This window comes from Rhinolophus sinicus, chromosome X, assembly GCF_036562045.2.
Source record: "Rhinolophus sinicus isolate RSC01 chromosome X, ASM3656204v1, whole genome shotgun sequence".
Lineage (NCBI taxonomy): Eukaryota > Metazoa > Chordata > Mammalia > Chiroptera > Rhinolophidae > Rhinolophus > Rhinolophus sinicus.
Window position 1 is genome coordinate 73,001,800 of NC_133768.1, and position 236,475 is coordinate 73,238,274.

Consider the following 236,475-nt stretch of genomic DNA (forward strand, 5'->3'; position numbering starts at 1 on the left):
TGCTGTGTGATATCAAACAGCCCCATCGTACTTCATAAGAAGGAGGGCAGATGCTATGGTAGGGGAGGCACTGAAAATGATGAGGGCACCCAACCTGGAGTTTATCAGACATGTAAAAGTGGAAAGGCATTCCAGACAGAGATTTAAAGCTACAGAGGTTAAAAAGCATGCCACATTCAAGGACAGGCAGCGTAGGCTTCAAGTGTTGAGAGATGAGTCTGAAGAGACAGGCAAATGAAGGGGAATAAAAGGTACAAATGTCCAGTTATAAAACAACTTGTGGGACATAACAGACAGCATAGGGGAAATAGTCAATATCACAATAACTTCGTAGATTGACAGATGGTTACTAGACTTATTGTGGTCATCACATTGTAAGGTAGATAGTCAAATCATTATGTTGTACACCTGAAACTAATATAATATTGTATGTCAACTACGTATACTTTAATAAAACACAAATTTTCAAAAAAGAGAGACAGTCAAGGACCAGCCAATTGGACAGCTTGGAATATCAAGTTAAGGGCTTGATTCGTGAATATATGAGTAGAGAAGCCATAGATTCTCAAGAGGATCTGTGATAAAAAAAAATAAACAAGTCCAGCTGTTGATGATGCAATGAAAAACCATAGTATAGCCTTGAGCAGGGGCACAACATGATCTGATCTGGTGGCCAGTGTGGAGGAGGAATTGCAGGGGGACATGCTGGAGGCACAAAAATTAGTCGAGGAGTAATTGGCGCAGGGGTAAGGCATGAGGGCCTGAGCTGTGGTAGATACAAAGGGAATTGAAGAAGTAAAATTGATAGGACTTAGTAACCCCAAAGCTCCCCTCCACACATGCACACACTCATCTCCGGCTCAACTGAGGCTGTACCTCTCACCCCCCACCCCAACCCACAGCCCTACTACCAACTTTCAAGCTACACTTCGGAGGCCTTTTTGTTCCCTTTCCAAGTGGTCTTTGAAATTTAATCTAGTGATTTCACAAGTTGCCAGAGAGGACCTGGCCCTGTGCTGGCCCCCTGGCCCTACATCCCCATCTGTCAACTGACCTCTGGGAGGCCTTCAGCTGGTCTCTGACCCTGTGCCCATGGCTTCACAACATGGACAGAGTTCAGTTAAGAAATCAGCACAGTTCCAGGAAAAAGGCAAACATCATCTAGTTTATTTTTCTCCTGAGTCATCTCATGCCAAGACAGACCCCGATGGATAGTAGGCAAAATGGGAGGCGTTCCCCAAAGCAAGCTGATTGTCTAGATGCCCTCTCTTCTTCCTGCCAGGTCCATCAGAAGGACATCCCAACTTTGCTTGGATCTGATGTTGGTATCCCTGAAGGGAAGCCAGAAATCAGGCTTTCCATGGGGAGACGAGACTTTGTGGCTATCTGGAAAGCTGGGGAGTCAAGGAGCCCCGAAGAGTGACTGCTCCCCTCTACATGGGCATGCTTGGTCCTGGTCTACTTTCTGGGGGCTTCAGAAAGCACGTCTTCCTTCCCTTAGAGCCCCTAGGACTCTCCTACTGTCAACACAACAACAACCCAGACAATGAGATGTCAGAGGCCTGGGCTTGCAGGCCAGTTGGGTACAGCCAATGTGAGTTGCTGACTCAAGGACCCAACTTTCAATCCAGAGAGCTGTGCCTGGACATTCCTGGCTAATCGATGCCCTGGAGCCTTGCCAGGTGTACAGAACGCTAATCTGACTCTGACCGGCTCAGTTTGGACAGGTCAGGGGCGGGGAAGGAAGATGAATTGCGGCCCTATGTGGTGCTGACCCTGGAACCCTCACACACCCTTCCGGCCCTTTTTCATCTGCCTCCTTTTTCTCCTCTTCTTCGTCCTCTTCCTTCTCGTCCTCCTCCTCTTCGCTGTCTGAGTCCTCATACAGATTGATGGTTGCCTGGACAGGGAAGTGCTGCAGTAAAATCTCCCCATCACTATACAGGTAGTCAAAGAAGCGGGATTTGGGCCAGAAGAGCCTGTGGACAGAGAAGAAACTTAGACAGGTCTCATATGTGCAGAGGGGTCAGTAGGGCCAAGAAGGAAGCCAGCCCCTAAACTCCTTCTCCTACCTGCAATAATGGGGTGAGAGGTAAAGAAAGAAAGAGAGCTTTGTAATAGAACTTTCTGAATTGTTACAAAATGGCCCCAGGCAGGACGGTAATATGTGGTGGACCTATAACTGTGGGAGCTCCAGCCTTAGCATCTCTCAATACTGATGCTGATCCCACCCCCACCTAAGAAGACCTCTAGCCAAGAATTCTCTAGAACTTTCCTGTGTCCTCCATCTCCTACTAAGGCTTCTTTCACTGACCTGTCCATAGGGGCTCATTCTTAGGGGCCTTTGACAATGCCTCCAGGGAAGACAAACTTGGTCAAGTCCCTTAACCTCTCTGAGCTTCAGTTTCCTGGTCTATGAATTAGTGATCACAGCAGTGCCCCCACCACCACCACCAATTCTGTTTCACAAGGCTGTTGTGAGGATTTAAAGAGCTAATGAATCTATGTCACGTTCTGAGCTTGGTGCCAGAGGCTTACCTGACGGGGTGATGGAACTCAGAGTCAGCTTTGGTGACCTCAGCACTTGTTGCCCCACCAGTGGCCTGTTCAAAGCAAAAGCTAGAATGTGGCTCAAAGTACATGGCCAGATAACTGCCTCCTCTGTATCTGGGGTCAGCAACCTGCAGATAAGATGATCTAGAAGAGACCTCAGACATCTCTGGGATCCAGACCCTGCTCCCCAACCCAACAAGGGGGTCTGTCCTGTTTCTGGTTGAAAAACAAGTGGATAGTGTCCTGGGGATTGTTGGCTTGCCGGTCCCCATTCTCACACCTGTTTGGAGACTACCCAGGGGACAGAATTTTACTGGAGCAGCAAAGATTCGGCGGTGGAAAAGCACTGGGACTCGGTGCCAGGAGACCAGGATTCTAGCACCAGTGCTACTACAGGCGAGCTGTGGGGCCTGCCCAAATCCTCCCCTCCTCTGGGCCTCAGTCCCCTCATCTTTCAAATTGCACAGAAACCTCATGTCTGCCCTCCTCCTAGAGCTGTTGTAAGAATCAAACGTGAGCAAGGCTGTGAAGATGGTTTCCCAGATCTGCAGCCCTGGATTGAGGTCAGAGGCTCTCTGAGAAGGGACCTGGTCAGTGTGAACACAAATGGCTGCATGTGAACATGGATAATGGGCTCAAACTCACCAAATCCACAAGTTTCCTTGCCTTCCTTGGGGAGTCATTTGCAGAGCACAGCCAGGGCCTCCAAAGACAAACCCGTCTAGGACAGAGAGGGGAGATCCAACAGGGGAGGAAGAAGAGACAAGAACATGGACTCCCTGAGATAACCAAAGAGGTCTCTAAAATACTTTGCTTGGATGTCATCTACTTCAGGAAGTCTCTCCGAAGGACCCTGAGCCCGGGTCAGGACAGTTGCCATTCCTCTCTGCTTCAACAATGTTATCATTGTTCTTATCACAGTTTTGTAATTGTCTGTTTACTTGCCTTTGAGCTTCTTAAGAGCAGATTTCAGTTTGATCATGTCTTATTCTCCAACAGCTAGCACAATGCCTGGTACACAGTAGGCATATCAGTAAATATTTGCTGAATGTGTTAAATGTTTGGAGGAATGAATGAGGTTTGGGTGCAGATATCTTGCCCTCTACCTCCTGCTCAAGAAGCTCAGAATCCTACCATCTTCCTGGGCTGGGGAAAGGGGCCAGAAATATTCCTGGGCCCACTGCTCCCCCACTAGACTTCCAGAGGTAGGGAAAAAGCAAATGGAAATCTTATGGTGTGGTCAGGAAAGAGACAGTGCCCCAGTCAAAGGCCTCTTGGGACGTTGGCCCTCTCTCCCCCGTGCAGCCTAGGCTATGTGTAACCCAGGTTTCATGGCATCCCCCCTGTGCCTCTCAGTGGACTGAGCAACTTAGCCCATGAGGGCCTGGCTGCTCAGCTTTGAGCTTTGGCAATGCCTACTGTCCCCAAGTCCCCTCTTGTCACTCAGAGCGATTGATGAGATGGAAAGCCAATTGAGATATTCCAGCCTGATACATGGAGGGGACACTCTCTGAGGGTTGTGAGACCTCCCCGCCCGCTTCACAGAGAATAGGGGCACCCTGGACATCTCATTTTCCTTCCTTTCCCTCAAACCCCACAAAATCAGAGTTCAGGTTGCCAAAGGCCAAGTACCACTTACCTTTCACTCCCGTCTACTTCTTGTCCAGAGGAGAGAGGGGGCGATGGGCTTAACAGGTCAGGGAGTGCCAGGAGGCCCTGAGCTACAGCTGGGACTACGCTTAGGGCCAGGGCTGAGACAGGGGCAGCAGCAGTGGCGGGAGCAGCAGGATCCATCCTTAGGGTGTCAAGACCAAGCAGGCTGCGAGGGCTCCTATTTCTCAGAGCCGCTGCACTCTTGGCCTTTCCTGGGAGACCCTTTATAAGACCTGCTTGGACTCATAAATTATTCAGGGAAGTGCAAGGGTGGGGGAGCTGGGAGGTGGAATGAAGACTTAGGAAAGGGGCTCAAGGAGGGAGAGCTGGATTCCTGGGTGTGAAATCTCTCCCAGTTGAATAAACAGAGCGTCAGTGGGGGGTAAGAGGTTATCATTACCTCCAAGTCAGAAAGGAAAACACAGAAGGGGCAAATCACACACCATTTGTGCAAATTCCCCAGGCAGTAGCAAAGCTGGAAGGCGAAAAGGTGGGAAGCTCATTAGTACCCAAAACCACAGAAAGCTGTCAGGCACTGGGGGCTGGACAGACAGGCCTTTAGCAAAGCCAGTTCTCAGCAAGAAATGACAGCTGACCTAGCTAAGGAGAGTGAGGGACTCGTACATCATTTCATCTCAAACCCCAAATATATTTGCCAGGCGGTCCTGACATATAAGATGACTGCTTTAAGCATAACACCTGGGTGAAGAAAAAGAGGAGGTTCTGGGTGGAGCAGGTCTAGGTGCCTGTGGGGTAAACCTCAAGTCTTCTTTTCATGCCTTCCCCTTTCCTGGTCAGTTCACTTGTAAAAGAATGCCCTCTCCAGCCTCAGCAGTAAGGGGTCCGGTAAAGGAACGCAGGCAGCGTTCTCAGAGCTACCAGATCAGATTCCAAATCTCAGAACTCAGCTTCCAGTCCGGGAGCCAGGGTGCCGGGGGAGGGCAGAGTTGTGTCCAGCTGCTAACCCGCTGAAGACCACCCCTGGTCCTGGGGCCTCAGCTCCCTCACATGTAAGAGGAGGGTGCAAGCCCAGCAGTCCCCAATGGCCCTGTAGCCTGAACACGCTGTGACAGGGGCTGTGTAAATGGGGACTGACCCAGGGCAAGCCCAGGGGCTACAGCACAGCCCTTGGCCATAGCCAGTCTCCTGGGCTTTTGCCAGAAAGCTTCCAGTTACAACTACTGGCAGGCTCCTTATGCTTTAGAAGTCCTGAAAATATGCTTCCTGAACTCAGTGTCCAGCATCAGAGTGCATTTAGCTTCCTGGACATTCATCACAGTCGGGTTTGGGGTCATCAGAAACTAGAAACAACCTCGAATGTCCAATGATAGAAAACCAGTTGCAATTAGGGTAAGTCCTTGCAACCAAATACTAAGCAGACACACAATCACGTTCTAGGATGTAAAATTATCAACACTGAAAGTGAGAAAAAAAGACTCCAAAAGAATATGAGTAATTTGCCTCCAGGGCTCCTCTTTTCTCCATGCACTTACCCCCTACCTCCACAGCATTTCAAATTCCAGCCCCACTGTGTTCTTTGTAGCAAAAGAAAATTGGAAACATCCTAAATGTCTCATTTTAGAAAGCTGGTTAAATAAATCATTGAACAGTTATACAATTTTGTATTAAAATTCGTTTGGTAGAAGATTGGGGGAAAGTCAATATATTGAAGAGTGAAAAAAGAAGCCTCTACAATATAACTTAGAGGACGATCCCATTTTGGTAAGAAAAAATGAATAGAATATATAGTAAGCAGAAAAAAGAAGACTGGTTAAGAAGAAAAGAGAATGTTACAGTGGTCGGTTCTGGAAGTAAGATCATGATAAATTTCTTCCTTCCTTGTGCTTTTCTGATTTTTCTAAAAAGCTCCACAAGACCTGATATATTTTGGGTAATGAAAAGCCATGACACATAAGAATAAAAAGAGGGCTGGCCTGGTGGCTCAGGCGGTTGGAGCTCCGTGCTCTTAACGCCAAAGGCTGCCGGTTCGATTCCTACATGGGCCAGTGGGCTCTCAACCACAAGGTTGCCGGTTCAACTCCAACAAGGAATGGTGGGCTGTCCCCCACTGTAACTAACAACGGCAACTGGACCTGGAGCTGAGCTGTGCCCTCCACAACTATGATTGAAAGGACAACAACTTGACTTGGAAAAAAATCCTGGAAGTACACATTGTTCCCCAATAAAGTCTTGTTCCCCTTCCTCAATAAAATCTTAAAAAAAAAAAAAAAAAGAATAAAAAGAAAGAATTGCTTATCGGTGGAGGACAGAAAACTCTTGGGGGGAAATGACAGCCATTTTCAAGTATCTGAGGATTAGACTGCAATGAGATTACACTAAGTCTGTGTGACTTCAAAGGACAGGGCTGTGGCCCACGGGTGGAAGCTACAGGGAGACATATTTGGGCTCAAAGGAAAACTTTCTAATAGCCCAACCACCACCTAACCCAAGGGCTTGGCACTGCACTGGCCCTCAATAAAACAGGTTTATTGCATGTGGTGAAATGAGTGGTGCAGTGGAATGTGCAGCCTTGGTAAGCTCTCTGTCCCTGAATTGCGTAAGTGCAGGCTGGATCCTGGATCCTGGATCCTGGAGAGGAAAATCTTTCAGGAGAAAAGGGGAGCCCCAGTTTCTACCCAGTCTCTGAGTATTCTTGCTAAATTTTCCTCCAGAAGATGAGAATTTGCTTACACTGCCTCACTGACTCAAATGAAGAGTAAAGGAGCTGAGAGAAGGAGCCAGGTTGAAGAGACTGGGCTGGGGGCCGGCCCGGTAGCTCAGGCGGTTAGAGCTCCGTGCTACTAACTCCAAAGGCTGCCGGTTCGATTCCCACATGGGCCAGTGGGCTCTCAACCACAAGGTTGTCAGTTCAATTCCTCGAGTCCCACAAGGGATGGTGGGCTCCGCCCCTGCAACTAAGATGGGACACGGCACCTTGAGCTGAGCTGCCTCCGGATGGCTCAGTTGATTGGAGTGCGTCCTCTCAACCACAAGGTTGCCGGTTCGACTCCCGCAAGGGATGGTGGGCTGCGCCCCTTGCAACTAGCAATGGCAACTGGACCTGGAGCTGAGCTGCAAACCCCCACAACTAAGACTGAAAGGACAACAACTTGAAGCTGAACGGCACCCTCCACAACTAAGATTGAAAGGACAACAACTTGACTTGGAAAAGGGTCCTGAAGTACACACTGTTCCCCAATAAAGTCCTGTTCCCCTTCCCCAATAAAATCTTTAAAAAATAAAAAAATTAAGAGACTGGGCTGGAAGGAGATGGCATATGAAGGAGAAAGAAGCAGACTTACTGTCATACCCCGGGATCTTTTTGACCTCTAGGTGACTGTGATCTCTGAAAATAGGCAGGAGGGAAGAAGGAAAGGGAGAGGAGAGCATTCCTACTGAGCCCCTGGCTCATGCCCAGCCACACTTAGCCATGTCACCTCCCACCCTGAACTTGTGTTCATTCATCCATAATCCTTCATGATCTTCACTGCCCCGAGCAGCAGACCTGGGAGTTGCTCTCACACCAGCTCCCAGTGTGCTCTCTGGGAGCCCGGATAGCCTTCAGGCCTGTCTCCATGGCTCTTTGTTCTCTACACAACTGCTCTATCTTGCTACTTTCTAAGAATTGTTTCAGCTTCATTCAGCTTGTGGGATATGAAGCCACTGGCCTCTCCCCGGCCTGAAAAATTAAAGCCCACAAGTGCTGCTGGATAAAAGCAGGAGCCTGGCTATTCTCCTTTGCACTCAGCATGGAACACAAGTAAAGTGGCCAGGAAGGTGGCAGGAAAGATCTGGAACAACCAAAATGAAGAAATTCACGTGAAGATAATTATGATCCTACCTCAGCGATTACTTTGACAGATCCTTCTGAGAGAGTTAGGTGCCTCCTCTCAGCCAGACACTAATGGACATTGCCTGGCAAGGGAGTGGACTAGAAAAAGGCAAGTGCTGCAGACACTGCCTCAAGGTGCTTATAGCCTATGGAGGGAGACAAGACCCGCACATGGGAAGACAGACTCAGTCAACGTCAGCTGGGCCCCAGTGCCCCTCAGCAACCCTTGATCATGTTCCCTGGTCAAGTCCTCAGCTCCAGACGCCACATTTCCCTGGGCCACATTCCAAATTTTCTTCAGCTTCCTACCATGTGCTCACCCCACCCATCTGCCTACATGAAATAACCTCTCCTCTCACTTCCCTGAGAAAACAGAGGCCGTCAAGCATGAATTACCTCAGTGCCCTGCCCTCCACCCCAAATTGGCCTGCCTCTCCAACTTCCCCTCCAGCCCTCCCTTTTTAGGGGACAAGGTGCCCCTCTCTCGTTAAAGGCTAATCCTTTCGCCTGGGCCTTGGTCTCATCTACCCTCCTTCTCTGGGCCCTTCCTTCAGACCTTATGCCCCTTCTCTTCAGGAAAGTTCAGCTTCTTTATGCCAGATCTTTGTCTTCTGATTATAAAATGCATATGTCTGTCATCCCCCAAAACAAACCCCCTCCCTCCTTAGATGTGTTCTCTTGCTCCCCTAACTTGCTCTCTTTCTCTCTCTGTCCACCTCCCCCATTCCTTCTCGCTTTTCTTTCCTTTACCCTCAAATTTGTTGAAACTAGAGTCTACACTGTAAACTACCACTTTTCCCAATTTCCCACTTGCACCTCAATCTACTGCAATTTGGCCCCAGCCCCATTCTTCTAGTGAAAGGGCACTACCAAAGGTCACCAATGGCCTCCTAATTGCCAAATTCAATGATCTCTTTGAACTCTGGGTGTCAAAAGATACTGCTGGCCAAGTCCTCATTTCTGAAACTCTCCTTCCTCTCTTGGCCTCCATGATCACTCTCTCCTGGTTTTTCTCCTACTTCTGGAACCATTCCTCTTGGTCTCTTCTGCTGACCTCGCTTCCTCTGCCCATTCCTCAAATCTGTGTCCCTCAATTATAGTCCACAGATCCGGTTGAGACACAGTGATGTTTTCAATGTGTCCCAGCAAAATGGGAAAAAACATCAAATGTAGAGCTTTTCAATAATCTAAATATATTCAATTATAAAGGACTGCCCTTTATTCTGCGATTATGCACTCCTTATTTTTTTATGGCAAAGCATTCTCTTTTTTGAAATGATGGCAATGGTGGATGTTAGTTTACTTCTTTAAAGTCAAAATCAAATGTTAGTTTCTCTATGTTGTTTCCATTAATGTTTATTGAACGAAAGATTGAGAATTATATTTCCAGCCTGAAATTCTCCCCATAGGCATGTCATACTCATTCCAAAATGGAACCATTTTCTCCCTCCACAAACCTCTTCTGTACCTGCCTTGGTAACCAGCATCATATTGGCCCAGTCACTCAAGCTAAACACCTCAGCCACCAAGCCACATTGATTGTAGTCTTCACCATTTCTCACATCTGTCGCCTTTGTGCTCCCCATTCTCCCAGTTGTTTCTTCAATGATGGCCTCATCTGTCCTCTCTCATCGGGATGCCTGGAAGAGCTTCCAGATTGGTTCCCCTGTCCTTCACTTGGCCTTTCTAACCCACCCACCTCACAGCCACCCCAGTGATTTTTCTAAAACACAGAGCTGAGCAGGGTCCTCCGACATTTAATTAAAATCCTCCAGTTAGTCCTAATTGCCTATAGGAAATGCCCAAACTCCTTTGTGTGTCAATTGAAGCCTTTTGCTGCCTAAGCCCAGCTTGTCTCTCCAGTCTTCTGCCTCCAATGCCCTCCACACACCCTCTACTGCAGCTCCCCTTGACTTGATCTCCATTTTGTAAACAGGCCATGGCCTTTCACCTGTAATCTCTTCAGGGTTTAGGGCCTCTGAAAGTCTTAAGCCCACCCTGTATAGGGTTTATCACAGAGAACATTGTGGGTTATAACCAATGGCAGGGCTTAATATCAGTTTAGTGGGTTGTAACCCACATTTAACAAGATGAATGAATAGCAAAAAGAAGAGTGAATCACATAGTAAGGGCATATGTTGTTCTGTGAAACTTTTGTTTTAGTCATATATCTAGATCTAGATTTAAAGATACACAAATGCATATACTGGGATATGCTATAAAATATATTTTTTACTGTGGGTCCCAGTTGCAAAATTTGACTGCATTGATGGGACTAAATGTTATTTTGTGATTCATTTAATCAGTGTTGTTCCTGTCACAAAACGGGTCTAGTCTCACTGTGGAGTATAAGAGGTCAGGAGAACAAGTAATGCCAGGGAGACGTCATGGAGGAGGAGGTGGCTGAGCTGAGCTAGGCTTAAGGAGGCAGTGAGAAGGAGAAATGTAATCCTGGCAGGGAGCACTGGCACAGAAACGGATAGTAAGAGGAAAGAACATTTGTTAAACATTTATGTACCAAGCACTGTTCTAAGCATTTTGCATGGATTAATTTAAGTCTCACAAACAACCCTCTGAAGAAGATACTATTACAAGCCTCATTTCATAGATGAGATTAAGGTCAAGGTCACAGAGTTAAAAGTGACAAGGCTGGGATTTGAACTCAGATAATCTCTAGCCTTTTAACCACTGCACTGCCCTGCCCTGCCCTGCACTGTACTGCCCCTGGGGCCAATGAGGAGAAGAGGCTGTCCAGGGAACAGTGAGAGCCTAGACCAGCAGGAAATGGGCTCTAGAATGCCAGGCTGAAAGCCCCAGAACAGGTTCTGCTCTCAACTCAGGGAAGAGAATCTTTCCCTCCAGCATCTGCCTTTTGAGCCAGGGCCCCCAGGGTTGGGGGCAGGAAACCTAATGGGCCAGTGTGGGGGCCAGGAGGAGACGAGAAGCAAGGCAGGATCTGCTCTGAGAAAGGAGTAAAGGGGAAGAATCTCTCTGTCACGCAAGCCTGTCCCCAAAGCAAAAATAGCAAATGGTACCTGGGACCTCTGCCCTCAAGTCCAAATGTTCCAAATGTGCCAAGTCTTGGACCCAGCCCTTCAGGTTTCTGGGATAGGGGGTCCCCTCTGGAGAACAGTTTGTTGCTAGGTCAGCTCTCCTCCCACACCCTCTGCCATTTGAGCCAGGGCTGTGGCCCATGTGGTGCAGGGCTCTCTTGGCAGAACCCCTCACAGCTCCCCATTTGCTCCTCATTTGGACTGCAGAGGCCTAGAAAAACAGAGCTTTGAGGCAGCAGGCGGGGTGGGAGGGAGGGTGCCTGGGAAGGTCACTCTCAGCCAGCCTCCTTCCCTGCCCCATTTAATTTAGTCAGCTTCATCCCTGGCTCCTCTAGCTAACCTCTCCAGCCCTTCTTCTCCAAGGCAGCCTCCTTTCTCAGCCTGGCCTGAAGCCATGGGAAGACACAGTGATGCTGAATTCTCAGTACATTCTCTTTCCTTTCTAGTCTTGGCATCCTGCTGATCCTGCCTAAGTAAATAACAGATATGGATAACTAGTGTCGGCTATCTTCCTGGGAGGTAGATCCTAACAAACTAACAAGAATGGCCACAACCACAACAAAAATAGGTAACATGTATTTAGTGCTTACAATATGCCAGGCCCTGTTTATTGCTTTATTATTTCATTTACTCCTTATGGATGTCCTACGAGGTGGGAACTACTATCACTCACATTTAAAGATGAGCAGGAAACTAAGGCACAGAGAGATTGAGTGATATACCAAATAGCTACCGAGTAACAGATCTGAGATTGGAATTGAGTTCTGTCTTGTTTCAGCACTCTATGAGATTTTAGAATACAGCTGTGTGGAGGGTATGATCCATTTGGTAATTGCTCCAGGTGCCTGACTTAGGGGCCTGTGTGCTGCTATGGAGTTAGTCAGCTTGTAGAAGGGCTCAACGGAAGTGGGTGACTGGTGCCACAACCTGAGCAAGTCTCCACCATAGCCATCGCCAGTGCTCTGGGACTGGGCCTGATCTGTCAACGGCGCCACCTCCCGACTACCAAATGGGGACAGCTAGAAGTTGTGCCAGTGCTTCCTCCATGACAGCTCTTGACTCAGCCCTCACTAGCCATTGTTACAAAGTGGTTTGGCTAGCTCAGGTCCTTAGCATCTAATGTCTGTATTTCTGTAGTAGATCTTAAAGTGGAAAAACTTGGGCTCTAGAGTTAAACTTGGATGTGTGTCTCAGGCCTGGGGCAAATGACGTAACCTCTCATTTCTTAGTTTTCCCATTTGTGAAATGAGATAATAATGGTCCCTACCTCACAGGGTTGTAGTAAAGATTTAACGAAAGAGTGTATGGATTGTTCAGCTTGTCACATATTTAGCACTCCATGTGGCTGTTATCATTATCATAATTATTCCTTCCCCCCCCCCCCCCCGATCACTGGTTATTCGGAGCAGAGGTTTTGGAAGAAGGCCTGAGTTGAAATCCCTCTTCAGTAGTTTACCATCCAGGTAATCTTGGGTAAGTTACCCAATCTCTGTAAGCCTCAATTTTGGGAGGATGAAAGCAATAGAACCCATCTCACAGGGCTGGAGTGAAGCTAAAATGAAACCCTGCAGGTAAATTGTTATTAGTACATTTTGTCCCACACACTTTCAAGTGTTTTCTGCGTGTTTGTCCAGATTCAGCTTCCTAAAACATAGCTACCATCCTGCTCTCACACCTGTACTGGCAACTCATGACTGACGCAATAAGTCAGTCATTCACAATTTTTCCCCTATGTCTTCAGCTTTAACTCTGACTCCACCCAGCTCTCCGTCTCACTTCCAACAGACTTGTTACTACATTGGGTTTGCACATGATCATTTCCAGGTCTACAATGCTTTCTCTCTCTCCCATGACTCAAAAAGCTGTTGTGCAATTCTACTTCTCCCTCCCAGGTCCTTCTTGAAACCACACTTACTCCAGAAAGCCTCCAAGACTTGCTAATATCTGCCTTCTTCCACTGCCCTTTCATCTGCACTCCCTTTTCAGATGTGAAGCAAGCAAGCCTCTCTATTGAAGTGATCACAGAAGGGGCTATGGTTTTGTCATCCCTCCTCTTTCCCATCAGCATTTGGCACAGGACTAGGTACCTAGTAGGTGCTCATTCCATGCAAATGGAATGTCATTTGACACAGAGTAGTTGGTCTGAAAAGACTAATAAGATTCAGTCTAGTAGAGCCTTGGAGCTTTAGGGTAGGGTGTCAGAGAGCCATGGACCAGGATGGAATTCTCTCAGTATTTTGGCCTGGCAAGACAGAGATCCAAGATCCTAGGATGAGAGAGGTTTAGAAGGTAGCTGTTGACTTGGCTGGGACAGCACAGGAGCAAGGCAGGTCAGAATTAGGAAGGGGCACAGCAGAAGTCTTTGGGGGAAGGAATCTAAAAATTCTCTCCTCTTCTTTTTTCCCAGCTGCCTCCTCTATTGACAAGATGTTTCTAAGCATAATTAAATTTTCATCTCCACCCTCCCCCATTCCTCCCCTTCCAGCCTTGGCCTTGACCAGCTAAAAGTGTGGGCCAAAGACCCCTGGGAACCCCTAAGGTTCATTCAGGGAGTTCAGTCAAAACTGCTTTCATGATAATGCTTAGACATAATGTGGCGTTTCCACTGTGTTGGTATTTGCATTGATGAAGCAAAAACAATAATGGGTAAAAATGCTGGCACTTTAGTGTGGATCAACACAGTGGCTCCAAACTGTATTCATATTCATGAGCAATGTATTCCTGGTAGAAGAAATGTCAGTTTCATTTAAGAATGTTTTGATGAAACAGTAAAGATTATTAATTTTTAAACCAACCCTTTGAATACATGTACTTTTTCTTAATAGTCTGTGTGACAAAGAAGGAAGGATGCATAAAGCACTTCTACTACATACTGAAATACGACATTGGTCGTGAAGAAAAGAGCACTTGCATGATTGAATTGCAAGCTAAACTAGCCAGTTTTGTATGGAACATGCTTTAATTGAAAGAATGACTACAGACAAACTATGGTTATTCAGACTTGGGTATATTTGGCCAGCATTTTGTTGAAAATGAATAAAGTGATCCTGTTATCACAAGGAAAATGACGATAGTATTTGTTGTCAATAATAACATTTAAGCTTTCAGGTAGAAAAACAGAATTTTGGAAAACCCGTGTCTGCCACTGTGAGATTGAGAGTTTTTCAATACCCTAAAGACATTTCTGATAAGCTTAGTAGTCATATTAATGAATGTATTTTTTTATATTCTATAATCATGAAATGAGTCAACAATTGGAAGATCTATATAACTGCTTGGGACAATATTTTCCAAATGACTAATGCATGATGTTACAAAACCATGCATGGATAATAGATCCATTCAAAGTTCAAGATAGACCAATGGATTTTAATGTCACAGAGTACAAAAGGTTCATTGATAGGGTTTCAGATTCAACATTGCAAATAATCATTAAGAAACTGTGACTTGTGAAATTTAGGTGTAGTACCGAAGAAGAATATCCACAATGTATTAGTTTTCTATTGCTGCCATAACAAATTACCACAAACTTAACAACTTTAACACAATACCCATTTATTATTTTACAGTTCTGTAGATCAGAAGTCCAGGTGGGTTCACCTGAGTTCACTGCTGAGGGTCTCACAAGGCTGAAGTCAAGTTGTTGGCTGAACTGGGATCTTATCCGAGCTCACTCAGAATGTTTAAAAAAAAGAAAAGAAAAAGTCCAGATTCTGCAAGTGGTAGGCCTGAGCTCCCCGGTGCCTTGCTGGCTGTCATCCAAACACCACTCTGTGCTCCTAGAGGCTGCCCACATCCCTTCTCATGTGGCCCCTTCCCTTTTTGATTCATCAATGACAAGTCAAGTACTTCTCACACTTCGGATCTCTCTGACTTCCTTTTCTGCCACTAGACAGAGAAAGCACTCAGCTTTGAAAAGACTCACATGAGTACATTAGGTCCACCTGGGTAATTTCTCTTTGCCAATTAAGTAACGTAATCATGGGGGTACCCCGATGAACATCATAAACACCCACTCTCAAAGGAGAAATTTATTGTACACAGGGGTGGGTCATTTGGGGTCATTCTTAGAATTCTGCCAAAACAGCTATTAAATAACCCCTTCTTCAACAACATTTCTTTGTGAGGCTGGATTTTCTTCATATGCTTTAACCAAAACAACATATTGTAACAGATTGAATGCAAGAGCAGATATGAGAATTTGGCTGCCTTTTATTCAGCCAGATATTAAGAGATTGGCAAAAATGCAATACAATGCCACTTTTCTTGATAATTTTTTGTTTGTTTTGGAAAAGGTATTTTTTTCATAATTATGTTATTTATTTTAAAATGCAATGTGTTTTTCATTGTGATTTAAATTTAAAAAATAGTTTTTAATTTATCAGTTTTCATTTCTAGTGTGGTAACTATCAATAGACATAACCCATAAAAATGAAAGCCCTTCAGAATCTTTAATCAGTTTTGATGAATACCTTTTATTTATTTACTTTTAAATATACATACATGTCATTTTAATATTGTGTGAGGAAATGTGGAAAAGCACATAAAATTCATTTTTTGAATGTACAGTTCCATGAATTTTGACAAATAGTAGAGTTATGCAGCAAACATTACAGTCTCAACACCCAAAATAATTTCCTGTGCCAAGGCACTGTAGTCAACTCCTCTACCATCCCCAACCCCTGGTCTGTTCTCCATCCCAATAGCTTTGGCATTTCGAGGATGTCATGCAATTGGAATCACACAGTAGACAGCCTTTTAAATCTGGCTTCTTTCACTCTGCATAATACATTTGCGATTCATCTATGTAGTCCATTCCTCTTCATTGCTGAGCAGTGTTCCATCGGGCAGATGTGCTATACTTTATCCATTCACTAGTTGAAGGACATTGGCCTGTTTCCTAAATAACTTTTAAAAGTGTAAAGTGGTCCTGATACCACAAATTTTGAGAAATGATGGTAATGGAGATATCATGTTTACATGGGAAATTATTAGATGGATGAAATAGCTTTATTTTGGAGGTAGGATTGAAAAGATTTACACATCAAATGAGATGGGGAGTGGAGGGCCAAAGAAAGAGAAAAGAGTGAAATTAAGTCTAACTCTGAGGTTTCTGGTTTAAACAACTGGTTTTTGCAAACGAAGAAGATTGAAGAAGGATTGGTCTTAGTTCCAAAGGAATCAACGATATAATTTTGGACATGTTGAGTCTGAGATGCTTTTGATTTATCCAAATGGAGATGTCAGTATATAAGGGTGTGAATTTCAGAGCAGTCTGGGCTGAAAATGACAATTTGGAAGTCATCAGAGTGTACAGGGCAATTGAAACCATGAGAGATAAATGAGACTTCCAAGAGTGGGAATGCAGAGTAAGAAGGGAAGAAGACCTAGGTCAGGCTCCTGAGAAACACCTATATTTAAGGATCTGGCTCAGGAGGAGCAGGCAATGAAGAAATATCCAGAGAGATAGGAGGACCATGAGGGGAGAGTTGTATCACAGAGGTCAAGAGAAGAAAATATTTCAAGAAGGGCAAAGTTATCGAGGGCATTGAATGCTGCAACAGAGAGAGGTCAAGGAAGTTAAGGACTGAAAAGCAGCCACTGGATTTGGTGACATGGGTGCCCTTTGTGACTTTCATGAGAACTTCTTGGTGGCGATGGAATACTCATACCTCGAATCCTCTCTCTGCCCTAGACCCTAAGTCCTTCTCCCATAGCCCTCTCACCCCTGCTCCTTGCCCCTAGGATCTCGCTTATTTCTCTTCTAAACACTTTTCATAGCACCATCTCCTCCCTCTCCCTCAAGATCTTGCTTTATATAGACTTCTCTTAGATTTTCTTCCTCAAAGGCCTCTCCTGCTCTCTTCCCTAACCCATCTCTTCCCAGACCCTCATTTTCCTCCCTTTATTCTCCCACTGCTCACTCCTCTCCTTAAACAGACATTGCTTTTCTCAGACTGCTGTCCTTTCCTCCCTTCTTTCTGACCCCTCTCCATTCCCCCACCTACCCAGGCTCTGTGGATGTCGGCAAGGGTCTCAGCAGATTACTAAGGAGCTTCCCAGGTTCAACACTGAGGAGGAATAGTCTTTGGCATGATTCCACCAGGATCTGACAGTGCCAACCTGTAGGAAACACCGTGTTAGAACCTAGTCCTTGAGTGACTGCCAGTCTGGTAACCACATCCTGCCAACGCAGTACCCTCATCCGTCCTGGCACCTGCTCCTAAGATTCTGCCTTTTCCTATTCTAAATTGCAGAGAGTCACTGTGAGCTGATAATTCTATTTTGCACTCAGCTAGCATTTTTTACTTGTGAAAATGCTGTCGTATTCATTAGTCCAGCCGTGGGAAGTCAGCTGGATGAAGCCTGGAGACAGAAGATGTGAAGACTTGCCCCAGTTCACACAGCTGGTTAGAGGGTTAGCCTGCAATGCTTCCCACTCCTTCAGTCTTGCTTGTTTTCATGCCTAAAGAATCCCCAGGTCTGAATTCAGACATGGCTTCCCTTTTAGCTTGTCCCAGCTTGCCAAGTGTTAGCACCCTGGGAGCACTGCCAGGGGTCAGTACCCAATTCGCACCTGCAAAACAGTTATGGGCCACGTTGGAAAGGATAATGATTTTTTATTTGCTTCATTGAATTCACATTAGGCAACGTTCTGCCTGTTTGCTTTGATATTACTTCAAAAATGGAGTAGAGCATAATGATTAAGAACCAAGCTTCAGAGACGGCCAGGTTTGGTGCCTACGCCTGGCTCTGCAGCATCTCAGTGAGACAATGTATAGAAAACCCTCAGCACACTGCCTGGCACCTAGAAAGTGTCCAATGAATAGTGGCCACTAGTCTTATCATTTTTACATAGGAATCCTTGGGAGGGAGTCAGCGAGGTACACTGGAAAGTTTATTCAACCCGACATCTGAAGACCTAGATTCCAGGTCTCACTATTACTGCCCAGCTGGGGATGCTGAGTAACTCACTCATTTCATTTCACTGGGCCTAGGCTTTCTCATCTGGAAATAGTAATAGCCGCCCTACTTTTCTAATATGTTGTTTTCGCCTTTAAAGTATGCATACTCTTTGCCTTCGCTATTCTATTCCTAGGAATTATCCATATTGTGTGTAAAGATTCTAAGTTATAATGGTGAAAAAAATGGAAATAACAAAAATGTCTATTAGTTATTGGTTTAATAGATTATATTTCTATATAATAGAATACAGTGCAGCCATAAGAGATGATCCAGATTCATTTTTTTAATTGACATGGAAATATGATCATGTCAGTGGACCATGTCAATATCATATCATTACATTATTTATAAATGATAGGTTACAGAATTGCAGGATATAATGTGATTCAATTTTGTAAAAATATTTCTACTCATGTCTCTACAGTACATCAAAATGTTAACAATGATTAACATTACACATTTTCTGAATTCTTTGCGATAGCATCTAGTATTTTTTTTTAATCAGTAAAAAAGGAAAGGTTTTTTTTTTTTTTTTTTTTTCCATTTGGAGAGGAAACCCAGTCTCTGCACTCTACTCCACAGACCTCGTGGGAGACTGAAATGACACAGGTACTCCTGTGTGTGGTACAAAGGGGAGGCCTATGGTTACTATGGACATCTCAGTCCGACCTTGTAGGGACCTGCTGTTTGAACCCAACAGAGTCTGAACCTGTAATACACATTTGCCCTAGTACCTTGGAGTCAGCCTTAGGAGTGGCATAGGGCTGGGGGCTTTGCTGAAGAAGAAATATGGGTGGAACAGTCTGCGTGGCTTTAGGCAGTGCAGGGCTGCTTGGGCACCAGCTCACTGGGCTGTGTTTATGAGGCTTACTTCCTGCTGGGCTGGAAGGCCGCTAGCCAGGAACACCTCATGGGCATAAGAGACCCCCATCCTCTCCCTATTCCCAAAGCTGAAATGTTCCGAATTCCTCCTTGGGCCAAACTGCTCTCCCCCAAGTCCTCTCCTGGGCTCACAGAGGTCACCACACAAAAGCCCAGCTGGAGTTTTTGACGGGAAAAACACAAACTTTGCCAAACTTTTTTTAAGTACCTCAATCTTCCATAGCCTCCAGGGGTTTAATTCTGATCTGTAATAAGTCTCTGACCTGAGGCTGAGATTTGCAGATGTATTTTGCAAAGCTGCTGCAAACAATTAGAAATCCTTTATCACCTCAGCCTGGGCCCCCTGCACCTTGTTCCCCTCCCTCAGGATCTTCTCCAGGGCCGTACATCTCCTCCAAGGCTTTCCAAAGGAACTGCTTCGTAAGTGTCTCAATTCTGATTTATTTGCTGCCTTTTAAACTCACTTAGGTGGGCTCTTGCTTCCTAGTTGCTGTCAATTTGGCCCATGGTCCAGCCAGGCTGGGCCACCTTGGGTTTCTGAGGGAAGGACACTGGAGGCAAAATTCAGGTAGGTCGGTAGTATTTGTTTTCTCAAGGCTACCACAAAGTTTCCAGTCTTTGAAACTACAGGACCAGAGGAAGCATTCTCCAAATCAGATCATAATCTCTGAATGGAGCTTTTGAGGGTAAAAGGACTGAGATCAAAAGGATGGGAGGAAAGGAACTACAGGTTACCCCTCTAACTAAGGGGCCTAAGGACGATCAGAAGGGGTGTTTCCTCACAGCCAGCTCCAGTGCCTTCCTTAGCATGAAGGCTCAGTGAGTCGGTAGAAGGAGGATTTTGTTTTTAATTTATTTTTTATTTATTAGTTTCATGTGTACAAAACACTGTAATAGTTAGACATTCATCATTTATACCCCTCACAATGTGATAACACCCCTCCCCCAATCTACTATCCCTCTGACATCGCACGCAGCCATTACATTGCCACTGTCTTTATTCCTTATGCTGTGCTCCGCTTCTTGTGAATATATACAATTATAGCTGACATTCATTATTATTCAGCTTCGGCTTCAGGTGTACAGTGCAGTGATCAGGCATCTACAGCATCCCTGAAGTGGTCTCCCTAACGAGACAAGTGTCCATCGGATACCCTACAAAATCTTTACAACATTATTGATTATATTCCCCAAATTGACTTTCGCATCCCCGTGGCAATCTTGTGGTTACCGATTGTGCTTTCTAATCCCCTCACCTTCTCCCTTGTCAAAACCCCTCCTACCATCTAAGAAGGAGGATTTTTGAGTGAAGTCATGAAGTCTCCCCTTCAAGCCCTTAAATAACTCCTCCACTGGTCTGCATGTCTGTCATTAGAAATTCCCCTTTGAAGGAAATCCTGTCATTTTGGACAACTTGGATGAAACTTGAGGGCATTCTGCCAAGTGAAATGAGTCAGAAAAAGACAAATACTATATAATCTCACTTATATGTGGAACATAAAACAAATCTGAGCTCATAGATACAGAGAAGAGATTGTTGTTTGCCAGCTGCAGGGGTGGGGTGGGGATGGGTGGATGAAACGGGTGAAGGGGGTCAAAAGGTACAAACTTCCAGTTACAAGATAAATAAATCCTGGGGTTGTAATATACCGCATGGTGACTATAGTTAATAATACTGTGTTGTATACTTGAAAGTTGCCAAGATAGTAGATCTTAAAAGTTCTCATCACAAGAAAAAAGGAAAAACTTGGGATTATATGGTGATGGATGTTAACTAGACTTATTATTGTGATCATTTCACAATACATACATATGTCAAATCATTGTGTTGTACACCTAAAACTAATGCAATGTTTTACGTGAATTATATATCAATAAAAACAAAAGAAATTCCTTCTTTGGACTGAGACATTATTCTCTTGAAGTGTCCTCTTTGAAACAGAGTTGGAACCAAAACATTAACAACATTTTAGTTGGGGAGAGTGTAGGTAATATCTGTTTCCTAAAGGCTGCCTTTCTGCATTTTCTAGCTTTCTAAAATGAGAGTGATTTACTTCGATGTTCAGGACAAAAAAAAAACCAACTCCTTTTTAAAGCAATTAGAAAAATCTCTCAATCCAGTTGTAGTTCCCCAAGCTGTCATCAATCAACTGATGTGAAGGAAAGGTGAACTGCTCCAAGGACAAACTTTCCAGAAAGTGAGGCTTCAAAGGAATGGCTTTGCCACTTACTGGAACCCTCAGAGGCTGGGTCTCAGATTCTTGTGAGGGGCTGGAAGGTCAACACATGGAGAAGTGAAGCTGACTGGCAGAAGAGAGCTGTAGTGGCCCCCATCACCCCCAGGACGCCACATGAGGTCCTTCCTTGAGTGTGTGAACCCCACCTGTCTTGCCCCACTCAGTCTTCTGAGGGTGCTCCCAAAGAAGGGGTTCTGTGCACAAGACTCTCAGACCAAAAAATCAGGGGGACTAGTAGGGCAAGAAGGGGTTAATTCAGAAGCTCCTGTCAGTCTTTATCCCCCTAATCGTCTCCTGCAGTTCTAATCTCCCCTCTAAGGCAGATTAGTTAAGGATCCTAAATGAAGCTTTCTTGCCCAGCTCTTGGACCATGGAGTGTGTTGGTCCTATGCCCAGAAGACAAATTCAGCTGGCAAGACCTCGAGTTCTCTGTTCCTCCAAAGCAGCCAGGGCTTGACTTCTAGGAGGATCCCTCAAAGAGATGAATTTCTTTCAGAGCTGCCTGCTTCTAATAATTGCTGTTCCATCTTATATATTTATCAGAGTGGCTCCTGTCCCCATTACCTTATTTGAGTCTCAAAACCTTAGAGATGAGCAAACTAGGGCTTGGAGAAGTTAGGGAACTTCCTCAACATGTTTCAGGCAGAACTGAGACACACAGATTTTGATGTGACGTTGACACTACCCTTTAGGTCACCAATATGCTTTGAATACAGTTAAGCATTTGTTGAGGACCTACTATCGGCCACGACCACACTGAGAGGCTGGTATCATCTCCATTTTACAGATGAGAAAACTAAAGTGTAAAGAATGGAAGTGACTATCCCAAGGCCACACAGCTGGAAAGTACAGAAGCAAAATCAAATTCTTTTCTGACTCCAGGTTCTTTTCCCACTCCCCCATACTGCCTGTCTTGAAAACGATTAGCCTTGGTTTCTTCCTTTTGATAAGAATATGCTAAAGCTATTAAATACATGGTGATGGAAAGAGTGGGTGGTGTCTCTGGGTGGTGAACACACAAAGTGATAGATAGATGAAGTGTTACAGAATTGTACACCTGAAATCTATGTAACTTTACTAACAATTGTCACCCCAATAAACTTTAATTAAAAAAAGAATATGCTAAAGCCAGCCCACACTAAAAGGAATTTCCAAGGTCATTTGATTCTCAGGCTGGAACTCTTTCTCTAAACCCTATACCATTCATCACACAAACCAAAACAGAATCTAGCCTGGCCTACCACCCAACCACTTGCTATGTTGCCCACCCCTACTTTCTTGACCCTGGCTGAAAGCTGACCCCCATTGTGCCATTTCTCCCAATTGAATAAGCTCCAACAACTTGTTCTTCCTCCTGCCCAGCTATGCCAATTCAGACTCTCTAGAGATTACAAACCTCAGTGATGGCGTTTTTTTTGGTTGTTGTTTTTTTTCTTTTAATCTGCCTTCCTCCTGCCCCAAACTACTTCCTTATGTACTCTTACTGAGTCAGGACTAGCTCTGGGGAGAAGCTCTCTTCTTGGGCACACTGTTGACACCCATGGGAAACTCAAGATGGGCTCTTCTGCCCCCATCCCAAGAAGGCTGGAGCAGGAGCTGCTCCTCTGGGAGGCGGAGGTCTTCTCCCCCAAAACCTCAAGGTACCTCATCAATTATCACTGAAAGCACAGATATAAATAGGGAGTACAAATTAAAAGTATTTCACCCAGCCTGGGTAGGAAGAGGGGTCCAAGGAAGGTTTCAAGGATAGGATGCGTCCTGAAGGATGACCAGCAATGACTGTATTTTGCAGTATAATGTGCTCCCATGGATACTGTGTGCCCACGTTTTTGGCCCAAACTTCCAGGCAAAAAAATATTTTGTTTTAAATACATGGAGGCTGAACAACATGTTACTAAATAATGAATGGGTCAACAATGAGATCAAGTAAGAAATCAAAAGATACTGCGAGAAAAACGAAAATGAAAACACAATGACACAAAATCTATGGGATGCAGTGAAAGCAGTCCTAAGAGGAAATTCATAGCAATGCAGGCCTATCTCAAGAAACAAGAAAAATCTCAAATCAGCAGATTGTCTTTACACCTCAGGGAACTGGAAAAAGAACAGCAAAATAAGCCCAAAGGGAGGACAAGGCATGAAATAATAAAGATCAAAGTGGAAATGAATGAACTAAAAACCAAAAAAACAAAACTAAAGATCAATGAAACCAAAAGCTGTTTTTTTTTAAATGAACAAAATCGACAAACCTGTAGCCAGACTCATTTAAAAAAAGAGAGAGAGCACCCAAATTAATAAAATCAGAAATGAAAGAGGAGAAGTGAGGACAGATACAACAGAAATAAAAAATAAATAAAAAATTAAGAAAATATTATGAGCAACTATACGCCAACAAATTTGACATCCTGGAAGAAATGGATAATTTTCTAGAAGCATACAACCTTCCAAGGCTAACTCAGGAAGAAATGGAAACTCTGAATAAGCTGATTACTACCAGGGAAATTGAATCAGTAATCAAGAAGCTCCCAACAAACAAAAACCATGGACCAGATGGCTTTACAGGTGAATTTTACAAAACATTCGAAAAAGAATTATCACCTATTCTCCTCAAACTATTCAAAAAAATCCAGAAGGAGGGAGGGCTCTCAAACTCCCTGTATGAGGCCACTACCATCTTGATCCCCAAATCAGACAAAGACATTACAAAAAAAAGAAAACTACAGACCGAAATCCCTAATGAACATGGATGCAAAAATCCTCAGCAAAATATTGGCAAACAGAATTCAGCAATACATTTAAAAGATCATACACCACGATCAAGTGGGATTCATCCCTGTTATGCAAGGGTGGTTCAATATTTGCAAATCAATTAATGTGATTAACAAAGTGAAAAATAAAAATCATATGGTCATATCAATAGATGCAGAAAAAGCATTTGACAAAATCCAACAGCCACTTATGATAAAAACTTTTAAGAAAGCAGAAATAGAGGTATCATATCTCAACATAATAAAGGTCATGTATGGTAAACACACAGCTAACATTATACTCAGTGGGGAAAAGCTAAAACCTTTCCCCTTAAGATCAGGAACAAGGCAAGGTTGCCCACTTTCTACACTTTTATTCAATATAGTTCTGGAAGTCCTAGCTACAGCAGTCAGACAAGCAAAAGAAATAAAAGGCATCCAAATTGGTAAGGAGGAAGTAAAATTGTCATTATATGCAGATGACACGATGCTATACACAGAGAACCCCAAAGACTCCACCAAAAAACTATTAAAACTGATAAATGAATTTAGTAAAGTAGCAGGATACAAAATTAATATTCAGAAATCAGTTGCATTTGTATACACCAATAATAGACTATCAGAAGGCGAAATTAAGAAAACACTCCCATTTACAATTACTTCAAAAACTATAAAATACTTAAAAATAAATTTAACCAAAGAAATAAAAGACCTGTACTCAGAAAATTATAAGACAATGGAAAGGGAAAGTAAAGAAGATACAAACAAATGGAAACACATACCATGCTCATGAATAGGAAGAATTAATATAGTTAAAATGTCCATACTGCCTAAGGCAATATATAGATTGAATGCAATTGCTATCAAACTACCAAGGACATTTTTCACAGAAATAGAACATATAATCATACATGAACTATAAAAGACCCTGTATAGCCAAAGCAATCTTGAGAAATAATAACAAAGTGGAAGGTATCATGATACCTGACATCAAATCATGCAACAAGGCTACAGCAATCAAAACAGCATGGTACTGGCATAGAAACAAACACATAGATCAATGGAACAGAATAGAGGGTCCAGAAGTGAATCCATGCCTATATGGTCATTTAATCTATGACAATGGAAGCAAAAATATACATTGGGGTAAAGGCAGTCTGTTTAATAAATGGTGCTGGGAAATCTGGACAGACACATGCAAAAAAAAAATTAAGTTAGACCACTTCCTTACACCAGATACAAGAATAAATTCAAAATGGATTAAAGACTTAAATGTAAGATGTGAAACCATAAAACTCCAAGAAGAAAATACAGGAAGTAAATTTGCGGACATTACCCTTAGTAATACTTTTACTGATATTTCCCTTTGGGTAAGGGAAGTAAGAGAAAAAATAAACATATGGGACTACATCAAACTAAAAAGATTTTCACAGCAAAGGAAACCATCAATAAAATAAAAAGGGACCCTACTGAATGGGAGAAGATATTTGTCAATGATACATCTGATAAGGGGTTAATATCCAAAATTTATAAAAAACTTATTCAACTCAACACCAAAAAAACAAACAACCCAATTAAAAAATGGGCAGAGGTCATGAAGAGACATTTTCCTAAAGAAGACATACAGATGGCAAACAGACGTATGAAAAAATGTTCAACCTCACTAATCATTAGAGAAATGCAAATAAAAACCACAATGAGATACCATCTCACTCCAGTCAAAATGGCTATCATCAGTAAATCAATAAACAAATGCTGGCAAGGATGTGGAGAAAAGGGATCCCTCGTGCACTGCTGGTGGGATTGCATATTGGTGCAGCCACTATGGAAAGCAGTGTCGAGGTATCTCTAAAAACTGGAAATGGAACTACCTTATGACCCAGCAATTCCACTCTTAGATATCTATCCAGAGAAATCCAAAACACTAATTCAAAAACAAACAAAAAATTATGCACCCTTATGTTTATTGCAGCGCTATTCACAATAGCTGGGACATGGAAACAACTGAAATGCCCACCGGTAGATGACTGGATTAAGCAACCGTGGTACATTTATACAATGGAGTATTACGCAGCCATAAAGAAGAATGAAATCTTACCATTTGCAACAACATGGATGGACCTGGAGAACATTATGCTAAGTGAAATAAGTCCAACAGAGAAAGACAAATACAGTACGATCTCACTTATAGGTGGAGACTAAATAATAGAATAAATGAACAAACTAATCAGAAACAGTCTCAGAGACATAGAGGAAAAACTGAGGGTTGCTAGATGGGATGGGGGAGGGGATAAGGGAGAAGGTGAGGGGATTGGAAAGCACAATCGGTAACCATAAGATTGCCATGGGGATACGAAAGACAGTTTGGGAAATATAATCAACAATGTTGTAAAGATTTTATAGGGTATCCGATGGACACTTGTCTTATTAGGGAGACCGCTTCAGGGATGCTGTAGATGCCTGACCTCTGCACTGTACACTTGAGGCTGGAACTGAATAATAATGAATGTCAACTATAATTATATATATATATATATATATATATATATATATATATATATATATATATATATACAGACACACACACACACACACACACACACACACAGAGGATGTGGAGTGCAGCATAAGGAATAGAGTCAGTGGAACTGTAACAGCTATATACGATGTCAGAGGGGTAGTAGATTTGGGGGAGGGAGGTTATCACTTTGTGAGGGGTATAAATGTCTGACTATTACGTTGTTTTGTACACCTGAAACTAATAATAAAAAAAACTTTCGTTTTAATTTTTTAACTCAAATTTTTATTTGTTTACATTTAGATACTTGTTTTTTGTATTATAGAGGAATTTTAGCATTTATTTTTTTTAACATATTATGTTACAAGAAATTTTATGTGACACATAATTACAAAACACAGGAACAGATACAAGGTACAAACAATTTTATGTACCGGTAACAAATTTATGATATTTATACATCATAGAAGGCCAAGAACTCTTCATTGTTGCAAATTCATCATAAGTTCAACAAAACTGTCATAGTATTCCAGGCTATTATTTTGCATATGGATATCGTTATTGATTTTTAGAGTTACATTTTTAACTCATAAACATAAATAAAAGAATGAAAAACATTTATATAGACACGGAATTAGTACTACTCATGTATAATTCACATCCTTATTTTTCCCTCACAAATTTGGGCAAAAAAAGTGTGCATTATACATGGCTAAATATGGTAGTCAAGCAAATGGTGGATGGTAGAGTAGCATGCTTAAGGCATAGAGACAGAGAGAAAGGGAAATTCAGAGAAGTACATGTGTTCAGGTATGGCTGGATTGTGTGTGTGCATGCACACGCACATGAGTTTATTTGGTTGGAGGCTGGGAAGAAAAGAAGGAGTTAGACAATTGATGGCTTTCCTGACAGCAATTAAGAGGTCCTGAAGTTTTTGAAGCATTGCAAAGAGGTGGGGTGGCACTTGTGATTTCATTTCCATTTTATAAAGATCCTTAACTACTGGATGGATAATTGATTTCAGGGTCAGGGCAGAAGTGGAACTGGAGAGATCAACTTGAGGTGCTTATGAGATTTCCAAATAGACAAGAGACAATAGTTGCATGTAGTTTGAACTAAAATTTAGGCAATGGAGATGGGAAAAAGTGTATTTATTCAGAATATATCTTACCAGTAGATCTGATAGAACTTCATAATTGACTACATGTCAAGAAGAGGTGAGGCATCAAGGATGACTGTCTTGGGTTACTGGAATAGTGATGGTTCCATTGAAATAGGGAAGACTGTGTGAGGAATAGTTTGGGGGTAGAGAGAGAGAAGAGGGCAGATGATTTCAGCTTTGCGAATGTTGAGTTTGAGGTGACATTAAAGCATTCAGGTGGGGTCATGCCAAGTGCAGTTGAGTGTACAAATGTTGAATTCAGGAGAGAGATCTGTGCCAGAGATATGGATTCAGGAGTCATTGCCATGGAGACAAGGTGGATGAGATTTCCCAGAGATAATGTAAAGAATAAAAAATCTAGAAGTCTGGATGAAAACCTGGATGGAATAGTCAGATTTATAGAGTGAGAAGAAGAGGAACTTATAAAGCAGACCTAAGAGAATCATTTTGAGAAGCAGGGAAAACTGGGGGTAGTGTTTTATGAAAACAGAAAACAAGGGAGAAGACAGTTTTATGAAGGAGAGGGACAAGGTGAGATGACAGAGATACGACCCTTGGATTTTGAACAAGAAAATTGTTTCTGACCCCATTGAGACTATTTTTAGTGGAGGGCTAATGGCAGAAGCAAGACTTCAGAGGGTTGAGCAGTGAGTCGGAGGGGGAAAAGAAGAGACCTCAATATGAAATGGCTTGTTTAAGAATCTTGGCTGCAAAGAGCATGCTGTGGATAGGGTAATAGCTGCAGAGAGAGGAGGGTAGCTCAAAAAGAGTGATAAGTATTTAAAGTAGTCACTCAGAGATACTCAGCTGGGGGAAGTAGATGGACTAACAAGTAACCATGAAAGCCCCACTGAGATGCACAGTCATGAGTGGGCGAGGTAGAATTGTGCCCCATTTAGCAATAAGAAAACTAATACCTGGGAAGGACTTCTGCAGCATCACAGCTGGTAAGTGACAGAGGTGACATTCAAACTAGATTTTCCTTCCCACTCCTATCAAATGTTTATTGGCCTTGCTCCGCACAGCTTTGCATCAATATTGGCACTGTCATATCCATCACTGATGAGTACTATTGACTATCAACCTTGTGCCCAATGCTGCAGAGGCACAATAGAAGTTTAATATACGGTTTCCTCCCTCAAATTGTTTAGAATTTGGTTGAAGAGACAAAATATTCAACAATTGTATATAAATATAAAATGGTGAAACTTTGTCTGTTTCTCTCTCTGTCTCTTTTTCTCTGTATCTCTCTCTGTCTCTCTGTTTCCATCTCTCCATCACTGTCTTCGTGTTTCTTGCTCTCGCTCTCCATTTCCCTTCTTCTTCCTCTGATTCCCTCTCTCAATCTCCTTTCCCAACACCAGGCAGCTCAGGTCCCTTACACTGAGATGTCATCGACTCATTGAAAAAGTCTATATTTTATATCCTTCAAACCTCTTTACTACGTTTATTCCTTCATTAAGAAGATGTTTGTGAACACTGGCTCTGGGTAATGCACTGTGTAAGACACTTGAGATACAGAGATGAATAAGATAAAGCCTTTGGTTTCAAGTAGCTCACAGATTAATGGGGAAGAATGAGGATTTAAACAGGAAATGTAAACAGTTTCCTCATCTGTACAATAGGGATTTGGGTACCACAAAGTGTTATTGGAACATTAAATGCATTAACATGTGTGAAGTGCTTACAATGGTCACATAGGAAACACTACATAATGTTACTATTCTTCTTATTACTTTGATGGAGGTAAGTACACACAAGATACTGTAAGAACATAGAGGAGGGGCACTTCAGGCTAAAGTAAGAGACATCTGAGCTGAGTCCTAAAGGATGAGAAGGCACTAAACAGGGGGAGAAAAATGCCAGGCATTCTGCACAGGAGGAACAGCCTGTACTCAGGTTTGTAAGAAAAGCCAACACGGTCTGACTGAGGAACTGAAAGTAATTTAGTTCAGCAAGAGTATAGAGTATGAGGAGGGGAATAGCGAGAGATGAAGCTTGAGAGGTCATAGAGTACAAGCAAGTTTGGACTTTATTCTTTAGCTGGTGGGGAGCCACTGGAATGTTTTATGTAGAGTAGTGACTTGATCAGATTAATGTGTTGAAAGATCACCTTAGCAACAGCATGGAGAATGACTCGGAGGAGGCAAGACTGGAATGAAGACCAGTTAGCAAGTCGTTGCTATAGTCCAGGGGAGAGAGGATGATGATGCTCTGAACTGAGAAAGTAGCAGTAGGGATAGAAAGAAAGGTACCATAGATTTGAGGTATAGACAAGAGGTAGAATTGGTGAGACAGTGACCATAAAGGGTGAGGGATAAGCATGAAAGAGGTGTCAAAAATCACTCCCAGGATTTTGGTCCAGTGCAAGAAGATGGATAGAGATATCATTCCGTGACCGTAGGGAACCCAGGGAAGAACTGCGTGGGGAGGAGTGCAACAGGAGAGGTGATGATTCTCTTTTAAATACAACGAATTTGAGGTTCCTATGAGATTTCCAAGTGGGCATTTTAAATGGATAATTGTTCTGGAAGTCTTGAAGCTCAGGAGGAAGGTCTATGCTGGAAATGTAGATTTGAGAATGCCAGTGGATGGGTGTGAGATTAAGTCATGGGGTGGATAAGTGTGTTCAGAGACCAGAATGTTGACTGAGAAAAGGATAGACTTCTGAGGGATATTCACATTGAAGAGACTGGTAGAGAAAGAGAAATTTTGGAGAAGGCTAAAAATGGAATAGCCAGATTGTGGTGGGTTGAAAGTTAGTGGGCTGGAGAGTCTTGCTGGAGAGGGGATATGCCCTTGAACCTTAGTGTTTTGAACCTTGGCAAGAGTAGGGGTCCTTGAACACTGCAAAATCCTGGACAACTCTGAAATTCCAAAAGATTGGCTTAGATACTTGGGCTTTACTAAGCCAAGAACCGCTTCCCTTTCCTCTGTCCTCCCAGTGAATTTCCAGGCTCCTTCTTCCAGGCCCTGGAAGAGTCTCTGCTCCAGAGTTCTCCCACGTCATGTGAGAGGCCTAGGGATGGCGGGGGGCATCTATTAGGAGAGCAGATGGGAAACGTCTGCATGTGTTATACATGCAGGAGGCCTTAGGCTAGCCTATGGAGGGGAATTTGGGTAGGTCCGGGAGGATGTGAACCTCAGGCTGTAGACAGAAGACTCTGTTGCCTGCCCCAACCTGCCCTGGAGTAAATTTTCACCATGGGTTGGATGACCCAGGGCTAAATCGTTGCCTTCTACCCCCTTGAAGATTCAAGAGGCTTCTAATAACCTGGAGCCCAAGGCTACATCCTAAGACCTCTTCCTCCTGATCCAGTCTCCTGGAGTTTGGCCTCAGTCTGCAATTGAGGGGCCCTCTGGCATTATTGCTGGGCAATGTGTTAAACAGCAGGCCTTGGAGACAGAACCGTGCCAGCCAACAGCCTGATCTGGAGTTAACAGCCACTACAACTGCCACTGCCGTACCACCTTCTGGGAAAGCAGCTGCCTGTCTGGCGCCCGCTTTTGTCTGGCTGCCAGCCGAAGGCATGTGCCTACGCAGGAGGTGATGACATTTTGGCTTCACTTTCAAAGTTTTTTTTTTTTTCCTTTCTCATGTGTTATTTCTAAAGATAACAAAGGTCAAAAGGCACCCAGCATTTTCTGGTTTCTCATAAGCTTCTGGTCAATATTTAATCTAGTTTATGGATTTTTTTTTTAGGTCTTCTAGATGCCTTCTTGAGCCTGCTTGTGGCCACCCACACACTTGTAAGGAGGAGAGAATTTGGCCTCTCGGTGACACTCTGAAATGAGGGAATAGAGGACGGGATCCAAGGAGCAAGAGCTGCAGCCTAAAGACGACAGAACAGGCCCTGAAGACACTTCTACTGAGAGGTCTGTCATGGCCTCTCTTGGCCTCCAAGTTATAGGCTACATTCTGGGCCTTCTGGGGCTGTTGGGCACCCTAGTTGCCATGCTGCTCCCCAGCTGGCGAACCAGTTCTTACGTTGGTGCCAGTATTGTGACAGCAGTCGGCTTCTCCAAGGGCCTCTGGATGGAGTGTGCCACACATAGCACAGGCATCACCCAGTGTGACATCTACAGCACGCTTCTAGGTCTGCCCGCTGACATCCAGGCTGCCCAAGCCATGATGGTGACATCCAGTGCAATCTCCTCGTTGGCCTGCATTGTCTCTGTGGTGGGCATGAGATGCACAGTCTTCTGCCAAGACTCCCAAGCCAAGGACAGAGTGGCAGTAGTGGGTGGAGTCTTCTTCATCCTTGGTGGTCTCCTGGGCTTCATCCCTGTTGCCTGGAATCTTCATGGGATCCTGCGGGACTTCTACTCCCCACTGGTGCCTGACAGCATGAAATTTGAGATCGGAGAGGCTCTTTACTTGGGCATTATTTCCTCCCTGTTCTCCCTTGTTGCTGGAATCATCCTCTGCTTTTCCTGCGCACCCGAGGGAAATCGCTCCAACTACTATGATGCCTACCAGGCCCAGCCCCTCGCCACTAGGAGCTCTCCAAGACCTGATCAACCAGCCAAAGTCAAGAATGAGTTTAACTCCTACAGCCTGACAGGGTATGTGTGAAGAATGAGGGGCCAGAAACGGGGGGTGGCTGGGTCTGTGAAAACCAGTGGACAGCCCCCCCTGCCCCCCAACCCCCCGCCAGGGCCACAGGTGAGGGACATTGCCACTGGATCGAGTCAGAAGGTGCTGCTGAGGATAGACTGATTTGGGCCACTGTATCAAGAGAAGGCAGAAATGGGAGCTGGTGTGACAGCAAACAGGTTGAATTGTCAAGATGCTTGCCAAGCCAGCCTTCCTGTTTCCTTCACCTTGGTTCAACACCCCACACACTGAGTTCTCCAACTCTCAACTCCAAACCCACCTTCCTACTCTAAGCCAGACCCTACAGGCTCCCTTCTGCCCGTTGGTTTACCTGGGAATCCATCCATAAACTCACTTATTACATCCTATTGACTGATGCTTTCTATGATCAAAGACCCTCCCTCTGATTGAGGTTGGCTCTTAGCTCACTGCTGGAGGATGGGGGAAGGAGGAGTAGTGGCTTTTATGAAAATGGCTCTAACCTACTTCTCAAACCACCCTCCAAAGAAATGGATTGGCCAATAATGGGCTCTGGAGCTTCCGTCTCACTCTTGTTATGTCTCCAAGTGTCCAAACTGGTTTGTGCATGAATGGAAATAGAACCATCCCACTTGTACCGAGGGTACAGAGAGCAACTGGATGCAGGATGCGAGAAAGGGAAGGTAGCTGAGGACCCAAAAAGACCAGAACCACTGCCTAGGGCATTTCCCAGAATTCCCTCGCACTTGCAGGTTGGGGATCTAGCCCACAACTAGAGGAAAGCACAAGGAAAGAAGATATGGTGGAAAGCTCCAGGCAGCAGCAGACTGTCTCCACTGAGGAAGTGCCTCAGAAGCTGCAGCCCCACCTTTCACTGAAGCTCCTGCCTCCCTCTGGGGTATCTGACCTGGCCTCCTGCTAAACAACAAGGCTAAGGGCCCTACACGATTGTTTCCTTAGGAATGGGAAACTGATTTTTCTAGAAACAGCCCTTAGCTGGGGGATGACAGTGTGGGAGCTGTGGAGGACTGTGACAATACCACTCCTAGATGCTGCCCAAGAGAAAAGAACTGTGGCACGTAAGAAGCTGGGTGGACATGTGTGGTGGCTCCAGTAGGTATTTCTGTTGGGCCAGAGAGAGGCAGCTCCCTTCCCCACCACAGAGAGTCTTCAAGCCTAATAGCAAATCAGCCCAAAGGCTGAGATCGGACCCTGGGGTCCGGCCATAGAACACAACAGAGACTCTGACAGACTGCGGCACCAGGTGGGCCTCCTGTCACCCTTCATACTCCTCCCATCACCCTTCACCAGAAATTCCAGTTGCTAGAAGTCATCCAAGGACTTCAGCATAGAATAATCAAGCCCAAGGTGGTACGGCCCTGATTCGAGTGATAGATGAGCTGCTGCCTGGGATTTCAGACGAGGTCGGAGAGTATAGAGAATAGTTCCCAGGCAGACAGCTCCAAGGCCTGAAAATGTTCCATTTCCCCTGGTGTGGGGGTGGGGGAAGTCATAAACAAACCAAAGGCATTTTCCCTCATCAGCCTAAGCATGAGCAACTTCTGACAACGTCCAGTACACCTCCCCAAACCTCAGTGCCAGCACAAGGGGCCCATTGGTTGCATCTACATGCCTTGCACATTTCCACTTCCTCGCCTGATTAAGCTGTTCTCCCAAGCTGGAAGGCCCGTTCCCCTTTCCCAAGTCTTCCTCACGCTTGAACAACGTGCTCAGCACTACCTCCTTCACTGAGCCTCCTCTGACCACTCCGTCCCTCTCCTACCCCTCCCTCAATGTACAAATCACTTCTTCGATGCTTATCATTCATAATTTTTGATGCATAGTTATATTTTCATGTGTTTATATCTGATTTCACAAGTACATTGTAAACTTTTGGAGGGTAGGGGCCATATCTTAGACCTCTATGTATCCTCCAGACTTACAGATAAAGACTATGCGGAAGAGTGCTGGGAACACAGTAGATGATCAATAAACACTTGTTGATTGACTAACTGTTTTATTCGTTAAAAGGGGCCCAGACAAGACAAGTGTGATGGAGAGAACTGGGCTAAGGAAAGGGTAGCATGGAAAATGGCCTTTCTTCCCACTGGGTGGATTTAAAGTGATAGACTTTTCTGAAGATATTAAGAAAGCAAGATACCCCTCCTCCCCAGGGAAACTTTTACCTTTTCATCTTGCCCAGGGTTCCTCCCTTTTCACAATTCTTTCATTTTAGTTAGTAACTAAATTTGTTATGTATTTACTCCTTTCATTTTCTGAATCCTCATTGCAAGGAAGGTGAAAGAGATCTGACTATCTCCATTTGGCAGATGGGGAAACTAAGGCCCACATAACCAAATAGATTTTCCCAGAGCCACACAGCTGGTGTTAGTGTCCCAGTCTCCTGACTCCCTGAATAGGACTCTGCTGATACAAATATTCACAGCCAATAGGAAGAGGCTGTCAGAGGTCCCCAAGCTGCCTAAGGAAAACAACATGTGGCCAACAAGGTAACACTGGGGACACAGAGGCTCTCCTGGCTGCCTGTGAGGGGGATCAGGGAGAGCAGGACCGATTCACTGAGTATGCCACCTGGAACTGCCCCACCTGTCATGCTGGCCACTTGGCCAGCCTGGACCCAGCTAACTGTCCCCACAGGGGAGAGGCCAAGCTTACATTTGAAGAAGTCACAACACCTCAGTTCCAATTCCCCTAACTATGGAGGTGTGGGAGTTTGGGAGGCCAATGAGTGGGTCCTGTTCTCACCTCCTTTGGAACTAACAAAGCCTAATTCATAAAGATGTTAACTGTGGCAACACTGATGATAATGGAGCCCTACAAGAGTCGGCTTACCCAGTCCCCGGACCTAGTGGGCCCCAGCACACAGGAGCCTGTTACAACAGGCACTACTGCCATTGCCCTCCCAAAGTGAGCCTTCTTTGGTGCAGAGGCTAGGACCCCGGCATCCAAGCCCATTTGGAAAGAATGGCAGCAGGCAGGAATAAGGGTGCAGAGAGAGGGCTCTCTGAACAGAAGTTTAATAAGAGACCACGTCTCTGGTCTGGCACCAGGAACCCAAGTACCCTTGATGGGAGGGGGGGCACTGGAGGTTGGAAGATGGGGCTGCCTTGCTGACTCTGCTCTGCTGAGTGGGCAGCAGTCTGGTATGGGATTCAACGATCCACCACCTGGCAACCAAAGCACTTTCAGATCTACCAATTTCATTGTGTGCTCCAAATACCCCAACGGAATGGGTCTTTTACAGGAAACAAAACGGAGGCTCAGAGAGGTAAGTTTCCTGAAATCAGAGTGTCAGAGTCTGAATAAGCTTGGAAATCCTTCCCACAGCAATATAGGTCTGTGATTCTGCTCAGAAGGTGTAAGAGTGCCTGTTGCTCTTCAGATTCCTGCAGCCCTCCTTTCCCATCTGCTACTGGACTCTAAGGGCCTTTGAGGGAAACAGGGCACAGAGCTTCCCTTCATTTTAGGATGAGGATGGCCTGGGAGGTCCTCCTTCCTTTTAATCTGGGAAGAATCTATGGAAGGGGTTAGAAGTTCAACCTCAACTAGAAAAACCGGGGTAGACTTGACAAAGAGCAACTGGCTGATCAAGAAAAGCCTTTGACTGGTTTTCCCTGTGGCTCATTGAGCAAGAAAAACCTTGATCTAGACAATTTCCTAGAAATTTCCTTGAGTCTGGGTCCATGTTAAACAGGGTTCCATTGCCTTCCATCATAAAGTAATTTAGATTAGCCATAGAGCAAAGGGATGGTGAAGGCCATTGGGTTCATGCTCCAGCCTCACGGCTATGAACCTTGCACAAGTAGATGTTTCTGCCTCCCTCATTCCTCTGATAATAGAGTGACTCATGTTTTCTCCTTCTTGTGGCCCTAGTGACCCACTATGATGCCATCATTAATGGGGAGGTGGAGGCTGAAACTGGCTTCCTGGTGGAAAGGCAAGTTTCAGAGATACCTTAATCCAACCAGTTAAACAGCCATTCCAGCAGCTCTCTAGCCAGCCAGCCCACACTAACTGCACTCTGAGTCTGTGTCAGGAAATGTGGTAAAGGCTTTGAGGGCTACGAGGGTGAACCAGGATAGTTTTTGCCTTGCAGGAACTGACAGCTGATCTAGGGAAGATATGACATGCACACCTAAGTGTGGTCCAAGGCACACTATAGTTTATCCTGTGAGAGGGGGGAAGTGCCATAAGATAGGGGTGTCAGGGGGCTAGTTCAAAAATACGTGTAAGTCGCCTCAAATCCCAATCCATACAAAACGAGGCTCTGGCACTGCTTGAGCTTCTGGGGGAAGGATGATCGAAAGAAACTGCTTCCTCCAGTGGAAAGACAATGGAAAATTGAGAAATAGGGTGGGTGAGAGCAATACTGAGGAGGGGACAGGGAGACACTGCTCAGCTAACCCAGAACACCTCTGAATGTGCCCCACAGGACCCATAAATGGCTCTAATGGAGACAGTGACCCTGATGCTCAGCCTCTTCGCCCTCATCCCCTTCTCTGGGGCATGTCTCCAGAAATTGCTGGGGGCCGCAGACAGTGCCCATCCGGGTAACCTGGGGCCTTCTGGTTCTGGACTAGAGCAGAAACACAGATGTGGGAGAAGGTGCCCAGTGCTAAAGGAAGGCAAATGAGGCCTTGCAGGGTTAAGTGTTCCCTCCCACTCAGCCCTGGGCCCATAGACAGGGGATCCTTTCATGCCTCCAGCCGCCCACTCTGGGACATGGAGGCCCCAGGCTGGGAAGTGCTTGTGCTTGTCCTCAGCTGGCTGAAGCCTGGCCTTCACCCAGCCTGGTCTCCCTGCGCAAGCGGCTCCTAGCTTTGATGAGAAATTCTGTTATCTCAACAGGAGGGGGAAAGCCTCAAACAAGAAGTCCAGCAGGTTATCTCTCTTTTGCCCCAAGTGGTGGCTTACTATGCACTGTGATGTGATCACTGATAAAATATTAACAGGCTGTTTGTTATCAGGCACAGCAATACAGAAGCTAATGTGACCACCGCTGCCTGCATCCCCCCCCCCCCCCCCGCCACACACACACAAAACCTGCCACTTTCCTAGGAATTGCAGCTCAGGAATTCCTAGTTAAGTCTTGCCTACTATTCCATGTTCTGGGCCTCATTTCTCCACAAGGCAAGCAGGAACATCTTAGGGCTTGACAAAGCAGAAAGTCACCACTCAAGGGCAAACCATCAGGTCCTGCTTTCCTGTCATCCATGAAGTCCCATTCCTCCAGAATGGCACCCTTACCACTTCATAAGTCACTTCCTAGGAGGGCTTTGAAGAACTTTCTATTTGAAAACATGGCCTTGTGGTGATAACATTGAGAAAACTCACAAGCTTTCAGATATTGGAAAGTACAATGGGATGTAGAACTAGATGCCAAATGAGTACGAGTCTGTAGCAGGCGGCCCAGCATTTCAGTGGTAGCTCCTTTTCTCCAATAGCACTTTGGAGTCTGTGATATTTTGACCAAGTGCTGTGTGGGTTGCTCAGGACAAAGGCCAGCCACACCAAAGGTACAAAGAGAGATGCTCTTTGCAGCCTTTCACTAGGAGGTATTTCTGGGATTACCCAATGGGGTGCAAAAGGGTGGGTCAGCATCTCCCACAAAAGATACCTGATGATACTGTGAATACCTTACCCCCTTGGTTTAAAGGCACTGACTGTCTTCATTAAAAAGCAAGTGTATTTTATGGGACAGAAAACGCATTCAGCCAAAGATTGGCCATCAACACCAGGATTTCAACTAGTTTCTTGCTTTGGCCCTAAAAAGAGCCAGAATGCGAAGATGAGTTCAATGATTTTTAAAAAACAGAACACTGATTCAGAGACAATGGCCACTGGAATTTCGGGCAGCAGGGGACTTCCTTGAGTAACGTATGCACCCTTCAACTAAATGATTCAACAGCTTCAGAAACGGAGACGAAGTAGAAACCAAGAAAAAGGCAGACGACATGAGAAAGGTGGTGCCATCTTCCCCTTGGCAATTTGAGGCAGCTCAGGTGGTTAATTTTACTCCTCTGAGTGTAATAATAAACCAATATGTTCTCAAGTGTCACTTTCGCACTCCCCGAGACTTGCCCAACTCAGCATTCTTGGGGGTGGGGGTGGGTGATGAAGGTGGAGGGGTGGTGCAAAGGAGCCAGTGGGAACACTCACAGGCAGAGGCCAACAAGTCCAAGACCTCCTGGACTGTAAGAATAGCATCTGGAGGGCCGTTTTGATTATCTGGAAAGCTGCCAAGTGACAGCCCTGAGTGAAAAACCCAGTCAAGAGGAAATGAATTTCCATGTTGTTTGAAGGGATATTCATTACATAAGTGAACAATTTCCTGATCATCAGGTCAGTTAAACATTGTGTGGGATTGTGGAACTTTATTCCTTGGAAATTCCAATTAGTGTGGGCTGGCTTTCGCATTGTCTTATCAAAAGGAAGAAACCAAGGCTAACCATTTTCAAGACAGGCAGTATGGGGAGTGGGAAAAGAACCTGGGCTTCGGAGTCAGAGAAGGGCTTGGTTTTGCCTCTGCACTCTCTAGCTGTGTGGCCTTGGAAGAGTCACTTCCACTCTTTACACTTTCGTTTCTTCATCTGTAAAATGGGGATGATACCAGCTTCTCAGTGTGGTCGTGGCAGATAGAAGGTCCTCAACAAATGCTTAACTGTATTCAAAGTATATTGGTGACTTAAAGGATAGTGTCAACGTCACACCAAAATCTGTGTGTCTTTGGGGAATGGGGGCAGATGACAAAGTATATTTTCTACCACAGACCTGAATCTACATTAGCAAGGGGATATTCTTTCCCAAGCAAAATTTCTCAGTATTGTTTCTGAAAGTCTGAATACTTTGAAGACCTTAAATAGGCTTCTATTTATCAGACTCCATTAACAGAACCCAGAGAAAAAGCAGACTTCAAAAGTTGGAGAGGAAAGGGGTGGCCATCATGGCTCGTTAACCTTCATCCAGATCTGTGAAAATCCGCGGTGGAAAAGAACCATCATCAGTCAGGTCGCACTGCTAGAGAAAAGTTTAGTTCAAGGGAACTGCAAACTGGGGTTAATTTCCCAAACTCAGGGACAACTGGGAGATTTCAGCAGCCGCCTTCTAACTCATAGCCTAATGGGCGGCTCCATTGTTAGCGTAGCGTAGCCTCCCTCTTGCTGGCATTCCCAAGCCCTGGCTCCCTTCTGTTCCTTACACTCCAAATCGAGTAATTCACTATCCCTCACACCCTCTTGGGTGTTATTCATTCCCCTCCACCCAGTCTTATGACTTTGCTTATACTATTCCTACAGCTTGGAAACTCTCCCCATACACCCCCACCTTTCCAGTCCTTACAAGTTTCCATACCCCACCTGGAAGATCAGGTATTTTGGGAACAACTTCCTGACCTAAAGTTATCTTGCCTGCCCCTGAGATCTCAATGGGCAGATGAATGGAATGTGTTTAGCATGTAGAAAGCACCCAAAATATTTCAACTGATTTTATCTAGAAGTGGGTTGGGGATTTCTGGTGATTCACACGAAAACTTTGGACTTGGGGATGGAGACACATAACAAAACACATTTCTTCTGCAGATTTGATTTTCCATTAGAAAATGAATGCTGTATGTCTCACTTAATGAGACTAAAGCTTTAATATACCCAAAACTTTTTAAGTCAGTTCTTTCAAATTGTCTCGTTTATTAACTATGTGCCCTGACTTTAGATTCAGAAAGTCTGGTTCCTCAATGTCCCTTCTGCCTAAGGTAAGTCATGAGTTAGGAATGCCCTTGTCACCAAGCACAAGTTATTCTTTTGGGGAACACTTGACTTAGCCTGCATTCACCCCCTGAAGCTTTCCTGAGCATACCTCCATGCTTCACTCTTAACACTGCACTAAAGAGGCTTTCATTCACAGTACAGAGCTGACACACGTTCTATCTGGAGATTGCCCTTGGGAACTCAGAGCCCGACAATCAAGCCTCTAATTGTTCCCCCAGATTATATGCAATCACTAGACATGGGCAAGCAAATCTTCCTGTTCCCAGGGGCCACAGCGGCTCTGACCCAGTACTCTGCTAGATGCCGATTTGCTCATCCAACAAGCACGTACTGACTTCCTAATTTGTGCAGGGAACTTACTTCCTTGAAGCTTATTCTGTCTGTTCTTGGCTTATGGATAGCTCCTCTTTCTTCTCTTGAAATAAACTGTCACTACTCTTGGAAAAAGTGAACAGAAGACTGCTCAGAAATGTTTTTTTCTCCTTTCAGTTTTTACTCTTATGATCTGGTCTCTATAGACTTCTCCTGATTATATTCTGTAATTCTTACTATTTCAAAATTGTATGCTAGGGAGTTTCCTTTTGATAATTCAGAAAGTCTGAGGTCAAGAACACCCATACTTCCCTTGTCCTTTGGTAGCCTAATTATGCAAATCAAAGATCAGCTAAAGAGAAACACTAGGCCACTCCAGCTCCCACTGACTTTCCCCGTCACCTGCAGCTCTTACTGTCTCAGTCCTTCATTTTCAGAGCTAAGGATCTGGGATTATCCACCTCACTCACACTGCATGTATCCAACCCCTTCTATGAATGAGGTACTGTTTTAGGGTCTTGAGGGAGATGGAAATTTGAACAAAACACAGTTTCCACCACTGACCATTACTTATTGATTACCTACTATGTACCAAGTCCCACAATAAGCTCTGGGATACAGTGACTGGCAAAAACAGGTATGGCTGGCCCTTCCCCTTATGTAACTTATTAGTGAAAGAGGCAGACAGAGACCACGTGTGTTGTGTTCACCACTGTGTATCACAAAGCATATAGTAGGCATTCAATAAATATTTGCTGAATGAAAGTAAACAGCCAAATATATAATTGCAAATTGTGAGAAGTGTTATGAATTCAACACAGCAGGAACTAGTGACAGAATAGGGTAGATAGAGAAAAAAGGTTGCCAGGAAGGCCTGAGAAAGTTGACACTTACACTAAGACCTGAAGGATGAGGAATAGCAAGCCATGCCAAGATTAGAGATACGAGCATTACAGGACAGCGAACAGTATGGATAGACTCTGCCGTAAGTCAGAGCCTGACATGTTTCAGTGGGAAGACCAGTGAGCAAGGGGAAAAGTGGGATATGACGAAGTTACAAGAACCAAAGGAGAAGTAGGCAGGGGTCTTGAAGGATATTGTAAGGAGTATGGATTTTATTCTAAGTGCAATGAGAAGCCATTGAAGGGCTTTAAGAAGGGAGTCACGTGATCTGACTTCTATTTTTTTCAAATATCACTCTGGCTGTAATGATGAGACAGTTGTGGGAATGAGAATGAAAGCATGGACAGGACACCAGTTAGGAGTTGCAATTATCTATAGGAGATGATGGTGGTCTGGACTAACGTGGCTGTAGTAGAAGTGAGTGAAGTCAATATACTTTGGAGGTAGAACTGACAGACTTTCTGACAGACTGTATGTGAGGGACTAGCGAAGAAAATTAAAGATAAGTTCCCTGATATGTGGTATATAAAACCGAAAACAACAAAGGAACAAGACAAGTGAAGAAACAAAAAATCATAGACACAGACAATAGTTTAGTGGTTACCAGACGACAAGAGGGGAGAGGGGTGGGAGATGACGGTAAAGGGGATCAAATATATGGTGATGGAAGGAGAACTGACTCTGGGTGCTGAACACACAATGTGATACATAGATGGTGTGTTACAGAATTGTACACCTGAAACCTGTTACTTTACTAACAATTGTCACCCCAATAAACTTTTTAAAAAACGAGTTCCATGTTTCTACCTCTTGTTAATGGGTGGGTGGAGGTGCCATCTTTTTAAATGAGGAAAATTGAGGGAAGGAACAGTCCTGGGGTATGTGTCACTGTTTATCTTTAACATGTTTTATTTCAAATGCCTGTGAAACATGTAAGTGCAAATATCAAGTAGGCAGCTGAATATTTGAATTGGAGCTTTCTAATAGGAAAGACAGGACAAGGAAGTTTGTGGTTAAGTGCTTTGTACGTGACACGTACTTTGAGCTGACATGCTCAAAGAAAATGTCAGGTCTGGCTGGGCTATTCAGAGAAATTTTCAGGAAAAAAGTTGACATTTGAGCCAAGGGAAAGATGATAAGAGAGAACATTTGAGGAGAGGAAATGGAACAGCAAAGATAGAGAAAAATCTCAAGGAAGGTTCAGAAACTAATAGTTTGTTTTGGATGGATGCAGATTGTGTTTGAAATATTGGAAGCTGAATCTAGAGAGCGACGTTGAAGTCAGTTGGGAATTTGTACTGCACTCGGTGGGCAATGGGAGCATCACCAAGCCTTTGAGCAGAGACACAACCTGGTGAGATTAAAAGCCATTTAGTGACAGTACGATGGACTGAAGTAGTGAGAACAGAAGACAATGGAGGCCAATTAAGAATCTATTTCAATTACCAAGCTATGAGGGAATAACAACCTAAATGTTGATTGTGGAAGTGGAAAGTTAAAGGGCAAATGTGAGAGGCATTTGAAAGGAGAATTATGATTACGTTAAGCTAACAGCATAGCCAGGAGGAAGAGCCCACTTTCTTCTGAATGTCTTTTGCCTCCACACTTGATCATGAGCTCTGGTAAAGCTGGTTGATACTTTTCAATCTCTCCACTGTGGCATTTAACATTAGTTAAAGGGATCTCATCTGGTATGGCTTCATTGTAAATAGGTAACAAAGGTTAACTCTAGTACTGTAGTGAACGGATGCACACAGGTAACTTGCTGTAAGAAGCAATATGGGGATGGGACTCGGAAATGAGCTGACAATAAGCACTAGTAAAGATGAGTTACAATTTTCCACCTTTCTCTTTTTAAAGCCTATACTCCTTCCTACTCTGCCCCTTGTTCACTCACACCTCTCTCTCTCTCTCTCTCTCTCTCTCTCTCTCTCTCTCTCTCTCTCTCTCTCTCACACACACACACACACGCTGAACCTTCAAGACTCTGAATTTTTCCCTATACCACCTTCTCATCCATATTGTCCATATCTGTGCTAAACCCCACCATTTCACTGTCCCCATTTGAAGAACAAGTATTACTGAGACAATAGATGGATGTGTTTCCTCCCTTCTCTGAGTAATATTTAGACAACTGGGGCCCTCGATATCATAGTCCAAATGTCTGACATGAGAAATAATCACAAGGCAGGCTAGAGCTACAATGAGGTGAAGGGAAGGGGGCAGGGGACACCTTTAAGTACCCATTCCAGTGGTGAAGCCTGGTTCTGGTCTCCCCCATTCCTTGCAATGTCACTGGAATATCTATGATGGGCCTCCTTTCAAAGGAGGTAAAATAAGTTTGGGAAGAGTCTTCTGAAGTAACTCTGCAGAGGAGAAACAGAAAGAACATCCAAAACATTCTCCTGGACTAACTAATCCTTTGGCAATTGCTTGATACCACCTCCCTTTTATTATTTCTCCTTTACTTGACATTTTTCACTGTCACTATGTTTTCACGTGTTCACTGTCCAACATCTTTTGAATAGGACCTTGAACTCTTTGGAGCATGTGCTATATAAACACAATAAAGCAATGAATAAACAAAATATCTACTTTTACAAGAGTGTAAGTTTTACTGTTTCTGATAATATGAGATCTACCCCTCACCTGCACTATCCTGAAGAGTAGGTAGGTGGTGAATTCTGAGGGATATCAAATACATCTTCCTGCTCTAAAACAGCTCCCCCACTACCTGAAATCCCAGTTTGGTGATACATAGCTTTTGGATATGAGCCTTGAAGATTTCTTTTTCAAGAATTCCTTATTAAAATGCAAACACTACAGCGGGAGGTGCGCAGATGGGTCACGAATAAACCTTAGTTTCCTTTACATTAACCCATTATTTCTACCAAACACGTATTTCACATTCCAGCTTTTTCCACGCTTTTGTTCATTCTATTCTTCCAGAGGTAATGCTAAATATAAATTAGAAATATAAAATTAACTTACATTTTCACACACTCTCTCGTTTGATATCTAAATCCAAGCCTACTCATTCTTTTAAAAAAAACAATTTATTTTTTCCAACATAAGAATAACAACAGGTTTATTATAGAAAACTTGAAAAAGGCAGGAAGATAGCAAGAAGAAAAAATATCAACCATATTTCTACCACCTAAGGAACAACTACTGTTAAGTGTGGTCATGCTTGTTCTTTAAACAAACCTTAGTTTAGGTCCCATTTCTGCTGTGATGCATTCCTTGATCTTCCTCCCCCAGAAATTCCCTGTTTGCACAAGTCAGTTAACTTGGTGTGTGCCTTGTGTTTCCAACTAGATTGTTAGATCCTTGGTGGCTGAAACCATGAGTTATACTTCTTAATTTATCCTCAAATGCCTAATACATTGGACCCAATATTTGCTGACTTATTCAACTTAAATGAATACAAACCATTTCAGAAAGGATATAAAATAGACCAAGTATCTAAGTCATGAAAGTTAAAGCTCTCAAGGTCACCTGGTTTGGTGACTATTGCTTTCCTGTTCCTGAAACTCTTGAAAGCCTACTGAACTAGCCTCTTTCTCACAGCAAACTGAATAAGAAGCAGGCTGGTTAAGAGCCAGGATTTACTCAAAGATTCTCTATATAAGGCATAAAGGTGAGAGAGAGAGAATGAGAGAGAAGTGGGGGAGGGAGAGAAGAAAGGAGAAAAAGAAGAGAAAGGCAGAGAAGGGCATATAGAGTATATAGTCTAGTGCTCAATCCAGTATGTGATTTGCCTCCAGCACCGTATACAGGATCCCATCCACTTGTTCTGAGTCAAACCCGATCTCACGAAGCTCCAAGTGAGGGAGGACAGAAGTAAGGAGATAGCTGACGTGGATACGCAGCCGCGTAAGCTTTGCCAAAGCCCTGTATGATGGAGTGAGGGGGGCAGGAGAAGAGATGACATGAAGTCATTAGCCAACAGACAAAAATGAAGCTCCTCAAAAATGGGCCTACATTTCTCAACAATTGTTTCCGTTAGCTACAAAGAAAGAAGAAAGTACACCACCACCAAGCACAGGGAAACTGGCTGCAGCTCTCTAAGAAGTAATTCCTCAATCCTTGTGGCCAATGAATTGATTAAGGCTTCCTCCCTTATCAGTGACCAGTAACTGGGGTCCTAACAGATGCTTCCCATTAGCGCTCACAAGCTGATAACTAAACCCTAGGAATTAACCTTTCTAGGTCATCTCCCTCTGGGGTCCGGTAGGAGACCTGAGCCTTCTGCAGCACTTCCAGGTGCGTCTCTGTCTCCTTCAGTTTCTCTTTTAGTTCTTGCTTTTCCTCTTTGGTTCTTTCCAGCTCAGCTTTCAGAATCTGGAATTCAGCTTGGCGATAGCCCATGTGTTTCTTGCTCCAGTACAAGCCTTCCGTCTCCTGGGCACTGTAGGTCACCAATTCATGCTGGACTTTCTTGAATTCAGAATGCCAGTGATTCCTCTCCTGTTCCAGCTCCTCCACCTGCAGTCCAAGAAATAGAAATTCCATGACCCCACATGCTACAAGTGCCACAAACTGTCCCTAGTTTCACTCTGTGATGCCTCTGTACATATTCCTCTGCTTATGGACCTTTTCAATCCCAAAATATGGGTGGGAACCCATTAGGGTGCACCCAATCAAGATATACCACAGAATGATTCAATGGCTTATTTTGCTTAAAGGCATCAGAACAGGAAATCATCAGCGCTCCAACTCCCTGGTCCCTTGGTTACAAGGATCTCTTATTCCTAGTGGTAAGATGCAGCCCTAACCTTTTGCTGGAATAAATTCCTTTCAGCCAGAACACGTTCCAATTTTTCTGTGGTTCTTTTCAGCTCTTCCAGCTCTCTCTGGTTCTTCATCTTTGGCGTATTATGACCTCCGCTCTCCTCATAGCCTCTTCCTTTCCCCCCAGTGGCTGCAGCAGGGGTTGTAGCAGCGGCCGCAGAAGAATAAGGCACTGGGTTCCAGGATTCAACTGCTTTTCTTCTCTCAGCAAGCTCCTCTCGGTTAAAAGGGATCAGCTGAATGGGAGCTCCTGAATCTCGAACACCTTTTGCAACACCAACAACTGCTACAAAAGGTCCCTTGTTTACTTCTTCCTTGTTTATGTTTCTGCTGTCTCTGTTAGATTCTTCTGCTACCAATCTTGGCATCTGATCTAATTCTTCAGGGAGCAGGGACCCCTGGTGTTGGTCTTGGGCTCCTGAAAACAGAACTGAAACCTCCCTACTTTGACTGGTATTCTTGCTTGCTTCTGGGTATTCTGGGGAAAGGTATGGTGGTGTGCTTCTCTCAGAACTGGACTTCTCGTGGCTGTTTTCCCCTTCTGGGTAAGCAACAGCTGCCTCTACCCTCCTGTAAGAAGACCCAGGCATGGAGTAATCTAGAGGAGGTGTTGTCATCTCATTCTGGAGCCTTCTTCGTTTCTCCACAGGTTCCTCACCTAGGATCCATTTGTACTTACTGTAAGAAGAAGAGGAAATTACATTTTAAGCTGCCAAAATATAGGCTAAGTGTATTCTTATCCTAAGGAGCCCCTCTTCAAATTCCCCATATTAAAACTTACTCTAGCTGTTATCCACAGCTCATTTCAGGTTCACAATACAACTTTACCCCCAAACTCCAACCCCTTCACTTATGCAATTTCCTGAGATAGCAATTGGTCTTAAGAGAGAGATGAAACTAAAAGGTATGAAGAATCAGCATCTGTATAAAACAGGACCAGGTTGACCTTGGTAAGAACTCTGAAAATAAGATTGAAATCAGCCTGACATAGAAGTTTCTGAAATGCAGACTTATGCACATTTTTTTTTATATTGCAATGAACACCATACTATTTGCCAGCCAACAGGATTGTAGCTATTGTCTATTATTCACTTATAAAAGTTAATTAAAACACAGGGCCCTGGTAATAAACAAAGAAACCGAAAGAGGCAATTCAAGTCATTTCACCCTTTTGGCAAAAGCACTCCCCTCTGTTGGGGTAAACAGGCACGCCTTCAGTTTTTCAGGAAAGCCCAGGACCATGACCTCAATCACCTTCCATTTCTGGTTGCTATACGCACTAAAGGTTGAAGGAACAAACAAAACAACGGGCACCAGTGAAATCCATAGGCAATTTTGTATCATGCGGCAGGACCGGACCCATTTTAACCCTTATAACTATTCTGCCGTCTCCGCAGAAAACCAAGAAATTTCAAGGTAAAAATCATCTTTCAAATTTTCAATGGGAAAGAGGCTTGTAATTGGACAACACAACAGTATTTCAAGGCTGACCGCATTCCTCTGCAATTTCTGAGAACATCTGTAAGATATCTCAAACCTTAGCTTCTTATAATGCCCTGAATATTCTTCAAAACTAGTGTTCACCTGGAAATAAAACTGGTCGCCATCTAAACAGATCTTGTGTCAGCCTTAGGGGGAAAGCAAAAGGACTTAAGGGCTATGTAAAATCAAACGTACCCATCTTTAAACACATGTAAGGGCCACCGTAGATGGACCCTTTAACTGTGGTACTGAGGAAGACAGTAAACCAGTTTGAGCATAAAGAAACGGTAAAGGATACTAGACAGCAACAACAAAGTTTTACGAAAAGCAATGGATGTCAAATGATCTGCCTTCTGTTCATTGTCCCACCTCTAAGGGTTCTGTCCTTAATTCTCTTCTCTCCCTACATGTCTTTTTCATTGGTAATTTCATGCAACCTTTTGGCTATCACCTCTGGGGGAGTAACTTCCAAATCATTCCCCCAGCCCTGATCTCCAGTACTGAATTTCCAACCACCAGTCACACGTTTCTTCATGGAAGCCCCACTGGTATCACACTCAGTATGTATAAAACTCACCTTTCATTTTTCACCTTCAAACCTATCTGCCTCTCCTGTTTCCTATTTGTGCTATGACACCACTAAACTCTCCGTAATTTTATATAGTTCTACCACCATCAATACTCAAGTTCAAGCTCTCATGACCCCTCCTGGACTACTGCAGTGGCTTCTTCCTCCAGTCTCCGTTCTCTCACATCTGATCTCCCACAGCCAAGTTAACCTTCCTAAGGCATTGCTCTAATTACACTACTCCCCTATTTGAAATCTTTATTTATTGCTCCCACGTCTAACTGAAATGGTACTTCTTAATTACTATAGCACTTTAGCCTTCACTTATAATATGTTATCACTTTCCACCATGTGTGTCTGTGCGTGCAAGTGTGCGTACCTGTGTCTCACAGGTTCCAAACTCAAGTATGAGCTCCTTGACGGAAGGGATCTTAGCTAACTGTGCTTAGGGATGAGGGGAAAGAAACCTTTCACAGTAAGAGCCAATCAAAATGAAACTATCATGTGAATGAGAGAAAAATAAGTGGATTTTCTTTATTGGTTCTATAAATACTTACTAGTTTTCTAAGTAAAGGCCTGGTTCTTTCCTCTAGGAATCGATTCTTATTCCAGATCCATATTCGCTCATTTAATAAAGATTTACTTAGAGTTTACATACCAGGAATTCTTTTCCAACTACATAGTTTCTACTCATTTTCTTTCTTATTTTTGTTATATTCCTCCATTGTTCGTCTGCAGAGAAGCCAGCTGATATTTTAACAGGGATTGCATTGAATCTGTAGCTCAATTTGGGGGAGGACCTCAACAGCATTCAATCTTCTGACCCACACATATGAAATGCCTTTCCATTTATTTATTTCGGTAGGTATTCTTAAATCTCTTTCAACAATATTTTGTAGTTTTTAGTACACAGTGTTGCTTGCTTGCACTTTTGTTATATGTATTCCTAAATATTTTATTTTTCAAGCAACTGTAAATGGAACTGTTTTTAACTTCTGTTGTTCTTTTCAAAGAGCCAACTTTTGATTTCACTGATCTTCTCTGTTGTTTTTCTACTCTCTATTTCATTTCCATTCTGATCTTTATTTCCTTCTTTCTGCTTGATTTAGGTTTAACTTGCTCTGTTTTTGTAGTTTCTTAAGGTGGGAGCTTAGGTTCTTACTCTGAGATCTTTCTTCAATTTTAATATAATCATTAACAAATATAATTTTCCCTCTAAGTACTTCTTCAGCTTCATCCCTTAGGTTCTGGTATATTTTCTTTTCATTTTCATCTTCCAAGACATTTTCTAATTTCCCATGTAATTTCTTCTTTTATTCATTTGTTGTTTTGGAGTGTGTTATTTAATTTCCACATATTTGTGAATTTCCCCAATTTTCTGTTGTTGATTTCTAATTTAATTCCATTATGGTTGGAGAACATCCTTTGTACTATATCAATCCTTTTGAATTTTGTGAGGCTTGTTTTATAGTCTAATATAGGTTCTATCCTGGAGAATATTCCAAGTGCACTTGAGAGGAATATATATTATGCTGCTTCGGGGTGAAGTATTCTGTACATCTGTCAGGTTCAGTTGGCTTATAGTTGGTTTATAGTATTCTTCAACTCTTCTATTTCCTTGTTGATTTTCTACCCATTATCGAAAATGGGGCACTGACGTCTCCAACTATTATTGTGAAACTGTCTGTTTTTCCATTCAATTCTGCCTGCTTTTGCTTGGTGCATTTTGGGGGCTCTGTCCATACATAGGTATAATTTTTATATCTTCCTGCAAGACTTTATCATTACGACATATCCCTCTTTATATTTAGTAGTACTTTTTTTTAAAGTGACTTTTGTCTGATATTAGTATATATAACCACTCAAGCTCCTATGGTTGTTGTTTGCATGGTATATTTACTTTTCCATCCTTTTATTTTCAACCTATTTGTATCTTTGAATCTAAAGCATGTTTCCCATAGACAGTATATTAGAACATTTAAAAAAATCCAACCTGATAATCTCTGTATTTTGATTGGAGTGTTTAATCTAGTCACATTTAATGTTATTATTGATAGGACAGAATTTACACTTGCTATCTAGCTTTGTTTCCTATGTCATGCTTTCTTTGTTTCTTCTTCAACTGTTCCTTTTTTCATGTTATATGGACATTTTCTAGTTTAACATTTATAAATCTAACAACACATTTATATAATTATTACCTTCTACAATGTTATGTCTTTTGAGAAAGCTGAGTGAACCTTATTTTTCCATTTTTAATTTTCTTCATTTCTAACTGTAGATCTGAGTTACCATCTGGTGTTATTTGCTACAACGCACCTCCTTTGGTGCTGTGACTGTCAAACATTTTACATCTTCAGATGAACCCAATGATAAAATTGTATACATATATGAAATTATATACAAATATACATACATAGTTTTATGCAATTATTCTTTTTTATTAAATTTACTGGGGGTGACATTGGTTAGTAAAATTATGTAGGTTTCAAGTGTACATTTTTATAATACATCATCATATATTGCACTGTGTGTTCACCACCCAGAGTCCATTCTCTTTTAAATCAGTTAAGAATAGGAAGAGGCAAAATATGCCATTGCAATATCTTTTATAATTAATTACAGTTACCACTGCCAGCACTCACTCTGTTTGTCATGTGAATTTGAATTACTACCCAGTATCAGTTGCTTTCAGCCTAAAAAACTCCCTTCTGTATTTCTTATAGGGCAGTCTTGCCAGAAACAAATTTCATCTGCTTTTATTTATCTGGGAATGCATTTATTTCACCTTCATTTTCTGAAGACAGTTTTACTGGATTTAAGATTCTTGGTTGACAGTCTTTCTTCCAGTACTTTGAATATGTCATCACACTGCCTTCTAGTCTCCATTGTTACTGAAAAGAAGTCAGCTATTATTCTTATTAGGGTTCTCTTGCATATGATTTTTTTTCTCTTTCTGCCTTCGAGATTTTCTCTCTGCCTTTCAATATTTTCTCTATGCTATGTCTGGCTGTGACTCTCTTTGCATTTATCCTATTCTGAGTTTGGTGAGCTTCTTGGATGTGTAGATTAACTTTTTTTTAATCAAATCTGTGAGTTTTCAGGCACTATTTCTTTGAATATTTTTCTACTCCATTTCCCCACTCCCTCTCTTCTTTTTTTGTACTCCTATTTCGCATATGTTGGTGCACTTAATGGTATCCCACATTTCTCTGAGGCTCTGTTCATTTTTTTCATTCTTTTTTCTCTCTGTTCTTAGCATGATCTATAACTGATATATCTCCAAGTTTGTTGATTCTTTCTTCAGCCAACTTTAATGTATTGTTGAATCCTTTTAGTGAAATTTTCATGTTATTTACTGCATTTTTCACCTCCAGAATTTCCATCTGGTTCTTTTTAAAAATAATTTTGTCCCTTTACTGATATTCCCCACTTGATGAGACATGATGTCCTTTTGTCTTTTGAACATATTTATAATGGCTGTTTTGAAGTCTTTGTCTACTAAATCCAACATCTGAGTCTCTTCAAGAGCAGTTTCAATTGCCTGAGGTTTTTGTTTGTTGTTTGTTTTTTGTCTCTATGTACAAGTCACACTTTCCTGTTTCTTTGCATGTCTCATAATTTTTGTTGACAGTTGGATACTTTGGATAATATAGTACAGCAATTCTGGACACTGATCCCACTTCCCTGAAGGGTTGAGATTGCTTGGTTGTTTATTTAGTGACTTGGCTGAATTGACCCCATGAAATCTATAGGTTGGTACAAAAGTTATTGCTGTTTAAAAGGTTGAAAACAATTGCAAAAACCACAATTACTTTTGCACCAGCCTAATATTTCTCCTGCAGAATGCAGCCTCTGATGTTCCTCCTCACATTTTTCTTGCTTTTTATGGTTTACCTGGCAACCTAGAAGTCACTCCTGGGTCAGCATAAGCCATTTATTGGCCAAAGGTTGGGCTTATGCCCTGTCAGCTAGATAAGATTTTTACCCTTTACCAATGGATGTATGTGTGGCTTAAAGGCTGCTATCACAGTTCAAGGAAGTTATGTGTCTGCCCGACATTTAGCGAGGTAGTGGATTTTCCCTCTCCAGCCACTTTTGAGAGGGCACAGCCTTGAGTATGCACAGTCTTTCAGACCACCAAGGATATGTGTAATTTTATTTTTAAGCCTTGTTTACTAGGACATGCCCCTGGGTCAGTGCAGCTTATTGTTCAGCCAGTGGTTGGTTAGCAGTTGTACTTAAGCCCCTAGTGCCATTGAGGCACCTGCCCTTTGTTGTTTGATCTGTGTGAGGCTTGGGGACTGCTTTCAAGTCCACCTTATATCCTAGTGTGATTTCTCCAGAGGGGGTGCAGCCTTGTGTTTATGCACAACCTTCCTAACCCCCAGGGTTGACCGTGATCCCAGAGATCTTCTTGACTATCTTTGTCCTTGGTTTTCTCTCTGTTACCAAATATCCGATTACTTGGCCATTTTGCTTGTTGTAAACTTGTATTGTGGAGCTATGAGTGGCCTCTTAATTGTTCTCCACCAAGATTTCCATTATTTTTTACGATGCCATTAGGAATAGAATATTCCATGATCTGTTCCACATAAAGTCAGTTCTCTCAGGTAGAGATAAGGAGTTCTTCATCTTTTTTCTTTTTTAAAGCCTGCCTCTCTCCCTAAGTAGAACCACTGTGCAAGAGATAGGGGCAGGAACAGTGGCCAACTTCTCCCAGAGTAAAATCTTATTTTTTATGAATAGGTGCCAGGATGGTTTCTAGCTTCCTCCTTCTGGGATGAACCCCTGCCCCATAAGAAAGCTGGGGCTGGAGCAATAGGGGCCCAGGATTGTCAGCATGCTGTCCCTAAGTGAGTGTTTTCGCCATGTGTGGGGGCTGCATGAAGAAAGAGAAAGCTGGCTGGGAGAAGAGAGACCCAGTCCTTCTTGGGTCTGCCTGGAATAGAGCTTCTGCAAGACAGAACATGGAGAGATGAGAAATGTTGGAGGCCTGCCCCTCCCAGGTGAAACCACAGCTCCAGACTAGGAGCTAGGGTTAGAAGGCACCCCCAACTTCTTGGCCACACCCACCTGGATTAGAGCTTGCTGCGTAGTTTTCATAAAATACAGCTTGGAGGAGGATCAGAGCAGTCTATATGCTGAGATTTAATAGATTTTTTTGAATAAATGTTTCTCCATTTGCTGTATGCTCCTAGGACAATTTCCAGGAACTCAGAATGATTGTTTTTTTTGTTTTTAATAATTTTTTCCAGTTAAATGATTATTTATTGGTGAAAATGCCCACTGCACTTCTCATTTCTCCATTCTGAAAGTCTCTTTCAAAGATCATATTTTAAAATGTTAATACTGGCCCCTGAATCGACTTATTCATTTTAAAAATTGCTCTTTTCTACCTCATGTTTGTTGTTTCAAATATTCCTTTAAACATAGATGTTTCTTCTTTCCTTCCACAGTTACAGTATAATTTGGATTTTTTTTTTGGTTATCCTCTTAAACATGAACAAAGTAGCCTTTGACATACAGCTTACTCAAAGGCTCTCTAAATATCTAAATAAATTACAGCCACTAATTCTCGCCTTTGTCCATATGCTTATGGCTACTTTAGACCTTAGTTTGTACTACTCATAGGAAACCTAGCATGCACTGGGGATACTCACATATAAAACTTTGATTACCAACAGCTCCTTCATCTTTGATTCCATCACTGCCTTAGAACACTGCTTTTCATACAGTAAGCACTCAAATATATATAGAATGAGTAAACAGAAAAGGATGATTTCCTTTAACGTAAATAAGCTGTCTTTCCCTAAAAGGTTATGCCTATTTCATACTGGCTGAACCTCTTCTTTATTGCAGGTGCTCTCCTCCCCTTGCTAGATTTGTGAGACTCACAAAGCTGTTTCCAATGACACCTCGGGAAGCCTTACTAGGTCATATAACCTACCCCACAAAAATTTTAAAACTTCTCTTGGATCGTGTAGGCTTTATTTTATCTAGAGTTAGAGAGATGTACTACATGATCCAAGGACCCTTATCAGCTTCAGGTTTTAATAATAACAAGGGAGACCTTTGTAACTCTTAACTAAATGTATTATTCTATTAACACTGTTTTTATCAGGAAACCCTGTGTATTTCACTGAACTCTTGAACACCATCATTTTCCCTTACGAAAAGGCAGACTCTTTCCAATCACTCAGAATTGCCCTATATGTGTAGCTTGAAATGACATAATCATCATTTACTGACCTTACATAAAACATGATATCAGCAGTAACATCAACTATCACATATCTCTTTCGCATGAAAGAGTATTATTCTCAAATTAAAACTACACATGAACAATCAAAATGCTTTACCGGTCTGTCATAGCCAAAACCCAACGCTGGGTACAGCAGTTCCATGAGCTCACACAGAAATCTCAATAAAGACTGATGAAGTATGCCACCCAATGGATGTACTGCTTTACTGCACTCATAAAATACACCCACACACATAGGTTAGCATTTGTAATTGCCTTCAGGTTACCAAAAACCAGTACAAAGAATAAAAGAAACTGTGAAGAAAAAGGGCAAGTGGTCACAGCAGGGAACGTGTAGCATTCAAGAGCAATGACACCTTGATGCTCCAGTGGCAATTCTGATATATGTCTAACTCAGAGACTGAGGTAGAAAGGTAGCACTGTACTTCAAAAACATACAGCACTTTACTGTACATCCCTACCAACGTACAAAGGGAGTTGGAAAACTGTAGATGGGCACAGAGTAGAATTAGGCTCAAGCCCATGAGACTGACTAGACTGTATTTCTTACCTCCTTGTTGCACAGTTCAATCTTAAAAATTGCTCCTTCAATATGACTCAAATTCAATCATTAGTTAATGAGTACCTCTAGATGCTTTCATACAAATTCTCATTTAATTCTTTTAGAGTTTTGTTAGTTTTGTTCCTAATAGCTTACTTCCTCTTGAGACTTTTTGTTCATGTTCAGGGGGGTCATGGGGTTTTTCCAATATCTACAGGGCTTAATTGTGGAAGAATCACTGAATAGGGGACTTGCACAAATGTAGAGATGTTTGTCTAGATGAGAAGCTGAAAAGACCCACCTAAGAAGCAAGAAACAAGGACAAAAATCAGTAATATTGGGGGGGAAAACAGGAGTCATTTTTACCCTATTACGTATTCCATTGCTTGCATCCTACAATATGTTAAGAAGATATCCAAACTGAAGAGGGTCAATGAAAAGTTCACAACCCACTATGTATCAGTCACATTACTGATAAGTATATAAGTTTCTACTTTTAGAGAGCAACTCTACCTGCCCTATGGCTTGGCTTTGTCAGAAGAAAGAAGCATAACAGAGAGGAGAAAGCAAGTCTTAATTAAGGATCCTGAGTTCCAGTCTCATGGCAGGCAGTACAGGGGCAATCGTATCTTTCAGTGCTTCCAATACTCCATATATTTAAGAAAAAGAAAAAGTATGTTCTTTTCTGTTGATGAGAAGCTAGAAGATGAACAAGTAAAGCCCAAAACTAAACTTATACTAATAATTTACTCTAGGAGACTGAACTAGAAGGCTTACTTAATGGCACACAGAATAGTTATTTTTGTATGTTGCCAACGTGTGCTAGGCCTATGGGGCCCCAGGGGACTTCAGTATTCCTAAACTTAAGGAGAGAAACAATGCTTATCTATGTAACTTCACCTTGTATTTGCACAGCACATTATTCTTCTCAGAGCTTTCATGTCCATTATTTCATTACACAGCATAATGTGAATACATAAAAGAGCATTGGTCAGATGATCAACTCAAAAAAATTATAAAAAAAAAGGACAGACTTGACATAGTAGCTGTAATGTTGAAAAACCTGGGGATACATGCGACACATAACTCTATTAATCTCAAATGGTGTTTCTCTTTCTGAATTCCATGTTAGGCCTTAGGAATAACATCAACATGAGAACCATACCAACTTACATTTGCAGGAAAATGGAGCCTGAGACTTACTATTAAAGACAGACTATGTTTTCTACCCACCTGGAAAACTGAAAAACGCTGGAATCCAGAGACTTAAGTTGAAGAGGTGTTCTGCTTTCTTCTCCAACAGATGGAAGCTGGCTAGGGCTATCAATTTCCTCATATCCAATTGTTTTATTATTCAATTCATCCATACCTTGAATAGCAGGAATCTTCAGTGGATTAGTGAATACCTAGCAAAAAAAGAAATGACTTGTAAAAATCCCAATTTCAAACTAAACACCAGAGGATGAGTCAATCCTTTTGATGCTAGGAAAGAACACTTGGCCAAATAAAAAGAAACTGTTTCCTACACAAAACAAATAGCACACGGTAATGTACACTAGAACACTGAACCCAGGCACGTTCACTTATAACCTTATCAGCTGGTTGCCAACAGACCTCCCCAACTCACTTATTGGCTCCTAGAGTCATCCCACCCACAGCATGACCCAGGTCCCCTAGTCAGTGTCTAATTCTCTCTTGTGACCCAGTTTAAGGCTGGGTTTTCACTCCTCTAAGATCTGTGATGCGGGTAGGGCGGAGGAAAAAGCATTGCAGCATGTATTGGTGCTAGTTTTGGAGAAATGCATGCAAGACGTTAACATTTATTCATAACACACAGACACATGCATCTGGGATCTTGTGGGAGAGCCAGCTTATGAAAACAGTATGAATGATGAAGGTGAAGGAATATAAAGGGGAGGCAAACTGAATGAGGACAGGGCAGTCCCAGGAAATCTCCCAGTCTCTACATCAGACCATTAAGCCAAGACATTAGGGCACGAAACCTGAATATTCATATATGTGGGTCTCGGTAGACTGTCAGAAAAATTAATATTAAATTGCCTCTATCCTCACCAGTCTGACCAACCCTGACTGAGTGGGTGGAAGGTGAATCTAACATGCGACTAGCAGATATCTCTGGGAAAGAGGGTCAACAGGAAAATCATGCAGAAAGACAGGGTTGGGTGGGGGGGGGAAGATATATGGGTGCTATGGTGGCTGTCGGGAAAGGAGTGTCCCTGACAGGACGGCCAACCTTATTGCACCCTTCAGCGTCCGGAGCTGGGCAACCATGTCCGAGAGACAGTGCTCCTGAAAATTCAAAACAGCAGAGTCTTTATAAAGCCAGCCAGCCTGAAAGCAGGGATGGGGTAGGGGCACAAAGAACCACCCCTTCTTCCCAAAAGGAAGGAGGAAGAATCACCCCTGAATCCTGGAAGAAAGGAGACTGAGGAAAACCAGACACTCAACAGGAGCAGCCTGTATGAGGATGGAACAGAAGTCTGAAAATTCTGTGACACTGAAGGTGACATTCACACTGTCCAGCATCAGTACTGAATCCAAGTCTGGGAAATTAATGATTTGGCTCTTCTATTTTTGGTGATCTGAACATCAGTAACAGCAGATCAAAGCAAAATCAAAAGATTCAATGAAAAAAAAGACCACCAGAAGAAATGGTTCGTTATTTCTATGCAGCTTTCAAGATTGCTGCTTCCTTCAACCTATGGCCTCTGTTGCGGAAAATTCTGTGTGAGAAAAGGAAGAGGGTGGACTGTTTCTCACCTGGTGGTCCTCATTTTCCATTGGCACCTTCTTCTTCTCAACAGTTTGATCTCTAGGAGAAGATAAAAGTGCTATTTAGTTCACTTATGAAATTTCTCAGTCTGAAATGGATTACCAATTGTAGATTTATGTTATAATGTTTCTTCCAAATTAGAAATAATGTGGGCCTCATTGAGCAACAAGGGTGCCTTCCTGAACTCAGCTACCAAAGAGAGATGTCACACGCTTCGTCAAAAGAGAGAGGGGCAGGAAGGGAGAGACTAAAGTCAAGCACTAGTTGACACACTTAGGAGATAATTAGAAGAATAAAGAACTGGTGGAACAGCAAGGGGAGGAGGCAAATCACTGAAAACCCCAAAGGAAAAAAAATCATCTCTCTTCTCAAAACTCCCCTATCCTATTAGAAGAGTCAGGCTCCTCTACTGTATGATATAGAACACCACCTTAGGTATACTCAACTGTTTCTTAGCTTTGCTCAAGTACTGGTCTTCATCAATGAGTTCTTGTTCTTCTGGAACAGAGCACCTCCTGCAGTGCAGAGAAGACATTATCTTTTGGAAACAAAATATGCCCTTCACTTTTACCCTTTACTTTCCACCCAACTATGGCAGGTTAACAACCCTATAACATTACAGAGTCAGATTCCACCCACATCACAAAACCTGTGAGCAGGTTAACATTTACCAATCCGTATTTCAAGGCATACCATCATCTAATTATTTTTGGTGCCGTATCACCTTTCTCCCAAGCCATTCAAAGTACTTGACAGCTACAAAATTCCTATGATGGCGGACAGCATGAAGCATAATCTCTATGATTATACGGTGAAGTTCAAGCACAAGAGAGACTTGCTTAAGGTTCCACACAAAGAGATTATTGCTGAGACTAGAATCTAGGTCTTTTGCTTCTCATTTACTAGAAAGTAATTCCCAAGGTGCCATATAGAAGCATGAGAATCCCTAAACTAGGTGATGACAGCTGAAGAAAATCAGAGGCCGCAATAAGGGACTAGGAATTTACTTCATAAAAAGAACAGAACACAGACTAACAAAGAAAAAAAAAAAAGGAGAATTCTATAAATGAAAATATTTGCTATATGTAAAGCACAAGAAGACAATTTTAGAAGAATAAAAACTGAAAGCAGTTCTTGAAAATATAGTGAATGGTCAAAAGTAATCCTACAAACAAATAAAAATGAGTAATAATTGGAAACACTATGCTATACCCATTTTATAAGGGGGCATAGTATCCTGGAAGGCAATGTCTCCTGGACGAAGTGTAAACTGATAGGAGATATCTGACAGTGGTCATAGAAATGGCGACGTGAGGTGAGCCTCTTGAAATCCGCCCTGGAATTTCCAACAAACTGAACAACCACAATTCTTCAAAGGACTCCCTGCACAGCAGAAAGGCAAGACTAAGAGACATGCAACTGAAATCATCTAAAGGTGAGCAAATTGGGCGAGTGGGGAAGGAGGGAAGCAGGAAGTGCGGAGACGCCGGCCGCACAGGAGCAGACCGGAGCTCCGAGCTCCCTGCACTCCTGCGCTACCGCAGCTGAAGGAGAGGGAAGAACTCGGACTGCTAGGGCTCCGCTTATGGCCCACAGTCCTGCCTGAGGGATCAGCATATAACACAGCTGAACCAAATGCTCATGGCAGAGACCTCGGAGCAAAGACTGAGGGAAGAAGGGTGAAAACAGCAGTTTAAGCCCTCACTGCTGAGAAGAGGATGGAAGCCTTAGGCTCAAAGCCTAGCCGCCCCCTCCCTACCCTCCCAGAGCGCGCCAAACCCCCACCCTCCCAGTGCTAGAAGCGGAACAGTAGCAGTGTCAGATCAAATGAACAGAATATTTACAGTTCTTAGAACTGTGGCCCTCAGCCAAGGACTCGCAACCCAACTAGTTCTGGTGAAGGGGAGGGAGCTGTGGGAGCAGAATGTGCTGTGCTGGTGGTCGCCGCCATTGCTCTGGGCCACCTCTCACAACTCACCCCACCCCGTCTCCACATGATGACCTATCTGAGCGGATCCCTAAAGGGGCAAACAGAGCCGCTGAAACACACAGTCACTGAATCAGGTGCAGAAAAAGCTTCGGAACTTCAGAAGCTCTCCACTTCCCCCAACGGAGGTGGTGCCCTGAGACCCAGGCAACCTACTCATAGAGGAGAAACCCACCTTTCAGGGAATCCCCCCACAGTGTGAGAAATTGGAACAGTGCATAGAAAATATAACACTACAGTGTGAGTGAAAATAAAAGGCTGCAGTCAGAGAGAAAATAAAAAACATTCTACCAACACCTACTGGAAAACAAAAGAAAGACCTGTTCCTATAAACCTGGTGTAGAACCCACTCCTGTAGATGCCTAGGAAGAGAAATCATTCACTAACTGCCATGAATAACCAAGGTAACAAGGCAGCTCAGAAAGAAAGTGAAAAGTCTCCAGAAAATGAACTTAAAGACATGGAAATATGTGACTTAAATGACAGAAAATTCAAGATGGGAGTTCTGAAAAATCTCAGTGAGATGCAAGAAAACACACACTGGCAGTTTAATGAACTCAGAAACACAAACAACAAAAGGATGATTTTACCAAAGAGATTGAAATTTTAAAAAAGTACAAAATAGAATTTCTGGAGATTAAGAACTCAGTAGAAGAAATGAAGAATGAAATAGCCAGCTTAGGTAATAGAGTTGACCAGATGGAGGAAAGAATCAGTGACATCGAAGATAGAAACCTGGAAATTACACAGATGGAAGAAGAAAGAGACTTGAGACTTAAAAGAAATGAAAGAACTCTATTAGAACTTTCTGACTCCATCAGAAAGAGCAATATAAGAATAATGGGATCTTCCGGAAAAATGGCGGCGTGAGGTGAGCCTCTGTAAAGCTCCCCTGGAATTTACAACGAATCGAACAACAAAAACTCCACAAAGGACTCCCTGCACAGCAGACAGGCAAGACGAAGAGGGCCCCCACCGACTGAAATCACCTACAGGTGGGAGATTCGCGAGAGCGGGGGGAGGAGGGAAGGGACAAGTGCGCGGAGACAGAGCCGCGCGGGCGCAGGACGCAGACCTTGCTCAGTGCGCCGAGCTCGCTGCTTCCCGGAACTACCGCAGCGGCGGGAGAGGGAAGAGCTCGGACTGCTAGGGCTCCGCCAGGGCTCCACAGGGCTGAGGGGACAGCATATAACACGGCTGAACCCAACGCTCACGGCAGAGACCTCGGAGAAAAGACTGAGGGAAAAAGGCTGAAAACGGTGGTTTAAGCCCGCACTGCCGAGCAGAGAACGGAGCCTTAGGCACTGAGACTAGCCGCCTCCCTCCCTCCCAGAGCTCGCCCGCCCCCACCTGCCCGGTGCTAGAAGCGAAACAGTAGCAGTGTCAGATCAAAACAACAGAAAATTTGCTATATTTGAGAACTGTGGCCCACAAACACAAATTCACAGCCCAACTAGTTCCAGCAAAGGGAGAGAGCTGTGGAAGCAGGACCGGCTGTGGTGGTGGTCGCCGCCATTGCTCTGGGCCACCTCTCACAGCTCACCCGCCCCTGACCCCACCTATCTGGGCGGATCCCTGCAGGAGTAAACAGAACTGCTGAAACATACGGGCTCTGAATCAGGAGCTGGAAGAGCTTTGGAACATCAAAAGCTCTCCATACCCACAGGGACACTGCGCCCTGTGACCTAGATGAACTATTAACAGAGGAGAAGCCCGTCTCCCAGGAATCCCCCATTGTGTGAGAAGCAGGAATAGTGCAGAGAAAACAGCACTACCGTGTGGGAGAAGAAAAATAAGTTGCAGTTGGAGAAATAATAAAACATTCTACCAACAAGTACTGGAAAACAAAAGAAAGACTGGTTTCTATCAACCTGTTGCAGAAGTCACTCCTGTAGATGTCTAGGAAGAGAAATAGTAAACCAGTAATCGCCATGAATAACCAAGGCAACAAGATAGCTCAGAAAGAAAGTGAAAAATCTCCAGAGAAGGCACTTAAAGATACAGAAATATGTGACTTAAATGACAGAGAATTCAAGATTGCAGTTCTGAAAAAACTCAACGAGATACAAGAAAACACAGATAGGCAGTTAAATGAACTCAGAAACTCAATCAAAGAACAGCATGAGCATTTTACGAAAGAGATTGAAATTTTTAAAAAGAACCAAATAGAATTTCTGGAGATTAAGAACTCAATAGAAGAAATTAAGAATGAAATAACCAGCTTAGGTAGTAGAGTTGACCAGATGGAGGAAAGAATCAGTGACATCGAAGATAGAAACCTGGAAATGACACAGAGAGAAGAAGAAAGAGACTTGAGACTTAAAAGAAATGAAAGAACTCTACAAGAACTTTCTGACTCCATCAGAAAGAGCAATATAAGAATAATGGGCATACCAGAAGGAGAAGAAAGAGAAGGGAACAGAGAATATATTCAAACAAATTGTCGATGAGAACTTCCCAAATTTGTGGACAGAACTGGACCCTCGAATCCAAGAAGCAAATAGAACACCTAGTTACCTCAATCCCAACAGGCCTTCTCCAAGGCACATTGTATTGAAGCTGTCTAAAATCAACGACAAAGAAAGAATCCTCAAGGCAGCCAGGGAAAAGAAGACGGTAACTTACAAAGGAAAGCCCATTAGATTATCATCAGATTTTTCAGCAGAAACTCTACAAGCCAGGAGGAGTGGAACCAAATATTCAAACTATTGAAAGAGAGAAATCATGAGCCAAGAATAATATATCCAGCAAAGATATCCTTTAGATATGAAGGAGGAATAAAGACCTTTCCAGACATACAGAAGCTGAGGGAATTTTCTAATACACGACCTGCACTACAAGAAATACTAAAGGAGGCTATTCGACCACCATCAACAGGGACAATTTGTGGCAACCAAAACTCAAAAAGGGGAGAGTAAAGGCCTGAACGGAATATGGGAATGGAGAAAGTAAGCGTGCTGAAGAAAATGGAATACTCTAAATATCAAACTTTCTTTTACATAAACTTAAGGGTAACCACTCAAAAAAATCCAGAACTGAAATATATACTGAAATAAAAGAAGAAACAGAGGAAACATCATAGAATACCACCACACAGAAATAATAGACAACAACAAAAGGCAAAGAAACAATGGAGACACAGCCTTACCAGAAAACTAAAGATAGAATGACAGGAAATCCTCACATATCAATAATCACCCTAAATGTAAATGGACTGAACTCACCAATAAAAAGGCACAGAGTAGCAGATTGGATCAAAAACTAAACCCAACCATATGCTGTCTCCAAGAGACACATCTCAGCTACAAGGACAAGCATAGACTCAAAGTGAAAGGGTGGAAATTGACACTCCAAGCAAATGGTACCCAGAGAAAATCAGGTGTAGCCATAATGATATCAGATGAAACAGACTTCAAGGTGAAAAAGATAACAAGAGACAAAGATGGACATTTCATAATGGTGAAGGGACTGTACAACAAGAAGACATAACAGTCATCAATATTTATGCCCCAATCAGGGAGCACGAAATACACCAAGCAACTACTAACAGAACTAAAGGGAGAAATTGACCAAAACACAATTATACTAGGGGACTTAAATACATCATTGACAGCTATGGATAGATCATCCAAACAGAAAATAAATAACGAAATAGTAGCCCTAAATGACACATTAGATGAAATGGACATAATTGACATTTATAGAGCACTTCATCCTAAAACATCAGACTATACATTCTTTTCTAGTGTACATGGAACATTCTCAAGGATAGACCATATATTGGGACATAAAATCAGTCTCAACAAATTTAAGAAGATTGAAATCATACCATGCATATTCTCTGATCACAAGGCTTTGAAATTGGATATCAACTGTAAAAAGAAAGCGGAAAAACACAAATACATGGAGATTAAACAACATACTTTTAAAGAAGGACTGGGTCAAAGAAGAAATTAGAGGAGAGATCAAAAGATACATAGAAACAAATGACAATGAAAATACATCCTACCAAAATTTTTGGGATGCAGCGAAAGCAGTTTTAAGAGGGAAATTTATCTCATTACAGGCCTGTCTCAAGAAACAAGAAAACTCTCAAATAAATAACCTCATGTTACACCTTAAAGAACTAGAAAAACAAGAACAAGTAAAACCCAAGGTCAGCAGAAGAAAGGAAATAATAAAAATTAGAGCAGAACTAAATGAAATAGAGAACAAAAGACAATAGAAAAAATTAATGTGACAAAGAGCTGGTTCTTTGAAAAGATTAACAAAATTGACAAACCCTTGGCTAGACTTACTAAGATAAAAGAGAGAAGACACTGATTAACAAAATCAGAAACGTAAAAGGGAAGTTATCACGGACACCACAGAAATACAAAGGATCATCCAAGAATACTATGAAGGACTATATGCCACCAAATTCAACAACCTAGAAGAAATGGACAAGTTCTTAGAAACATATAGCCTTCAAGGCTGAACCATGAAGAACTGGAAAATCTAAACAGACCGATCACCAGTAAAATTGAATCAGTCATCCAAAACCTTCCCAAAAGCAAAAGTCCGGGACCAGATGGCTTCACTAGTGAATTCTACCAAACCTTCAAAGAGGATCTAATACCAATTCTGCACAAACTCTTCCAAAAATTGAAGAAGAGACAGTACTCCCTAACTCATTTTATGAGGCCAACATTACCCTGATACCAAAACCTGGTAAGGACAGCACAAAAAAGAAAACTACAGACCAATATCTCTGATGAATACCGATGCAAAAATCCTAAATAAAATTCTAGCAAATCGAATACAACAATGCATTAAAAAGATTATTCATCACGACCAAGTGGGGTTCATCCCCGGGCCACAAGGATGGTTCAACATACAAAAATCCATCAATGTGATACGTCACATAAACAAAATAAAGGACAAAAATCATATGATTATATCAATTGATGCAGAAAAAGCATTTGACAAGATGCAACATCCATTTATGATTAAAACACTTAATAAAATAGGTATAGAAGGAAAATACCTTAACATAATAAAGGCCATATATGACAAGCCCTCTGCTAATCTCATAATTAATGGAGAAATATTGAAGCCCTTTGCTCTACGTTCAGGAACACGACAGGGATGTCCCCTATCACCTCTGCTTTTCAACATAGTGTTGGAAGTCCTTGCCAGAGCAATCAGGCAAGAGAAAGAAATAAAAGGCATCCAAATTGGGAATGAAGAAGTTAAATTATCACTCTTTGCAGATGACATGATGCTATATATAGAAAACCCTAAAGACTCCACCAAAAAGCTATTAGAAACAATCAACGAATACAGTAAAGATGCCGGCTACAAAATCAACGCACAAAAGTCCATTGCCTTCCTATATACTAACAATGAAATCTCAGAAAAAGAAATACAAAAAACAATTCCTTTTGCAATTGCAGCAAAAAGAATAAAATACCTAGGAATAAACTTAACCAAGGATGTGAAAGACCTATATGCTGAAAACTATAAGACATTTTTGAAAGAAATTGAAGAAGACACAAAGAAATGGAAAGACATTCCGTGCTCATGGATTGGAAGAATCAACATAGTTAAAATGGCCATATTACCCAAAGCAATATACAGATTCAATGCAATCCCCATCAAAATCCCAATGGCATATTTTAAAGAAATAGAACAAAAATCATCAGATTTGTTTGGAACCACAAAAGACCCCGAATAGCCAAAGCAATCTTAAGAAAAAGAACAATAATGGAGGTATCACACTTCCTGACTTTGGCTTGTACTACAGGGCTACAATAATCAAAACAGCATGGTATTGGCAGAAAAACAGACACATAGACCAATGGAATAGAATTGAGAACCCAGAAATAAAACCACATAAATATGGACAGATAATTTTGACAAAGAAGCTAAAACATACAATGGAGCAAAGACAGCCTCTTCAATAAATGGTGCTGGGAGAATTGGATAGCCACGTGCAAAAGAATGAAACTGGACTGCTATTTGTCACCATGTACCAAAGTTAATTCAAAATGGATCAAAGACTTAAGCATAAGACCTGACACAATAAACTGCATAGAAGAAAACATAGGTACTAAACTTATGGACCTTGGGTTCAAAGAGCATTTTATGAACTTGACTCCAAAGGCAATGGAAGTAAAAGCTAAAATAAACGAATGGGACTATATGAAACTTAAAAGCTTCTGCACAGCAAAAGAAACCATTGACAAAATAAAGAGGCCACCAACTGAATGGGAGAAGATTTTTGCAAACAGTGCCTCCGATAAGGGGCTAGTTTCCAGAATATACAAGGAACTCATGCAACCCAACAACAAAAAAACAAACAACCCAATTGAAAAATGGGCAGAGGACTTGAAGAGACATTTCTCCAAAGAGGACATACAAATGGCAAATAGACATATGAAAAAATGCTCAACATCACTAATCATCAGAGAATTGCAAATCAAAATCACAATGAGATATCACCTCACCCCAGTCAGAATGGCTATCATCAACAAGACAAATAGTAACAAATGTTGGAGAGGCTGTGGAGAAAAAGGAACCCTCATACACTGTTGGGAATGCAGACTGGTGCAGCCGTTATGGAAGGCAGTGTGGAGGTTCCTCAAAGAATTACGAATAGAATTGCCATATGACCCAGCAATCCCTCTCCTGGGTATCTACCCAAAAATCTGAAAACATTTAGAGATAAAGACATGTGTGCTCCAATGTTCATTGCAGCTTTGTTTACGGTGGCCAAGACATGGAAACAACCAAAATGTCCTTCGATAGATGAATGGATAAAGAAGTTGTGGTATATATACACAATGGAATACTATTCGGCGGTAAGAAAAGATGATATAGGAACATTTGTGACAACATGGATGGATCTTGAGAGAGTAATGCTGAGCGAAACAAGTCAGACAGAAAAAGCAGAGAACCGTGTGATTTCACTGATATGTGGTATATAAACCAAAGGCAGCAAGGGAACAGGACAAACAAATGAGAAACAGAAACTCATAGACACAGACAATAGTTTAGTGGTTGCCAGAGGGTAAGGGGGGCGGGGGGTGGGGGGTGGGAGATGAGGGTGGTGGGGATTGAATATATGGTGATGGAAGGAGAACTGAATCTGGGTGAAGAACACACAATGGGATTTATAGATGATGTGATGCAGAATTGTGCACCTGAAATCTATGTAATTTTACTGACAATTGTCACCGCAATAAATTTAATTAAAAAAAAGAAAAAAAAGAATAATGGGCATACCAGAAGGAGAAGAAAGGGAGAAGGGAACAGAGAGTGTATTCAAACAGACGATGAGAACTTCCCAAACTTGTGGACAGAACTGGATCCTCGAATCCAAGAAGCAAATACAACACCTAATTACCTCAATCCCAACAGGCCTTCTCCAAGACACATTGAATTGAAGGTGTAAAAAATTAACGACAAAGAAAGAGTCCTCAAGGCAGCCAGGAAAAAGAAGATAACCACCAGGTTATCATCAGATTTTTCAGCAGAAACTGTACAAGCCAGGAGGGAGTGGACTCAAATACTCAAGCTATTGAAAGACAGAAATTATAGGCCAAGAATAATATATCCAGCAAAGATATCCTTTAGATATGAAGGATGAATAAAGACCTTTCCAGACAAACAGAAGCTGAGGGAATTTTCTAACACATGACCTGCACTACCAGAAATAATGAAGGAGGCTATTCGACCTGAAACAAAAAACTGAAGAATACAAAACCATGAGTAGTATTACAGACAGACAGACTGAAGCAGACAATGGCAATCTCTACACTAAATAAGACATTATACACTTAAACATAACAGACAGTGTAAAGAAGGAAAAAAATAACCTTAAACAAAAAAAAAGAAAAAGCCAACTTGCTACTGCACCGCAGAAATCAACTCGTAGCATAAACAGAGATAATTTGTGACAACCAAAACGTAAAAGGGGGAAAGAGTAAAAGTCTGAACAGGTATAAGGGAATGGAGAAAGTAAGCATGCTGAAGAAATTGCAATACTCTAAATATGAAACGTTCTTTTACATAAACTTGATGGTAACCACTAAAAAAAAAAAAAAATCCAGAACTGAAATACATAACATAATAAAAGAAGAAACGGAGGGAAATATCATAGAATACCACCACACTGAAATAATAGCAACAAAAAGGCAAAGAAACAATGGATACACAATCTTACCAGAACAGTAAAGATAGAATGATAGGAAATCCTCAGTATCATTAATCATCCTAAATGTAAATGGACTGAACTCACCAATAAAAAGGCACAGAGTAGTAGACTGGATCAAAAAACTAAACCAAACCAAATGCTGCCTCCAAGAGACACACCTCAGCTACAAGGACAAGCATATACTCAAAGTGAAAGGGTGGAAATTGATACTCCAAGCAAATGGATAAGGAGAAAAGCAGGTGTAGTCCAGATGAATCAGACTTCAGGATAAAAAAAAGGTAACAAGAGACAAAGATGGACATTTCATAATGATAAAGGGGACTGGACCACAAGAAGACACAACAGTCATCAATATTTATGCCCCCAATCAGGGAGGACCGAAATACACCAAGCAACTACTAACAGAAAAAAAGGGAGAAATCGACCAAAACACAATTATACTAGGGGACCTAAATACATCATTGACAGCTATGGAAAGATCATCCAAACAGAAAATAAATAACGAAATAGTAGCCCTAAATGACACATTAGATGAAATGGACATAACTGACATTTATGGAGCACTTCATCCTAAAACATCAGACTATACATTCTTTTCTAGTCTACATGGAACATTCTCAAGGATAGACCATATATTGCGACACAAAACTAGCCTTAGCAAATTTAAGAAGAGTGAAATCATCCGAAGTATATTCTCTGATTACAAGGCTTTGAAACTGGATAGCAACTGCTAAGAGAAAGCAGGAAAAAACACAAACACATGGAGATTAAACAACATACTTTTAAAGAACGACTAGGTCAAAGAAGAAATAAGAGGAGAGATCAAAAGATATATAGAAACCAATGAGAATGAAAATACATCCTACCAAAATTTTTCAGATGCAGTGAAAGCAGTTTAAGAGGGAAATTTATATCATTACAGGCCTATCTGAAGAAACAACAAAAATCCCAGTTAAGTAACCTCATGTTACACCTTAAAGAACTAGAAAAAGAAGAACAAGTGAAACCCAATGTCAGCAGAAGAAAGGAAATAACAAAAATCAGAGCAGAACTAAATGAAATAGAGAACAAAAAGACAATAGAAATACTTATGCCACAAAGAGGTGGTTCTTTGAAAAGATTAATAAAATTGAGAAACCCGGAGCTAGACTCACTAAGATAAAAAGAGAAAAGACACAAACAAACAAAATTAGAAATGAAAGGGGGAGAGTTATCACGGATGCCACAGAAATACAAAGGATCATCCAAGAATACTATGAAGGACTATATGCCACCAAATTCTGTAACATAGAAGAAATGGACAAGTTCTTAGAAACACAGAGCCTTCCAAGGTGAATCACGAAGAACTGGAAAATCTACTAGACCAATCACCAGTAAGGAAATTGAATCAGTCATCCAAAACCTTCCGAAAAGCAAAAGATGGCTTCACTAGGGAACTCTACCAAACCTTCAAAGAGGATCTAATACCTATCCTCCTGAAACTCTTCCAAAGAATTAAAGAGAGACAATACTCCCTAACTCGTTTTATGAGGCCAACATTATTACCCTGATACCAAAACCTGGTAAGGATAACAGAAAAAAAGAAAATTACGGTCCAATATATCTGATGAATATAGATGCAAAAATCCTAAATAAAATTCTAGCAAATCGAATACAACAATGCATTAAAAAGATTATGCATCACGACCAAGTGGGGTTCATCCCAGGGGCACAAGGATGGTTCAACATCCGCAAATCCATCAATGTGATACATCACATAAACAAAATAAAGGACAAAAAATCATATGATTATATCAATTGATGCAGAAAAAGCATTTGACAAGATACAACATCCATTTATGATTAAAACACTTAATAAATTGGGTTTAGAAGGAAAATACCTTAACATAATAAAGGCCACATATGATAAACCCTCAGCTAATCTCATAATTAACGATGAAAATACTGAAGCCCTTTGCTCTATGTTCAGGAACACGACAGGGCTGTCCCCTATCATCTCTGCTTTTCAAAATAGTGTTGGAAGTCCTAGCCAGAGCAATCAGGCAAGAGAAAGAAATGAAAGGCATCCAAATTGGGAATGAAGAAGTTATACTGTCACTTTCTGCAGATGACATGATGCTATGTATATAGAAAACCCTAAAGACTCCACCAAAAAGCTATTAGAAACAATCAACAACTACAGTAAAGTTGCTGGCTACAAAATCAATGTACAAAAGTCCATTGCATTCCTATACAGTAACAATGAAATCTCAGAAAAAAAGAAATTTAAAAAACAATTCCTTTTGAAATTGCAACAAAAAGAATAAAATACCTAGGAATAAACTTAACAAAGAATGTGAAAGACCTATATACTGAAAACTATGAGACTTTTGAAAAGAAATTGAAGAACACAGAAAGAAATGGTAAGCTATTCTGTGTTCAGTGATTGGAAGAATCAACATAGTTAAAATGGCCATATTACCAAAAGCGATATACAGATTTAATGCAATCCCCATCAAAATCCCAAAGGCATTTTTTAAAAATAGAACAAAAACAATCATCAGATTTATATGGAACCACAAAAAAACCCAAATAGACAAAGCAATCCTAAGGGGGGAAAAAATGGAGGAGGTATCACACTCCCTGACTTCAGCTTGTACTACAGGGCAACAGTAATCAAAACAGTATGGTATTGGCAGAGAAACAGACACACAGACCAATGGAAGACACACACAAAAAATTACAAATAGAATTACCATATGACCCAGCAATCCCTCCCCTGGGTACCTACCCCAAAAATCTGAAAACATTTATCCATAAAGACACGTGTGCTCCAATGTTCACTGCAGCTTTATTTATGGTGGCCAAGACATGGAAACAACCAAACTGTCCTTCGATAGATGAATGGATAAAGAAGTTGTGGTATATATACACAATGGAATACTATTTGGCCATAAGAATAGATGATATAGTACTATTTGCAACAACATGGATGGATCTTGAGATTATAATGCTGAGCAAAATAAGTCAGACTGGAAAAGTACAGAACCATATGATTTCACTTATACGTGGTATATAAAACTGAAAACAACAAAAGAACAAGACAAACAAATGAGAAACAAAAACACATAGACACAGACAATAGTTTAGTGGTTACCAGAGGGTAAGGGGTGAGGGGGTGGTAGATGAGGGTAAAGGGGATGAAATATATGGTGATGGCAAGAAAACTGACCCTGGGTGGTGAACACACAGTGCGACATATATAGATGATGTATTATAGAATTGTACACCTGAAATCTATGTAACTTTACTAACAATTGTGACCCCAATAAACTTTAGTTAAAAAAAAAACCTGACAGGAGGTACAGGATTCAAAAGTGAGACTTCTAAGCACTCATTCCCATATTCCAATCAAATAGTCCCAGTTACTCTCCTGTGGAGAGGGACTTAGGCACAGTTGGAGACTGGGGGAGTGCTTACTCATTACAAACCTGGATTTCATTTAATTAATTTCCTCCATTTTAAACATTTTTTTTTCTAAAAAGCACACTGTTTTAGGACCTTGTTTTCTATCAGCATTTATCCCGAGGGGAAAAAATTACATCACAGCTGAAATGAAGCTAACTGAATTATTATTGTAGACCTATGTGTCTACTGAGCCAAATAAAAGAAATATTTGTTAAATGGAAACAAATGCCCACAGATATGCCAGGCACAATATAGATATTAGCTGCTACAAGGAACGTATGGTGCGTTAGGAAGACAAACATGAAAACAGCATTGAATGCACTGCAACAGATTCAGGCATAGGAAACATGAACTCAACCCTAAATGTAAAGCCCTTGTTCTCAAACAGCTTATAATCTTGTGAAGAGACAAAATGAATACATGTGAAAAACATCCAAAAATCCATAACGGTATGTGAGCAAATGTCAATAATTAAGTACCTCAGGAAGCCAGAGTAAAATCACTATTGTCAACGGGAGAAGTATGACACAATACACTTAAGCATCGCAGATGGATGTGATTTGGATAGGCAGATGGAATGCATAAAGTCACTGAAAGCCAAGTGGAATGACTGTCAAGTCATGGAGGAGGGAGTTAGTGGGGCATGTGTGGGAAACAGTGAAGCCACAGGACTGGCTAAGCACAGGGTGTGAGTTCAGGTACAGTGAGAAATAAGGCTGGGACCAAGCGGCACAGGACCTTGAATGCCACGCTGAAGAGTGTAGACTTGAGATGTGAAGTGTTTTAGAATATAAAGACAAATCTGGAGCTATCTCTGGCATAATATTGAGTCCCAACCTTACCTGTACTTTGGATGGGAATTATAGTAACAAAACCATCTTGCAGGTAATGTAGACGGATCAACCTTGCCAGGAAGCTTCCTCCATTTGAGACATTCATCACACTGTACCCATGTCTGGTCAGGAATCTTTCTGAAGGAAGGAAGGAAAACAGAAGTATGACTGTGTAGCTCTGTGTTCCGTCTCACATTAGAAAGGCATACCCTAAAAGTGAAAGAACATAATCTTATATATGAAATGCATTATTACTGTTATAGTCTAGCTGTCTAAAATGTACATATCTTGAACTTCACAGAAAAAATGACAGGACTATACCAGATATGGATATGAAAAATAGTACTAAATGTTATTAACATAGTGAGCTATCATTATTTATGGAGATCAGTAATACGTATCCTGGAATCGCCTGTTCTAAGCAAGCAAGAGAATAATTTTAACTCTGAAATTAACTAGGAACATTTTTTTTTTTAATTTTATGTACATCACAATATTATGAAGAAATAAAACCCAATAGAATCCTTTTACCTAGTTCTATCCATTCCCACAACAAGTTTAAAATGCATTTGTGGGGAGCGGCCAGATGGCTCAGTTGGTTAGTGCACAAGCTACTAACAACAAGGTTGCTGGTTCAATCCCACATGGATGGTGGGCTGTGCCCCCTGCAACTAAGATTGAAAACGGCGACTGGACTTGGAACTGAGCTGCGCCCTTCACACCTAGGTTGAAGGACAACGACTTGGAGCTGATGTGACCTGGAGAAACACACTGTTCCCCAATATTCCCCCTGTCCGAAATTTTTTTAAATAAAAGTAAATAAAATGCATTTGTGGGAGTCACTGAAGAATCATCAAAATATCTCCCCCATTTCCCTGCAGACTCCCTACTCCTATTTTTTTTTCCTTTCAAAAAAGGTATTTGTTTATACTTCAATCAAAATTTTACTAGGTTGATATTCCCAAAGTTAATCTTAAAATGTAACATATATTTGATGAAATTTCATAACTAGAAATGGTGGCTACAGTCCAACAATTGGGATAAATTATTAAGATAAATTCTTCCAGAGTTCTACTCTTAAAACACATACCCACTCCCACCACACCACCCCCGCCATGCCGAGGAAGCATAATCCAGTCACCTACACGTTAGAGTGAATTTGTTTCTCTGTGATAGGAGCTGGTCCATATATAACAGCTATAGTCAGCATCTAAGGTATGAAAGGGGTAGGAAGGGAAGGCTAGAGAAAAGAGAAGAGACACAGAAAGAGGGTAGAGGGATACCTAGGATCAATTTGAAAAACACGTAATTTAGCCTAGGGCGGGTTTGCTGTTTTTTGTTTTTTAAGTTTAAAGTAATCATTTATTTTAATAAAATGTAGCACTTTAACTGTATTTACTTGAAAATATAAACACTGTAATTATTTTTTGTGGATTTTTGACACATTTTGGAGAAAAAAACTTGAAATCAGTTAATGCAGTGAAAGGGTTGCCAATATGGAAACGAAAGATTCCCTGATTTACTTGTGAATCCATTTCACGAAACTGATTAAAATCATAAACATTCACAATGAAAACTATTTGAAAATATTCATTCTCCGTGGCAAAAATTTATTTAAAAGAAAATTAATTATAAAGGAAAGGGCAATCCTATATAAAGGGTAGCTCATTATAAAGGAAAAGTATAATGAGCTGCATTATACTTTTCAACAGATTACACAATATTAGAAAAAAATGAAATAAACAAGTCTTGAAAGTTTCTAGGAAAAAATTACTGTGATTTTAGAATTTTCTACCAGCCAAAATAGTAAACTACTCTAAAAGCAAAATTGTTCTTTCCCCCTAAATTTTACAAACATATTTTATTTATAGTAGCAAAAATATTGGCAAAAACTAAAGTCCAAGAAATCCAAGAAAAGAAACATGATGTGGAATACAGGAAGTAGTGATTAATCATGATAGCAAACCCCTATAGACCCTTACATGCTGTGAACATATACATTTATTTAGTCTCAAAATAAATCAATAAGATGGGTAGCGATATTATCTCCGTTTAAGGTGCAGAGAACTTATGTGACTTAAACAAGTTCTCTGCTGTGGTAAGTGCCAGAGCCCAGGACTACCCAGAGCTAGAGTTATATACTTTTTTAATTTTTTTTTTAACTTTTACAGAGTATTTATTTTAATTTTTAGCTTCTGATTCTTTTTTCCCCCAATTTTTTTTTAGTTTCAGGTGCACAAAACAATGTAATAGTTAGACATTTATCATTTATATCCCTCAAACAGTGACAACGCCCCTTCCCCCATCCACTAGCCCTCTGACATTAGGGCGGATTTTCTGTATATTGCATTTATCATGCTCTTATACTGACATTTCAACAGAGTGGTGGTTTCTTTTTATGTCTTAGTTCAATCTTTTTCTTATCTTTTAAAACAGTGCTGATTTTTAGGTATAAAACTAATATAAGCTCATTAAAGGAAAACTGGAAAAAACAGAAATACATAAAAATAAAATACAAGACACTCATAATTCTACAACTCAAATACAATGCCCTCTTCTTGTTTAAAACTCCGTTTTTAAACAGAGAATTCACACACATTTTTGGATACATGGCTTCCTATCTCCCAGCTCCAGGCTGCTCCAGCCTTGTAACCTCTAAGCTCTAAGCTCAGGCCTTACCTCTGGTGTCTATATATTTCCATATAGCCAGTGTTTTATTTACAGCCAGAGCAGCAAAAGGTAGTTTCAGCAGTAGTGGGAGGGGAGAAGAAAGGTCATATTAGCTTTGGTTTTACATGCACATGCACAGAGGAGTCTCTTGTAGAAGCATTCCAGTATTATTTTCTCGGGACAAACGCCAGCCACAGCAACTCCCTGCCTCAGGTTACATGCAGACCATGGTAGGTACTTCCATCCAGACAGATAAGAGAGGCTTTTAGCTTGTGCTTGAAATAAATAGGTAGTTAAAGGGGCTATATCATATTCCCCTCATTGCATCCTTCCAGTAGTGTGTCAGGGTTAAGAACTTGGGAGCCCAGTTGCCTATATTTGAACCTTACACATATCACTTTCTACCTGTCTAACCTTGAGCAAGTTACCTAAGCACTCAGTGTATCATTATCTACATTTATAAAGAATTAATAATGTGCCATAAAAATGGCGGTGGGACGTGAGCCTCTATAAATCACCCCTGGAATTTACAACTAATCGAACAACTATAACTCCACAAAGAACTCCCTGCACAGCAGACAGGCAAGACGAAGAGGCCCACTACTGAATTTACTTAAAGGTGAGCGAATCGCACGTGCAGGGGGGAGGCGGGAAGGGAGAAATGCGGTGACAGAGCTGCGCAGGACGCAGAAGCTCAGTGCTCTGAGCTCGCTGCATCCAGAAACTACCGTAGCTGCGGGAGAGGGAAGAACTCAGATGGCTAGGGCTCCACTTTAGGCCCACAGGGCTGAGGGGGCAGCATATAACACAGCTGAACCCAACGCTCATGGCAGAGACCTCGGAGAAAAGATTGAGGGAAGAAGTCTGAAAACGGTGGTTTAAGCCCTCACTGCCGAGCAGAGAATGGAAGCCTTAGGCACTGAGATTAGCCACCCCCTCCGTAAGCTCCCAGAGGTTGCCTCGCCCCCACCTGCCCGGTGCTAGAAGCAGAACAGTAGCAGTGTCAGATCAAAAGAACAGAATATTTGCTGTTCTGAGAACTGTGGACCGCAGACATAGATTCACAGCCCAACTAGTTTGGGCAAAGGGGAGGGAGCTGTGGAAGCAAGACCAGCTGTGGTGGTGGTCACTGCCATTGCTCTGGGCCACCTCTCACAACTCACCCCGCCCCTGGCCCCACCTATCTGGGAGGATCCCTGCAGGAGTAAACAGAACTGCTGAAACAAACACATGGGCTCTAAATCTGGTGCAGGAAGAGCTTTGGAATTTCAAAAGCTTTCCGCATACCTACACGGACACTGTGCCCTGCGACACAGGCGAACAATTAACAGAGGAGAAGCCCGTCTCCCAGGGAATCCCCAAATTGGGTGAGAAACTGGAATAGTGCAGAGAAAACATAGCACTACCTTGTGAGAGAGAAAAAAAGGCTGCAGTCGGAGAGAAAATAAAACATTCTACCAACAAATCCTGGAAAACAAAAGAAAGACCTCTTCCTATCAACCTGATGCAGAAGCCACTCCTGTAGATGTCTAGGAAGAGAAATAATAAATCAGTAATTGCCAAGAATAACCAGGGAAACAAGACAGCTCAGAAAGAAAGTGACAAGTCTCCAGAAAAGGAACTTAAAGATATGGAACTATGTGACTTAAATGACAGCGATTCAAGATTGCAGTTCTGAAAAAACTAAACGAAGATGCAAGAAAACACAGAAAGGCAGTTTAATGAACTCAGAAACACAATCAAAGAACAACATGAGCATTTTACGAAGAGATTGTAATTTTGAAAAAGAACCAAACAGAATTTCTGGAGATTAAGAACTCAATAGAAGAAATTAAGAATGAAATAGCCAGCTTAGGTAGTAGAGTTGACCAGATGGAGGAAACAATCAGTGACATAGAAGATAGAAACCTGGAAACGACACGAATGGAAGGAGAAAGAGACTTGAGACTTAAAAGAAATGAAAGAACTCTACAGAACTTTCTGACTCCATCAGAAAGAGCAATATAAGAATAATAGACATACCAGAAGGAGAAGAAAGAGAGAAGGGAACAGTGAACATATTCACACAAATTGTCGATGAGAACTTCCCAAACAAGTGGACAGAACTGGATCCTCGAATCCAAGAAGCAAATAGAACACCTAATTACCTCAATCCCAACAGGCCTTCTCCAAGGCACGTTGTATTGAAGCTGCCTAAAATCAACAACAAAGAAAGAATCCTCAAGGCAGCCAGGGAAAAGAAGAGGGTAACTTACAAAGGAAAGCCCATTACATTATCATCAGGTTTTCAGCAGAAACTCTACAAGGCAGGAGGGAGTGGAACCAAATATTCAAACTATTGAAAGAGAGAAATTATGAGCCAAGAATAATATACCTAGCAAAGCTATCCTTCAGATATGAAGGAGGAATAAAGAACTTTCCAGACATAATGAAGGTGAGGGAATTTTCTTTTTTTTTTTTTTTTTTTCTTTTTTAATTAAATTTATTGGGGTGACAATTGTTAGTAAAATTACATAGATTTCAGGTGTACAATTCTGTATTACATCATCTATAAATCCCATTGTGTGTTCATCACCCAGAGTCAGTTCTCCTTCCATCACCATATATTCGATCCCCCTTACCCTCATCTCCCACCCCCCACCCCCCGCCCCCCTTACCCTCTGGCAACCACTAAACTATTGTCTGTGTCTATGAGTTTCTGTTTCTCATTTGTTTGTCTTGTTCTTTTGTTGTTTTTGGTTTATATACCACATATCAGTGAAATCACATGGTTCTCTGCTTTTTCTGTCTGACTTGTTTCGCTCAGCATTACTCTCTCAAGATCCATCCATGTTGTCACAAATGTTCCTATATCATCTTTTCTTACTGAATAGTATTCCATTGTGTATATATACCACAACTTCTTTATCCATTCATCTATCGAAGGACATTTTGGTTGTTTCCATGTCTTGGCCACCGTAAACAAAGCTGCAATGAACATTGGAGCACACGTGTCTTTATCTCTAAATGTTTTCAGATTTTTGGGTAGATACCCAGGAGAGGGATTGCTGGGTCATATGGCAATTCTATTCGTAATTCTTTGAGGACCTCCACACTGCCTTCCATAACGGCTGCACCAGTCTGCATTCCCACCAACAGTGTATGAGGGTTCCTTTTTCTCCACAGCCTCTCCAACATTTGTTATTATTTGTCTTGTTGATGATAGCCATTCTGACTGGGGTGAGGTGATATCTCATTGTGGTTTTGATTTGCATTTCTCTGATGATTAGTGATGTTGAGCATTTTTTCATATGTCTATTTGCCATTTGTATGTCCTCTTTGGAGAAATGTCTCTTCAAGTCCTCTGCCCATTTTTCAATTGGGTTGTTTGTTTTTTTGTTGTTGAGTTGCATGAGTTCCTTGTATATTCTGGATACTAGCCCCTTATCGGAGGCACTGTTTGCAAAAATCTTCTCCCATTCAGTTGGTGGCCTCTTTATTTTGTCAATGGTTTCTTTTGCTGTGCAGAAGCTTTTAAGTTTCATATAGTCCCATTCGTTTATTTTAGCTTTTACTTCCATTGCCTTTGGAGTCAAGTTCATAAAATGCTCTTTGAACCCAAGGTCCATAAGTTTAGTACCTATGTTTTCTTCTATGCAGTTTATTGTGTCAGGTCTTATGCTTAAGTCTTTGATCCATTTTGAATTAACTTTGGTACATGGTGACAAATAGCAGTCCAGTTTCATTCTTTTGCACGTGGCTATCCAATTCTCCCAGCACCATTTATTGAAGAGGCTGTCTTTGCTCCATTGTATGTTTTTGCTTCTTTGTCAAAAATTATCTGTCCATATTTATGTGGTTTTATTTCTGGGTTCTCAATTCTATTCCATTGGTCTATGTGTCTGTTTTTCTGCCAATACCATGCTGTTTTGATTATTGTAGCCCTGTAGTACAAGCCAAAGTCAGGAAGTGTGATACCTCCATTATTGTTCTTTTTCCTTAAGATTGCTTTGGCTATTCGGGGTCTTTTGTGGTTCCAAACAAATCTGATGATTTTTGTTCTATTTCTCTAAAATATGCCATTGGGATTTTGATGGGGATTGCATTGAATCTGTATATTGCTTTGGGTAATATGGCCATTTTAACTATGTTGATTCTTCCAATCCATGAGCACGGAATGTCTTTCCATTTCTTTGTGTCTTCTTCAATTTCTTTCAAAAATGTCTTATAGTTTTCAGCATATAGGTCTTTCACATCGTTGGTTAAGTTTATTCCTAGGTATTTTATTCTTTTTGCTGCAATTGCAAAAGGAATTGTTTTTTGTATTTCTTTTTCTGAGATTTCATTGTTAGTATATAGGAAGGCAATGGACTTTTGTGCGTTGATTTTGTAGCCGCAACTTTACTGTATTCGTTGATTGTTTCTAATAGCTTTTTGGTGGAGTCTTTAGGGTTTTCTATATATAGCATCATGTCATCTGCAAAGAGTGATAATTTAACTTCTTCATTCCCAATTTGGATGCCTTTTATTTCTTTCTCTTGCCTGATTGCTCTGGCAAGGACTTCCAACACTATGTTGAAAAGCAGAGGTGATAGGGGACATCCCTGTCGTGTTCCTGAACGTAGAGCAAAGGGCTTCAGTTTTTCTCCATTAATTATGAGATTAGCAGAGGGTTTGTCATATATGGCCTTTATTATGTTAAGGTATTTTCCTTCTATACCCATTTTATTAAGTGTTTTAATCATAAATGGATGTTGTATCTTGTCAAATGCTTTTTCTGCATCAATTGATATAATCATATGATTTTTGTCCTTTATTTTGTTTATGTGATGTATCACATTGATGGATTTGTGATGTTGAACCATCCTTGTGCCCCGGGATGAACCCCACTTGGTCGTGATGAATAATCTTTTTAATGCATTGTTGTATTCGATTTGCTAGAATTTTATTTAGGATTTTTGCATCGGTATTCATTAGAGATATTGGTCTGTAGTTTTCTTTTTTGTGCTGTCCTTACCAGGTTTTGGTATCAGGGTAATGTTGGCCTCATAAAATGAGTTAGGGAGTACTGTCTCTTCTTCAATTTTTGGAAGAGTTTGTGCAGAATTGGTATTAGATCCTCTTTGAAGGTTTGGTAGAATTCACTAGTGAAGCCATCTGGTCCCGGACTTTTGCTTTTGGGAAGGTTTTGGATGACTGATTCAATTTAGTTACTGGTGATCGGTCTGTTTAGATTTTCCAGTTCTTCATGGTTCAGCCTTGAAGGCTATATGTTTCTAAGAACTTGTCCATTTCTTCTAGGTTGTTGAATTTGGTGGCATATAGTCCTTCATAGTATTCTTGGATGATCCTTTGTATTTCTGTGGTGTCCGTGATAACTTCCCTTTTACGTTTCTGATTTTGTTAATCAGTGTCTTCTCTTTTATCTTAGTAAGTCTAGCCAAGGGTTTGTCAATTTTGTTAATCTTTTCAAAGAACCAGCTCTTTGTCATATTAATTTTTTCTATTGTCTTTTTGTTCTCTATTTCATTTAGTTCTGCTCTAATTTTTGTTATTTCCTTTCTTCTGCTGACCTTGGGTTTTACTTGTTCTTCTTTTTCTAGTTCTTTAAGGTGTAACATGAGGTTATTTATTTGGGAGTTTTCTTGTTTCTTGAGATAGGCCTGTAATGAGATAAATTTCCTCTTAAAACTGCTTTCGCTGCATCCCAAAAATTTTGGTAGGATGTATTTTCATTGTCATTTGTTTCTATGTATCTTTTGATCTCTCCTCTAATTTCTTCTTTGACCCAGTCCTTCTTTAAAAGTATGTTGTTTAATCTCCATGTATTTGTGTTTTTCCGCTTTCTTTTTACAGTTGATATCCAATTTCAAAGCCTTGTGATCAGAGAATATGCATGGTATGATTTCAATCTTCTTAAATTTGTTGAGACTGATTTTATGTCCCAATATATGGTCTATCCTTGAGAATGTTCCATGTACACTAGAAAAGAATGTATAGTCTGATGTTTTAGGATGAAGTGCTCTATAAATGTCAATTATGTCCATTTCATCTAATGTGTCATTTAGGGCTACTATTTCGTTATTTATTTTCTGTTTGGATGATCTATCCATAGCTGTCAATGATGTATTTAAGTCCCCTAGTATAATTGTGTTTTGGTCAATTTCTCCCTTTAGTTCTGTTAGTAGTTGCTTGGTGTATTTCGGTGCTCCCTGATTGGGGGCATAAATATTGATGACTGTTATGTCTTCTTGTTGTACAGTCCCCTCACCATTATGAAATGTCCATCTTTGTCTCTTGTTATCTTTTTCACCTTGAAGTCTGTTTCATCTGATATCATTATGGCTACACCTGATTTTCTCTGGGTACCATTTGCTTGGAGTGTCAATTTCCACCCTTTCACTTTGAGTCTATGCTTGTCCTTGTAGCTGAGATGTGTCTCTTGGAGACAGCATATGGTTGGGTTTAGTTTTTGATCCAATCTGCTACTCTGTGCCTTTTTATTGGTGAGTTCAGTCCATTTACATTTAGGGTGATTATTGATATGTGAGGATTTCCTGTCATTCTATCTTAGTTTTCTGGTAAGGTTGTGTCTCCATTGTTTCTTTGCCTTTTGTTGTTGTCTATTATTTCTGTGTGGTGGTATTCTATGATGTTTCCTCTGTTTCTTTTTTTATTTCAGTATATATTTCAATTCTGGATTTATTTTGAGTGGTTACCCTTAAGTTTATGTAAAAGAAAGTTTGATATTTAGAGTATTCCATTTTCTTCAGCACGCTTACTTTCTCCATTCCCATATTCCGTTCAGGCCTTTACTCTCCCCTTTTGAGTTTTGGTTGCCACAAATTGTCCCTGTTGATGGTGGTCGAATAGCCTCCTTTAGTATTTCTTGTAGTGCAGGTCGTGTATTAGAAAATTCCCTCAGCTTCTGTATGTCTGGAAAGGTCTTTATTCCTCCTTCATATCTAAAGGATATCTTTGCTGGATATATTATTCTTGGCTCATGGTTTCTCTCTTTCAATAGTTTGAATATTTGGTTCCACTCCTCCTGGCTTGTAGAGTTTCTGCTGAAAAATCTGATGATAATCTAATGGGCTTTCCTTTGTAAGTTACCGTCTTCTTTTCCCTGGCTGCCTTGAGGATTCTTTCTTTGTCGTTGATTTTAGACAGCTTCAATACAATGTGCCTTGGAGAAGGTCTGTTGGGATTGAGGTAACTAGGTGTTCTATTTGCTTCTTGGATTCGAGGGTCCAGTTCTGTCCACAAATTTGGGAAGTTCTCATCGACAATTTGTTTGAATATATTCTCTGTTCCCTTCTCTCTTTCTTCTCCTTCTGGTATGCCCATTATTCTTATATTGCTCTTTCTGATGGAGTCAGAAAGTTCTTGTAGAGTTCTTTCATTTCTTTTAAGTCTCAAGTCTCTTTCTTCTTCTATTTGTGTCATTTCCAGGTTTCTATCTTCGATGTCACTGATTCTTTGCTCCATCTGGTCAACTCTACTACCTAAGCTGGTTATTTCATTCTTAATTTCTTCTATTGAGTTCTTAATCTCCAGAAATTCTATTTGGTTCTTTTTAAGATTTCAATCTCTTTCGTAAAATGCTCATGCTGTTCTTTGATTGAGTTTCTGAGTTCCTTTAACTGCCTATCTGTGTTTTCTTGTATCTCGTTGAGTTTTTTCAGAACTGCAATCTTGAATTCTCTGTCATTTAAGTCACATATTTCTGTATCTTTAAGTGCCTTCTCTGGAGATTTTTCACTTTCTTTCTGAGCTATCTTGTTGCCTTGGTTATTCATGGCGATTACTGGTTTACTATTTCTCTTCCTAGACATCTACAGGAGTGACTTCTGCAACAGGTTGATAGAAAGCGGCTTTCTTTTGTTTGCCAGTACTTGTTGGTAGAATGTTTTATTATTTCTCCAACTGCAACTTATTTTTCTTCTCCCACACAGTAGTGCTATGTTTTCTCTGCACTATTCCAACTTCTCACACAATGGGGGATTCCCTGGGAGACGGGCTTCTCCTCTGTTAATAGTTCGTCTAGGTCACAGGGCGCAGTGTCCCGGTGGGTATGCGGAGAGCTTTTGATGTTCGAAAGCTCTTCCAGCTGCTGATTCAGAGCCCGTATATTTCAGCAGTTTGTTTACTCCTGCAGGGATCCGCCCAGATAGGTGGGGCCAGGGGCGGGGTGAGTTGTGACAGGTGGCCCAGAGCAATGGTGGCGACCACCACCACAGCCAGTCCTGCTCCACAGCTCTCTCCCCTTTGCTGGAACTAGTTGGGCTGTGAATTTGTGTTTGCAGTCCACAGATCTCAAAAGAGCAAATTTTCTGTTGTTTTGATATGACACTGCTACTGTTTCGCTTCTAGCACCGGGCAGGTGGGGGCGGGGCGAGCTCTGGGAGGGGAGGGAGGGGGCGGCTAGTCTCAGTGCCTAAGGCTCCGTTCTCTGCTCGGCAGTGCAGGCTTAAACCACCGTTTTCAGCCTTTTTCCCTCAGTCTTTACTCCGAGGTCTCTGCCGTGAGCGTTGGGTTCAGCCGTGTTATATGCTGTCCCCTCAGCCCTGTGGAGCCCTGGCGGAGCCCTAGCAGTCCGATCTCCCGCAGGTGCGGTAGTTCCGGGAAGCAGCGAGCTCGGCGCACTGAGCGAGGTCTGCGTCCTGCGCCCGCACAGCTATGTCTCTGCGCGCTTCTCCCTTTCCTCCTCCTCCCTCCACTCGCGCGAATCTCCCACCTGTAGGTGATTTCAGTCGGTAGTGGGCCTCTTCGTGTTGCTTGTCTGCTGTGCAGGGAGTCCTTTGTGGAGTTTTTGTTGTTCGATTCTTTGTAAATTCCAGGGGAGCTTTACAGAGGCTCACCTCACTCCGCCATTTTTCCGGAAGTCCGGAATTTTCTAATACACGACCCGCACTACAAGAAATACTAAAGGAGCCTATTCGACCACCATCAACAGGGACAATTTGTGGCAACCAAAACATAAAAAGGGGGAGAGTAGAGGCCTGAACTGGAATATGGGAATGGAGAAAGTAAGCCTGCTGAAGAAAATGGAATACTCTAAATATCAAACTTTCTTTTACATATACTTAAGGGTACCAACCAAAAAAAAATCCAGAAATGAAATATATACTGTAATAAAACAAGAAACAGAAGGAAACATCATAGAATACCACCACACAGAAATAATAGACAACAACAAAAAGGCAAAGAAACAATGGAGACACAGCCTTTACCAGAAAACTAAGATAGAATACAATGATAGGAAATCCTCACATATCAATAATCACCCTAAATGCAAATGGACCGAACTCACCAATAAAAAAAGGCACAGGTTAGCAGATTGGATCAAAAAGCTAAACCCCACCGTATGCTGTCTCCAAGAGACACATCGCAGCTACAAGGACAAGAATAGTCTCAAAGTGAAAGGGTGGAAATTGACACTCCAAGCAAATGGTACCCAGAGAAAATCAGGTGTAGCCATACTATTATCAGATGAAACAGACTTCAGGGTGAAAAAGGTAACAAGAGACAAAGATGGGCATTTCATAATGACAAAGGGGACTATACAACACGAAGACATAACAGTAATCAATATTTATGCCCCCAATCCAGGAGCACCAAAATATACCAAGCAACTACTAACAGAACTGCAGGGAGAAATTGACTAAAACACAATTATACTAAGGGACTTAAATACATCATAGACAGCTATGGATAGATCATCCAAACAGAAAATAAATAATGAAAAGCAGCCCTAAATGACACATTAGATGAAATGGACATAATTGACATTTATGGAGCACTTCATCTTACAACATCCGACTATACATTTTTTTCTAGTGTACATGGGACATTCTCAAGGACAGACCATATATTAGTACATAAAATCAGCCTCAGCAAATTTAAGAAGATTGAAATCATACCAAGCATATTCTCTGATCACAAGGCTTTGAAATTGGATATCAACTGCAAAAAGAAAGGAGGAAAAACACAAATGAATGGAGATTAAACAATACACTTTTAAAGAATGACTGGGTCAAAGAAGAAATTACAGGAGAGATCAAAAGATACATAGAAACAAATGACAATGAAAATACATCCTACCAAAATTTTTGGGATGCGGCGAAAACAGTTTTAAGGGGGAGATTTATATCATTACAGGCCTATCTCAAGAAACAAGAACAATCTCAAATAAATAACCTCGTGTTACGCCTTAAAAAACTAGAAACAGAACAAATGAAACCCAAGGTCAGCAGAAGAAAGGAAATAACAAAAATCGGAGCAGAACTAAATGAAATAGAGAACAAAAAGACAATAGAAAAAGTTAATGCAACAGAGCTGGTTTTCTGAAAAGATTAAGAAAATTTACAAACCCTTGACTAGACTAAGATAAAAAGAGGGAAGACACTAATTAACAAAATCAGAAATGAAAAAGGGGAAGTTATCACGGACACCACAGAAATACAAAGGATCATCCAAGAATACTATGAAGGACTATATGCCACAAATTCAATAACCTAGAAGAAATGGACAACTTCTTAGAAACATATAGCCTTCAAAGGCTTAAACATGAAGAACTGGAAAATCTAAACAGACCAATCACCAGTAACGAAATTGAATCAGTCATCAAAAACCTTCCCAAAAGCAAAATTCGGGGACCAGATGGCTTCACTAGTGAATTCTACCAAACTTTCAAAGAGGATCTAACACCAATCCTGCTCAAACTCTTCCAAAAAATTCAAGAAGAGACAGTACTCCCTAACTCACTTTATGAAGCCAACATTACCCTGATACAAAAACCTGGTAAGAACAACACAAAAAAGGAAAACTAGAGACCAATATCTCTAATGAATACAGATGCAAAAATCCTAAACAAAATTCTAGCAAATCGAATACAACAATGCATTAAAAAGATTATTCATCATGACCAAGTGGGGTTCATCCCCGGGGCACAAGGATGGTTCAACATCCGCAAATCCATCAATGTGATACATCACATAAACAAAATAAAGGACAAAAATCATATGATTATATCAATTGATGCAGAAAAAGCATTTGACAAGATACAACATCCATTTATGATTAAAACACTTAATAAAATAGGTATAGAAGGAAAATACCTTAACATAATAAAGGCCATATATGACAAACCCTCAGCTAATCTCATAATTAATGGTGAAAAACTGAAGCCCTTTGCTCTACGTTCAGGAATATGACAGGGCTGACCCCTATCACCTCTGCTTTTCAACATAGTGTTGGAAGTCCTTGCCAGAGCAATTAGGCAAGAGAAAGAAATAAAAGGCATCCAAATTGGGAATGAAGAAGTTAAATTGTCACTCTTTGCAGATGACATGATGCTATATAGAGAAACCCTAAAGACTCCACCAAAAAGCTATTAGAAACAATCAACCAATACAGTAAAGTTGCTGGCTAAAAATCAATGTACAAAAGTCCATTGCATTCCTATATACTAACACTGAAATCAGAAAAAGAAATACAAAAAACAGTTCCTTTTGCAATTGCAGCATAAAGAATAAAATACCTAGGAATAAACTTCACCAAGTATGTGAAAGACCTATATGCTTAAAACTATAAGACATTTTTAAAAGAAATTGAAAAAGAAACAAAGAAATGGAAAGACATTCCATGCTCGTGGATTGGAAGAATCAACATAGCTAAAATGGCCATATTACCCATAGCAATATACAGATTTAATGCAATTCCCATCAAAATCCCAATGGCATTTTTTAAAGAAATAGAACAAAAAAATCATCAGATTTGTTTGCAATCACAAAAGACCCCGAATAGCCAAAGCAATCTTAAGAAAAAAGAATGATACTGAACGTGTTACACTCCGTGACTTTAGTTTGTACTACAGGGCTACGGTAATCAGAAAAGTATGGACAGATAATTTTTGACAAAGAAACAAAAAACATGCAATGGAGAAAAGACAGCCTCTTTAATAAATGGTGCTGGGCGAATTGGATAGCCTCGTGAAAAAGAGTGAAACTGGACTGCTATCTGTCACCATGTACCAAAATTAATTCAAAATGGATCAAAGACTTAAGCATAAGACCTGAAACAATAAACTGTATAGAAGAAAACATAGGTACTAATCTTATGGACCTTGGGTTCAAAGAGCATTTTGTGAATTTGACTCCAAAGGCAATGGAAGTAAAAGCTAAAATAAACGAATGGGACTATATGAAACTTAAAAGCTTCTGCACAGCAAAAGAAACCATTGACAAAATAAAGAGGCCACCAACTGAATGGGAGAAGATTTTTGCAAACAGTGCCTCCGATAAGGGGCTAATATCCAGAATATACAAGGAACTCATGCAACTCAACAACAAAAAAACAAACAACACAATTGAAAAATGGGCAGAGGACCCAAAGAGACATTTTTCCAAAGAGGACATACAAATCGCAAATAGACAGATGAAAAAATGCTCAACATCACTAATCATCAGAGAAATGCAAATCAAAACCACAATGAGATATCACCTCACCCCAGTCCGAATGGCTATCATCAACAAGACAAGTGTTGGAGAGGCTGTGGAGAAAAAGGAACTCTCATACACTGTTGGTGGGAATGCAGACTGGTACAGCCGTTATGGAAGGCAGTGTGGAGGTTCCTCAAAAAATTACGAATAGAATTGCCATATGACCCAGCAATCCCTCTCCTGGGTATCTACCCCAAAAATCTGAAAACATTTATACATAAAGACACGTGTGCTCCAATGTTCACTGCAGCTTTGTTTACGGTGGCCAAGACATGGAAACAACCAAAATGTCCTTCAATAGATGAATGGATAAAGAAGTTGTGCTATATATACACAATGGAATACCATTTGGCGGTAAGAAAAGATGATATAGGAACATTTGTGACAACATGGATGGATGTTGAGAGTATAATGGTAAGCGAAATAAGTCAGACAGAAAAAGCAGAGAACCATATGATTTCACTGATATGTGGTATATAAAACTGAAAACAACCATAAAACAAGACAAACAAATGAGAAACAGAAACTCATAGACACAGACAATAGTTTAGTGGTTACCAGAGGGTAAGGAGGGTGGCGGGTGGGAGATGAGGGTAAGGGGTATCAAATATATGGTGATGGAAGGAGAACTGACTCTGGGTGGTTAACACACAATGGGATTTATAGATGATGTGATACAGAATTGTACACCTGAAATCTATGTAATTTTACTAACAATTGTCACCCCAATAAATTAACAAAAATAATTAATAATATCATCTATCTCATAGGGTTGTTGTGATAAATAAGTAAATGTAAATACAAGTAAAGAATTTAGATTAGTGCCTGGTACGTAAGTGCTCAATAAATAATAATTATTACAGCTCTGCCTCCAGAAAGATTGCATAACATACATATACACATTCCAGCAGTATATGAACAGCTGTTTCATTGCATTAATCATTGCTTATTTGAAAGGCCGAAAATGACATCTCATCTTAATTTGCATGTCTTTGAAAACCATGGACATTGGATATGAGCAAGATCTTTAGAATAAGGTAGTGATATGTATACATCCATCAGGTTGCATTTGAAACAAAATTTTATATCATACATTTTTCTTATGACTTACATTAATTAAAAAACACACAGTTGGGTTCCTACCTCAAAATGAACTTTTAACACTCTAATCTTTATCTTGATGGTGGTGTAACTGATTGTACATGTGTTGTTACACATTCAATACTCTGGATTATGTTCCTTTCCTTGCCAACTGAGGCATTTCATCCAGATTCATAGTTCTGTGTGTAATTCTCTTAGATTCAATAAATTCTATCTTTTTTTTTCTGATATGCCGGGTTCTCTACTTCTACTCTCAAATTTCTTGGTACAGTTCCAACAATGTTCACTAGCAATAAAGAGAAGGGAACTTGCTAATATTTTTGAATATCTACTATATTCCAGTCACTGTGCTAAAAATGTTGTACCATTTAATTTAATATACTCAGAAAGTTGAAGTGACTTACTTACCCAAGCTCACTCAACTTTATGAAGGAGATCCAGATTTTCAACCCTGGATATCTGACTTAAATGGCCATCGTTTCCATTCTACCATACTAACTATCGAATTAACTGGCATTACTGAACTCTTCGTATTTATGTTCCAAATCACACAAGTGTTAAACTGGAATGAAGAGGTATAGAGAGTGATGAAATCAGTATTAATACCTGTAATTTCCAGTTTTAGTTAATTAAACTTCCTTCTGTGAAAAGCACCATCTTACTCTTGTTCCTTCCATTTGTTCTATGGACATTTCCCCTAATACTTTTATATTCTGTATTTACTACTCACGGTATTGTCCTGGCTATGGCTGAGGTCTCAGAATTCTCTTGGGATATCTTTTCCTTCCAATAAGCATTGAGCTTCTGGGCAAGGGCATTTATTGTCAACCTGAAAGACAAACCAAGAAGCATGTCAACACTGAGGATTTGTTGAACAACTTTGCGACTTATGAGATGCTCCCATTTAACAGAAGCCAACAATTTAGAATATTCAGCATAGGTTTGAACACCTCCACTTACAGGAATTAGGATGGGAATCCACTGCCTTGCAAATTACGTGTCGGAATGACGAAGTCATAATGCCGAATAGTCACTTTGGGTGAAAAAGTAAAATGGTCAAAAGTCCTAAAATCTACTGTGTTCTCCAAATTTTCAGGGCTTTTAGTATCACGGAGGGTGGGGAGTTGACACTAATACAATGACAGAGGACTAAATTGCAGAGCCAGGACAGAGCCAAACATGGATAAGTTATTTCACTGTCAGATGACTACAGGCACACAATTCAGGACCAAGCTGCAAATCAGAGGATCAAATACTGTACCCTGTCACAAATTAAATACAAACTTAAAAATGACTTACAGTTCCTCTTCATGAAAATGCTGATCAGAGCAGTTATAGCACCAGTGGGCAAGTCCCCTTCAACCTTCTACTATATAGCTGTTAGTGGAGGCTGTACCCCAGTTCTGGCTGCTGCTTTTTCTCCTTTATCTCTCTTCCCAAATAAACAACAGTAGACCCAGGGTCAAAAAGTAATGTATATAAGTCAAAAGCATAATTTTACTTTTGAAAACTGCCAATTTCTAATTAATTCATATTGAATTCTACAACTCAGGATTACAACTTAATGTAGAGTTGTATACACCTGAAATACTGTAAATTTGGTATGTTTAAAACCTCTTGACTCCCTGGATCATTCCCCAAGCTGTTGCAGACCTCTTCTCTCCTTGAGAGGAATTCTTCCTTACCTCTACCTTACTCATATTACATTAGAGTCTGACTACAGAGAGGAGATTAAAGTAATCATACATGAGCTCCCTATTCCCCTCCAACCTACCAATATTCTTACCTCTGTTTATATCCTTGCCTCAAGTCACAGATGAAGAACTATTACCTGTTTTCTCTTAAAATTCTACTTTAAATCTACTTTAAAAATAAGTAAATTGACATGGTTCTGGAAAGATGGTGAAGTAGAAAGTAGGATTCTGACCCCTCAGCTAGACAACAACTGCACTGGCAGAATCTGATGTACCTATTGGGAACTGTGGAGTCTGTTGAAGGCTTATAACTTCAAGGGGAAGGCTTGGATGGTAAATCGGCAAACTTTAGCTCTCAGCACAGTAGTAGCTATGATTCCCTACCCCAAGCCTGCAGGAGCCAGGGTGGGCAGAAAGGACTCTATCCTACACATATTGGATCTGTGCTCTGATCACTGTTTGCTGCTCCTGATAACAGGATCATGTACTCCTCATGGCAACCACAAAGAAAATAGCCATAAAATATGCACAAAAGGAAATGAGAAGATTTAAATGTCTCACTATGAAAACTCAAATGAACACAAAAGAAGACAGTAATGCAGGAAATGAGGGTCAACAATCTATAAAGCATATAGAAAACAAATAGCAAAATGGCAGAAGTCCCTGCTTATCAGTAATTACTTTAAATGTAAATGGATTATCCATGATTTCACTGATATGTGGTATATAAACCAAAAACAACAAAAGAACAAGACAAACAAATGAGAAACAGAAACTCATAGACACAGACAATAGTTTAGTGGTTGCCAGAGGGTAACGGGGGCGGGGGGTGGGGGGTGGGAGATGAGGGTAAGGGGGATCGAATATATGGTGATGGAAGGAGAACTGACTCTGGGTGGTGAACACACAATGGGATTTATAGATGATGTAATACAGAATTGTACACCTGAAATCTATGTAATTTTACTAACAATTGTCACCCCAATAAATTTAATTAAAAAAAGAAAAAAAAAAGAAAAATGTAAATGGATTAAGCTGTCCTGTCAAAAGGCAGAGATTGGTAGAATGTGTAAAACAACATGAACCAAATATATGCTGTCTACAGGAGACTAACTTGAGATACAAAGACACAAACAGGTTGAAAGTGAAAGGACAGAAAAGAATATTCCATGTTAAAAGTAACCAAAAGAGAACAAGGGTGGCTATACTAATATCAGGCAAAATACAGTAGTCCCCGCTTATCTGCGGTTTTGCTGTCTGCAGTTTCAGTTACCTGCAGTCAACTGTGATATAAACACTAAATGAAAAATTCCAGAAATAAACAATTCTTAATTTTTAAATTGCATGCTGTTCTGAGTAGCAGGATGTAATCTCGCACTGTCCCACTCCATCCCACCAAGAATATAAATCATCCCTTTGTCCAGCATATCCACACTGTTATGTACAGTACGAAATATTCTGAGATGACATTCACGTAACTTTTATTACAGTATATTGTTATAATTGTTCCATTTTATTATTGTTGTTAATCTCTTTCTGTGCCTCGTTTACAAATTAAACTTTATCACAGGTATGTATGTACAGGAAAAAAATAGTATATATAGGGTTTGGTACTATTCATGGTTTCAGGCATCCATTGGGGGTCTTGGAATGTATCTCCCATGGATAAGGGGGGACTACTGTAGACTACAAATCACAATAGCTAAAATGTGGGAGCAACCCAAATGTCCACTGATGGTTGAATGGATAAGCAAAATGTAGTACATATACACAATAGAATATTCAGCCTTAAAAAGGAAGGAAATTCTGACATATGCTACAACATGGATGAAGATTGAGGACATTACACTCTGAAATAGGCTAGTCACAAAAAGACAAATACTGTATGACTTCACTTATGTGAGGTATTTAGAGTAATCAAAATCATAGAGACAGAAAGCAGAATGGTGGTTGCCAGAGGCTAGTGAGGGAGAATGGGGAATACTGTTTAATGGGTATAGAGTATCAACTTTTGCAAGATGAAAAGAGTTCTGTAGATGGATGGTGGTAACGCTTGCTTAACAATATGAATGTAGTTAATACTACTTAACAGTACACTTAAGAATGGTTAAAATGGTCATGTTAAATAACAAAAAATTGATAAAAGGAAGAAGATATGTGGTTGCCAGAGGTTGGAGACAAGGATAAATGTAGACTGACTGCTAATAAACAAGGGGTTTCTTTTGGGAGTTTTAAAAATGTTTTGGAATTAGAAAGTGATGATGGTTGCACAATTTTGTGAATAAACTAAAAACCATTGAACTGCACACTTTAAAATGGTGACCTTTATGGTATCTGAGTTATATCCCAATTGAAAAATAAAAATAAACCTCATGTACTCAGGTAAAATTTAATGAGGCAGAATTTATATAGAATAAAATTCATCTTTTTAAATGTGTAGTTCTATCAGTTTTGACAAATGCATGCAGTCATGTAACCACCACTTCAATCAAGATGTGGTTTTCATGTATTTTGAATCCCCATTCGTTCTCACAAAAATGCTGGCTTTATTCTACTGTTCTATTAATTTCCTTCCCTAGTCCTCGTATATGCGGTCTATATCCACTACCTCCTCTTCATTCTCCTGTCTCAATCCTCTACAATCTAGTTTCCACCATTGCCTCTCCAGGAAACTGTTCCTTTTCCCAACCTCATTATTCTATCAATGATCCCACCAATATCACGGTCTACTAAATTTAAGACTTTGAAGTGATCTTTGATTCTTCCATCTCCTTTATCTCCCGTACTCCATTATTGATATGTCACCAAATTCTTTTGCTATTTATTCATAGTATCTATTATATACTTCCCTTTTCACAGATACTCATTTCAGACCTTCTCTCACCTAGATTACTCTAACAGCCTTTAATCCTTCCTTCAATCCATCCCACATCTTGTTGCCAGATATATCAACTGACATAATTCATGTAAAGCACCTTATAAACCATAAAGCAGTATGCAAGTATAAAGTACAGCTGAACCTTGAACAGCAGGGGTTTGAACTGTGTGGGCCCACGGATTTATATCCAATTGGGTTTGAACGGCGCAAGTCCACTTATACGTGGACTTACATATAAGTGGACCCACGCAGTTCACTTTGTTCAAGGGTCAACTGTAATTTTGATCTGCAGTTGGGAATCCGCACATGTGGAGAGCCGACTTAAGTTATATGTGGGATTTTGACCGTGCAGGTGGTCGGCGCCCCTAACACCTTTGTTGTTCAAGAGTCAATTGCACCATGTTCTTAAGATAGTGTGTCAAGTCACTCGCCTACTCAAGAACTATGCAATGAATTCTCATTTGTAAGGTATCAACTACTTTACCCAATGTCCCTCTACAACAGAGGTTCTCAAACCTTCTTGGTTTATGGCACCCTTAGTGTCTCAAATTTTTCATGGCACCCTTAAAAAAAAAGGACCAGTTCCATTAGTTAGATCCAAACAACTTAGAAAACATTTATGAACTAGAATTTAAAATCCATTTGAAAAAAAATACATGTAAGTTGAAAAACTATTTCTGTTTCATTCTTAGCCACAATTACTTACTAATGGGATGTGTATGCCTGTGGGGTGGGTACTGTACAACTTCTCAAACCTTAGAATCAAATTGGACACAACTTTCCTCATTTCTTATTTGACACTGATTTTCATGTGTTACTTGCTTTGTATCACAGCAACCAGTGAAAACCCAGATTCACAAAGATATGATGTAATCAAAAGGAATGCAGCACATTTTGGTACACGGAAGTGGGGGTGCTGCTCTAACAAATACCCAAAATGCGGAAGTGTCTTTAGAATTGGGTGATGGGCAGAGGCTGGAAGAATTTCAGGAGCATGACAGAAATAGTCTAGCTTGATTAAAGACTGTCAGTAGAAATACGGATGTTAAACACCCCACTGGTGAGGGCTCCAAAAAAAGTGAGGAGCATGGTAGAGAAAACACCAAAATCATTGTGAACAGACTGTTAGAATTATGGATGTTAAAGGTGTTTCTGGTAAAAGCTCAGAAGGAAATGAGGAACATGTTATTGGAAAACTTGAGGGAAGGTGATCATTTTTATATAGTGGTAAAAAGCTTAGCAGAATTGTGTCCTACAACTATATGGAAAGCAGAACTTGTAAGTGATGAAACATTTAGCTGCGATTTCCAAGCCAAGTGTTGAAAGTGTGACTTGGTGTCTCCTTGATGCTTATGTAAAATGTGAGAGGAAAGAGAGAAATTGAGGGAACAACAGTTCAACAAAAAGGAAGCAGGACTTAATGATTTTAGAAATTCTCAGCCTATCCAGATTGTAAAAGATGCAAAAATTTCAAGATTCACTGTCAGGAAAGCATGCTCTAGAGAAAAAGCCAAGCCTGTGACTGAACAACCTTTTACTAGTATCTCAGAAAGATCAAATGTCAGTGTATTCAGTCACACAAAAATCTCTTTGAAAAGATTAAACATGTGACTCAGATCTCAGCAGAAGCTAAGAATAGAAATGGATTATCTAGGAAAGACCTGTCAGGAACCTCTTATCTGGAGTGAATATCCGTAACATACATGTGAGACCCAAAAGGTTCATAGGACGGTATACTAGCACAAAAACTGCTAGATTGGACTGGAAAAGATGAAGAGAGTATAAAATGAAGGAAAGCCTTTTGATCTCCAAAACTCTAGTCAGGAAACAGGCTGATGAAACTACTTAGCTGCAAATACATGCTGCCCTTGATGATAAATGAAAGATGACTCTAAGGGCGGAGCCATGAGCCCCGAGTGCAGAACCTTAAATCCAGAGGGTGGAGCTGGAAGACGCGAAAGATTATTCCCAGGCCTTGGAATTTAATGGAGTTAGCTTGTCTGGATTTTGAAACTGCTTGGGAACAGTGACTCCTTTTTCCTTCGATTTTTCTTCCTGTTCGAATTGGAATATCTGTAACTGGTACCCTATGTCTGTCCCACCATTGTATTTCAGGAGAAAAATACAGGTCTACAGATGGAGAGGGATTTTACCCCAGAATGTATCAGACTCAGTGTATCACCAATACCTGATCTACATGATGAGATTTTGGAATTTTGACCTGATGACATTAACATGAGAGTTTAGACTTCGAGTTGCTGGAATATTTGAGACTTTTAGGGATGTTGGGATGGGGTGAATGTAGTTTGCATGAGAGATGTAAGTGGATCTTAGGGGGCCAGAGGGCATAATGTGATAGGTGGAATAATGGTCCTTCAAAGATGTCTATGCCATAATCCCTGAAATCTATGAATATATTACGTTACATAGCCAGGGGGAATTGGGGTTGCAGATGAAATTAAGGTTACTCATCAGCCGACCTTAAAATAGAGAGATTATTGTGTATTATCCAATGTAATCACAGAAGTCCTTAAAACTGGAAGAGTGAGGCAGAAGAAGTCAGAAACAGAGGAGATGTGATGATATAGAAGCAAAGTCAATGGAGTGACGCAATGTGACAAGGACTCAACCTACCCGGGCTGGCTCTGAAGATGGAGGAAGAGGGCCATGGGCCAAGGAATGAGATTGGCCTCTAGAAGCTGGAAAAGGCAAGGAGATATCCTCCCCTAGAGCCTCCAGAAAGAATGCAGCCCTGCCAACACCTTGATTTTAGCCCAATAAGATCCGTGTTGGATTTCTAACCTACACACTCGAAGATAATAAATTAATGTCCTAAGCCACTAAGTTTGTGGTAATGTGTTATGACAGTAATGTAAAACAAATTCTATTGTTTATAAACAGAAGACAAGTATCACTGCATTGCCCTCAAAAATTTAAAATATACTATGGCTCCCCTGTGAGTCCATTATGTGCAGCCTGGCACATAGTCTGAGAACTGTGGCTCTAGGACAGGGTTCAGCAAACTACAGCCTGTGGGCCAAATCCAGGCCACTGCCTGTTTTTGCAAACAAAATGGTACTGGACACAGATACACTCATTCCTTTACATACTGTCTATGGTTGCTTTCATACTAGAGCAGAATTGAGTACTTGTAACAGAGACGATATGGCCTATAAAGCCTAAAATATTTATCTTCTGGCCCTTCACAGGAGATATGTGCCAACCCCTGCCCTAGGATGTGGCCCTACTCAGTCCATCTATTTCCCTCACTCTGGTTTCATTCTTTTAATCTCACTCCCCATATTCTTACCATTCTGAGTTCCTGTCATTATCTTAGCTCATGCTATAATTCCATCTTGGATTTCCTGCCCCTTCCTTTTCTAAACCTTGTGTCCTTTAAGAAAATCCTAAGTCATACTTTCTACCTAAAACCTTCCCTATCTGTTCTCTCAGGGCATTTTTTTCTCTACCATACCACTTTAGCTGAGATTGATCAGTTATTTTATTACTCTCTAAATTGTTTCATATATATAACAATCCATTATTACAAATAGACTATAAGCTCCTCAAAGAGAGTAACCGTGTCTTGAATTTCTCTAGAAAACATCCAAAGCCTAGCCACTGTGTCATGAAACAGCGGGTCGCTCAGTTAGCATGTGTTGATTGCATTTCTTAAGCTGAAATTTACTCTAAAAATGTTGTTAAGTTTGGGCCCTGACAGTTGCAGCTGAAATTTGATATCCACAACTATTAAAAGTGGTATTACAGATGATTTATTTGTAGACATTCCAGCACTATGATGGCTGGTATCTCTTTTAGCATTTGCAGTTTTGATATCTATGATACTGTTAGGATGAGTTTAGTCTGTGATAGCAGACAACGTTCTCTAATCCCCCTCTGAAATTCCCTTATTTTTTTAAACTAAACATCTTTTCATTTTATATAAATTGCATAAAAAGGAAAATGATGCCAAAATTGGGATAAGAGTTATGCAAATTTTTATCCTCAAATGATTCTGCGTTCAAGATAGTTTATTAGTTTTCTGTTTTTAGTAAATGTCTAGCAGATATTAAACTACTTAAGGCAGAAATCCTGTATGTTTAACTGAATAAACCTACTGGCAATAGAATATATCTGGATCCCCTGCATTCAACCCAAACTCATCATACTGAAACCAAACATCACAAACCAAGGAAGGGTTTAATAGCTCTAGAATTTAAAAGATCGATGGGGGTTTGGCAAAGATGATATAAGGAAGATGTTATGTAATTTTTAATATCTAAAATTTGGATTTCACAAACCTTAACTATTTTCTTAATCACCAGAAAGTCACTATTCTTTTTATTCTAGAGAAACAGAATGACTTGGCTCTGAGACTTTTGTCAAACTGAGGTCATTTCTAAACTTTCACTACTAAGAGTCAAGTCCTAGTCAAAGATCTCCATTATGGACCAGACTCATAGTTAAAAAACAAACAAACAAACAACCAAACAAACAAAACATTTTACTTAAAACTGAGGGCAGGCAGTTACCATAACCATTGAACAGCCCTAGTGACCAAAAACCAATCACCCTGAAATTACTTTGTGTTGCCATCCAAATAGTTGTCTCTTTGTCAAGGACTAAACCTAAAATTCTTATGGTTCCAGATAAATTAAGGTATAGCACTTAACTAATTTTATTACAGTTTGGGGTGCACAAAAAAAGGAGATTTTGGGAATTACTTTTCCCTCACTCGAAGAAAAAAATTGCTACTGAGACTTCGCGGAAAATGACATAAAATGTCCTCATGCCTTCTTTCTCCACACTCCAAGAACATCTTCTTGCCCTTTCATGTCCTTGCATATATTCCTCTGCATAGAATGTCCTTCCTCTATTTTTCCACCTAGCAAACTCCAATTCTTCCTTCAAGTTTAAGCTCAAATATAAGCTGCTTTGTGAAGTCTTCCTTGACTCGTTTAGCCATAAAGTTCTTCCCATTTTGTACATATTCCCCATTAAAGCAATTATTTTATAGGTATTTAAATTTATTATTTGCATGTATTTCATCCAATTTGTTCATAGGTATCAAGGATTCTTCTTTCATTCTTATGTTCCTAGTACCTGGCACATAGGAGATAGCTCATAATATTTGATGAAAGAAGAAATGAAAGATTCATTCCTCACCCAAACTTTTAAAACAAACTATTATATCCTGGCTTTGACACCTCCTTTCTTGGTCTCCTAAAAACACCCTTGCTGGTTTGGCCTCAATGCCTAGTTCCTTTCTGATTCTTACCTGTTTACCTTATCTATCAAATCTAGATGCTTCCACAAAAACACACGTGTCTTTCCTGCTGCTCAAACAGTTTCCTCTCAAGCTGTTCACTGGCTTCAAGAAAGTCTTTTGGAACAAATTTCAAACTGCTGTGTTCTTCCCCCCAACATAGTAAGTAACTTCAGATCCACTCATCTCTTTTCATTAACGTAATTCTAATGCTCTTTGTTTCACCAGAAATATTTTACTAAATGACTCCAATGCTCTTTACATATTTTTTATTAGTTTCAGGTGTACAAAACAATGTAATAGTTAGACATTTACACCCCTCAGGTAATGTTTATCTCAACTGGGCTCCATATTTCATGTACCAATAAGCTTTAATTTAAAAATAAAATCATTTTATCTCTAATTTTGGAAAATAGATTTGAAGGAATTCTCATTTAATTTATCTGCCTGGTTTTTCAACACGCTTTTATTATTTTAGAGGTTTCAGAGAACAGAATCGTATCTGAACAAACTATCAGAAACACCTCAGGTTGGGAGTGACTCACCGATACTCCTTGGTGTACTCAAAGTCTTGTTTGTTGTAGGCAGGTTTTAAGAAATTGCACTCAATGACTCCAATTACTCCCACACCTTCTCCATGAGTTGGCTTAGAAGAAAAATATTAATTTCAACACTTACATTACTGTTGACTGCCTGTAGGCATTTCCTTTTAATTCCAAACAATAACAGAAAGGTTACCTAACATTCATGGGCAAGGAAAGGCTAGCAAGACGTAGAGAAATACTCATAATGTATTTCAATAGACTGCAAGTATTACATTGAACTGGAACCTCTGGCCAATTCCAGGGCAGAGGTGTTCAAATTATGATCCATAGATTCCCGAGGATTTTTCAAGGATTAATAGCCATCTCTACTTCACTCATATTATCTCTACTTTCACCTGTTTTATATTCTGGGATTGCCATAAAATTTCATATGAAAATGAAACTGCTAAAAAACCAAGGTTATATACTACTGTTCTAGGTACATACTTAATCTGAGAAAAATTTTAAGGATGCTAGGTAATCATCACACTCTATTAAAATAAACTATTTTTACATATGTAGGCCACCAAACAACTATTAAAGAGAGTCACACTTGTAGTGGCTATCAATTACAAGTTGATAGAAGAGATTTTTGAACTTAAAATATTTAAAAAAAATATTTAATGGAAGGAATTGAGGCAGGGTATAATCAGGCTGGCACACAGACATAAATTGTCTAAAGATGATATAACAAGGAAAATCAACATAGGCTGAAGACTAGCTATCCTGGGTCTTATATAACTTTGTCCATCTATGTAATATAAAGCAGTTCATCATTCTTTGTGCTTTAGCATTCTTATCTGTAAAACAGGAATGATTGGGATACTTGCAGATATTTCTACATTAAATCATCATTTAAAACACTGAAGATGATGGTAATATTTGTGTAGTTCAGTTTATAAAGTATTTTCACACAATTTTACTCCATTTAAATCTCTCAACGTTGTAAGCTGTAGGGTAGGCAGATGAGGTAAAATTATTGTTGTTTTTTCATTTTACAGGTAAGGAAAATGAGTCTCAGAAAAATTAAACAATTTAGCCAAGGTTGCACTGCTTGTAAGTGGAAAAGCCGGGACTCAAATCCTGGCCATCAACCACTATTTTATGCATCTTCCACTATGCCTTATTGTCTCCCCCAAGAAAATATAAAAAGCTACCTTCAACATTAATAAACTTAAATACATGGCAGAGCTGCTGGTGTTCCAATTCTGCCTCTTATTAACAACTACCTAGAAAATGCATCCAGTAAAGTTCCTGGGTTAATTAACTTCTATGAAGAATAAGAAGTAGTGTTTTTCAACACACAACAGCTCAGCGCTAAAACAGAATTCCAGGATCAGATTTAACAACCATCACAAGATGGGAGTAAAAGCCATTAAAGACTTTATTCCCTTTGCAAATTTTAAATTCTCTTCCAATTCTTTACAGCTTCCTATGACAAGGGAACATTGGCCACTCACCTTCACCTGGCATCCCACCTTCTCAAAGGACTTTATGAGCCGGTTGTGATGATACATCATTACTCCAAACTGCTTCTTTTTCTTGCAAGAGAACCCAAAAGTTATTCTCACCTGCTTATTCTGAGAATAAAATCATTAAGGAGACAAACGCCAGCGGCTTTAGCAGACAAAATTTTGTACTCGATCACAGCAAAGACCATTAAACACCATTGGATGTAAATCAGTACAACCTTTCTAGAGGGCATTTAAAAATTCTGTACTAAAAGCTTTAAAAATAATCTTACCCTTTGACCAAGTAGTTATCTGCCTAGGAATTTATCCTACAGAAACAGGCAGGGAAGCCCATAAAGGTTTATGAGTTACAGAGATTTATCAACTAGTTATAATGGCAGAACAACATAAGTCATTTAAATGTCTGACATTAAGGGAATGATTAAATAAGTGTTGGTATATCCACACAGTCAATTATTTAGCTTTAAAACTATGCCCTTTAAAAATATTTGGGAACATTAGGAAAAGGTTCAGAATATTATAACAAGCATTACCTAAAAATATGTATATATAAACATATACATAGAAAAGACTGTGAGAAGATATACCAAAGTGCCATCAGTGATTTAAAAATTCATAAATAATTATGAAACGTTTCTTAACCTTGCTCGCTGCTCAACTTGCTGCTAGGTCTCCCAGGTCCTGATAAGAGTTGTAAATAGTACAACACAAATCTATACAATTATAAGCAATTAGGTAAATCCTGCCAATTATTCAAAAGTATGAAAGCAACAGCGCCAAGAACCAAATCACTTTTAAAGGTAAAGGATGATGAATAGTCCTGTTGTAATATACTTCATGGGAAGAAGTTAACAAGCTTGGGTAGATGAAATAAGGACTAATTATTATACATGAAGCATGAACAATGATGGGTTTTTAAAATGTCCTGTTTGTAAGAAAGATAAAAGGGAGATAGAGAAACTGATTGATTATTTTCATTAAAACAAATACTAAGAAATCTTCATGTCCAAATGAGTTAAGTAAAAATTTATTTTTGCTACATATTCAAAAAACTATATCCACTGCCTCCTCTAAATAACATGCTATGTGCATAAATCCATGTGACACATGGGCCAGGTATGATACAAGGACAGTAATACGAGTACATAACACAGTAATGTCTGGCTCAGAACATACAATGTTCTGGGTCTCAGAAACTCCAATCAAACCCCAAATAAAACCCTATTCCAATGCAAAAACAAAACAGGACAAAACTCCCTCAAACAAACAAACTAAAACTCTACACCATAAAATTAATATTTTTAAGATAAATAGTCTCAAAAACTTTCTACTGTACACTTTTAAAATTCTAAGTTATGGGATGGGGGTACACGGGGGTAGGGGGTTCCTCAAATTAGTGTAAAGAGAGAGGACAAGAGGAAAGAAGAGGCCTTTGATAACTGAGGAATAAATAAATCAGCATCAGTGATCTTGGGAGACATTTTGTTAGGAGTGTCATTTTACTCATACCTATAGTGAATTCTTTTAGCCCAAATTCTAATAGAGAAGGTAACTAGTTTAATGAGAAGGGGTATAAGAAGAGTTAAGATACATATAGAATGTGTGCATAGGAACCCATAAAAGAAAGAAGCTGGTGACAGAAATGTGGTACACCTGAAACAGTAGCTGGAAAACAATTCTTTTGACTGGCTCTGTTAAACCAATGGCACTAAGATCCCAGCCTACATACACTGATATAACTAAGTTACCTACAGATGTTAACAATGCTAGCTCTGGCTTTGTTAAGTTGGCTTTAAAAAAAAGTTTCCTAGTAGACAAGGTATTGTTCCCGAAAAGGAGAAAATCAATCTGCTTATGAGATACAACTGCACAGCTTTTTAAAAAGGATACGACAATTTCTAATTATTGATCAGGGGAAGAAAGACAAAGATAAGTAATGCCTTTGATAAAGTAAAGAGAGTGTTTTTCTTAGTCCAAGAGCTGTGCTTAGTTATTAGACAATAAATTACAAGAGCAATTTTTTCTAACTGCTTATGAGTTCTCAACATTTCAAAAACTTTTTTCCTGCTCAGAAAACTACCAACAAAGACGGACCTAATTTCCATAATCTTAAGATTTTTCTCAAGTGTCTGAAATCCAGTCCTAGTGCAATGGAGGATAGAAGTGAAAATGAGTAATTACTTCTCTGAGTGGCTGCCATTATGAGAAGTATCAGGAAATCCATGTCAAACCTGTTGAAGATTTATCTCAGCCTAGAAAATCAACCTTTAATTTCCACTCTCCTAACTTCTATCAACGTAAGTCTGGACTTGTCATGACAAAAATCATACTATGTCCAAAAGATTAACAAGTTCAAGTCAACGTTTTGCCGATTTCAATCAATATAATATACAACAAAATAAAATGCCAATATAAACCAAATGGTGTGGACCTTTTAGATTCTCAAACCTGGCTGCTTATTAGAATCAGCTAAGAATTTAAAAATAAACAAATGTTTTTTATTAAAAAAGGAGATTTCATAATCTACTGAACCAGAATCTCCAAAGTCTCAGGACTCTGTATTATTTTAATAATTTCCAGATGATTTCTGATAAAACTGATGCATAGATTGGCAATTAAGAAACACCTCTTCAGAGTACACTGTAACAGGATTTGTTCTGCAACACATATTTTTGAATTAGAAAAGGAAAGGTTTTTGTTTTTCTGTGCCAGCTTTGAAATCTACTCCTGAAATGAAGAGATAAGCTTCATGTAGTTGTAAGGATACTGTGAAGGTAGGTTTATATATATCATATGCTACATTGGCCAGGCTCTTGGCAATCATCTGGGTAGTCACCTTCTTTTGACGCAGAAAAATTTTCATTCGTGGCTTCATATACAGAATACCACAAAATGCCTATGGAATAGTGAAGGGAAAGTTATTATATGATAGTGCCAATTCTACTGACATCCCCACAAAACACTGCTACCAACTAAGGTCTATTCTGGACAAAGATTTGGCTCAGTTTCTATACCTTGTTATACTATCATAACTACCACACTAACGTGCTGCTGACTATATTCACTAAACTGTTTTGGTGGAAACAGTGAAAAGTATTCCTAACACAGGGCTAAAAGGCTGTCATCTTTATATAACTAAAGTGAAATCTTGTTCTCTAGATTTTCTTGTTACAGCAAATCTTACCTCTCATTGTTGGAGAAAAACCACTCTTACTCACCCGTAAAGAATACTCTGTTTCTGGCAGCTCAGAGGTAACACCACCAGTCTCTTTTTCTTCTGTGCCAAAGTCTGATACCAGGATGTCATACTGATCTGTATCAAAGTCCAACTCAGACTTTCCATCTTTATTTCTGGGTAAAAGAGACAAGTACCACTCTAACAAAAACTGGCTCCAAAGGACAAAAATGCACTAGGAACCCAAGAGAAAAGAAACAATATGAGCCAAAACTCAGGTACTTATTTCTTTTCCTGACTACCAGTACTAAGGAACTACAAATTACTTGGTTTGAAGACCACACGGTATTTCCAGTCTAAACAGATCTACTGTGTTTCATAGAACCGGTAATGCCAAGTACAGAAGGAAAGGGAAAAAAAAAGGAAAGTGGGTATGTATGTGATCTGATAAATCAAATGGATGCCAGCTATATCCTCGAAGAAAGATCTTATAATAGATCCCAACTTTCTGGGTATTGTTGGGTAGGTCATTCAACATCATTCTCCCTAATTGAATAAATAGATGAATCAAAACCTACTTCTTCTAACTTTAGCAACATTATAAGGACTAATGAGATACCAAGATTTCCCCAGATCTAATCATATTTCTTAGAAGGAAAAGAAGGTTGTTATAGAAACAGCATATATTTGCTAGTCCTCTATAAAATCATTTATGGAATTATCATTTAAATATAATAGTACTCATTCCTTTTATAAGGACCTTTCTTCTTCTCATAACCCTTTTCGGCCACTTAGCTTTGGTCCATTCCAAGACCCTGGGCTATATCACTAACAACTGCCAGGGCAAAGAGCCAAGACCCATCTTTGTTCCTGGAAAAAACTCAAAACAAATGATGGGTTATGGAGAAAACATATATATCAGAACAGTTTCCAAAATTTGTTCTGTTGAACAGCAGTTCCCCAAAATACTCTTAAATAAGAAAGGAAGAGAGGGAGGGAGGGAGGGAGGGAGGGAGGGGGGAGGGAGGGAGGGAGGGAACGAGGGAGGGAAGGAGGGTAGGTAAGATAGGTTGGCTGTGTGATCAAATAAAATTGAGAAACAATTCCTGGCTCTTAGAGCAATGTCAAAGGTCTAGTGATACCTCCCTCATACTTCAGGCTCTGCAAGCTCAGAGCTGCTGTGGTAAAAATGTAGCTCCTCCTTCAGGGCTGGACCAGAGCCATTAGGTATGGAACTTGTATAAAGCCCATGTCACTATAATACTATACTCTGGATTTTCCAGGATAATCCTGATTGTTGCTACCCCACTCAACTCTAACACATACTCTGAAGGGGTTCTCTGTCCTCCTTGCCCCTCACCATTCACCTTCCAAGGAAAAGAAGGCTGGAGAAACATTTTTTGAAACTGGGGAATACTGCATACTATATTGCTCTCTTAAATATTTTCAATGCATATTGAAATAACATTAGCATATTAAAGCCTCTTTATTGCTGAGAAGTCCTGCAATAAAGCAACATGCTAGACTTTGTTTAAGCCAACTTTTCCCAGTTATTTGACCACGGAATCCTTTATTTACATAACACCTAGTACAGTATAACTGAGAAACAATGGATAAAGAAAAGTCTGCTTAATGTGTTTAAATCATTGGAAATACCTCAGAAAAAATATTTGTGAAGTTTTTCCAAGTAGGACACAGAAGATCTCAATGACCAATGTGTGAAAAATCTCCTTACGTTTGTTTTCTTTTCAGTTAAAGTACTTTCTACACAAACCAGCATGGTTTTTATGTAAGTTTAACCCACCTAAGAAATGAGGTGAAATATTTGACTTAAGGAGAAAAAGACAAATGAATATATCTGATACTCTGTTCTATTAGGCATAAGAGTTAACACCTCTATTTTATATTAAAGGTTTTTAGGTTTTAGTGGACACTGTTAAATGTATTCCATTTGACATGACAAGATTAAACATATGACGTATCCTAGAGAATTTCTAGATTGTTTTATTAGCTCTCAACACGACCTGAAGCCAGCCTCACTATAGTTCAAATTTATCTGCTTCCAAGATTTTTCTACTTCTAATCCAGCTACTCTGAAGCACTAACACTGAGGTCGTCATTTTTACAGATCGTGTTATGCTTTATTACCCTAATGTCTCTTTCTCATACTTCATTTTCATTGTCAAACAAGTGAAATAACTATCATGTACTGACCTCAAAACAGTGCTCATGAATATAAAATAGAATAACATTGAACTGTCTTGATTATTTGTGGCAATCAAGATATGCATGTCTCCACCCTATGTAGCTCCACATTTTACAAATAAGAACCACTGTCTCAAACAGAGCTGTAGTTCTAAGAATGTTAATGAAAAGTATACAGTGAGATACAGATATGTATCAAAAGTTACCTACTCTGTTTCTCCAGAGATTTATTAAAGTGTGCTTCATCATACTACCTTGGCTTATTATCATCTATCACCCTTGGAATACTATACCTGCGGATGTTCCAAATGAGAACACGAGTGCCTTTTTTGCCTGGGATGGCATCAAACTGGGACAGCAGGTCATTTTCACTGTTGAAAACTGTATAGTTCAAGATGGCTTCTAGGCTGGGCAAGGAATCCTCAGTAATAATCATTTTTTGTAAAACCAAACACAGTCAAAGGAAAATTAATATTTTAAGAGGATGCTATAAGGAAGATCTGCTTTTTGGGTTGCATGTTTAGACAAAATATGGACATACATACATAAAGCATGGGCATTACTGCTACAGAAGAAAAGAAAGGAGAAAATGAAGAAAGGCTGCGGAAACCAACACAAAAATCAGTTACCCCTGTAGACTACAGCTTCAAAGAGACAATGTAAATACAGTACTGTATTTAAGAAATAGATCAAAGCCTGCATTTTTAGACTTTTTGGAAGCAATGAGTTCAAACTTTATTGCTATAGTGCTTGGGTAACACAGAAATAAAAGCTTGTTCAGGTATAGGGAAATGAGCTATTCTGCCATCAGATAAGCTGACGATTAGAATGTTTCTAGGAGTATGATGGAACGTAGCTACCTTCAGGCAGAAAAACAGAGAAGCCCCAGGGAACTTTACCAAGGGAATGGTGGAGGAAAGAAAGAGATCAAATCACATAACAATGAAAATTACCATACAACAAAAACATTTCTAAGCTATGGCCAATAGTTCATTTATTTTCAAAATATTTAATGGGGGGAAATTCAAGTTAAATTTAAGACAGTTGAGTACCTCTTTAAGTATGAAAACGTTTGATAGCTGGATTTGACCTGAAGAAAGAGGTTTCTATCAAAATAGTCAGATGAGACCAATTTTTAACCAACATTCTTCATTTCCAGAAAGGATATTGTTTTGCTGGTTGAATGGAACAATTGGTACAATAACTGCCTGGGCCTGGACACATTCCAGGTAGGTCTGTGATAGGAGTCCAACTGTGAGAGTACCCCCATTCTTGGTGAAGACAAGAGCGTCCTTTCCTAGCCGCATGGAGCCTGACTTGAAACCATTACCAAAGACTCCGATGGGACACTGGCTCTTCTTTATGACTTTATCTGTAAAGCCAAAGCTGTAATTACACAAGAAAAAAGAAATCAGAAGAAACCAAAAAGGTAAAAAGCATCCTAAGATAGGGGACAGGCAGAATGTTTAGCTTACAAATGAAGAACACTTGTAAAAAGCCCTCTTTTTCCTACTTTTGATCCTTCTGGGCAAAACTATTAAGTTAAAAGCATAGGAAATTACTATGGGGTAATGGGACTGATTTTCCTGTGGGGCTGTGTGTACACAAACACTTCCACTACACCAGAGTCACACTTTAGAAATGTAAAGGCAGCCTCCTTTGACTAACAGGGATAGCTGGACAAGGCCATAGGTAGCTTTCGTGTCTAGATAAAATAGCTCTGATTGCTAATGGTAAAATTAGGGCCAGGTTAAAAGGATGGTTATCTCAGTACACCCTAGAGGTGGCAAAGAAAGTACCAGATAGCAGCATTGGTCAGAGGTACTAGACTAGGCATCCCCTAACCTGGTTATATCACCCTGTAGAAATCTGAAAGTCAGGTTATATATCTTAACAATTTCAACCCTCCACCCAAAATATAACTCTCCAATTCTTACCCTCCACTCCATCTGCTGGGACAGTTCATTGGAATGTGGCCAAGGGATAAAAATAGGTAGTTCTGCCTCTAATATCAGCAAACAGCTGCAGTATAAAGTCTCTCTTGTTCTATTAAGGGCCTGTCACTGAGTCACCTCAACAATCTCTGTAGCCCCTTATGATCTGCTTAATCTGGGAGCCAGATCCTTTCCCTTTCATATATTCTCCATGCAAATACACAAAATAACAGAACCCCCCAAAAAAAAATAAAGATAGGAAATATAGAAAGTGATGATTATCTTCCTCATGTATCTTACCTCACCACAAATAAAACTATTAGGTTGTTGCAAAAGTAATTGCGGTTTTTACAATTATTTTAACCTTTTAAACCGCAATTACTTTTGCACAAACCTAATAATTTTAAGGATTCTCTCCAGATTGACTAAATTTACAAAGCTATACACTACCACTCATTCAATAAATATTTCTTGAGTACCTAGTATGTGTCATGCATCGAGCTAAGCACTGGAGATACAACAAACTGTTAATAAAAAAAATGATTCTTGCCCTTGTGGTACACAGTCTAAGGAAAGATTTCATATATTACAGAGTACATGCTTCTCCAACATCGATGAAATAGACATTCTATATGCCAGATCTGAGCAGCTTGGCCTTGGCTTTTATTTTACTCTTTTGAGCAAGGTTGAGTTGCCTGGTTTACACATCCTGAAGGCTGTGGTTTGTGTTTGCTCCCTAAGAAAGAGTACCGCCTTGTAAATTTTCTGTTTCAAACTGTTATATGATAATGCCATCAAGTCTTTCTCAAGTAAACACTTTACAGGAGCTTTGTGTGTCCTACAAAAAAAAAAATCTAACCACAGAAATAGGTAATTTCTAGGGCAACTGCTACTTTGAAACTTCCGAAAGAGCACAGTTCCTGCTCTGTATGGGCCTTAGTATTCCAGGAAATAAACTTATAGAAGCTGGTAAGTTTCAGGCATTCCTATTGCTCTTGTGAAGAATTGGCTAGAAAAGATGCAGTCATGAGGATTAAATTATATACTGTATGCACAATATATTATAAAGTAATATACAAATTTTAATCCTAAACTAAGTCTAGAAGTCACTCTGAGAATTGTCATGTGCTATCCTGCAGCTCTGCTTCAGATCTAATGGCATATCTAAAACTCAGGGCTCTTCATGAATAGTAACCTACCACGTGAAACGAATCTATATGGTTATTTGCACTTAAAGCTTCAGAAATGCCACAAAAGCTTCAATTAGGTGGTCAAGGGAAAGTGGTGAAAACAGGGAGACTATATTACTCTCTGAATTTCCTAGCTATCCCTGCCTCTTCTGCCATCTATTATCTCTTTTTTTTTTCCTTTGTAAGTATAAACCCTTACTGTGTTAGTCTGGGGAGACCAAATGACTAAGGTTGAGAAGACAAGTAGTAGGGCAGGGCCAGAACCAGAAATGGAAACGGATAAGAATAATGAGCAAAGAGGAGCTGGAAGCTCTGGATGGTGTTGCTGTTATGTTCCACTTAATTGTTTCTATGTGTTCTTTTATTCCACTTAATGTTTCCATTTTAGGTGTTGTATTTAACTGAAAATTAAAGAATGGATGCTAGATACCAATCAAATAACTATCTAATATGAAAGCCTTCGCAATAAATAACAGAACTGTAGGAATGAATTTTATATGGTTTGGTACAGCTCATTCATTTTCCACAAAGACACTGTGGCTTAGACATGTGGTTTCTCTTCACTAAGTCCTGTTCTATCCTCTTGTGTAAGAGACAAGAGTGTTTACACACCAAGGGGGCCTGGATACTAGCAGCTCTTTGAGTGGAATCCAGGAATACTGCAGCTTGCTCCTGTGTGCCTTAAAATATCAAGATTCTAGAATTGAGAGAGGTAAATTTAAATAGGGGCTCTGACCAATGAAACAAACCTTAGTAAATCCATGGACATATAAGGGCAGGCACTGCTGTTTCCTAGATATATTGGTGATATAATATGAAATATAAAAGAATGGAAGACTGCTCAGCTCAATGTGATTCCCTGGCTGTTTTAGAACAGATCTACTAGGAATGCACTTCTGAGCAGAGGTAGCAAATACCTTCAATCCACAGATCAATAGCTGCTTTTAATCCTTGACCTTTGAGAGGCTTTTCGCCTTGCTGAAAAAGGCAGCTGAACATATAGACTAACTGGTTCACACACTAACCACAGAAGTTAAAGAGAATTGTGGACCTTAAAAAAATTTAATGATAGGCTTTTCTTTTTTAATTTGATTTTCATGGGATTCTGTACTTACAGGAAAAAGTGTTGCTGCAATTACATAACTATTTTATTAGCCTGAAAATAGGAACTGTAGCATAAAGAACTGGAAAATGTGGCTAGGATTATAAGAAATGTTATAGAGCAAACAGAATTTCTGTAGGCTTAACAATTTTGCATAACTATCTCTATTATTTTTAAATATAAAAGCAACATGCCCTCAAACCAAAAAAAAATACTAATATACTTAATAATAATTTTCAAAGCTACCTCGAAAGTTCAATCCTTTGAAAAAGAAATTGTTGTAAGTGGAATCGTTGGCGAAAAGTTAGATTGGATTAAATGATCTCATCTAAATACATGGGAACTCCTAACACATTCAAGTTTAAGATTTGATCAAAAATAAAAACCAGCACATATAATATACATAATCCAGAACTCATTAAAAATACGCTAAAATTAATTTTTAAATATGAGTAAAAATTGCCCAGCTCAAATTAGTGGGAAACACAGTTGGCATGATAATGCCAAAAAATGCTATGGCTAAAGAAGTGTCTGCTTGTTTTGCTCTGTTTTGTTCCTTGGGAAAGGAACCAAATTTTAAATGAATGATGCTCATCCTTCATATTTCAACTCAAATGTCTCTGCTTCAGGGCAGCCTTTTTTTGATTCTATAGATTAGAACAGATCCCTCCATCATATGCACTCACAGAAACTGTACTCTTCAGAGCACTTACCACTAGGTAGGATAGCCTATTGAGTTGTATTACTAGTTAGTCTTTTTCTATCTTTCTCACTAAACTGTCAGCCCTTGAGAGTGAGGACCATGTCTGTCTGGTTCACCATTTTATCTCCAGTGACATTCATGTAGATGTTCAGTTAAAATTTGTTAAATCAATCTGGAACAAAAACTGCTGCAATTATTTTGAAATCATCTTCCTTCTTCCTCCTGCCTTGTAACTCTAAGCACCAACTTTCACCAACGTAGTTCCACAGACAAAATGGAAGGTGGTAAGATTTACTGGGCCCACTATTTGACACCTATGTCACTGGGATAAAGCGTAGAGGGAAGGAGTCATTAAGATGATTTAAGGAAAAAAACAAACTAGTACATACAGTATTAGACACATAAATATTTTCGTTCCATCCTATCAAAACTCGTATTTTTCTTAATATAAAATATTAACTTTAGGATATGAAGTGATGCTATAAGCTAAAAGATAGGGCCAGCTCCATAACTTCACTAACATACCAGCCACGTTCTTATATCACTTCCAGAAGCTTTCCTCAAATATTCTTCTAATTGTGACGGTCTGAGACACAAGATACACAATCTGCTCAGTGGTAAAACATAACAAGATCTATAATTAGTTATGCCCAAATTTCACTTCTGTTCCTTGATGGATCAAAGGGACTTCCCTCCAAACAGGGTTATAGAATTAGAATACCTTCAAACAGAACTACAATCAAATGGATGTTTTCCATTTCTATAGATTGAAACCCTTTTCCTCCCACAGAACCCCTCCATTGTTATTCATGCTTCACACATTAGGTTCAGGAAGCCACGTGAAGAATAATCAACCTCATCTGCTAAAAAAGGGAGAGAGAAGGAAGGAGTTACGAAACGCTTATCTTTGACTGAGTGACATGTGAAGATAATAAGGTACAAACTTACATTCTCAACTACAAATTTTTCCAAGTAATTAAGTGAACTGAAAGTGGCAACATAAATCGGTTTCACCAGGTTCAGGCACTAGCAATCTATATCACTTAACTTCGCAATTCTACTGTTAAATCTTCAAAGATTGTATGTATGAATGCCTTCTATTTGTTCTCTTTGCCTGAACTCTTACCCTTTGCCCCTGCTCCTTTACCTTATTAAATTTTACTACTCACCCTTAGATCTCAGCTTAAAAATCACGTCCTCTACGAGGCTTTTCCTGACCTCCTGGATCAGATTGGGTTCCTGTGATGATTTATCCCATTGCATCCTATGCGTTCTTATTATTACACTTATTTTTTATTATTATTCCTGCTTAACTGTCTGAATTGCCAGCTAGACTGTAAGTTCTCTGAAGGCAAGAACAGTGTCTATTTCATAACCAGTACCCTGGCACATAATAGATGCTCAATAAGTATCTGCTGCATACATAAGGGGAAAGTAAAATATTAAAGAAAATCATCAAGCCTTAAATAGAGTTCATGAACTCCAGACAAGAGAAAAAGAACGCAGGCATTTTTACCTGAGCATCCGGTGTAGTTTATGAGGCGTCATCCCGCATCCATCATCAGTGAAGGTCAAACAAGGTTTACTCTTGACCTCCTCAACATCTATGAAGACCGTCCTGGCGGATACATCTGGATCTACAGCGTTATCTGCAAAAGGTAGAAATCTGTGATATTAGAGCTCTTTTCCTAATATTCTATTAAAATCTCTAGCTTAGCACCCCCAAGACAGAGAAACTGTCCTTTATTCCCTTCACGTGGATGTCCCAAAAGGTGAGCAGGAAGCATTAATGGTAGTGCACTTCCGAGGTTATAGGGAACAACAGATATGATGGCAGATGGGGTTATAAGCTGATTATTAGATTTCATGTAATGACTGATCTGCAATCTACCTTTCTCCCTTCAAACTTCAGAGTCTGTGGGGAAAATAACTACTCCTATGTACAAAGCACTTTGCTCTCTTTTCATCTTATTACTTCTTGTCTTTTAGCCATTTCACTGCTCGTGAACACATACAGTAAAGGGTGGCTGTGGGCAAGAGCTGAATCGTAAGTTTGGTACAAATAGATGCATATTACACACATTACAGTTTATTTGTGAAAAATTTATTTTCAACAGTTTATACCACCTCCTCTGTTAAAGAACACAGATATTATCACCATCCTTGTTTATAGTCTAAGAGGTATTGAAAGAATTAGAGGTTAAAATAAAAACTAACTGCCCGCCTAGGTCCCAGTGATGCTTAGAGAGAAGGAGTGATTCTGCTTAGTTACACTGCAATAGTCTTAAAAGTGAGGCAGCCCAACCCTCAGTAAATGGAGAACATAGAATTAAAGTTTAAAAAGGGGAGAGTTCCACGATTCTTCCTGAGTTAGGTCTTCCTAATGGGTTAATTATTTAAGACTCCAAAAGCATCAAATATGCCCATATTCTAACATAAGCGCCATGTCTATAACCCCAGGGGATGTTGTTGTCTAGTGGCCACATCTTTTAGCCAGAAGTGCTGTTTACATAATTGTCAGTGTAAAAGTCTCATTAGGACTCATGGGTCCGAGTGGGAGGGCAGTTTGTGCAATCTGTTGGCTAGGTTCCTTCAGCGCTCCTGTCTCTACTAGCTCTTTAATCAAGACTGAGACCTTCCCTTCCATCCTCTACCCTTTCCCTGGCATCCTATACTGCTTTCCTGATACCACGTGGCTAGGCTGAGAGATCCAGGTGGGGGACTGTCTGTAAATTGGTCCCACTACCACTGTTCAAACTGTGACATTTATATCTTACAAGCAAAAGTATTACACATATTCAAAATATCAATTTTTACAATATAATTAACAGTATCAGTTATAACCACTTGGATGTATGGAATGTCCATCAAATAAAACAAGACAGATTAATTTCAAGGCCTACAATGATGCTGCCAGAATCAGTGATAAAACTGTCACTGATTGTAACCCGAAAAAGTCTTAACAGCAGTAAGGTATCACCAATAGCCCCAGAAGGGGGTTAAGAGGTCTGATATGGCAATCTTTACGGACTGGGTGGGGCCAAAACCATGTGTCATGTGGTAAATCAAGTGGGCCAACTTTTGGCAGGAATTATAAATCTGACATGCAAGAGTGGCTTTATCAGAAATACATGTTTTACTTTGTATAAGAGGCAGCAGTTGTTGTTGTTGTGTTTTTGGGTTTGTTTTTTGACTGACAGGATTCAGCATTGTGAAGCTGCCTCCATTGTTTCAAGAAACTACTTGGCAAGCAGACCCTGAATTGTTTTACAACCTATCAGTCACTCCTGCTGGCAGAAAGCCAGGGCCATTGAGACTGATACTTTTAACTTGTCAACCAACAAGACATCACTTCTACTTTGCAAATTTTGGATGTAGAGAAATTGTTTTCTAATACTTTATGAACATTCACAATTCAACATGTAACACATACCAATTCCAATTCCATGTTTATACAGCAGTGAATTCAATGAACCAGCTCACAGGCCTCTCACAAAATCACTTTTACTTTTTTCCTCTTTACTCCAAATTTTGCCCGAACTTTACTAGGTGATTTTTCACAGGAACACACCAAAGAGTTTTAATACAGGTGCTTGAAGAGTTACAAGGTAGCTAGCTAGACATTTTATCTCCTTGGCTGGAAGCTAGGGGAAAGGGGCATGCAAGAGGCCAGGGTCAGCTGGAGCAGCAAGCAGCAAGAGAACAGTAGGCAGGCTGCAGCAGTAAGTGCAGCTTTGCACTTAATGTTGATTCTAAGTAGTCTTTCACTTGGCCTCAACAAATGAAATTATAGTAACAACAAGACCAGCCTCCACAAATGAACTTACAATAAGGCACCAATCTGGCAGTTGGCTTCAATCCTACCTCTTGCTGCTTAAACTTTCTAAAAATTTATCAACACTTAGCATATGCTACCAGATCCCAGGAAAGCTATTTTCTCCTGCCACCCGACCCATCCCATCCAGCCTTATGAACAGGAAGGGCAACCAGAGAACCCCTACTCCTCTCCCCTCGTCCACCACTTAGGAAAGAGCTGCACTAGCAGATCCTGGGATGTGTTTATCCCCCAACCTGGCCCACAATTTCATGTGCTACCAGATCCCAAAGAGTTTTCTCTCTCCTAACCTGGCCCATGCTACCCTTGGTAGGAGGACCCTATGCCTACCTCCCCTCGCCTACCACTTAGGCAAGAGCATGAAAAACCAGATCACAGGAAAGCTACCTTAGCCCGTGACCCAGTCCATCTGACCCCTGCTTGGTCTTCTAACAAAGCATTGTAACTGAAGCCTCATACCTCATCAGAACCTGGGAGGCAATGAAAACCTGTCCTTATGACAGCCTCGCTGGACAGAGAGGGTGGCGAGTGGGGATGTGACTTTGAGGTAGCACTTAACAAGCCTCCCATCTTCTTCTGTACCAGAATGTCCTATGTGGATTCCTGCAATTTTGCCACGACCAAGTTGCTGCCCTACGGACATCTTTCAAGTATCTAAAAATATTATCTCAAACTAAGGCCATCATATTCCAACACAAGCTATTGTGCTTCCTCTGTCCCCTATATACACACATAGTATCAGCATTCAAATGACCAAAAGTTTTAAATTTGAAGGTCACTTTTTTATCCCACCCTCTCTCTTACCCTATACATTCCCTAAGCTCTCTCACATCTTGCTATTTCTATTCCCATTGTCACTTTCTTAGTTTACAGCGTCTATTCCCTCTCACCTGGATCATTGTGATAACCTCCTCCTAACCACTCTTTCAAAGCCATGTCTCTCTCTTCTCCTACCCATTTTATATAGTGCTGCAAGATTGTCTTTCCTGGAGCACAGCTCTAATCATAACATTCCCCTGTTGAGAAAACTTCAGACTAAAAGGCCAAATCCCCAAATCCCCAGTCACATCCTGGTCGCAGTCCACCATTCTACCCTCATTCCCTACTTGGTACTTGGAGTAAAAAGACCTGTGTTTGAGTCCTGGATGTGCCACTCACTAGACATGTAACCTTGAAAAAGTCAATTAAATGCTCTGAGCGTCTATATCCTTATCTGCATAATAACAACAATAATAATGCCATTTACCTCAAAGAGTAAAGTTAAAAATGTATTTGTGAAAGCTCTTTGTAAACTCTCTAAGGACCTAGAGTTTTGACTATTTGTGAACTCCATGCTCTAATTAAACTCAACTACTCAGTATTCTTCATGCTTTTGTTCACAGTTGTTCCTTTTGCCTGGCACGCCCTCCCCCTCCCCTCACCCATATCCACATGTCCCAATCCTTCAAATCTCAGCTCAAATGTCACCTCATCTACAAAGCCTTTCCTAACCCTCCTCTTCCTGGTAAGCTGGTAGTCTTCCCTCCCTCCTGTAAACTCCCACAGCACGGGATGTGTGGATCTTTGCTGATACATCACTCTCTATTTTGTTGTTATACAAAGCATGAACCTTCTTTACATATTTTATCTCCCCTACCGCACTAGGAGAGTGAATTGTTTTTACCTACCATGGTAGCCTTGCCCAGTGAGTACTCAATAAATACTGACTGAATGATTCACTAGAAAATTAATGCATAAGTGGAGGTGAAAACTGTTGAAGGAAAACCTGAAATGAAAGCTTTGGATTACCAGTTAACTTTTTGCTCTCCATTTTCCCTATTATTAATATGACCACAAATAGTTGGGATTTGGTTTTCAAAATCTGTGTTTGTATATACGTGTGCAAGTGTGTGTGTGTGTGTGTGTGTGTGTGTGCGCGCGCGCATACACATACATACATATGTGTGTGTCTATATATATATAGACTTGCAAGTATATATATATATAAATACTTGCACTCATATGGGATGTGTTAGGCCAGGCTTAGGTTCTTTTAAGTTAGTGCTTAAGACAAAAACCATGTATCCAGAATTACAAATGGAACACTCTTCAAATCACCCACACAATTCAGCACACAGTATAGCATAGATGCATATGGTTTTGCATGGTATCACTATGAGCTAACAACACATTTGTTTTCCACCTCCCACCAAGTAAACTGTTACTTTTTCCCTCTTTTTCTTTTTGTAAGCTACATGCACATAGATCTCACTCCACCATGCAGAGTTTTACTCAAAGCATGGTGCAAAACTTTAAAGACATAATCCCTGTTCTCTAGGATTCAAAATGTGTTAATGTCACTTTTTCCCCTGCACCTTCTAATGAAGTCATACATACCTATTGTAAGCATTCTGTGTTATGGTCACACTAATCATTAAAGTTCCGTTACCCTTGCAAATAACTCTCCTGACCATCTGCTCCAACTGCCCACTGACTTCTAGCCCAAGACAACTCACACTGCATGGCCACAGTGAATGCTTAAGTAGGGACGGGGGCTCATTTGGGGAGCTTTGAAACCATTTTCTAGATTTTCTGTACTACCCTGCCCCATAAATATTTCTCCCTTCTTTCAATTTTTGAAACATTGATAATGTGCACTGTATGCTGGTGCCTTTTGTCCAGGAATGCTTTCCTTCTTTGCTTTCCACACAGTATTTAGCACACTACTGCAAAAGCTGGTGTACTTGGCTTCAAGGGATCAACTGCAAACGCTTTAAAAGCAAACACCAGTGGAGCGAGAGGTTAAGTGCTCAGTATTCATTCCAGCGGTGTGAGGGCGCTCGTGGACCACGGACCCAGCCTTCCGCAGTACAGGGAGCCAAATGCACTCGTGTCATCTCTTAAGAGATGTCCCATCATTCCCAGATTCTCTGGTCCCCAAAGTTAAAGAACTCCGTTTTCCAGACCTTTCCTCATGACTCTACCGGCTCGACTATGATGCCCCTTTCCAAGCTTGGCGCCTTCCGTCGGTCGCCAGTCCTGTGGATCCCAGCTGCCTTGGGGCCAAAGAGTTTCATGCATCTCCTTTCGGTTATTAACTCGCCTATTCTAAAGTGGCCAGGACATCATGAGCCAGAGAGGAAAACCACACAGAAGTCCTAACTCTTCAGACACACCTTGTTTCCTCAGCTTTATTCGCGGAACCTAGTCCCTGGAGAGAGCGCCGTCCCCGTCCTCCGCCTGCGAAGCCGGGGCCAGTCCCCACGCCCCCACCCTAGCCCCGGCCCGCCCCGCGCGGCTCCGCACATTCCTCTCGCGTCCGCGGCACCACGTTGGCACCGCTGCCTTGGGCGAACGCGGCCAGGCCCGCCCTCGCCACTCACCTAGCAGCTCCGCGATGGCACTGAAGGGTCGCGTGTGACTGCTGGAGTTGCTCTGTAGGTAGCGGGGGCTCATCTGGGGGCGAGAGAAAGTCCCGTCCCGCGTGAGGCCTCGGCCCGCTGGGCCCTCCCCGCGCGCCCCCCGCAGTCCCGGGGCGCGCGCGCGCGCGCACGCGTCCGCCCCCTCGGGCCCCCTACCTACCGTGCTCAGGCGGATCCCAAAGGCCTGAGGGCCGCCGCCCGGCCGGACCAGCCCGCTGCCCGGCGCGCCAGGGCCCGCGGGGGCCCCTCGGTACAGGAGCATTTTTTTGGCCGCCACGGTACTCGGTTGCTGCCGCCGGACTCCTCTCCCGGCCGTCCCGGGCTGGCCCTCACTCACTCGCACTCGCAGCTGGCGGCGGCCGTGCAGGACCCGCCCTCCCTCGATCCCACCCTCAGCTGGCGGGGGCGGGGCGTGCTCCAGCCACCTGTCCCGGGCGGGAGGGGTGAGGCAGGCAGAGCCGAGCGACAGCCCCGCCCTGTCAGCACCTCTCCCGACCCACCGAGTGCCAGGGCGGCCTCCGGGCCGTACAGAAATATGGCGACCTCCTGACAGCCGCTCCTTGATCCCCGCCCCTAAATAATTCTTGGCGCTTGCCATAGGCCAGGCCGCCGAGCGGGAAAGCGCGGGGGAGGGGGTGGGGAAGGGGCGGTGTGGAGGGAGGGGGTGAATGGGGGGAGGGGTGAGTGTGGGGGGGAAGGGGGCGGGTACGTGGGGACGGTCGGGAATGAGCGAGAGGAGGGAGAGGGTGTAGGGATTTTTGGAACAGAGTTCCAGTTACGCTGCATGACTAACGGGCAGGATAAGACAAGTCTTACAAGTTCTAAAGACCACAGTTGTGCTATCTGGGAAGATAGCAGGCTTGGGTGATAGGAAAGAATTCTGACTACTCTGGCTCAAATGTCTCCAGAAGCACCAAGAACTTTCTAGAACGCAATTGGTAAATCTTTAAAGCTTTGCAAGCCTGCATGGAGGCTATTTATAAAACGAGAAATTGGAATGCACTTAAATACCCCGAAATAGGAATTAGTTAAGTTATGGAGTATCCATAAACTGGAAAACTATTCAGTTCTTAAAGGTCATGTTTGTAGATGAATATTGATGTGGAAAATATTCATGAGGCAATGAAGGAAACAAGAGGTTACAACATACTCTGTAATGTGATACCTTTTTATTGGAAAAACAAGTATACATGCATATGCATGTGTACACACACACGCGCACACACACACAAAATGATGTATTCCAAAATGAGTTCTCCAGGTCAGGAGTTAGGAGGTTTTTTTTCTTATTTGTACTTTCTACTTTCTGTGCTATTAAACATATACTGATTATACACAAAAAAAAGATTTTTAATGTTTTTTTAAATATAACTTTTCCTGGTATGGATAAAGCATAATTTATTTAACCATTCCTCTATGATAATTCACGTTTTCTTTCTTTCTTTTTTTTTTTGTATTACAAAAAGTCCCACTTTGGATATCCTCACGTACATATCATTAATTTCTGGTACTATTATTTCTATAGAATATTGCTGTGTGCAATATCATGTTTACTTTTTTCCCCCTTGTCGTGCGGGAGACCCTGCTTGCTGCGCCATTTGTAGTGCGGGGCATCATGCGGGGTGGCTTGCGGGGTCTCTGCTCCTGCTCCCCACATAAGAACACAGGACACAATGAGGCCAAAAAGGAACACCCACGGAGCCATAGATATGGGAGTCATGCCACTATATTCTCGCTGCGGCATCCGCCTCTCGCTGCAATCCGCTCTTGCTAGCTCAGCCACCATCTTCTTGCTAGCCCCCCATTTTTTCTGCTAGCCTAGCCACAGCAGTTATATTAGTGGCCAATGGCTCACTGGTTACAGCTGATGGCCAACTAGTCACAGCTGATGGCCATCCAATCACAGTTGATGGCCATTTACTACCTGAGCCAGCACCTGTCTATGTGAGGCCAAGAGCCTGGAAACTACTTTCTGGGGTTCTGTCCCCACACCCCCTTCTTCTGCCTCCCCCCCCCCCCCCCGCCGCCCGACTCCAGTTCAAGCCGGTGTTTCTCAGTCTAGTTGTATAGGACACAGCTCCCTGGCCCATGCTGGTATTATGAGCTTTGCGCTCCCCACCCCCTCACTGAGGCAGTCGGTCTCTGGTCATCGGTGGGCCGCTCACAGCAGCTCACGGCAGCTCTCGCCAGCTGCTGGCCACTCACTCTGGCTGCCCGCCATTCACACTGGCCACCGGCTGCTCATGGCAGCACAGGGTAGCCCATGTTGACCTCCGGCTGCTCATGGCAGCCCAGCTCCAGGGAGAGCTGTTGTTCACAATCTTAGCTGTAGAGGGTGCAGCTCACTGGCCCATGTGGGAATCAAACCAGCGACCTTGGTGTTAAGAGCACTGTGCTCCGACCACCTGAGCCATCGGGCTAGCTCCATGTTTACTTTTAATAAATACTGTAAGATGGAGGCAATTTGCCTTCCCAGCTATGGTTTGAAGTAGATGATTCTGATCCTTTAACTTTTTACCAATAAAGGTTGAATAAAAAATACTATCTTCTTATTGTTTTAATTTGCATTTCCCTGACTACCAGTGAAACTGAATATCTTCTCAAATCTTTATTGTACATTTGTTTCTCCTCTTCTGTAAATAACTGTTTGTATCCTTTGAGCATCGTTTTCCCCTTTGGGTCCTTTGCATTTCTCTTTATTTTTTAGTATCTTTAAACAAAATTAAATACAAAAGAAGTACAGAGAATAGTATAGCAAATCCCCAAATACGTATTACTTAGATTCAAAAATTATCAAGACTAACATACCTACTTTACATATTCTTTTCTTCTTTTTTTATTTCTGTGAATATTTTAGAGCAAATCTCAAACATCATGTCATTTTACCCTATATAGTTTTGTCCCCTAAAAATATGGAAATTTTCTAAAAAACCATAACCATATTGCCACATTCACACTAAACAAAATTCTTAACAATTATTTGATATCTTTTAATACCCAGTCCATATTCTGATTTCCACAGAATATAACTTTTTACATTTGGTTTGTTTAAAATCTAGATCCAAACAAGATGCACACATTGTACTTGGTTAAGTGTCTTCAATCTATTTTGATCTAAAACAGTCTCCCTTTTTTTTTTCTTCATGCTATTGAGTTGTGGAAGAAACCAAGTCACTTGTACTGTTGAATGCCTATATTCTCATTTGTCTGTTGGCATCTTCATGTTGTCACTTAGCTTGCTCCTCATGTTGGAGGCATACTCATAAGTGTAACTTAACTATAAACTGTAAGTTGGCTCTAAAGGCTTCATTAGATTCCAGTACAATGATTTGTTGTTGTTGTTCTTGTTTTTGTTTGTTTTTTTAAGCAGGGATGCTCATAGATGGTGCTGTATATTGCCTATTGCATCAAATCAGAAGGTACATACTGTTCAACAGTTGGTGATGATCAGTGGGTTTAGGTGGACGTAACCTGAATATTCCACTATAGGGATACTTCAGAGATACTGTGGGTTCAGTTCCAGACCACCCCAATAAAGTGAATAACGCAGTCACACAAATTTGTTGGTATCCCAGTGCATATAAAAGTTACGTCCACAGTATACTGTAGTCTATTAAGTATGCAAAACATTACATCTAAAAACGCAATGTACATACCTTAGTTTAAAAATACTTTATTACTAAAAGATGTTAGCCCTCATTTGAGCCTTTAGCAAGTCATAATCTTTTTGCTGGTGGAGGGTCTTCCCTTTCTGCTGACTGATCAGGGTGGTAGTTACTGAAGGTTGAGGTGGCTGTGGCAATTTCTTCAAATAAAACAACAATGAAGTTTGCCTCATCAATTGATTCTTCCTTTCAGGAATGAATTCTCTGTAGCAAGTAATGCTCTTTGATAACATTTTACATACAGTAGAACTCCTTTCAAAATTGAAGTCAATCTTCTCAAACCTTGCCACTGCTTTATCAACAAAGTTTATGTAATATTCTAAATCCTCTGTTGTCATTTCAACAATCTTCACATCTTCACCAGGAGTAGATTCCATCTTAAGAAACAACTTTCTTAGCTCGTCCATAAAAAGCAACTTCTCATCTGTTAACGTTTTATCCTGAGATTGCAGCAATTCAGTCACATCTTCAGGCTCCATTTCTAATTCAAGTTATCTTGTTATTTCTACCACATCGGCAGTTACTTCCTCCACTGAAGTCTTGAACTCTTCAAAGTCATCCATGAAGGTTGGAATGAACTTCTTCCAAACTCCTGTTAATGTTAATATTTTAACCACTTCCCATGAATCACAAATGTTCTTAATGGCATCTTGAATAGTGAATCATCTACAGGTTTTCAATTTACTTTGCCCAGATCCATTAGAGGAATCACCATCTTTGGCAGTGATAGCCTTACAAAAGTTATTTTTTTAGATAATAACACTTGAAAGTAGAAATTACTCCTTGATTTATGGGCTACAGAATGGATAATGTGTTGATAGGCATGAAAACAACATTAATCTCACCGTACATCTCCATCAGAGCTCTTAGGTGATCAGGTCCATTGTCAATGAGCAGTAATATTTTGACAGACATATTTTTTTTTCTTAGCAGCAGGTCTAATAGTAGGCTTAAAATATTTAGTAAACCATGTTGTAAAACGATGTGCTGTTATCCAGGCTTTGTTGTTCCATTTATAGAGCACAGGCAGAGTAGATTTAGCATAATTCTTAAGGACCCTAGGATTTTGGGAATGGCAAATAAGCATTGGCTTCAACTTAAAGTCAACAGCTGTATTAACCCCTAACAAGAGAGTCAGCCTGTCATTTGAAGCTTTGAAGCCAGACACTGACTTCTCCTCTCTAGCTATAAAAGTCCTAGATAGCATTTTTCAATATAAGACTGTTTAGTCTGCATTGAAAACAGCCTTAGTGTAGCCACCTTCATTAATTATCCTATCTAGATCTTTTAGATAACTTGCTATAGCTTCTACCTTAGCACTTGCTGCTTCACCTTGCACTTTTATGGTCTGAAGAAGTCTTCTTTCCTTAAACCCCTCATCAACCAACCTCTGCTATCTTCAGACTTTTCTTCTGCAGCTTTCTCAACCTTCACAGAATTGAAGAGAGTTAGGGCCTTGCTCTGTATTAGGCTTTGGCTTAGGGGAATGTTGTGGCTGGTTTGATGTTCTATCCAGGCTGCTAACATTTTCTATATATCAGCAATAAGGCTGTTGCATTTTCTTATAATTTGTGTGTTTGCAGGAGTAGCACTTTTAATTTCCTTCAAGAAATTTTCCTTTGCATTCATAAGTTGGATAACTGTTTGGTTCAAGAGGCCTAGGTTTTGGTCTATCTTGACTTTTGACATACCTTCCTCACTAAGCTTAATCATTTCTAGCTTTTGATTTAAAGTGAGAGGTTCACAACTCTTTCTTTCATTTGAACACTTAGAGGCCAATGTACGGTTGTTAATTGGACTAATTTCAATACTATTCTGTTTCAGGGAATAGGGAGGCAGGAGGAGAGGGACAGCCAGTCAGTGGATCAGTCAAAAAACACACATTTATTTATTAATTTCTATATCTTATATGGGTGTGGTTCATGGTGTCTCAAAAAATTACAATAGTAGTATTAAAGATCACTCATCACAGATAACCATAACAAATACAATAATAATGAAAAAGTTTAAAATATTGCAAGAATTACCAAAATGTGACACAGAGACACAAAGTGAGCAAACGTTGTTGGGAAAATGGCACCAACCAACTAGCTCAAGGCAGGGTTGCCACAAACCTTCAACTTGTAAATTAATACAACATCTGCGAATAAAGCAAAGCACAATAAAACAAGGCATGCCTGTATAAAGTTCCCATTCAACCTTTTACTCTGTTGTTTTATCAATTTATATTCATTGTCTGAAAATAATTTATTGGGGTTACAAAATGATGATAGTCTAACTCCATCATTACTTATAATGCGTTCACTGGATCCTTCTGTATAGAACTTAGCCTCATCAACCAAGCATATTTGACTAAGCCTCAGATATGGTGCCCACCTGCACTTGCCTGTGCAGGCTGGGTGGTGAGAAGGCTCAACAAAGAAACAATGGCTTCTGCTAGCACTTCTATCTGGGAGAAAGCTACCCTTCCAGCCCTCGCCCTGCAGCCAGGAGATTCACTTCCTCCCCATGTATCACTGGCACCTTTTGAGCTGCTACCCCAGTGCTGGAGCTCAGAGCAAGTGATTCTGTCAGTGAGTAAGTCAATGCATGGGCACTTTATGAGGAAAGCCTGGGACTCCAGTTGCCCTCTGTCTCACTTAGCCACAATCTCCGCTGGTTTTCACAGCCAAAGGTTGCGGGGACTCCTCTTTCTGTCACTGAACCCTGGGCTGGGAAGCCTGTTGTGGGGCTAGGACCCCTCGCTCCTCAGGGGGTCCTCCACAGCTTTGATATTTCTCCCACTTTTTAACCATCCCACATGGGTGTGAGTCCATCCCGTTCCGTGTCTCCACCTCTCCTACAAATCTCAAGGTGGCTTCTTCTATATATCCTTAGTTATAGGATTTCTGTTCAGCCAGACTTAAGGTTGTTCTCAATGATGGTTGTTCTATAGTTTAGTTGTAATGTTGATGTGGTTGTGGGAGGAGGAGAGCACAGCATTTACCTACTCCACCATGTTGACCCAGAAGCTCCTTAATTCTTTACTTTTAATTGACAACTTTGAGATCAAAGAGTTGGTGCCTGTGGTGGATACTGTAATGTGCCAGCCCATCTCCCACTTCAATAAAGGACATTTTGGATGAGTTGCTGAGAGAACTGTTGGCAAGCTTCCTTCAGCTGTTAGCCCCTTCAGGGACTGCCTCAGGTACAGAGAGTTGCCTCACTCAAGGTTACAAAGTTTTCTGGGGCAGCCCACAGTGACTGAGTAATAAAGGGGTATGAAGGCTTGACCATCTCAGCACAACTTAGTATAATTCTGAAGGGTCATTCTAACTCCAGCTCTCCCTGTGGGGTTGGCTGAGGCTACTGTTCAGCTTGCAATGCAGCTCAACATCCCCCTCTGTCTATACTGCTTGCTTCCATAGGTGTTAACCTGAAAGTCACTTCTTAATAAGCATCCTGCATGCTACATTCTGTCTTGGAGTCAACTTCCTGGGGAACTCAAATTATGACACTTGAACTGAGAGCTATCTAAGAAATTAATCACTTAGATAGAATTTGGAGCTAGATTACTCACTGCACAGTTGGCAATGAGGACCACATACCAAAGGGTAGGTATAGCACAGATAGCCCCCTGCCACCAAGTGGCAGTCCTATTATTGTTAAGACCTTAACCAGGTGGTGAATTATGACGGTATATTTGTAGAAGGGAGTGTATGATCTGGTGTTATGTATCAAGTGTTTGAGAAATATGGGGGAAACAGTAGCTGTAAGACTAAGAGAATGTGGTAGTTACTGAGCTCCAAAAAAGATTAAACTCCCAATGGAAACAGGTTTGCTATGCCAAAATCAGGATGCTTCCTGGGAACAAATAGGACCCTGACATAAGGTTTGGGGATATCTAGGTTGATGCCACCAAAATCATGATTCCCCAGATTTTCCTGAACCCTACTAGCCTGAAGAATTAATCCGACTTTCCTACTGATAGTCCCCTCACCTCTTGCTTGGAGATGATGCAAAGCTTCTCCCCCACAAGACAATATGTGCACTTGCTTCCCCTCCTGGCCAGTAGACCTATAACAAGGGTTAAGGCACAGCATAAACATGTTAGGCCTGATAAGGGAGGAAAGTGACTATACTGCCAAGATTTGGAAACCTAGCCAGCGTGGACTGGCAAGAGCTGGGAGAGTTCACATGAAATTGGATTCTGAAAGTGCTCGATCAAGGAGCTAAACAATAAGATTGAATAAAGGGGAGTTTATCGATGTGGGAACACTCTCCTGGAATACAAGATTTTACTCCCTGGCAAGGACCACAAGAAATGGTGCAAACTCACTATAAGGATGGCTCCTAGAAGTATAGGAAGTGATGATCTACATTAAGTGAGGTCGGAATGCCAGCATTGTTGTGGCAGTAGTAGAAGAAGGGATGGAAAGATTCAGAAGTCAGCATACCAGAGTGGATATACTGAGCTAGTCTGGAAAACTCAAACAGAAAGGCACAGGACATACCACTTACCAAGAATGAGGAACACACTGGTAAGAGGGACACCAACACCACTAAAAAATTCACCAGTGGCTATCCTCTGTAGGTTATGCCTGACAGTGGGAGAGGCTGTTACAGAACTAGGCTCACAATAGCAGTGGGGAGTGTAGGGCTCTGAAAAGATAGAGATCCTATGGCTGAGTGTAACCATCAAAACTCAGGTGGGTGCAATTATCATAAGGAGTGACAAGGGTGGGAAAGACAGAGGAGCCAGTAGTGTAATTATAGAGATGGTAAATGGAACATGGCATTAGTAGGGGACAGATAGATGGGCAGGAACAATAAATATCTATTCTGGCAATGTTTTAACTAGAAGCCTTATGTCTGGGTTGAGGATTCATCATCTTCCTTGCAGAGTGACCCACAGCTTTTTCTTCCTCTCAGCACAGCACATTGTTTGGCCTTCACTCTTATTTGACTCAAGACTTGGAACCTCTAAAATGCCCATTTGCTGCTTTCTAAGGTGTGTAGTCCATCTGTGTCATTCACTTTGGGGCACTCTGAATGGTGCACTAAGTATTGGCCTGTTTACTACTTGCTGGACTTGGTATATAAACAAATGCTTTGCTTCCTCCCAGGTATTTGGCCTCTTGCTTGGCAACTGATATGGCGCGGGGGGGGGGGGGGGGGGGGCGGGCGGGGCAAGAGGAGACGGAGGCCTCCTCTCAGTCTTTCTCCAGCTTCCCAAGACACAGAAGCAATCCTGAGAGGACCAAGGGAGCTGCTGAAAGCCTAGGGTTTGGCCTCCTCCAGGCCTTGCAGCCACTGTGCACCCATAAGCAAAAGCAGCAAATGAATCCATACAAATCCCATCACTGTGGCTCCACAGGGCCATACAAAGGCCATAACACGAGGTTCCACATACTTCACCACCAAACAGAGCTGCAGCGGCAGCTGTCACATTGTGAGTGAGGACTCCAGTGAACACAGCATGGGTGCCAGTTGTGAAACTCTGGGTCTCTGCGAAACGAGGATCAGGGAAGCACTTCAGCAGGGGGCACTTATGTGTATGTGGGGGGGTGTGGTGGGGGTGTCTCCAAGAATCCCTAGGCTGCCTCTGCCTTGGGGCAGAGCTTTAGACCTCAAGGCCAGCCTTGGTCTGATCCAGGGCCTTGGGTCCAAAGCCCTGAGCCATCTACATGACCCTTTTTATTTCAGCCTGGTCCAGACTGAGTCCCCCTAGCCACTGTCCCAGGCAAGTGGAGTGGCCAAGAGGAGCCAGAGAGGCACCTGACATTTCCTCCTGTAACAAGAAGCTCAACACATACATGTGTCCATTAGCATGCAGGGGGCTCCCTGGGGGAGGAGAGGGGTTTCTCCTGGCAGCTTTGATCTAGTCTCTAAGGTCACTTGTCCCAAGTTTCTGAATGGAGTCAGTATGGGAGGTCACTTGTCACAAGTTCCTAAGAGGAATCAATGTGGGAGGTCAGCCAGATGTGGTAGAATGGTCAAGAGTCAGAAGACACAGGTTCCTGTCCTGACGCCACTGAATTGGCCTGTGACCTTGGGGAAGTGTCACAAGCCATGTTACCAGCAAACAGAGTGTGAGACAGAGCTTTGTAGGCAGGCAGGAGGTTTCTTGGGGAGCGCTCCTGGGATCAACACCTTCGGGAGGTGAGAAAAGCAGGACTGGGCAAGGGCAGAAGTTGAACTGTGATTCAGCCACAACAAAGGCTCCCACGTAGAGCTCTGGAACCAGTGTGGACCCTCAGAGTTGTCCTAAACTGTGTCCTGAAGGGGCCATGGTTTTATGTTCCTGCATTTTCCAGTCCCCTGGGATGGGTGCACAAACTTGGGCATGGGGGCTCTCTTCAGCCCAGAGCCATTACTGGCGATGGGCTCACCTATGCACTGGCCATCACCAATGCTTCCTGCAACTGTGGAAATGAGAGCTTCAGTAGGAAAGAGTAGGAGTGGAGCTGGGCAGTGCCCAACAGCATCCTTTCAGCAAGCTTCTTCCCCTCTCCAGGCCCCAGTTTTCTCATCTGTCACTTGAGTGACAAGGATGAGCTCTAGGATCCCTTCCAGCTCCAGAGCTCTATGATTCCACCAGCCCATGCCTCTGCTCTCACCACCACCTCCCTTTCTCTTAGGCTACACCTAATTTAACCTCCTATCTCTTTTTAACTTTTGGTAGCAGTTCTTCATTGACTATGAAAAAGTACAAATTCCTTAGGTGACTTCCAAGGCCCTGCATGATCTAGCTGTGACTATCCCTTCAGCTTTCTTCCCCATTACTTACACTCCATGGCAAACATTTGGTTTCTATCATGTTTTCCCTGAAAACATTCTCCCTCCTTTCCTCTGCTCTTTCAATAAGGATGTGTCCTTTAAGCATTCATGAGCAGGGTATAGTGGAAAGGGCTTCAGCGGTCCAGCTCTTATCAACTCTGTGACCTTAAGCAGGTCACTTAAGCTCTCTGGGGCTCAGTTTCCTCATCTGAGGAAATGGGGGTGTCTTTTTTCAATTGATGTTTTTTCATACGGTTGTTGAAAGAAGCAAATAAAGTAACATATGTAAAGGGTCTACTGTGAAGCTTAATAGAGTTCCATAAACGTTGGTTCTCTTCTCTTTGTTAAAATAACTGAACCTAAATGATATCATCCAATGATTTGTTTCAACAATATTTAGAATAAATAAATGCTATATACAATTTGGTACTTTTCTCACTAAACCTTAACCCAAGAGAAATCAAGTCACTCAGAATTTTTAGTCTGGTGTCAAATTCCCATTCTCTGTTCAAGCTTCTCCCTTTCAGCATCCAAAGCCTCTCTGCCTCAGTCATAAGAACATACAAACCCAGAAGCCTTTTTATTCCCTTGACCAAGAGGCATCAGTCAGCGTCACAAAGAAACTTGTTGGAAATGCACAATCTCAGCCACCACCATCCCAGAACTACTGACCAGAAGCTCCAGGGTGGGCCCAGCAATCTGGGTTTTACCAAGCAGTCCTGCCCCAGGTGACTGATGCAAAATCAGTTTGAGAACCACCTCTGCTCCGAAGCATGGGGTCCATCTTGGGCCATGTGCCTTGGGGTTTATTGGTGCCTCAGTTCCCTCCACCACCCAGGAAGAGGGAGGAACATTGGCAGGTGTTAGACGACTCCAGTAGAGACTGGGCCTTTGACAGGAGGTCCCAGGTATAACCCACCTCTTTGGCCGCTGTAGGAGCCCCAGGAGTGGGTTGCTGGGCTCTGTCCAAGGCCTGGCCTCACTGAGCTAGAACCTCCTCCAGGTCACAGGTATAGTCCCTGAGTCTGGGCAAGTCCTCCCAGAACCAGAGACTCCTGACCTTCAAGCCTACTTAGCATCCCTCCTGAAGCAGTGGTTCTCACAGTGCGGTCCCCATTACTACTGACCTTAGAGAAATAGAAAAGATTATGAGAAATACTATTAACAATCACATGCCAATAAATTAGATAACTTAGGTTAAATAGACAAATTTATAGAAAAACACAAACTAGAGCAAGTGACTCAAGAAAAAAGAGATAATCTGAATAGACCTTCACAAGTGAAGATATTTAAGAGATTGAATTAGTAACTCCAAAAATACCCACAAAGGAAAGCCCAGTAAGAGATGGTTTGACTGATGAATTCCATTAAACATTTACATAAGAGTTAACACCAATTCTTCACAAACTCCTCCAAAAATAGGAGGGTCCACTACACAACTCCATCAATGAGGCCAGCAATACCTGTTACCAAAACCACACAAAGACAACAAAAGAAAAATACAGACCAATATGTCTTATGAATATGGATGCAAAAAATATGCAACAAAATACTAGCAAGGAAAATCCACTAAAATGTTAGAAATATTTAGATACCAAAACCAACTGGTATTTACCCCAACCATGTAAAGTTGGTTTAAAATCTGAAAGTCAATGAATGCAATAAGTCATATTAATAGAATAAAATCCGAAAACTAAACGATTATCTCAGTAGACAAAGAAAAATCATTTGAAAAAAATCCAACACTTTTTCATGGTAAAAACACTCAACAAAGTTAGAAGAGAAAGAAATGTCCTCAACCTGATTAAACATATCTACAAAATATCCACAGCTAGCATCATGCTTAATGGTGAAAGACTGATGCCTTCCCCCTGAGATCAGGGACAAGACAAGATGTCCACTCCCATCACTTCTGTTCAACATTGTACTGGAGGCTCTGGCCAAGGCAATTAAACAAGAAACAGAAATAAAAGGCATTCAGATTAGAAAGGTGGAGGCAAAAACAACCTCTATTTGCAGATGACATGATCTCACATATAGAAAACCCTAAAAAATACACTCATACACACAAATACACACATGCACACACACTATTAGAGCTAATAAATTAATTCAGCAAAGGTACAGGATGCAAGATCAATACATAAAAATCAATTGTATTTCTATACATTTACAAGAACAATCTGAGAATAAAAGTAAGAAAAATTGATTTACAATAATATTTAAAAATAAAATACTCGGGAATAAGTTTAACAAAAGAAGTGCAAAACTCAGTCTCTGAAAAGTACAAAACATTGTTGAAAGATATTAAAGAAGCTCTAAATAAATAGCATGTTCATGGATTGGACGGTTTAATGTTGGTAAGATGGCAATACTCCCCAAACTGGTCTACAGATTCAACACAATCTCTATCAGAATCCCAGCTGACTTCTTTGAAGCAATTGACAAGCTGGTTCTAAAATTCACAGGGGATTGCAACAGATCCAGAATGGCTGAAACAATCTTGAAAAGGAAGAACAAAGTAGGAGGACTCACAATTTCTGATTTCAAAGTGTGATCCCAGGGAACAGCATCAGTATGAGGTGGGAACATGTTAGAAACACAAATTCTCAGTTCCTGCCCCACACCTACTACTGATACAGGCTCAAATTGGAGAATCACCACTGGCCTAGACTGCAAACTAGATTAACGATACAGGATGGATTTAATTTGCTTTTTGAACCTCCCATTCTCTAGATACTTTTTGCTTCCTCACTACACACAAGATAAAAAGGAAGACAAAAACATACTGATGGAGAGGATATATGAAGCCCTGTTTCCTAATTTGAAGGAACTCCCTTTCCACTTTACGCTTTGCATTTATCTGTTCTGACCAGCCATTTCAAATAGGACCCATGGTCGCTCTAACTTGATTTACATTGAGTACTTATTTCTCCCATGGCGTATTGCTACTGGTAAAAGCCTCAGCACAGAAAACAGAACATTTGGAATACAATATGAATACGCATTTTGAACAGAGATTTAGTTTCATTACAGTCATTGACATGGTTTGTTCTATAGCTCTGATTTCAGTTCCAACTCTGAAGACTCAGGGAAGGCAAACTAATTTCAAAAAATAAAGAAAATAAAGGGTGGAGGAGGGGGAGAGATATACACTGCACGTGGCAGGTCAAAGCCAAAAAGCTAAATTAGCCAGGCAGTTTACAGCAAGGGGAACACAGGAAGCATAATTAAGCTGTGGAGCCCTCACCAGGGAAGAAGAAGACTGGGGGTCAGCAGGGCTGGCTGAGGGTCTGGATAGGAGACCACAAATGGGAAGGAGCTCTGCTGGAGAAGCCCAGAGGGCATAGCAGGCCCAGGGCTCAGCCTCAGGGCTGGTGGCATAGACAGCTAAAGGACTTCCCAGCCAGAGTGATGGCTCCATCAAAGGCTTGCTGGAAGAGGATTCGGCACTCACCTACCCACCCACCCACCCGAGTACCTGCCAGTCTGAGGGAGATGGAAAGAACAAAGTGTTGAATGAGCCTCCTGCTCACCCTCACAGTGCCCCAACAAGGCCCGCATGCAGCTCGCTTCCTTCCCCCAGCTTTCCTCCAGCTCAATGCTAGTCATAAAGGCTTCCTAGAAAAAGGCACTCTCTTTTCTGGGCTTCGCTGGCTTCTTTTTTATATTTATTTAAATTAAAGTTTATTGGGGTGACAATCGTGTTGGGAGAGAGCCCCAGAAAGCAGTTTCCAGGCTCTCAGTCTCACATACAAAGGTGCTGGCTCAGGTAGTAAATGGCCATCAACTGTGATTGGATGGCCATCAGCTGTGGCTAGTTGGCCGTCAGCTGTAACCAGTGAGCCATTGACGACTAATATAACTGCTGTGGCTACGCTAGCAGAAAATGGGGGCTAGCAAGAAGATGGTGGCTGAGCTAGCAAGCGGCGCAGTGAGGGTTGAGAATTGCATGGCTCCTGTTTCCTGTTTCTCCAACCCAGCCGCCAGCGAGAGTATAGTGGTATGACTCCCCTACCTATGGCTCCGTGGGTGTTCCTTTTTGGCCTAACTACATGCTGCATTCTTATGTGGGGAGCGGGACCAGAGACCCCGCAGGCCGCCCTGCGCGACACATGGCGCAGTGAGCAGGGTCTCCCGTGTGACACACGGCGCAGCGAGCAGAGACTCCCGCATGACAAATTGTTAGCAAAGTTACATAGATTTCAAGTGTGAAAGTCTGTAATACATCGTCTATATAACACGTTGTGTGTTCACCACCCAGAGTCAGTTTACCTTCCATCACCACATATTTGATCCCTTTTACTATCATCTACCACCCTGACATCCATGCTGGGTGTCATGTGGGGTCTCTGGTCCCACTCCCCACATAAGAATGCAGGACATGGTGAGGCCAAAAAGGAACCCCCACGGAGCCATAGATAGGGGAGTCATACTACTATAGTCTCGCTGGCGGCTGGGTTGAAGACACAGGAAGCAGGAGCCACACGATCTGCAACCTGCCGTCCACTTCTCTCTCTGACAACCAACCTCACTTGCTAACTGCAATCCACTCTTGCTAGCTCAGCCAGCATCTTCTTGCTAACCCCCATTTTCTGCTAGCGTAGCCACAGCAGTTATATTAGTGGCCAATGGCTCACTGATTACAGTTGACGGCCAACTAGCCACAGCTGATAGCCATCCAATCACAGTTGATGGTCATTTACTACCCGAGTGAGCACCTTTCCACGTGAGGCCGAGAGCCTGGAAACTGCACTCCTGGCTCTGTCCTCACACACCCTCCACCCCCTTACCCTCTGGTAACCACTCAACTATTGTCTGTGTCTATGAGTTTTCTTCATTTGTTTGTCTTGTTCTTTTGTTGTTTTCAGTTTTATATACCACATATCAGTAAAATCATACGGATCTCTAATTTTTGTCTGACTTATTTTGCTTAGCATTATAATCTCAAGATCCATCCATGTTGTCACAAATAGTACTATTTCATCTATTCTTATGGCCAAATAGTATTCCATTGTGTATCTATACCGCAACTTCTTTATCCATTCATCTATCGAAGGACACTTTGGTTGTTTCCATGTCTCGGCCACCGTAAATAAAGCTGCAATGAATATTGGAGCACATATGTCTTTATGGATAAATGTTTTCAGATTTTTTGGGTAGATATCCAGGAGAGGGATTGCTGGGTCATATGGTAATTCTGTTTGTAATTTTTTGAGGAACCTCCACTCTGCATTCCATAGCGGCTGCACCAGTCTGCATTCCCACCAACAGTGGATGAGGGTTCCTTTTTCTCCACAGCCTCTCCAACACTTGTTACTATTTGTCTTGTTGATGATAGCCATTCTGACTGGGGTGAGGTAATACCTCATTGTGGTTTTTACTTGCATTTCTCTGATGATTAGTGATGTTGAGCATTTTTTCATATGTCTGTTTGCCATTTGTATGTCCTCTTTGGAGAAATGTCTCTTCAGGTCGTCTGCCTATTTTTCAATTGGGTTGTTTGTTTTTTTGTTGTTGAGTTCCATGAGTTCCTTATATATTTTGGATATTAGCCCCTTATCGGAGGCACTGTTTGCAAAAATCTTCTCCCATTCATTTGGTTGTGTCATGCAGGGTATCCTGCCGACTACGCCATGTGTCGTGCAGGGTGCCAGGCGGGGTCTCTGGTCCCGCTCCCCACATAAGAATGCAGGATATGGTGAGGCCAAAAAGGAACACCCACGGAGCCATAAGTAGGGGAGTCATATCACTATATTCTCTCTGGCAGCATCCACCACTCTGCAATCTGCTCTTGTTAGCTCAGCCACCATCTTCTTGCTAGCCCCCATTTTTTTCTGCTAGCCTAGCCACAGCAGTTATTTTAGTGGCCAATGGCTCACTGGTTACAGCTGACAGCCAACTAGCCACAGCTGATGGCCATACAATCACAATTGATGGCCATTTACTACCTGAGCCAGCACCTGTCTATGTGAGGCTGAGAGCCTGGAAACTACTTTCTGGGGCTCTGTCCCCACACTCCACCCCTACAGGCTCTCGCCTCACAATCTACGCAACAAGTGTCTTCCGCGAGGGGCCCTGTGCGAGGAGCCTGGAGGTGAATGCAATATCCTAGACACAGCCAGGCTCTCTGGACACAGCCAGGGTTTCTCAGGGCACCACCAGTACTTCTGGGCACAGCCAGACTTCCTGGACTTCTTAGGGTACCACTAGTCTTCCTGGACACAGCCAGGGTTTCTCAGGGCACCACCAGTACTTCTGGGCACAGCCAGACTTCCTGGGCTTCTTAGGGTACCACTAGTTTCCCCGGGTACAGCCAGGGTTTCTCAGGGCACCACCATTACTTCTGGGCACAGCCAGACTTCCTGGGCTTCTTAGGGTACCACCTGTCTTCCCGGACACAGCCAGGGTTTCTCAGGGCACCACCAGTACTTCTGGGCACAGCCAGACTTCCTGGGCTTCTTAGGGTACCACTAGTCTTCCCGGACACAGCCAGGGTTTCTCAGGGCACCACCAGTACTTCTGGGCACAGCCAGACTTCCTGGGCTTCTTAGGGTACCACTAGTTTCCCCGGGTACAGCCAGGGTTTCTCAGGGCACCACCAGTACTTCTGGGCACAGCCAGACTTCCTGGGCTTCTTAGGGTACCACTAGTTTCCCCGGGTACAGCCAGGGTTTCTCAGGGCACCTCCAGTACTTCTGGGCACAGCCAGACTTCCTGGACTTCTTAGGGTACCACTAGTCTTCCTGGACACAGCCAGGGTTTCTCAGGGCACCACCAGTACTTTAGGGCACGGCCAGACTTCCTGGGCTTCTTAGGGTACCACCAGTCTCCCTGGGCACAGCCAGGGCCTCTCAGGGCACTGCCACTCTCTCTGGGCACAGCCAGACTCCCCGGACCCAGCCAGAGCTCTCAGGGTATTGCCACTCTCTCTGGGAACAGCCCGACTTCCTGGACTCAGCCAGGGCTCTCAGGGCACTGCCACTCTCTCTGGGCACAGCCAGACTTCCTGGACTAAGCCTGGGCTCTCAGGGCACTGCCACTCTCTCTGGGCCTCTCAGGGTACTGTGCTGGAACAACAGCGACTCACAGTCAAGGTGCTTACATATTCTCAATGGTGGCCAGTCAAGACACAAAAACAAATATCCCCCAGTTCCACTACATGTTGGTAAGTTCTCAAGCAAACAGTCAAGCGGTCCATTAAATTAGGGATGGAAGGCAATTCCCCATAGTCCACAGTCATTCACCAGGACTGTCCTGGAGGTGAGGGATGACCTTGACCTCACCCTCATTTCCCACAGAGGACTCAGCAAGTGTTTCCTCCTGGGACTACAAGTCCTGCATCCGGGCTGCCTGAGCAGGAACTTCCCGGCCCACAGGGCCGCAATGACCTTTGCTTTCTCCGGCCTGTGCTGGTTGGGGAACCGTCCACATCTTTCCACCTCTCCACGGGGCACCATCTCTCCAGCAGCTGCATGGCTTTTCCTGTGCTGGTGGGAGAACCGTCCACGTCCTCCCACCCCTCCACGGGGGTCCAGCTCTCCAGCAACTGCTCCTCCTGGTCTTCCAGAGACTGAGTGTTCATACACACAAACTGCTCCATCACTCTTCGGAGAGCTTTGGCCGGCACCTTACCCTGCTCGCTGCACCATTTGTCTTGCAGGGTATCCTGCCGACTACGCCATGTGTCGTGCAGGGTGCCGGGCAGGGTCTCTGGTCCCGCTCCACACATAAGAACGCAGGATATGGTGAGGCCAAAAACGAACACCCACGGAGCCATAAGTAGGGGAGTCATATCATTACATTCTCTCTGGCAGCATCCACCTCTCTGCAATCTGCTCTTGTTAGCTCAGCCACCATCTTCTTGCTAGCCCCCATTTTTTTCTGCTAGCCTAGCCACAGCAGTTATATTAGTGGCCAATGGCTCACTGGTTACAGCTGACAGCCAACTAGCCACAGCTGATGGTCATCCAATCACAACTGATGGCCAATTACTACCTGAGCCAGCACCTGTCTATGTGAGGCTGAGAGCCTGGAAACTACTTTCTGGGGCTCTGTCCCTACAGGTTGCTTCTTTATTTTGTTGATGGTTTCTTTTGCTGTGCAGAAGCTTTTTAGTTTGATACAGTCCCATTCGTTTATTTTAGCTTTTACTTCCATTGCCTTTGGAGTCAAATTCATAAATGCTCTGTGGGGACAGAGCCAGGAGTGCAGTTTCCAGGCTCTCAGCCGCCAATGAGAAAGGTGCTGGCTCAGGTAGTAGATGGTCATCAGCTGTGACTAGTTGGCCTTCAGCTGTTACCGGTCAGCGATTAGCCATAGATATAACTGCCGTGGCTAAGTTAGCAAGGTGGTGGTGTAGTGGTGGCGTGGCATGGTGATGTGTGGCTTACGGATTGCAGAGAGGCGGATTGCAGTTAGCAAGTGAGGTTGGTTGGCAGAGACAAGTGGACGGTGGGTTGCGAATCGTGTGGCTCCTGCTTCTTGTGTCTCCAACCCAGCCGCCAGGGAGACTATAGTAGTATGACTCCCCTATCTATGTCTCCGTGGGTGTTCCTTTTTGGCCTCACCATATCCTGCATTCTTATGTGGGGAGCGGGACTAGAGACCTCGCCGGATGCTCCACATGACACATGGCACAGCCAGCAGGGTACAGTGCCAGCCAAAACTTTCTGAAGGATGGTGGAGCAGTTTGTGTGTGTGAAAGCTCAGCCCCGGGAGGCCTGTGATGAGTGGCACCGGGAACAGGAGGCACAGTCTGCCAGGGAGACTCAAGCCTCCAGATAGCACACCACCCTCTTGGCCATGGAAGGCGTTGCCTTTCTTTTGGTGATCTGCTGCTGCTGTCGGCTCCGAGGGTTGTGGACGTCTTACACCAAGGCCACAACCCACTGGGACACCTAGAGTGATGAGCAAGATGCCGGCCAGGTAGAAATGGCGTCTGACTCTGGGCAGGAGAACAGATGGTGCCCACAAAGTGTGTGGTGCCCGGTGGCCACTGTTCTCAGGAGTTGGACCCCCAAGGAGGGATGGAAGGACATAGATGGCTCTCCGGCCAGTATGGAGAGGGCCCTGCAGGTTTTGGCTGAGCGGTTGCCGGAGGAGGAGAAGGCTACAGCCGGCCGCGTGGGCTGGATGTTCCTCACGGCCTTGCGTCGTAATAGGGAAGATGTGCTTAATGAAATAGCTCAGGTGCCGGACCAGGTGTGCCAGTTGGAAGCGCTGGAATCTCGGGTCCGCCTGTTAGAAGAGGTGCCCCACAGTGGAGACTCTGAGGCAGAGGTGGAGGAAGCAAGTGGAGACAGTGTAGCTCCCAACCCCCAAACCCGGCCAATCTTGAAGCAAAGGGTAAAACGTGAGCAAACTTTAGGCCCCGGGGGCATTGCTGCCGGCAACCCAGCTGTGACTGAGTTCACAGCCTACACCCCTTACACTCCCACTGAGTTGCAGGAGCTGGGGAGGCGGTACCGACAGCGCCCTGGAGAGCCAGTCTCAGCTTGGCTACTATGTTTATGGGATGAGGGAGCAGACAACATTCTCTGCTCCCCAGGCGAGAAGGAAAAGCTAGCCTTTGTGACAGTGCATCCGTCCCTGCGACAAAGGTTACAGAACTGCCATAGGTTGGTTGATGACCAGGGCAAACACTCTCTAATGGAGTGGCTCACTACTGCGGTACGCACAGTATGGGGACAGGCTGGCGAGCTGCCAGACACTGTGAGTCAATGGCAGTCATATATGGAACTTACGCAAATCATCCGTGAAATGGTTATGAGACATGCTATTTTCAACCCTAATATGCAGGGGCCAGATGACAAGCTTTTTACAGCCAGCATGAGGGAACTGGTTTTGGATACTGCACCTGCGAGTGCTTTTGGATACTTGGTTGCCATTCTTACACCCTATGTGGGGTGACGGATCCATGAAGTTACAACTGCCATGGCCACCCTAGGGGATGTTGAAAGCCAGAGGCAAAGGAAGTTAAGACAGGAGGTCCAAGCAGTTGAGACCTGGAAGCCCAAATCAAAAGTAAAGGGGCGAGGTCGCGGGCCTCAGAGAGTAACACGCATGTGATCTCATGGCAGCAGGGTTTGATCGGGGGAAAAATAGACCGACAACTCTAAGCACTCTTGTTGGAACTTTGGAAACAGTTGCATCTAGAACAGCAATTCCGGTGAAGCCTAAAGGAGAAGTCTGGGAAAGCGCAACCCATGTCCCTCCAGGACTTCATGCGGCCACTTGAGGCCAACTCCTTTCAGCTTGATTAGGGGAGGGGCCAAGGTACCCGATCAGAGGGGACAAGCGGGGACCGGAGGCCCCATGTGGAACTGTCCATACATTGGTCCCCTTCTAATGTTCCCAGAGAGACAGTACGCTGAGAGCCATGGCTGAGTCCAGGAAGTCTGTCTGTGCCCAGAAGGACTGGTGGTGCCCTGAGAAACCCTGGCTGTGCCCAGAGAGCCTGGCTGTGTCCAGGATATTGCATTCACCTCCAGGCTCCTCGCACAGGGCCCCTTGTGGAAGACGCTTGTGGCGTAGATTGTAAGGCAAGACCCTGTAGGGGTGGAGTGTGGGGGCAGAGCCAGGAGTGCAGTTTCCAGGCTCTCAGCCTCACATGGAAAGGTGCTGGCTCAGGTAGTAAATGGCCATCAACTGTGATTGGATGGCCATCAGCCATGGCTGGTTAGCTGTCAGCTGTAACCAGTGAGCCATTGGCCACTAATATAACTGTTTTGGCTACGCTAGCAGAAAATGGGGACTAGTGAGAGGATGGTGGCTGAGCTAGCAAGGGCGGATTGTGGATTGTGGACTGCAGAGAGGTGGATGCCACCAGCGAGAATATAGTGGTATGACTCCCCTATCTATGGCTCCCTTCCTTTTTGCCCTCACCATATCCTGCGTTCTTATGTGGGGAGCGGGACCAGAGACCCCACGTGACATGCTCTTTGTACCCAAGGTCATTAAGTTTAGTACCTATGTTTTCTTCTATGCAGTTCATTGTTTCAGGTCTTATATTTAGTTTTTTGATCCATTTTGAGTTAATTTTGGTACATAGTGACCGATAGCAGTCCAGTTTCATTCTTTTGTACGTGGCTTTCCAATTCTCCCAGCAGCATTTATTGAAGAGCCTATCTTTTCTCCATCAAATGTTTTTGGCTTCTTTGTCAAAAACTATTTGTCCATATTTATGTGGGTTTATTTCTGGGTTCTCAATTCTATTCCATTGGTCTGTGTGTCTGTTTTTCGGCCAACACCATACTGTTTTGATTATTGTAGCCCTGTAGTACACGCTAAAGTCAGGGAGTGTGATACCTCCAGCATTGTTCTTTTTTCTTAAGATTGCTTTGGCTATTCGGGGTCTTTTGTGGTTCCAAACAAATCTGATGTTTTTTTGTTCTATTTCTTTAAAAAATGCCTTTCGGATTTTGATGGGGATTGCAGTAAATCTGTATATTGCTTTGGGTAATATGGCCATTTTAACTATGCTGATTCTTCCAATCCATGAACACGTAATGTGTTTCCATTTCTTTGTGTCTTCTTCAATTTCTTTTAAAAATGTCTTATAGTTTTCAGCATATATGTCTTTCACATCCTTGGTTAAGTTTATTTCTAGGTATTCTTTTTGCTGCAATTGCAAAAGGAATTGTTCTTATTTTATTATTCTTTTTCTGAGATTTCATTGTTAGTATACAGGAATGCAATAGACTTTTGTACGTTGATTTTGCAGCCAGCAACTTTACTGTATTCGTTGATTGTTTCTAATAGCTTTTTGGTGGAGTCTTTAGAGTTTTCTATGTATATAGCATCATGTCATCTGCAAAATGTTACAATTTAACTTCTTCATTCCCAATTTGGATGCCTTTCATTTCTTTCTCTTGCCTGATTGCTTTGGCTAGGACTTCTAATACTATGTTGAAAAGCAGCAGTGATAGGGGACAGCCCTGTCTTCTTCCTGAACGTAGAGTGCAGGGCTTCAGTTTTCCACCATTAATTATGATATTACCTGAGGGTTTGTCATATATGGCCTTTGTTATGTTAAGGTAATTTACTTCTATACCTATTTTATTATGTGTTTTAATAGTAAATCGTTGTTGTTTCTTGTCAAAAACGTTTCGTGCATCTATTGATATAATCATATGATCTTTGTCCTTTATTTTGTTTATGTGGTGTATCACATTGATCGGTTTGCCTGTGTTGAACCATCTTTGTACCCCTGGGATGTACAGCACTTGGTCATGATGTATAATCTTTTTAATGCATTGCTACATTTGATTTGCTAGAATTTTGTTTAGGATTTTTGCATCTGTATTCATCAGAGATGTTGATCTGTAAGTTTTGGGGGGTGTGTTATCCTTACCAAGTTTTGGTATCAGGGTAATATTGGCCTCATAAAGTGAGTGAGGGAGTATTGTCTCTTCTTCAGTATTTTGGAAGAGTTTTAGTAGGACCAGTGTTAGATCCTCTTTGAATGTTCGGTAGAATTTAGAAGTGAAGCCATCTGGCCCCAGACTTTTGCTTTTGGGAAGGTTTCGGGTGACTGATTCAATTTCCTTACTGGACATCAGTCTACTTAGATTTTCCAATTCTTCATGATTCTGCCTAGGAAGGATATATATGTTTCTATGAACATGGACATTTTTTCTAGGTTATTGAGCTTGGTGGCACATAGTCCTTCATAGTATTCTTGAATGATCCTTTGTATTTCTGTGGCATCCATGATAACTTCCCCTCTTTCATTTCTGATTTTGTTTACTTGTTTTTCCTCTTTTTATCTCGGTGAGTCTAGCGAATGGTTTGCCAATTTTATTAATCTTTTCAAAGAACCAGCTTTGTCACATTAATTTTTTCTATTGTCTTTTTGTTCTCTGTTTCATTGAGTTCTGCTCTCATTTTTATTATGTCCTTCCTTATGTTGACTTTGGGTTTCATTTGTTCTTCTATGTCTAGTTCTTTAAGGTGTAAAGTGGGGTAATTTATCTGTGACTTTTCTTCTTTCTTGAGATAGACCTGTAATGATATAAATTTCCCCCTTAAAACTGCTTTTGCTGCATCCCATATATTTTGGTAGGATGTATTTTCATTCTCATTTGTTTCTATGTATCTTTTGATCTCTCCTTTTCTTTGCTATTTGATCCAGTAGTTCTTTAAAAGTACATTGTTTAATAAACACATATTTGTGGTTTTACCCATTTTTTTTTTTTTTTAAAGTTGGGCTCCAATTTCAAAGCCTTATGATCAGAGAATATGGTTGGCATGAATTCAATCTTTGTAAATTTGCTTAAGCTAGTTTTCTGTCTAATATATGGTCTGTGCTTGAGAATGATCTGTGTACACTAGAAAAGAGTGTATGGTCTGATGTTGTAGGATAAAGTACTCTAAAAATATCAATTATGTCCATTTCATCTAATGTTTCATTTAGGGCTCATATGTCTTTATTTATTTTCTGTTTGGATGATCTATCCATAGCTGTCAATGATGTATTTAGGTCCCCTAGTATAATTGTGTTTTGGTCAATTTCTCCCTTTAGTTCTGTTAGTGGTTGTTAGTATATTTAGATGCTTCCTGATTGGGGGCATAAATATTGATAACTGTTATGTCTTCTTGTTCTAGAATCCACTTTATCATTATGAAATGTCCATCTTTATCTCTTGTTACCTTTTTTTATCCTGAAGTCTGTGTCATCTGATATCAGTATGGTTACACCTGATTTTCTCTGGAAACCATTTGCTTGGAATGTCAATTTCCACTCTTTCACGTTGAGTCTATATTTTCCATTGTACTGAGATGTGTCTCCTGGGGCAGTATGTGGCTGGGTTTAGTTTTTTCATCCAATCTGCTACTCTGTGCCTTTTTATTGGTGAGTTCAGTCCATTTACATTTAGGATGATTATTGATATATGAGGATTTCCTATCATTCTATTCTATCTTTAGTTTTCTGGTAAGATTGTGTCTCCATGGTTTCTTTGCTGTTGTCTATTATTTCTGCGTGGTGGTATTCTATGATTTTTCCCTCTGTTTCTTCTTTTATTATGTTATATATTTCAGTTCTGGATTTTTTTTTTTAGTGGTAATCATTAAGTTTATGTAAAAGAAAGTTTCGTATTTAGAGTATTCCATTTTCTTCAGCATGCTTATTTTCTCCATTCCCTTATGCCAGTTCAGACCTTTTCTCTCCCGCCATTTATGTTTTTGCTGTCACAAATATTCCCTACTTATGCTGGTCAAATAGCCTCCTTTAGTATTTCTTGTAGTGCAGATCGTGTGTTAGAAAATTCCCTCAGCATCTGTATATCTGGAATTTTCTTTATTCCTACTTCATATCTGAAGGATATCTTTGCTGGATACATTATTCTTGGCTCATAATTTCTCTCTTTCCATAGTTTGAATATTTGAGTTCACTCCCTCCTGGCTTTTAGAGTTTCTGCTGAAAAATCTGATGATAACCTAATGGGCTTTCCTTTGTAGATTATTGTCTTCTTTTCCCTGGCTGCTTTGGGGGTTCTTTCTTTGTCATTAATTTTTCACAGCTTCCACACAATGTGCCTTGGAGAAGGTCTTTTGGGGTTGAGGTCATTTGATGTTCTATTTGCTTCTTGGATTTGAGGATCCAGTTCTTTCTACACATTTGGGAAGTTCTTGTTGACTATTTGTTTGAATATATTGTCTGTTCCTATCTCCCTTTCTTCTTCTTCTGGTATGCCCATTATTCTTATATTGCTCTTTCTGATGGAGTCAGAAAGTTCTTGCAGAGTTTTTTCATTTCTTTTAGCTCTCAAGTCTCTCTCTTCTTCCATCTGTGTCATTTCCAGATCTATCTTCGATGTCACTGATTCTTTTCTCCATCTGGTCAACTCTATTACCTAAGCTGACTATTCCATTCTTCATTTCTTCTATTGAGTTCTTAATCTCTAGAAATTCTATTTATTTCTTTTTTAAAATTTCAATCTGTCGGTACAATGTTCATTTTTTTCTTTGATTGTATTTCTGAGTTCATTCAACTGCCTCTCTGTGTTTTCTTGCATCTTGTTGAGTATTTTCCAAATTGTTGTCTTTTTTTTTATTAGTTTCAGGTGCACAAGACAAAGCAAAACTTAGACGTTTATCATTTATATCCCTCACACTGTGTGAAGCCCCCTCCCCCCATCCACTATCCCTCTGTACGTTCCCCAAATTAATTTTCAAATCCCCGTGGCCATCTTGTGGTAAACTGTTGTCTTGAATTCTCTGTCATTTGAGTCACATATTTCCATGTCTTTAAGTTCATTTTCTGGAGACTTTTCATTTTCTTTTTTAGCTGCCTTGTTACCTTGGTTATTCATGGCAGTTAGTGAATTATTATTTCTCTTCCTAGACATCTACACGAGTGGATTTTGCCAAAGGTTGGTAGAAAGAGGTCTTTGCTTTCCAGTAGGTGTTGGTAGAAGGCTTTATTTTCCTTCCAACTGCCGCCTTTAATTCCCTCTCATGCTGTAGTGTTATATTTTCTCTGCACCGTTTCAACTTCTCACACAATGGGGGGATTCCCTGGGAGATAGGCTTCTCCTCTGAGCAGGTGGCCTGTGTGTTTCAGCAGCTCTTTTTACCCCTGCAGGGAACCACCCAGATAGGTGTGGACAGGGGTGGGTTGGGTTGTGAGAGGTGGCTATGAGCAATGGCGGCGACCACCAGCACAGCCAGTCCTGCACACAGGGCTCTCTGCCCTTCACCGGAACTAGTTGGACTGAAAGTCCGTGCTGCACCTCGCAGTTCTGCGAACTGCAAATTTTCTATTCTTTTGATCTGACACTGCTAACTTTCTGCTTTTAGCACTAGGAGAGTAGGGCTGGGACAAGCTCTGGGATGGTGGGGTGGAAGCAGCTAGACTTCGCACCTAAGGCTTCCATCCTCTTTTGGCAGTGAGGGCTTAAACCGCCATTTCCACTCTTACTCCCCCAGTCTTTGCTGCGAGGTCTCTGCCGTGAGCATTTGGTTCAGCTGTATTATATGCTGATCCCTCAGGAGGGACTGTGGGCCATAAGGGGAGCACTAGCAATCCGAGTGCTTCCCTCTCCTGCAGCTCCGGTAGCTCAAGAATGCAGGGAACTCTGAGCTCTGGTCTGCATTTGCACCCACGTGGCCCGTGTCTCTGCACTTCCTGCTTTCCTCCTCCCCTGCTTGCCCAATTTGCCCAACTTTAGATGATTTCAGTTGCGTGTCTGTTACTCTTGCCTGTCTGCTGTGCAGGCAATCCTTTGTGGAATATAGTTGTTCAATTTGTTGTAAATTCTAGGGGAGATTTTAGGAGGCTCACTTCACACTGCCATTTCTATGACATCAACCATCACTGGCTTTTTAGTGAACTCTTTCTTCTTTCTCTTTTTAGGGTCTTATTAAGGGCGTGAGTGGACCTTCCTGGGAGTGGAGCCTAGGTCAGAACAGAACATGTGTGCTCTGTGCTTTTCATTTTCCCCCCGTGATGAATGTGGGCCTCCTACCTCCTCCTGGTTCCTACTTGACAAGAATCCCGGAACATCTCAGGGGGGAAGAGAGGAAGCTCCAGTGACCTGGAGGGATGAGAAGGGGGGCCCTATGGCAGTGGGATGGCAGACAATCCAGACCAGGCAGGAGTATGCCATTAGCCAGCAAAAACTGACTCTCCTGGGGAGTGTTCTTGGTGCCAGCTGGCCATGGGGTCCAGCTTTAGCTGTGATCAAGGAGATGTATTTTGGAAGTGGAGGTACTTAAATGGTTTCATACACGGGTTATATGCATTTGCCAAAGTTTTTAAATGGTACTCTTAAGATTTGTCCATTTCATTATGTAAAAAATTTACCTAAAATAATAACTGTAAACAATCATTGATCTCTAATGACATGCATGCTGAATTGTTTCAAAGGAAGCTCCTGCTTTGAAATGCATGAAAATGTTAGGTTGTGTGAGATACAGATAGTAAAATGGGTAAATATGTGATAAACAAATATAATAAAATGTAATACTAAGAATATTGTTGGTATCTATATGAGTGTTAACTGTATCACGCTTTCAACTTTTTTGTAAGTTAGGACATTTTCCCATAATGGAATAGTGGGGAAAATAATACTGTGTTTGACAGGGAAGTGTAGAAATTAGTGTTATTCTTAATGATCTGAGCATGTAATGGTGTTAGACCATGTCATATCTATATGTAATTCACCAGTCTGAGCCCTGGGGGAAAAAACAGATAGATGTTGGAAAATGACAGATGATTGTAAATTCAACCAAGTAGTGGTCCTAGCTTATGTCACTGTGCAAGATGTGGTATATTTGCTAGACCAGATTAACACAGCCTCAGGTCATGATGTGCTGCCATAATTTGGTGAATGTATTCTTTTCTATACTATTCTGAAAAGAGGATCCGAAAACCTTCAGATCCATATGGGACAGACAACAATATATGTTTGTAATTTTGTTACAGGGCTTTACTAGCTCTCTTACCCTCTGACATAAATAGTCTGGAGAGATCTGGATACCCCCACAGAACATCACATTAATCCATTATATAAAAGAAATCATTCTAATCAGACTGGATAAGCAAAAGGCGGCTTGCACATTGGTGGCCTTGGTTATATACCATCACTCACAACATGAGAGATAAACCTATGATTCATGGGCTTGGCACACAAATACATTTCTTAGGTGTCCATTGGTTAGGAACACACTGAGGCATCCCATCCAAGGTAAAGGACAAATTATTGCAATTTGTACCTCTTACCACAAAGAAGGGAAGTGCAATATCTGGTAGGCCTCTTCTGGTGCTGGAGGCAGTATATTCCTCACTTGGGAATGCTGCTCTGACCCATATGTTGGGTGATGTGAAGACTTGACAGCTATGAGTTGAGCTCAAAGCAATGAGTGCTCTGTAGCAGGTCTATACTACAGTATAAGCAGCTCTGCTGCTTAGGACTTATGACCAGAGTACCCTATGGTATTAAAGGTAACAATGGTGGGAAAAGATGTTATATGGAGTTTATGGCCAATACCACAGGATAAATATAATGCAGACCCCTGGAGTTTTGTAACCAGTCCCCGCCATTTTCAGAGGGGAATTATAGGTCTTTTAAAATAACTCCCAGCATGTTATGTGGTCTTGGTTGAAATGGAGCAAGCTTATCATAAGATACCATGTTAGCATGTGGCCACAACTGTTCATTATCAGCTGGGTTCTGTCACACCCTCCAAATCTTAAGGTCAAATGGGTATAACAATAAACTCTCATAGGGAAGTGATAAATCCAGCACAAGTAAGACCAGAAGACACAAGCAGCTATATGAGGGAGTGGGTTAGACTCCCATGTCATCCACCACTATTTCACCAGCATCTCTCCCACGCTTGCACTTACGGTATATGGGAGCATCCCTTTTGACCAGCTGACAAAGAAGGAAAAAGCCTGAGCTTGTTTTATGGATGGATTACCATGGTGCTTGGGTATAAGCTGAAAATGAATGACAGCTGCACTATAGCCCCACTCATGATGGCCCTGAAAGAAAGTGATAAAGGATAACTGAAAGGAGCCACTATAGTTGAGACTACCTTTGGGCCTGCACCACAGCTCTTCTTCTCCCTCTGCTCACTCCTGTTTCCTTCCTCTCCTTCCCCTAGGTAATCATCCAAAGGTTAATTAATTGACATGCTGCTTACTAACGGCATCTCCACAGTCTGCTTCTTACCACACCAGTGTCCCCCGCCTTTTTTACTTCTTTACCTTCTTTATTTTCTCATTTCTCCATTTGTAAAACCTCTTTGTATATTAGGAATATTAACCTTCTGCTATATGTGTTGCAGATATTTTCTCCTAGTCTGTCTTTTGCCTTAACTTTGCTGGGTTTCTTCTTCAAAACAATTTTTTTTTGTAATTGAATCTGTTCATCTTTCCCTACACCTACCAAAATATAGTGACTTTGATGTATAGGCATTAATGTGAAAAGATAACCATGGTACATTGCTAAGACATAAAAGCAAACTGCAGCATAATATATGCTTTTCTGATTATAGGACTCACTAAACTTCTTTGAAAGCTCAGATTCAATAAGCCTAGGGTAGGGTCAAGGAATCTGTATTTTAAAAACAAACACTCAGTAGATGACTGGATTAAGAAACTGTGGTACATTTATACAATGGAGTATTACGCAGCCATAAAGAAGAAAGAAATCTTACCATTTGCAACAACATGGATGGACCTAGAGAACATTATGTTAAGTGAAATAAGTCAGAAAGAGAAAGACAAATACCATATGATCTCACTTATATGCGGAATCTAAAGAAAAGAATAAGTGAATGAACTAATCAGAGACAGTTTTGGAAACATGGAGGAAAAACAGAGGGTTGCTAGAGGGGCGGGGGGGTGGGGATAAGGGGAAGGTGAGAGGTTTTGAAAAATAGTCGGTAACCACAAGATGGTCATGGGGGTTTGAAAATTAATTTGGGGAATGTACAGAGGGATAGTGGATGGGGGGAGGGGGATTCACACAGTGTGCGGGATATAAATGATAAACGTCTAAGTTTTGCTTTGTCTTGTGCACCTGAAACTAATGGAAAAAAAACAAACAAAAAAAAACAAACACTCAAGGCAATTCTATGATCATATTTGTTTGGGTATAAAATATTCCATTTTTTTTGTAAAGAATATAAGGGGAGGAGAAAGTTTCTATTTGTGTGTGTGTATGGTGTGTATCTGTACATGTTATATGAGCATAGAGAAAAGTGTGTAAGGATACATCAAAGTAATATTGGTTTTTCTAAGTGAATGGAACCAGAAGAAATGAGATTATTTCTTTCTTTATATACTTTTGTTACTCTTATTACAATGGGCATGAATCACTTATGACATTTTAAGAAATCCAGTAAATTTTAAAGCCATTTTCAAATTGCCTTTTTTTCTCCTAAGGGAATAAGATGATGAAGAAAAAGAAACATTCAGAAGAGTTGTCTTAATTCTTGGCTAAGCCTTCCCTGAAAGCTCCACCATAGCATCAGGAATTTCCCCTCTATTAGGGCAGCCAAACCTGGCCAGGGGGTGGATGAGGTTTACACCTATGTGACCATGAAATAGTTAACACAGTTTCTATGTTTTTAAAATTTCAGTTCACACCAAAAATAGTTTATACAGGTTGTGTAACAGCTGCTGTTGCAATTATGTCTAATGGAAGGTTTTGATTCACACCAAAAACACTTACATGTGTTTTGAGTGGCTAAAACTTCTGGTTTCCTAGGAGCTAACTATACAAGTCTCCCCTGGGGACTCTGAAATCATCCTTCTTACTTTTGCCTGGTTCACTGCCTTGGAAACATTCAAAACAGATTGCTGATCTGCTTCTAGGCACCAAGCTTTTGAGACTTGTTTGTCCCTTTTATTCAGGAAAAAATGTTTTTCTGATTATACAAGTAATTACATGCTCACTGTAGGAAATTTGAAAAAAAGACAGAAAAGTGTAAAAAGAAACAGAAGAATCACTCACATCTCCTACCACTCAGAGGCAACTGCTGTTAACCTTTTGGCATTATTAACTTCCAATTTTGTTTCCATGTACTTTTTACATAGTTGCACTCATCCTGGCCATGTAATTTCATATATTGTTTTTATCATGCAATGTGATAAAACAAGCAATTTCCAACAACCATGCTTTTATAAGATTCCATTTATATAGATGCACTCTGATTTACTTTATTATTCCCCTTTTAATCAACATTTGTTGTTTCTATTGTTTTGCTATTTTAAATAACATCGAAGCTTGTACCTTTAGAAATAAAACCACCTGAATTTGAAACCATTGTCCATTTCTAATGCTGATGATGTTGCCTAACTTCTGTACTCCAGTAAGATATTTAGAACTTTTCATCTTGTATTAATGACAGTGAATTCCAGGATTTCTTAATCCTATCAACTAAGAGGCCACTCTCCTGAAAATAAGGGACAAGGAAATAAATGAAATCATAGTTCCAATGACAGAAAGGACAAATACGTTGCCTTAAAACTCATATATACTGAAACTCTCAGAACAGCGACAACAATGACATCCTTTATATTCAGCCCAAACTCCTATGTATCTATTTCTGTACTGTGCTTTGTTCTTATCTGAAGTGTTAGGTCAAAAAACTTTTCCATTATGTTTGTTCTGGCGTAACTCTTTCAAAGGGAGAAGGGCCAAAAGACACCTTGTCCAGTTGAACTAAGCATTGCTAGCTGAGCTAATGCCATAAAAGAGATTTCACAAAAGAGATTTTGAATAGTTTTTCAAAAATCATGCTGGCAATTTAATTACGGCTGAAATCACATGAAGATTAGAAAGACATATTTTCTCAATCTAATTTCACACACCTTCAAACCTTTCTCAAAAATAAGATTGTACTTGCTTTAAAATACTTCAGAAAAAAAAAGTGTGTTTGTGTGAAAAAACAGATGAAATAAGATTAATAAAATGTTGGTAAATGTTGAAACTAGATGATGGGTATGGATTATATTTTTCTCTCTACTCTTCAGTATGTTTGAAAATATCTGAGAGAGAGAGAGAGAGAGAGAGAGAGAGAGAGAGAGAGAGAGAGAGAGAGAGAGAGAGAGAACAATAAAGGCACTTAATAATTAAAAGTAAAAAACAAAACAAAACAAAAAAACCATAAGACCGCCATGCAAATAACATTTGATCTTGTTTAGGCTAGAATTTTCTTACCTGTAATTTACTCTCTAAAATGACTAGGAAACTACATAAGCAATGTCAGGGGACACATTCAATCATGTAGATTTTTGCCTATGTTGATTTAGCTATTTGTGACAAACAAGAATCCTATCGGTCCCTATGAAATTAATGAACTAATGCTACATTGGCTTAGAAACTGTACTTCAATTAACTATCACTGCTTTTCACACCTTAAAAAAAGAAAAAGTAGGTGAACGTGAACTGACTTTATAATTTTTCAGAGACCAACCAGCCTTACTACCATCTATTGCACACATAAAGCAGATGTTCCAGCTGCATGGACAAAGCATGGCCTTTGAGTTGTTTATGATATGGGGCTTCTCTTTGATGCTGTCTCCCTCAGCACAACCAGTTATTCCACCCATTTTGTGCAAGTCTCTATCCCAGCATCCAGCATGTGATATTATGATATATCTCTCTACTAGTCTTTCTTCCCCTCGGGAATGCCAGCTTTTTCAAAGTCAAGACTGCATCTTATTTAGTTTAGCTTTTTTTTCCCCCCCATAGTTCCTGGTACAGTCTCTGGGAATGAGTAGGAAGCATAAATATATGATAAATGGACAAACAGATAAATATACAAAATTACTGGAACTGGAGTACGTACATGAAAGATTAAGATCGGGTGTATATTTATTAGTTGTTACAGTCTTAAGAAAGTTTCTTAATTTATGAGTCTCAGCTGCAAACTAAGAATGACAATGCCAAGCTTTCCTACCTCACAGTGTTATTGCAAGACTCAAAATCAACTTAGAGTAATGCATATGAAAGTATTTTGGAAATCAAAAGGAGGGAAGGCCACCTGTGCTGTGTTAAGGAGGGAGGCAGCATAGCATGGTGTTTATGTTTTATGGTGTTTATCATAAAATGAGGTGATATATATAAAACACTTGGCAAGGTACCTGGGACGAAGTCAGCTTTCCAGAAATGGAAACAGGGAAGATTATTCACTTGTATGTGAAAATGTTCCTGCAGCTAAGGGTGGTAGGACTATCTGGGAGTTGGCAAAATGGACCAGATGTCCTTTAAAATGACCACTTGACCTCTCTGATGCTATAGAAATCAATCTGGAATCCTTCATCATGTCTAAATAATGCCAAACCCACATATAGTCTCTATGGCTGGCTTTTGCCTGCAGTGGGCCTGAGAATGGTTCCTCTACAGATACTGTGTTTCCCTGAAAATAAGACCTAGCTGGAAATCAGCTCTAATGCATCTTTTGGAGCAAAAATTAATATAAGACCCGATTTATATTATATTATATTATATTATATTATATTATATTATATTAATTATATTATATTATATTATAAAGACCTGGTCTTATATTATAGTAAAATAAGACCAGGTCTCATATTAAGTTTTGCTCCAAAAGATGCATTAGAGCTGATGGTCCAGCTAGGTGTTATTTTGGGGGAAACACAGTATATATATTTCTGCATGTATTTGTGTATATATGTGTGTTTGTAGAAATGCATGTGTACTGACCTGAGGATGGCCCCCAATGAAGTGCACCTGTTTCTGTGTTTGCATTTGTCATGTGCATGCATGTGCGTATGTATGTATATACGTGTGCTATGCATGTGTATATACATGTGTGGTATGTATTTGCATATATCAATGTGTATGTTTGTTTGTGTATCTCGATCATGGCTAGTCACCTTAGCTGATCTGAGTGGAAGGGTGAGCAGAGGCTGCTGGTCCTGCCAGGCCCAGGCTGGAGTAGGCCTCAGCCCAGTCAGCAGTTCTTTGGGATAGGTGATGAGGCATTTGCATGGAGCCAAGGCATGGCTAGGTGAAGACTCCAAGCATGGCAGGTGGATCTAACTGAGGCAGTGCTGAGTGTGAGGCAGAGGACAAAGAGGGGGACATTTGGAGGTCAGGCACTGCGGGTGGAAGAAGGGGAAGTTACAGGCTGGTAAGGGCTTCATGTGCAGGAATAGGACTTGCTCTGGGACTTTCCACTGATGGGCATGGGGAGAAGGGGAGGAACAGTAGAGTGTCAAAGGCCCAAAGGGGACTTTTCCACGGAGCTCTCTCATAGAACAGCACCCCTAAGCTAGAACTCACTGCTAATGAAACTGGATTTGATTTCTGCCTGTCTCATTTTAGTTTATACATGATACCCAAGGGAAAAATACAATAGCAAAGAACACAAGGAACATTAAGTGATCTGAAGAATCTTACACTTGGATTTTCTTATTGTCTAACTTTAGTAGGAAGATGAAAAAAGTTGGTGATAAGGGGACCTTTAAAATAAGATTTTAAAGAAAAAGTCCATAACCCCATATTAGATAATTCATATTAGAAAAAAGTAATTCATATACAAGGATAGAAAGGTCAAACAGAGGAAGGTAGGTTATCATAAGTGGAAGACTTCCTTCCCCCTCCACCAGCACCTCTTGCTGAGAGGATAACTACTTTTAAAAATCAGTTTCTTATAGTTCTTTCCAGAAAAAAACACCACTCTCATTTTACTCCATTCCTTAGCAGCATTTGTTGATCACTCCCCCATCCTTATTCACTTAGCCTCCAGCCCTCCCCACCCTTGTTCTCTTTCTTCTTCCTGGGAGGTGCCTTCTTAGTCTCTTTCGTCATCTTCCACACACATCCTTACCCAAAACAAACTTAATGATTTCTGCTTCCTTATTACCTGGGACTAGTAAATGGAGACAGAGCCATATCCAGCTCTAACAAAGATAATTGGGCTCACAATCTTATCTGTGGTACATTGTTTCCAAAGACGTCCCATGATAATCCCTCCATTCTTTCAGGCCCATTTTAAATATGACTTTGCTGCTCCTCCCATCAAGCAAGAGTCTATTTTCCATGTCCTTAAATCTGGGCTGGCCCTGTAACTGGCTTTGACAAATAGAATGCAGGCAAAGTAATGTACAATTTCTGAGACTAGGCCTGAAGAGGCCTTAGTAGCTTCTGTTTTTGCCATTGGGGGAAGTTACCCTACTGGAAAGAGAAACTACATGGAGAACAGAGACATGTCATCTAAGAATCAGAACCAAGATCCCAGATATATGAGTGGGGCCATTTTGGGTCCTCCAGCCTCAGTTGAGCTGCCCAGCTGACACTATGTGGAATAGACAGCCTTCTGAGCCCTACCCGAATTTCTGACCTTCAACATAGTGGGCAAATGAATGATTACTTTGTCACTACATTTTGGGATTGTTTGTTATGTAGCAATTGATTAATGAAATGGTTTTGCAAAGAGTCCATATTTAACCAACTGAACATTAATCTGACTCCCACAAGCTATGGCCCATATATGCAAGTCCACCCATTTTAACACAGCTAGACAGATGAACACTGGCAAAAGTAGGAATCATTTGTTCTACTAGTGCTGACATCAGCTAAACAGAATTACTTTTCTGTCAATCTCTGTTCTTCAAAGTAATCAGAAACATGTTCTTAAAAGTTAAAGATCTCCAAAATACTTTTTGATGAATTCAGTGTATTTTCTTTAATTCAAGGTAGAGACAAAGATAGCATGTTAACCACAGCCAGGTCCCAACTCATCTAACCCCACAACAACTCACTTTAAATAATTAATGGTATTCCCATTTTACAGATGAGAAAACTGAGATTTAGGTTAACTAAGTCATACTCAAAGTCACACACACATAGTGGGGAAGAGTTCGAGGAGGGAATTATACTCAAGGTTTCTAACTTCCAATATTTCACTCTTAACCAGCATGCATAGTACTTCCCATTCATTAAGAAGGTGGCTGATGTTGGCTCTTCAGATATCAAGCCTGTCCTGTGCAAGGATGAAAGTTGGGTTAGGGTGGAGGGAAGTGAAAGGTCAAAGCAGCCTCACCTCTTCTCTTCCCCACCATTGTTATCACTTACCACTCCTATCCCAGATACCAGATGGAAAATTCCCTTTTTCACCTTCTGAATACAAAACAAATCCATATTCACACTGGCCCCAGGAAACTGTCAATCTACCAGCTCTGCAATCAGAGAGAATTCAAGTGCTTGTGTATACTAGGAGACATGTACAAGAATATCCATGGTAGCACTGTTGTGCAACAATAAAAAACTGGAAACAGACAGTAAGAATAGACAAATTGTGGTACATTCATAAAATGGCATACTGTACAACAATATAAGTGAACCAACTACAGCTATTTGCAACAACATGGATGAATCTCACAATTAATGTGGAGTGAAAGAAGATAGTCACAGAACAATACATATTGGCAATTACAAGCATACAAAGTTCAAACATCTGTAAAACAGAACTTTGTTGTTTAGAGATGCTTACGTGGAAGATAAGCTTAGAAAGAAAATCAAATAAATGATATCACAATAGTCAGGATAAGGGTTACCTCTAGGTTGGAGAAAGGAATGTCATCATTTGTGGGGAGGGGACTGGGATGAAGGAGGAATGGGGGGGTAGGGTTATCAAAGTATTCTATTTCTTGTCCAGAGTGATGATTACATGGGTGATAGCTTTATAAATGTTCTTTTAACTGGCAGTTCTCTTATGAATGTTTCTGTTTTCTTAATAAAATAGAAAGGACATTTACCAGCTGGGATTGGGGACAGGGGAGAAGGTGTGGAAGATTTGATGAGAAGGTAGATGGTATGAAAGAAACAGAGACAGAGACAGTGGAGAGTGGACAGAATAAGGGCATCACAGTATTATTTTTCATACTCTATTAAGAGAGTGTTACCTAACTCAAATTTGTGTGCTGGATGGATGCTTTGAAAGGCCAAAACTCAAAATGTCAGTTTGGAGTAACGAAAGGTTTATTGATTGAGAAGGCACCTACTAGTGCTTCAGATCCATCTTACTTGCTGAACTAGGTTAAGGGTTTTTTTAATGATTTATTTTATTTTTTTAAGATTTTTATTCAAATATAGCTAACGTACAGTATGATATTAGTTTGAGGTGTACACAATAGTTTTCCAACATTTATACACATGAAGAAGTTATCACTATTATAAGTCCAGCAACCACCTAACACCATACAACACTATCACAATATTATTGACTATATTCCTCATGCTGTACATTACATCCCCAGGACTTAGTTGTTTTATACCTGGAAATCTGAACCTCTTATTCCCCTTCATCTTTTCTCCCCCTTTTAAAATTTTTCAATTACAGTTGACAGTCAATATTATTTTATATTAATTTCAGGTGTATAGCACAGTGGTGAGACATTTACATGATTTAAGACGTGATGTCCCTAGTTCCCACTTGGCACTATACATAGTTATTACCATATTATTGACTATATTCACTATGCTTTACTTTACATCCCCGTGACTATTTTGTAACTACCAATTTGTACTTCTTAATCCTTTCCCCCTTTTAACCCTGCACCTCAACCCCCTCCCATTTATCACCCCAATTAATCTAGTACCCATAGGACACCATACATAGTTATTACAATATTATTGACTATGTATATTCCTTATGTTATACACTACATCCCCATGACTACTGTGTAAAAGCAAATTTGTACTTCTTAATCCCTTTCCCTTTTTTCACCCACACCCCCTAATCCCCCTCCCATCTGGCAACCATCAAAATGTTTTCTGTATCTGTGAGTTTGTTTCTGTTTTGTTTGTTTTGTTCTTTAGATTCCACATATAAGCAAAACCACATTGCATCTGTCTTTCTCTCTGACATACTCCACTCAGCACAATAACCTCCAGGTCCATCCATGCTGCTGCAGATGGCAAGAACCAATTCCCTTCCTCAGCTGAGCAATATTCCATTGTATATATGTACCACCTACTCTTTATCCATTCATCCATCGACAGACAACAAGGCTGCCTCCATATCTTAGCCATTGTAAACAAAGCAGGAATGAACATATGGATGCACACGGCCCCTTGAAGTAGCATTTTGGGTTTCTTCGGATAAAAACCCAGAATTAGGATTACTGGGTCCTTCTTTGTTTCTCGTTATAGGCTTTGTTTTAAAATCTGTTTTGTCTGGTATAAATATTGCTACCCCAGATTTTCTTGTTGTTTCCATTTTCATGAAATATCTTTTTCTATCCCTTTACTTTCCGTATCTATGTGTCTTTTGATCTGAAGTGAGTTTCTTGTAGGCAGCATATGTTTTCTTATCCATTTGGCAACCCTATCTTTTGACTAGAGCACTTAATCCACTTACATTTAAAGTAATTGTTGATAGGTATGTAGTTATTGCCATTTTATTATTCATATTTTTGATCTGTTTTTCATCTTAAAGAAGTCTCGCTAAGATTTCTTGTAAGTCTGACTTGGTGTTGATGAACTCCTTTAGCTTTTTATTGTCCTTTAATTCTAAATGATAGCTTTGTTGGGTAGAGTAATCTTGGTTGTTGGTCCTTGCTTTTCATCACTTTAAATATTGCCAATCCTGTCCGGCCTGAAGTTTCTGTTGAGAAAGCAGCTGATATAGTCTTATGGGAGCTCCCTTGTAGGTAACTAACTTCTTTTGTCTTGCTGCTTTTAAGAGTCTTTTTTCATCTTTAACCTTTGGCATTATAATTATGATGTGTCGTTGTGTGGGCTTGATTGGGTTCATCTTGTTTGGGACTCTGTGCTTCCTGGGCTTGTAAACCGAGGTGCCAAAAACATGTATACAAGTGGACACTTTGGTCAACGCTATTCAAGCAGTAGTTCGCCATAATCAGAAGTGTCTGGATGCTGATGGTAACCACTTTGAGCATGTCTTGTTATTGCAGAAGTCAAATGTGAGTTGTATTCATCTTTTGTTATCAGTATATATTGAGTATTACAAATTTAATAGCTTTTTCTTTTCTTAAAATTGTGTATACGTTTTTTTGGCACTCTCTGTATTTATTTCATTCACAAGGTTAGGAAAGTTTTCCATCATTATTTCTTCAAATAGGCCTTCAATTCCTTGCTCTCTCTCTTCTCTTTCTGGTATCCCTATGATGTGAATGTTGGTACACTTGATGGTGTCTCAGAGGCCCCTTAACTATCTTCTCCTTCTTCTCCTTCTTCTTCTTCTCCTTCTTCTCCTTCTCCTTCTTCTTCTTTTCTTCTTCTTCTTCTTCTTCTTCTTCTTCTTCTTCTTCTTCTTCTTCTTCTTCTTCTTCTTCTTCTTCTCCTCCTCCTTCTCCTCCTCCTCCTCATCCTCCTCCTCTTCCTCCTCTCTTCTTCTTCTTCTTCTTCTTCTTCTTCTTCTTCTTCTTCTTCTTCTTCTTCTTCTTCTTTTTCTTCTTGGATCCTTTTTTCTTTTCACTGTTCTGTTCAGCTGTATTCTGCTACCTTATCTTCTAAATCATTGATTAGATCCTTTGCTTCATCTAATCTACTGTTGATTCCCTCTAATGTATTCTTCATTTCAGTTATTGTATTCTTTATTTCCGACTGGTTCTTTTTTATGTTTTCTGTCTCCATTTTTATGTTTTCTCTCTCTTGGCTGAAATTCTCCCTAAGTTCGTCGAGCATCTTTATAACCGGTGTTTTGAACTCCACGTCTGGTAGACTGCTCGTCTCCATTTTGTTTAGTTCTTTTTCTAGAACTTTGTTCTCTTCTTTCATTTGGAACATATTTCTTTGTCTCCCTGTCTTGGCTGTGTTTGTTTCTATGTATTAGGTAGAGCTGCAATGTCTGCCAGTCTTAGTAGAGTGGCCTTATGTAGTAAGTGTGCTGTGGGGCTCAGTGGCACAGTCTTCCCAGTCACCTGAGCCGAGTACTCTAGTTGTGTCTCTTGTGTGGGTTGTGTGTGCTCTCCTGTTGTAGTTGAGCCCATAGCTGCTGTTTGCACGTTAGTAGGACGGATTGAGCATCAGGATAATTTCTTATGAGGACTGGCTGCAACAACAGTGGCAGAACTGTTGTTCAGGGGCTGACCCTACAGAGCAGGATATTCTTTAGCAGAGCTCTTGTGCCTGCTCTGTGTGCCCTTTGGGTGTGTCATCCCTGGATGCGGCCAGGTGATGCTCTGGCTGGGTCTGAAGATGGACACTGGGTCTACCAGCCCTGGGGCCTTCTGGGAGGGTCCCCATTACAAGCCAAATTCAGCCCAAGTTCAGCCACAGATTGTGTCCTGCCTGAGGCCACTGATATGATCCACAAAGCAATTTGCAAATGGCCACTTCCAGCACTGAACTTGGTGGTGCCTCAAGAGGTTAACCTAGGCCAGCTGTCACAAGTGCTGGACTTAGGGCTGTTCAGCCAGAGGTGTGGGGCATGCTGAAGTCAAATGCTTATTCTTTGAATTTTGTGAACCTTTGAGAGACTTTAGGAAAGTCCACAGTATGACCCAAGTCAGGCCAGTTATACAGAAAAACCTTTGGAAGTGGCTTGGATGGGCCAGGAAGTTGGGTGGGGTGGGGTCTCAGGGAATCAAGGTGAATCAATGGTGTTAGCTAGTTTCATGGAGACTCAGATATGGTGGCCACTTGCATCTGCATGTCGAGAGAGGGGGAGGGCTCAACAACAACAACAAAAAACAATGGTTTCTGCCAGCTCCTCTGTCTGGGAGAAAGCTTCCTCTCTAGCCCTTGCCCTGAAGCCAAGCAATTCAGTTCCACCCCATATGTCCCTGGCACCTTTTGAGCTTCTGCTCCAGTGCTAGAGCTCAGAGCAAGTAAGTCTGTCAGTGAATAAGTCCGTGGGTGGGCCCTTTAAGAGGAGCGCCTGGGAATGCAAATGCCCCTGTCTTACTCAGCCACAATCTTTGCTGGTTTTCACAGCCAGAGATATGGGGTCTTCTCTCCCCATCACTAGAAGCCTGGGCTGGGGAGCCTGGAGTGGGGTTGGGATCCCTTGCTCCTCCTGGGGGAACCTTGGCAGCTAAGATATTCCTACCGATTTTTAATGGTCACATACGTGCATGGGACCAATCCATTCTACACTTCTGCTTCTCCTTCCAGTCTTGAGGTGGGTTCCTCTGTATGCCCTTTGTTGGTAGGGCTTCAGTTCAGGTAGGCTTCAGGTGATTCACAGTGATGGTTGTTCTATAGTTCAGTTGTAATTTTGATATGGTTTTGAGAGGAAGTAAGCACATTGTTTACCTACTCTGCCATCTTGACTGGATCTTCCAGGTTAAGGGTTTTTAAAGGGTTAGGAGAACACATATGCAGAAGCACTGGTGGGGCAAGTTTTAATTTGAGGGCATTGGAACTTGGCCAGTGGTAAAGGGGCATCCACACCAGATCTTCCTGGACAAAGGACCCTTCACTTCTGAAAGGGTTTGTGGTGTTCAAGTTCTGGTTATATACAGGCCATTTTTTTCTGTGGAGGGAGGAGTGTGAGCCTTTCATCCTGGGTGTAGCTGGAGGTCAAAGTTCTCTCCTCTGCACATACTTCAGCTGCATGACTTATGGTTTTGGTCTGTTGTCTCTGAAAAGCAACTTAATATCTCATCAAACAGGATAGGACCATTCTGAGCTGGCTCTGTGGTTATAAAAAGCTTCTCCATTTTTCCTGATTTATTATTATTTTTCTCTCCCATATGTCATTTTATTAACTTCAGTATACTACACTATCTGTAGTTATCCCTAACATTTAAATTGTAATGTTATTTAGTGTATAAAAATAGATTTTAAAAGCATCATTGCCTTATTAAAATATATAATTAAGATAATAGTCACAGTACATTAGCTATTTATTATTTTACTTTCAGCTTTAGAAAAGCTGATGTAGTTTATATTTAGACATAAACACATAGAGCTCTTACAGGGGTTGTATGGTGGCTTTGTGTTTTTTTTCTTTCAAATTTTTGTACTGTAAAAGAACAAAATTGAATCGAGTAAATTTGAAGATCTAATTGGCTTTACTAAGTGATTCATGAATCTGGCAGCATCCCATCTAGTAACTAGAAGCGTGCCCCAAGGGGGTGTACAAAATGGAAGGTTTTTATAGAAACATGGGTGGGGCAAGGGAGCTATTAACAAAAGAAAAGAAAGGATTATTTTAGACCAGGGCATCTTGTTGTGGAGGAAGGGGAATGGCAAGGGTTTTTATCATGCAGGTTGCCTCTTTTTACTATAGGGGATGGAGAGAGTCCACGTGACAGATTACCTTATTGGTATTGACCAGAAAATCCCAGACTGGTTGATTAAGATTATGTTTCTGGGAGAGGTGGAAATAGCAATTAGGTCAGGTATTAAATTTAGGCTTGGTATCATGGGCTTTAGCACAAGTGACACCATTTTGGGCCTGTGGTGTTCTATTTAACAATACCAAGCATCTTTAGTGTTAAAGCATACATTTTATAATTATTTAAACCATTATAGATATTATTTTCTATCTATTTTATTATCTCAAGTCTTAAAGGTCATTTTTTAAATGTTAGAAAGTATATTCACATTGACATCACAACACAAAATATTGATTTTTTTTTAAAAAGTACTAGAGAACAATTACATTCTTAAACTTCACTCAGAGGATTTAAATGGAAACAGTTGTTAGGTCTATATAATTCTACAATATTGCCTGAGTTTTATATGAACCAATTTATAAAAGCAATTATTGAAATTGTAATACATTTTAGTTGTAAACTAATCTTTATATTATAATTACATAGTTTCAAGTACCAACTTATGTAATGTAAATTTAAAGTTCATATACAGGCAAGTATAATAAATTTAAAGAATTACTAGGAGCCACAGCTCAGCTTGTGGTATCTTCCATGCCAGTTTGTGCTTGCTGAGTTATAAATATGAAAGTAACTGAGTAGTGACTTTAGCAGGCATGAAAGAATAAGGACCTCTGAAAATTCTAGTCTGTCAACGTAAGAAACGTCCAAACCTGTTTTTTTTTTTTTGTTTTGTTTGTTTTGTTTTGTTTTGTTTTTATGAGCCAAACTGATGACAATTGCCAGAAAGCAAAATCTCAATAGATTTATAAAATGCTCTGGAGAATGGCAGTTTTGCAGTTTATTTTATACATTAGAATCAAAGGAGGAGATGTAAAAAGAGTTACATGAAAACCATTGGTGGTCAATTAAGGTGGCAGGAGAAAGCAAGGCAGGGAAATCTCTGAGATGGGTAAAAAGGCAAAATAGAGATATGCATACTTCTTTTACATTGTGGGTACAGGATAGTTAATAATTAACATTTGCAGCACATAGAGATGGTATGTGTGGAACAACATAACAATGAGAGGTTCTGTGGTTTCGTGCTCTGGTGCAGGGGTTGTGCCCTGAGGCATCTAGAAAAGAGATTACTCTGACATTTCAAAGGTATATGTTATTTTAGATGCAAAAGACAATAGTCCGGCTTGCTTAAGGTAAAGAATGACCTTTGGAAGCTACAGGCCTAGGATGTGACTACCCATTATGACTCGCTTTTAGTTAGGAATTTGTATGGTCAGCCCATCCTATGTAGTTAATTTCAGTCTCTGAATTTGTAAGGCCTGCCATGCTGGCCTCCCCTGAGCTTGTCAGGTTTAGTACGTGACCCCTTTTTTGTCCACAGTTCTCCATAATAGCAATAAGAATACTATTACAAATGGTCAAAATAAAATTTTTTAGAATGCTAGAAATTAATCGGAGGCTTGTCCATAATAAGTAAATCTATAGAGACAGAAAGTAGATTAGTGTTTGGTTAGCTCTGGGATGTGGAGAAGAGACTGGAGAAGGGAATGCTAATGGATATGAGTTTCTTTTGGGGGTAAAGAAAATGTTTTAAAATTGATTGTGGTGATGTTGTATGAATTATATCTCAATAAACAAAAATAACAATAATTATATAGGCAGAACCCTCAACAAGGTTAGAGTTTCCTGGAATGCCCTAAGTGAAATCAGGGCCTTTTTATAACTGACTCTGCCAGTGTAATGCCAATTCCACCATTACCACCTACCTCTACAGTCCCAAGAATGGAAAGAAATTCTGGCTGAGGACAGGGCTGATGCCTTTCACAATGTGTTTCTGCTAATCACTATGATAGGAAGATAAGGTATAGAGTCTCACTATGGAAGAAGGAAGTAGCCCATGTCACAGAATTATAGATCCCAGTCAGTTTGTTGTTAATCTTTGAGCTGTAGCGTTTTGTGGTTTCACTGGATTAGCCTAGCCATTTGGCAAGTAAAGCATAGTCAGCCCAGCTTTACCAGTGGGGCTGAGGCCCAGGAGACAGTAACTTGCTAGAGTTAGCTATGTGCTGTGGAGTGGAAAGTGCCAGGGTTCAGCTGAATCTAGGCTGGAATTTTAATCTTAGTTTTCTGCCCACTGCTTGGGGAAAATAGATGTTTTCAAACAGTTCAGTAAAAAAATGGCTCCTAGGAGAGGAGCCCTATGGGAAATGAAAGGACTCTTTTAGACCAAACTGGGTAAGAACAAACAGAAGAAAAGCATCTCTTGTGTTGTGGAAGGAGGAACCCTAGATAGTTGGGAGGCCTGAGTTACAGTTTAGCCATATTAATTCAGAAATGTCATGGTACTTTTCTGGGCCTTCTTCCTCATAGGTAAAGGAAGTAAACTAAAGGGATTAGATTAGTTTTTTCTCCAACATGTTTCAGCGAACTCTAGGGTATTGTTACGGGCTAAATTGTATTCCCCTAAAATTTATATGTTGAAGCCATAATTTCCAATGTGACTATATTAGGGATAAGGCCTGTAAAGAGGTGATAAAATTTGAATGAGAGAATGAGGATGGGGCCTTAATCCAATAGGACTGGTGTCCTTATCAGAGGAAAAGACCAGATCTCTCTCTCTCTCTCTCTCTCTCTCTCTCTCTCTCTCTCTCTCTCTCTCTCTCTCTCTCTCTCTCTCCCTCTTCCTCTCCCTCCCACAGAGGAAAGGCCACATGAGGATACAGTGACAAGGCATCTATCTACAAGGTAGGAAAATAATTCTCACCAGAAACAAACCTGGTGGCACCTTGAACTTGGAATTCTAGACTCTAGAACTGTGAAGAAATAAATTTCTGTTGTTTAAACTATCCAGTCTGTGGTATTTTGGCAACCCTCGCTGAGTAATAGAGATATAGTGGAGGTGTATCAGTTCATAACCTTTTATTTTGACTTAATTTTTTAAAGTTTATTTTTAAAGCTCCAATAAAAATCATGAATACACTTCTGTGTGTCATATACCAAAAGTGTTAGAGACCACTGATTTATTAAATTCTGCTGCCAGGTTAGCTCATTTTTGGAAAGAACTTTGAACAAAGCTTATTTTCCTATCAGCTAAATAAAGAGTGTAAAGCTATTTCAGAGTAAGCTATTTTAAATGAGCGAGTCACTAAGCCGAGATTTAAGAAGAGGAGACACGGACCCTATCTTCAATAGTAAAAATGTGAAATAATTTGCACACATGTTTTTACATAACAAGTTTATAAATATTTATCTGTTTGAATCAGTATTTTCTCAATACTGTGCAACCAAATGCAATAGTAAATTCAATACTGCACCTGACAAAAAAGAACCATGGCAATAGAGCAATTTCACCAATGAGAATACATATGTCATTAATAAAATATCAATGAAATGAATCTATCAATGTATTCAAAATCATTATATCATGGCCCAGAATGATTTACATGAGAAATTTTTAGATAATCAACGCAAAAGGACCTACTTATGTTAACGGTGGTAATCTCTGGATGGTGGGAACATATAATTTAATTTTCATATTTTCACTCTTATGTTTTCTAATTTTATTGCAATGCATAGGTAGTGTTTCTATAATAACAAAAGGTTATACAAATTTTAGAAAAACAGCCTAGGAGAAAACATTTAGAAAATTTATATAACAGTTAAAGGGCTAATGTTCTAAATACAGGAAGAATTTTTTTTAATAGAGAGATGAAAGACCAAAAATTCTGCAAAATTTGTTTCAAAAGACATTCATAAAAAGAGATGTTAAAATGCCACTTAAACATATTAAAATGTATTACACTTTACTCATAAGAGAAATGCATTTTATTTATGTATTTATTTGTTTATTTAACTAATTTTTAAAGCAGTTTTAGTTTCACAGCAAAATTAAGAGGAAGGTTTATTATATATATATATATATGATAATATATACTTTATATATATTATATATATAATATATAATACTTCCTGCCCCTCCCCCACATGCATAGCCTCTGTTATCAGCATCCCCCACCAGACTGGCACATGTGTTATAATTGGTAAACCTACACTGATACATCCATAACCCAAAGTCCATAGTTTACATTATGATTCACTCTTGTTGTACATTTTATGTATTTGGATAAATCTGTAATGATGTATCCATCATTATATTAATATTATCACACAGTGTATTGTCACTTGCTTAAAATTCCTCTGTGCTCCACCTATTCATTCCTTCCTCCTCCCTACTCTTGGCAACCACTGACTTTTATGATTGTCTTCATAGTTTTGCCTTTTCCAAAATGTCACATAGTTGGAACCATTCAGTATGTAGCCTTTTCAGACTGGCTTCTTTCGCTTAGTAATATGCATTTAAGTTTCCTCCATGTATTTCCATGGCTTAATAGCTCATTTCTTTTTAGCACTAAATAATACTCTATTACTTGGATGTGCCACAGTTTATAAACCCAATCACCTATTGAAAGACACCTTGGTTGCTTCCAAGTTATGGCAATTATAAATAAAGCTTCAATAAGCATTTGTGTGCAGGTTTTGGTGTGGACATAAGTTTTCAATTCATTTGGGTAAATGCCAAGGAATGCAACTGCTGAATTATATGGTTTTGATCCAGCAATTAGTTTTGTAAGAAACTGCCAAACTGTCTTCCAAATTGGCTGTACCATTTTGTATTTCCACCAGCAATGAATAAGAGTTCCTGTTGTTCCATATCCTTGCCAGCATTTGGTGTTGTCTTTTAAAAAATGTTTTTTAATAAGCATTTGTTAATTAAATTGTGAAGGCCAAGGAAATTTCTCAAGATAATTGCATTTTTACTGTGAACTTAGTCTCCCATCACTCAAAGAGGAAAAGATAAGAATTCTCCTAGTGCTAATAACCTTTAATTAATTCCTTGTAACCTACATTTAAACCGTTTATGATTTATTCGTTTCAAATACTTGTGAAGCAATGTTCGAATAAACAGAATACTGACTTGCAAATACTGTGGACAGAAAAGGGGCCACATACTAAATCTGACAAGTTCGGGGAAGGCCTCTATGCCAGGCCCTTCAAACTCAGAGACTGAAATTAACCACATACAGTGGTTTGAATATAAAAATTCTTAACTAAAAGCGGGTCATGGCAGGTAGTCACATCCTTGGCCTGTAGCTTCCTTGACAAAATCAATCTTCACCTTAAGTGAGACTGTCTATTGTCTTTTTGCATCTGAGATAACAAACCCTTGAAATGTCAGTGTAATCTCTTTTTCCAGACCCTGCAGGGCACAACACACCACACCAGAGCACAAATCACAGACCCCTCATTGTTATCTTGTTCCCTGAATGCTTTCTCTATGGGCTGTAAAAATGTTCATTATTACCTATCCTGTGCCCACCAATATAAAAGAAGTATGTGTCTCTCCATTTTAATTTTTATCCAAACCCAGAGATTTCCCTACTTTGCTTTCTCCCACCCCTTTAATCTACCACGAATAGAATTCATGTAACTCACCTAACATCACCTCCTTTGATAATAATGTATAAAATAAGCTGCAAAACTGCCATTCTTTGCGGCATTTTCCTTTCTTTTTATTTATTTATTTATTTATTTTATTTACATTTATTGGGGTGATAACTGTGAGTAAAATTACATAGATTTCAGATGTACAATTCTGTATTACATCATCTATAAATCCCATTGTGTGTTCACCACCCAGAGTCAGTTCTCCTTCCATCACCATATATCTGATCCCCTTTACCCTCATCTCCCACCCTCCACCCCGCTTACCCTCTGGTAACCACTAACCTATTGTCTGTGTCTATGAGTTTTTGTTTCTCATTTGTTTGTCTTGTTCTTTTGTTGTTTTTGGTTTATATACCACATATCAGTGAAATCATATGGTTCTCAGCTTTTTCTGTCTGACTTATTTCGCTTAGCATCATACTCTCAAGATCCATCCATGTTGTCACAAATGTTCCTATATCATCTTTTCTTACCGCCAAATGGCATTCCATTGTGTATATATACCGCAACTTCTTTATCCATTCATCTATTGAAGGACATTTTGGTTGTTTCCATGTCTTGGCCACCGTAAGCAAAGCTGCAATGAACATTGGAGCACACGTGTCTTTATGGATAAATGTTTTCAGATTTTTTGGGTAGATACCCAGGAGAGGGATTGCTGGGTCATATGGTAATTCTATTCGTAATTTTTTGAGGAACCTCCACACTGCCTTCCATAATGGCTGCACCAGTCTGCATTCCACCAACAGTGTAAGAGGGTTCCTTTTTCTCCACAGCCTCTCCAACACTTGTTACTATTTGTCTTCTTGATGATAGCCATTCTGACTGGGGTGAGGTGATATCCCATTGTGGTTTTGATTTGCATTTCTCTGATGATTAGTGATGTTGAGCATTTTTTCATGTCTATTTACCATTTGTATGTCCTCTTTGGAGAAATGTCTCTTCAGGTCCTCTGCCCATTTTTCAATTGGGTTGTTTGTTTTTCTGTTGTTGAGTTTCATGAGCTCCTTGTATATTTTGGATATTAGCCCTTTATCAGAGGCACTGTTGGCAAAAATCTTCCCCCATTAGGTTGGTTGCCTCTTTATTTTGTCGATGGTTTCTTTTGCTGTGCAGAAGCTTTTAAGTTTCATATAGTCCCATTAGTTTATTTTAGCTTTTACTTCCATTGCCATTGGAGTCAAATTCATAAAATGCTCTTTGAACCCAAGGTCCATAAGTTTAGTACCTATGTTTTCTTCTATGCAGTTTACTGGGTCAGCTCTTATGCTTAAGTCTTTGATCCATTCTGAATTAATTTTGGTACATGGTGACAGATAGCAGTCCAGTTTCATTCTTTTGCACGTGGCTATCCAATTCTGCCAGGATCATTTATTGAAGAGGCTGTCTTTCGTTCATTGTATGTTTTTTGCTTCTTTCTCAAAAATTATCTATCCAGTGATGTGGAACGGGCCAGCCCCAAACCTCTGTGTGTTGGCTGAGAATCAAGAGAGATGCCTCAGCTCCTCCAGAGATTTCCCCTGGAGGAGCAAGAGACCCCAGCCCCACACCAGGTTGCCCAGCACAGAGTACTATTGCCAGAAAGAGGACCCCCCCATAACATTTGGCTGTGTAAAACAGTAGGGATTCCGACAGTCTGGGTGGGACGGAAGGCTGTGGGAAACCCAGACATCCTCTTAAAAGGCCTACACACAGTCTCACTCCCTTGCAGGCACTCACCCTGGGCTCCAGCAGAGGGACAATGACTCAGGGGACATCAGAGGCATGTGTGTGGGGGGGGACTGAGGTGTGTGGCTTCAAGGCAAGAGCTGGAGGATAGTTGCCATTTTCTCTATGTGGGATCCTGCTCCTGTGCAGCTGGCAGGCAGGTTTCATCTTTCCTGTGTTGAGTCCCTCCCATACCCATGGCCAAATCTGAATCTAATTAGTCTGGTGAGCTCCACTCCTTCCACCCTGCTGACTCACTGGGACCCCACCCCACCCAATGCCCCCAACACCAAAGGCACTTTCTCAACCAGCAGCAGGCCTACCTGAATTGCACTCATTTTTGGAGAACTATCAGGGCCTGTTGGCCCCTGGCAGTCAGCAACTGGTGTAGGTGTGCTCTGAGACATTGGTTAAGTACCTCCAAATTCAGCATTGGCATCAAACCAGTATTCATCAACCCAGTGAACACAATTCTTCCCACTCTAGTGACTCCCTGAGACCCCGCTTCATCCAACTTGCATACCCCAAGAGGTTTAATCAGAGACTGAACTTTAATGGAGCCAGCAGTTGACAGCAAGCCTAGGGATGTCCTGGATTTTTGTGGCTACCTCGGGACTGGTACTGGTGGCATGTCCCCTCCCATGTACCTCCAGGTTTAGCACAGGCAGTGAACAACTGCGGATCACTGATCACTTTGTAGCTCCTACCATGTAGTCCCCAGCCAGTCACAAATAGTGGGTGACCAGAGGCCCTCCCAAGAGGGCCCAGAGCCAACACCCTTGGAGGTTGGCTTCAGACCATAACAGAGCACCACCCAATTAGTCCCAAAAGCCATATACCCAAAAGGCAGTCTCAGCAGTGACCAGAGCCTGCTGGGACAAATCCCACTCAGTGGGGTAAGCCCCCATGCACAGCAGCTGGTAAGCTGCAGATGTGACCAAATCCTACAGTCAATCAGCTTGATGGTCAGTTCCACCCACTGACATGCCAATAGCAATCAAGGCTCAACTAAAATGGGAGGGCACACACAACCCACACAAGGGAAACTACTGGAACACCCAGAACAGGTGACCACTGAGAATGTGTCAGTGCCCCATAGAACACCTACTACATAAAGCCACCCAGCCAAGACTGAAAAACATAGTAGATCTACCTAATACATAGAAACAACACACAGAGCGGCAGCCAAAATGAGGAAACAAGGAAATGCATCCAAAATGAAAGAACAGGAGAAAATTCCAGGAAAAAAAAAAAGAACTAAATGAAATGGAACAACCTACCAGATAGAAAGTTCAAAACAATGGTTATAAGGATGTTCAAGGAACTTTGTGAGAACTTTATCAAAGAGATAGACAGCATAAAAAAGACATAGAAACTATAAAACGGAACCAGTCAGAAGTAAAGAACACAATAACTAAAATGAAAAATGCACTAGAAGAAATCACCAGCAGACTAGATGTAGCAGAGGTTCGAATCAGCAATTTGGAAGACAAAGTAGCAGAAACACCCAATTGTAACAGCAAAAAAGAAAAACAGAATCCAACAAAAAAAATGAGGATAGTTTAAGAGACCTCTGGGACAACATCAAGTGTAACAATATTCTCATCGTAAGGGTACCCGAAGGAGAACAGAGAAAGCAAGGAATTGAGAATCTATTTGAAGAAATAATTACTGAAAACTTTTCTAATATGGTGAAGGAAATAGACATACAAGTCTGGGAAGCACAGAGTCACAAACAAGATGAATTCAAACAGGCCAACCAAGACACATCATAATTATAATGTCAAAGTTTAAAGACAAAGAGAATCCTAAAAGCAGCAAGAGAAAGGCAACCAGCAACTTATAAGGGAGTTCCCATAAGATTTTCAGCTGATTTCTCAACAGAAACTCTGTATGCCAGAAGGAATTGGCACAAAATATTCCATGTGATGAAAAGCAAGGACCTACAACCAAGATTACTCTACCCAGCAAGGCTATCATTTAAAATCAAATCAGAGATAAAGTGCTTCCTAGACAAGAAAAAGCTGAAGGAGTTCATCACCTACAAACCAGTATTACAAGGAATGTTAGAGGGACTTCATTTTTTTCAGTGTTTTTTTTCTTTTAATTAGTTTCAGGTATACAATGCAACATAATAGTTAGACATTTAAACCCCTCATAAAGTGATAACCCACCCCCCCCAACTTACTACCCCTCTGACAACTTACAGAGCTGTTACAATACCATTGACTATCTTCCCTATGTTTTACTCCACATCCCGTGACTATATATACCTGTGTATTTAGTTATAGTTGACATTCAATATTATTCTACTTCAGCTCTTCAGGTGTCTAGTGCATTGGACACAGTCTATGAAGTGATCCTCTTGATAAGTCCAGTGCCCATCTGGCACCTTACATGATCTTTACACCATAGTTGATTATATTCCCCATACCAATTTGTATTTCTTAATGCCTTCATCTTTTTCACCCTGGCTCCAACCCCATTCCATCTATCACCCTGATAGATTTTGGCACCATACTTAGTTATTACAATATTATATTACTGACTATATTTCTTATGCTATACCCTACATCCCCATGACTACTGTGTAACAACCAATTTGTACTTCTTAATCCCTTCCCTTTTCACCCATCCTTAAGACCCTGCCATCTTAAAGAAGATTGCCATCTAAGATTCCTTGCAATACTGGTTTAGTGGTAATGAACTCCTTCAACTTTTTCTTGTCTGGGAACCTCCTTATCTGTCCTTCAAATCTAAATGATAGCTTTGCTGGGTACAGTAATCTTGGTTGTATGTCATTGCTTTTCATCACTTGGAATATGTCTTGCCATTCCATTCTTGCCTGCCAAGTTTCTGTTGGGAAATCAGCGGACAGTCTTATGGGGGCTCCCTTGTAGGTCACTAACTGCTTTTTTCTTGCCACTTTTAAGATTCTCTCTTTGTATTTAAACTTTGGCATTTTAATTATGATGTGTCTTAGTGTTGGCCTCTTTGGGTTTATCTTGTTTGGGACTCTGTGCTTCCTGGGCTTGTATGTCTATTTCCTTCACCAGGTTAGGGAAGTTTTCTCTCACTATTTCTTCAAATAGGTTTTCAATTCCTTGCTCTCTCCCTTCTCCTTCTGGTACCCCTATAATGCGAATGTTGGTAAACTTGATATTGTCCCAGAGGCCCCTTAAATACTCCTCAGTTTTTTGGATTCTTTTTTCGTTTTGCTGTTCTGGTTGGGTGTTTTCTGTTACTTTATCTTCTATGTCACTTGTTGGATCTTCTGCTTCATGTAATCTATTCTTGATTCCCTGTAATATATACTTCATTTCCATTATTGTATCTTTTATTTCTGAGTGGTTCTTTTTCATGGTTTCCATCTCCATTTTTATGCTTCCTATCTCTCTGTTGAAGTTCTCCCTGAGATCACTGAGTAGTCTTATAACCAGTGTTTGGAACTCTGCGTTTGATAGATTGCTTATCTCCATTTTGCTTAGTTCTTTTTTTGGAGCTTTGTTCTGTTCTTTTATTTGGGCATGTTTCTTTGTCTCCCCATTTTGGCTGTCTCCATGTGTTTGTTTCTATGTATTAGGTAGGGCTGCTATGTCTTCCAGGCTTAGTAGCATGGCCTTATGTAGTAGGTGTGCTGTGGTGTTCAGTGGTGCAGTCTGTCTGGTCACCTGTGCCACATGCTCCAGGTGTGTCCCTTGTCTGGGTTGTGAGTGACCTCCTCTTGTAGTTGAGCCTTGGTTTATAATTGCACATCAATGGGAGGGACTGTCCCTTGGGCTCACTGGTTGTGAGGACTGGCCTTGACTACAGTGGAAGAGTTGTTGCACAGGGGCTGACCCTACTCAGCCGGATTTGCCTCAGCAGGCCTCTAGTACCTGCCCAATCCGCCCCTTGGGTGTGTCGTACTTGGAGGTGGCTGGGTAATGCTTCAGCTCATTTTGAAACTGGCCACTGGAGTCGCCAGCTCCAGGACCACCTTGAAGGGGATCTGATGTAGGTCAAGTTCAGCCACAGCCTGTGCCCCACAAGGGGCCACCTGGCAGAAGCCACAAGGAAATACGCAGATGGCTGCCGCCCATGCCATGCTTGGAAGTGCCTTGAGAGGTCAAGCCATGAACAAAGGCTGGCTGCCACTAGTTCCAAGCTTAGGGCTGCTCAGCCAGAAATACAGGACATGCTCAAGCCAGATGCTGCTTGTCTGGGTTCCATGAACCTTTGAGAGACCCTAGGAATGTCTGCAGCTTGAGCCAAGGCAGGTGGTCTGCATGAAAAAGACACTGGAAGCGCCCTGAGTGTGCCCAAAAGTTAGGTGGGGCCAGGTATCAAATCGCCATGGTGGGGTGAACAAATGACGGAGACTCAGACCTGGCTCTGCCTGTGTCCACGTGTGGGGAAGACGGAGGGCTCAGTAAAGAAACAATGGCCTCCGCCAGCTCCCCTGTCCAGGAGAAAGCCTCCTCTCCAGCCTCTATCCCAAGCCAGACAACTCAGTTCCCCCCTCCCCTGCCCGTATGTCCCTGGTGCCTCTCCAGCCACTGCCCCAGCACTGGACCTCAGAGCTCGTGATTCTGTTGGTGGGTAAGTCCACAAGTGGTCCCTTTAACAGGAGTGCTTGGAAGTGCAGCCACACTCAGTCTCACTTAGTCACAATTGCAGCTGGTTTTCACAACTAGAAATTATGGGGACTTCTCTCCCCGGTACTGGAATCCTGGGCTGGTGTGGGGCTGGGACCTCTTGCTCCTCTGGAGGGTAGAGGGGACCCCCACACTGGAAATATCCCTCCCGATCTTTAATGGTCACACACAGGTGTGGGACCAGCCCATTCCCCATCTCTGCCATTCCCACCAGTCTGGAGGTGGCTTCTTCTGCACGTCCTTAATTGAAAGGCTTCAGTTCAGTTTAATTTTAGGCAATTGTTGATAATGGCTGTTTTGTAGATTAGTTGTAATTTTGATGTAGTTGTGAGAGAAGGTAAACACAACATTTACCTATTGCGCCATCTTGGTTGTCTTAGAGGGACTTTTTTAAGACAGAGAAAAACATGAAAATTATGAATAATAAAATAGCAATAGCTACATATCTATCAATAATTACTTTCAATGTAAATGGACTAAGTGCTCCAATCAAAAGACATAGGAGGACTAAGTGGATAAGAAAACAAAACCCTTACATATACTGCCTACAAGAGACTCACTTCAGATTGAAAGACACACACAGATGGAAAGTAAAGGGATAGAAAAAGATATTTCATGAAAATGTAAAAAAAAAAAGCTGACTTAGCAATATTTATACCAGGCAAAAGAAGACAAAGAGGACAAAGAGGACATAAGACATAAGATACAAAGAAGGACCCAGTAATCCCACTTCTGGGTATTTATCTGAAGAAACCCAAAACACTACTTCAAAGGGATGTTTGCATTCATATATTCACTGTAGCATTGTTTACAATGGCCAAGATGTGGAAGCAGCCTGACTGGATGTCCTTCCGTGGATGAATGGAGAAAGAGTAGGTGGTACATATATACAATAGGATATAGCTCGACCATGAAAGGGAATGGGTTCTTGCCATCTGCAGCAGCATGGATGGACCTGGAGGGTATTGTGCTGAGCGGAGTATGGCAGAGAGAAAGACAGATGTGATGTGGTTTTGCTTATATGTGGAATCTAAAGAACAAAATAAACAAAACAGAAACAAACTCGTAGATACAGAAAACATTTTGATGGTTGCCAGATGTGAGGGGGATTAGGGGGTGTGGGTGAAAAAAGGGAAAGGGATTAAGAAGTACAAATTTGTTGTTACACAGTAGTCATAGGGATGTAGGGTATATAAGGAATACACATAGTCAATAATATTGTAATAACTGTATAGTGTTAGGTGGGTACTAGATTTATTGGGGTGATAGATCGGAGGGGTTGGGGTCAGAGTGAAATAGGTGAAGGGATTAAGAAGTATGAATTTGTACTTTCAGGATACTCATGGGGATGTAAGGTAAAGCATATATAGAAATAGTCAATGATATGGTAATAACTATGTATAGTGCCAGGTGGGTACTAGACTAGTTACGGAGATCACTTCTTAAATTATGTAAATATGTAACTACTATTTTGTACACCTGAAATTAATATAAAATTATATTGACTGTCAACTGTATTTGACAAATTTAAAAAGGGGGACAAATGGTGAAGGGGAATAAAAGGTTCAAATTTACAGGTATAAAACAAATAAGTCATGGAGATGTGATGTACAGCATAGGGAATTTAGTCAATAATATTATGATAGGGTGGTACGGTGTCAGACGGTTGCTGGACTTATCATGGTGATCACTTCTTTAAGTATATACAACTTGAATGACTATGGTGTAATCCCTGAACTAATATAACATTGTACGTTAGCTATATTTTTAATGTAATAAAATCTTTTAAAAAAACAATAAACACACAAATCAATAGATAGAATGTGTTCATTATTTTTTTTGTGTTTCCTTTTTTGTACACATTGATGTCCAAATTCAATGAATTGAGTACCTGTAGGTGCTGCGTCATTGAAATTTGTGCTCAAATTTTAATTTGGTTAAAAAATCATGTTGAAGCAGGACTCAAAACTCATCTGACATGGGAATTACAGAGAAGATTCCTAAGTGACAGGCCTACATGGGAGGCCAAGGAGGATGAGTGAGCAACGATGAAGCTGTGGCTGTGGATTCAGGAAAAAGGGAAACAAGGTTTGAAGATTTCATTTGTGAAAATGGTAATTCAGGTAGGTGGCATTTAAAATCCTGTTCACTAGCTTGTTATTTGCCAGACATATGAGTGCCTTTGGAGAAAGTGTTGCTGAGGTATAAATGGACTCCTTAAGGTATACGATCAGGATGTTCAACACTTACCATGTGGAGTGTTATCTCTGTAAGGCTCATTTGATTAAAACCAAGGCCACCCAGCTAGTTGTCCAAGGAAAGTAGCTGGCTATAAGGATACATGTGGAGTCAGGATTCAAATCCCATCATTTTTGGATGATGCTTGAAGTACAGAGCCTAGAAATTCTGCTCTTGAGTTCCCTATAACACTCTCAGACTCTAATCTGCTCTTCATTTTCAGCACCCGCAGTGTCTGAACCTACATTTCCTTCTTTAGAATCTATCTTCCATCTGACCCCACTGAAACATTGCAAGCCTCTGTCTCAGCTTACATTTTGTTCACAAAACGAACTGACCTTGATGTGGGAATTGGTTTTCCTCCAAAGGCCAGTACAGCTGTGCAACACCTCTGAAGGGAGCACAGCCAGGTTCCCAGGGGAACTGTCTCTATTCAGTGTCTAAATACCAACAAAACTAGCAATTTAGTCAAAGATGTTCATGAGAGGCTGATGGAGTTTGTTCACAGGCACCCATGGAGATGTTTTGGGGAAGGGGTTGGAAACGGGCTTTGTGTGCCAGTCCTAGATAACCTTGACCTCTTTTATACTCAGTCTAAAAATATAATAAGACTAACAGCAATACTTTCTTTTTTTTAATTTTATTTTATTAAATTTTTTGGGGTGACAATTGTTAGTAAAATTACATAGATTTCAGGTGTACAATTCTGTATTACATCATCTATAAATCCCATTGTGTGTTCATCACCCAGAGTCAGTTCTCCTTCCATCACCATATATTCGATCCCCCTTACCCTCATCTCCCACCCCCCACCCCCCACCCCCCTTTCCCTCTGGCAACCACTAAACTTTTGTCTGTGTCTATGAGTTTCTGTTTCTCATTTGTTTGTCCTGTTCTTTTGTTGTTTTTGGTTTATATACCACATATCAGTGAAATCACATGGTTCTCTGCTTTTTCTGTCTGACTTGTTTCGCTCAGCATTACTCTCTCAAGATCCATCCATGTTGTCACAAATGTTCCTATATCATCTTTTCTTACCGCCGAATAGTATTCCATTGTGTATATATACCACAAATTCTTTATCCATTCATCTATCGAAGGACATTTTGGTTGTTTCCATGTCTTGGCCACTGTAAATTTTCCAGGGTCTGGCACATAAAAAATATCCAGAATGGTGGAGTATCACTTATACTTGTGTAGGAGGTCTGACAATTAACTTTGCGAACTCATCTTAGAAAAAGTGCTATATACCTTATTGCTGAATATCACTATGGGTCACCTTTGAAGTCCTCCCCTTGGGAAGTCATGCACCGAAACCAGCATCTAGTCCACCCTTCAAAGAAATTTTGGAATTCTTTTTCTGAAATGGCCATTCTTTTTATTTATTTATTTATTGGGGTGACAATTGTAGTAAAATTATATAGATTTCAGGTGTACAATTCTGTATTACACCATCTATAAATTCCATTGTGTGTTCACCACCCAGAATCAGTTCTCCTTCCATCACCATATATTTCATCCCCCTTACCCTCATCTCCCACTTCCCACCCCCCTTACCCTCTGGTAACCACGAAACTATTGTCTGTGTGTGTTTTTGTTTCCCATTTGTTTGTCTTGTTCTTTTGTTGTTTTTCGTTTATATACCACATATCAGTGAAACCATATGGTTCTCTGCTTTTTCTGTCTGACTTATTTCGCTTAGCATCATACTCTCAAGAGCCATCCATGTTGTCACGAATGTTCCTATATCATCTTTTCTTACCCTCGAATAGTATTCCATTGTGTATATATACCACAACTTCTTTATCCATTCATCTATCGAAGGGCATTTTGTTTGTTTCCATGTCTTGGCCACCGTAAACAAAGCTGCACTGAACTTTGGAGCACCAGTGTCTTTATGGATAAATGTTTTCAGATTTTTTTGGTAGATACCCAGGAGAGGGATTGCTGCGTCATATGGTAATTCTATTCATAATTTTTTGAGGAACCTCCACACTGCCTTCCATAACGGCTGCACCAATCTGCATTCCCACCAACACTGTATGAGGGTTCTTTTCTCCACAGCCTCTCCAACACTTGTTACTATTTGTCTTGTTGATGACAGCCATTCTAACTGGGGTGAGGTGATAGTTCATTGTGGTTTTCATTTGCATTTCTCTGATGATTAGTGATGTTGAGCATTTTTTCATATGTCTATTTGTCATTTGTATGTTCTCTTTGGAGAAATGTCTCTTCAGGTCCTCTGCCCATTTTTCATTTGGGTTGTTTGTTTTTTTGTTGTTGAGTTTCATGAGTTCCTTATATATTTTGGATATTAGCCCCTTATCGGAGGCACTGTTTGCAAAAATCTTCTCCCAGTCAGTTGGTTGTCTCTTTATTTTGTCGATGTTTTCTTTTGTTATACAGAAGCTTTTAATTTTCATATAGTCCCATTCATTTATTTTAGCTTTTACTTCCATTGCCTTTGGAGTCAAATTCATAAAATGTTCTTTAAACCCAAGGTCCATAAATTTAGTACCTATGTTTTCTTCTATGCAGTTTATTGTGTCAGGTCTTATGCTTAAGTTTTTGATCCATTTTGAATTAATTTTGGTACATGGTGACAGATAGCAGTCCAGTTTCATTCTTTTGCACGTGGCTATCCAATTCTCCCAGCACCATTTATTGAAGAGGCTGTCTTTCCTCCATTGTATGTTTTTGCTTCTTTGTCAAAAATTATCTGTCCATATTTATGTGGTTTTATTTCTGGGTTCTCAATTCTATTCCATTGGTCTATGTGTCTGTTTTTCTGCCAATACCATGCTGTTTTGATTATTGTAGCCCTGTAGTACAAGCTAAAGTCAGGGAGTGTGATACCTCCAGTATTGTTCTTTTTTCTTAAGATTGCTTTGGCTATTCGGGGTCTTTTGTGGTTCCAAACAAATCTGATGATTTTTTGTTCTATTTCTTTAAAAATGCCATTGGGATTTTGATGGGGATTGCATTAAATCTGTATATTGCTTTGGGTAATATGGCCATTTTAACTATGTTGATTCTTCCAATCCATGAGCACGGAATGTCTTTCCATTTCTTTGTGTCTTCTTCAATTTCTTTCAAAAATGTCTTATAGTTTTCAGCATATAGGTCTTTCACATCCTTGATTAAGTTTATTCCTAGGTATTTTATTCTTTTGCTGCAATTGCAAAAGGAATTGTTTTTTGTATTTCTTTTTCTGAGATTTCTTTGTTAGTATATAGAAATGCAATGGACTTTTGTACAGTGATTTTGTAGTCAGCAAATTTACTGTATTCATTGATTGTTTCTAATAGACTTTTGGTGTAGTCTTTAGGGTTTTCTATATATAGCATCATGTCATCTGCAAAGAGTGATAATTTAACTTCTTCATTCCCAATTTGGATGCCTTTTATTTCTTTCTCTTGCCTGATTGCTCTGGCAAGGACTTCCAACACTATGTTGAAAAGCAGAGGTGATAGGGGACAGCCCTGTCGTGTTCCTGAACGTAGAGCAAAGGGCTTCAGTTTTTCACCATTAATTATGAGATTAGCAGAGGGCTTGTCATATATGGCCTTTATTATGTTAAGGTATTTTCCTTCTATACCTATTTTATTAAGTGTTTTAATCATAAATGGATGTTGTATCTTGTCAAATGCTTTTTCTGCATCAATTGATATAATCATATGATTTTTGTCCTTTATTTTGTTTATGTGATGTATCACATTGATGGATTTGGATGTTGAACCATCCTTGTGCTCTGGGATGAACCCCACTTGGTCGTGATGAATAATCTTTTTAATGCATTGTTGTATTCGATTTGCTAGAATTTTGTTTAGGATTTTTGCATCTGTATTCATCAGAGATATTGGTCTGTAGTTTTCTTTTTTTTGTTGTCCTTACCAGGTTTTGGTATCAGGGTAATGTTGGCCTCATAAAATGAGTTAGGGAGTACTGTCTCTTCTTCAATTTTTGGAAGAGTTTGAGCAGGATTGGTGTTAGATCCTCTTTGAAGATTTGGTAGAATTCACCAGTGAAGCCATCTGGTCCCGGACTTTTGCTTTTGGGAAGGTTTTGGATGACTGATTCAATTTCGTTACTGGTGATTGGTCTGTTTAGATTATCCAGTTCTTCATGGTTCAGCCTAGGAAGGCTATATGTTTCTAAGAACTTGACCATTTCTTCTGGGTTATTGAATTTGGTGGCATATAGTCAGTCCTTCATAGTATTCTTGGATGATTCTTTGTATTTCTCTGTTGTCTGTGATAACTTCCCTTTTTTTATTTCTGATTTTGTTAATTAGTGTCTTCTCTCTTTTTATCTTAGTAAGTCTAGCCAAGGGCTTGTCAATTTTGTTAATCTTTTCAAAGAACCAGCTCTTTGTCACACTAATTTTTTCTATTGTCTTTTTGTTCTCTACTACATTTAGTTCTGCTCTGATTTTTGTTATTTCCTTTCTTCTGCTCACTCTGGGTTTCATTTGTTCTTCTTTCTCTAGTTCTGTAATGTGTAACATGAGGTTATTTATTTGGGATTTTTCTTGTTCCTTGAGTTAGGCCTGTAATGATATAAATTGCCCTCTTAAAACTGCTTTTGCTGCATCCCCAAAATTTCGGTAGGATGTATTTTCATTGTCATTTGTTTCTATGTATCTTTTGATCTCTCCTCTAATTTCTTCTTTGACCCAGTCGTTCTTTAAAAGTATGTTGTTTAATCTCCATGTATTTGTGTTTTTCCTGCTTTCTTTTTGCAGTTGATATCCAATTTCAAAGCCTTGTGATCAGAGAATATGCTTGGTATGATTTCAATCTTCTTAAATTTGCTGAGGCTGATTTTATGTCCCAATATATGGTCTATCCTTGAGAATGTTCCATGTACACTAGAAAAGAATGTATAGTCTGATGTTTTAGGATGAAGTGCTCTATATATGTCAATTATGTCCATTTCATCTAATGTGTCATTTAGGGCTGCTATTTCGTTATTTATTTTCTGTTTGGATGATCTATCCATAGCTGTCAATGATGTATTTAAGTCCCCTAGTATAATTGTGTTTTGGTCAATTTCTCCCTTTAGTTCTGTTAGTAGTTGCTTGGTATATTTCGGTGCTCCCTGATTGGGGGTATAAATATTGATGACTGTTATGTCTTCTTGTTGTATAGTCCCCTTTACCATTATGAAATGTCCATCTTTGTCTCTTGTTATCTTTTTCACCCTGAAGTCTGTTTCATCTGATATCATTATGGCTACACCTGATTTTCTCTGGGTACCATTTGCTTGGAGTGTCAATTTCCACCCTTTCACTTTGAGTCTATGCTTGTCCTTGTAGCTGAGATGTGTCTCTTGGAGACAGCATATGGTTGGGTTTAGTTTTTTGATCCAATCTGCTACTCTGTGACTTTTTATTGGTGAGTTCAGTCCATTTACATTTAGGGTGATTATTGATATGTGAGTATTTCCTGTCATTCTATCTTTAGTTTTCTTGTAAGTCTGTGTCTCCATTGTTTCTTTGCCTTTTTGTTGTTGTCTGTTATTTCTGTGTGGTGGTATTCTATGAGGTTTCCCTCTTTTTCTTTTTTTATTACAGTATATATTTTAGTTTGGACTCTTTTTGAGTGGTTACCTATAAGTTTATGGAAGAAAAATTTTGATATTTAGAGTATAGCATTTTCTTCAGCACGCTTACTTTCTCCATTCCCATATTCCAGTTCAGGCTTTTACTCTCCCCCTTTTTATGTTTTGGTTGCCACAAATTGTCCCTGTTGATGGTGGTCTAATAGCTTCCTTTAGTATTTCTTGTAGTGCAGGTCGTGTATTAGAAAATTCCCAGCAACTTTACTGTATTCGTTGATTGCTTCTAATAGCTTTTTGGTGGAGTCTTTAGGGTTTTCTATATATAGCATCATGTCATCTGCAAAGAGTGATAATTTAACTTCTTCATTCCCAATTTGGATGCCTTTTATTTCTTTCTCTTGCCTGATTGCTCTGGCAAGGACTTCCAACACGATGTTGAAAAGCAAAGGTGATAGGGGACAGCCCTGTTGTGTTCCTGAACGTAGAGCTAAGGGCTTCAGTTTTTCTCCATTTATTATGAGATTAGCAGAGGGCTTGTCATATATGGCCTTTATTATGTTAAGGTATTTTCCTTCTATACCTATCTTATTAAGTGTTTTAATCATAAATGGATGTTGTATCTTGTCAAATGCTTTTTCTACATCAATTGATAGAATCATGATTTTTGTCCTTTATTTTGTTAATATGATGTATCACATTGAAACTCATAGACACAGACAATGGTTTGGTGGTTGCCAGAGGGTAAGGGGGGTGGGGGGTGGGGGGTCGGAGATGAGGGTAAGGGGGATCGAATATATGGTGATGGAAGGAGAACCGACTCTGGGTGATGAACACACAATGGGATTTATAGATGATGTAATACAGAATTGTACATCTGAAATCTATGTAATTTTACTAACAATTGTCACCCCAATAAATTTAATAAAATAAAATTAAATATTAAAAATGAAGAAAGAAAATTCCCTCAGCTTCTGTATGTCTGGAAAAGTCTTTATTCTTCCTTCATATCTAAATGACATCTTTGCTGGGTATATTATTCTTGGCTCATAATTTCTCTCTTTGAATAGTTTGAATATTTGGTTCCACTCCCTCCTGGTTTGTAGAGTTTCTGCTGAGAAATCTGATGATAATCTAATGGGCTTTCCTTTGTGGGTTGCCTTCTTCTTTTCCCTGGCTGCCTTGAGGATTCTTTCTTTGTCATTGATTTTAGAGTGCTTCAATACAATGTGCCTTGGAGAAGGCCTGTTGGGATTGAGGTAATTAGGTCTTCTATTTGCTTCTTGGATTTGAGGATCCAGTTCTGTCCACAGTTTGGGAAGTTCTCATCGACAATTTGTTTGAATATGTTCTCTGTTCTCTTCTCCCCTTCTTCTCCTTGTAGTATGCCCATTATTCTCATATTGCCCCTTCTGATGGAATCAGGAAGTTCATTCAGAGTTCTTTCACATCTTTTTCAGTCTCAAGTCTCTTTCTTCTTCTATCCATGTAATTTCATGGTTTCTATCTTCGATGTCACTGATTCTTTCCTCCGTCTGGTCAAGTCTACTACCTAAGCTGGTTATTTCATTCTTAATTTCTTCTATTGAGTTCCTAATCTCCAGAAATTCTATTTGGTTCTTTTCTAAAGTTTCAATGTCTTTCGTAAAATGCTCGTTTTTCTTTGATTGTCTTACTGAGTTCATTAAACTGCCTTTCTGTTTTTTCTTGCATCTCGTTGAGTTTTTTCAGAACTGCAATCTTGAATTCTCTGTCATTTTAGTCACATTTTTCCATATCTTTCAGTTCCTTTTCTGGAGACTTTTCACTTTCTTTCTGAGCTGTCTTGTTGCCTTGGTTATTCTTGGCAATTACTGATTTATTATTTCTCTTCCTAGACATCTACAGGAGTGGCTACTTCGACAGGATGATAGGAAGAGGTCTTTCTTTTCTTTTCCAGTACTTGTTGATAGAATGTTTTATTTTCTGTCTGACTAGCCTTTTTTTCTCTCTCACAAAGTAGTGCTATGTTTTCTCTGCACTATTCCAGCTTCTCACCCCATGGGGGGATTCCCTGGGAGACGGGTTTCTCCTCTGTTAATAGTTCCCCTGGGTCACAGGGCGCAGTTTCCATGTGGGTACGTGGAGAGCTTTTGAAGTTCCAAAGCTCTTCCTGCACAAGATTCAGAGCCCATATATTTCAGCAGTTCTGTTTACTCCTGCAGGGATCCTGCCAGATAGGTCGTGCCAAGGGCGGGTGAGTTGTCAGAGGTGGCCCACAGCTATGGCAGCGACTACCACCACAGCCGGTCCTGCTTCCACAGCCACCTCCCCTTTGCCGGAACTAGTTGGCCTGCGAATCTGTGTCTGCCGTCCACAGTTCTGAGAGCAGCAAATATCCTGTTCTTTTTATCTAAAACTGCTACTGTTCCGCTTCTAGCACCAGGCAGGTGGGGGTGGGGTGAGCTCTGGGAGGGTAGGCAGGGGGCGGCTAGTCTCCGTGCCTAAATCTTCCGTTCTCTGCTTGGCAGTGAGGGCTTAAAGCACCGTTTTCAGCCTTCTTCCCTCAGTCTTTTCTCAGAAGTCTCTTCCATGAACCTTGGGTTTTGCTGTGTTATATCCTGTCCCCTCAGCCCTGTGGGCCATTAACGGAGCCCTGGAAGACGAAGTTCTTCCCTCTCCCACAGCTGCGGTATTTCTGGGATGCAGCGAGCTCGGAGCACTGAGCTTGGTCTGAATCCTGCACCTGCGTGGCTCAGTCTCCACACTTCTCCCTTCCCTCCCCTCCACCCACCCCCTCCCCCGCTCGCACGATGTGCCCACCTTTTGGTGAATTCAGTAGTGGACCTCTGTGTCTTGCCTGTCTGCTGTGCTGGGAGTCCTTTGTGGAGTTATAGTTGTTCTATTAGTTGTAAAATCCAGGGGAGATTTACAGAGGCTCATCTCATGCTGCCATTTTGATGATGTCTCACTGGAATGGCCATTCTTTTTCTCAAATGTCGTCGTACTACAGTTGATGTCCTGAATGTCATCAAAATGGCTTCCTGTCAATATTTCCTTTATCTTCAGGTTAAGATAGAAGTCATTGGGGGCCAGATCTGGTGAGTAGGGAGGGTGTTCTGGTATAGTTTTTTGTTTACTGACTGAAAACTCCCTCACAGACAGTACCATGTGAGCTGGTGCATTGTCGTAATGCAAGAGCCATGAATTGTTGGCGAAAAATTTAGGTCATCTAACTTTTTCACGCAGCCTTTTCAGCACTTCCAAACAGTACGCATGGTTAACTGCTTGTCCAGTTGGTAGAAATTCATAATGAATAATCCCTCTGATACAAAAAAAAAGTTAACAACACTGTTGCAACCAATTCACAAACTTAATTGTTTGACCTCGTATAGCTATGGCCACAAAACCGGGATGTCTTTTAAATCAAGATTGCCAACTTCCTCTTCTTTTCCACTTCATAGCTAGTACCAGGAATCTACTTAGAATTCAATCACTTATGTGCATTATTGTTTGTCTTGGCTCTGTGTTTTCATGGAATTCAAGATGTTATTTGTTCCTCAACAAAGTGTGAAGCTGACAAGTTCTTCCCATACCCCTTGGAAGACTGTGTCCAAGGTCTTTACAACTCTTAACATTGACCTTGAGTCCAATGAAAACAGTCTGTGATGATAGTTTATATGTGATCCAAACCAGCTGTCCTAGGCAGTGGGACACCCACTCTCCCACATACCAACATCTTAATTACTTTCACAGACAATGTCCCTAATTACTAAAACTTTAATACAAATTCTGATGCTGATCAACTCATAAAACTATAGTTAGTGGAAGCATAGGGAAGTTGTGGATCTTCTCGAGGTTTGTGTGTGTATAAACAATTTTAAGTGAGATACAAATAACAGAAAATTCACCATTTTGATGTGTACAATGTTATGTAATCATCACCAGTATCTAATTCCAGAACATTTCCATCATTCCAAATAGAAACTTCTTACCTGTTAGCAGTTACTCCCTATTCACCCTCCCCTCATTCCGTAGAAACCATTAATCTACTTTCTGTCCTTATGGATTTGCCTAATCAGGACGTTTTATGTAAATGGAATCATACAACATGTAGTCTTTTGGATCTGGGTTCTTTCATTTAGTATAATGCTTTCAAAGTTAATCCATCCATCAGTACCTCATTCCTTTTCATGGCTGAAAAATATTCCATTGTACAAATCTACCACATTTTGCTTATCTTTGCATCAGTCAATGGATATTTCAGTTCTTTAAACTTTTTAGCTATGATGAATATTGTTTAATTCTTTGTGAATGTAGTACATTCTTCTCCCTCTGGTATTCGTAGTGTGAGCTATTATTTTCAAGACTACCCTGAGCTGAATGGTAGGGGATGGGAGTTGAGTAAGTTAAAACACCACGCAACTTGCTGTTCTTCCTGAGGCTCAGCTGTTTTCCTTGCATAAGTGCTCCCTATATTGCTGAAAGCCTTTGTTTTGTTTTGAGATTTTTTAAAAAGTAAATTCTGACACTTTTTGCCAGTTTTATTATTGTTTTTATGGAGGGGCAAAAAAATAGTCCACCTCTACCTGGGGAAGATATGATGATTGGATAAGTCAAAGAAATCAATTATTTTTTATTATTTTCAGGTGTACAAAACAATACAATAGACATTTATACCCCTCACAAAGTGATAGCCCCCTTCCCCCAATCTACTACCCCTTTGACATCATATATAATATATATATGTATTATATATATGTACATTTCCATATATATATTACAATTCCATTGACTCTATTCCCTATGCTGTACTCCACATCCTATGACTATATATATATATATTAAATTATAGTTGATATATAATATCATTCAGCTTCAGCTTCAGGTGTACAATGCAGTGTTCACGCATCTACACTGTCCCTGAAGTGGTCTCCCTAATAAGATAAGTGCTCATCTGACACCCTACAAAATCTTTACAACATTGTTGATTATATTCCCCAAACTGTCTTTCATATCCACATAGCAATATTTTAATTAAAATCTATTGGGGTGACAATAGCTAGTAGAATTACATAGGTTTTAAGTGTACAACTGTGTAATACATCATCTATATGTATATCACATTGTTTGTTCACCACCCAGAGTCAGTTCTCCTTCCATCACCATATATTTCACCCTGTTTACTCTCATCTACCACCCCCTCCCCCCCTCCCTCTGGTAACCACTAAACTATTGTCTGTGTCTATGAGTTTTCAAAGAAATCATTTCTTTTGTCCTCAGGATGCAGATGTCCCAAGCCTCATAGTCCTATTTCCTGTGGTATTGGTACAAGCCCACAGAGAACAGCCTTTATTCAGCTGACATAAAGCACTAGGAAAGGGATGACAAATATGACCAGCCTGAGAAGCCCCAAAGCTCAACTTTGAGCAAGAAGAAGGCGGGCCAGCAACTTACTCAGGGACACAGGCTTGGTCCTGGCTGACTCTAAGCCTCTTAGGAAACTGCTGAGTCATAGAGTTGTCTCCATTAATAAGTGAATTTCAAACAAAGAACTGAGGCCATTTCATCAAGTCAGACACACAAAGCCATGCAGTTACTCTGTGGGGATGATAAGAGATATGTTTTGGAACCACACTGACATCAATAGTCTCCACAGAATATATTTGGAATCAGCACTTGGCTGAGAATTTATAAAATTAAAAACATAGAAGGGATTTCTGTGGAAGATACTGAGCAAAATTTAAGGACCAGGGCCTGAAAGTTATTGGCTTTTCTTCAGGTTCTTTGAAAGTGAATTAAGCGACCAGAAACTATAGGAAAAACCAGAAAGCTGTCCAAGTGTGATGCATAATTTTGGGCAACTGATGCACTGGACATGGGGTTGACATTGGGCCTGCAGAGACAGTATAACCCAGCAAGCTTCTTGACATAGCAGTGGTCAGTATTTAGTTAGTCATCATAATGTAATGTCTTTGATTTTTAAACGTTAGAATCAGCCTATAGACAGAGCATGGACAACTTAATCTGGTTACAAAACAGAACATAATGTTATTAATTTTGCCAAGACAATAGGTGGGGGGGAGGCTAGTAACAGGGAGAAGAGAGTGAAGTAAGAGCTTGGGTGCCAATATCTTCATTTCACAGAGTAGGAGTTAATAGATACTATTAAGAAAAAATGACATAAGAAATTCAAGTGTATTACTTACTATACAAAGAACAAAAATAATAAAACATTAAATTTAAGAATGAGGTTAGTTGTTGTTACACAGCAGCATGCCTGTCTGTCCCCTCGTACTTACCCTTAAAAAGAAAGAAGAATCTGTGAGACTTTCTTTCAGGGACATTGCTTCACATTTATGCCATCTCTCTGTTTGGCCCCAAAGGATGGCTGGCTAGCCAAGGATGGGTAAGATTCTTCAAGAAAGGAACAACCGAAGACAGGCACAGTCCTGTGGGGACCACCAAGAGAATTCATGGGGTTGAGAGAGGTGGGCATAGACCCCCACCATCCCCCATCTAAGGAGAGCTTCTGCCTCTGTAGCTGTATTCCTTCCCACAACCTGCTTGGGATGTGATAACATCAGTTCTCCATCTGAGTAATTTTTCAACATAAAGGTTTTGTCCCATGGAGAGGTACAAACAATAATTATTTATACATCATGGGACTTTCGACAGGCAAGGGTGATTGGTTTGAACCAGTTTTCTGGTATGGTGTATGAGACTCACAAACCGTAGTAAAAACAATGCTACTTCCTTGTATGTGCATCAATAAAAGCCACAAGGTGGCCCGATTCGGGGCTCTCAGTCATTTGAGGCTGTGAGACCCTTGGCCCCTGTTTCAAAACTTTCTTGATTTCTGCTTCTTTCTTAACCCTTCGCCGCCCCTTCTCATTCTCTCACTGCCCGTGTTGTGCTGGACGCAACAGTTAGTGACTTAATGATCATCATTCAAAGACTCATAATGATGTAATTATAATATCATAATATCTAAAACTGACAAATTAAAAAATGGAATAATAGATACAAAATTAAGAGTTGTAAAATAGACATGAAAAGAGCCAAAAAGAGAAATAATACAAGGTTGTGGAGCTGGTTTTGTAATGTGGTAGCTACTTCCTTAACTATGAATAAACACGTAGAAGCAATGTATGCATATATTATAAAAAATTAATAAAACAGAAAGATTGACAATGAAAAAGATATTCACTTTCAGCCATTTGTGTTTTTTTTTTTAAAAAAAAAAACCCAAAGATTATTAGGGTGACAATTGTTAGTAAAGTTACATAGATTTCAAGTGCACAAGTCTGTATTACATCATCTATAAATCACATTGTGTGTTCACCACCCAGAGTCAGTTCTCCTTCCATCACCATATATTTGATCCCCCTTACACTCATCTCGCACCCCCCACCCCCCTTACCCTCTGGTAACCATTAAACTATTGTCTGTGTCTATGAGTTATTGTTTCTCATTTGTTTCTCTTGTTCTTTTGTTGGTTTTGGTTTATATACCACATATCAGTGAAATCATATGGTTCTCTGCTTTTTCTGTCTGACTTATTTCACTTAGCATCATAATCTCAAGATCCATCCATGTTGTCACAAATGGTCCTATTTCATCTTTTCTTACCACCAAATAGTATTTCATTGTGTATATATACCACTACTTCTTTATCCATTCATCTATCAAAGGACATTTTGGATGTGTCCATGTCTTGGTCACCATAAATAAAGCTGCAATAAATATTGGAGCACACGTGTCTTTATGGATAAATGTTTTCAAATTGCTTAGGTAGATACGCAGGAGAGTGATTGCTAGGTCATATGGCAATTCTATTCGTAATTTTCTGAGGAACCTCCACACTGCCTTCCATAACGGTGCACCAGTCTGCATTCCCACCAACAGTGTATGAGAGTTCCTTTTTCTCCACAGCCTCTCCAACACTTTTTACTACTTGTCTTGTTGATGGCAACCATTCTAACAGGGGTGAGGTGATATCTCATTGTGGTTTTCATTTGCATTTCTCTGATGATTAGTGATGTTGAGCATTTTTTCATATGTCTATTTGCCATTTGTATGTCCTCTTTGGAGAAATGTCTCTTCAGGTCCTCTGCCCATTTTTCAATTGGGTTGTTTGTTTTTTTGTTGTTGAGTTTCATGAGTTCCTTGTATATTTTGGATATTAGCCCCTTATCGGAGGCACTGTTTGCAAAAATCTTCTCCCATTCAGTTGGTTGCCTATTTATTTTGTCAATGGTTTCTTTTGCTGTGCAGAAGCTTTTAAGTTTCATATAGTCCCATTCGTTTATTTTAGCTTTTACTTCCATTGCCTTTGGAGTCAAATTCATAAAATGCTCTTTGAACCCAAGGTCCATAAGTTTAGTACCTATGTTTTGTTCTATGCAGTTTATTGTGTCAGGCCTTATGCTTAAGTCTTTGATCCATTTTGAATTAATTTTGGTACGTGGTGACAGATAGCAGTCCAGTTTCATTCTTTTGCACGTGGCTATCCAATTCTCCCAGCACCATTTATCGAAGAGGCTGTCTTTGCTCCATTGTATGTTTTTAGCTTCTTTGTCAAAAATTATCTGTCCATATTTATGTGGTTTTATTTCTGGGTTCTCAATTCTATTCCATTGGTCTATGTGTCTGTTTTCTGCCAATACCATGCTGTTTTGATTATTGTAGCCCTGTAGTACAAGCCAAAGTCAGGAAGTGTGATACCTCCATTATTGTTCTTTTTCTTAAGATTGCTTTGGCTATTCGGGTCTTTTGTGGTTCCAAACAAATCTGATGATTTTTGTTCTATTTCTTTAAAAAATGCCATTGGGATTTTGATGGGGATTGCATTGAATCTGTATATTGCTTTGGGTAATATGGCCATTTTAACTATGTTGATTCTTCCAATCCATGAGCACGGAATGTCTTTCCATTTCTTTGTGTCTTCTTCAATTTCTTTCAAAAAGTCTTATAGTTTTCAGCATATAGGTCTTTCACATCCTTGGTTAAGTTTATTCCTAGGTATTTTATTCTTTTTGCTGCAATTGCAAAAGGAATTGTTTTTTGTATTTCTTTTCTGAGATTTCATTGTTAGTATATAGGAAGGCAATGGACTTTTGTGCGTTGATTTTGTAGCCAGCAACTTTACTGTATTCGTTGATTGTTTCTAATAGCTTTTTGGTGGAGTCTTTAGGTTTTCTATATATAGCATCATGTCATCTGCAAAGAGTGATAATTTAACTTCTTCATTCCCAATTTGGATGCCTTTTATTTCTTTCTCTTGCCTGATTGCTCTGGCAAGGACTTCCAACACTATGTTGAAAAGCAGAGGTGATAGGGGACATCCCTGTCGTGTTCCTGAACGTAGAGCAAAGGGCTTCAGTTTTTCTCCATTAATTATGAGATTAGCAGAGGGCTTGTCATATATGGCCTTTATTATGTTAAGGTATTTTCCTTCTATACCTATTTTATTAAGTGTTTTAATCATAAATGGATGTTGTATCTTGTCAAATGCTTTTTCTGCATCAATTGATATAATCATATGATTTTTGTCCTTTATTTTGTTTATGTGATGTATCACATTGATGGATTTGGATGTTGAACCATCCTTGTGCCCCGGGATGAACCCCACTTGGTCGTGATGAATAATCTTTTAATGCATTGTTGTATTCGATTTGCTAGAATTTTATTTAGGATTTTTGCATCGGTATTCATCAGAGATATTGGTCTGTAGTTTTCTTTTTTTGTGCTGTCCTTACCAGGTTTTGGTATCAGGGTAATGTTGGCCTCATAAAATGAGTTAGGGAGTACTGTCTCTTCTTCAATTTTTTGGAAGAGTTTGAGCAGGATTGGTATTAGATCCTCTTTGAAGGTTTGGTAGAATTCACTAGTGAAGCCATCTGGTCCCGGACTTTTGCTTTTGGGAAGGTTTTGGATGACTGATTCAATTTCGTTACTGGTGATCGGTCTGTTTAGATTTTCCAGTTCTTCATGGTTCAGCCTTGGAAGGCTATATGTTTCTAAGAACTTGTCCATTTCTTCTAGGTTGTTGAATTTGGTGGCATATAGTCCTTCATAGTATTCTTGGATGATCCTTTGTATTTCTGTGGTGTCCGTGATAACTTCCCCTTTTACGTTTCTGATTTTGTTAATCAGTGTCTTCTCTCTTTTTATCTTAGTAAGTCTAGCCAAGGGTTTGTCAATTTTGTTAATCTTTTCAAAGAACCAGCTCTTTGTCACATTAATTTTTTCTATTGTCTTTTTTTCTCTATTTCATTTAGTTCTGCTCTAATTTTTGTTATTTCCTTTCTTCTGCTGACCTTGGGTTTTACTTGTTCTTCTTTTTCTAGTTCTTTAAGGTGTAACATGAGGTTATTTATTTGGGAGTTTTCTTGTTTCTTGAGATAGGCCTGTAATGAGATAAATTTCCCTCTTAAAACTACTTTCGCTGCATCCCAAAAATTTTGGTAGGATGTATTTTCATTGTCATTTGTTTCTATGTATCTTTTGATCTCTCCTTTAACTTCTTCTTTGACCCAGTCATTCTTTAAAAGTATGTTGTTTAATCTCCATGTATTTGTTTTTTCCTGCTTTCTTTTGCAGTTGATATCCAGTTTCAAAGCCTTGTGATCAGAGAATATACTTGGTATGATTTCAGTCTTCTTAAATTTGTCGAGACTGATTTTATGTCCCAATATATGGTCTATCCTTGAGAATGTTCCATGTACACTAGAAAAGAATGTATAGTCTGATGTTTTAGGATGAAGTGCTCTATAAATGTCAATTATGTCCATTTCATCTAATGTGTCATTCAGGGCTGATATTTCGTTATTTATTTTCTGTTTGGATGATCTATCCATAGCTGTCAATGATGTATTTAAGTCCCCTAGTATAATTGTGTTTTGGTCAATTTCTCCCTTTAGTTCTGTTAGTAGTTGCTTGGTGTATTTCGGTGCTCCCTGATTGGGGGCATAAATATTGATGACTGTTATGTCTTCTTGTTGTACAGTCCCTTCACCATTATGAAATGTCCATCTTTGTCTCTTGTTATCTTTTTCACCCTGAAGTCTGTTTCATCTGATATCATTATGGCTACACCTGATTTTCTCTGGGTACCATTTGCTTGAGGTTTCAATTTCCACCCTTTCACTTTGAGTCTATGCTTTTCCTTGTAACTGAGATGCGTCTCTTAGAAACAGCATATGGCTGGGTTTGGTTTTTTTATGCAATCTGTTACTCTGTGACTTTTTATTGGTGAGTTCAGTCCATTTACATTTAGGGTGATTATTGATATGTGAGGGTTTCTTATCATTCTATCTTTAGTTTTCTGGTAAGACTGTGTCTCCATTGTTTCTTTGCCTTTTTGTTGTTGTCTATTATATCTGTATGGTGGTATTCTATGATGTTTGCCTCTGTTTCTTCTTTTTATTACAGTATACACTTCAGTTCTGGATGTTTTTGAGTGGTTACCCTTAAGTTTATGTAAAAGAAAGTTTGATATTTAGAGTATTCCATTTTCTTCAGCATGCGTACTTTCCCCATTCCCATATTCCAGTTCAGGCCTTTATTCTCCAGCTTTTTATGTTTTGGTTGCCACAAATTGACCCTGTTTATAGTGGTCAAATAGTCTCCTTTAAGACACATCTCAGCTACAAGGACAAGCATAGACTCAAAGTGAAAGGGTGGAAATTGACACTCCAAGCAAATGGTACCCAGAGAAAATCAGGTGTAGCCATAATGATATCAGATGAAACAGACTTCAAGGTGAAAAAGATAACAAGAGACAAAGATGGACATTTCATAATGGTGAAGGGGACTGTACAACAAGAAGACATAACAGTCATCAATATTTATGCCCCCAATCAGGGAGCACCGAAATACACCAAGCAACTACTAACAGAACTAAAGGGAGAAATTGACCAAAACACAATTATACTAGGGGACTTAAATACATCATTGACAGCTATGGATAGATCATCCAAACAGAAAATAAATAACGAAATAGTAGCCCTAAATGACACATTAGATGAAATGGACATAATTGACATTTATAGAGCACTTCATCCTAAAACATCAGACTATACATTCTTTTCTAGTGTACATGGAACATTCTCAAGGATAGACCATATATTGGGACATAAAATCAGTCTCAACAAATTTAAGAAGATTGAAATCATACCATGCATATTCTCTGATCACAAGGCTTTGAAATTGGATATCAACTGTAAAAAGAAAGCGGAAAAACACAAATACATGGAGATTAAACAACATACTTTTAAAGAAGGACTGGGTCAAAGAAGAAATTAGAGGAGAGATCAAAAGATACATAGAAACAAATGACAATGAAAATACATCCTACCAAAATTTTTGGGATGCAGCGAAAGCAGTTTTAAGAGGGAAATTTATCTCATTACAGGCCTATCTCAAGAAACAAGAAAACTCCCAAATAAATAACCTCATGTTACACCTTAAAGAACTAGAAAAGAAGAACAAGTAAAACCCAAGGTCAGCAGAAGAAAGGAAATAACAAAATTAGAGCAGAACTAAATGAAATAGAGAACAAAAAGACAATAGAAAAATTAATGTGACAAAGAGCTGGTTCTTTGAAAAGATTAACAAAATTGACAAACCCTTGGCTAGACTTACTAAGATAAAAGAGAGAAGACACTGATTAACAAAATCAGAAACGAAAAGGGAAGTTATCACGGACACCACAGAAATACAAAGGATCATCCAAGAATACTATGAAGGACTATATGCCACCAAATTCAACAACCTAGAAGAAATGGACAAGTTCTTAGAAACATATAGCCTTCCAAGGCTGAACCATGAAGAACTGGAAAATCTAAACAGACCGATCACCAGTAACGAAATTGAATCAGTCATCTAAAACCTTCCCAAAAGCAAAAGTCCGGGACCAGATGGCTTCACTAGTGAATTCTACCAAACCTTCAAAGAGGATCTAATACCAATCCTGCACAAACTCTTCCAAAAAATTGAAGAAGAGACAGTACTCCTAACTCATTTTATGAGGCCAACATTACCCTGATACCAAAACCTGGTAAGGACAGCACAAAAAAAGAAAACTACAGACCAATATCTCTAATGAATACCGATGCAAAAATCCTAAATAAAATTCTAGCAAATCGAATACAACAATGCATTAAAAAGATTATTCATCACGACCAAGTGGGGTTCATCCTCGGGCACAAGGATGGTTCAACATACGAATCCATCAATGTGATACATCACATAAACAAAATAAAGGACAAAAATCATATGATTATATCAATTGATGCAGAAAAGCATTTGACAAGATACAACATCCATTTATGATTAAAACACTTAATAAAATGGGTATAGAAGGAAAATACCTTAACATAATAAAGGCCATATATGACAAGCCCTCTGCTAATCTCATAATTAATGGAGAAAACTGAAGCCCTTTGCTCTACGTTCAGGAACACGACAGGATGTCCCCTATCACCTCTGCTTTTCAACATAGTGTTAAAGTCCTTGCCAGAGCAATCAGGCAAGAGAAAGAAATAAAAGGCATCCAAATTGGGAATGAAGAAGTTAAATTATCACTCTTTGCAGATGACATGATGCTATATATAGAAAACCCTAAAGACTCCACCAAAAAGCTATTAGAAACAATCAACTAATACAGTAAAGTTGCCGGCTACAAAATCAACGCACAAAAGTCCATTGCCTTCCTATATACTAACAATGAAATCTCAGAAAAGAAATACAAAAACAATTCCTTTTGCAATTGCAGCAAAAAGAATAAAATACCTAGGAATAAACTTAACCAAGGATGTGAAAGACCTATATGCTGAAAACTATAAGACAATTTTGAAAGAAATTGAAGAAGACACAAAGAAATGGAAAGACATTCCGTGCTCATGGATTGGAAGAATCAACATAGTTAAAATGGCCATATTACCCAAAGCAATATACAGATTCAATGCAATCCCCATCAAAATCCCAATGGCATATTTTAAAGAAATAGAACAAAAAATCATCAGATTTGTTTGGAACCACTAAAGACCCGAATAGCCAAAGCAATCTTAAGGAAAAGAACAATAATGGAGGTATCACACTTCCTGACTTTGGCTTGTACTACAGGGCTACAATAATCAAAACAGCATGGTATTGGCAGAAAACAGACACATAGACCAATGGAATAGAATTGAGAACCCAGAAATAAAACCACATAAATATGGACAGATAATTTTGACAAAGAAGCTAAAACATACAATGGAGCAAAGACAGCCTCTTCAATAAATGGTGCTGGGAGAATTGGATATGCAAAAAGAATGAAACTGGACTGCTATTTGTCACCATGTACCAAAGTTAATTCAAAATGGATCAAAGACTTAAGCATAAGACCTGACACAATAAACTGCATAGAAGAAAACATAGGTACTAAACTTATGGACCTTGGGTTCAAAGAGCATTTTATGAACTTGACTCCAAAGGCAATGGAAGTAAAAGCTAAAATAAACGAATGGGACTATATGAAACTTAAAAGCTTCTGCACAGCAAAAGAAACCATTGACAAAATAAAGAGGCCACCAACTGAATGGGAGAAGATTTTGCAAACAGTGCCTCCGATAAGGGGCTAGTATCCAGAATATACAAGGAACTCATGCAACTCAACAACAAAAACAAACAACCCAATTGAAAAATGGGCAGAGGACTTGAAGAGACATTTCTCCAAAGAGGACATACAAATGGCAAATAGACATATGAAAAATGCTCAACATCACTAATCATCAGAGAAATGCAAATCAAAACCACAATGAGATATCACCTCACCCCAGTCAGAATGGCTATCATCAACAAGACAAATAACAACAAATGTTGGAGAGGCTGTGGAGAAAAGGAACCTCATACACTGTTGGTGGAATGCAGACTGGTGCAGCCTTATGGAAGGCAGTGTGGAGGTTTCAAAGAATTACGAATAGAATTGCCATATGACCCAGCAATCCCTCCTGGGTATCTACCCAAAAATCTGAAAACATTTAGAGATAAAGACACGTGTGCTCCAATGTTCATTGCAGCTTTGTTTACGTGGCCAAGACATGGAAACAACCAAAATGTCCTTCGATAGATGAATGGATAAAGAAGTTGTGGTATATATACACAATGGAATACTATTCGCAGTAAGAAAAGATGATATAGGAACATTTGTGACAACATGGATGGATCTTGAGAGAGTAATGCTGAGCTAAACAAGTCAGACAGAAAAGCAGAGAACCATGTGATTTCACTGATATGTGGTATATAAACCAAAAACAACAAAAGAACAAGACAAACAAATGAGAAACAGAAACTCATAGACACAGACAATAGTTTAGTGGTTGCCAGAGGGTAAGGGGGGCGGGGGGTGGGGGGGAGATGAGGGTAAGGGGGATCGAATATATGGTGATGGAAGGAGAACTGACTCTGGGTGATGAACACACAATGGGATTTATAGATGATGTAATACAGAATTGTACACCTGAAATCTATGTAATTTTACTAACAATTGTCACCCCAATAAATTTAATAAAAAAAAAAGAAAATAAAATAGTCTCCTTTAGTATTTCTTGTAGTGCAGGTCGTGTATTAGAAAATTCCCTCAGCTTCTGTATGTCTGGAAAAGTCTTTATTCCTCCTTCATATCTAAACGACATCTTTGCTGGGTATATTATTCTTGGCTCATAATTTCTCTGTTTCAATAGTTTGAATATTTGGTTCCACTCCCTCCTGGCTTGTAGAGTTTCTGCTAAGAAAGCTGATGATTATCTAATGGGCTTTGCTTTGTAAGTTACCATCTTCTTTTCCCTGGCTGCCTTGAGAATTCTTTCTTTGTCGTTGATTTTTGACAACTTCAATACAATATGCCTTGGAGAAGGCCTGTTGGTGTTGAGGTAATTAGGTGTTCTATTTGCTTCTTGGATTTGAGGATCCAGTTCTTTCCACAAGTTTGGGAAGTTCTCATCCACTATTTTTTTGAATATACTTTCTGTTCCCTTCTCGCTTTCTCCTCCTTCTGGTATGCCCATTATTTTTACATTGCTCTTTTTTTAAAAAAAATTTGTAAATATTGTGTGAATACCTTTGACTTCTTTTTTTAATTACTTTTTGTAAAGATTATTCTTTGTTTGTTTATTGTGGAAAGGGAACAGGACTTTATTGGAGAACAGTGTGTACTACTTCTAGGACTTTTTTCCAAGTCAATTTGTTGTCTTTTAAATCTTAGTTGTGGAGGGCGCAACTCAGCTCCAGGTCCAGTTGCCATTGCTATTTGCGGGGGGCGCAGCCCACCATCCCTTGCCGGAGTTGAACCGGCAACCTTGTTGTTGAGAGGACGTGCTCCAACCACTTGAGCCATCCAGGAGCTCAGTGGCAACTCAGCTCAAGGTGCCGTGTTCAATCTTAGTTGCAGGGGGCACTGCCCACCATCCCTTAGGGGACTTGAGGAATCGAACTGGCAACCTTGTGGTTGAGAGCCTGTGCTCCAACCAACTGAGCCATCTGGGAGCTCAGTGGTAGCTCAGCTCAAGGTGCCAAGTTCAATCTTAGTTGCAGAGGGCGAAGCCCACCATCCCTAGCGGTACTTGAAGAATCGAACTGGCAACCCTGTGGTTGAGAGCCCACTGGCCCCTGTGGGAATTGAACCGGCAGCCTTCAGAGTTAGGAGCATGGAGCTCCAACCACCTGAGCAACTGGGCCGGCCACACATTGCTCTTTCTGATGGACTCAGAAGTTCTTGCAGAGTTCTTTCATTTATTTTAAGTCTCAGGTCTCTTTCTTCTTCCATCCGTGTCATTTCCAGGTTTCTATCTTCGATGTTACTGATTCCTTCCTCCATCTGGTCAACTCTACTATATAAGCTGGCTATTTCATTCTTAATTTCTTCTATTGAGTACTTAATCTCCAGAAATTCTGTTTGGTTGTTTTTTAAAATTTCAATCACTTTGGTAAAATGCTCATGTTGTTCTTTGATTGTGTTTCTGAGTTCATTAAACTGCCTTTCTGTGTTTTCTTGCATCTCGTTGAGTTTTTTTTTAGAACTGCAATCTTGAATTCTGTCATTTAAGTCACATATTTCCATATCTTCAAGTTCCTTTTCTGGAGACTTTTCACTTTCTTTCTCAGCTGTCTTGTTGCCTTGGTTATTCCTGGCAATTACTGATTTATTATTTATCTTCCTAGACATCTACAGGAGTGGCTTCTGCAACAGGTTGATAGGAAGAGGTCTTTCTTTTGTTTTCCAGTACTTGTTGGTAGAATGTTTTATATTCTCTCCGACTGCAGCCTTTTATTCTGTCTCACATTGTAGTGTTATGTTTTCTCTGCACTATTCCAGCTTCTCACACAATGCAGGGATTCCCTGGAAGGCGGGCTTCTCCTCTGTTCACAGTTTGCCTGGGTCATAGGGCACCGTGTCCCTGTGGAGATGAGGAGAGCTTTTGAAGTTGCAAAGTTCTTCATGCACCAGAATCAGAGCCCTTGTGTTTCAACAGTTCTGTTTACTCCTGCAGGGATCTGCCCAGATAGGTGGGGCCAGGGGCAGGGTGAGTTGTGAGAGGTGACCCAGAGTAATGGCAGTGACCACCACCACAGCCAGTCCTGCTTCCAATGCTCCCTTCCCTTTCCTGGAACTAGTTGGGCTGCGAATCTGTTTCTGCGGACCACAGTTCTCAGAATTGCAAATATTCTCTTCTTTTGATCCGACACTGCTACTCTTTCTCTTCTAGCACTGGGCAGGTGGGGGCAGGTGAGCTCTGGGAGGGTAGGGAGGAGGCGGCTAGTCTAAGTGCCTAAGGCTTCAGTTCTCTGAGGTAGTGAGGGCTTAAACCTCGGTTTTCAGCCTTCTTCCCTCTGTCTTTGCTCCGAGTTCTCTGCCATGAGCATTGTGTTCAGCCGTGTTATATCCTGTCCCCTCAGCTCTGTGTGCCATAAATGGAGCCCTACCAGTCTGAGTTCTTCTCTCTTCCACAGCTACAGTAGTTTCGGGATGCAGCGACCTCAGAGCACTAAGCTAGGTCTGCGTCCTGTGCCCACGCGGCTGTATCTCTGCACTTCTCCCTTCCCTACTCCCCTGCTCACACAATTTGCCCACCCTTAGGTGAATTTAGTAGTGAGACTCTTCGTCTTGACTGTCTGCTGTGCAGGGATTACTTTGTGGAGTTATAGTTTTTCAATTTTTTGTAAATTCCAGGGGAGATTTACAGAGGCTCACCTCACGCAACCATTTTGATGACATCTACTTCTCCTCCTTTTCTGGATCTCAATTGTCTACATCTTCTGCCTGTAAAGCTTCTCAGAAAAGCATCTCCACAGACATCACCTATAGTGTCAGGTAGGCTCTCTCTAGATGCTTCTAAAATGCCTAATCTTTGGGATATCAAACCGATACTAAGTCCCTTGAAGAGGCAAAGGAAAGGTCCTCCCTGTTCTGTGTTATACTGTGTTGCCTGGGTTCTAAAGCTGATTTGCTTGTGCCCAGAGTTTCAGAGCCTTTCTTGACTGCTCCCTGCAGTTTTTAGTTCACTAACCCTTTTCTAACCACAAGAGGTCACTCAGGATACATTTATATCATTACCTCCATTCTTTTTCTTCATCTCTTTTGGTTTCTCTCCCCAGGATTAAAACAAAAATACATAAAACAAAATAAAACAAAACAAAAATACCCCCAAAAACATTTTCATAGTTTATGATGAAGTTAAATGGATACTGTTATGTGGAGGGTAGAGGGTGGACAGGGTGCTCATTATACTACCTGCAGCCAACATAAATTTCACATTATAATTTCACTATAGTAAACTCTTTGAGGTCTCTTGATTTAATTGATCTTTCTTTTTTTTTTAAATTAAATTTATTAGGGTGACAATTGTTAGTAAAATTACATAGATTTCAGGTGTACAATTCTGTATTACATCATCTATAAATCCCATTGTGTGTTCATCACCCAGAGTCAGTTCTCCTTCCATCACCATATATTCGATCCCCCTTACCCTCATCTCCCACCCCCCACCCCCCACCCCCCTTACCTTCTGGCAACCACCAAACCATTGTCTGTGTCTATGAGTTTCTGTTTCTCATTTGTTTGTCTTGTTCTTTTGTTGCTTTTGGTTTATATACCACATATCAGTGAAATCACATGGTTCTCTGCTTTTTCTGTCTGACTTATTTCACTCAGCATTTCACTCTCAAGATCCGGGAGAAGATTTTTGCAAACAGTGCCTCCAATAAGGGGCTAGTATCCAGAATATACAAGGAACTCATGCAACTCAACAACAAAAAAACAAACAACCCAATTGAAAAATGGGCAGAGGACTTAATTGATCTTTCTTAGACTGATGTGATTGTTAGGTGGGGTTATGGGCACAAATACACAGAAATTAGAATGATATAAGGGTATTATTTGAAATGCAATTGTAAATAGACTAAAGAGACTGGAACTCTTTCAGCATAATAACTCACAGGAGATATATTCAAGTGCCAGACTGACGGGGGTGGCTTTCCTTCATCCCAACCTCCATCCACATGGATTTAAATACCTTTCCATCTTCCATAAAAGAACTAGATGGAACAAATGACAAACATCCTTGGTCAAAGACTGAAGCAAACAAAATGTAGGGGCTCAGAAGAGGAAGGCAAAGAAGTTTAAGAGCAGAAGGGCCCTGTAGAGGACTGAGGGAAGAGACAATGAATCCAAAGAGGGATAATGTTTCCTAGGAGGAAGGTGACTACATGGGGTTCCAAGAATCAAGACAAAGTTTCAACACACCTGTAGTGGAGTAGGCAGTATGAGCTGCATAGTGTGGAGAAGCTACTTCCAGTTCTCCCACATGGGGAAACATGCCCTGCACATTCTTCTGGATTATGGGCACATGGCTGATTGGCTAATAGTAAGATTTGTCTCTTTGGGAATGCATTTCATCCTGGTATTTGGGGCACAGTAAGGAGGCTACATTTACCAACTCCAAGAGTATTTAACTTTAAATGGCTTCCAGGGAAGTTGCTATGCTGGCAGCATTCTTTATTGAATGCAGAGTGTAGACATTTCCATTTAAATCTAGTGCCCTTAATCATCTTCAGCCCCAAACTAGATCCTATGTCTATAGTTCTTTTCTATCCGATATGGCTAATATCACCATGTAAAACTCTCACAACCATGAGGATAGCCTTCTTGAGGTATAACCAATTGTTTCCATTGCCCTTGCAGAAGCTATCATGTAATATACCATTAATCAGTACTCATGTATGCTGTTCTTCAAGCAAAATATTTATTCCTGTGATGATAGTTTCTGTAGTTTCTCCTGGGAGGCCATTGGTTTTTCCTTTAATCAGCCATTCTGGCTTGCATTTTGTCCATTGTCCTTTCCTCCAGGTCTGATTCCTATATGGAATATTGACAAATTACTATGACCACAGAGTTGATCCCCACCATAGACCCATGTCTCTAGAGGCAGCCTCAAGAGTCTATTTCTCATTCAGGAAAGTCTTCTATACTTTTGTCATCTACAGATAGTACTGAACCCTTTATTGGAGGTAGTTTCAATTTAGCCATGAAAGTTTAAGTGTAAGACTAACTAATTATAACAAAACACTGTAAAAATTTCAGATGGAAATAAATACTTAATGAATCTTTTTTTTTTCTAGAAGTTTGCAGCAGACTACTTCAGTTTCCTACACAACAACCACTACTTCCATCCCTTGCTGTGGAAGGTATCATCAATTATATGCAGGTCAAAACATCAGATACTCAGACGTAATCAAAATGGCAGCATGAGGTAAGCCTCTGGAAATCTCTCCTGAAATTAAAACAAATTGAACAACTATAACTCCACAAAGGAGTCCCTGCACAGCAGACAGGCAACACTAAGAGACCCACTACTGAATTCACCTGAAGGTGGGTGAATCATGCGAGCGGGGGAGGAGGGAAGGGAGAAGTGTGGAGACGGAGCTGCACTGGCGCAGGATGCAGACCTAGCTCAATGCTTTGAGCTGGCTGCATCCCGGAACTACTGCAGCTGTGGGAGAGGGAAAAACTCGGACTGCTAGGGCTCCGCTTATGGTCCACAGGGCTGAGGGGGGCAGCATATAACACAGCTGAACCCAATGCTCACGGGAGAGACCTCGGAGAAAAGACTGAGGGAAGAAGGCGGAAAATGGTGGTTTAAGCCCTCACTACCAAGCAGCGAATGGAAGCCTTAGGCAATGAGACTAGCCACCCCCTCCCTACCCTCCCAGAGCGCGCCACACCCCACCTGCCTGGTGCTAGATGCAGAACAGTAGCGGTGTCAGATCAAAAGAACAGAATATGTGCTATTCTGAGAACTGTGGTCTTCAGACACAGATTTGCAGCCCAACTAGTTGCAACAAAGGGGAGGGAGCTGTGGAAGCAGGACGGGCTGTGGTGGTTGGCGCCGCCATTGCTCTGGGCTACCTCTCACAATTCACCCCGCCCCTGTCTCCACCTACCTTGGCATATCCCTGCAGGAGTAAACAGAACTGCTGAAAAACAGGGGCTTTGAATCTGGTGCAGGAAGAGCTTTGGAACTTCAGAGGCTATCCGCATCCCCATAGAGACACTGCGCCCTGTGACCAAGGTGAACTGTTAACAGAGGAGAAGCCCATCTCCCACGGAATCCCACCATTGAGAGAAGCTGCAATAATGCAGAGAAAACATAGCACTACAGTGTGAGAGAAAAAAAGTCTGCAGTTGAAGAGAAAATAGAACATTCTACCAACAAGTACTGGAAAACAAAAGAAACACCTCTTCCTATCAACCCATTGCAGAAGCCACTCCTGTAGATGTCTAGGAAGAGAAATAATAAATCAGTAATTGCCATGAATAACCAAGGCAACAAGACAGCTCAGAAAGAAAGTGAAAAATCTCCAGAAAAGGAACTTGAAGACATGGAAATATGGGACTTAAATGACAGAGAATTCAAGATTGTGGTTCTGAAAAAACTCAACGAGATGCAAGAAAACACAGAAATGCAGTTTAATGAACTCAGAAACACAATCAAAGAACAACATGAGCATTTACGAAAGAGATTGAAATTTAAAAAAAGAACCAAATAGAATTTCTGGAGATTAAGAACTCAATAGAAGAAATTAAGAATGAAATAGCCAGCTTAGGTAGTAGAGTTGATCAGATGGAGGAAAGAATCAGTGACATCGAAGATAGAAACCTGGAAATCACACAGATGGAAGAAGAAAGAGACTTGAGACTTAAGAGAAATGAAAGAACTCTACAAGAACTTTCTGACTCCATCAGAAAGAGCAATATAAGAATAATGGGCATACCAGAAGGAAAAGAAAGAGAGAGCAGAACAGAGAATATATTCAAACAAATTGTCAATGAGAACTTCCCAAACTTGTGCACAGAACTGGATCCTTGAATCCAAGAAGCAAATAGAACACCTAATTACCTCAATCCCAACAGGACTTCTCCAAGGCACATTGTATTGAAGCTGTCTAAAATCAACGACAAAGAAAGAATCCTCAAGGCAGCCAGGGAAAAGAAGACGGTAACCTACAAAGGAAAGCCCATTAGATTATCATCAGATTTTCAGCAGAAACTCTACAAGCCAGGAAGGAGTGGAACCAAATATTCAAACTATTGAAAGAGAGACATTATGAGGCAAGAATAATATATCCAGCAAAGATATCCTTTAGATATGAAGGAGGAATAAAGACCTTTCCAGACATACAGAAGCTGAGGGAATTTTCTAATACCCGACCTGCACTACAAGAAATACTAAAGGAGGCTATTCGACTACCATCAACAGTGACAATTTATGGTAACCAAAACATAAAAAGGGGGAGAGTAAAGGCCTGAACCGGAATATGGGAATGGAGAAAGTAAGCATGCTGAAGAAAATGGAATACTATAAATATCAGACTTTCTTTTACATAAACTTAATGGTAACCACTCAAAAAAATGCAAACTGAAATACATATGGTAATAAAGGAGAATCAGAGGGGAAAATAATAGAATACCACCACACAGAAATAATAGACAACAACAAAAAGGCAAAGAAACAATGGAGACACAGCCTTACCAGAAAACTAAAGATAGAATGACAGGAAATCTTCACATGTCCCTAATCACCATAAATGTAAATGGACTGAACTCACCAATAAAAAGGCACAGAGTTGCAATTAGACCAACAAACTAAACCGAAACATATGCTGTCTTCAAGAGACACATGTCAGCTACAAGGACAAGCATAGACTCAAAGTGAAAGAGTAGAAATTGACATTCCAAGCAAATGGTACCCAGAAAATCAGGTGTAGCCATAATGATATCAGATGAAACAGACTTCAGGGTGAAAAAAGATAACAAGAGACAAAGATGGACATTTCATAATGGTAAAAGGGACTATACAACAAGAAGACATAACAGTCATCAATCTCTATACCCTTAATCAGGGAGCACCTAAATATACCAAGCAACTACTAACAGAACTAAAGGGAGAAATTGACCAAAACCCAATTATACTAGGGGACTGAAATACATCATTGACAGCTATGGATAGATCATCCAAACAGAAAATAAATAACGAAATAGCAGCCCTAAATGACACATTAGATGAAATGGACATAATTAACATATGTAGAGCACTTCATCCTAAAACATCAGACTGTACATTCTTTTCTAGTGTACATGTAACATTCTCAAGGATAGACCATATATTGGGACATAAAATCAGCCTCAGCAAATTTCAGAAGATTGAAATCATACCAAGCATATTCTCTGATCACAAGGCTTTGAAATTGGATATCAACTGCAAAAAGAAAGCAGGAAAAAACACAAATACATGGAGATTAAACAACATACTTTTAAAGAAACTGGGTCAAAGAAGAAATTAGAGGAGAGATCAAAAGATACATAGAAACAAATGACAATGAAAATACATCCTACCAAAATTTGGAATTGCAGCGAAAGCAGTTTTAAGAGGGAAATTTATCTCATTACAGGCCTATCTCAAGAAACAAGAAAAATCCCAAATAAATAACCTCATGTTACACCTTAAAGAACTAGAAAAAGAAGAACAAGTGAAACCCAAGGTCAGCAGAAGAAAGGAAATAACAAAAATCAGAGCAGAACTAAATGAAATAGAGAACAAAAAGACAATAGAAAAACTTAATGTGACAAAGAGCTGCTTCTTTGAAAAGATTAACAAAATTGACAAACCCTTGGCTAGACTCACTAAGATAAAGAGAAGACACTAATGAAAAAAATGAGAAATGAAAAAGGGGAAGTTATCACGGACACCACAGAAATACAAAGAATCATCCAAGAATACTATGAAGGACTATATGCCACCAAATTCAATAACCTAGAAGAAATGGACAAGTTCTTAGAAACATATAGCCTTCCAAGGCTGAACCATGAAGAACTGGAAAATCTAAACAGACCGATCACCAGTAAGGAAATTGAATCAGTCATCCAAAACCTTCCCAAAAGCAAAAGTCCGGGACCAGATGGCTTCACTAGTGAATTCTACCAAACCTTCAAAGAGGATCTAATACCAATCCTGCTCAAACTCTTCCAAAAAATTGAAGAAGAGACAGTACTCCCTAACTCATTTTATGAGGCCAACATTACCCTGATACCAAAACCTGGTAAGGACAACACAAAAAAAACTACAGACCAATATCTCTGATGAATACAGATGCAAAAATCCTAAACAAAATTCTAGCAAATCGAATACAACAATGCATTAAAATGATTATTCATCACGACCAAGTGGGGTTCATCCCCGGGGCACAAGGATGGTTCAACATCCGCAAATCCATCAATGTGATACATCACATAAACAAAATAAAGGACAAAAATCATATGATTATATCAATTGATGCAGAAAAAGCATTTGACAAGATACAACATCCATTTATGATTAAAACACTTAATAAAATAGGTATAGAAGGAAAATACCTTAACATAATAAAGGCCATATATGACAAACCCTCAGCTAATCTCATAATTAATGGTGAAAAACTGAAGCCCTTTGCTCTACGTTCAGGAACACGACAGGGCTGTCCCCTATCACCTCTGCTTTTCAACATAGTGTTGGAAGTCCTTGCCAGAACAATCAGGCAAGAGAAAGAAATAAAAGGCATCCAAATTGGGAATGAAGAAGTTAAATTATCACTCTTGGCAGATGACATGATGCTATATACAGACACCCTAAAGACTCCACCAAAAAGCTATTAGAAACAATCAACGAATACATAAAGTTGCTGGCTACAAAATCAACGTACAAAAGTCCATTGCATTCCTATATACTAACAATGAAATCTCAGAAAAAGAAATACAAAAAACAATTCCTTTTGCAATTGCAGCAAAAAGAATAAAATACCTAGGAATAAACTTAACCAAGGATGTGAAGGACCTATATGCTGAAAACTATAAGACATTTTTGAAAGAAATTGAAGAAGACACAAAGAAATGGAAAGACATTCCGTGCTCATGGATTGGAAGAATCAACATAGTTAAAATGGCCATATTACCCAAAGCAATATACAGATTTAATGCAATCCCCATCAAAATCCCAATGGCATTTTTAAAGAAATAGAACAAAAATCATCAGATTTGTTTGGAACCACAAAAGACCCGAATAGCCAAAGCAATCTTAAGAAAAAAGAACAATACTGGAGGTATCACACTCCCTGACTTTGGCTTGTACTACAGGGCTACAATAATCAAAACAGCATGGTATTGGCAGAAAAACAGACACACAGACCAATGGAATAGAATTGAGAACCAGAAATAAAACCACGTAAATATGGACAGATAACTTTTGACAAAGAAGCTAAAAACATACAATGGAGAAAGGACAGCCTCTTCAATAAATGGTGCTGGGAGAATTGGATAGCTATGTGCGTCCATTGCATTCCTATATACTAACAGTGAAATCTCAGAAAAAGAAATACAAAAAACAATTCATTTTACAATTGCAGTAAAAAGAATAAAATACCTAGGAATAAACTTAACCAAGGATGTAAAAGACTTATATGCTGAAAACTATAAGACATTTTTAAAAGAAATTGAAGAAGACACAAAGAAATGGAAAAACACTCCATTCTCATGGATTGGAAGAATCAACATAGTTAAAATGGCCATATTACCCAAAGCACAACACAGATTTAATGCAATCCCCTTAAAAATCCCCATGTTTTAAAGAAATAAAACAAAAAATCATCAGATGTGTTGCGAACCACAAAAGACCCCGAATAGCCAAAGCAATCTTAAGAAAAAAAGAACAATACTGGAAGTATCACACTCCCTGACTTTAGCTTGTGCTACAGGGCTACAATAATCCAAACAGCATGTAATCAGAAGAAAAACAGACACATAGACCAATGGAATAGAATTGAGAACTCAGAAATAAAACCACATACATATGGACAGATAATTTTTGACAAAGAAGCAAAAAACATACAATGGAGAAAAGACAGCCTCTTCAACAAGCGGTGCTGGGAGAATTGGATAGCCACTTGCAAAAGAATGAAACTGGACTGCTGTCTGTCACCATGTATCAAAATTAATTCTCAATGGACCAAAGACTTAAGCATAAGACCTGACACAATAAACTGCATAGAAGAAAACATAGGTACTAAACTTATGGACCTTGCGTTCAAAGAGCATTTTATGAATTTGACTCCAAAGCCAAGGGAAGTAAAAGCTAAAATAAACAAATGGGACTATATGAAACTTAAAAGCTTCTGCACAGCAAAAGAAACCATCGACAACCTAAAGAGGCAACCAACTGGATGGGAGAAGATTTTTGCAAACAGTGCCTCTGATGGGGGGCTAGTATCCAAAATATACGGATAACTCATGCAACTCAACAACAAAAAAACAAGCAACCCAATTGAAGGATGGGCAGACGACCTAAAGAGACATTTCTCCGAAGAGGACATACAAATGGTAAATAGACATGAAAAAATGCTCAACATCACTAATCATCAGAGAAATGCAAATCAAAACCACAATGAGATAACACCTCACCCCAGTCAGAATGGCGATCATCAACAAGACAAATAGTAACCTGTGTTGGAGAGGCTGTGGAAAAACAGGAACCCTCATACACTGTTGGTGGAAATGCAGACTGGTGCAGCCGTTATGGAAGGCAGTGTGGAGGTTCCTCAAAAATTACGAATAGAATTACCATATGACCCAGCAATCCTCTCCTGGGTATCTACCCAAAAATCTGAAAACATTTATCCATAAAGACACGTGTGCTCCAATGTTCATTGCAGCTTTGTTTACGGTGGCCAAGACATGGAAACAATAAAAATGTCCTTCGATAGATGAATGGATAAAGAAGTTGTGGTATATATACACAATGGAATACTATTCAGTAAGAAAAGATGATATAGGAACATTTGTGACAACATGGATGGATCTTGAGAGTATAATGCTAAGTGAAATAAATCAGACAGAAAAAGCAGAGAACCGTATAATTTTACTGATATGTGGTATATAAACCAAAAACAACAAAAGAACAAGACAAACAAATGAGAAACAGAAACTCATAGACACAGACAATAGTTTAGTGGTTACCAGAGTGTAAGGGGGTGGGGGAGGATGAGGTAAGGGGATCAAATATATGGTGATGGAAGGAGAACTGACTCTGGGTGGTGAACACACAATGGGATTTATAGATGATGTAATACAGAATTGTACACTTGAAATCTATGTAATTTTACTAACAGTGGTCATGTCTTATATTGTGCACCTCTTCTCTTTATATTATTATTGCCACAAATCACGTCTTTACACACTATGTGCCTACTAATGTAAATTTCTAAGTATTGTTTTATGAATTTGTCTTTTAAATAACAGGAAAAAATAGAGACTTTGCAAACTATAAGTACAGTAATACTGGCTTTTATATTTACATGGGTAGTTGTCTTTAATAGTATTCTTTATTTCTTTTTTTTTTTTAATTAAATTTATTGGGGTGACAATTGTTAGTGAAATCACATGGTTCTCTGCTTTTTCTGTCTGACTTGTTTCGCTCAGCATTACTCTCTCAAGATCCATCCATGTTGTCACAAATGTTCCTATATCATCTTTTCTCACTGCGAATAGTATTCCATTGTGTATATATACCACAACTTCTTTATCCATTCATCTATCGAAGGACATTTTGGTTGTTTCCATGTCTTGGCCACCGTAAACAAAGCTGCAATGAACATTGGAGCACACGTGTCTTTATCTCTAAATGTTTTCAGATTTTTTGGGTAGATACCCAGGAGAGGGATTGCTGGGTCATATGGCAATTCTATTCGTAATCTCTTGAGGAACCTCCACACTGCCTTCCATAACGGCTGCACCAGTCTGCATTCCCACCAACAGTGTATGAGGGTTCCTTTTTCTCCACAGCCTCTCCAACATTTGTTACTATTTGTCTTGTTGATGATAGCCATTCTGACTGGGGTGAGGTGATATCTCATTGTGGTTTTGATTTGCATTTCTCTGATGATTAGTGATGTTGAGCATTTTTTCATATGTCTATTTGCCATTTGTATGTCCTCTTTGGAGAAATGTCTCTTCAAGTCCTCTGCCCATTTTTCAATTGGGTTGTTTGTTTTTTGTTGTTGAGTTGCATGAGTTCCTTGTATATTCTGGATACTAGCCCCTTATCGGAGGCACTGTTTGCAAAAATCTTCTCCCATTCAGTTGGTGGCCTCTTTATTTTGTCAATGGTTTCTTTTGCTGTGCAGAAGCTTTTAAGTTTCATATAGTCCCATTCGCTTATTTTAGCTTTTACTTCCATTGCCTTTGGAGTCAAGTTCATAAAATGCTCTTTGAACCCAAGGTCCATAAGTTTAGTACCTATGTTTTCTTCTATGCAGTTTATTGTGTCAGGTCTTATGCTTAAGTCTTTGATCCATTTTGAATTAACTTTGGTACATGGTGACAAATAGCAGTCCAGTTTCATTCTTTTGCACGTGGCTATCCAATTCTCCCAGCACCATTTATTGAAGAGGCTGTCTTTGCTCCATTGTAAGTTTTTAGTTTCTTTGTCAAAAATTATCTGTCCATATTTATGTGGTTTTATTTCTGGGTTCTCAATTCTATTCCATTGGTCTATGTGTCTGTTTTTCTGCCAATACCATGCTGTTTTGATTATTGTAGCCCTGTAGTACAAGCCAAAGTCAGGAAGTGTGATACCTCCATTATTGTTCTTTTTCTTAAGATTGCTTTGGCTATTCGGGTCTTTTGTGGTTCCAAACAAATCTGATGATTTTTTGTTCTATTTCTTTAAAATATGCCATTGGGATTTTGATGGGGATTGCATTGAATCTGTATATTGCTTTGGGTAATATGGCCATTTTAACTATGTTGATTCTTCCAATCCATGAGCACGGAATGTCTTTCCATTTCTTTGTGTCTTCTTCAATTTCTTTCAAAAATGTCTTATAGTTTTCAGCATATAGGTCTTTCACATCCTTGGTTAAGTTTATTCCTAGGTATTTTATTCTTTTGCTGCAATTGCAAAAGGAATTGTTTTTGTATTTCTTTTTCTGAGATTTCATTGTTAGTATATAGGAAGGCAATGGACTTTTGTGCGTTGATTTTGTAGCCAGCAACTTTACTGTATTCGTTGATTGTTTCTAATAGCTTTTTGGTGGAGTCTTTAGGTTTTCTATATATAGCATCATGTCATCTGCAAAGAGTGATAATTTAACTTCTTCATTCCCAATTTGATGCCTTTTATTTCTTTCTCTTGCTGTTCTGGCAAGGACTTCCAACACTATGTTGAAAAGCAGAGGTGATAGGGGACATCCCTGTCGTGTTCCTGAACGTAGAGCAAAGGGCTTCAGTTTTTCTCCATTAATTATGAGATTAGCAGAGGGCTTGACATATATGGCCTTTATTATGTTAAGGTATTTTCCTTCTATACCCATTTTATTAAGTGTTTTAATCATAAATGGATGTTGTATCTTGTCAAATGCTTTTTCTGCATCAATTGATATAATCATATGATTTTTGTCCTTTATTTTGTTTATGTGATGTATCACATTGATGGATTTATGGATTTGAACCATTTTGCCCTGGGATGAACCCCACTTGGTCGTGGTGAATAATAGTCCATTGTTTCATTCTTTGCTAGAATTTTATTTAGGATTTTTGCATCGGTATTCATTAGAGATATTGGTCTGTAGTTTTTTTTTTGTGCTGTCCTTACCAGGTTTTGGTATCAGGGTAATGTTGGCCTCATAAAATGAGTTAGGGAGTACTGTCTCTTCTTCAATTTTTGGAAGAGTTTGTGCAGAATTGGTATTAGATCCTCTTTGAAGGTTTGGTAGAATTCACTAGTGAAGCCATCTGGTCCCGGACTTTTGCTTTTGGGAAGGTTTTGGATGACTGATTCAATTTCACATTGGTGATCGGTCTGTTTAGATTTTCCAGTTCTTCATGGTTCAGCCTTGAAGGCTATATGTTTCTAAGAACTTGTCCATTTCTTCTAGGTTGTTGAATTTGGTATATAGTCCTTCATAGTATTCTTGGATGATCCTTTGTATTTCTGTGGTGTCCGTGATAACTTCCCTTTTACGCGTTTCTGATTTTGTTAATCAGTGTCTTCTTTTTATCTTAGTAAGTCTAGCCAAGGGTTTGTCAATTTTGTTAATCTTTTCAAAGAACCAGCTCTTTGTCACATTAATTTTTTCTATTGTCTTTTTGTTCTCTATTTCATTTAGTTCTGCTCTAATTTTTGTTATTTCCTTTCTTCTGCTGACCTTGGGTTTTACTTGTTCTTCTTTTTCTAGTTCTTTAAGGTGTAACATGAGGTTATTTATTTGGGAGTTTTCTTGTTTCTTGAGATAGGCCTGTAATGAGATAAATTTCCTCTTAAAACTGCTTTCGCTGCATCCCAAAAATTTTGGTAGGATGTATTTTCATTGTCATTTGTTTCTATGTATCTTTTGATCTCTCCTCTAATTTCTTCTTTGACCCAGTCCTTCTTTAAAAGTATGTTGTTTAATCTCCATGTATTTGTGTTTTTCCCGCTTTCTTTTACAGTTGATATCCAATTTCAAAGCCTTGTGATCAGAGAATATGCATGGTATGATTTCAATCTTCTTAAATTTGTTGAGACTGATTTTATGTCCCAATATATGGTCTATCCTTGAGAATGTTCCATGTACACTAGAAAAGAATGTATAGTCTGATGTTTTAGGATGAAGTGCTCTATAAATGTCAATTATGTCCATTTCATCTAATGTGTCATTTAGGGCTACTATTTCGTTATTTATTTTCTGTTTGGATGATCTATCCATAGCTGTCAATGATGTATTTAAGTCCCCTAGTATAATTGTGTTTTGGTCAATTTCTCCCTTTAGTTCTGTTAGTAGTTGCTTGGTGTGTGCTCCCTGATTGGGGGCATAAATATTGATGACTGTTATGTCTTCTTGTTGTACAGTCCCTTCACCATTATGAAATGTCCATCTTTGTCTCTTGTTATCTTTTTCACCTTGAAGTCTGTTTCATCTGATATCATTATGGCTACACCTGATTTTCTCTGGGTACCATTTGCTTGGAGTGTCAATTTCCACCCTTTCACTTTGAGTCTATGCTTGTCCTTGTAGCTGAGATGTGTCTCTTGGAGACAGCATATGGTTGGGTTTAGTTTTTTGATCCAATCTGCTACTCTGTGCCTTTTTATTGGTGAGTTCAGTCCATTTACATTTAGGGTGATTATTGATATGTGAGGATTTCCTGTCATTCTATCTTTAGTTTTCTGGTAAGGCTGTGTCTCCATTGTTTCTTTGCCTTTTGTTGTTGTCTATTATTTCTGTGTGGTGGTATTCTATGATGTTTCCTCTGTTTCTTCTTTTATTTCAGTATATATTTCAATTCTGGATTTATTTTGAGTGGTTACCCTTAAGTTTATGTAAAAGAAAGTTTGATATTTAGAGTATTCCATTTTCTTCAGCACGCTTACTTTCTCCATTCCCATATTCCGTTCAGGCCTTTTACTCTCCCCTTTTTGAGTTTTGGTTGCCACAAATTGTCCCTGTTGATGGTGGTCGAATAGCCTCCTTTAGTATTTCTTGTAGTGCAGGTCGTGTATTAGAAAATTCCTCAGCTTCTGTATGTCTGGAAAGGTCTTTATTCCTCCTTCATATCTAAAGGATATCTTTGCTGGATATATTATTCTTGGCTCATGATTTCTCTCTTCAATAGTTTGAATATTTGGTTCCACTCCTCCTGGCTTGTAGAGTTTCTGCTGAAAAATCTGATGATAATCTAATGGGCTTTCCTTTGTAAGTTACCGCCTTCTTTTCCCTGGCTGCCTTGAGGATTCTTTCTTTGTCGTTGATTTTAGACAGCTTCAATACAATGTGCCTTGGAGAAGGCCTGTTGGGATTGAGGTAACTAGGTGTTCTATTTGCTTCTTGGATTCGAGGGTCCAGTTCTGTCCACAAATTTGGGAAGTTCTCATCGACAATTTGTTTGAATATATTCTGTTCTTCTCTCTTCTTCTCCTTCTGGTATGCCCATTATTCTTATATTGCTCTTTCTGATGGAGTCAGAAAGTTCTTGTAGAGTTCTTTCATTTCTTTTAAGTCTCAAGTCTCTTTCTTCTCTGTGTCATTTCCAGGTTTCTATCTTCGATGTCACTGATTCTTTCCTCCATCTGGTCAACTCTACTACCTAAGCTGGTTATTTCATTCTTAATTTCTTCTATTGAGTTCTTAATCTCCAGAAATTCTATTTGGTTCTTTTTAAGATTTCAATCTCTTTCGTAAAATGCTCATGCTGTTCTTTGATTGAGTCTGAGCCCTGTAACTGCCTATCTGTGTTTTCTTGTATCTCGCTGAGTTTTTTCAGAACTGCAATCTTGAATTCTCTGTCATTTAAGTCACATATTTCTGTATCTTTAAGTGCCTTCTCTGGAGATTTTTCACTTTCTTTCTGAGCTATCTTGTTGCCTTGGTTATTCATGCATTACTGGTTTACTATTTCTCTTCCTAGACATCTACAGGAGTGACTTCTGCAACAGGTTGATAGAAAGCGGTCTTTCTTTTGTTTGCCAGTACTTGTTGGTAGAATGTTTTATTATTTCTCCAACTGCAACTTATTTTTCTTCTCCCACACGGTAGTGCTATGTTTTCTCTGCACTATTCCAACTTCTCACACAATGGGGGATTCCCTGGGAGACGGGCTTCTCCTCTGTTAATAGTCTGCCTAGGTCACAGGGCGCAGTGTCCCGGTGGGTATGTGGAGAGCTTTTGATGTTCCAAAGCTCTTCCAGCTCCTGATTCAGAGCCCGTATATTTCAGCAGTTCTGTTTACTCCTGCAGGATCCGCCCAGATAGGTGGGGTCAGGGGTGGGGTGAGTTGTGAGAGGTGGCCCAGAGCAATGGCGGCGACCACCACCACAGCCGGTCCTGCTTCCACAGCTCTCCCCTTTGCTGGAACTAGTTGGGCTGTGAATTTGTGTCTGTGGTCCACAGTTCTCAAAACAGCAAATTTTCTGTTGTTTTGATCTGACACTGCTACTGTTTCGCTAGCACCGGGCAGGTGGGGGCGAGCTCTGGGAGGGGGGGCGGCTAGTCTCAGTGCCTAAGGCTCTGTTCTCTGCTCGGCAGTGCGGGCTTAAACCACCGCTTTCAGCCTTTTTCCCTCAGTCTTTCTCCGAGGTCTCTGCTGTGAGCGTTGGGTTCAGCCGTGTTATATATGTCCCTCAGCCCTGTGGAGCCCTGGCGGAGCCCTAGCAGTCCGATCTCCCGCAGCTGCGGTAGTTCCGGGAAGCGAGCTCGGCGCACTGAGCTAGGTCTGCGTCCTGCCCGCGTGGCTCTCCTCGCACTTCTCCTTTCCTCCCTCCACTCACTGAATCTCCCACCTGTAGGTGATTTCAGTCGGTAGTGGGCCTCTTCGTTGCCTGTCTGCTGTGCAGGGAGTCCTTTGTGGAGTTTTTGTTGTTCGATTCTTTGTAAATTCCAGGGAGCTTTACAGAGGCTCACCTCACGCCGCCATTTTTCCGGAAGTGCTATTCTTTATTTCTTAATGTGACTTTGAGTTATTGTCTAGTATCCTTTCATTTGCGCCTAAAGGAGACCCTTTAGCTTTTTTGTGTGTGTATGTCAGGTTTACCAGTAATAAACTCTCTTACCTTTTGTATTACTGTTATTTTCTCCTTCATTCTTCAAGTATAGTTTTGTTGTATATATAATTCTTCATTGACAGTTTTTTTTTTCCCTTTCAGCATGTTAAATATGTCTTTACACTGCCTTCTGGCTTCTATGGTTACTGATGAGAAATCAGCTGTTAATGCTATTGAGGATTCCTTGTATGTGAATAAGTGCTTCTCTCTTGATGCTTTCAAGATTTTCTTGTTGTTTTCAAGATTCTCTCTTTGTCTTAGGCTTGCAGCAATTTCACTATAATATGGTGTGGAGTGGATCGCCTTGAACTTTTCTGGTGAGACTTTTTTGAGTTTCTTGGGTGTGTAGATTCAGGCTTTCTATCAAAGTTGGGAAGTTTTTGGCTACCATTAGTTTTACACATGTCCTTTCTGCTTTCTTTTCTCTGTGGTCTCCTTCTGGTACTCCCATAATGCATATTTTGGGTTTCCTGATGGTCTCCCCAGGTTCCTTAGGTACTGTTTATTTTTCTTCATTCTTACTTTTCTTTCTGTTCCTCAAACTTGATAATTCCAATTATCCTATTCGAAGTTCACTAATTCTTTCTTTTGCCTGCTCAAATATGTCGTTGCCTCCCTCTAGTGTTTTTTTCAATTTCAGTTGTTGTATTTTTAAGCTCTACAACTTGTTTTTTTCTATTTTTTATTTATTTATTAATATTTTCATTTTGTTCATACAAAAATAGTTGCAAATCACATATTTGGCAAAGATGATGTGTAGAGAATGCATAAAAATTGTCAAAACTCAATAGGAAGGTGATCAAAATTAGGATTGACATTGAAAAATCATGCTGATACCCTTGTTGTGACATGAAAACTTGATTGTGGTGGTGGTCACTGGACTTTCACGCATTTATCTAAACTGGTAAAACTGTACAGCAAAAAGAGTGAATTTTATTGTGTATAAAGGTTAAAACATGAAAAAAAGTTAGAACATGGAAAAATATACTTTTATGAAATGAAAACACAAGCCACAGTCTGGAAGAAAATATTTGCAAAGCACATTTCCATCAAAGGACTTTTTTCTAGAATGTATAAAGAATTCTTACAACTGAATAATATGAATATAAACACCCATTTTAAAAAAGGCAAACATTTGAACAGACATTTCAACATGTATGTGTGTGTGTGTATAGATAGATAGATAGATAGATAGATAGATAGATAGATAGATACAGACATAGATATAAATATAGATATAGATATATGGGTGATTAAGATGTCATGGAATTAAACAGTGGTGATGGTTGCACAACTTTGTGAATATACTAAAAATTACCGAATTGTACACTTAAAAGGGTAAATGTTATGGTATGTGAATTATATATCCATAAAAAGGAAATAACAATTTATCTCTGTGGTCTTCCTCCCCAAACTCCCATCTAGTCATGAGAAAAACATCAGAAAAAAAATTGAGGGACATTCTACAAAGTCCTTAAAACCACCAAGGTCACTTTAAATGAGGAAAGTCTAAGAAACTGTCACAGTCAAGAGGAACTTAAGGAAACTTGATGACTAAATATAAAGTGCATCCTGGATGGGATCCTGGATCAGCAAACGGACATTAGGTAAAAACTAAGGAAATCTCAATAAAGTGTAAACTTAGTATATCAACATTCATCCAGTAATTGTAGCAAATGTACCAAACTAATGTAAGATGTTAACAACATGGAAAACTAGCTGTGTGGTATATGCGACCTCTTTGTACTATTTTTGCATTTTTTTCCTGTAAATCTAAACATAGACTAAAATTTAAAAGCTTATTAAAACATAAAAAAAAAACCAGTGGGAGAAATGGTGAATGCTTGTTTTAGTTCTTAGTTTAAATACATTGAAAAAATGTAAAAAATAAAATGAAAACCACAATAAGAAAAATACCCAACAATCCAATTTTATAAGTGGGCAAAAAACTTGTACAAACACTTCACCAAAGAGGATATATGCATGATAACTAAGTACATGAAAGATGCTCAGGATCATTAGTCTTTAGGGGAATGAAAATTAAATTCATGATATGATACCACTGCATACCTATTGGGATGGAACAGACCAAAAAAACTGATAATATCAACTGCTGGTGAGGATTTGGAGCTCTCACATATTGGTGGTGAGAATGCAAAATGGTATAGCCACTCTGGAAAACAGTCTAACTTTTTCTTATAAATTATAAAATACACTTACCATACCCAACAATTTCACTCCTAGGTATTTAGTCTAGAGAAGTGAAAAATTGATGTTCATTGTAAAATCTGTACATGAATGTTTATGGCAGCTCTCATTATAATTGCCAAAAAAACTGCAAACAACCCAAGTCCTTAAAGGGGCTAAATGGATAAATAAACAATGGGACCCATACAACTGAATACTATTCAGTAATAAAAAGGGACAAGCTATTGATATATGCAACAACTTGGATAAATCTCAAAGGCTTTATATTGAGTAAAAGAAGCCACTTTGTAAAGGTTACATACTTTATGATTCCATTCATATTATATTCAAGAGACAACAAAACTCTAATGATGGAGAACAGAACTGTAGATATGACAGGGAGGACGGTTTTGTAGTCAAACCAAATTAATAATATGTGTATTTTGTGTACAGAAGACTACACAAATCTGAATTATATTAATTGCATTATTTAAGGCTTCAATTTTGTAGTCAAACCAAAATACAGATGGGAAATAATCACATGAGAAGATACTCAACATCATTAGTCGTTCAGGAACCGCTAGTTAAAATCACAGTGAAATACCATTTCAAACCCACTAGGACGACTAAAATAGAAAGGACTGACAGTGCCAAGTGTTGGTGAGAATGCACAGCACGTGGAAATCTCATACATTGCTGGTAGAAATGTGAACTATTTTGGAAAACTGTTTGGTAGTTCCTTAAAAAGTTAAACATATAAACATCATATGAGCCAGACATTCTACCTCTTTAGGTGCTGGCATGCTGCCTACAATACTGTCTGAGCCACCGTTTGCATATTATCTGGGTCAGGCAAATGACTGGTAATGTTTCTTCTAATCTTTCAGGAAATTGCAGACTTAAAATAATTCAGATTTGTGTAGTCTTCTGTACACAAAATACGTATTTCCCAGTCATTTTTCAACCTTTCCTAGGTGTTCTTCAACATTGATGTATGAAGTTCAGATTCTTTCAGCTTCATGTAAACTGAAAAAAAAAAAAAAAAAAAAAAAAAAAACTAACTTAAATAATAAAGAGAATTTAATTTATCTTACAACCAAAAAGGTTTCAAGTGAGGCTTAATTAAACAACTCAAAGATATCACCAGTGTTTTCTCATCTTTATTTTCTGCCTTCATTGATGCTCACTTCGTTTGTGGGATAGCTGTCCGTGTGGTAACAAAATGACTTCTGCAGACTTTGCTTCTTCATTCATATCCAGAGGAAATAGACTTCTCCTTTGGATAGCTTTGACCAAGACCCAAGGAAGTTTCTTATACTGAAGCCCCCAGGATTCATGTGTTGGTCTCCTTAGACCAAATTAGCTTAAGTAAATTAGGATCTAGACCTGAATTTAAGAGTGAAATCATTTTCCCCTTCATGGTCTGTGTTGGGGAAGAAGGGATAGCTACCTGGATGAAAATCGGGATACTGTTACCACAAGGATAGGGGAATGGATGCTAGGTGGCTAAAAACAGCAAATGACCACCATGATTAAGAAAAATATAGATTGCCAAGATATGGCAGCAATCCAAGTGCCCATTAATAGACAACTGAATAAAGATGTGGTACATATATACAAGGGAATATTACTCGGCCATAAAAGATGAAATCTTACCATTTGTGATGACATGGATGGCCCTAGATGGTATTATGCTAAGTGAAATAAATCATACTGAGAAAGACAAATACCATATGATCTCACTTGTATTTGGAATCTAAAGAACAAAATAAATGAACAAACAAAACAGAAACAGACTCATAGATACAGAGAACAAACTGATGGTTGCCAGAGGGGAGGGTGTTTGGGGGGGCTGAGTGAAAAAGGTGAAGAGATTAAGAAGTACAAATTGGTAGTTACAAAATATTAATAGTTACGGGTATGTAAAGTACAGCATAAAGAATATAGTCAATAATGTTGCAACAACTATATATAGTGCCAGGTGGGTACTGGACTAGTAGGGAGATCACTGCATAAATTATATAAATGTCTAACCACTATGTCGTACACTTGAAACTAATATAAAATAATGCAGAATGTCAACAGTAACTGAAAAAAAATAAATAATTAAAAAAGAAAAAATACAAATGGGATTTCATGGTCATGGTCTTTCTATATGTACGCATCCCTCTATATTTATCAAAGTATAACAGGCCAGCTTGTTTTATGGTTTCCATGGTACCCCTTTATACAATGTTGTTCCCTTTGAAGAATTACAAGAGACCACACACTTTCTTTTTCACTGGACTTTTCATTATTTACACTTGTCTCTATAGTCACCTCAGTTGCTCTAGGTTTCCTCTTCTTGCTGACTTAGGACTTTAGTGTTTTCCTTCTCTCCTTTCCATATCATGTGCACCATGGAAGGGAGCAAGAAATCAGTCCTTAAGTGGAAAACTAGAGCTTTAGCTGTGTCTCTCTCAGGATAGTCCTTGCCTTCACCAGTTTGAGGTGAGTCTAACCTTCCTTTTCAGTTGCTCCCTTTTTTGACTGTCTTTAAACAGTATCTCCAGCATTAAAACCTAAGCAGATATCCCTTTTCCCACACTCTAAGTAGAAAGGAGTGTCTAGTAGTCCTCGCTTACATGAGAGGAATTTGTTCCAAGACCCCCAGTGGATGCCTGAAACTGCAGATAGTTACCGAACCTATGTATTTTTTCCCTATACATGCATACCTTTTCACATAAAGGAATTATTTTTTGGCTTCTTTTTGGTGTATTTGAATTGCCAACATCATTACTCTTGTGCTTTGGGACCATTATTAAGGAAAATAAGGGTTACTTGTTCACAAGCACAGTTCATGTGATAACAGAGATGGCTATTAAGTGACTAAGGGACAGGGAGCATGCACAGCGTGGAGATGCTGGACAAAGGGATGATTCACATCTTGGGTGGGACGGAGACGAATGGCAGGAGCTTTAATCCTGCTACTTAGAATGGCACGCAATTTAAAACTTATGAATTGTTTATTTCTGGAAATTTCCATTTAATATTTTCAGACTGTGATTAACCGCAGGTAAATGAAACTGCAGAACAAGAAACTGTGGGTAAGGGGGGACTGCTGTATTTTGCACATCCCTGTAGCTCTCAGTACTCCCAAATGCTAGCTCATGGTCTACAAATATTTAGTCTTTCTAACTGAAGCTTTACTTCCCCTGGATAATATGAATTATTTTGTTTAATCCTCTTCCTTCTCATTTCTCTATCTGGTTTGTGCCACTCCTGCTGTATCTCAGTTGCATGTCCCAGTCAGAATTTCTGTGCTCCTTCCCTTGGTGCTGGAAACATCCTCCGTTGTTCATCCCTCATAATCTACAAGAGGCCCAATTTGTTTCCCAACCAACTGACCAATAACAGGTCTAATTTTTCATGACAAATGACTAGGCATTGGGCTCCAGAGGTGTCTTCATACCCAAGCAATCTGGGCATATCAAATGAAATCCACTCCTCTCTCTCTAGACAAAGATTCATTCCTTTTAAAAAGTCAGTCTTACCTGACACAATAAACTGCATAGAAGAAACCATAGGTAGTAAACTTATGGACCTTGGGTTCAAAGAACATTTTACGAATTTGACTCCAAAGGCAAGGGAAGTAAAAGCTAAAATAAACGAATGGGACTATATCAAACTTAAAAGCTTCTGCACAGCAAAAGAAACCATCGACAAAATAAAGAGGCCACCAACTGAATGGGAGAAGATTTTTGCAAAACAGTGCCTCTTATAAGGGGCTAATATCCAAAATACACAAGGAACTCAGGCAACTCAACAACAACAAAAAAACAACCCAATTGAAAAATGGGCAGAGGACCTGAAGAGACATTTCTCCAAAGAGGACATACAAATGGCAAACAGACATATGAAAAAATACTCAACATCATTAATCATCAGAGAAATGCAAATGAAAACCACAATGAGGTATCACCTCACCCCAGTCAGAATGGTTATCATCAACAAAACAAATAGTAACAAGTGTTGGAGAGGCTGTGGAGAAAAGGAAACCCTCATCCACTGTTAGTGGGAATGCAGACTGGTGCAGCTGCTATGGAAGGCAGTGTGGAGGTTCCTCAAAAAATTATGAATAGAATTACCATATGACCCAGCAATCCCTCTCCTGGGACCTGAAACCTGAAAAACCAAAAAACCTGAAAACACTGATACATAAAGACACGTGTGCTCCAATGTTCATTGCAGCTTTATTTACGGTGGTGAAGACTTGGAAACAACCAAAATGTCCTTCGATAGATGAATGGATAAAGAAGTTGTGGTATATATACACAATGGAATACTATTCGGCAGTAAGAAAAGATGAAATATCACCATTTGTGACAACATGGATGGATCTGGAGATTATAATGCTAAGCGAAATAAGTCAGACAGAAAAAGCAGAGAACCATGTGGTTTCACTGATATGTGGTATATAAACCAAAAACAACAAAAGAACAAGACAAACAAATGAGAAATAAAAACTCATAGACACAGACAATAGTTTAGTGGTTGCCAGAGGGTAAGGGGGGTAGGGGGTGGGAGATGAGGGTAAAGGGGGATCAAATATATGGTGATGGAAGGAGAACTGACACTGGGTGGTGAACACACAATGGGTTTTATAGATGATGTAATACGTAATTGTACACCTGAAATCTATGTAATTTTACTAACAATTGTCACCCCAATAAATTAAAAAAAATTACTTGCCGTGTTCTCTACCTCCCCCCTTTCCTTTTCTAATACCTCTCATGACTTGCAGAATAATACCTTCAGGAAATGCTAGTAAGGCCACATTCACATACTCTTCCTTTCTGAATAATTCTCAGTCACTATATATTTGCTGACTAAATGTATGTGAATTAGTGGAAGTAGAGCTATTACATGTTAAGTGAAAAATCAAGTCATAAGACATGCATAAATAGTATCCTTTCTCTGTGAAAAAATATATACATTTGAACACACCCAAATGTATACAAGAAAAGTCTGGAATTATACACACACACACACACACAAAAACTTTTTAGTAATACTTGATCTCTGGAGAATTTAAAAAAGTTATTTACTTTTCACATTTATTATTTATTTCCTTCCATTTCTTTCTTTTCCTTCTTTACTCTTTCCTTCATTTCTTTTTGCTTTCCATCACAATCACACATTACATTTTTAAAGAAACTTTTTTTATTTGAAATAATTTGAGATTTATAGAGAAGTTGCAAATGTAGTACATAGTTTCAGTTTATATTAATGTTTTATCATCTTATATTACTGTGGCATATTTGTCAAAATTAAGAAACCAATATTGGTACATTAACTAATCCCCAGACTTTAATCATATTTTACCAGTTTATTCCATTAATTGCATTTTTCATTTCCAGGATCCAACCCAGTATAACACATTGCATTTAGTTATGTCTCTGGTCTGTAACAATTGCTTTACTTGCCTTTAAAGACCTTAACAATTTTGAGGAGTACTGGTCAGGTTTTTTGTAGAATGTCCCTCAATGTATGTTTATCTGATATATTTTATCATGATTAGACTAGGGTTGTGAGTTTTTGTAAAAAAGAAAGAAAAGAAATGATGTTTCCTCTTTACATCATATCAGGCGTACATGATATCAACATGACTTATCATTACTGATAACCTTGACTACTTGGTTAAGTGGTGTTTCCCAAGGTTCTCCACATTACAATGTACTATTTTTCCCTTTTCAGTATGTGTTAGTTTTATAATAAAATAACTAATAACATATTTTTAAAAGTAGAAAAAATTATTCCAAGGGCCAAATGGATCCCTTCAGATTAGTGATTTACCGAACTGTCTGTCCAGAGCCTTTTTCAGAAGAGTCAGACACTGAAAATTGATTTCCCAGAGAACAGAGGAATATGACTTAGTGGAAATTTCTTTCTTATTTACTTTTCTAACAAAATTAAACTTCACTCATATCCTTCCTATACTTCCTCTCGGGAATACAGGACTTGCTTTATTGAAGCAGTTTGAGTAGTAATGGAAAAAAAAGTTTCCATTTTGTTTTATAGCAATCTAAAAAGGGATGATTTTTAACTTGATTCTTGGAAGTAGCTTGAAGTGTTCTAGGAGGCCCGTAGACCACAGCTGTGCTGAATGCACCTTTGCGTTTAGGGTATGTTATAGAATGTTTTTCTGTTACCTTCACAACTGAAATAACATAACAAGACCTCATTCTGAAGTTTAAATTTCAATAATTAATGCCTTTGTGGGGAAATCACCTTGCTTTGCTAAAGGAATATAGAAAAGTGGCATTGTTCCTCAGGTGCTACAATAATTTAGTTTCAATCATGAAGAGAAATGATCTGGGCTTTTGGGTTTTTTTTTTGTTGTTGTTTTTTTGCCAAAATGTACTGTATAGTATTTATAAGCATAAACTTATTCTGGATGCATTATTTACTATCTGTGTATGTCCTGTAATGTTTGTGTAACTTAAATTCCTCATCTGTAAAAATTGGAAGAAAAAATTAGTATCTACCTCATAGTATGAGGACAATTGTCTTCCTTTTGAATTGACCCTTTTATCATTATGAAATCTGCCTCTTTATCTCCCGTAATACTTCTTGCCTTAAAGACTATTTTGTCCAACGTTAATATAACCATAAAAACTTTGTTGTTATTGTTGGTGTGTACATGGTGTATTTTCTATCCTTTTACTTTTTTAAACATTTTTATTAGTTTCAGGTGCACAAAACAATATAATAGTTAGATATTTATCATTTATATCCCTCACACAGTGACAACCCCCCTCCCCCATCCACTACCCCTCTGACATCGCACACAGCCATTACATTTCCACTATCTCTATTTCTAATGCTGTACTCCGCTTCTTGTAACTATACACACACACACAGATATATATATATATATATATATATATATATATATATATATATATATTTATTTATTTATAGCTGACATTCATTATTGTTCAGCTTCAGGTGTACAGTGCAGAGATCAGGCATCTACATCATCCCTGAGGTGGTCTCCCTAATGAGACAAGTGTCCATCGTATACCCTACAAAATCTTTACAACATTATTGATTACATTTCCCAAATTGACTTTCGTATCCCCGTGGCAATCTTGTGGTTACTGACTGTGCTTTCTAATCCCCTCACCTTCCTCCTTATCCCCCCCCCCCCGCCATCTAGCAACCCTCAGTTTTTCCTTTGTCTCTGAGATTTTCTGATTAGTTCATTCATTTATTGTTTTCTTTAGATTCCTCATATAAGTGAGATCATATGGTATTTGTCTTTCTCTGTCTGACTTATTTCACGTAACATAATGTTCTCTAGGTCCATCCATATTGTTGCAAATGGTAAGATTTCATTCTTCTTTATGGCTGTGTAATACTCTGCTGCATAAATGTACCACAGTTTCTTAATCCAGTCGTCTATGGGTGGGCATTTCGGTTGTTTCCGTCTTGGCTATTGTGCGTAGTGCTGCAAAAAACATAGGGGTGCATAAATTTTTTTGAATCAGAGTTTGGACTTCTCTGGATAGATACCTAAGAGTGGAATTGCTGGATCATAAGGTAGTTCCATTTTCAGATTTTTGAGATACCTCCATACTGTTTTCCATGTGGCTGCACCAATCTTCAATCCTACCAACAGTGCACAAGGGTTCCCTTTTCTCCACAACCTTGCCAGCACTTGTTTGTTGATTTATTGATGATAGCCATTCTGACTGGAGTGAGGTGGTATCTCACTGTGGTTTTTATTTGCATTTCTCTAATGATTAGTGAGGTTTAGCATTTTTTCATATGTCTGTTTGCCATCTGTATGTTCTCTTTAGAAAAATGTCTCTTCATGTCCTCTGCCCATTTTTTAATTGGTTTGTTTGTGTTCTTGGAGTTGAGTTGAGTGAGTTTTTTTATAAATTTGTGATATTAACCCCTTATCGGACATATCATTGGCAAATATCTTCTCCAATTCAGTAGGACCCCTGTTTTATTGATGGTTTCCTATGCTGTGAAAAAACTTTTCAGTGTGATGAAATCCCACATGTTTATTTTTCTCTTACTTTGCCCGAGAGGATATATCAGTAAAAATCTTACTCCGGGTAATGTCTGTAAAGTTTCTTCCTATATTTTCTTCTAGCAATTTTATGCTTTCAGATCTTACATTTAAGTCTTTAATCCATTTTGTATTTATTCTTGTATATGGTGTAAGGAGGTGGTTCAGCTTCATTTTTTGCATGTGTCTGTCCAGGTTTCCCAGCCCCATTTATTGAATAGACTGTCTTTACCCCACCCTAAATTCTTGCTTCCAATGTCGTAGATTAAATGACCATATAGGCATGGATTTATTTCTGGGCTCTCTATTCTGTTCCATTGATCTATGTGTCTGTTTTTATGCCAGTACCATGCTGTTTTGATTACTGTAGCCTTGTAGTATAATGTAATGTCAGGTATCGTTATACCTCCCACTTTGTTCTTATTTATCAAGATTGCCGAGTCTATCCAGGGTCTTTTATGGTTCAATATAAATTTTAGGATTATATGTTCTTTTTCTGTGAAAAATGTCCTTGGTAGTTTGATAGGAATTGCGTTGAATCTATATATTGCCTTAGGCAGTATGGACATTTTAACGATATTAATTCTTCCTATCCATGAGCATGGTATGTGTTTCCATCTATTTGTATCTTCTTTAATTTCTCTCTTCAGTGTCTTAAAATTTTCTGAGTACAGATGTTTTACTTCTTTGATTAAATTTATTCCCAGGTATTTTATAGTCTTTGTGTGCATTGGTGGTATAGTGGTATCGTTTTATTTTTAATTTGTCTGTATTCTTTTATGTAAAATCTCTTGTAAATGACATTTAATTCATTTATATTAACATAATCAACTAATATAGTTGCCTTTAAGCCTACCACTTTGCTATTGTGCTCTATTTGTCTCATTTGTCCATTTGTTTTTCATCCTCTTTTCCTTCCTTACTTTGAATTAATCAAGTTTCTCATGATTATTACTCCATTTTGAGTCTTCTATCAGCATTTTTTGGTATCATTTTCTAATGCTTTTTGTGGTTATTCTACAGTAGTATTTCACGACTAGATGTGACTTTGGTACCCAGGGGACATTTGGTAATGTCAGGGGATATTTTGTTGCCACACTTGGGGGTATTAATGGCACCCAGTGGATAGAGGTCAAGGATACTCTTAACATCTAGTAACACACAAGAGAGTCCCCCCCCCCCAACAAGAGTTATCAAGTCCAAAAAGTCAATAGTGACAAGGTTGAGAAATCCTGCTCCAGAGGGTTAGAGGTTACATCATGTATCCTTAAATTTATAGTCTACCTTAAATTAGTACTTTACCACTTCATGATAAATGCAAAAATTATTCACCAGTAAATCTTTATTTATATGCTTCCATCTTTGGTGATATGATATTTTCACTTCTACATACATTATACATACATTGATGGACGAATGGATAAGTATAATGTGGTATATACATTCAGTGGAATATTATGTGACCTTTAAAAAGGAAGGGAATTCTAACATATGCCAAAACATGGATGAAGGTTGAGGACATTGTGCTAAATGAAAATAAGCCAGTCACAAAAAATCAAATACTGTACAATTTCACTTATATGAGGCCCTTAGAGTAGTCAAATTCATAAAGTTGGAAAGTAGAATTGTGGCTGCTAGGGGTTGGGTAGAGGGAGTTGTTTACAGAGTTTCAGTTTTGGAAGATGAAGAATTCTGGACATGTATAGTGGTGATGGTCCCACAGGAATATGAATATATTTAATACCACCTACCTGTACACTTAAGATGGTTAAGATGGTAAATTTTGTTATGTGAACTTTACCACAAAATAATGATGAAAACATTGCTGCACAGGAGGCCTCATCAAGTCTTGAGAGTGTAGGGTGGGAGGGCAAAACAAAGGCAAGTCCCTACACTGATCCCTTAGGGAGCCACCGGGTAGGTCAAACACAAAACCATAACTCTTTGGAACAAGGATTGCATTGTCCCCTTTGGTACCAGTAAGCTGGCCATTCCATGGCTGTCACTGAGCTGTGGATTGGAGGATGGTAGGCAGGTAAGTAAAAATGCCATAACACTCTTACTGAAACTTAGCAGCCTCTTTCTTCATGAAGCACTGCCCTAGTTATTCATTAAATAATAATCTAACATTTATTGAGTTCTTACTATGTACCAGGTAATATTCAAAACACTTTATCATTTAATCCTCACAACAACCCTGTGAGGTAGATACTATTATTGCTCTCACTCACTTAAACAAACAAACAAACAAAAAACTTAAGTAAGGCACAGCAAGTTTAAATAACTTACTCAAGGTCACACAACTTGTAAATGTTAGTCAGGATTTGAACACTGGGAGTGTGTCATTCGATCTCATACCCTTAACCATTCACTATGCATACAGTACGTGGAGAAAAGCAGAATGGATGCACAAACGTAAGCAGATGGTAGATTTGGTGATAAAGATGAGGAAGTTCTCATCTGATTGCTTTTATTTCTCAATGAAATACGAAGCAAGGTCCACATCAGTATCTACAGATCTGTCGCATTCCTTTCAGTGCCAACATATTTTATTGTATGGTTGTATCACAATAATTTTTTAACTTATCAGTCCCTACTGATGAACTTTTAAGCTGTTTCCAGGTTTTTGCTATTACAATGCTGCAATGAATATGCCTGTACATATTTCCTTGAGCATATGTATAAGTATTTCTGGAAGATTTGCTAGATCTTCACAGTTATAATTTTAATAGATATTTCCAAATTGTCCTCCCAAAAGTTTATGCTTATTTATATTCCCATCCAAAGTGTATGAAGAGTATTTACGAGGTGTGATAAAAAATATGGTGAATGTTTAAATCAGGGGTGTCCAAACTGCGGCCCATGGGCCAACTGCGGCCCACGATCCATTTTTTATTGGCCCGCAGCAAATTCCAAAAATATATTTAGTTTACTTAAATAAACCAGGTGAGGCAATATGTACTTCATCTCGAGTGAGTGGCCTGGCTGTTTGTGTATTTTACCAAATATGACCCTTGTTGAAAAATGTTGAAAATGTTTGGACATCCCTGGTTTATATTAAAAAAAAAACGATTACAGTAAAAGACACATTGCCATTAATTCCCCTCAAAATACTTCATCCACCATCATGACAATGCTCCATGTCACACATCGCTTCTGGTATGGCAATTTATGTCAAATAAAAACATTATGGTGTGTCCTCTTCCACCTTATTTACTGAATCTGGCACCCTGCGTCTTCTGGCTGTTCTCCAAAGTCAAATGACCATCAAACTTAAGTGTTTTGAATCGATTCAAGACATCCAGGTAGCCACGACAGTGCAACTAGAGACACACATGAAAGAGGACTTCCAGAACTGCCTTAGAAAGTGGCAAGAATGATGGGATAAGTGTGTTTGAAGTGAGGGGGAGTATTTTGAGGGGGATTAATGGCAATGTATCTTTTTTTTTTAGTGCAACCCTTTATTGAGTTGGAGGACACAATTGTCAGAAATATAAGGCCCATGAAAACAATTGTAATTCAACATATAAAATGATGAATATCACAGAATTTAAAAAGGTGCAATTCTAATAAAAAGCTAAATGACTCCAGGGAAGGTATCAAATTGTAATATTTCATATTAAGTAGCCTACATAAGTAGTGGGTATATATCAACACATACATACAGATTTGTCAAATGACCTTGTATAAATCTTAATATTCTGTGAAAATTGAATGAAGCATATATACATTTCACAACTTAACACATTTTACTGTCTAGTGGCATTTAGAACTTTACATATGTATATTTTGTGCATTACTGCTCTAAATTGATCGATCCAGCCTTCAATGCCAATCAGCATACATTAAAAACCAGTTTCCTTGCCCATTCTACTATAATATTAATTTTTTCAATTATTTTTTATCGTAAACAATACTAAAAAGAATGTTTTTGTACATGGTTCCTCATATATGTATGTTGGATTATTGGTAGTCTTACGGGGTGAAACTGATATCATTTTACTGTATTAATTTACATCGCTCTGATTATTAATGATATTGAAATGTGCATATGAATTTGTTACCATTTGAATTTCCTTTCATGTATAATGTCTCTTTTTTTCTTTTCTAATCAGTTTATTTGTTTGAAAAATTAGTTTCAGGTGTACAAAACAATGCAATAGACATTTCACCCCTCAGTGGTGACTCCCCTCTCGCAATCTATTGCCCCTATGACACCATATATATCTATTACAATATGTAAATGTGTTACCAGTACATAAAATTGTTTGTACTTTGTATGTGTTCCTGTGTTTTGTAATTACTTGTTACATAAAATTTCTTGTAACATAATATGTTAAAAAATAAGTGCTGAAATTCCTTTATAATACAAAAAAACAAGCATCCAATTGTAAACAAATAAAAATTTGAATTAAAAAACTAAAATGAAAGTTTTTAAAATTATTATTTTCAGGTGTACAAAACAATGTAATAATTAGACATTTATACCCTTCACAAAGTGATAGCCTCCCCCCAAATTTACTACCCCTCTGACATCGTATATAGCGGTTACAGTTCCACTGACTCTATTCCTTATGCTGTACTCCACATCCTGTGACTATATACATATATATATATATATATATATATATATATATATATATATATATATATATATATATATATATATATATATATATATATATATATATATATATATATATATATATATAAAATTGTACTTGACATTCATTATTATTCAGCTTCAGGTTCAGGTGCACACTGCAGTGGCCAGGCACCTACACTGTCCATGAGGTGGTCTCCCTAATAAGACAAGTGTCCATCAGATATCCTATAAAATCTTTACAACATTATTGATTATATTCCCCAAACTGTTTTTTGTATCCCCATGGCAATCTTGTGGTTACCAACTGTGCTTTCTAATACCCTCGCCTTCTCCCTCATCCCCAGCCCCCTCCCATCTAGCAACCCTCAGTTTTTCCTCTATATCTCTGAGACAGTTTCTGATTAGTTCATTCACTTATTCTTTTCTTTAGATTCCGCATATAAGTGAGATCATATGGTATTTGTCTTTCTCTGTCTGAGTTATTTCACTTAACATAATGTTCTCTATGTCCATCCATGTTGTTGCAAATGGTAAGATTTCTTTCTTCTTTATGGCTGCGTAATACTCCATTGTATAAATGTACCACGGTTGCTTAATCCAGTTATCTACTGATGGGCATTTCAGTTGTTTCCATGTCCTGGCTATTGTGAATAGTGCTGCGATAAACATAGGGGTGCATAAATTTTTTCGAATTAGTGATTTGAATTTCTCTGAATAGATACCTAAGAGTGGAATTTCTGGGTCATAAGGTAGTTCCATTTCCAGTATTTTGAGATACTGCTATACTGATTTCCATAGTGGCTGCACCAATCTGCAATCCCACCAGCAGTGCACGAGGGCTCTGTTTTCTCCACATCCTCGCCAGCATTTGTTTATTGATTTACTGATGATAGCCATTCTGACTGGAGTGAGGTGTTATCTCATTGTGGTTTTTATTTGCATTTCTCTAATGATTAGTGAGGTTGAGCATTTTTTCGTATGTCTGTTGGCCATCTTTATGTCCTCTTTAGAGAAATGTCTCTTCATGTCCTCTGCCCATTTTTAATTGGTTTGCTTGTTATTTTGGTGTTGAGCTGAATGAGTCTTTTATGAATTTTGGATATTAACCCTTTATCAGATGTATCATTGACAAATATCTTCTCCCATTCAGTAGGCTGCCTCTTTGTTTTATTGATGGCTTCCTTTGCTGTGAAAAAGCTTTTAAGTTTGATGTAATCCCCTATGTTTATTTTTTCTTTCACTTCCTTTGCCCGAGAGGATATATCAGTAAAAATATTACTCAGGGCAGTGCCTGCAAATTTACTCCCTATATTTTCTTTTAGGAATTTTATGTTTTCGGGTCTTACAGATAAGTCTTTAATCCATTTGAATTTGTTCTCATATACAGCGTAAGGAGGTGGTCCAGTTTCATTTTTTTGCATATGTCAGTCCAGGTTTCCCATCACAATTTATTAAATAGACTGTCTTTACCCCAATGTATATTCTTGCTTCCATTGTCATAGATTAAGTGACCATATATTAATGGATTAATTTCTGGGCTGTCTATTCTGTTCCATTGATCTATATGTTTGTTTTTATGCCAGTACCATACTGTTTTGATTACTATTGCCTAGTAGTATGATTTGATGTTGGGTAGCATTATACTGCCCGCTTTGTTCTTATTTCTCAAGATTGCCCTGGCTATTCGGGTTATTTTATTGTTCCATACAAATTTTAGGATTATATATTCTATTTCTGGGAAAAATGTCATTGGAAGTTTGATAGGAATTATGTTGAATCTGTATATTGCCTTAGGTAGTTATTGACATTTTAATCATATTAATTCTTCCTACCCATGAACATGGTATGTGTTTCCATTTATTTTTATCTTCTTTGATTTCTCTCTTCAGTGTCTTATAATTTTCTGAGTACAAGTCTTTTACTTCTTGGTTAAATTTATTCCTAAGTATTTTATTATTTTTGAAGCAATTTTAAATGAGATTGATTTCTTGATTTCCTCTGCTGATAGTTTATTATTGGTGTATACAAATGCAACTTATTTCTGAACATTAATGTTGTATCCTGCTACTTTACTAAATTTATTTATCACTTCTAATAGTTTTTTGGTGGAGTCTTTGGGGTTCTGTCTATATAGTATCATGTCATCTGCATATAACGACACTTTTGCTTCTTCCTTTCCAATTTGGATGTCTTTTAATTATTTTTTTTGTCTGACTGCTGAGGCTAGAACTTTCAGAAGTATATTGAATAAAAGTGGTGAGAGTGGGCAGCCTTGTCTTGTTCCTCATCTTAAGGGGAAAGGTTTTAACCTTTCCCCATTGTGTATGATGTTAGCTGTGGGTGTATCACATATGGCCTTTATTGTGATCATTTTGAGATATGATCCCTCTAGTCCCACTTTGCTAAGAGTTTTTTTTTTTTAATCATAAATGGATGCTGGATTTTGTCAAGTGCTTTTCCTGCATCTATTGATATGATCATATGATTTTTATTCATTTTGTTAATGTGGTGTATCACATTCATTGATTTGCGGATATTAAACCAACCTTGCATGCTATGAATGAATCCCACTTGATCGTGGTGTATGATCTTTTTAATGTGTTGCTGAATCCGGTTTGCTAGAATTTTGTTGAGGATTTTTGCATCTATGTTCATTAGGGATATCGGCCTGTAGTTTTCTGTTTTTGTAATGTCTCTATCTGGTTTAGGGATCAGAGTAATAGTGGCCTCATAAAATGTGCTTGGGAGCCTTCCCTCTTTCTGGATTTTTTGGAATAGTTTGAGGAGAATAGGTATTAATTCTTTTTTGAATGTTTTGTAAAATTCACCTGTGAAGGTGAATTCATCTGGTCCAGGACTTTTGCTTGTTGGGAGCTTGTTGCTATCTGATTCAAATTCTTTGCTAATAATCAGTCTGTTCAGAGTTTCTGTTTCTTTTTGATTCAGTCTAGGAAGATTGTATGCTTCTAGAAATTTATGCATTTCTTTCAGATTGTCTAATTTGTTGGCATATAGTTGCTCGTAGTATTTCCTTAAAATTTTCTGTATTTCTGTGGTATCTCTTGTCACTTCTCCTCTTTCATTTCTGATTTTATTAATCTGGGGCCTCCCTCTCTTTTTCTTGGTGAATCTGGCTAAGGGTTTGTCGATTTGTTTATCTTTTCAAAAAACCAGCTCTTGGTTTCATTGATCTTTTGTATTTTATTTATTTGGTCTCTGTTTCATTTATTTCTGCTCTGATCTTTATTATTTCCTTCCTTGCACTCCCTTTGGGCTTGTTTTGTTGTACTTTATCCAGTTCCCTTAGGTGTAAAGACAGCCTGTTGATTTGAGATTTTTCTTGTTTATTTAACTAGGCCTGCATTGCTATGAATTTGCGTCTTAGGACTGCTTTTGCTGCATCCCATAGATTTGGAGTAATTGTGTTTCCTTTTTTTTTTTTGTCTCAAGGTATCTTTTGATTTCTTCCTTGATCTCATTATTGACCCACTCGTTATTTAGTAACATGTTATTCAGCCTTCATGTATTTGTGTGTTTTCCAGATTTCTTCTTATAATTGATTTCTAGTTTCATAGTATTATGGTCAAAGAAGATACTTGATATGATTTAAATCTTCTTAAAATTATTGAGATGATTTGTGGCCTAGCATGTAGTTTATCTTGGAAAATGTTCCATGTGCACTTGAGAAGAATGTATATTCTGCTGGTTTGGGGTGAAATACTTTAAAAATATCAGTTAAATCCAACTGGTCTAAAGTGTCAATTAAGGCCACTGTTTCCATGTTGATTTTCTGTCTGTAGGATCTGTCCATTGGTGACAAAGGGGTTTTGAAGTCCCCTACTAGGATAGTGCTACTGTTGATCTCTAACTTTATGTCAGTCATAAATTGTTTTATGTAGTTAGGAGCTCCTATGTTGGGTGCATAGATGTTTACTAAGGTTATGTCCTCTTGTTGGATCAATCCCTTTATAATTATGTCATGACCTTCTTTGTCTTTTATTGGAGTCTTCATTCTAAAGTCTATTTTGTCTGAAATATGTATTGATACCCATTTTTTTTTCTCATTTCCATTTGTGTGAAATATCTTATTCCATCCCTTTACTTTCAGTCTGTGTGTGTCTTTTGATCTGAGATGAGTCTCTTGTAAGCAGCATATGCATGGGTCCTGTTTTCTTATCCACTCAGCCATTCTATGTCTTTTGATTGGAGCATTTAGCCCATTCACATTTAAAGTGATTATTGATAGGTACATATTTATTGCCATTTTGTTATTCGTATTTCTGATCTTCCTTTGTTAATTTGTTTTTCCCTTTTTTCTATTTAGAAAACCCCTTTAACATTTCCTGCAATGCTGATTTTGTGGCAATGAATTCCTTTAGCTTATGCTTTTCTGTGAAGCTCTTATCTCTCCTTCAATTTTAAGTGATATCCTTGCTGGGTAGAGCAATTGTTCAGGGATGTCATCCTGAAAAATCATGCTAGGGCTTATTTTCTTGTTAGGTCTTATTTTCAGGGAAACATTGTAGGAATTCCCTTGTATGTAACCCACTGTATTTCTCTTGTTGCTTTTAGGATTCTCTGTCTTTAACCTTTGTCATTTGAACTATAATGTGTATTGGTGTGGGACTGTTTGGGTTCATCTTGTTTGGAACTCTCTGTACTTCCTGGGCTTGTATTTCGATTTCGTTCACCAGGTTGGGGAAGTTTTCAGTCATTATTTCTTCAAATATGTTCTTGTTCCCTTGCTCCTTTTCTCCTTCTGGTAGTCCTTTGATGTGAATGTTGTTGTGCTTGATGTTGTCCCACAGGTTTCTTAACCTATTTTCATTGATTTTTTTTTCTTTTTGTTGTTACAGTTGGGTGATTTCTGCTATCTTGTCTTCTAAATCAGTGATCTGATCCTCTGCTTCATCTAATCTACTGGTGATTCCTTCGAGTGTGTTCTTCATTTCAGTTATTGTATTCTTTATTTCCAACTGGTTGTTTTTTATGATTCCTCTATCCTTCTTTATGTTCTCACTAAGTTCCTTAAACATTCTTACCATCAGTGTTCTAAACTCTGTTTCTGATAGGCTGGTTACCTCTGATTCATTTAGTTCCATTTCTAGAGGTTCCTTCTGATCTTTTATTTGGGACATGTTTCTTTGTTTCCTCATTCTGGCTGTTGCTCTGTGATTGCTTCAATGTATTAGGTACATCACCTATGTCTCTCAGTCATTGCTGAGTGGTCTTATGTAGTATGTGTCCTTTATATTCAGATTGCATAGTCTCCCTATTCTCCTGTCCAATGTGTTCGAGATGTCGCTGTTGTAGTTGATCTTTAATTGCTTTTGGCTTGTCTGAGGATGGGATTGACCCTCAGGCTGATTAGCTGGGATAATTAGCTCTGCTCACAGTGTATGAGTTGCTCTGTGGAAGTTGACCCCCTCAGAGGAAGCTTGGCCCCTGTGGGCTCTTGTGCCTGTGGAAAATTTCCTTTGAGAGTGCCACTTGTAGGTTCAACCAGGTAGTGCTCTGGTTTGGTCAGTCACTGGCCTGTGGGTGTTATTGGTTTTGGTGTCTCTTGGGCAGGGCTCCCACTCAGGGCTGTTTCAGCCCTGTTAGCAGGCCATGGCTACCTGGTAGGTGCCCTAAAGCTGTATGTGGTTGGCTGCTGCCTGTGCTGGACCTGGAGTTACATGGGGGTGGTCTCTGTGAATTGAGGCTGGGTGCCACCAATATTGGTCCTGAGGCAGTTTAGCAAAAGTTCCAGAGCCCCCTAGTCCTGATGTCACCTGACAATTGCCCATAAGGCCCGACTATTGAAAGGGGCTCTTTAGGGGCATTTGTCTGGCTATTTGACCCAGTGTTGAGGGTACCCTTGGCGATGCAGCACTAGCTGGGCAGGATGGATTTCAAGTGAGTTACAAGACGTGATTGGTGGTTTTTAAGATGTTAATGCAGATTCAGATCTTATGCCAATACCTGGCATGTGACCCCCTTGTACAGCATCACAAGGGCACTACAGCCAGCCTCCACCTCAAGCTCACAAATTGCGAAGAGCTGTTCCTGAGTGGCTGTGGCGCACATTTGGGGTCACTGATACCACAAAGATGATCCCAGGGCTCTGTGGACCATCTGCTTTTGTTAAAAAAAAATTTTCCAGAATTTGTAGGGGTGGGTTCAGTCACCCAGGCACCCAGAATGCCCCTGGCAATGCAGCTGTAGGTGGGCAAAGTGGTGTTACAGGTGGGTAACAGCTGTGGTCAGTGGTTTCTACAAATTCTTTGTAGTTTCAACTCCTGGACCAGTGCTAGGCCCATGTCCACTTTGCAAAACAAAAACAAAGCAAGGCAAAGTAACAACACCAAAGAACAAATACACTCCCACAAAACCTCGGTATCAACGATCAGACAGGAGAAACAAAAATATGTAAAAGAGACAAAAACAGAACAAGACAGAAAAACAGTAACCAAAGCAATAACAAGACAAACAAACCTGGGAAATGACAACAAAAAGAAAACAGACACAAGAAAAAGAACAAGGAACAAAAAGGTGAAAGAGAAAAAAAGAAAACAAAAGGATAAAAAGAGAAAGCGAAAAACAGTAATAGTAAAAACATTTTTTTTTAAAGGGGGAAAGAAAACAGAGGACTAAAAGACCCTGACCCCCAGAAAAAGGCTCTCTGCCAGCTTTAATCTGTAGGCTGCTTGCTCAGCAAGTCTCTGGTCGACTGTGCACCAGCTGTGTTGAGGGGAAGGGTCCACCACATTGTGCGCTGTCCTCCCTCTAAGGCTTGCAGTGAGCTGCCCGCAATTGGTGCCATGAGCTCTGGGGCTGTGCTCACCACCAAAAATCCTCACAGGTTGCTGCAGGCTATCAACTACTGCAAAAACCCTTTATGGACTGTGGAGCTCGGGGCCAGGCACCAGGGGCCCAGGGTGCTCCTGGCAGTGCAGCTCTAGGCGGGTGGGGCAGCCACCCAGGGTATCACAGGTTGTGGTCAGTGGCCCTCACCAAGTCTTAGTGGGGTTCCCCTGCCTCACATCTCCACCCCTCCTACCAGTGTCGACGTGGTGGCCTCTTCTTTAAATCCTTAGTTTAGAGATTCTGTTCAGCTAGTGTTCATATGAATTCCGAGGTTGAATGTTATATAAATTATTTGTAATTTTGGTGTGATCCTGGGAGGCAGTTGGCATAGCGCCCGTCTATTCTGCCATCTTAGCCTCTAATCCGGCAATGTGTCTTTCAGTGTAATAATTTTTTTTTTTTTTAATTTAAACATCCCCCATAGTTTTTTTTATCACAACTTGTATTTCCTGTACTTTGGAGACATTTGGTAGTATCAATCTTTATATTTGATTTTCTGACAGGTTATAAAAAGATAATACCTAGTGGCCAGGTCTTGGTTTCTAGGAGTAAATATCAGTTTTTTTCCAATAAAAGGCATGAGGGCTACATGTAGAACGGTTGACTCTACAACTGGCATAGGGAAAATACATGATCCTGGAACACCGCGTGGTGCCAGGAAATAAGGGAGTAGTCAAAAAATGTAAATAGGTCGAAATGACATAGATGCTCCCAATGGCCAAAGCTGGAACAATTTGAGCAACAAAATAATGATGGTATTAGGTTATAAGTCATAGAATAAACTAAACACATTAGTCCATGCTGATATAAATGAGTACATAAATGTGGGAGATGGGGCATCTTCCTTACAGAATTTCAGTTAATAAATATAGAAGGAATGAAAGAAATAGACAATCACCATTAGGTAAACATCACAATAGTAACTGTCACCATCAAGAACCACTGATGAATGCTAATATTAGTGGGGAAAAACATGAGAAACAGAATAGTGAATGGTCTCAATGTATCTTCCTACAAGATATTTATTAATTATAAAGAGGAAAACAGTAACTTTA

General features: G+C 40.1%; 3 protein-coding genes across 5 annotated transcripts; 1 reads left to right on the forward strand and 2 right to left on the reverse strand.

Annotated features, from left to right (window-relative positions):
• Nucleotides 1-1,652: 1,652 nt before the first annotated feature.
• On the reverse strand, nucleotides 1,653-4,347 carry RIPPLY1 (ripply transcriptional repressor 1). Of its 2 annotated transcripts, XM_019717703.2 has the most exons (4): nucleotides 4,193-4,347; nucleotides 3,199-3,274; nucleotides 2,539-2,603; nucleotides 1,653-1,979 (listed from the first exon to the last, which is right to left on the reverse strand). In XM_019717703.2, exons 1-4 carry the CDS (start codon nucleotides 4,345-4,347, stop codon nucleotides 1,715-1,717), a joined length of 561 nt encoding a protein of 186 aa, XP_019573262.2. In that variant the 3' UTR covers nucleotides 1,653-1,714. The 2 variants fall into 2 exon arrangements, with proteins under 2 accessions (XP_019573262.2, XP_074180354.1); XM_074324253.1 differs by lacking the exons at nucleotides 2,539-2,603; nucleotides 3,199-3,274.
• A 14,900-nt stretch (nucleotides 4,348-19,247) lies between these two features.
• CLDN2 (claudin 2) lies at nucleotides 19,248-34,187 on the forward strand. Its single transcript, XM_019717712.2, has 2 exons — nucleotides 19,248-19,359; nucleotides 31,307-34,187. The coding sequence occupies exon 2, from the start codon at nucleotides 31,487-31,489 to the stop codon at nucleotides 32,177-32,179; it is 693 nt and encodes a 230-aa protein (XP_019573271.1). The 5' UTR covers nucleotides 19,248-19,359; nucleotides 31,307-31,486; the 3' UTR covers nucleotides 32,180-34,187.
• A 10,028-nt stretch (nucleotides 34,188-44,215) lies between these two features.
• Nucleotides 44,216-118,323, reverse strand: MORC4 (MORC family CW-type zinc finger 4). 2 transcript variants are annotated; one of them, XM_074323475.1, is made up of 17 exons: nucleotides 117,939-118,323; nucleotides 117,740-117,812; nucleotides 112,059-112,191; nucleotides 106,781-106,999; nucleotides 105,907-106,053; nucleotides 103,452-103,584; nucleotides 103,001-103,129; nucleotides 100,222-100,341; nucleotides 98,723-98,823; nucleotides 89,070-89,168; nucleotides 72,096-72,224; nucleotides 58,069-58,137; nucleotides 57,610-57,661; nucleotides 56,062-56,234; nucleotides 45,957-46,650; nucleotides 45,383-45,666; nucleotides 44,216-45,072 (listed from the first exon to the last, which is right to left on the reverse strand). In XM_074323475.1, the coding sequence occupies exons 1-17, from the start codon at nucleotides 118,038-118,040 to the stop codon at nucleotides 44,919-44,921; spliced, it is 2,811 nt and encodes a 936-aa protein (XP_074179576.1). In that variant the 5' UTR covers nucleotides 118,041-118,323; the 3' UTR covers nucleotides 44,216-44,918. The 2 variants fall into 2 exon arrangements, with proteins under 2 accessions (XP_074179576.1, XP_074179578.1); XM_074323477.1 differs by lacking the exons at nucleotides 105,907-106,053; nucleotides 106,781-106,999.
• Nucleotides 118,324-236,475: the final 118,152 nt, after the last annotated feature.

Bases quoted from the DNA above. Each gene is read 5' to 3' on its own strand.
- RIPPLY1 (XM_019717703.2), bottom strand. From the start codon at position 4,347: ATGGATCCTGCTGCTCCCGCCACTGCTGCTGCCCCTGTCTCAGCCCTG. The intron at 3,275-4,192 runs GTAAGTGGTACT...TCTCTGTCCTAG, and splicing joins GAAGTAGACGGGAGTGAAAG to ACGGGTTTGTCTTTGGAGGC. The intron at 2,604-3,198 runs GTGAGTTTGAGC...TGCTTTGAACAG, and splicing joins CAAGGAAACTTGTGGATTTG to GCCACTGGTGGGGCAACAAG.
- CLDN2 (XM_019717712.2), top strand. From the start codon at position 31,487: ATGGCCTCTCTTGGCCTCCAAGTTATAGGCTACATTCTGGGCCTTCTG.
- MORC4 (XM_074323475.1), bottom strand. From the start codon at position 118,040: ATGCTCCTGTACCGAGGGGCCCCCGCGGGCCCTGGCGCGCCGGGCAGC. The intron at 106,054-106,780 runs TATCCTTTCTGG...TTTGGTTTTACA, and splicing joins CCATTCAACCAGCAAAACAA to AAAAATGATTATTACTGAGG. The intron at 45,073-45,382 runs GTTAATTCCTAG...TCCATCATACAG, and splicing joins GAGGGAGATGACCTAGAAAG to GGCTTTGGCAAAGCTTACGC.